The sequence below is a fragment of the Narcine bancroftii genome, chromosome 9, assembly GCF_036971445.1.
Source record: "Narcine bancroftii isolate sNarBan1 chromosome 9, sNarBan1.hap1, whole genome shotgun sequence".
Classification (NCBI taxonomy): Eukaryota; Metazoa; Chordata; class Chondrichthyes; order Torpediniformes; family Narcinidae; genus Narcine; species Narcine bancroftii.
Window position 1 is genome coordinate 76,177,455 of NC_091477.1, and position 238,378 is coordinate 76,415,832.

At 40.6% G+C, this 238,378-nt stretch overlaps 2 protein-coding genes and 1 long non-coding RNA gene across 20 annotated transcripts; 1 reads left to right on the plus strand and 2 right to left on the minus strand.

Moving 5' to 3' along the window:
* Positions 1-212: 212 nt before the first annotated feature.
* On the minus strand, positions 213-152,296 carry LOC138742304 (diacylglycerol kinase delta-like). 16 transcript variants are annotated; one of them, XM_069896548.1, is made up of 30 exons: positions 152,106-152,296; positions 119,466-119,576; positions 113,992-114,072; positions 61,723-61,827; positions 57,218-57,350; positions 55,150-55,256; positions 46,530-46,655; positions 45,474-45,576; positions 44,447-44,609; positions 41,718-41,826; positions 39,916-40,055; positions 39,011-39,095; positions 38,416-38,510; positions 37,021-37,120; positions 34,872-35,136; positions 33,626-33,778; positions 32,914-33,042; positions 32,297-32,396; positions 29,091-29,201; positions 28,501-28,597; positions 24,614-24,721; positions 23,953-24,066; positions 22,081-22,215; positions 20,582-20,736; positions 19,107-19,218; positions 14,423-14,515; positions 12,068-12,187; positions 11,574-11,691; positions 9,303-9,433; positions 213-3,924 (listed from the first exon to the last, which is right to left on the minus strand). In XM_069896548.1, the coding sequence occupies exons 1-30, from the start codon at positions 152,277-152,279 to the stop codon at positions 3,835-3,837; spliced, it is 3,663 nt and encodes a 1,220-aa protein (XP_069752649.1). In that variant the 5' UTR covers positions 152,280-152,296; the 3' UTR covers positions 213-3,834. The 16 variants fall into 16 exon arrangements, with proteins under 16 accessions (XP_069752649.1, XP_069752648.1, XP_069752652.1 ...); XM_069896547.1 differs by having other exon boundaries at positions 9,303-9,460; XM_069896545.1 differs by lacking the exon at positions 213-3,924 and adding an exon at positions 3,936-4,219 and having other exon boundaries at positions 9,303-9,460; positions 29,091-29,198.
* A 12,779-nt stretch (positions 152,297-165,075) lies between these two features.
* On the plus strand, positions 165,076-175,490 carry LOC138742307 (uncharacterized). Of its 3 annotated transcripts, none has more exons than XR_011344048.1 (4): positions 165,076-165,181; positions 168,349-168,702; positions 174,520-174,696; positions 175,391-175,490. It is a non-coding gene; the product is annotated as an uncharacterized lncRNA (long non-coding RNA). The 3 variants fall into 3 exon arrangements; XR_011344047.1 differs by having other exon boundaries at positions 168,530-168,702; XR_011344049.1 differs by lacking the exon at positions 174,520-174,696 and having other exon boundaries at positions 165,077-165,181; positions 168,530-168,702.
* On the minus strand, positions 174,994-194,249 carry srprb (SRP receptor subunit beta). The gene is made up of 7 exons (XM_069896562.1): positions 194,094-194,249; positions 191,272-191,366; positions 189,678-189,755; positions 186,407-186,489; positions 184,762-184,898; positions 182,855-182,909; positions 174,994-175,461 (listed from the first exon to the last, which is right to left on the minus strand). Exons 1-7 carry the CDS (start codon positions 194,209-194,211, stop codon positions 175,245-175,247), a joined length of 783 nt encoding a protein of 260 aa, XP_069752663.1. The 5' UTR covers positions 194,212-194,249; the 3' UTR covers positions 174,994-175,244.
* Between the last annotated feature and the right edge of the window lie 44,129 nt (positions 194,250-238,378).

Sequence of the window (238,378 nt, forward strand, 5' to 3'; positions counted from 1 at the left end):
TAGAAGAGCAGTATTATTGGAAAGTAAACAAATCTTCTTGCGTGGCGTCTCCATGTAACAAGTGGTAAATGGATTCATAGTTAGTGTTTCAAAGTAGGTCCTGTCAACAATGAATTTTAATTACAATAAGAGAAGCATGAAGTTAAACTTTCATTTGCTGAAGCACTTTTCATCATCAAAGACTTTCAAAAAAATTTGATGGAAAACGAAAATGAGAAAAATGCATTTTACTGGAAGATTGGATTCAATCCCACTGTATTTACAGTAAATATGTACATCGATTGACAATTAATATATACAAAAATACAGTCACAGCCATATTTATATATAAATTAAGAATAAATACAATATGCAGACCTCATGACAAGGCAGAAGATAGAACCAAAAAAATCCACTTTCTGCTCTCCAAACAGAGAGCAATGTTATCAACAAGAAACTATCACTTGGTGAGTTAAAGTGTGGTGCAGTGAACCCTGCTATTGCGCAGTTAGATAATTCTAATTATCATAATTATTAGACTAATCAAGAAATATCAAATCCGTGAAGCAGCTATCTTCAAACAGTGCCATGGTTACCTTTTAAACAAGGGAACCATAATCTCCATTTAAACAGATCTATTACATCTTTAAATAGCACGTTACAGTCATCCTTTAATCATATTAATCACCTTAAAACAAAGAGCCCAATCTTTCTTTAAAGGGAGTCATCTATCAAACAGTCAACTGTTTCCTTTTGGAGAGATCTGTGGATTGTTTTCAATAGAAACCTACTGTCTTCCACTGAATGGATCCACAGTCATTATAAATGTCAAAGGTACATCGTTGATTGAAACATTAAAACCTGCCATTGTCTTTAACAGCCTTAGGGTGCAACCCCACAGGGTTCACTGCAACAAATGATAAGGTATCAAAACAAGATGATGGATACTTCCTTGCTGGATTAAAGTACCATGTTTCTTCATTTTTCTGTTTAACTCTTCCTGCTAATAGATCTCATTCTCTCTTTTTTTAAAAAAATGTCTTCATTCCCCGATCTCAAATCATTTTTTTCTGTGCTTTATTTGATATGTGCAATAAACTTTGGTCCAAAAAATGCAATCGTGCAATGGTGTTCACCACTACCACCCCACCCCCAACAGAAAAAAGTAAATGGGCAACAGGTGAGATGAGGTTGCTTAATGGAGCATAAAATGCTGGAGAAATTTGGTGATCCAGGCAGCATCCACAGATGACAATGGGTTTCTTTTGCCTTGGTAGAGGTCAAGGCTGTTATGGATTCTTTATGACTCCATATAGATCCCAAGAAAATTCAAAGGGCTCCCCGGTCCCTGACATTCCCATTCTAATCTTCATGTAGAGGAAAAGAAGAGTCACAAACTTGCAATCATAATGATTACTAGTTTAAACTGACAGAGCATAGGAAAAAGATTGATGAGCTGGGATTTTTTAAAACTCTGGAGTAGGCTCAAGGGAAGAGGGGGAGAGAGCACCATTCAAGAATTCAAGTTCCATTTGCAATGTGCCTTTTAATTGGAAAAATAAAGCAAGATGCCTTAAAAATGGGACTGAATGAATATCAATTCATAGACATGATTCTAGAAAGGGTTTAAATACTTCATCAAAGAATTAGATACTAAGTAAATATGTTAAAGAGAAAGGCAGCAAATGGTTCAGGAAATCCAGGAATTTGGTCTAGAAGTGAGAAGGCATGTGCTCCACTGGTGGGTGAATGCAAAATTGGCTGCAAAAAGGGGAATGAAAAGTTCAGATGCATAGCATAACATGGACGGAGGGAGCCACTGGACCTAAGAAGGATTTAAACACACAGGAAGCAAGGCTGAGAGATCATTAAACAGTCATGTGTTTTATCTCTCTATCTCACATCCAGATTTAAACTTTCAGGAGCAATGAGACCTTAATCCAGTTCAGTTTATATTTAAATGAAGTGGGTACAACATGTCACTGGTCCTGAAATCAAGCCTCTACCAGCTTCATTCTTCTAAACTAAGGAACGTGCAAAAGAAAGCAGAAAGATGAAAAAAATAATTTGGCAATCAAGTCTTGAAGGAGATGCACCAAGACGTTGGTCAAACCATCTTCTTCAAATCACAATAATCTTTTAACAAGCAAAAGAAAAATTTCAGCCCACAAAGTCTCCACTGACCGCCAATCTCCCATTTACATTCATATTAATCCTATTTTTAAAAATTCTTTCAGCATTCTCAACAATTCTTGTCTCCCTACCCTCAGATTCTACCACTCAGGACAATTTAGAGTTGCCAATTAACTCACCAACTTGCATGTTTTTAGGATATGGGAGGAAACCAAAGCGCCTGGAAGAAACTCACATGGTCACAGGGAAAATGTGCAAACTCCACACCAAGGACACCAGGACCGATAGCAGGTTCCAATCACTCCTGAATTCACCCTTACACATTCCAGGATTCACTTCCATACATCACAAGATTTAGGATTCTACCACGTTCCATAATCTCCAGGTGTCAATCGTGGCTCAGTATGTTGCATTCTGCCAGTACTGAAAAAATGCTGCACCATCAAAGATTGTATATTTAGATGAGATGTTTTCCCTCTCAGTTAACTGCAGAAGGAAAGTTCTCCTTGGTGTCCTAGCAGAAATGTATCTTTAACAGACATGGTTAATAGATTTTCTGTGGTTGTTGTCAATTATTGTTTATGGGATATTGCTGCTACAATTTCCAACATTACAAAAGGAATATATTTCAAAATTAAAGGTTGTAAGATGATTCTTGACATCCTGAGATTGTCAAACATGTAAAAATACAATTCTTTTTAAGGACTCACTCGCATACATCCCAAATTCTTCTGAATTAGTCTTAGACATTGCAAACATTTCTGAAATGAATCTCATGCTTTCCAGTCAACCCAGGACTGATACTTAAACTACCCAGACAATCCAGGATTGACCCTTATATATCTTCAACACTCAGGACAATATCATCCAGGGTGCACTTACTCCAAAGGGATAGGGTGAGCCTAGTATATGCCCACTGGCAGTGTCGTACTAAAAGCTCCCCTGTTGGAGTCTGAGCATGAAACTCAGCTCCTGGATCCCTATACCCTGAAGTTCATCAATGTCTTATTTCATTTAGGCAATAGATAACAAAGCATTAATGGCAGGAGCTTTAAAGGCAACCAGTACAGGAAGACACTGTAATAGCATTCCTGGTTTCTTCAAGTTGATGTTCTGTAGAAGGCCTCCGTACAAATTCTGAGTTGTGAGAAAGGTGTAGGGCTCCACACACAAGCCAAATCCCTCTCACAGATTAAAAGGTTAACTTAATATTTGTCGATGAGAACATTTTCATTAGGCCATATCTGGTTTTTAAAAGAAATAAGTGCTTTGACCCTGTCATAAATGTGTTTTTGAGATCAGGTCACTGGTGTGCAGAACATTCCTTTGTCTACAAAAAATGATCCCTCTTCATTAGGATCACTATTGAATTTTAGACTTGTCATATTCAATTTTAGTTCCAGCTAACTTTCAGACTAATAATCCAAACAAACTGGTTGCCATGGATACCATACTTGAGGTAACTCCCATTCTGATATGACAACATTTTTGTCTTAAATCCAGCATTATTTTGATTAAGCCTCATTCCCATTTTCTTTTGGCATTAGATTTGAGTATGAGGATGGTTTTAACTTTGACATCTGTTAGATGCTCCAAAGCCGCACCTTCTGATTAGATGAATGCGAAGCAAACATGATCAGCCAAAGGTTAGCCATTTTCATCCTCTATTCGGTGGGCTAGAGGCTTAGGTAGCTCTGTAGGCACAGGAGCTGAACATGTACATCACACTTCGCTGACAGGTGTATTCCGGCTCAACTCCTTGATCCCATGTAGGATCCGCTTCATGTGGCCCACTCTTGTTATCCCCAAGTCCTGCCAAGCACAGGTTAAAAGACAGGTGTTTATTTGCAGTGTGTTAACTTGATAATATATTACAATAATATCAATGAGAATGTAGATCAGGAAATGAAAATGACCTGTAAAGGAAATGGATTTAAGTAGATAAAGTAATGTTCAAAGGTGACTAAATAGTATGAAGTTCTTTCCCCTCAGGTAGACGGCATATTTCCTTTCCAACTTGGACAGTGTACACCCCTCTGACACAAGTCCTGATCAAGTAGTCAATAACCAAGGCCAGTGAATATGGTATTATTTTTCTCAACTTGTTCTGTGAAGAAGATGCAGACACTTACATTTTCTATTGTACTCCCAATCAAATATGAAGTCACACCGATAAGCTTTCCTAAAATACAGTATAGCTGTGTTGAACACCTCAATACCAATCTCAAATAACTGACCTACTTTCTTCTCCAGAAATTAAGCATTATTTGATGTGGATGGGAAGGGGAGAATTTAAATTAAAGGCAACAACATTATATATCAGTTCCAGTCCCTCTCAAGCTATTAATCTTCAGGCTTATGAAAGACAAATTGGAAATTATAAGATACACATAAAATAACTATAAGGCGCACATAGCAAGTGATTATGTAGTTTCAAGCACCCATTGAACCTTTTAATTGATGTAGTTGCATATATTATGCTAGTGAACAGCAATGTCTTTCTTTTGCAGTTCTATTTGCAATATGTTCATGTTAATGATTTGGATAACTGAAATTATGGCTTTTGTGTTCAAGTTTGCAGATGACGTGAAGATAGGTGGACGGGCTGGTAGTATTGAATAACCAGGGAGTCAGTAAAGAGTCTTGAACAGGTTGGGAAAATGGGCAAACAAGTGGCAGATGGAACACAGCATAGGGAAGTGTATGGTAATCCATTTCGGTTAAAAAAAATAAAAGTGTAGACTATTTTATAAATGGGGACAGAATTCAGAAACTGGAGGCCCAAAGGAACTTAGGAGCCCAAGTGCAGGATTCCCTAAGGGCTTGCTTGCAGTTCAAGTCAGTTGTAAGAAAAGCAAATCCAATGTTAGCATTCAGTTAGAGAGGACTTGAAAACAAATCCAAGGATGCAATGCTGAGGTCTTATGAGGCATTGGTCAGATCACATTCAGAATTTTGTGAGCAGTTTTGGGCCCCATATCAAATGGAGGAAGTGTTGGCATTGGAAAGGGTCTAGAGGAGGTTTACAAGAATGATCCTGGGATGAGAGGGTTAACATAGGAAGAGCATTCGATGGCTCAGTGCTTGTACTCACTGGAGTTTAGAAGGAAAGGAGGGTGGGTCGGTTTCTCATTTAAAGGACTAGATCAGTGGTTCTCAACCTTTTTCTTTCCACTCACAAACCACTTTAAGTATTCCCTATGCCATAGGTGCTCTGTGATTAGTAAGGGATCGCTTAAGGTGGGATGTGGGTGGAAATTGACTCCAAAGGAAATGGGCCAATGACAATTTTTATCAAGCAGATTATTTCAGTAACAATTGGGTCTAAAGCAGTGATTCTCAACCTTCCCTTCCCAGTCACATACCACCTTAAGCAATCCCTTACTAATCACAGAGCACCAATGACATAGGGATTACTTAAAGTACTATGTGAGTGGAAAGAAAAAGGTTGAGAACCACTGGACTAGATAGAGTGGCTATGGAGAAGACGTTTACAGTCATGGGCGAGTTCAGGACCAGAGGGCACAGCCTCACTGGTGACCAGAGGGCACAGCCAGAATTAGATGACTCTTTAGAATAGAGACGAGGAGGAATTTCTTTAGGTCGAGGGTAGTGAATCTGTGTAATTTGTTGTCAAAGGTGGCTGAGGAGGCTGTCATTAGGTATATTTAAAGCAGAGGTTGATAAGTTCTTCATGAATAAATGTATCAAAGGTTAAAGTTAGGAAAATGGGGTTGAGGAAAAAAAAATACCGGCCATAATTTCAGTGGCGGAGCAGATTCAATAGGTCAAATGGCCTAATTCTGTTCCTACATCTTATAGTTTTACTAACAGAACTTCCCACATACAGCAAGTGTGGTTTTCCTGGATTAGAGTAGAGCTGTCTTATTCTGGTAGATATTGATGCATTTTGCTCACACCCCTCACATAACCAAACATTTTTGCAACAACAGCTCGTAATACATCACTTTTCTCAGCTTACTCAGAAAATCAGATGAAGCTTTTGCTATTTCTCATGTTTGGAATGAAACTAACCTTAAAAAAGGATTAGAATTAGTACAAGTTGGGTATTATGGCATTCCAGGTGAAATTGTAAGAGTAATCTTGATTTATTCGTTCTAAACTTTTATAGGTGTGTAAATGGAAGCAGTGGTAAGTTAGTATGGGGGTTTAATGCTAAATGTTCGTTCAAGCCTTCACGTGTCAGATGGTGCAGTTTGCAATTCTTGAAAAATATCATTGCAGCTTGGTCAATGACATGAAGCACATTGGGGAAATAGGGGGTTTTCCAAAACAAATCTGACAGCAAAACCAAGACTATTTAATGAAAACTTTAACCTCCTTCGAGAGCCACCTTTTTTTTAATCCCTTACCGACCGGTCAGGTGGTGATGGCACAGTTACAAAGTTTACCTAAATCATTTCAGAATGGTGATACCTTGGCAATGAAGGAACAACAGATTTATTGTCATCAAGGTGTACAACGTGGAAGTGATCTTGCTAAATGTGGTGTTTCTTGATCTTCCTGGCCTTGTTCTTCAAGTGGAAGCAGAGTGCTGCCCATGGTGTGTCAACGGTGAAAGCCACAAATGTTCAGGGATGCTGATAGCAATAGTCTCCCATTACCTTGCTGATGTTTGAAAGCAGATTGATGGGGTAGTAGCCAGCCAAACAGGACACAACCTAATCTTGGTTTACTGAAGTTACATCTGGAATTTTTCCGATGCACAAAAACATCTGAGATAGAGTTAAATTTGGAGTACAATATATAAGCAGATACTCTCAAAATCCTCTGTTTTCTGGGTATTTAAAATGCTCAACTTTTCTTTGTATCTGACCAGATAAATTACAGCAGCTAAGAATGGCCTGTGAGATAGTGGGAAGCAGATGATGCCACGATGGATCATCACAATCCTTTTGGCTGAAAGTAGATCAAAACTCAATCTTTTACAATCATAATGGGATCTACTCATTTTGATGGAGATATTCAAGAAATCTCCTCTGAGATCACTAATAAGCAAACTAGATCAAACATGACCATTGAGCATTGATCAGATCCATTAATTAAGGGACCACTTCACTCTGAACATTACTTTCACTCTATTCAACAAATATTTTTCAATGTTGCCACTTCACCAAAGGCTGAGCATTGTCCCAAGTATGCTCTGCTACATTTCTCTTTGAACCACTTTGATGTCATGAAGGCAACATTAAAAAGAGGATTACATCAAGTGCCAAATTCCAGAATGTTGTCAAATGCAATTCTGAACTTGCGGAACATGCAAAAAGCCTCAATTATGCTAGTTTTCAACTGCCAGGTTTGTTCTGAAATGTTTATTCCCTTCAATGTAGTGTAGTACCCCACAGAATGCATTTCTTCTGAATGTAAAAATAGAATTTTAGTCTCCACATAAACATATGGTGGTCATTCCTTCTAATAATGTCATGGATGAATCAGTTTGCAAAAGCTAGATTGGTGAGGATGAGGTGAAGAAGGAGGCTTGTTATAATTTATGCACCGAATGTGATCTGGACACTGAAAAATGTTAACACAAATAATGCAAAAATATTCATACAGAAATGCTACTGTGCACAGACCAAGCAAGCCGAACACAGTATTTCCAAGTATACACATCCATATTTTGGATAGCAGTACAGTTATACAAATCAATTGATTTACAGTCCACTTGGAGTATTGTGTGCAATTCTGGTTTCCATTTTGTAGGAAGGACATGATTAATCTTGAGAGTGTGCAAAACAATTCACAGGAATAATGCCTGGACTGGAAAGCTTGAGGGACAAGGAGAGATTGGATAGGTTGGGACTGTTTTATTCTGGAGCAAAGGAGGCAGAAGGATCACCTTATAGAAGTTTATAAAATTATAAGGAGCATAGACTGGGTAGGTGGTCACTGTCTTTCACAGGGTTAGGGAGTCCATAACTAGAGGGCACAGATTTAAGATGAGAGGGGAAAGATTCAAAGGGGATCACAGGGGCACGTTTTTCCACATGGAGGTTGGTGGTGAAATGAGGAAGAGGTGAAGTCAGGTACAATTACAGTGTTTGAAAGATGTTTGAAGTGGTACATGCTTTGGAAAGGTTTAGAGGGATATGGCCAAACCCAGGCAAAGGGGATTAATGCAGATAGGTACTTTGGGCAATATGGATGAATTGGGTTGAAGGGATCGTTTCCAAGCTGCACAGATAAGAATCAATTACTGATAAAAAATTGAGGGCCAAAACATTTTGTGACAAAGTTGCTCAGATATTTGAGATTAAGCAATGATTACCATGAAAAGAGTTTAACATTGAGAAATCTTGTGCAAACAACCAAAAGGGAAACAAACGTTTGAAATACCCCAGAAGCTTGGCAGCAACTGACATCACATCAGATTGTTAATACACACCAAGATAAAATTACCTACAAAGAAATCATTGAAACTTTTTCATTGTTCAAAAATCAAGAGGCTGGGTCCGAATTTCTCCCCTCCCCTCAACATTTTATTTGATCCCTGGAAGATCCAAAACAACAAAGACACTGCTCTAAGTCCAGGATATCTGATACCCATTTACTGTGGCCTTTGTTAATGAATTCCATTATGGGCACTTGCCTTTTTACCCATTTTCAGCAGGACTAAGAATTAACCCCAATCTTTGACTTTCAGATATTTCAGATTTACGAAGCCCTATCTTTTGGAGTTCCAGTGCAGGTAACTTGACTTGAGACTCAATTAGTGCAACCCAGCAAGAGCCCCAGTGTAGGCACTTGGTTTGACTCGCATGCTTAGACTACAATTCAATTACAAAGTTTGAAAGATCTATTAAATGTTTTTGTCTCTTCATACCAATATAACTGATGCTGTTTTTACTAACACTTTAAAAATTTAATGGGAAAGAGTCTTGCTCCATTTTTTTGTGTCCTCCCTTTCTTTCACTGAATTTTTTTTTAGTCTCAGTTGGCCATTTTGTCTAAAAAATGTTTTAGGATGTATAAAATTTATTTATACATCCAATAATTTTCCAAATAGTAATCTATCCTTCACAAACTCCTCTAGAAGTAATAGATTCAAGGCATTTCCAAATGATGTGATCTCAGCCCACACAGAAAGTTATTGCAGAAGTACAGGACTGATAAGGCCAGGCCATATTAGCTTGTCATTCATGCAGAAGTGAGAATGTCACTTGCAGTACCTTCAGATCTCGTCTCTCCAGATGCAAGAGCTCTGAGCCACGGATGTCGTGTCCGATGAAGATGTCTCTGTATTCGAACAGGCTAAGATGCTCTAACCAGGCCGCCACCTCCTCAGTACCCCACTGATGCACTGTGGGAAAGCGAAGAGCAGCGCCGCCTTCAGTACCCACATTCCCAAAGGCAAAGAGAAATGCACAACCATCACCCGCTAGCAATAAAGAGGCCCACAGAAATTTAAGAGTGTGCAGATAAATCTCACAAAAGGAATTTCAAGAGGATACCATGAATTAGTAAACATGCAACACAACCTCGAGACCAACACAGCTGCTGAAATGAAATATGTGTTTTTGAGTGGAAAGCTCCACATTACAACATCAAATATATAAAAAACAAAATTGCCTCCAATATGACTACAGCAGTGATAACCCTGAAGGATAAAGAAAAATAGTGTTGACAGAAAATACATCTGACATAGTATTGAAATACAGAAAGCAATAGCATCCCTATGTATCACAATCTGTTGTGAATTAGTTGAAGTCAGGTCCACAATGGTATTAAAGTACTTCCCTTGGGATATGCTCCAAGGATTGGTTGGAAATAATGGGGAAGCTGCCTTCTCCTTCTGTTTTGTTAGTTCCAGGAATATTCAAATAAATATCGGGTGGAGAGAGAATTGTGTTTGGCTTTGATATCTTCCAAATAATTACTGTCTGGCTCCAACACAAAGAATGATCACTTGAGTGAAATATTGGAGGATGAACCAATGTCATTGAAATATCCACCCCAATGTTAATCTTTGAGGGAGGAAACAGGAAGGAGAAGAACTATTTGGTTGATATTGATGTGTCTTTTCCACCAATTTACACTTGTGTGTTTGCACCCTTGATGTGTCATGTCCCTTGTTAAGATGCTCCCTGAAATCTTTGCTCAGTTACATGGAGCAAGGGGTTAAAACCAATTTGCATTCAGTATCTAGAAGGAAACAAAGATAAAACTAAACCCAGATGTAATACGAGTCAGTATGTATAAAACATATGTGTGCCTTAGGTTGATAGAATAACAATAGATTATACGTCCAAGCAAGGCCATTGATGCAAGTTCCACTTAAAACTATCCTGGAGCACATCTGCAATTGACTATTCAATATATTAGCAGACATGGACTATTAATCAAAGCAATAAAAAGTATAAAATGATTTGTTACAAATTATAGGACTGTTTAAATATTCAGAATATAATATTTTCATATTTATTGAAAGGTGCTGCATAGATTCAAATGCAGAAAAATAATTCTGACACAATTTAATGAAAAAAAAATTAGTTATTCTGAGCCAGATAATGGGTGGTACTCTGAAAACAATCACGATGTCAGGATTAGCTGAAGCCGAGGTCAAATGTCCTTTTGTACACCATGGTTAACGGTCACTCTCAATTAAAAATGAGTTTTTAATGTTTTCCGTTTTGAAGATTTAGATATTTTCTGAAAAAAATGCAGTTTCAGGAAAATAAAAAAGTATCTGCACTTATATATCATCCTGAATTTTATGCTGTTCAGACACAAATACATCTGCACCAGCCTTCCTACCTCATTGAACTCATGTTCACTCTCAATTTTCTATTCTTGACTGGTGAGTATTGGTAATATATTTGACCACTAGAAGGATCAGTCAGTCAAGACGTTCTGGCATATATGGGAAGTTCCAAAGCATATTTTCTTTTGCTGATATATTCTGAGGCATGGTTAGCAAGATGAAATCAGATAGAACGTGGGATTTCCTCACACATGGCACATCTTACAAAAACCATTGTGACAGTTAAAGTTGTGATGTGAAATTTTCACCTGCCTCATCTAAACAGCATGGGAGACCACATAGAGACGACTTACTACCAATGAAAATCCTGGAGTAGGGCAAGCCTTCTACTCCAGAACCGTAAACTTCACTATTTCAATAGATGATTAATCATAAAAACATCATTGGGAATTTGACCAGATGGGCTCTTATTAGGGCAACCCCTAATCCCTCTGTGAGGCATCAAATTGTAAGAAGACAGAAACAGGAGGGCACTGATTTCTTTAAATACACTTAGGTTTAACCAAACAGCTAACAATGTTAAGTTAACCCACTGAAAAAAGTTATACATATATCCAAGTTGAGGCGAAGAGTAAAAAATGAATACCACTGTGAACACGAATCACTCCTGGCATGAATGGAAAACAAATGCAGACTGAGTTATAATGATAAAACTGAGAGTTAAAGTTCACATACACACCTGGCAAACCCATATTCCCTCTGGTTTCCTTATTCTTGTTATTTTTCTCTTTTTTTAACTTTGACACAAGACGAAACTTGGCACTACGAGTGCGTTTGGAATATTCCAACAACTGTCCCTAGAATGACACATTCAGAGAAAAGACACAGAGTAAAATATCCCACTCTCACTCGTGCCTTTGAAATTAGGATCAGTGGGAAGCAGGTCTAATGTGCGAACAAGACTCGGCCTTGGTCATAGCTTACAACCGTCCTGCCCTCACACCTGCAAACCTTTTCCAACACTCATCCACCTATAGAAGAGATTTCAAATATTTACTAGACTTTTAAGATTGTTTTATATCAACTCGTCATGAGGGGTTTTTTATAAAAATACAGTTTTAATTTTAAGGAGCAAAATAAAATGGAAAATAAACAAAGACTCGGGGTTGGGCCTACAGACATATTCTGGAAACCAGTCAGGTTGCAAAATTCCTTGTTTTGTCCTGAGCCTACCTCATCATCGCTTGGTTCGATGAGCTGACACAGCCAGGGGATTTCCGCCAATTTGCGAAGCTGAAGGTCCACATTAGCCAGAGCCCCAGTGAGTTCGTCCTTCTGAGGGGGATCCAACTGCTGCAACCAGAAAAGGAAAGCATACAGCAGCGCACTCACTAATAAAAACAAATGCTAGCCTTAAACACGTGCATTCAATTTATTTTTATCTCATCCCTTTTGAATTGTAGTATAATCAGATATGATTGACCAAATAATTTCAGCTTCTGAGCTTCAGTGTCATTATCAGGGAGTGCTGTAAGGCTCAACAACTTTGAAAGTCTTGCCGACTGTCGTGCAAGTATTTGTTTACAAGCTCAGATGATTTCCGATCTGCTATGAATTAGTAATACACAATCAAATCTGTTTATACTACACATTATCTCTTTGCCACAGCAACATATGATCTCTTCAGCATGCATCAGTGACTCACAAACATCTCCATAACAAAGCAAAAAATGAAACTGGAAAGCAGCTAAGTGTTAGCTCACTTTACTCCAATGTATTAGTTTCAATTAACATATGAACAGGCCCTTCAGCCCATGATAGTATGTGCCAATCACAGCTGCCTGTATATGGTCTATACCTCTCCATCCCCTTCATATCACGCGCCTGTCTAAATGCCTTTTGTGTTTGCTTCTATCACCTACCTTGGCTATGAATTCCAGGTACCTGTCACTCACTGTAAAAGCTTGCATCACAATTCTTTACATTTTTCTCCTTTCACTTTGAAGCTATATTCTCTAGTATTTGACATTTCAAACCTAGGAAAAATTCTGAGCATATAAAATCAAAACACAATGCTGGAGAAACTCAGCAGGTCAAATCAGTGGACTTTATATAGCAATGATATGTTTTATACCCTGTGTATGCCTGTCATAATTTTATAAACACCTATCAGTCCCCCTCCATCTCCAATATTTCACAAAAAAACAATCCACAGAACCTTAGAACACTACTACATGGAAACAGGCCCTTCAATCCTAGTCCCACTGACCTGCACCAAGACCACAGCCTTCATACCATTCCTGTCCAAATTTTTCTTAAATGTCAAAGTTGAACCTGCATTTACCAACCCAGTTGGCAGTTCGTTCCACACTCCCACCACTCTCTGTGTGAAGAAGTTCCCCCTAATGTTCTCTTTAAAGTTTTCCCCTTTCACCCTTAATCCATGTCCTCTAGTTTTTATCTCACCTAACCTCAGTGGAAAAAGCCTGCTTGCATTTACTATATCTAAACCCATCATAATTTTGTATACCTCTATCAAATCTCCCCTCAATCTTCTGGATTCCAGGGAATAAAATACTAGCCTGTTTAGCCTTTCCCTGTAACTCAGTTCTTCTAGTTCTGGTAACATTCTTATAAATCTCCTTTACACTCTTTAAACCTTATTGATATCCTTTCTGTAGTCAATACTCAAAATTTGGCCTCACCAATATCTTATACAATTTCATCAATAACAACCCAACTCCTATACTCAATACTTTGATATATGAAGGCCAATGTGACCCCATCTGCCTGTGATGCAGATGAGAATTATGTATCTGCATTCCCAGATCCCTCTTTGGTACGACATGCAACACCTCCCATTTGGCGTGCATTAAATTCCATCTGCCGTTTTGCAGTCCATTTTCCAGGTGGTCCAGATACCTCTGCAAGCCTTCCTCACTGTCCACTACACCTTCAATCTTTGTGTCAACTGCAAACTTGCTGATCCAATTTACCACATTATCATTCAGATCAATGATATGGATGACAAACAATAGTGAACTCAGCACAGATACTTGAGGGACACCACAAATCACAGGCCTCCAGAGAGGCAATCATCCAATACCACTCTCTGGCTTCTCTCACACAGCCAACGTTTAATTCAATTTACTACCTCACCATGAACACTGAATGTCAGTTTAAATTCCAAGTGTGTGGAAGCTGTCATTCAAGGCTGTGGTGCAATATTTTGGAAAAAGGAAAAATTAGGCAGTATTATTGCTTTCAATTATGTCCATTCTTGACCAGAATGAGCCACCAAACCTTGATTAGACTAGCATGTACTCACTTAATTACGTATTAATCTTTTTATCAAACAAAGCTCTTGAATATTTTCCATCTTGTAATTTACTCCATTGATATAATCATCTAAATAGTTCAATGAGACTCCAGTTCTTCAATGCTGTTTGGTATATAGATTATTTACATTTTCACTTTACATGAGTTGGTAACTTCTTTTAACCACTGAAACACTTAATTTAATTTCTGACAGTTTATTATTTCAGATATAAACAGTAGAATCCATTAGTTTCTTCCCTTTTTCCTTACCAGTGACATTTTGCCTGCCAGTAGAAGCTCTGTCTCATTGTGTAGGGCTTTCCCATTGTTGACCATTTCCATCACTAGGCTACAACTCAAGCCCTTTAGGAAACAAAAACAAGAGATAACTATAGATTGGCTCGACATCTGCTCAGTACCAATGTCATTCCTGTCACACATTACATCTTGTATTATTAACAGCTCACAGTAGTTAGGGAACAGAGTGTACATCCTTTTCATAGTAAACATTTTAAGCCTCTTCACAGGTAAGAAGAATCAGTCAGCAATGGAAAGAAACTAAAATCATATCGAACGGAGATTCTGATGAGACTCCCAAATGGAAGTTACCAGAAATAGCAGTTGGGATGAAGAGCAGGGTTAAAAATTAACTTGGTTAAAAGACTAAATGTAAATAGTGTTGACATTTGAAGACAAGAATATTTGGCAAATAAGAGGATGTAGAATTTAGGTTAAGGACTTTGAGGTGAGCCTGGAGAGAAATGCAGAAATTAAATGGGGCAACATTATTTTGGAATTTATAACCATGGATGAAGTTAGTCCTCATAATTGAGCAACACCCAATGCAGACAGAATGTAGGTGATAAGGTTTACAGAGACTGGTACTTTCCACTAGATACTTCTAGAGGCTAGAAATGTGAATTGAAGGATGAGAACCTGGAAAAAACAAAAATATGGTCAAAAGATTCCTGTGGTGGTAGGACAAGTAAGGCTAGAATTTGGAAATGTCATGCAAGTGGACCTATGAACTAAATGAATGGGTAAAAACTCAATTTAGGATCATTTTTCCCTCATAAAAGGGATGGGATTGTCTGGATTGGGTTGCTCTTCCAGATCCTGGTGGGTGGAGAGTGACCAGGATCTCCTATGCAACTAATGGGAACTAAGCAGCACCAAATTAGCTCCAGATTCCATCGTCTGCATTTGATTACTGTATTTGACATAGTAAAGGCTTATACATGGAATATCTCAGCATCATGATCTTGTTATCTTAAATTACATACTTCAGATTAAGATGTGATGTGTGCATTCTTTGTCTGCTTCCCTGCTGACTCTACCCTCTTCTTTGAACGATTTGTCCCTCATTGATTTTGCTGCTGGAACCTTGTCAAAGGGCAAATTATAGCCTATCCATTGTTTAGTCACGGAGCAAAAAATGATGTTGGAATACTAAACTTGTCTGATTGATACACAAGTATCAAAAATCTACCAACTACGTCCTGAAAAGCCAATCTGTATCACAAAACATTCCTCATTATTCCAACACTCACTTCAAATCCTCTTCTCATAGAAAATATAGTAAAGGGCTGGTCCTTTGTCCTCAATGTCTGTGCTGACCACCATGCCAAATTAAACTAATCATACAGCACCCTCGATGTTTGGGATAAAGACACTTATTCTTTTATTTGCCCTTGTGCTCCACAGTTTTAAATTTGTAATCAAACTATTCACATATGATTACATTCCAGATTTTATTCAAGATTATTTGTGTATATTTTGTATATATTTTTATTCACAGTTCACCCATTTCGTGGCACCATAATATTAAGGACATTTGGCTTCATAGGTGTTTGAGAGTACTCAGGTATGTTTAATTGTTTCATTGGTGTAGGTATAAGAGAGCTAAGCTTCCTTCAAAGCTTTTAATTAGCTTTGGAGTCTGTAGTTGCCATTTTTCAAGATGAGGACCAGAGATGTGCCAATGAAAGTCAAAGAAGCCATTATGAGGTTGAAAAACAAGAATGAAACAGTATAGGACATCATCCAAACCTTGAGATTATCAAAATCAACAGTTCAGAACATCATTAAGAAGAAATAGTGCACTGGTGAGTTCAGAAATCGCGAAGGGACCTGGTAATTCGAGGAAGAGCTCCACTGGTGATGATACAAGAATTCACATCATAATGAAGAAAAATGCCCAAACATATGTCTGACAGATAGAAACAATCTTCAGGAGGCAGATGTAGATGTGTCAATGACTACTGCCTACAGAAGACTTCATAAACAGAAATACAGAGGCTACACTGTAGGATGCAAACCACAGCAAAGGTGTAATGCTTTGGATCTTGGGCAGTTCCTTTACATCTCCACACTTTTCTCTTGCTTTCACTCTGGCACTGGTTAATCTTGGTCTCATCTCTCCACAAGACCCTTTTTTTTCTAGAATTTTGCAGTCTCTTTTAAATGGGAAACTGTAACCTGGCCATCCTTTCTGTGACTAACTAGTGGTTTGCAAACCCCAAAGTGATCAAAAGCTTAGAAGCAAGCCAAGCTCTCTTATACCTGCACCAATGAAGCAATTAAACATATCTGAGTACTCACAAAGAACTGTGAAGCCAAATGCCCCAACATTATGGTGCCCTGGTAAGAGGGAACTATGCATAAAAAGTGCTATAATTTGTACATGGTCAAACCAATCTTGAATAATCTTGAATAAAATCTGGAATGTGCACTTTAATTACATGTTTGATTACAAATTTAAAATTGTGGAGCACAGGGGCAAATACTGTAAAGGAAAAATGTGTCTCTGTCCCAAACATTATGGAGGCCACTATGTCTGCTTGCATACAGTCCATTCCATTTGTTGTATGTTCATGTTTCAAAATGACTTTTAAGTGTCATTATTCCACATTTCCACCATGCCCTCAAGCAGCACATTTTAGCAATCTATCACTCCCTGAAGATTAAATAAAATGCCTTGCAGATCTCCCTTGAATTTTTCCCTTCTCTACTTAAGCAAATTTGCATCCTGGAAAACAAACTGACTATTTATCCTGTATGAGCCTTCCATCATTTTGCTATTCTATCAGGTCACCCCTCAGATTTTGATGCTTGAGAGAAAACAATCCAAGTTTGTACAACCTTTCCTTGCACCTAATCCAGGAAATATCTAGTGACCCTCTTCTGCAACCTCCAAAGCATCCACATTTTTCCTGTAATGTGGACTGAAATTGCATATAATATTCCAAATGTCTCCCAATAGATGCAGTAACATAACTTCCTAATTTTTATACCAATGCCCCGTCCAATGAAGGCAAGTTTGCCTTCTTTACCATCTGAGCAATACATAAAATGCTGAAAGAACTTGGCAGGTTACACAACATCCATCAAAGCCTGAAATGTTGACTGCCAGATTCCTAAACAACAGACATAGGGGACTCATTTAAGAACTCTTACTTTGCTCATTATATATGACTGAATATTTATTTTTTCTGTATTTGCAAAGTGTGCTTACATTTCTTTCTTTCTTTGTTTACATTTCCCTCTTTTGTACACATCTCTTTCTTCTTGAGTATAGGTTACAGCTAGTGATAAATAGAAATTCTGCTAGGTCCACAAGAAAAAGAATCTCAGGGTCGTATACAACGTCATGTACTCTGACAATAAATTTAAGCTTTAAATTTTGAACTTCAGGGTCCTTTGGACTTGGTCCCTTTTTCCTCGGTACTTCTCAGGCTTTAACATTCATGGTATATACCCTACTTTAGAACCCCAAAATGCACAACTTTACACTTACCAGGATAAAATTTTAGCAATCTATCACTCCCTGAAGATTAAATAAAATGCCTTGCAGATCTCCCTTGAATTTTTCCCTTCTCTACTTAAGCAAATTTGCATCCTGGAAAACAAACTGACTATTTATCCTGTATGAGCCTTCCATCATTTTGCTATTCTATCAGGTCACCCCTCAGATTTTGATGCTTGAGAGAAAACAATCCAAGTTTGTACAACCTTTCCTTGCACCTAATCCAGGAAATATCTAGTGACCCTCTTCTGCAACTTCCAAAGCATCCACATTTTTCCTGTAATGTGGACTGAAATTGCACATGATATTCCAAATGTCTCCAAATAGATGCAGTAACATAACTTCCTAATTTTTATACCCAATGCCCAACTTACTAGCTGACTGGTATTACTCTGTAGCTTTAGACGATCCATCACTATCATCAATACCTCTAATTTTGTGTCATCTGAAAGCATACTGATTGTACGGCTGACATTCACATCTAAGTTGGTAATGATTATGACAAACAGTAAGGGTGTCAGCACCAATTCCTGTGGTATTATGCTATTTATAGGTTTCCAACCACAAAAACAGCTCTCCATCATCACCTGCTGCTTGCCCCTGCCAAGTTAATTTTGGGTCTAATTTTCCAAAAGCTCTAATCTTTTGGATTAGCCTTCCATGTGAGACCTAATCAGAGGCCTAGTGAAGTACAAAAGTCTGTAGACACCGTGATTGAAGTAAAGCACAATCCTGGGGAAACTCAGCAGGTCAAACAGTGTCTTTTATATAGCAAAGATAAAAATGCATAACTGACTTTTCGGGCTTGAGCCCTTCATCAAGGTATGAAACATCAGTTATATACTTTTATCTTTGCTGATCAGAGACTTTACTGGAGTCCATGTAGCCTACTAGCAACAGAAACCAACTCTTTGGAAAGAGCCTTGGTGGAAGGCAATACTACAAACTATAGTATGGCCAAAAAAAATCCAAAGATTATTAGCCAATCTAGCCCAGCTACGAATATTACTGACCAGGAGAGAAAGGTATATTATGTTATTTTTTTCTTTATAATTACATCTAGCCTGACTATAGATCTCAATAGCCCATCCAGTCTAGCTGGCTGCATTCTTCAACCAATACCCTACAGTTATAATTTCCATTTCTTACCTCAGTGGTTTTTGATTTTGCGTAAACTTTATCCATTGATTTGGCACTGGCATTTACTGCATGCGCAAGCTCTTGTTCCATGGTATGATGAAGCTGTGCTGTCTCTCGAATCCTGGAGAGACAGAGGAGGAAGATGGAGCATTGCAAGAAACAAAGATAAAAAGTGGGCAACATTAGCTACGAGAACCATGGCAAAGTGGAAGATGAAGGATTAATGCAGAAGGTTATTGGGAAACATCTCAAATGAGACAGCACAATGATGGATAAGCAGTAGTTGCCTCTTGATGAAGGTACATCAAGAGAATCCATTCAGATCCACCAATTTTGCTGCAAAGTAGCCAAAGCCAAAATCTAACCAGAGAAACAGTGACCATATAACAATTACAGCATAGAAACAGGTCAACTTGGCCCTTCTAATCCATGCCGAACACTTTCTCTCACCTAACCCCACTGACCTACACTCAGCCTGATATAACCATGTAACAATACTAGAAATCAAAACAAGAAGCGTGCACTGTCTCACCTTTGCCAATCCCGTGACATATGCAAGGAATATCAGATAAGGGCATTGGTTTTCCCATGAGACGTACAACTTGCCCTGCCCTCACACAGCTTGTAATGATGAAATAAAGATTTCTTACACCTGTATAGCATTGCTTATTTTCTGTATTGAATAACTTGTCTCTGACCTCTGTGCATGTAACAAAAAGTAATTTTTAAATCATGTAACAGGTAATCTATGCCTCCTATCCACTTCCAAGCTTGTTATGGAGGCAAAAGATTTGCAACATTCCCTTTCCTCTTAAACTGTAGTTTTCGAGTTTATCACATTCCACATTAGGCAATCCCTATTCCATAAGTGCTCTGTGATTAGTAAAGGGTTGCTTAAGGTGGTTTGTGAGATGGAAAAAAAAGGTTAAGAACCACTGCTCTAGACCCAACTGTTACTGAAATATTTTGTTGGGAGAAAAATTGTCATTGGCCCATTTCCTTCGGAGTTCTGAAACCATGCACATAACGAGTCAATTAGGTATATTTAAAACAGTGGTTTTCAAACTTTTTTCTTTCCACTCAACATACCACCTTAAGTAATCCCTTTCTAATCACAGAGCACTTATGGAATAGGGATTGCCTAAGGTGGAATGTGAGTTAAGGGGGGCAGTTTGAAAACCACTGCTCTTAAACATACAAAGTGTCAATGCATTTCTCTTGTACAGCATACTGTCTCAGCTTTTAGGTTGGAGATGAACTGTAGCAGAATTTCAAACTACCATTTAGTAATATTAATTTTTTAAGACTCTCTCCTGTCACAGGAAGTTCTACTCATGATGTCAGACCAAAGGTCTGACCCAATCTTCAGCCACCATAGCAGAGATCACTGACAGCATATTTGCAGCTTGGCCTGTCCTACTGACCAAGTTCAAGTAATGTGTGCAGTTCGGGTAAGTTAGGTAGATGCCCTTTGACCCACTTACCGATGGATGAGTGCTCCAGCCGCTCGCCCAAACTGATTGATCTCAGCAGCTTCCTCTTCCGAAACGATCTCAGGTTGCAAGGCATGCTGGGATGATGTACGAGGTAGTTCACATCTTTGCTTATCTTCCCAAGACTTAAGAGTGTTCTCAAAAGCCTGCAGGGGAGTCAAAAACAAACATATTCAAGATTGATGTCAGATTGCCTATCTAAACTCAGACCTCTATTGCACTAGGATTCCATGCCATTCCACTATTTTTTTTTTAAACCTTCCATATCAGAAGCAAAGATGTGACATCATGTGATTAAGATCCAGTATATTTGTCTCCAGTGTAGTATTTCAAGCTCAGGTTTCAAATATTTTATCACATTATACCTGGTACAATGAGAAAGGTTCTTCTGTGAGCAGCCGAGCAAGTCATCTCTAACATTCATACAACAGTACACAGTAGTAGGGCAGAAAAGTTTCACTGTGAATTTGCTGGGAATAGAAGTTACAGAGAGATTGGATATGTTGGGTTTATTCTCACTGGAGCCCAGAAATCAGAAGGGTGACTTTACAGAGATTTAAAAGATTATGAAGGTCATATAGAGGACACACAGTCAGTGTCTTTTTCCCAGAGTGGCAAATCTCAGGAAAGCTAGACTGTACAGGTTTAAGATGAAAGGGGGAGACAGCTAAAGGACATCAGAGGGACAGGTTTTTCATACGAAGAGTGGTAATTCAATGGAATGAGCTGCTAGAGCAGGTGGTGGAAGCATAGATAGTTACAACATAATTGGATGTGTATGGAAAAGAAAGAAGTGGAGGAATACAGGTGTAATACAGTCAAATGGAATTAGTCTCATTGGGTTCATGGTTTGCAAGGACGTTGGCTGAAGGGCCTGTTCTGTACTGTACAGCTTTTATGACCTTCATGTGGGCCATTGGGTATAAACAATAAATGCTGATCTTGCAGGTGGTGGGTTCAGATCCCAATAAATGTATAAACAATAAAGTGAATGCCATGGTCTCACAAATTGGCTCATTTATAAGTTTCAGCTGTTTATGGAAAATAAATATTCTGATGCACTCATTTTCTCTTCCTGATGTGAATCTAAAAATATCAGAGTCGCTTGAAGTTTTTGACTTGATTTTCTGGTTGAGTCAAGAAGTTCCTTTGGTTTTCAACTGTGTTTGATTAAAAAAAAAGCATTTTCCATATTAAATACAGCCAGAAATGCTTTTGACTTTATAATATGCAACTGAACAGGCTAATAACAACATTACAAGCACATTCAAAGTCATATTTACTTAAAATATACACTGTTTGCCAGGTTGTTTATGTAATGCCACTAAGATATTTCATGAAAATTGTCAGCCATCTCGTATCTGCATGGTTAACGTGGAATTTTATAGTGTAGAAAAACATATTTTCAATGTGACCTTTCTGGAAGTTATTTTGGCTTTTATTGCTTAAACCTCTCAAAACTTTTTAACATATTGTACCATAGCACCTACCCTATCTCTGGTCAACATCTGTGCACGGTTCTTGTGAATGATCTTGATGTATCCAGGTGGCTGGATCCAGGCCTCCCCATCCACTTGTACCGGGACTCCTTCATCACCAAGGATTGTAATCTTCACTGAACGACACTAGTGATAGGAAGAAAGCGCAACCAGGTCAAAGAGATCTTTTATAAAATGCTGTGAAACAACTGTCTTACTAAAGAACAATCTGCTGGAGGGACTCGGCAGGATTGAGCAAAGGTCCCGATGAAAGGTTTCGACCCATATCATCGGCCATTCTTTTCTCCCCCTGACGCTGCTCAACCTGCTCAATTTCTCCAGCAGACTGCACTCTCTTCCAAATTCCAGCATCTGAGGTCCCTCGTGTGCCACTGTCTTAATCTTTGCCCTCTATTCCACATAGCAAAAAAGTAAGTCCAATATTTTAAAGGTCATTTAATTCCTGTTACTGAACAACCAGCCTATTCCAACAGGTCTGATAATGGTGCAGCACATAAGATCAAGGAAAAAAATATCAGAGGTAGAGACTCTGAAAGGTATCATTATTTTCTTCTGTGGTGCTTGTTAAGTTTCTAGCTCTGTTAAATAGTTCGGTTTTCCTTATTGATGTGGATGAAAATGTTGGTGGTAGGCCTCCTTCTTTAAAGGGTTGCTTTAGCAACAGGTGTTGCGAATTTAACCATGGCAAGCAGGCCTGAAAACACATAACCTCCAAAACAGATTCCTTTCCTTGGAAATTGGCAAATCTACTGGATTTTTACAATTCCAAAATGATATGGTAATTTCACTTCTTGCTTCCAGTCCACAAATTATTATCCCATTTACTTAATTTGATTTCCTGCAGTGCTTCAGTGGCATTTGTCATTTCCTTTCATCAGATGAGCTGTTTTCTTTCAGCTTTACCTCTTGGTTTGAATGTTTATTTCATTTCAAGCTGCAACATGAGAATACAGCAAGAGAATTTGGTTTTTTTTTTCTGGATGAACAATTAGTGTCAGGTTGGATAATTTTAGATCATAAGTGTGTCATCTATTCTCTGATTGGCTGCAACTTCTGTGGCATTTAGCTTATTATGAATATAGAAATCTATAGTGCAGCACAGGCCCTTTGGCCACAGTGTTGTGCCAATCAAATAACCCTCCACTATCTAATTGTCTCTTAAAAGATCCTATTTTTCCTGCCTCCACCACTGTTGCTGGCAGTGCATTCCAGTCTTGGGAAAAAGCCTCTGGCCATTCACACGATCAATGCCTCTCATCCTCTTGTACACCCCTATCTAGTCACTCTTCATCATCCGTCAGTCCAAAGAGAAAAGTTCACTCGACCAAACCTCATCCGACATGCTGTCCAATCCAGGCAAAAGTCCTTGCAAATCTCCTCTGCACCCTCTCTATAGATGGTAATGAATTTACTGATGAGAAATTAGTCACGAAGCTTAGGATACTAGTTGAGGGTTATAGAATGAAAAAGGGAAATGCCAAATTATTCATATTTGAACAAATGATATAGCAAGAATGACATCCCATAGAGTTTTGTGTATCAGGAAAGAAACCAAAGAGCAAAATCTAACATAATCTTTGGGTTAGTTCCAGTTCTTTACATTCAGTTGCACAGGAATAGCAAGAAATTGGAGTTTATTACTGGTGAGGTGGCCCAGGAGATAATTACTGAGTGACACAAGGGCCAATAATGAGACAAGAATTGTCCATGCAGGATAGATCGCTTGAACAAAATGTACACATGCGTCCTCTGCATGCCAGTAACAATTATGGAGAGGGAGTTAATCAAATCTGCATGAATAGCCGAGAATGCAAAAAAAGCAGTAGAGAAGAAAATAAAACAAGCATGGGTAAGCTTTCTTACTTGAGCAATTCGATGATGTTGTAAGTTGATGACTCGTGAAACAGCCATTTGCATACTGCCAAACACAGCCACCACCTCCAAGATCTTATCATCAAAAGAAGGGGCTGTGAAAATCTGCAGATTGAATAAGGGTTAAGTCAGCAATGACATGTCTGCACAAAGATTATTGAGTTTAGTATCACTGTATGGACACGAGTGTCATGGCTCTGTGTTAACTGTGTTTTATTTTTTTTTAAATGGAAAAATAGACTTTATTTACAAGAAGTATTTGCAAAAAGAAAACAGTCTCTTCACACTCTTTGTTTTATATTCATACACTTCCATCACTGTACATTGTTACATTCACTTCTATTTAGCAGCATTACCACCACTATGGCACTTTGTCATTACTCCCCCCTCTGTGGTTTGAGGGGCTTCCCCTTAGTGCCTAGACTGTGGTCCTTCCCCACAGCACCTTAGCATTGGCTGAGTCAAACCTTATTCATCCCCCAGCATGTACTACTACAGCCTGGAATGTGCTAGTCAGTAGCATTCCCTCACTGGCATCTCTGTGTGCTGAAAAATCAACAGGTTTTGAGCAAACTAAAGGGCGTCTTGCATTTTCCACCTGCATCTCCATTTATTTTTATGTATCATAACCAGTTTTTAAAGTAGTACTTACATCATCTTCTTTAGTTCCACCCCAAAAGTTGGTACCACCAGCATAGCTAGGGATGTTTAGCACAGCAATACCCTGCAGGCTGGGCAAGGGAATACGCTGTCCATCACACTGCAATACAGAAGAAAAGAATATCAACATAAAAAAATTATATCAGTGAGTGGTCCAGATCAGCACCAGTACAACCACAGAACTTTCTAATTTTACACCTGCAATGTCCAAAGTAATCGAGAGTAAGTGAATGAATTCTTAACCAAAATTCTATGCTCACTAGTTCTCTCCCTCCCCCCCACCCCCCCTGCCCACACACACACACACACACACAATATACTCGTATAAGCATCTAAATTTTTTGGTCTATTTTTCGAGCCAAAAAAAGGTGGGGGGGGCAACTTTTAGATACATCAAACCTTTGACCTCTGTAAGTATCTGCATCGTTCAAGACGTAAGGAGCTGGGACCAGGTGGTAAATCCGTGGCTGAGGCATTGGAAGCTTGGATGCGCGACCGGCTGGGGCAAGGTTCCTTGGTTGGGACCCCGGATGAGTGGGTGGTTGGGGCATCAGGAGCTCAGATGGGCAGGCAGGCGGCCAGGGCAAGGACATGTGGTCAGGGGTGTGGATGGGTGGGTGGCTGTGGTGAGGATCCTTGGTTGGGACCTTGGATGGGTGGGCAGCTAGGGCGTTGGTTGTTCAGATGTGCAGACGGCCAGGGCATTGGGAGCACCAGAGGGCAGGCAGCTGGGGTGTGCGTGCATGTGTGTGTGCGTGAGAGAGAGAAAAGATGCACTAAAATTGGGAAGTGGTAGAGGTAAGTCCAGGGATACTGAGTTTTTGAAGGAACTCTCCTTTGCTTCTCTTTGCTTATTGTTGGGGGTGTCGGTCTATGCCTGGTGCTGCCTCTTTGTGTGCCTTGAAGGCAGACAAAAGTTGACAAATTTTGTGTATTATTACATTTTGTGATTTAATGCATGATAATCAAGTACTCTTGAAATTGTGCCTTGAGTTCAAACAAAATGTAACAGCACATTTCTAGGCTTTAAATTTAATCCAACACTGATATGTGCATTTCACCAGCTGCTATATCTTCTTGAAGTCCATGGCTATCCTCCTCAGACCTCACGACATCTTCCAGTTTTATGTCATGTACAACTTGGATGGTGTACCCTGCACATTCAAGTTCAAGTCATTAATATATTTTTTGAGAAAAGCTGTGATGCCTGCAGTGGCCCCAGGAGAACTCTATGGTACTCTATGGCCCAGTCTGACAAATAATCTTTCACTAATACCCATGGTTGTCACAATCCTAACTTTCTAAACATGTTGCTCCAGCAATTTTATTCAATGCTGCTCCATCTTAATAATGTCTCTCACATGATATTTATTAAATATCTATTGAAAGTTCATATATACCATAACAAATGCACTGCCCTCACTGACCCAGGTGTTTCATCAAAAAACTGTCATTAATTAGATACCATGACCAAATCTATGGCTTTCTTTAACCAAATGCCTGTCAATTCCATCCCTTATTAATGTTTTGTGAACTCGTACTGATGTCAGGTCTGTGGTTATTAGGTTGTATCCATTTTTGATCAAGGGTGTAACACATTTGCAATTTTTCAGTCCTCAGGCATAACTCTTGGATTTAAAGTAAATCATGACCAAGGCCTCTTGACTCACTCAGCAACATTCAGACCAGTTAGATTATCCATCTTTTTTTTTAAATTATTTTTTATTTTTCACACTATGAACCATATCAACCAAAATATGTACAAACGTTTCTCATTAAATTTAGTGGTCTTTCCTCCCTTTTTTCCCCCCTTTTCCTCCCTCCCCGATACCCACCCCCCTCCAAAACCCATAAATATTCAACATATACAATATAATAAAACCATAAAACAATATCTTCACACAAAGGAAAATAAACAAGAAAAATGCACCATCTATTTATTACACACTGAATCTAGTTGTTTTGTCTTCTTATCATTTTCATTCTCATTCTAGGGGATGGAGGTCATTCCATGTATGGTTCCCAAATTTGTTCAAACATTGTGACTTTATTTTTTTAATTATAAGTTATTTTTTCCAATGGAATACATTTATTCATTTCCATGTACCATTGCTGTATACTCATGCACTCTTCCATTTTCCAAATTGACATTATACAATTTTTTGCTATCGCTAAGGCTATCATAACGATTTTTTTTGCACTTTATCCAATTTGAGGCCTAATTCTCTACTTCTTACGTTACTTAAAAGAAATATCTCTGGTTTTTTTGGTATGATATTTTTTGTAATTTTATTTAGTATCTGATTTAGTTCTTCCCAAAACGTATTCACTTTCGTACATGCCCAAGTTGCATGTAATGTTGTTCCCATTTCCTTCTTAACGGCGAAAACATCTATCCAATAATGTTGAATCCCATTTTTAAAATTTTTGAGGAGTAATATATACCGTGTGTAACCAATTATACAGTATCATGCAATACCTTGTGTTTATTGTATTCTTCGTTCCAGAACATAACTTTTCCCATACTTCATTTTTTATCTTTATGTTTAGATCCTTTTCCCCACTTCTGCTTAGGTTTATAGTTTATTTCATTTTCCTTATCTTGCAGCTTAATGTACATGTTGGTTATAAATCTTTTAATTATCATTGTGTCTGTAATTACATATTCAAAGCTGTTTCCTTCAGGTAATCTCAAGCCGTTTCCCAATTTATCGTTTAAATAAGCTTTCAATTGATGATATGCAAACATTGGTATATATATATTATCCATATATATATATATATATATTTAGGATTTTATTTTGTTTTCTGCCAGTTGTTTCTCATTCTCCCTTTGTCTCTTACTTTCTCGATAGTGCCTGTTCTCACATATGTGGCACATGCCATTTGGTTTCCCTCCCTTTTTTTTGGTCATCCAGAAAGGTCTTATTAAAATTTTTACATCCTTCTCCTTTCAAGACTGTGGCCGAAACATCTCCATTTTAAAGGGTTTGATTCTAGTTTTGTCAGCTGAGCTTTGATTCCAATCTACCCGTACCAGATCAGCTCTTATCCAAGAAAATTGACCGTTTTTCAATTCACTGGTTCCATATACTCTTTTTTTCCACAGCTTTACAGAGCGTGCATTGTGGTGATCAGAAATGTCCTATTGTTATTTTGCTGTTTGTATTTTTTTGTCTCCACAATATCCAACTCCAATAATGATATTTTCAATCTTAGCCCTGAAATTAAAATTGGTTATAAAAATTCTTGTGAACATATTTAGAAACCCCACTCCTTTGTGCCCTGGTATTAATGTTATCTCAGTTCATATTTACATAATTGAGGACTCCTGTTATTATTCCTCAATTGCCTAGTTCTGCAATTTCTCTAAAATTTTCTCTGCAAAAGTCCCAGTATTCTAATCACATTTCCCGATGGACAGATTGTGTCCTTGATTATTCCAGGGCAACCAATGCAATCCTCTTCCTCCTCTCTTCCCTTATTGACCACTGAGCATTTAGGAGTACTTGTTTCAAAGAAGAAATGTTGACCAGGATATCACAGAATTTCCTGCTCTATATTAAGCAGTACCAAGAAATATTTTGCGTCCATATGAATACGAAGGTAGCACTAAATTTTAACATCTGACTATGCTTTGTTGCATTATTTGCCCCTGAATTGAATTTTGAACTTTGAAACACCCAAGTATCAACAATGTTTCCAATGGGTAAAGTTGACATACACAGTTTAGGTGGGATAGTGTCTAGCTTCTAATATTTTGTTCTATATGGAAGCTTGATTCCCTCGCTCTAATTGTGATGCAAGAAAATAATTATTCCAAAGAATTATTTAGAATGATGGCCAAAGACAGATGGTCCAGAAAAGTAGGATACCAACCTCTAAAAGTACTTTTTGCTCCAGGTTTTTGTATGTTCTGTGTAGCAGCTCTTTAGTTCCAAGCACCCCATACCACATCATATTTTTTGTTCGACTCCTGAGAAAAAACTATGAAAAGTTAAATACCGTCCATAAAATATTGGTAATTAACAACAAATTCTATCACTTCCCATTCCAATAACGAGGTCCTAATCAATCTTGAACGAGACATGGAGTGGGAAGGAAATTGTTGCAGACCCTGACAATATTTCAGGACAATGGGAATGAGAAGGTAAAAACAACAGAACTGTAATTTGTAACAAATGGACAAAAATGCCAGGCAACAAAGGAAAGGAGGAATACAAATATAAACTGGTCTGGCAGGAATGAAAGTTCTTGAATTAAATTTGATTAGTATTGCAGAGGCTTTCACTTCTCAATGGTGAAGGGCAAATGGGAACCTGATAATTTGCTCCTAGTTGATATTAGCAATTATTTCCTTCAATAATATGGTACATTAATCCTAGAGCGAGAAAAAAAAAACTAAACCAGAAGCTTCTATGTTGGTTTTTCTTTCAATTTAGCAACCAAACAACTTCTTGTTTCCTCACCTGCACTTTTCAGGATGTTCATCCCGTTTGTTGTTGAAATCTAGGGATATTTTTGCATCTAATCCAATCCCAAAATAATTGTTCATGACGCATTTTTCTGAGTACCCACTGCTGAAGAATAAAACAAATCGAAATTAGTTTTGATATCAAAACGAGTACACAATACTCCTTATTTCACTTTATATCCTCTTTTCCAGTTTATATCGTTCCGTGAAGGAATATTTACCAGCTGTTCACCAGAGAGTATTGTTATTAAATGGCACTCCTCACAAGAGCAAATGCCCAAACAAAATACCCCAGCAGAAAGTTGTCCTCATGCCAGAATAGTTTGACAGAATACAGAAAACATATTTCTCCCCTACCCCACCCTGAAGAAAATACATATTAGAAACAACACTTTTAAGCAGAAGGCTCTCCAAGAGAACCCAGCTCCTGAACAGAAGGCAGTCTACAGAACAATTGATTTGGGCTCCTCAGAAAGAGACATGAGAGGGTTAGGGTCCTAATGGGCAGACTGGGCCAAAGTTAGGTTTACTATGAAATAGATACAATTGTAATGCAATTTAATGAATGTTGCAATCTTGATGGCCTTGGATTGTGTTATCAGACTAAATTGGTAATATGAGGTCACACAAGAATTCAACATTTACCTCTAGATTTCAGCAGCCTGTCCTGAACACCACCTCAATCACTTGAGCACAGAACAAGAGTCTACTATCCCATCCAAATAAACTGTGCCAAGTGCTTTCTGCCAGGGGAAATCCCTCAGCATCTAGGTTCTGTGCAAATAGTACTTCTGCTGTGAGCATGATGCAAAAAATACCTTCCATCCTTTTACCGGCAACCCTGTGTTCTTGGAAAATAGACTATATCACGATTTTTTTTGTGAAGGGGAGTTGATTTATTTACCTTTCCATCCCCTCGTATAAACTACCTTCCATCCTTTTACAGGCAACCCTGCATTCTTGGAAAATAGACTATATCACGATTTTTTTTGTGAAGGGGAGTTGATTTATTTACCTTTCCATCCCCTCGTATAAACTACGAGAGTGAATTTTATTTGGTACAGGTATTTTAAATATTTGGATAGTGACTTTTAAGTCCATTGAAGCAAATTTCCATAACCCAAATGGGTGAAACATGGGGGCACATGGGTGAAACATGGGAGGCACCCACACAATGTCATGATTTTAAAAAGTTATACAACAGTTGTCAAAAGCTGTTGATAACATTTCCAACCCCCCTCCCCCATTTTTTTCACACATTAATTGGTATCCAATAAGAAGTGTTCCTTACTATGAGAAAAAAGTGATCAGTCATTGAATTATCACCATCTATGTACTTGGAGACACAGTTTCTCTGTACTTTCTGAAACTCAACAGTCCAAATCAGATATTGCCATTTTCAAGAATAAGATTGTGACACCGAGATGATGATTGAGTAAATGGGTGAAATTGAGATGCAGGGGAATGAGTTCACAATTTGGAGTAATGCAAAATTACATCGGAGATGCAAGGGCAAAGTTGTGATACTGGGAGGACCAAGCTGCCACTCTGGGAGGACTAAACAGCCACTCTAGGAGGGACAAAACTTGATACTAGGGGTAACATGCAATAACACATTCAGGAAATGGAATCAATACTTGGAAGTAACAAGGAGTGAAAAAGAAAGTTGAGAAAAGTATTAAAACTAAAACAAAAAGTGCATAAAATAATCAATATAATTAAGCTTGATTGAATTTATTTCATGAAATTGTGCAAGAACAATTTTCTGTTTGCCACACAAATCTACACTGCTCTCTGCCACAAAATGTCATAAAAGTCAGTTTTAAAAAGGTATCAAAAGATCTAAATTTTCTTTAAAAAAAACTTCCCACTTTTACTCAGTCACTTCTACTAGCTGCTCCCCTGGTCATGGACATCAGTCCTACATATAGTAAGATGGTCAAAATAAATATCACCCATGTGTGACATTATCTAATTTCTTCACCATTGTCAATGTCCTCCTGTTGAGAGATCCTCACCTCCACTCTAGACCTCTATCCTATATCAGATCATATTAACTGCCATCCATACTTTGACTTCTTGTATTTCTACTCCAGCAACTTTGTATTTGCAAAGGATACTTCCTTCCCAATTTAACTTGGATTGTAACACGAAAGTCTGCTGATGCTGTGATTGTAGTAAAAAACAAACATGTTGGAGGAGCTCAGCGGGTCTCGCGGTGTCCATAGGAGGTAATGATATATAACCAACCATGAAGAAGGGCTCAGGCCAGAAATGTTGGTTATATATCTTTATGGGCGCTGTGAGGCCTGCTGAGTTCCTCCAGTATTTTTGTGTTTTATGCCAATTTTTATTGCTTTCTTGAAAATGATGGATGTGCCTTGGGTACTGACCCACAAACAATATTAGCTCCTCTCTTATCTATATTGCCTCACCACTTGTCACTTTATTTTAGGAAGCGTGAGGGGGTCAGTGCATTCTGTAGTTAATCTCAATGCTCTGAGAAGTATGATGTGCCAGTTAGCGTAGAAGGCAGCATGGTTAGCCTAGGGTGGCACAATTATGCAGCGGTTTGTATAATGCTATTACAGCACCAGTACCCTGAATTCGAATTCAGCACCATCTGTAAGGAATTTGTACATTCTCCCCAAGTCTGTATCGGTTTCCTCTGGATGCTCTGGGTTTCTCCCACCCTTCAAAACCAAATGGGGATTGTAGGTTAATTGCTGTATTTGAGGGGTTTGAGCTCGTGAGTCAGAAGGGCCTGTTTGTGTGCTGTAAGTCTAAATTAAAATTAAACTTTACACTTTTATGTAATTTTGACTGCAACTTTCTAAGGAGAACTTCACGGAAGAGTCTAGAAGACATTTTATCTTGTATCTAAGACGTTATACCTAATTTGGGTGCATTAATGGAAGAATCTAGAGGGATTTTAATTTTCTGTATAAATTATGCTGCATTCATCCTTAAAATGTTTTGATTGGATATGTTGGAGGAAGCTTTAATCTGTGCTATATCTGATCTGGAAGTGAGGTTAGTTGATTAAGAATTCTGCGATTATTACTCATTTTGAATAGTACAAACAAATTTCTCTGAAATCAGAATATGACCTGAACCTAGTGAAGCACATGAAAATAGATCAAAAAATGCCCAGCACATAGGAAGATTTTGGAGGTAAATAAAAATGTACACAGTACATACAGAACATCAGGTTCCGTGTTCACGGGGTCAGCATGGACAAATAACATTTTGCTGATAACAGATCCTCCAGCCAAGGAAGCAGCCAATCCAGCTCGTAAACCTGAAGTGAGGAGTACAGGACAGAGAGTCAGTGGCAAAATCAAGACTGCAAACACATGCAACACAAAGTGGAACCAGCCACACCCCCAAATCAATAAAATTTAAGAGTTCCCGAGTTAACAGTGTAAGAGTAGCATCAGATCCTCAGCCCCCTCTCCCCACACTTTCTGACACATAATATCCCAGATGATGATGTCAGGCATTGAAATGAGAAAGGAAAGTAAAAAGATAAAATAATTCTGAAATTATTGGGTGAGAGCAACAGCAGGATCAGAACAGTCTATTAAACATTCTCAACCATTTCAACTTACAATTCTCATAAATTTAGAATATCAAATTCTGTATAACAATTAGGATACATCTTTATAGCAGTAATCTTATTCAGGAATTTATTGGGACAGTCTGTAATATTTTGTTGCCGATTAGATTTGCTTCCAATATGTCTGCCATGTTCATTCTGAGTCAGCCATAAGGGCTCCTTGCATCATGGCTGATTTAAATTAAATAAAATGACTTACTCGGGTAAAGAATCTTGGAGTTAAGCATTGGCAAATTGTCTCGATTTCCTGTCGGAGTAGGAAGTGAGGCAGAACTCCCGATTGACAGGCTTCCTTTACTGATCCTCCTCTCACAGGGAGACTTTGGCACTGCAATATGGACAGCACATCTGCACATCATCTTCAGCTACATTTTGCCAACAACCACTTGGCCAGAATCTAAATAATTATACCCAAGAAATATCCAAAATGATCCCTAAAGCGAAAAGCAGAATTCTGCTGAGATTCAAAATTCAAAATGAAGCTTTTATGAATTAATCCATAAAATGATCTAAATTAGCAAATGCGACAGACCACTCATTGAAATGTTACAGACACAAATGAAGAAATCCCTTTCGTGTTATTTGGGTGTTGCTTCATTTTGAAAGCTCATAGTCAAGTCATCTCGAACAAAATTGGAATAGACAAATAGAACTGCCATTTACTCCACTCATCTCTTTCAATACAATCATCATTTAATGCGAATACATTTATTTTTTACTCAATCATCTTACACCACCTCTTGCTATCTTCATTTTTCCCTTGACCCTTTCCTCTCTCCTACTACCTTTCTTCATTTCCAATGGAACAGCTCCATGATTTTCCTGAAATCTTTACTATGGGCTTAAACCCAGCACAGATGTGTCTATGTTGGACACTCCTGACATCAACAATTACATATCAGGTTTAATACCTTTCCTGTTCACCCTTCCTTTCATGTTGGTGCTATATGTGGAGTGCAGAGATATCTTGTCTTCATTTTGGGTGTCTCTTCCTTCTTCTTCACAGGAGATTCCAAAGGTATAACCTTCTTGGTCTTGTGTCTGTGCATTCTGTTCATCAATAGCTAGACAATGCAGAAAGAGTATAGACCATGTATGTTAGAACTTATTCAAGATCAAGGTTAAGATCTAGCTACTCATTCTTCACAATTACTCTCTTCTTCCAAATGAGCTTCTATTTCAAAACAAAGATACTGTGATAGTACAGGATACTATCACCAATGGATATTTGTATATATTTGTTTATAGTTGTTGTGATTGGCTGAGAGTCGTAACCACGCCTACTGGCAGGTCACAAAGGGCTGCTCCTAACCAGAGCCAGGCCAGTCTGGATTGGTCAACCGTGCTGTAATACGCGCCAGTCTTTTGCTGATTAAAGCACTGATTTGAGTTAACAGGATCATTTGACATGTTGCAGATACATTAACAATTGATGTCACATTGCTATACTTAAAATACCTGTTGACATGAGTCAAATTTCTGCAGGGAATTCAATCCAATAGCACCAGAGACTTCGAAGCACAAACCAAAATTTCAATGAATGGGTTTACATAGTTGAACAGTGATTCTTTTATTTGCTTCCCTACCACACTAATGTAGTGAAGGCCAAGATTTTAATTGCATATTTGGAAGTATTGCAAATTTCTGGACTTGAACGTGTGCCACCAATCACCTTCTGCAGTGACCTGGCTCAGAACATTGACCATCGCTCTAGTTACAGTGCCTGGGCTGGAGTCCTTGGATCAGTGACACCGTGACTGACTGACACAATGAGAGGAGGGGAGACTTGTAGTGCAGCAATTGGTGGAGTGGTTCAGGGACTGGCTGCTCACTGGAGCAGCAAATGGGCTGGGGATCAGAACTTGGAATGGATTGGGGACTGGCTGTACATTTTGGAGAAGAGTTAGAGACACCAGACTGGAGAATTGTCAGTTGGTGTAATGATGATGTGAAAGGGCCCAAGGATTTAATTAAGCATTTTAATTTCTTTAATAATTCCATGGGCTCCTTCACCCCCTCCAATATCAATGTTACTGGATTAAAACCAAGTTATTCCAGAAGTAAAACACGAAAATCAGCAGAGCCAGGTGGCATTAACATTGCCTAATGCCTGCTCATGCTGCACAATTACAGTGTGAGCGACTGTTAATTCCTCACCTTTCTCTGCATGTTCTATGATCTGTCGTATTGCCTTCTTCAAACTATTTGCCCGCAGCATTAATTGCTCCCTAGGTCGGAATATCTGCGGTCTGGGCGAACAGGCTGGTCTTTCTTCGGCAAGGCTACACACGATGTTGGCTGTCTCACCATCTTCCTGCTCTTCTGCAATTGTTGGCGGTGGGTTCGGTAGAGAGGATGTTGCCTGAGATTCATCACTGAGCGTTTTCAGCAGCGAGTCCAGTTTTTCTTTTAGGACAGAGCACTGCAGTTAAGGGAAACATAAATTTGCATGTCCTCCTACTGTGACAATAAACAGTGATGGTGAAAAAAAATAAACAATCATGACATTTTGGTTTAAGGAATGTATTAAGAGCTGACAGTTGAGGTACAGATTAGTCACAACAGTGAGCATGGAGCACACAAGGATTATGTTGACACAAGAGATCATTTTAAATTTAGAAATACCACACAGTAACAGGCTCTTGTGGCCCATGCTTCCCAATTATACCCAACTGACCTACATCCCTGGTATGTTTTGAATGGTGGGAGGAAACCAATAGACATGTGAAAAACATACAAACTCCTTACAGACAGCACAAGTCCCAAATGGTGGAGCTGTAACAGGGTTGTGCTAACCACAACGCCAACCATGCCGCCCTAATAGTCCCAAATGGTGGCGCTGTAATAGGGTTGTGCTAACCACAACGCCAACTGTGCCACCCTAATAGTCCCAAATGGTGGCGCTGTAACAGGGTTGTGCTAACCACAACGCCAACCATGCCACCCTAATAGTAAAGATAATAGCAAAGTAAATAAATGCATCATGATAGAGAAAGTGAGAAGTTAATGATCGAAGTTTCAACATATGACCCCTGGGAAGCTGAAGCAGAAATGCAGTGGCAGGGTGGCACAGCTGGCGGAGCTGCTGCCTCACAGTCCAGCAACCCCGGTTCAGTTTGTGGAGCTTGAGCATTCTTCTAGTGAACACACGGATTTCTTCTTATTGCTTTTTCCACTCACATCCAAAAATGTGCATATTTGGTACATTAATTGGCACTGGTGTGCAGAGGAGTAGGAGAATATGGAGGGGGGGGGGGATGAAACTGGTGAGATCTCGAGAGGGTTGTGGGGAGATTAGGATAGGATGCATAAAAAGTGGGAGCCAGATGTCTTGTGTGGACTAAAGGGTCTGTTTCTGTGCTCTATCTCTAAAACGCTTGAAGCATCATAGGTCATGCTGTATCCACTCCCACAATGACCAAATTTTTTAAAACTCAATCAATGTGCAAGAAGCTATCGGCAGGATCTCAGGGAGAATCAATGATGCAGCTGATAGAGCTTTTTACAACAAAAGCCAATTTTCTGGAGGAGATCAACAGGGCAAGCAATGGTGATGTGTCATGCTGGGACCCTGCACCGCTCCTGACCAGTCCGGAATGCTTAGTCTGCTAAGTTCCTCTCGCAGATCAATGTTTGCTCCATACTGTGGCATCAACAGTCTTGTGTCTCTTCAGCCTTTTGTAGAATATATAATTGATTTGGAATTGGGCAAAAAAAATGAAGCTGTTTGTGTTTTCAGGTAAAAACGATGGGAAGATCTTTCAAACAAAAGGGCAAAAGCCAAATACAGTAAAATTCTTAAGAAAGTACACTTGGGATGATTGATGCTGGACAGGCAGATTTTAAAACAATGGATATTCTATTAATACTCAAGCATTCTTTTAACTCATTTTTTTTAGATGTTACACAGTATTATAATAATTTTTCCTACAAATCCAGTAAATTTCAAGTGAATGCAAGTAATGGAAACTGGTGAGTTAAAAGGGAGCGGGAGTTCTGGACAGATTAATGGGAGCACAGGAACCAGATCCTGTTAAGTAAGATGGCAAAGCATTGGGAATTTAAAAAAAATCCATAGCTGATTATCAGACTTTCACTGATCGGTGTGAAATGTGCTTCAACGCCAAAGTGGACAAAGTGAGCAGTGTATATCATTCAGAGTTAAATGGTTTCTACTCAGACAATGGGGTACGTGCAATATGGATGGCAGGATCTGTGGACTGTATGTCAACAAGCGTTGGTGTCACCGAGTCAGAAAATGAATGGAAAAAAATCAGTAGACAACAGCACTGCTCTTCTTGAATACCTTTCTTGCCATGGTGTCAGATTCTTCCCAGTTTTCTGTCGTCCTTTCATAAGCCTTCCCGACCCGAGCCACAAAATCTTTCACGGTTTCACAAAGCACTCTGTAAGAAGAAGGGAGGTTAACAATTGTATGATGTTATTTAGTCAGACAACTGGTACACTTTGCCTGTGTAAGATGATAAATGTGTAACATGTACCTGGTACAAGTTCCAAAGGGAAGCTTTAGAACTGGGTACAGTAATGATGTTCAAAAGTCATTTGGATGGATATACAGAGAGGGAGTTTAGATAGCTATAGGCCAAATGCAAGCAACTGGGACCAGCTCAGAATGTCCACATGGTCAGCATGGAGTGCTTAGGCCAAAAGGCCTGTTCAGTGCTGTAGGACTCAATGATGACTTCTCAATTGCTTTTATATAATGTAAATTAACCATCTACATTTCTTTTAATGCCCCAATTTACAATTGGATAACAAGGTAATTAAATTAGCAGGGCCGTAAACTAATTGCACTAAGTTCTCATGATGATTGCAGTGCAACTTTTTTTTCCAAAATACACATTAATTGCATATCTCTAAAAAATCCAGTCCCTGTTCTGTGCTGAACGATTGCAGGACAACAATCGTCCCTGAGCTATGACAGACACTTCTGATTAGTGGAATCCATCTATGTGACTCATGTGGAACTACTCCTCAGCAGCTGAATACTGAACCCAAACCTCCTAAAGCTGTGTGCAGTCCAAAATCTGCCTGATCTTTCACTTGTAATGATATAACCTCCCATGATTTAAAATCATCGAAAAACAATTGTTATTTTACTATTTAGCAGTGCGAGAATAAAAGTGCAATGATCAAATTACTCTTTTCCAATGTGATTAAATGTGTTTAAAGTTTAATGTTTTCGATACCCCTGGTAACTAGATGACTATTGGTTAATTACAGTAAATGGTGGGGCTGCTCTGTGAGATCAGAAGTCACCATCTTGACAACTAAAAACTGCAAAGAGTTATAGCACTTAACTAAATATATCAAAATATAAATTATGTATCTGCATCATGGCTTTTGATTTCATCACATTTCATCTGATTTTGGCTGATGATTTCACAAAAGCTAATCGTTTATATGCACTACAACTCTACAGAAACAGATCGAATAATAACGGATTCAAATCATGTCACCAGTTGTTTCAATGGCCCACATCAGTTGTCGCTGTTCCAGTTGGAGGAAAGAAGGCAACATTTTATTCTTTCGCCTAATTTTAGAGTGGAATCAGGAGAAGAAAACTTGCAGCCCAAATGAAATAATGATAACGATGGTGGAGAGAATAGTTGAAGACAGTCAGGTTCGCCCAAGCGATGCCCTGCCATCATCCACGTACATGTAGTTAGGTGGTACTCACTTTGCTGAAGATATTACCACCGAATGCTGATCTGATGTCAGGATTTTGGACAGATGTGCAGCAACTGAATCTTCGTAAGATGAAATCTGCTGTACCTGAGGAAAATTGGACACACAAAGTAAAACAGCTGCTCTTACAATCCATACTGTTCCATTTTGAATATAATTAAAAGGCGATTGGGGAACAATGGAGGAATTCAAAAATACAACCCAGATATTTGATTATTCAATATGATCACACTTGCTTTTTGTCTTTTACCATTGGGATGCTAATTAAATCGCCCCCTAGCTCTTGCCAATAATTTTTTTAACCATTTATTAAAAATAAGCAAAGAAACTGTGATCAGACCCCCACATAGAGCTCTGCATGGAACCCAAGTGAATATACCAAGAGGGAACAGGTCAAAAATTGCAAACCACCCTATTTTTGGATGTACAATGTCCTATGTTTGGAGGTTTATGACATAATCACCATGCTCCACACAAATGTGATGCGTCTCTTAAGCAATGATATCTAACAAACTGAACTTCATAAGGACAAAATAATGTGCAGCAGGTGAACAAGAATAAACCTATCATAATGTCCATCTCTTTACCTCTAAATCATCATTGAAATCCTCTGCCCCTATTGAAGAGGAGGAGTGTCGAGGAATTTTGGTTTCGTGCACCATAATACCCCACCTGCAAGAAGGAGAACAACAGTTAGTATTTCTTCATGGGTTTTTATTGTCTCAGAGGGAGACCATTAGATTTAGAACATTCCCCCCTTAATAATGTATCTTTACCCTTTCACCTTATGCCATGCACTCCTTTCCCTGCAACAGGCTCCATTTATTTCCAACCACAATATGTGCCATTAACCTTACACCATTTTCCTTTTTCTGTACATGAACATTACTCTTCCATCATTATGGTCTTGTGTTATCTTCCAATACTATGCAGCATTCCCTTCCAAATATTACCAACTAAACAGTGTTAACGTGCACTATTAGTAAATAGTTACTGACATATGCAGAATTTCCAATTATGTGTCTCCCCCCACAACCTCCCCAATTCACTAAGTCAGTTTGTCTGAGATAATCCATTCCCAGGAGTCTGGACTGCTTGTTTTTGTCTATACACTGTATTATGATGTTGTTATTTAGTCAGTAAATTTGATTTCATCTTTTCCCAATCATCAATCATTTTTGGTTCTATCGCAAATATCTATTGCTGAGAAATGAATTTCTTAGATCCTCTCTTCCTTGTCAACACCTTGCTGTATTGGTAATTCAACAAACATCTACACATCTCTGATCTTACAGAGTTAATTAATGGATTATAATCAGAAGCAGGAAAGCTTCTATTCTCCAAAAATTTAAGGTGGCAAATTCATTAAGATTCTAAGCACAGAAAAAGCCATTGTATTTATCAATTAAATCAAGAGAACTGAAGGATAGAATCACATCTCACTGATTTAATAAAACAAAGGAAAACCAAAGAATTCTCAAAGGACACTCACCTATCCAGCATTTTTGTACTTGCTCGTTCCAGTTTTTCTAAAATTTGAGGGAGCTGTGTATCATCATCACAGGCTGATCCCCATCCCAGCACTCGAGCCAAGTCATTCCCTGTGCCCAATGGTAGTACTCCCATCTGGCACTGAAAAAAATAGTAATTAAAGAGAAAACAAAAATATCATCAATTTCCAGAAAGATCCCATCCTAAAATGTAATCATCTGCAAAACACTCTAAAACACAACTTCCTTTACTACACAATCCAACACAAATATAACCTCCTATACCGTATTACTATAAATTCTTCTACTATGCTCCCTTCATAGGCTGAGGTGTCGAATATAAGAGTTGGGATGCACACAAAATTCGTTAGACTGCACTTGGAGGTCTCATGTATAGTTCCAGTTGCCATTGTAGTAGCGATAGAGAAAGTGCAGAAAAAGATTTACCAAGATTCTGAATGGAATGAAATCAAGTTTACTGCAGATACAAGGCTGAATTTATTCTCAGGAGTCTGAGGGGTGATTTTGTAGGATTTACAGAATTATTAGGGACATAGAGAGGTGAGAATCTCTTTCCAATGGCAGCGGAGACAAGAATGAGAGGCACAGGTTTAAATTTTAATTATTAAAAAATTTAGACATACAACACACTAACAGGGCCATTTGGCCCACTAGCCCGAGCCGCCCAATTACACCTAATTAACCTACAACCCGTGGTACATTTTGAACAGCGGGAGGAAACCAGAGCCCCCGGGAAAAACCCACGCAGACCACCCACAGCGAGAACTTACAAACCCCTTACAGACAGCACGGGATTCCAACTCCAGTCCCAATTTGGACAAATATTCATACCGGAAAGGTGTCAAGGGATACAGACCTAATACAGGTAAATGGGATGAGTGTAGATAGACATAATGTTGGGATGGATATGGGCATGCTTCTGTGATGTACATTTCTATAATCCTAAGGCCATGCTTATTGCCTGATGCTGCTCCCTGCTTTTGCCATAGAGTTAACACAAAGTGTGCATTCTTATCCATTCTGATGGATATAATCTTCACAATGATTTAGAGAAGATGGTCAAGGAAGACACTGTGATGACTTTCCCTGTGGCAAACAGCAGGGAGACTCCAGCAAGTCATAGCTGTCAATGAGTTATGCTGGACCTCTGCATACAAGTGTTAGTAGAGGGTTTTTTCCATTGAATAAAAATGGAGTTTCTGATCCAGGAACGCTGAACATTTGTGATAGACTAGCTCCTTAGTCTCCTCGTGATTCTCATTAAACTAATCTCAAACTCTTGTTTGATCTACTCTCAAACACAGCCTCATGAGCCACATCACTCTCAATGTTTTGTCTACATTCCCTTCAAACACAACTTCATACCACAGTGGTCTTAAACTCTCAACTCCAATTTTCTCAAACACTGCTTCCTCCATATTCAAACGTTTTCCTTTTTGTCATCTTCAAAAAGAGTTTCCCACATGACAAATATACTTTCCTATAATGCATGTTTGATTCATTGAATCAATGTTGGAATTGTCAGATATGTAATTAGCATATAACTGGGCTGCCTGAACTATCGACAGAATAACCAAACTCTGATATCAAAGAGTGGGAAGATGCATCAAAAAACAGAAACAGCCCTGAACTTTTATGAGCATTGGATTGATCAGCTGAATTGTATTTTGTAGTTCTAGATTTACGAAGTTGGGGGTCATGAACAACAATCAATACAGGTGACCCTCTGCCTCTCGCTCTATCAAAGCAGAAAAAGTAAGCTATGTAATCATGCAGTAAGTACCTGTTTGTGGAGATTGAGACTATCGATTTCAGACAGCACCCACCCAACGCTTCCATCTCCACCACACACGAGGATGCGGAATGTGTCAAACTTCTGGAATAATCGCAGACTGAAAATAAAAACAGGATTTAAAATGACACCATTAAAAAATGTATCCCATCTGAAATTGAATATCGGAAATGAAAGAAACCTATTTCATATTCCTAATAGGTCTGCTCGTATCCCTTGATTAATGCCATTGACTTTGTCAATTTACATTCCAAATATCTCTGAACATCATTTGCTTTTTATTCACCCAGATTTGTTTCTTGGATTGGTAGAAGCTGAGAAGCAACCTGACAGAGATACAATATGCAAAATTATGAAGGGTCCAGATTGGGTGGATAATAGAAAACTTTCCCTATAGCAGAGATACTGAAAACTAAAGGACATTGGTTTAGGAAAAGGGTCAAGGATTGGAAGGTGACTGAGGAAGAATTTTAGCAGCCTGAGCCAGGTACTCTAACAACATTTAAGGTTCCTTTATGTTAATGTACATAAAATATCCACAATTTGCTTTCCCTTGCTTGTCCTGTAAAGATACACAGTGATGACACAATCAAGATGAGAAAGAGAAGTAAAAGCAAGTCCCTTCAGAGACATTGAATGCCTCCTCCTCTGACACCGCTTCTTCCTGCATTACTGTAATGTCCGCAGCCAAAAGAACTCTTGTGTGATCCAGTGGTGAACTCAAGCCCAAGACATTCAAGTAACCCTCCTCAGCCACTGGCACCAAAACCCCTAATTTGGAAGCTGAAAGGGCCAAAACCCTTTCGGAAGCCCTGCTTGACATTGGCATCCACATGAATCCCTGTCCCAACACTTGGCTCCAGAAGTTGGTCACCACCCCAACTGTGTGATTTGTATGAGTCTTTCACCACCAAGCTCTATGTTGATTTGCTGCTGTGGTTTCCTCTAGGATCTTCTGCCAGGTATCCTCTCAGCAGTGTGGGAGTATTCTCCTGCACTGCTCCCCCAGAACCTGCAACTCTCAAGGTCTGGGAGCATCATCCCCAACATCTTGGAATGGACCGCTTTGGGTCTTCAATGTTAAACAAAATGTTGCTAGCTCTGTTCTAAAGATAATTTAATCTGCACAGGGTTGTTGATCGTAATGACTCGTGGAGGTGAATTGAAAGACACTTCTCTGCTTCCAAGCACCTTATGGGTCCACCCCAGAAACAATATTGCCATTATCACAACTGCAGCAGCGCCACCATCTGTATGGATTCTATGATTCTGTATATCCATCAAAGTAACTGGACACGAAGGCCTCAAAGTGGAATGTGCTAATAAATGTAATTATACGATGGGTATTTGATGGCTGTCATGGAAATGATGGGTTGAAAGGCCTATTTCTGTGCCATCTGACTCAGAGAGTGGTATTACATGGAAATAATCTATTTGGCCCAGCAAGTCTTCCACAAGCAACACTGTATAATTCTAATTTCTTGCTTATTAATTTGCTTGTTTCAATGTTTTGTTTCAAGTAACGTGATTCTGGTTATCAATTTAACCAAATATTTATGTAACTTATTTAATTTGTTCTCATCAACTTCACCTTTGATCAACAAACCAAACTTAGTTTCTTTATTGCATCCAAGCATTGTGCTTCATTTAAGTCATCGACTTGCTGTGAATCATTGTGTAGAAACATTACAAATATTGTCCCCTTCCTTGATATTAACTGAGAAACACATCACAATCCCATAACAACCGAACACTGTATTTCAACACTAAAATTTCACCTAACCAATATTTTACATACCTGTAATTCTAACTCCCATAATAATTACATGCACAATATCTATTACCCACAAATACAAAATCTACAATTATGATATTGGAAATCCTCCAAATACAATCCAATAATAATGTACATATACATATATATATATATATATATATATACACAGCTCCGTATTGGCTCCCAGAAGTGCTCAATTAACTTATCCATGGCTTTGATAAGTTATGGTCTTGCTGGATACAATTCAACAAAAACTCATGAGTTGCTCACCATAAACAAGGTGAAATGCTGAAGGAACTCAGCCAGTCTTTTCAGTATCTATAGGAGATAGATATATTGCCCACGTTTCTGGCCTGAGCCCTTCTTCAAGGATTCCTACAATCACAGTTTCTGCAGACTTCTGTGATTCACCCTTGTTTTAAACAAGGGCCAGAGTACTGAGGCCAGCAACACATTTCAAAGAAAACGTTCCGTTCAGTTACGATCTGACATCCATTCATGAAAACCGATCTGCAGAATTCATTGGAAATATGAATGATTCTGCCCTTCCTAAGCTAAAAGTCACCACACAACATTTCCCACTACTTATATCCTATCATATTACTCAACCCTTCACCACAGCGATTCTGCTTTTGTTTTTATAATATACACCTAATAATTCACCCAAATAAAAAGAGATTGTTGGAAGTGTTCAGCAGATCAGGCTTCAATAGCGGGAAGAGTTAAAGACTTGGCATTTAGTGGACAAGAACTTTGCATCAGAACTATAAACATGTGAAAACAGGACATTTTTGAGTGGAGAGGGGAATGATGCTACTTGATACCAGTTGGTTTTGTTTCAGGTTTCCAGCATCTGCTGCTTTATTGCTTCAACTTTGGCAAATAGTTTAATGAATTTTAATCACAAAGATGTTGCACGAAAGAAACTTGAAGCACCTCCTACCCAAGATGTGGGCCTCCATTCATCAAGTCAAACACCTGAGCTGGATTCAGCAACTGCTTGAATCTCCTCAAGAACTTCACCCCTTGATTATCTCCACTCTTCGAATTGACAAAGACCAGAAGTGGACTCGTACAGGATGGTGGACATGTTGCTTTCCAAAATCCTAGAGAACAGCAATGTGAACATAATGTTACTGAATTAGTTGTGTTCTCAGCTACACATTGAAGATGATGCTTTTAGTGTGACTATTACCCTTCAAACCTCTCAACTCAGGCATTCCATCCCATACCTACCATTGTAGTTCCCAATATTCCTTACACTGTTTCACTTGTACGTCTGGATTACTGTTATCATTGCTTCCCTGTCATTAATAAGAAATCCGGTACTAAGTGTGAGAATGTATTTGGAACTCTAGCAGAAACCTAGGCTGCCACTCCATTGACAGCAAGTCGCTGGGGTCTGCAGAACTGGAATAGTTATGTATTATCATGGTGCTTTTCAGCATTTTTCTGCCCCACATTTTGCCAGCTCTCCCTTTTCACCCATACAAGGGTGAACTCTTCAAGATTTTCTAACAGATACGCATACCTGATTTGATTCTCCATAAAAGCCTGCAGTCACTCCCAGAAACACACTCACAAGCTTCCTTGCACAGACACAGAACTATTCACGCTCACATAACTTACTGATCCTCTCCCCTACTAACTCACTCTCCCAGACTCAATTACTGTCAAAGTCTCAGCTGCTCACACCTTATCACAAACTATTTGAAACCCTTGAGTAGCCACCGACTCTCACAAGCCAGCCATCAGCGACAGACTCGAAACAATAGTTTTACATACTTCACACAGAGTTTCTGACTTACACTCATGTGTCATCCTTAACCGTCATCACTATTAACCATGTATAATTTCAGGAAAATATTTTGGCCAAATGTCTCGTCCTGTTTATTCTCATCACTTAGGTAGCCCTAATACATACAGGTCATTTGCTCTTTGACAAGCAATTGGAAAGGTCATTAACTTACCATCAGAGTCTATACTGTTGAGTGCAGTTGGAGGAATAACGGAAACTTTACACTGCCCCAGAGGACATTTGATAGAAAGCATGTCTTTACAAGCTGTGTGCACCTGTTGGCAATGAAATTATATGGAAATTAGCAATGCTCAATGCAGGAGGAGTGAACATGGACACACAAGAGCAAGGATCCAAAAAGCAGAGCAAGGGGTGCTCAAGGTAATAGAAAACTTGTGTCTCATAAAACTTGCTTCATTATGCAATTTGAGAGGGGCCATTTATAATGGGTGGAGACAATTGCCTTCGTTGAAATTTCTCTGCATGCTTAGGCAACAAAAAACATGAGTTAATTCAAAAATGTAATTGCTACCATAATTTTAAATAGACCTGGTCACTTAGAAATAAAATATATTAACATGTACCTAATTTCTTTATTCCTACGTATACAATTCAATAAATAAAAATCAAGTCCATTTTTTAGTGTGTGATACAAATATTTCACTCTGCAACAGCTGCATGCCTATTTTCTACTCTGTTTCTCTATACATGTTCCTGTGGCTAGTCCAGAAAAAACTGCAGCCAGATTTTTTTTTAAAAATCGATATTAATTATACAGCCCATCAAAACCAAATCAGCTCCAAACCAAGACAAATATTTTGGACTGCAGCAAGACAGAGCTGTGGTAGGGAAGACAGCAAACCAATATGCCAAGAGGAGTAAAGAGAGCGAGAAGTGAGCTAGCGTAAGAAAAATGGCAATGAGGCAACATTCAAAGTAAATGAAAGTTAAGCATGTGGAAACAGATGGTGGGATGAAGAGAAATGAGGACTTTGTGTAGATGGAAAGCAAAAAGGAGGAATTAATTTCTATGATACAAACAGAAGATTAAATTTTCATTGATTTAAAAAAAGTCAATTTTTACCTCTTTGATTTGTTAGGTTTTAAAATTTAAAGCCTCTACTGTGCTCACTCAAATGCAAGTGTAAGAAATCAACAGAAAGTATTTGTTGCAAGGGTATGAGAATCGTGCTCTGATTTACAATGCAGTAAAAATATTTCTACTCACCATCGCCTTACACCATAGGCAACGCCAATCCTGCAAGCGCAAAACACTGCCACATGTCTTGTCACATACAGTACATTTTGCACTGACAGGCAAGTTACCTTCCAACCACTGGTGTGGCATCGAGACCTAAACGAAAGAGGATCACATTTCAAATTAATCACCATTGTAGATACCAATGAGAACTATGTTCGCAATGATAGGAGTAAATTAAACTATCACAGCAGCACCAATACAACCAAATTGAAAAATAGCCAGAATAGATCACATCAAAAATGAATGGCATTAATCCTTGTAAAATTATTAGCCGAATTTAAACCAAAAGGATCAGCACAGATCTTCAGTATTAAAAACAGCTGAAACCAGCACAGACCCAAGCTAAGTGATAGGCTAGCTAAATTAGTTTCTGCCATATTTTGTGAACGAATCTGGTATAGATTTAGTTATCAAAACCCAGATTTAAAACTAGCAGTTTACATAGCCTTAGAAGTTACATGAATAAGAGATCAAATTTCCATCACCCTCAATATGTAGAAAGGATTTCTAGCCACACCTGGATAGCTGGTCTAATTTTTATATTATGTCCCGTGGTTCTAGGCATCCCAACCAACTAAAATAATTCCTCTTCATTTACCCTCTGTTTCCTTCAATACATTTAAACTGCAATCATCCAACCTTGTAAACTTCAGAGAACAGAAGATATCTTTCTAGTAAATCCATGCTATATTCTCTCCAAAACGAACATCCTTTCCAAAATGTTTGGATGACCATATCTGATAACAGATTAGCCTGTGGACTAACCAAAGCTTGTTGTAACTGTAGCAGTACTTCTATGCTCTTGTAATCCAGTCCTCTGGATGTAAGGGAGAGCGGACCATTAGCCTTTTAATTTTCCACCTCTTCATATTTTTACAATTAAGCACATGGCCTTCAAATTCTATTCAAACCTCCACTATTTTTGATATATTACAACATAGTAAGCACTACATGATACTATTTTTAGATTCAAAATTGATTATCTCACATTTTTCTGACTTAAAATTCATTTGCCACCATTTTACCTATTCACTTAATTTATTACTTTTTAAAAAAACTTTATTTATTCGTTCAAAATACAGATAGTAAATAACATATACAACAATAAACCAAAAACATGAACGTTATATTTTATAGAGAAAAAAAATGAAAAAAGAAAGAAAAAGAAATAGAAACCCCCCTCCCCCCCTTCAGCCAGCTCTCCTAAGGAGAGTCATAAAGAAAGGAGAAAAAAAAATTAAGGAAAAATTAAACATACATATTAAAATCTAATCAACATAAATCAAAATGTAAATATTCTGAATATAACAACCACTTACTAATAAAAAAACCTATAGCTGTCATGCGAAGCATATGTAATTTTTTCCATTATTAAAGAGTATGTCATCTCATTATGCCATCTATTAATATCAATCATATTTGTATCTTTCCACATACTAACAATACATTTTATCTCTGCAAATAATTCTAAATATACAAAAGCAAGTTGAAATTTATCTAATCCCAAACCTTTCAGAGATTGCAAACTGCCCAATAAAGATACTATCAGATCTAAAGGTATTTTAATCTTATACAGATTTGGATTTATCCCAACACTTTTTATCCATACCATCCTATAATATTTAATACTTGAATGAAATATAACCCTTCTCTGGTACCTTCATAAGAAAAGTCTCAAATTTAATCATTTCAGATAAAATCATATCACTACCAAACACACATTTTACCAAAAATCAAATTTAAAAATAAAGAAACAAAGAATTCTTATCAATGCCATAGCTGTCCCTCATCATTACGCTTAATCGAACCATTTAAACCTTGAACATTAAAAGTAGCAAACCTCAACTTTAACATATCTACTAATATCACTAAAGACCAATAATATCCTTATATAAAAACTCAAATCATCATATATATGCCCTCCAATAGGAGAAAAAAAAATCACAAAGTAAAAGCTAGATAATAAAAAGAAAAAAAAATAATTAACAAACCCCCACCTCCCAAAAAAAAACTAAGTAATCCCTAAAAAAAATTTGGGTGTGGATCACCCACCAGTGGCTGATGACAAATAGAACCTAGAACAAATCTCTTCCTCCCCAGCCGAACAAAAAAAAATCTCAAAATATCATAATGTCTTAAAAAGTACAATAAGAATAAGAAGATTCTGCTATTCATCCAAGAAATTCCAAACTCGAAGATCCCATTTCAAAAGAAGTTGGACTCTTTCCATTCCTGTTTTTTTTCCCATTTCTACCACTTCTTCCATTTCCAGAACAACCAGATTTTTCTTTAGGGGACAATGGTGGACTACGTCTTTGTCCTCTTATATCAGGCAATGAATCAGCAAGAATCATTGCTTCATGATCATCCTTAAAAAATCGAGATTGATATTCTCCATGAAACACCTTCAACACTGCCGGATAGCGAAAAGTAGACTTATAACCTTTATGCCACAAAACCTCTTTAACTGGATTAAATCAATGTTGACGTTGAATGACCTCTTGACTCAAATCAGGATAGAAAAAAACTCTGCTATTCTGAATCAATAACGGAGTATGTCGTTTTCTCGTATTTTGCACCGCCAGTCGAAGTATTGCTTCTCTATCCAAATAATTCAAACATCGAATTATTACAGGTCTCGGTGGCTGACCAGGTAAAGGTGATCTCCTTAAAGTTCTGTGAACTCTTTCCAATACCAAGCCTTCAGAAAAAAATTCTTGTCCTAGTACTTGTGGGATCCAATCTGTAAAAAAACAAAGAGGATCTTGTCCTTCCACACCTTCTGGCAAACTGACAATTTTCACATTATTCCTTCTAGTTTAGTCTATTTTCCTCTACAACTCCTTCTCACGTTCTCGCAATTCTATAACGGATTTTTCAACCTTCAACACTTTTTCTGTATGAGAATCCACTTGTTGTTAACATTCCAAAAAAGCAGACTGAAATTTTAAAAAATCTTCACAAGATGCTTCTACACGTGTTTTAATTGTATTCAATTCTGAACTTATCCTTTGAGCCAACTCATTCATTATAGTTCTGAATGACAGCATTTAACTGGTTACATTGTAATTCAGAAAAGCTCAGCCCTGCTTTCTCAAACGTAGTGGCAGAACCAGGTAACTGCAGCTCCTGCTGCAACTCAACAAAAGGCATTTTAACTGTCTTATTGCGGGTCTGGACTCCCAGCGATGGCACCTCGACTTCTATCATGTGTCCAGAGAAGTAACATCCACGACAATTTGCTGTCCATTCCCATAAGCACTTCTTGAAAAATTCAATAAACTTCAACAGCCATGTCACATTGGCTTTCTATGAAGAGCTGAAATTTTTCAATGAATCTTGTAACTCCATTGTAGACCCTCGGGCCATCACAGGAAATGGCCATCGAATGCGGTGACCAGCAAGATCTCGCATGAGCTGAGATGTCCATTTCCATAGGCTGCTGGTGGAATGGTGAAACTGGCTAATCACTGCCATCAGATTCCAGGGGGCATGAATGCACTGGTGGCATCCCTGAATAAACTCAGCGCCGAATACATGCTACCAGTGTGCGTGTCTTCTTTCTTCCACGAGTCTTGACTTAGGTTCCTCCCCTCCACGCCAGGATAGGCCCTCCCCTCTGAAAAACTTAATTTGGCCAGGACCTAATTTTTTTTAATGGAGGAACTGGGCATTGTGCGGCGTTCTAATAGCCCCTGGGCCTCACCCCTCCACATGGTCCGCAAGTCAGCGGGTGGATAGAGGCCGTGCAGTGACTACCGCCACCTCAATGAGGTGAACGTTCCTGACAGGTATCCAATGCCCCATATTCAAGTCTTTACTACAAACTGACAGGGGGCACGGATATTTTCAAAGGTGGACCTCATCAGGGGCTAGATCCCATTTCACCCAGAGACATCCAAAGAATAGCCATCATAACCCTCTTTGAATTGTGTGAATTCTTCTGCATGCCCTTTGGGTTAAAAAGCGTGGCTCAGCCTTTCCAGAGGTTAATGGACTCAGAGGGCCAGGATCTGCCCTTTGCAATCATCTTCCTCGATGATATTCTAATTGTCAGCCACACCTGCGCCGCCGATCACTTATGGCAACTCTTCTTGAGGCTGAGCGATTTTGACCTCACCATCAATCTGCCCAAGTGCCAATTTGGCCAAGAGACTATCGGCTTCCTGGGCCATTGAATCGATCATCATGGGGTCAGACTGCTGCCAGCGAAGGTGGAGACTCTCCGGGCTTTCCCCATACCTTCAACAGTGAAAGGGCTGCAGGAGTTTGCAGGTATGGCCAACTTCTATCACCGGTTCATACCTGCAGCGGCCCGCATCATGAGCCCACTCTTTCCCCTCATGGCAGGACCCAATATAAAATACAATGGACCCAAGAGGCCACCAAGGCCTTCCAAGCCACTAAGAATGCCCTAGCCAATGCCGCACTCCTCGTGCACCCCCGGACAGATGCTCCAACCACCCTCACCACAGAAGCTTACATCATAGCAGTCGGGGGTGTACTTGAGCAATTGGTCAATGGACAATGGCAACTACTGGCCTTTTTCAGTCAACACCTCAGGCCACCAGAGCTCAAGTTTGACAGAGAACTGTTATCCTTATCCCTGGCAATTCAGCACTTTAGGTACGTCCTGAAAGGCAGGAAGTTCAAAATTTACACGGACCACAAACCTTTTACATTCACCTTCCGTAAGGTGTCAAACCCGTGGTCAGCCAGTCAACAGCGGCACCTGTTCTACCTCTCTGAATTTATATGGACATTGAACATATAGCCGGTAAATCCATCGTAATGGCCAACTCCCTATCCTGGCCGGCTATCTCAGCAGGGCACGACCCTAAACCTTGCATTGACTATGCGTCCCTGGCAAAGGCGTAGCAAGCAGGCCCTGACATTTCAGCGTACCATACAGCGCTCACCGGCTTACACCTGAAGGACGTCCAGATTTTCCCAGGCAATCGCACGCGCTCTGCAAAACCTCAACGGGTAAACCTTGCCCTGTTGTTCCAGCCTCATGGAGGAGGTGAATGTTCGACTCAATCTGTAACTTGGCTCACCCAGCCATCAGGACTTCTGTTAAGATGGTGGCGAGCAGGTACGTTTGGTACAGCCTCCGCAAAGTGGTTGTACTATGGGCCAGGACTTTTACTCATTGCCAGTCGTCCAAAATTCAGACCTACACTAAAGCCCCCCCCAGACATTTGATCCTGCATGTTGCCGGTTCAGCCACGTGCATATTGACATTGTGGGGCCCCTACCTGTGTCCAGAAGTGCACGCTACCTCCTCACACTGGCTGACAGGGTGAACAGATGGCCTAAGGCAGTGCCACAACTGGAGGCTTCCATAGAGGCATGCGCATGACCCCTATTCAACACCTGGGTAGCGTTTCGGGGTCCCCGAACACCTCACTTCAGACAAGGGGCCCAATTCACTTCTAGTTTGTGGACCACCTTAGCCAATGCCCTGAGGACCCAACTCCACCACACCACAGCATATCACCCGCAGACCAACAGGTTGGTGGAGAGGTTCCACAGACACCTCAAGGCAGCTTTAAAGGCAAGGCTGACTGGACCTAACTATGCTGACGAGCTTCCCTGGGTCCTGTTGGGAATCCAAGCCGCACCCAAGGAGGACCTCGAGGCATCCTCCACTGAGCTGCTCTACAGCACACCCGACAAATTTGTAATGACCTCTGAGGACTTAGGGGAGCCGCCAGTGACCTCACTGTCCCAACTTCACAAGTGCCTAGGCACCCTGGCCCACAACAAGCCCCACACATACATCCCCAAGGACTTGGTCGATTGTAAACACCTCTCCAGAGACCTTATGATGGGCCATTGACTTAAGTGGCAGTCAGGAGACTTTTACCATGGGCCAGATGAAACTGGCCTACTTAGACTCTGACCGGCCCATCGGACCCCATGGCGCAGAGGTCGGCCTCCTACTAAGAACTCTGTCCTGATCGCTGGTTCTGGGGGTGGGGGGAGATCATCGTGTAACATCCTGTGACTTGGGTCAACACCGGAAATGGCCATCGAACGCGGCAACCGGCAAGACCTAGCACAGGCTGCGATGCCTGTTTCCATAGACTGCTGGTGGAATGGTGAAACTGGCCAATCACCGACAGCAGACCAGGGGCTCAATTGGAGCCCAGATGCTGGAACCGACTGATCGGTGGCTGAACTCACTATAAAGGGCTAGCTGCCCCTGAATAAACTCAATGTCGAATACACTCTACCAGGGTGTGTGCTTTCTTTCTTCCGCAAGTCTTGATCTACAGTCCAGGAGCTATAACCATGAGCTATAACCTGGCTGTAGCAGTAGCGACCCTGTTACAACCCCAACAATTTCCAAACAGATGAGTGTCCAATTAGCCAGTAATTCCCAGGTGTTCTTTGTTCTATTATCTCTCTTAAACAATTGGACATCATGCCAATTTTTCCAATGTAAATTACCAGTTCCTGAATTTAAAGTAAGTAACTTATAGTCAGAGCATTGGCAATGTACTCAAACTTCAGAATAGAAACATGCTGAGAATTTGATATGTTTTATCATCGTAAAAATCTTTATCGTATTTACCTAATTTACAGTAACTTTAGTGAGTCTTTGGTTCTCTTTCTTCTGTGTTAGGATATCCTAAATGCTATTTTGAGCTGTACTCTCAACAAAGAACAATCATTCCACCTGTTATTTTCTTTTTTAGCATTGCTATTATGCTTCATACAGGACATCTTCTTTTAGGAAAACCGTTATTGATAAGAAACTGGCTCAAATCCTTGTGAAAGAAAGCAGTAGAATATTTCGCTGAGTCATCTTTGACACTAGCAAAGACTAGTACTGTCCCCAGCTAAAAGGATTAGCCCATCACACTTGCTAAAGGAGCCAGCACACTCAACAGCTCAAAGAAAACGCAAAGGAACCAGCATAGTTACCAGCCAAAAGGATCAACATAGACTGAGCCACCAAAGACACCAATTATGAGTATGCACACATTAGCGATGCAGGAAGAAAATGCCTGGACTTCAACTGTTAAGGATCTATAGATTCCTGCATAAGGGACCAGCTCAGATCCCACCTCATACATTAGCAGTAGCCTCATCTAAATATCAGGGAATTGTTGCAACATCTAACATCTTGGGACTGGCGCTAATTTCTGTATGCTAATTTCAAATTGCAGTGCAAAAGGCCAGCACAAGTTCCAGCCGGAAGACTAGTAGAGATCTCAGCGAAAAGCCTCTAGCAAAGTCTGAAAAGTCACCAGTAGAGCCATCAAAGGCATTGAAACCATCACAGATGCTCTTGTCCCAACACTCATAACTATCCACCGTGTAACAATGAAATAAAAAACATTGTGTAAAAGTTTAGATGATACTTTGTACAACGGCGTGTAAATAAGCAGAGCAGGCCCAAGCACAGATGACTAGAACATGCCCCAGAGTGGCTTCTTTACCCCAACTCTTCTCAAGTGAAAGGAAATTTTGTATTGCAAGATGCAAATGTACAGTAGCAAGCAAGTGATAACAACCATTTCACAACTTCAACATTAGCAAGTACTTCTTCCACTGTCAAAATCAACTGCATGAAGGAAAACACAGAAATATCTCAATCCTTGCAGAAACATTAATGTAAATTAGCGTCCTCCTTGGTTCAACACCTCACAGATGAGAGGACATTGGTTCAAATGTCATTCAAGAGACTTCAGATAAAATCTCAGATGACACATCAGCACAATATTAATGGAGTTCTGCATTGTTAAAGGGGTTATCTTTCAAACGAAACATGAAGCAGAGGAGCTGCTTATTCAGTTAGATGTAAAAAACAAAAGCACCATTTAAAGAATTATGTGAATTTTCATGATGCTCCTGGAAGTATTTATCCCTCATTCTACTTTGTTAAAAATAGCCAGTAATTTAGTCCATTGCTGTTTGTGGGGCTTGGCTATATTATAACAATGATTCTATGATCAAAGGCATTAAAATATTCTGAGAAATGGCAAGTTTTTTCTCTTGTATCATAAAGACCTCACAAAACTAAAACGTTTGGCTCTACCAAGTTCTACCAATGGGTGGAGCTCCAATATTCAAAATTCAGATTTTTGGATTTCCCAAGACAGCTCAAACTGCAGTACTTAGTCCGATACAATATTCTTTCTTGTAACCACCAGCCAGCCATCAGACACGTTTTCCCACTAGTAACCACACAAAGACCAGTACTTTATCCTACTTTTAACTAGTCACAGCCCAGGGCCATGTTCCAGGTAACAGCTTGCAGCTCCAGGTCAGTTCCCAGCACCATGTCCTGGTAACCACCTGCTGCCCCGGTCTATGCTCTTCTGGTAAATATTTGGTGCCCGTTGCTATCCTTCTCCTTGGTAATGATTTACAGGTTCAATATAAACACTTTTATACATTTTTAAATTTAGCCCACTTCAGTACAGAAGCCACCTGCAAAAAGATCTGAACTCACAATACCAAAATCTCAATCATGTTGAATCATTCAAAAGCAGTGGATGATTTCCAGACTCTGTGTAGCATTTGCTTAGTATTTTGTTCATCAGCATTTGCTTGACTCCCATTTACAACATACCCCATCTTCATCTTCAATTATATCTTTGGCAATTGAGGCCAGCGTTGTCCACTTGCAGTTGTTGGTGGCTCTCACAGCACAGCGTTTGTGAGCTTTGAACTTACATACTGTGAACCAGAAAGGAAAGGACACGTGAGAAAGAGAGCGAGAGCAAGAGAGGGAGAAAGATTCATCAACAGGGTGTGTGTGTGTGTGTGTGTGTGTGTGTGTGTGTGTGTGTGTGTGTGTGTGTGTGTGTGTGTGTGTGTGTGTGTGTGTGTACACACATGTGCACTTGAGGTCATCACATGCACAAGCATCAGTGATTTTGTGGAGAGATGGGAAAAGATAATTGGAGAGGAGACCCTAATGCTAGAAAGGTATGGATCTGTTCCCATTTGGATATCAAAGGTGAAACTCTTACTACAGTCCTTTCTGTATAAATTATTGCCATGAGGGCAGATGGAGCTTATGGTGCTAAATAAAGACCGTTATTGACTAATACAATAGATCAGGAAGTTTAAAAAAACCCAAAAATCAACTAATCTCTCTGCAGGTCTGTATGCAGATAAGCAGAGCTCACTTTAGCAATCAAAATTCCTTCACTGGAATAGAGAGAGTATGAAAACTAATTTTAAGTGGTAAAGAGGGTGGGGGATTGAAGTATTGGACAAAAGCAATAGCCATAGTAGGGCAAGGAGTTATCAAGGTGATTCCACTATTTACAGAGTCAACTGGCTGATAAAAGGCAGTTAGGGAGAGAAAAAGCCAACAAGTTGTGGAATCTTTCACAAGAAACTTTAACTTTGTTTCTTTTTCTGCAAATGCTGCCTGATCTAGTAAGTGTTTCTGCCATTTTCAGTTTTTACTTTAGATTTCCAATACCTGAGCATTTTTGATTTCCAACGGTCAAGAGGCACCTATTTTACAGCCTTTGCTATGAGTCTTTGAAATTGACATCCATTTATAAAAATATCTAACTTTACGGAATGAAAGTGCCACTTATACATTCCTATGTGATTAGTATTTTTGCAGATTGCACCATTAGGATCTCAGGAATACGGATTACACTATTGGATTTTCAGTCCTGGATTCTTTGTACTGTGAAATTTTGCAACAACTACTCTGAACTTTGTTTCAAATCTATTTTTCGCCCAAGTATTTTTAATTATATCGCACAGCCAAAACAGTTATACAGGTTGTACCTCCTTAATCCGGCGACATTGGGACCTGGCCATTGCCAGACCACAGAAAATGCTGGAAAACAGAAACTGACCCCTAAGGGAACCCCCTATGTAAACATATCAAAGGTACAACAAAGCTTAAAACAGGAACTAATACTGTGGGATGGCACAGTTAGCGTAGTGGTTAGCTCAGTGCCTTTACAGTGCCAGTTATTGGGACTGGGGTTATAGTCCCGTGCTGTCTATAAGGAATTTGCATCAACGATGGCAGATTCAAACATGCCAGACCATGGGAATTGCCGGACCACAGACCGCTGGATAAGAGAGGTACAACCTGTATTATCAGCACAGCTGAAAACAGAAAGTATTAAAATACAATTTGAAAACTGATACTCACAGACTTTGGTAGTTAATAAAGCAAACAATTTAACAAAAAGTGAAGAGTCAAAAAGTGAGAAAATGAAGGACGTCCTTTGTAGTGTATGATCTGCTAAGAAGTTCTATAAATAAAAAGCACAATTCTTGGAGTAAGAAAGAATGTTTCCAACATGCTTTACATCAACACTCCATTCTTCCTTATGGAATGAATTATCAGTATCCTATAATTGCAGTTTTCTGCACCAAAACCACGGCTCACCATACATTATGAAATTATACCTACTTGTTATAATGTACAGTGTCTTTGATTGACCTCGTATGAACCGATGGGGCAAAGAGAGTGCTAGAAATAGTACATTTGAATCGGTAAAAGGATAAGCTCGGGGAAGAAGAGGATTGAAAGAGGAAAGATTATTGTTGTTAAGTTTTCATGAGTGTAACCATTGACAAGTCTCAGGATTGGCTCTAGGATGAGGTTGGTGAGAATGCATAATGAACTGTAAAACCATTCCATATCATCTTGTTACCTTCACAGGACAATCCATGAGATGTGACACCAGACAGAGCTTCTCGACAAACATTGCAGTATGTGGGTCGTGCATGTGAACAAGCGTACCAGTTGTGCATTCCTGAGAAATGGTCCATGCTGTACTGAGTTGACTGTTTGGAGAAAAAAACCCACAATATTTACAGATATTATTAAAGAATTTCTTGTCCATCACCCTGTGAAATCTAATTAAGGCAAACAGAACTATGGATTTGGTGGGAGCAGAGAGCAAACTGGGAAAGATGTGCTACGTTATATGCCATATCAGATATCTTTCCAGCATTATTTTTGAAATTTGAACATAGAGCACAATAACAAGCAATTCTGGCCCACATCCATGCCACCCAATTAACGCCCTATTATCCTACACCCCTGATATGATTTTTGAATGGTGGGAGGAAACCGGAGCTCCCGGAGAAAACTATGCAGACACGGGGAGAATGTACAAACACCTTACAGATGGTGTGAGATTCGAACCCCGGCCTGGACCCAATCACTGGCGCTTTAAAGGCATTGCGCTAACCACTACACCACTGTTTTGCCATTTCTTATGTCCCAAGCCCATTTTCTTAGCCCTAACTACCTGGTGATGCCATAGTTCATTTATGATGCACAAGGACAAATGCATAGATATACTCAATAATCATTTTGTTCTTTATTCTAAAATTGTGAATCCAACTGCAGTTCTGAAATATACTGGTTTAATCAAACACAATGCAACTTTTCCCATATTTGTAGTTTTAATTATACTAGGTTACATGCTGGTTACTCCCTCAATTAGGATTTCAGACAATTGTCTAAACTGGTGTTAAAGGAAACCAATAGCTGATTGTAGCAAATAGGCAAGTTGGCATGGTAGGAGCAGATAGAGATGGGGGTGGGAATAGAAGTGGTGAATCACAGAAATGTGGTCAATTTTACCACAACTCAACTATCATGTTGGAAGTTACAAAAAATGCTTTAAACAGCTTTAAAAAAGGGTCATTTATCTTGGATTCAATCGTTTCACTCTATTAAGGAAGGAGTAGGCAGAAACTGGCAGAATATTCTCTTGTGAGCATACTGGGCTTACACTAAAGCCAAATCAGTAAAACAGGAAACAGGCAATCTTGAGTAACATCATGACGCAATGGAGCATTTACCATGAAGATAAATAGTTCTCAAAACAGGCGTGTAGTGATGCAGTCAATTACAGGAAAGCAAAAATCCTTACTTTGCTGTATTATGAAGTTTTAGATGGTGCATCATCTTGCAGAATAAAAAAATCTAACAGAATAAGTGGATTGAAAAAGTTGTAGAAACAGCCACAGCTCATGACCTATATGGAAATCGTTCAAGCACAAAAATGAAATCCAATGCAAAGATGGTCAGAGCCAAACAAAATAAAAAATGCAATTTTGGAGAGAAACAAATAAAAAAGGCAGGATGGGAATCATGCATCTACTAATAGAATCATTTTGAGTATCATTGGACAGATTCCAACTGGAGAGAACCAACTGGTGGTATCAAGAAGCAGAAAGAGATGTAACTTATGAGTACATTTATAACCCAAAGATTAAGAGGCTTCAAACAGAAAATTTGAGGCAGTAAAAGAAGAGTGTAAACTGTTCACAGACAGGAAGGAACACTAAGTGGAAATTCAAGATTAATCTATTTATTCAAACACTGGTTGGCATATAGAAATTGCAGTTATGAGGAATGGCTGCATCTAACAGCAGAGATGCCTTAAAGGAAAGGTGGAATGAAAATACAAGGGAGAAAGGGTAAGAAGATGATGAAGACATTTGATGAAGAAGGGTGGGACGAATCAAGTGCCAACTACTGGAATTTACCTGTAGAACTGAATGGCCCTTTACTGTTATGAAAATGTTCTAGTATTAAACCTGTGGAAAAGTCAAGTTTTATCAAAGAAAGTAAATTTAACACCAAGGAATCAACTTGACAACAGAACAACATCTCATCCTATGCATCACGTCTGACCTCCCCATGAAAATACTCTAAAACATTATTTGTTAATATTATAGATGTTTTATAAATATTAATGCTCATAGAAACTTTGCAAGTGGACACACTAATGTGGAATGGGATTTCAATTTATTCAAGATGCTCCCTTTCATGCTATGCTCCACATATGGCAAGTAGTCACCTGGATAAGTTACTGGAGGAAATGTATCCTAACCATAGACAATATATTAATGAGGGTGAGGAGGAAAAGGCAAATACTAATTGCAGTATATTCTGGAATCAATACCCATTTCAGACAGCTATAAACAATAGAGAACAAAAGGTACACATGAGTATTTCAAGAATGTGAAAAAGCCTGACATATCACAATCACCCTCTTTATACTGTTACCAATAAAAATATTGTGTAATAAATTGTTAAATATAGGTTTATTTACACTATAAATAGATTACATCTCTTGAAATAAGACACTCCTCACAAACATTTCCTCCATTCTAAGCTTTCAGTGAGAAATGTAGCAGATATTTACTTTTGCCACTAAAAATGCCTTAACTGTGTCCTTGCCAACTACATGAGATTTGCATGTCTATTTACTGCACTGGTAGCACAGTCAGGTTTTAATGCAGTGCATTGAACTGATGGCTCTGTAAAGGTGTTGCAACAAACTTAATAATGACTTAAAATTTTTCTTCTCATTTATTTGAGCCTGGATCCCAATTGTCCTAAAATCCAAAATGTTCACAAATGTCCAACAAAAGAACGTAATCTGCCATCTAACTCTGTTTTTGCCAATGTGCAAATTCAAGCCTGTACTGTATGGCAAATTCTTTCAATACTTTTAATGACAAACAATTTCAGGGCAGTGAAGTGATAAACATTAAATACTGTACCAATGCCATCTAATCTCAGTAATAAATATGAAAGAAAGATGTTGCTTGTTTAGATCATCAATCTGTTAAAAATGAAGAATCAAATGCTAAAAATAGTCAAGAACTGATTAGAGACTGTAACAATGTCTAGCTATAGATAGCCCTTTCCTTTATGTAGCAGTCAATCTTCCTGAAAGACTCCAAAAGCTTTCAATGAAATTAGGTATCATAATTTTCAACACTGTCTAAACTCCTCTTTCAGTTTGAAATCATGCTTTTTTGCTCTTCTCTGCTGCAAATGCCCTGCACTCAGTAGTTAACTCTGTAGCCCCTTTCACACTTGCAAGTGATCCCAGGAATTAATTTAATTTAAATCGGACTTTAAAGAGTCTAGTGTGAAAACAAAATTAGCTCAACACCGGCGTCAGATGATGTAATCTCACACTGGGGATTGATGGTCTTGACCCCTAGTACAATCCCCGGTGTCTCCAGACACCACCATTGCAACCATGCAAGGGTGAAATGGGCAATTGCATTGTGGAATTGAAATGACCCAAGTTTTTGCATGAGTGCAGGAATGTGAAGGAAGATTAAAATGGTATAAACTTTGCCATGTGAAAGTCACAGCAGGGGAGAAAGCGAGAGAGAGAGAGAGGAAATATTTACCAATAAATAGCAAGAAATTCACATGATCTGGATTGCTTAAAGGTGACCAATGCAGCCTTCCTTATATGCAATATGCTTTGTCAACAAGGGCTTCCAAAACCTACCAGCTTTGCCCTTCACCCTAACAGGAACATACTATCCCTGAGCTCAGCTATTTCACTTTTAAAAGCGTCCCACATTCCAGCCATCGCTTACCTGTAAACATCCTCTCCCAAGTATCTGCTACATGTTTCCACCTAACAGCGTGGGAAAGTTGGTAGTGCTAGAGCGCCCAATTTATAAAGACTATGGGTAAAAACAATGGCGGACCTGACTCCCCAGAATGCCATGCGACAGAGAAACCCCTTCATGAATGGTCTGTATGCCATGAATATAGCCCTTTCTCTGCCACATGGCATTCTGGGAGTGAAGGTCTGCCATTGCTTCCCCCCACCCACCCCCAGAGTATTTATAAATTGTATGCAATAGTGTGACCAACTTTCCCACGCTGTATAAATTGTGCGCTAAAGTGCCGCCAACTTTCCCACCTTATTTAAAAATGATCTGCCCTTACTATTTATTGCTCGCACTTACCAAAGGTCCCTTATAAAGGTTGGCACAACAACAACAGAGGCTGAAGGGCTCATAATGTGCTGTACAAAAAGCTTAATTATGTTATAATTATGTATGATTAATTTTGTTCAAATATAAGATCATAATATATTGATCAGGATTTAGGGCAGGTTCACCATCACTCGATGTGTCATGACATCACCGGTAGAAGGTAGAACAGTCAACCCCAGAGATGGCTCCATGCAAGTGTGAAAGCATTCACTCTCCCAGTTAGGAATGGTCAAGTGTGAAAAGTCAAAACCCCCATTTCTATCACAGGACACTGAACGACCAATTTAGTGGGACGCAAGTATGAAAGGGGCTAGTAAGAGATATCAATTCACAAAACAAGTTCTTGAAGATGTTGAAGTTGCTGGGCTATTTGCCACCTCACCTCAAAGTGATCCCTGTTTTGGATTGTTTTCATTGCTGCGATCCAGTCTTCCATTTCCTTGCGGTTTTCAGCACACAAAATCAACTTTCGGAAAGGAGTAATTATCTGCAAAACAAGTAGCATACATCGAAATATACAATAATTGGAAGTGATAGATGGTACTTGTGGACAAGCAAGCTAAAAACTGAAAAAGATACATGATATTCAAGTTCTGCTGGTATTGCAGACATCAGCTCATATCATTGTACTGGCAAGAGCAATCCGTTTTTAAATGTCATCAGTTTCACGATACACAAATCGTTTCTGCTGCACCACCTCCAGTGAGAGAAAGAAAAATTGAACCTATATGCTTCAGCAGTCAGTGGCTGAATTGGCTGATTGGTGTGAAAATGAGTTTGGTCTTGATTGAGAAGGTCATTTGGTATTTTATCATGAATGGATTATTTTGATTTAGTCTTTTCCCAACCAACCAAATTTCTTTTTCAGACATTTCAGTCATTTGCCCTACCTCTTAAGGAACAAAATGTGACTAATGACTGATGGGGAAATACTTTGGATTTAAAACAGTTATGGAGAAAGAGAGATCTGCCTGACAAGTTAAGGTCTTAAATAGGGCATCATTAATTTTGAAGGCATTAGGTGGAAACATGCAGCAGATACTTGGGAAAGGATGGCTGAAATGTGGGACGCTTTTAAAAGTGAGATAGCTGAGCTCAGGGACAGCATGTTCCTGTTAGGGTAAAGGGCAAAGCTGGTAGGTTTTGGAAACCCTTGTTGACAAAGCATATTGGGTCTCTGGTCAGAAGAAGGAAGACTGCATCAGTAACATTTAAGCAATCCAGATCATGTAAATTTCTTGGTGAGTTTAAATTGTGTAAGAGTACGCTTAAGAGGGAAATCAGAAGGGCAAAAAGAGGACATTAAATAAATGTGGCAGGCAGGATAAAAGAAAATCCCAAGATATTCTTCAGATATATTAGCAATAATATAGCTCTGGCTTGGGAGACTATTGGTCGCATTAAAGGTCAGCAAGGTTCTCTTTGTGTGGAGCCACTGGATATGGGTAAGCTATTGAATTAATAATTTACCATGAAGAAGATTGTGGAAGCCAAATAATTGAAGCAAAAAAGATGTAATGTTCTGGACCGTAAATGAAGTACCAGGAAGGTGTTGGCAGCCTTGGAACACATTAAAGTGGACAAATTCCCAGGGCCTGATCAAGTGCCTCCTCAATCTGTGGGAAGCTAGGGAAGAAATTGTCAGGAAGGTTAGATCACTTAGAATAGCAGGTGAGATAGCCAACTGGATTAAAAACGGACAGTGGAGGGAGTCAGAAGCTATGGTAGAGCACTGCTTTTCTGACTGGAAGCCTTTGTCCAGTGGGGTTCTGCCAGGGTTGGCACTGGGTCCTCTGTTGGTTTTAAATTTGCAGATGACATCAAAATTGTTGGGAGTAGAGGACAATGAGAAAGGATATCTAAGTTTACAACAGGATATAGATCAGGAAGGTGGGCCAAGGAATGGTAAATGGATGTTGCACTTGGGTAAGTTAAACCATGGCACGACATACGGAGTAAATGGTAAGGCCCTGGAGAGTGTTGTAAAATAGGAAAACATAGTACAGGTATAGTTCCATGAAAGTGGCCACTCAGGTGAATGAGGTGTTTTGTTCACTCATATTCATTGGGTGTAGTATTCAGAAAAAAAAATGTGTAACGGCAGCGCTGCCACTGGTGTGGACCTGGGAGAGTGGGGAGCAGAGACCACCCAGTCCAAATGCCAGAGGCTCTGTACAAGCTTGAAATGGCCCGTTAAAGAAGCCAAAGTTGTTTTTAAGTAAAGTCCTGCATCTGTTCTTGGTAGCAGCCCTAAAGGGTTGCAGACTCTGTGGGAGCAGCAGACAGAAAGAGGGAGAACAACACCCCCCCCCCTTGACAAAGCGAAACAAAGGAGGTCACTCTATAGGCTGGTGACTATGGCAGCCCTCAGAGGCTGAGGGACACACAAGTGCCGCAGCAACTTGCAGTCGGGGGACCTGCACAGGCTGTGTGGCTGCTGGAGACTGGCACAGAAACTGGAATTCAAGAGGGTGCTGAAGGCAAGAAGGGTTCCTGAAACACCTCGGGCACTGAAAGCTTCTCGATTGTGATCCTGATCATAAAAGGACTGTGGCATGAACTTAAAGAAGTTTATAAAATCACGAAGAGCATAAATAAAGTGAATGGTCGGTTTACAATTGTTTTAAGCTGAGAGGGGAGAGACCTGAGAAGCAACTTTTTCCACTCTGGTGGTGGTCCGTACCTGGAACAGCTATGATATTCAAAAGACATTTAAACAGATATATGGATGGAGAGGGATCAGAAGGATATGGAGCAAATGCAGGCAAATAGGACAGATCCAAAAAACCAATTCAGGCAGCAAGGATAAGTTGGGCCAAAGGGCCTGTTCTGTGCTGTATGCCTTAATTGCTAATATGTTCTAAACTGGAAGGAACAACATCATCACATCAAAAATCTGTGCCACTGTCAAAATATTTTAAAAATAGAGCAAGTTAAAAATAAATTACCAACAACATCTGTTTGGGATTTCAGCACTCAACAAAAGAATGATTGCTTTCAAATACATCAACAACATTATTTGAGGAATGAGTTGGACCACCAGCACCTAATACTGTATGGCGTGAATTCCATCTAACATCATCTGACATCTTCGTTTTACCAGAACAAATTATGTAGTCACGTCTGTTGGCCTTCTCCTGCAACTGACAGTGTTAATCTTCCCTTGAGACTATAATCGACTACTAAACTCGTGTGCTTTCTGTCAACATTTACTAACCCTTCCATCACCCTGACAGGGTCTGCTCTGTCATCCCTTTCATTTTCCTGCTGAATGAGACCCAATTATCTAGTTCATCTTTATTCTACTGTTGAAAAAACATAGCCAGAAGTGCACTTGCCAAGCCTGCACCTAGTTCTACAGGTGCTTTACAAAGGATCCTCCTAATTTTTCATTTACTTGCCATGACTTTTCCTACTTTATTGAAAAACATTACATCAACTTCTACATGTATGCTAATAGAAACCCAGTCTTAACTCACCAATCCCAATTTGTTAACATTCTGTCCAAAAATGCAGAAATTGCATCAAAATATTTGAAAGTTTTTTTTAAGATCTCCACCACAAACTTTAATCCTCAACTTGCAGATGTTGGTGTCGTATGTGACGCTATGTTAGGTTTTGAATTTTACTGTACGTCTGTGCATATCCAGGACCACCAACTTCCAACTTGGGTAAGTGCCTCCAGTAAGAGAGAAAGAAAAGCAAAAGACAGTCCCTTCAGAGGCACTGAATATCCGTGGATTTGCCTCCAGCTCCCTCCCAGGCTCTGCAGCCACACACACTTCTGTTCGATTCATCTGCAACCTGAGTTCCAGATCCAAACCTTGACACTATCAGGATGCCTTCAGCGCCTGAGGTACTTCAGGAGCCCTTCTTGACCTCACAATCCAACCCGTGCAGATCCCCTAACCACGTTGCCTGCAGCCTGTGTGTGTCCCTCAGCCGCTGAGCTTCTCATTGGATCGCTATTCACTAGGGGGCGTTCGCCCCATTTATGGTGTCCTGTGCTGGTCTGCTAAGTCTCTGAACTCTGAAACCTCTCATGGTTATTGGCTAGCACAGGGTTTGCCACCTTGGGCACAGATCTCTGCCGATGGAGGATTTTACTTGCAAACACTGTTGGCTCCTTTAACAGGCCATTTAAAACTTGTACAGAGCCATTGCATTAGGACTGGGTAGTTGAACCCTTTGGAATAGTGCTGTGTCTCCACTCCCAACTCTCCTCAGGTCTGCACCAGTGGCAGCACTGCCGTTACTGTAGCACCATCTTTTTTTAAACCCCATCTCAGAGCTGATTAGTGCACATCTTGTGTAACAGGTGGCAGGCTTCAGTCATTGTATAATGCATAAATTTAATAAAAGTCAAAACTTTGATGACTGTGCTTTAACTCATAGAGAGATACAGCAGGGGGCAAGGTCATCGAGTCTGTGCTGATCATCAACCACCCATTTACAGTAATTCTACATTCAATGCACATTCTTTCAACTTCCCACCCCCCTCCCCCACCTCATCCAGATTCTACCATTCATCTCCACACCAAGATCAATTAATCTAATGATCCACGTTTTTGGGATAGGGGACAAAAGATAGGACACAGTTCAGTTGATCCACTGCAAAATCTCTATGTTATGGCCATTTGCAAATGACTATCCAAAAAGGAACACAATTTGCTTTTGAAATTTATGTAGGGAAAAATAAACACAAAATGTGAAAGAAAGAACAAATTTGGTCTATTTTATATATTTTTTTCACTCATATTTCTTGATGCATGAGCAGATCATGTGTTTTTTTATTTGCATGGTAGGTTGATCTTGCTATCCAGCAATATTTTATTCAATGTTTTCCATCTTATTTATATCTTATGATGTTTGAAAAAGGCTAACAAGTTTTTAGGTATGAGTTGAAAACCTAAATGACCACTGTAATTTGTGGTGAGTTGCACGTTAAACTATCTTAGCTATATTTGATATGGGTTTAAAAATGTTTCCATTCAAACTAAAAGTTGGACAGCAATATGCATCTGCCATGTCTTGTGTCTCCAAATAGATCTGATGCCCACTTAAGATATTTCCCTTGGAAACTGACATGGTAATCTCTTACCTGCCACCCCATCCCAACTATGAACCAGCATCTATTGTACTCTTGTTACCGTTGATAGAAAAACATCCAATAGATATGTATCTGCACTTATTGAATTCAATGGAAAATAGGGTTTTGTGTTACAGAAAATCACAACAAGGACATTGTTCCAGGAATGCAACTTCTTTGTTGCATGGGGGTCAGCTGTATCCAGAAAAGTTTGGTAGGGGGATGGGATCAGAATGAGAGGTCAGAAGATACACAGGAGATACGCTGTGCAGTGAGACTGTGAGGAAGAATAGGCAGTCGATAAGGCAAAGGGTTTAATTTGTGGTACTTTGACGAAGGTCTAGGATTTTATTGCCTGCGGTATAAGAAATAAGGTGGATGATCTTGTAGTACAGCTGGAAATTGGCAGGTATGCTGTCCTGGGTATCAGAGTCGTGGCTTATAAAAGATCACTGCTGGGAACTAAGCATCCAAGGGTACAGTGTATCAGAAGGATGAGGATATCAGGGGGGGGATGGGGGTCATTCTTTTATCAAATTTTTGGAAAGAGGAGACATTGGTTTGGAAGATAGAGAATCCCTGCGGATAGAATTAAGAAACTGTAAGGGTAAAAAGACCTGGATGGGAGTTGGATATAGGCCTCCAAATAATAGCCAACTTACAGAGGGAGATAGAAAAGGCATGCAGAAAAGACAATAATCATAGGGGCTTTCAAGATGCAGGTTGTTTGGGACAGCCAACTTGGTGCTGGATCAAGAGAAGGAATTTAAAGAATGGGAAGTATTTTTATGGCCAAATTTGCAAACAATACAAAGACTGGAGGAGGGGCAAGTAGTGTTTAGGAAGCACTATCTGGTACTTAGGACTGTTAGGAGATTGGGCAAGAAAATGGCAGATAGATGGGGTACATGGAAGAGAAATGTACGATCTTGCAACTTGGTGGTAGGAATGAAGGCATAGACTATTTCCTAAATGGGCAACACGTTCAGAAATCAGAGCCACAGAGGGGCCTAGGAGTCCTCATGCAAGACTCCCTAAAAGGTCAACTTGCATGTGGAGACAGTGATAAGGAAGGCAAATGCTTGCATTCATTTCAAGAGGAATGGAATAAAATATTAAAGCAAAGATGTGATGTTGAGGCTTCTTCACAAGACATTGGAATATTATGAACAGTTTTAGGTTTCATGTCAAAGGAAGCACATATTGGCATTGGAGAGAATCCAGAGGAGGTTGGAGTGAAAGGGTTTTCATGTGAGTAGAGTTTGAAGGCTCTGGAATTGTACTCGCTGGAATTTAGAAGGAGGAAGGGATCTCGTTAAAACACATCAAATACTGAAAGGCCTGGATAAAATGGATGGTTCCTTTGGTAGGGGAGTCAGGAACCAGAGGACACAGCTTAATACAAAATCATATCTTTAGAATGGAAATGAGGTGGAATTTCCATTCTTTAAATTACTTGCTAACTGTTGTCACTATTGTATGTGAAAAATGATGTACACCAGCACATTTCCACAAATTGAAATCCAATAAATTAATTCTAATCTGTCTTTGAATTTGCTGATAGCAGAATCTTGAAAAATTGAATGTGGAATTTCTTCTGGCTTTCTGGGATTCTAGAATGGAAGCGATTCTCATAGATGATTGACATTGCTACCCTGGATGGCATTTTAAACATTTTTTTGTGGATGGGTGGGTGGGTGAAGCTTCACCCCCCCCCCCACCCAAAAAGAATACAGTTGAGAAATGTCCATTTCAATCATTTGTGAAAGGAAGTAATCCCATCAGCAATCAGGACGACTGATAAGGGATCCTCGCCACACATCAGTATTCATCAAGTTGCATGAAATATGCAATATAGTTGACCAGTTGTACAGAAATTTTGTAGACTCATCAATATTTTTGAAATGAAAGTGTTGTGGTTTTCATCACAAAGTGAGAGATAATTGGATATCCCAATGAGATGATTGACCTTGCACAAAAAAGGCAAATTTCAGCAAAGTGAAGAAATGACATGGTAATAACATTAGAGGTTAGTGATCAGGGCTCTGAGGCCCAGAACAGGGATGTCATGCTACAACTGTACAATAATTTTTAAAAATTTAGACATACAACATAGTAACAGCCATTTTAGCCCACGAGGCCGCTCCAATTAACTTACACCCCTGATATATTTTGAAAGGTGGTAGGAAACCAGAGGCCCTGGGAAAAACCCATGCAGAAACGGGGGAGAACGTACACACTCGTTACAGACAGCACGGAATTCAAACCCTGGTCCCGATCACTGGCACTGTAAAGGCATTGCACTAACTGCTATTGTTGGTGAGACTACATAAGACTGCAAAACATAGGAACAGAAATAGGTTATTCAGCCTATTGACTTTGGAAGATGAAGGAGTAGAGGCAAGGACATTTGTAATGTTTACAAGACACATAGATGATTCCATCAATACAAAGGGTTAGAGGGATGTGGGCCAAACACCGTTAAATGAGACTTGCTTGGTTGGCATGGTTAAGATGGGCCAAAGGGTTTGTATCCATGCTGTAAAACTTCATTATTCTATTTACTATCCTAATATTGACCAGGACAGGAACAAGAGTTACTCTCCTCCCCTTCAACATTATGAAGGAACTGTTCCATCTGCTATTGTTGTTTTATCATTGAGTAATATCATTTTGAATTTTTATACATGTGCCAAGCTCTCAATCCAAAATGTAAAATGTATTGCAATTCTCCCCATCAATTTAATCACTGCTTCTGTGCAATTGTGTTCAATCTAATCCCTTGAACAATCATTGAATATTCAGCTCCTCCAAATTTACGTTTCATCTCTTTGTCCCATTACTTCCCCCTTTTGTCTTGCACCATCCCACTTTCATATAATAATTTTGCTTTCCATTCTATCAAGAGTATTTCCATTCTTTCTTCTCTTTCCATTTCTTTGCATCAGGTACACAATCAATATTCACCAGGTTTGATAAAAAGGCCATTGTGTGGAAGGTTGCTATAAAAACTCTGCAGGTCATGCAGCATCCATAGGAAGTAATAAAAGGTAACCAATATTTTGGACCTAAGCCTTTTGTCAGGAATTCCTGATGACAGTGGCTCCTTTTACTTCCTATGGATGTTGAGTAACCTGCTGAGTTTCTCCATCATTTTTGTGCATCTGCATCAGCATCTGCAGATTTTCTTGCAGAACTCCACTTGTCTAGAAGGTTAACTTGACTTCATTCTCCGCAAATACTCTCTGACCACCTGAGTATTTTCACAACTTTGTTTTTAATTCTTGGAGGAGGGGTATTTTTCCTTTGTTACTTAAGCAATATTGTACCCTTTCCCAATCATAGAATCAACAAAGAAAAACAGATCTTATGAAGTCTTCAAATTGAAATGTTAACACGTTTTTTTCTTTCTTTGCATTTCTCTCTTTTGTGCATATATATTTCTTCTTGAGTACACTTAACAATTGTCGATAAGTTGAAATTCTTTCTGGCCTGCAGGAAAAAAGGGTCTCAGGATTTATGTAAGACATGCCTGAAGGCTGATAATAAATTTAAACTTTTAGTTCTTCTAGCATTTCTCCTTTTATAACTTAATCAACTATGCTAGATTCAAAAGGGTCCTCAAATTCTTTGTGAAATCTACTGAGTATTTCATTGAGTTTCAATGCTCACTTTTCAGAATGTCATTTCCCTCCTTGCACACTTTGTGGTTTTTAACATTCACAGCCTGGAACATGGTCACATTTATTACATTCAATCAAGTGGAAAGGATGGTTCTTTACATCAGAAGCAAGTTTGATAATTGACCTAAAGATTATATCAAAGATAAGTTATATTTAGCATGCGTGAATGAGAGCTGCTTGCATGTTCTTTTGCTCACATCCTATAACAAGCCACATCAAAAAAAAATCACACCATACATGAATATGCTCATATTTTCCATTCAAATGTTTTTTTCAGAGCAGCCAATCTAACAGTATATGGTCTTATTATCAATACAAATCTAACCCAGTAACCGAGAAGAAATTCTTTGTTTTATCCATTTTCTGAAACTACATGTCCTCAATCAATATTCTGTCAGAATCTTCCACCTCAAATCTCCTTGAATCTAATGTTCAAATAAAATTGCCCTTCAATCTTTCAAAGAACAAATATGAGCCCAACCATTCAACCCTTTCTTATCAATCACTTCATCCTTGGAATCAACCTAGTAAATCTCTGAATTGCATTCAATGCAAGTACTGTATATTCCTCACAAGTAAGGACACCAAAAGAGTACTACTGGTTTTCTCTTACCAATACCTTGTTTGGTCATTCTTTCCTACTTTTATATACCATTCCTTGTGTCAATATACTAACTTTTAATTTCACATGGTCTCTCTCCTGCAGGAAGTGAGTCACCTCCTGACATTCTAAAAATCTTTCCATCCTTGGTCAGAAGCTTGATAAAATACTCTGCACTTGCCTGGATAAATGCAGCTTCAAAAATTCTCAAGATGTTTGGCACCAACCAGACCCAAGTGGTCTGCCTAAATATATCTCACTCACCACGCTAAATGTCCATTCCCTACACCATCAATAGACATTGTTTTCAGTGGCAACCATCTCCAAAGTGGATTGGAATGGTACCTCCAAACTTGCCGCCTCTATACAAAGATGACGATGGGAAGCAGGCACATAAATCTTATCTGCAGGTCTCCTCCGAGTCACAGAACATCCGAACTTACAAATCTCTCTCTCTTGCCCTTCATTATTACTAGCTCTAAATAAAAAAAAGCAGGTTAAGGGTACCTTCACTGGAAGGGTTGTAACGGTTTAAACAGTTAGCTCACAATCTGCTGCTCAAAGCTAATATGGGACAAGTAAGAAATACTGACCTTAACAGTAACATCCAGATCCAAAAAATAAAGCAGAAAATGAAGAAAGATATATCTCTGTTCGGCAACAGTGTGTGATCTGCCTTCTTTTCAACAATATTCTATTTTCTATTCTTTTACCAAATCAGATAATTTCACATTTCCCTACATTACATTACACTCAAAGACCACATCTAAACATGAACTCCAACTCAGAGATTAGCCCAACTCCAAAAATCAGTACACTTTCACATCTGAACACCAGCTTTGTTCTAAAGCTGTGTGCCTTAAAACTTGGCCACTTTATACAAGTGCAGTCCAGGTATTCATAAGCTAACCATCAATCTTATAAAACCAGAGCTGAAAAATATTTTGGCAAAAATATAGCTTTGACATGATTGACAGTGGGCTTTAACTTAGATCACAAAAATGTGCAAGAGCAAAAATAATTTGACGACACATAAAAAAAGTCCTATCACCTTTGACCTCCTACTACATTCTCCAAATAGAGACAGAGAGTTCCCCTTTGAAAGCAACAATCAAAAGTACAGTTAAAACTCAAACCCACTAGTTTCAACCTGGGATCTGAAGCACTGACTTATTAAAACCAGTTTTACCCATTTATTTCTGATTCTGGGTTTGTTAGTGGTGCAAATAGGAGCATTCAGTGCCTTGGATCCCCTTTGCCTTTATAGTTCACCTGTAAAACATTATCTTTTTCACACCTTAGAATTAAACGGTTATATGGTTATATGATATAGAGCACGGGGTGCCATATGGCTTATCATAGCTCTGTCAACACTCTCAGAATTATACCATTTCCTCTTTTCCCAAACTTTGTATTGTAATCCTCCAAAATTTACTCTATTTTCTTTTAAGAGTTACCATTTAATCTTTTTTCTAAAGTAATTTTTAAATACTTTTATTTCATAATCTTTGATATCCTTATCTCAAAACAACCTATCAATCTCTGCCTTGAAAGCTAAACTGCCCCCATCAAATTCAAGGGCAAAGATTCTGTTTAAGAACTCAATTTCAATGTGTTTGAAAAGTGATTTTGTCAGAATTTCCTCTCATTCTTGATTCCCTCAATAGAAATAGTCTGTTTATGTCAATGCTATCACATCCTTTTAATCTTTAAACATGTCATCATATCACTCTTCTATCTTCAAAATTATAGTTTATGCAATGTGCTGCCATGATTTAACTCTCTAAGCCCTGTATTCATGTTTTATATTAACTTCAACAAAGCTGCAAATATCTCTTGCAAAATACAAATATGATATTGCATAATAACCAGTCAATGCTAAGAAAGGGCACAGCCTGAATAATGCTGGTGAAGTCAGTTACAATATTATCAAATGCCAAAGTAGATAGGGGAGGCTTTATGGTTTACGAAACATTAATCAGAGCCAATATTTCTAACTCTGATTCTCTATTGTTGACTTCATACAATACTCAACTAAGCTCAACAAGATGGCTACATCAGCAAATGCATTGAGGATGTCACTGAGATCAAATTATCGCAACCAGGGCTAACCAAAAATCATGGTTGGATGCAGTGATTCGGGAACTTCTCAGAGCTTGTGATGCTGCCTTCAGGACAGGATGGCACAAAGAGCAGCCAGCGCTAAACTCTCCCGTGCAATCCGGATGGGTATGCACAGAGGATCCAAAGATAGCTTAACGACCCCATTGACACGAAGCACATGTGGCAAGAGATCAAGACTGTTATGGATCACGAGTCAACTTTGTGAATGAAAGACAAAGATGCTTCCCTTCCAGATATATTGAACATCTTCCATGATGAGAACAGGATGATGCTGAAGAAAGCTTTGTCCCCCTGATGAATGGGCTCCTGCATAGCAGTAGCAATATCTAAGGTGAACCAAGGCAGTGGGACCAGACCACATACCTGATCGGGTACTGAAGGACTGTGCAAACCAATTGATAATATTTATTGTTTATTTGTGTTTCTGACTACTTATCCTGCATTATATTTTTTATATGTAAAGTCTGGCTATGTGTCTGCATGTTTTGTATTGAGGACTGGAGAATGTACTTGTACAATCAGGTGATAATCGACTTGACTTGAACAAAAACTTGGAAACAACATGCCTTTTTCCCCCAACTAATATAAGCCTTGGAGAACTCCAAATCCCTGTACCTTTCTTTCTGTTTCTGTGCGCAGATATTCTTTTATGGCTGATCATACTTCCATGTGGTTCCTATATAAAAAAAGCACACTTTTTCTCTGAACTGTCTGATCTCTCCATTCTTAACTGTTCTTTTCTCTATATCCCCTTTTCCACTGGCATCCCAGTTAATTGGCTGTGCAGATAGGAAGCCCTTTGGGCCGTTTCCACTGGGACACTAATTGCTTTTCCACTGAACACAACTCATCCCCGGGGATCGGAGTGTTCGACCTTCAACTGGAAATGGGGGACATTCTGCTGTCCCTTTTCCACTAATTTGCATCAGCAAACACCAAGGATATGAGTAGGGTTAGAGGCGGTTAATAGTGTTCAGACAGTGTTCCTTTTCCACTGGACCCTGTCCCAGTAAATTCCCAGTTAATTCCTGGGACATGATGCTAGTGGAAAAGGGGCTTATGATGCTATTCATGTTTAAGATGTTCTAAAGGTGAAATTTTTTTTTTGCCTTTTATTTATTTTCCATGAGTTACTCCAGATTTGCCACAACTTGTTAAAGGACAACATATCTTTGAATATATAAATATAGGGTCAAAGAAAAAACCTGCGTATCTTTTTTAACCTTTAAACTCATATTTGTGACACTTCCTTTACAATATCTTTTGCTGCAAAATTGGACATCAATGTAGTAAACAGAAACAGTTCCATTTTAACAGAGTAGAACCAATCCTTATTGGTTCTTCCTTATTGGACAATATATCACTGTTTGACATTTTATATAATTTTTTAAAATTCAGTATTTATTTTGAAAAAAGACCAAAATCTCAGATACCGATAGCATGGAACAGGTTATGGTTTCACTATGCTCTTACAATATTTCCTGTGTCTGAGTTAAGTGAAGTTTCAAAATTACCTCTGCTTGAAAATTAATATGTGATATAGACAATAGTTTCCTTGAACAACCTCATTCCAAAAATACCAGCACACAAGATAAATGATCAACAGAATGCATTCCTCTTTCTGGGTTACTCCCATCACATCATGGAAAGGTAGGGACGTGTTACACAAGAGTAAAAATTTTAAAAATGAGTGGAAATAAGCTGAAAAATGAAATGCTTGAATGGGTGAGGAGAATGATAAAAATAAACCAATTTGTAAGATATAAGGTTACGGAAGGATGCTCAGAAATTTAGATTTCATTGTTTTTTTGATACACTAAATTTCCTGGGAGTAAAATGTAAAATTAGTCAAAATATAGGTTCAAAATTTTTTATCCAAACTTCTGAAATCCGAAAACCTCCAAAAACTGAACTGTTTTTCCATGGATGTCATCTGCACACCAAAGCTCGCGTTTGGCATCAAACGGGTACTATTGCTCCTCCTCCTCGTGACGCTCTCACTGGCGTTTGTGTGTCAAAACACTGAAGAGGTGCAGAGGGGAAAGATAGATTGTGCAGGCAGTTCCGAGATTGCGAGCCATGGTAAGAGAGCCCGAGCCCAGAGCGTCCTATTATGCATCAGTATTACGGTGCTGGGTAGGGTGTTATGCTGCGTCCAGTGTGCCATTGGAAATAGTTCAACTCGGGGCAAAAGTATGCATTTATGATTAGAGACACTGCGCAATAAACAAATCACCATAGTATTTGAAGGGATCCCCATTTTATGGATTGTTTTTGGTGTAAGTGTTATGATCTGTTAATGTCATCATCCTCAATGTGCTTTCCAAAAGATTCAGCATGAGAAATTGAAGTCTTGTTTACACCCCCCATCCAGCACCGTTGCAACCCCCTCCCCGTTCAGCGCCACCACTGCAGCCCTCTCCCCCATTCACAGACCCTTTTAGCAGTAGTTTGTCTTTGTTTTGCACAAATCTGAAATCAGTGGAATCGCTTAATGTACTGCCATTAGTATTATTCTATAGCCAGATGTTGTGGTCCATGGGTCAGAAGGGTGAGGAGGTCCTGCAAGGAGAGTTCAGGAAGTTAGCCACTAGGCTGAAGGACTGGACCTACAGGGTTGTGATCTGAATGCTACCTGTGGCACATGGAAGTGAGGTTAGAAATAGGAGGATAAGTGGCTAAAGACATGGTGCAGGAGGAAGGGCTTCGGGTTTCTGGATCATTGGACTGTCTTCCAGGGAAGGTGGGACTTGTTCCAACAGGCCAGTTTGCATATGAACTCGAAGGGGACTAATATCCTTGCGGGAAGGTTTACTAGTGCTGCTTTGGGGTGGGTGGATGGGGGGAGGGGGGCTTTAAACTAGATTTGCAGGGGTTGGGAACCAGAGTTCCAAAGCCGATAGAGGGGTGGAGGAGGAAAAAGATGAAGTAAAAATAGCAAGGAATATCAGAAATCAAAAGGTTGTACATGGTGGAAATGTTTTCAGGTGCATCTATTTCAATGCAAGAAGTATTGTAGGAAAGGCAGATTAGGTTAGAGTGTGGATTGCCACATGGAAATACGATATTGTGGCCATCAGTGAAACTTGGTTGCAGGAGGGGCAGGACTGGCAGTTCAATATTCAGGACTTCCATTGCTTCAGACGCGATAGAATTGGGGGGAGGGGGAAGGAATGAAATGGGGAGGAGTGGCATTGCTCATCAGGGAAATATCACAGCTGTGCTCAGGCAGGATGGACCAGAGGGCTCATCTACTGAGGCTATATTGTTGGAGCTGAGGAACGGGAAAGGTATGCCCTCACTCATGGGCTGTATTATAGACCACCCAATAATCAGCGAGAATTGGAGGAACAAATCTTTAGAGAGAGAGCAGACGGCTGCATGAAACACAAAAGTTGTGATAGTAGGAAATTTTAACTTTCCACATATTGACTCCCACATTGTAAAAGGGTTGGATGGCCTGGAGTTTGTCAAGATGTGGCAAGGATGTTTCCCATGGGAGAGGATTCGAGGACAAGACGGCACAACTTCAGGATAAAAGAGATTCATTTTAAAACAGGGAAGCAGAAACATTTCTTTAATTAGAGGGTCATGAGTCTGTGGAACTTATTGCTACAGGCGGCTGTGGAAACAAGTTCATTGGGTGTATTTAAGGCAGAGATTGACAGGTATTTGATTAGTCAGGGCATCAAGGGTTACAGGGAGAAAGTTGGGGCATGGGGGCTAAGTGAGTGGATGGATCAACTCATGATTAGAATGGTGGAGTCAACTCTGTGCTGATGGGTCTACTTCTGCACTTATATCTTGTGATCCAAAAAATCCCAAATTCCGAAAAGTGTCTGGTTTCAGATAAAAGATTCTGTACCTGTACAATCAGCACTTTATGGTTAACACCCAAAAACAAATGCTGAACTTGACTTAATGATTCCCAAAAAAATTCTTCTCAAGTGTTTGGTTCAAATTCCTGATAGGTGCTGGTGCTCTTTTATCAGAAAATGATTGGAAGTATGACCTATAATTATGAACTTAATTTATGTGGAATTGACATATTAAAAAGGAGAGCCACATGATCTAACTACTCGACCGAAGTATCGCAAAACTAAGCCTGTGAAGAAAAGAAGCATCATCTTCAGCAGAACGGAACAAGACAGCAAGAAGAAAGAAGTCACCTTGACCTCGAGGCATGTTGAAAGGTGAGATGGCATGTATCAAATAAATCCTGGGCAAAGAAAGTGCCAGACCGGACGGGTTTAGCCAAGAACTTTTTGTTAAACTTCAATCTCCAGACCCGAAGTTTTCCACTGAATCTTCCTATCCCTATGGAACACTTTTGGTGAAATGGACATGTATATTTTTTTAAATGAAAACTGATGTAAAACATTTTGATATGAAAGACTCAGGGTGCCAGACGAACAGTCAAACCCATACATGTAGTCAAAAAAATCAAATTTGTTGCCTCAATTATTCAATTTGCTTCTGGCTTTATTTCATTGTTTGACGGGAACATATTTTGATGAGCTCTACACATTTAGTTGAACATGATGTGCATGCTAAATGAGCATGTAAGGCTACACAATGAAATCATTAACATGGTAAATTAGCACCTGATTTAATTTTATAAGAGTTAAATTTCATACAAGCAATTGGAAAATAGCAGGTAACCTACTTTTTAGATGAAAAAAATTAAAATAATTTTGGGGTTTAGCAAAGTTCTATAATAGGCCAAATTCAGTGTCTATGCTGTACATTCATATCTGTTCGAAGCACGTGGTGTTACCATAATCAATTAACTTCTTGATTTCAGTCACCATCATGTCAGATGGTTGTATTTCTCTCTCAGAAAATAATTTATAAATTAAAATCAATATATTCTGCATTCTGTTCAAAAAATGTTACTCCTTCATGTGAAAATCCCATGTTTATGACAAATGTAGCTGTGTCTCCAGAGATTTTTAAAATATTTATGTAATTGTCTATTCTGGACAGTTTTTCATTGTTAAAGCTTTTTTTAATTCTGTGTTTTTGTGGTACGGTATTCACGATTTTATAAAAGCCAAGGCACAATTTATTTTCCTTCCTTCGTGCCATTTAAAGCTCTGGTCCCGACTCTGTATTTAGCGGTATTTTGTAACCTCTCCTGTTAGACACAGTTCTTCCTCTTTGTGTTCTTCCACATCAAAAGTTTATATTTTGAAGCCCCCTTTCCCTCTCTTGCTGCTTTAATTCTCAATTCTGTTTTTGAAGACACATTTACTGCTCTCTATTTTCCTTGCCGCTTTATTTTGAAGCCTTTGTTCAGTACTTCCAGCATTTTCAGTTTTTGTTTTGTATTTCATGCAAGTGCAGTGTCTTTGCACTCTTTCTATTTGAGTCTCAGATGTTTTTGTGTTGCTGTCCCAAATTCTTTTGAAGCTTTGTTTTTTAGTTTCACCATTTTTTTTGAAGCCCCAAATTCCTGATCCTTTCCTTCCTCATAAGTCTTTTAAATTCCATAACACCAGTTCCTTGTTGTAATTTTGGTTTCCATTTCTTAAAATCTAAGCTTCTAATTCTACACCTTTGCCTTTTTTTTTAAGTGCACCAAGTCATTCTTTTCCTCCTTTCTGGATTTTTTTTGGAAGCCTTGGCCCTGCTTTCATTTCTTATCAGTAAAACATGAAAATCTTCCAGACACCGTGACTTAAGTAAAAACAATGCTGGAGAAACTCAACAGGTCAAACAGCGTAGAAAGATCTACATAATGTACACTGCTTGACCTGCTGAGTTTCTCCAGCATTGTGTTTTTCCTTCATTTCTTAACAATTTGTTTTTAAGTCCTATTTATGCTTTTTTTCTTTCAAATATTTTTTGAATTCTTGTTTGCTGCTCTCAGCTTTATTCTTGATTCCCAGAATATTTAAATGCCTTCCTTCCTTCCTTTTGCAGATGTTCTTTCTTGTCTTTGATTTGGCTTTTGTTCTGTTTCTCTTAATTTGCATTCTTAAACCTTCCTTATGTTCTAATTGTTATGCAAGATTGCGATTATTTTCTCAGCACCCCTTTTCTTTGACAACTACCTATGTACAGTACTTTAATTCAGTTCCTCACCTGCATCATCTTTAGTGCTTTCTTATTTTTTTCTATTCCTCAGTGGTCTGTTTCTAATACAATTGAAGTGACCCAAAATTGAATGAGGGTTGCTGGACGGTACTTATTCCAGCTATTTATTGTGCTGTGCCTCTGGCTGCCTCCAGTTACTGGAGGCCTGGATTCACTTGGACAAATGAGTCATTAGAATCCCACTGCGGTCACTACTTTAATTCATGTCATAGCCTCTCTGTGCAGCAGCGACTTTCCGAGGATCACTGTAGCAGAGACGACAAAAATGGCAAAGAAAGAGAATAAACCAGAAACATCTACCCAACAGCCAATTGTCCAACTCATATTCTCCTACTTTGAACAAAATCATTAAAACAATTGGAGGAATCTTAATTCAGCACAACTCTAGTAGAGGAGGAGTTAATTTGGAGAGGGTAAATGATTCAAAAGTGTTCTTTAGTTTGCTTGAATCAGAGAGAAAATTCACACATCATGCAAAATGGGGTTCAGTGGCATATTAATGACCAAAAAAACTGGACTTCTGTTCAGTGAAACTGGCCATGCCCTCTAAAGTAAATATTAACCCATCATTTGGGACACAGAGGAACCGTCACAAAACGGTCAAAGGACAATCCATCACATTTTATCTCATCCTGCTGGTGAGTAAATGACCAGCTGAACATAACTGAGGATTGAGGGTTAAATTGACTGAAACCTTGGCTTTTCTTGGCATACCCAGTACGTCACATTTTATATTAAAACTAAATATCACGGTTAAAATTACTTAGAAAAATATATAAAAATAGAAAGGAAGTTATTTTCTACTAGCATTTCAAGCTGTGGTAAAATGGAGTGGTTAACAGTTCAAAAAAAAGGAAACTTCAAATGCAAAAACAAATGGCTGGAGGAGCTGAGGAGGCCAGAGGCATTTCTGAAGGCAATTTGTTGGGTCAAGATCACTGAATATTTTTTCCTCCACAGATGCTGCCTGACCTTCTGAGATCCTTAAGCCCTCTGCTTTTTGCTCCAGATCTCTGCATCTAGTCTCTTGTGTCACCTTTAAAAGCAATATTAGCTTCTAGGTTCTCAATAAGGTTTTAAAAGGAGAAGCCAAATTAGTAACTGAACATTAAAAACAATTCTTAAATTCCAGAAATGTTCATAAGACTAAGGTTGATCAGTGTTTAAAAAGATATGTTCCCTTTGCACTCTTGATCCTCCAGTATCCTACCAGTCTTCCTATTTGGAGGATAAAAAAATAACTGTTGTCAACAATAAACATATTTTTTGTATTAAAATGGTAAATAATGAATGGCAGCATCTCAGACAATCTTCAAATAAATTTTAAGGTGTGTTAATTCCTTAATAGTGCACAACTCTTCAAATACTGACAATTAGTGTTCAGCACTCCATCTCATTCAATTCCATCTTGCACCTACTGCAACAGAGGCAATGAAGAAACACAAATCTAACATCATTCCCCACTCAAAACAAAACAACTCATGTTTAAGTACTTCATCAACTACTCCCTTCAATAGTTACAATAATTTTTTTTAAATTGTTTCCCAACTTAAGAGCTGAATGTTGAAAAATAAAATTCCATTTCCTGCTCTTGGCCTGACTACTGTAAATTTTTGCAGAAGTTTCTTTCTTCAGACGCTCGTGCACACGTCTCACCCCAAGCAGAGGTAACCAATTATTGAGACTATCTTCCTTTATAATCGCTTGGACAGGCTTGAATGTCATTGTTTCTGACTCGTTTAAACAAATAGTCCATACTATAGTTGAGTTTTCATGGTTTATTAAATCTAATATATCAATAACTATATTATTACAACTTGTTACATGAAACAAAAACTATAATAAAACAATTAAACGATACTTAAGACAATGATTAAAACGGTGAATAAAACGTTTTTGGACTAATTCAAGCCTATCCACCTCCGCAGAACAAAGGAAAATCAAAACTAAAAGTTATCTCAAAATACACAAAAAGTTAGCCATAACCTGGAAGCTGGCTGTTACCAGGAGAGAGTCAAAGAATGTGTAAACAATGCTTGCAGAATATGTTTGCAAGTCATTTTAACCTTTACACCTAAGTTAGTTGTACAATTTGAAAATTATAATCCATATAAAAATAATGATTTACTGTTGATAGTTACAATCAAATCAACAGTTCCTCCTGCTTCTAAGAATTTAACCTGCTCCTGTAATTTCCTGGTACCATGAGGGATTGTTAAAATTTTATCAATATTTAGTTACAGAAGCAAATAATCAGTGCTGTACTATTTTATGTTTTATGATTATGGAATTCTTTTGAAAATTATTATTTAAAAATGAATACCTCTGGCAAAATTCAATTTATTGCACAGCCCCAGCTGTCTTCGATAAGGTGATGGAAGGCCTTCTAAATAATGAAATTACTTCTACATTAATAAAATGGGTAACTAGGATTAATAATGAAGTTGCAATAATATATTTTGAATGACCTGAAATAGAACTTGGAGGTGATTGATTTACTGTACACCATATCCCCTTCTCTTGTAGCCATCACATATTTTTGGCTGTTTCAGTTCAAAGGGCCCTTTGGAAGAGGACACAAAGTTAGTACTATCTGATTTCAAGGAGAGATGGTTAGGATTTATTTTGTTTGCAATGGTTGCTTTGAGAGACTACTTTGTGGTTCACCCACCCCAAGCATTAAATTACACAATTTGCTTTTTTAAAATCCACCTAAGCTGGCAGCCAGGGAGTTGGTTTAACTTCTCATTTGAAGATGGCACCTCCAAAAGTTCAGTATTGTGGTGCCATTCTAAATTGTGTGGTCACAACTCCACAGTGAGATGATAACCACCTCATTTCACAGACCAGAGTGCTATCCATTAAACCTCAGCCAAGGCCATTGGGGACCACAAAAAGGTGATGGAAGTATGGAATTCCCTTCTCTGAAATGCTCATGAGCCCTCGGATCAATGAAAATGTTAAAAAATATTTTTGTTTGGCAAGATTATCTTGGGTCATAAAACCAATGTGCATAAAAGGGTTCAAGGTACAGATTAGCCATGATTAAAATGAAAAAGTTTGAAGTTGTAATTAATCTCATTTCCCCATATGGCCCCAGGCATTTCAGCCTCTGTGCCAAATATTGCTAATAATATAACTTATACAACATAGACACAAACCAAAATTCTTATTTGCTGCAACTGAATAGATAGTCCATAAATTTTTTAAAAATTAGACATCCAGGATGGTAACAGAACATTTTGGCCCATGAGTCCGTCCCGTCCAACTTACACCCCATAAACTACACCTCCAGTACGATTTTGAACAGTGAGAGGAAACCGGAGATCCCACAGAAAGCCCACACAGATACAGGGAGAATGTACAAAACTCCTTACAGACAGCGTGGGATTCGAACCCTGGTCCAGACCCAATCACTGGTGCCATAAAGGCATTGAGCTAAGATACGCTAAAGAAAACAAAACAGCCAGAAAAATACACATTAAATAAAAAGATACATTAAATGGATAGTTAATAAATATTCACAGTGCATGAAAAAAATGTAGAATTACTATATTGCAGACAATCCATTTTTGTGATGTCGAGCAGTGTATGTGTAACAAGGAGAGGTTCAAGAGCACGACAGTCGAAAGAAACTGTCTTGAACTCCAAGGTACCAGTCTTTGGGTTTCTGTACCTTCTACCTGAACAAGAGGTTGTGACCAGGGTGATTGGGTCCTTTAAGATGTTGGCTCACATAGACATTTTCAGTGGATGGGAGGTCAGAGCCTGTGATGGACTAAACTATGTTTACTACCATATGCAGCCTTTTGTGCTCCTGGGCCTTTGAATTATCAAACCAGGCTGTGATGCAGTCAGTCAGAACACTTTCCACACTGCACTTGTGGAAGTTTGAGAGTATTCAAAAACATGCCAAATCCTCATACTTCTTAGAAAGTATAGGCACTGATGTCCCTTCTTTGCAGTTGGTGCAATGTGCTGGCTCCAGGAGATTGGGGGTAAGTGGACTCATTTTTTTATATACACGCACAGTGTGTGTGTGTGTGTGTGTGTGTGTGTGTGTGTGTGTGTGTGTGTGTGTGTGTGTGTGTGTGTGTGTGTGTGTGTGTGTGTGTGTGAGAGAGAAAGAGAGATAGATAAATAAATAGATAATATGTACATATATTAGTTAGGCAATCCAATCCACACTGTGGTACTTCGAAAGAGAAAGGCAGCTAGCTTTCACGTCAAGATTAATACTTAAAATGGATGAGGGTCAGTTACCTTAAGCCTCGGTTACTTGTTATTCCCCAAATTACTTGAACACTGACCTCAGTCTCTCCGACACTGGTTTGATGGTAAGTATTATCCAGAAATGATAGTGCTGCCTCTATCTCCAAAAGATGGCAAATTTCTGGAATATTTTACTTTTGTCTTTGAATTATAGCATCATAATAATCCTGCATCCATTAGTTTTTTTTCAATGTAGTATTTAACAAATCTGTACCCATCATAAATTGGCCTTAAGTGGTAAACACATTAACTAGTCTGCACCAATAAATACCCTAATCAGTGCACTGGGCCAGTGTCTTGAAACCAATAATTACTGAGATATTGGTTTTAAAGGTCTCAGCTGATACACCCAAAATCATTAAAATCTTCTCTCTTTCACAAAAAGTTTTGTTGAAATCCCCTGTAACGTTGAAGCTTGGAATATAAATGTTATCCAATGCAGGGTGTTGTTTTAAAATCACAAAACATAAAATTTTGAGCATTCATTCATCAGAATTTTAATGCAGAAAAAGTAATCTGTGCTTGAACTCCAAATGGAATTTGCCTTAATCTTAAGCCAGGATCTTTTCAAGAATATCACCTGAAACTTCACCAAAACACAAGTTCCTCACATTAAAAAAAATTCTTTAACTCCAGATCAGTTCAGAAAGCAACAAAAATTTCTTTAGCACAAGAACAATGGAAAATAGATACAAGAATGCACTTTTAAAGATTCATGTTTGTTCAAACTCTTAAAGGGTTAGTAGATCTCGTGGTAAAAAAGTGAAAAGCGTCACTTACTGCTGACGTTTCGCATGCACCATCATGGACTATGTTCAAAATCTGAGAGAATTTAGCATTCAGGCCTTCTCTCTCTTCTGTAACACTCCTTCCAAAACTCCCATGCCACTACTGGAGGAAATCCTTTCACAAACGTCAAATACAAATGTCCTCTCTAACACCTCAGACTCAGCAATAAATCTAAAGCAGCAGTTAGACAACGTGAACAGCATGAGGTAGCATAAGTTCCCGCTTCACTTAAGGAACTCTCATGCCTTCGACACTGTCTTTGACTGTAGCTCTGACTGTGTGACTAATACACACATCCTGCTGTGGGAGAGCCAAGCATGTGGTGAAATGCTACTCCGGTAATGCTCCAAGCGGTGGCACCAGGAAGATCTGAGGTACTTCAAATTCCTATCTTTAAACCACACCCTTCACAGAAATAAGGTCTGTTATAGACAAACAGACTAAAATAGTACAGAGCCCACAGGGAATGCCCTGCAGCGGAACTGACCCATTCATAACTCCCAAGGACAAATTGTACTGCTGCTTCAACTTTTTAACTCTGTCATTGCTGGAAATGGTGGAAGTGATAGAAATCTTTAACTTTTTCTATTGCTGGAAGTTATAGACTTAAATTGTGAATGAAACAAGTTAAACAATGCGATTATTTTTAACCCTTTACCATTACGATAAATCAACAAAAGGGTGCTGCTATGTCTCAAGGGAATAACAATCTTCCATTTACTAAAAGCTGAGGGCTCCAAAATTTGAGGAATCTCGATATTGAACTGTCTTTCCCTAATTCATCCTCCTTCTTCAGCTAGCAATGACAACACAAGTTAAAGATAACACTTGACATCCCATCAAGTACACATAACATTAATGATGATATGGTACTGATACTGTTCACCGTTATGCCAAGGCAGCAATCTAAGGGACTGATTCATATGATGAATTGATAATGATACTAAAAAAATATCATGGAGACTTATTGGCACACCAGGGGAATTCTGATCCACTCCACATACTTCAACATGAGTAGCTGGAAATGATTCAAATTTGTTCAAACCTGGTGGGTGGGTGGGGGTTGTGTGTGTGTGTGTGTGTGTGTGTGTGTGTGTGTGTGTGTGTGTGTGTGTGTGTGTGTGTGTGTGTGTGTGTGTGTGTGTGTGTGAGTGCGTGTAAAAAGACTGATGGATAGGTAATGTCAAGAAAAAAAAAGTGAAGCAGATAATGTAGACTGTTGGGGAATGCATTTACAGATTTTACAGAATGGGATGATTCAGTTTCAATATATTTATAGTTCAATCCTAAGAAATGTGCAACCAATTTGTTGTTTGTTGCATGTGGGAGGCCTGGAATTGCAAATATAATAACTAACCAATAAATCATGTCATCACACTACTATTTGATAAGTGGTTGATTAAGTTAACAAAAGTGAACAAAGCACATGCATAGAAGCTGAAATTTTGTTTCAGACAGTTAATTCTTATTTGCAAAAATGTGCGTTGGTGCAGTCTATCTGGGGTCCATATCACATTGGAAACATCCGGCCTTTGATGACAAAAATTACAACACCACTAAATATAATTTAGCATCAAATTTATAGCACAGTCAAATGCCATGTGGCCTAGTCCTGTACTGATTCTGTGCTAGATCAATCCAAAATTAATGTCCATTTCAAACTGTTATCTTGTTTTCTGGTGAACCATGTCCAAGAAAACTCAACCATTGATGGAGAGGTTGAACTATGGGGCAAAGAGAAGGAGGAGTTAAGAAAGAACGACTGAGGAAAGGGGGCAGGGAATCAGAGATGGGAAGGAAAAACAACAGGATTCATATTGGGATGGAAGACAGTGTGGTCAAGTGCACAAGTCTTTGCACCCACAGGTGTGTGCCTACTGTATATTCCAGCATAAAAGACAAGACAAACTTAAAAATGTCACCCCAAAGCCAGGGGACTCTTATACAAGAGCCTTCTTATGTGCCAGCATATATGATTAGATACTTCAAGACAAATGTGTGCGTTGTGCATTGTAATGACAGATGGATACAACGGAGCCTCTGGACCAAGACTTCACTCTGTGAAATCTATTTGTTGGTTGGTGTGCAACGTTCATCCCACATTCAACTAAATCATGAAATCTTCCATTTTTTGAAATGCTACAGCAGTAGCAATCAATCCTCAAACCCAAGTGACTGTAAAAAAAAACTCAGAGAAAGTCTCCTCTCACATCAAAATGGTATTCACAATTTTAAACAATGCTCTTCATCATTAGCACCTAACAGCCTGATCGTAGAAACTAAGCAGGCTCAGGACTGGTCAGTACTTGAAGAGGAGACTGCTTAAGAACACCAGCTGCTGGAGGTTTCTGTGAGGAGTGCTGGACAAAGTGGCAATTGTCTGCCTTATGGCAGGCAAAAGCTAAAGAATGTAGTATTATGTAATAATGGAAACTTTACCTTTTACCTTTATTAACTTCCCAAGAAAGTAATATCTATAACCTGTGACTAAGTCTTGCAACTGAAGATTAAAGAGTATAGGAGTTCCATTTCCACACATCGGGTTGTCGCTTTTTCTACACTGTTGGCTAAAAGAGCTATCTTACTTAAATGGAAAGATTCTAATCTACCTACTGTGACTCAATGGTTCTCTCAAATTAAGTCATGTTTAAGTTTAGAGAAAGTTAGGAATCATACATTTGATACATGTTAAATTTGAGTGGCTTGATGGCCTTTTATCAATTATTTCCACAAGACTTGGTATAATTATTTTCCCTTCTGGACTATATTTAATTTTATTTCTTTTTTCTTTGTTGGTGAAGACTAGACGATTAATTTTATTAATAAATTCTCATGATAGGCAGCCCAGTCTTATTGTTTTTTTTTATTAGATTACGTGGAGTTTTATATAATAATTTTTCTTTTTTTTTGAAGATTTCAGTTTGAGGAGATGAGAACTTATTCGTTAATTGTGGTGTAAAGCAATGTTATATTATATGATGTCATATAGTGATATATTTTTTTATTTCTTGATTATGATCTCCTATTCGCCTCAAGTATTGTTTACCTATGATTAATAAAAAGAAAAGGAGTATCTTTTTTTTTTTCAATTTTTTTTTCACACCATAAATCACATTAACCATGATACACATTTTTTCCTTTTCACACATATACAGTGCCATTTTCTCCCCCCCCCCCTCCCTCCTCCCATCCCACCCTCCCTACCTCCCCCCTCCCGTCCATTTAAAGTACAAAATCTAGGATACATTAAACCAGTCAAACAATGTTGTCATTCAATAAAAATACACAAGAAATTCCACTGAGTCCATTCTTTTCATTTCCTTTTCCTTCCGTTAACTTAGGTAGTGATTGTCCCCGGTAGGTTTTCGCTATTGTGTTTCATGTAAGGCTCCCATATTTGTTCGAATATTTCAATATTATTTCTTAAACTATATGTTATTTTTTCTAATGGAATACATTTATTCATTTCTATATACCATTGTTGTATTTTCAAATTACCTTCCAATTTCCAGGTTGACATAATACATTTTTTTGCTACGGCTAGAGCTATCTTAACAAATCTTTTTTGTGCATCCTCCAAATCAATTCCAAATTCTTTGTTTTTTATGTTACTTAGGAGGAAGATCTCTGGATTCTTTGGTATATTGTTTTCTGTTATTTTATTTAATATCTGATTTAGATCTTCCCAAAATTTTTCTACTTTCTCACATGTCCAGATTGCATGAATTGTTGTTCCCATTTCTTTTTTACATCGAAAACATCTATCAGATACTGTTGGGTCCCATTTATTTAACTTTTGAGGTGTAATGTATAGCCTGTGTATCCAGTTCTATTGTATCGTATGTAACCTCGTATTTATTGTATTTCTCATCGTTCCAGAGCATAACTTCTCCCATGTTTCCTTTTTTATCTTTATATTTAAATCTTGTTCCCATTTTTGTTTAGTTTTACCATTTGTTTCCTCATTCTCCTTTTCTTGCAGTTTAATATACATATTTGTTATAAATCTTTTGATTATCATTGTATCTGTAATCACATATTCAAAGTTACTTCCCTCTGGCAAACTCAAACTGCTTCCTAATTTATCCTTCAAGTAGGATCTCAATTGGTAATATGCCAGCGCTGTATCTTGAGTTATATTGTATTTATCTTTCATTTGTTCAAAGGATAATAATCTATTTCCTGAAAAACAATTTTCTATTCTTTTAATCCCTTTTTTCTCCCATTCTCTAAAGGAAAGGTTATCTATTGTAAAAGGGAGTAACTTGTTTTGCGTCAATAATAGTTTTGGTAATTGATAATTTGTTTTATTTCTTTCTACATGAATCTTCTTCCAAATATTGAGTAGATGATGTAATACTGGAGAACTTCTATGTTGTACCAATTTTTCATCCCATTTATATAATATGTGTTCAGGTATCTTTTCCCCTATTTTATCTAATTCTAATCTGGTCCAATCTGGCTTTTCCCTTGTTTGATAAAAATCTGATAGGTATCTTAATTGTGCAGCTCTATAATAATTTTTAAAGTTTGGCAGTTGTAAGCCTCCTTGTTTATACCATTCTGTTAATTTATCTAGTGCTATCCTCGGTTTCCCCCCTTTCCATAAAAATTTCCTTATTATTTTCTTTAACTCCTTGAAGAATTTCTCTGTCAGTTGTATTGGCAATGCCTGAAATAGGTATAATATCCTTGGAAAAATGTTCATTTTAATACAGTTTATCCTTCCTATTAGTGTTAGTGGTAAATCTTTCCAATGCTCTAAATCGTCCTGTAATTTTTTCATCAGTGGATAATAATTGAGTTTATATAGTTGGCCGAGATTTTTATTTATTTGTACACCTAGGTATCTTATTGCTTGCATTTGCCATCTAAATGGTGATTCCTTCTTAAATTTTGAGAAATCCGCATTATTCATAGGCATTGCTTCACTTTTATTTACGTTGATCTTGTAACCCGACACTTCTCCATATTCCTTCAATTTCTTATATAATTCTTTTATTGATAGTTCTGGTTCTGTTAAGTATACTATAACATCATCCGTAAATAAACTGATTTTATATTCCTTGTCTTTTATTTTTATCCCTTTTATATTATTTTCTGTTCTTATCAATTCTGCTAGTGGTTCTATAGCTAACGCGAACAATAAAGGTGATAGTGGGCATCCCTGCCGTGTTGACCTGCTTAAGTTAAATTGCTTTGATATATATCCATTTACTGTCACTTTCGCCAATGGCCCCTTATATAATGCTTTAATCCAATTAATATACTTCTCCGGTAAACTGAATTTTTGCAATACTTTGAACAAATAATTCCATTCTACTCTGTTAAAGGCCTTCTCTGCGTCTAAAGTAACTGCTACTGTTGGTGCTTTATTCCCTTCTACTGCATGAATTAAGTTAATAAATTTACAAATATTGTCTGTTGTGCGTCTTTTTTTGATAAATCCAGTTTGGTCTAGATTTACCATTTTCGGTACATACTCTGCTAATCTGTTTGCTAATAGTTTAGCTATTATCTTATAATCTGTGTTAAGTAAAGATATTGGTCTATATGACGCTGGTGTGAGTGGATCTTTCCCTTGCTTTAGTATTACTGTAATTATTGCTGTTTTACATGAATCTGGTAAGCTTTGTGTTTTATCAGTCTGGTTGATTACTTCCAGGAGGGGCGGAATTAATAAGTCTTTAAATGTTTTATAGAATTCTATTGGGAATCCATCCTCTCCTGGTGTCTTATTATTTGGTAATTTTTTTATTATCTCTTGTATTTCTACTATTCCAAATGGCTCTGTTAATTTATTTTGTTCCTCTATTTGTAGTTTTGGTAGTTCAATTTTAGTTAGAAATTCATCTATTTTCCCTTCTTTCCCTTCGTTTTCAGTTCGGTATAATTGTTCATAGAATTCTCTAAAGTTTTCCTTAATTTCTTTTGGATTATATGTAATTTGTTTGTCTTTTTTCCTTGATGCCAATACCATTTTCTTAGCTTGTTCTGTCTTAAGCTGCCATGCTAGGATTTTGTGCGTTTTTTCACCTAGTTCATAATATTTCTGTTTTGTCTTCATTATATTCTTCTCCACCTTATATGTTTGTAGTGTTTCATATTTTATTTTTTTATCCGCCAATTCTCTTCTTTTAGTTGTATCTTCCTTCATTGCTAATTCTTTTTCTATATTTACTATTTCCCTTTCCAACTGCTCTGTTTCCTGATTATAGTCCTTTTTCATCTTGGTTACATAACTTATTATTTGCCCTCTAATGAATGCTTTCATTGCATCCCATAGTATAAACTTATCTTTCACTGATTTCGTATTTATTTCAAAATACATTTTAATTTGTCTTTCAATAAATTCTCTAAAATCCTGCCTTTTGAGTAACATGGGGTTTAATCTCCATCTATACATTCTTGGAGGGATGTCCTCTAACTTTATTGTCAATATTAAGGGTGAATGGTCCGATAGTATTCTAGCTTTATATTCTGTTTTTCTTACTCTATCTTGCATTCGAGCTGATAACAAAAATAGGTCTATTCTTGAGTATGTTTTATGTCTAGCCGAGTAATATGAATATTCCTTTTCCTTTGGGTGTTGTTTCCTCCATATATCCAAAAGTTGCATTTCTTCCATCGATTTAATTATAAATTTGGTTACTTTGTTCTTTCTGTTAATTTTTTTCCCAGTTTTGTCCATATTTGAATCCAAATTCAGGTTGAAATCCCCTCCTATTAATATGTTCCCTTGCGTATCTGCTATCTTCAAAAAGATATCTTGCATAAACTTTTGATCTTCTTCGTTAGGTGAATATACATTGAGTAGATTCCAAAACTCCGAATATATCTGACATTTTATCATTACATATCTCCCTGCTGGATCTATTATTTCCTCTTCTATTTTAAATGGCACATTTTTACTAATTAATATAGCTTCTCCTCTTGCTTTTGAATTATACGATGCTGCTGTTACGTGTCCTACCCAATCTCTCTTTAATTTCTTGTGCTCCAATTCAGTTAAATGTGTTTCTTGCACAAATGCTATATCAATTTTTTCTTTTTTCAGTAAATTTAGCAGTTTCTTCCTTTTAATTTGGTTATGTATTCCATTAATATTTAAAGTCATATAATTCAACGTAGCCATTTTATACTTTGTTTATCTTCCCTTTCCGTTTTTCCATCATTACCTTTCCTTCTTATCCATTTCTGTTTTCTTGTTTTGAACCCTTTATAAGACAACATTCCTAAAATGTCAAACATTTTCCTTATTCTCCTATTTAAAACTTCTTTAGCCCCAATCTCCCCTTCCCCTCCTGAGTTGTCCTTTATCCCTTGTCGGACAACCACATCTCCCCTCTCCATTTGGATTTGCGAATTCACTCGCAAGCGTCAGCTGATTTTGCAGTGACCGTAACTCCTCCCCACCCAGCCCCCCCTAGAAAAGATTTCACTTTTCTTATGTAACAAAGGTCACTCTTTTAATTCCCTCCTTATTCCCTCTATTTCATTTCCTTCCCTTATTAATTCTTGTCTATACTCTCTATATTTTCCTCTAAATACGGATACATTCATGTATGCACACTATACATATACACACATATACCTCTTTACCCACATACATATAAATCGTGGTCATTTTTACTCTTATTACATGTCTTCATCTCTCTGCTTGTTTTGTAGTTGTTCTGCAAATTTCCTTGCTTCCTCTGGATCCGAGAATAGTTTTTTTCCATAAGATCGTTTTCGCTGTATTGAACTCCTTCCTCTTCTTCAGGAGTTCAAAACTTATGTGTCTTTTTAGTTCGCAGTCTTTTGTACTCTCGTTACACGTCTTCATCTCTAAGTCTATTTTGTAATTGTTCTGCAAATTTTCGTGCTTCCTCTGGATCCGAGAATAGTCTGTTTTGCTGTCCTGGAATAAATATTTTCAATACCACTGGATGCTTTAGTATAAATTTATACCCTTTCTTCCATAAAATCGCCTTTGCTGTATTGAACTCCTTTCTCTTCTTCAGGAGTTCAAAACTTATGTGTCTTTTTAGTTCGCAGTCTTTTGTACTCTCGTTACACGTCTTCATCTCTAAGTCTATTTTGTAATTGCTCTGCAAATTTTCGTGCTTCCTCTGGATCCGAGAATAGTCTGTTTTGCTGTCCTGGAATAAATATTTTCAATACCACTGGATGCTTTAGTATAAATTTATACCCTTTCTTCCATAAAATCGCCTTTGCTGTATTGAACTCCTTTCTCTTCTTCAGGAGTTCAAAACTTATATCTGGATAAATGAAGATTTTTCGCCCTTTGTACTCCAGTGGCTGTTGTCCTCTCTTACTTTCCCATTGTTTTCTCCAGTACCTTTTCTCTTGTAGTATATCTTAGGAATTTTACTAAAATAGATCTTGGCTTTTGTTGTGGTTGTGGTTTAAAGGCCAATGCTCCATGTGCATTTTCTATTTCCATTTCTTGCTGTAGTTCTGGACATCCTAGGATCCTGGGGATCCAATCTTTTATAAACTCTCTCATATTCTTGCCTTCTTCATCTTCCTTAAGGCCCACTATCTTTATGTTATTTCTTCTGTTATAATTTTCCATTATATCTATTTTCTGAGCTAACAGCTCTTGTGTCTCTTTAACTTTTTTATTAGATTCCTCTAATTTCTTTTTTAAGTCCTCTACCTCCATTTCTACTGCTGCTTCTCGTTCTTCCACCTTGTCCATTCTTTTTCCCATTTCTGATAAGGTCATATCTATTTTATTCACTTTCTCTTCTGTATTGTTTATTCTTCTTCTTAAATCATTAAATTCTTGTGCTTGCCATTCTTTAAATGACTCCATGTATTCTTTAATAAGAGAAAGTATATCCTTTGTCTTGCCTTTCCCTTCTTCTTCTATTTCACTGTACTCTTCCTCTTCCTCTTCTTCTTCCTCTGGGTTGGCCATCTGTTGTTTCTTTGTTGTCCTTTTCTTCTCTTCTTTCTTGTTTTCGTTGTCTTCTATGTTCTCCTCTTGCTGCTGCTGTTCTGCAGTTGTCATTGCCAGCTGTGGAGATCTACTCCCCAGCTGGTCGCTCCTCCCGTCGGTGTGTTTTTTTGCATGCGCGGTTGCGCACTTTTACTCAGCTCAGCGAGCCATTTTTGTAGTCCACTTTCTACCGACCTGAGGGAGTGGGTTTCTCTCTCCACCGCGGGCCTCTTCGAACAGGTAAGGCCTTCTCCTTCTTCTTCCGTTGTCTTTTCTTCCTCTCTTCTTACCGTTGGTTTCGATTTTTCTTTTTTTGTCGTCATCTTCTTTCCACCTTTATACTCACTTTACTTTAATTTTTATTTTTGTGCCTTTGTTTTTTCCTTTATTTTTTCCGACTTTTCTGGAGAGGGCTGGAGTTCACCGTCCGGCCACTACTCCATCATGTGACTCCTCCCCAGAAAAGGAGTATCTTAATGCCACATGTTACAGGTAATCAAAATATGAACAGCAAGATGAAAAAAAGACTCAAGATGGTATGACATTAGGTTCTAACTTCTATCGTTTAAAGCCTGATCATTTAATTTAAAAAAAATTAAATGCATTTCCTGTTTTACAGACTGCCAAAAACTACTCAGCTATTAAAATACCCTGAAACATTCTGATTCTCTTTTTTTTTAGTAGCTTTAGTTAGATTTCTCAATGCATATTTTAATAGTGTATGGCTACGTTTTGAAAGCATGCAATAAAAGCTGTGGCAGTCTCTAGAGGGAATCTGGGATCTGAATTATTGTATGACCTCTTAATCAATCAGAATAATCCAAGTTTTCAGAGGGTTAAAATGTTAGAGTTGTTAAATTCATATCTATACTGGAAGGAAAAAAAAGAGGGAAAGACTTTCAATTGAGATAGAGAAAAAATATGAACAGTGCAAATCAATTCATAAGTGAACAAGTAAAACTTGAAAGTCCGCAGACACCATAGTTGAAGTAAAAACACAATGCTGGAGAAATTCAACATGTTAAATAGTATACTTTATATAGCAAAAATAAAGGTTCAAAACTAATTTCCATGGTGGGTTTCCTTCACATTTACAATAAAATACATGAGTTTCATACCATACTTTGTTTTTCCATGACTCCAACGTGCTTTTATACACAGTTAATAGCAAGCGACATATGTCAAACTTGTAATTCTACCAATTTGGGAATGTGGCATTTGTGAAAAAATAAGTGACTTGTCTCAAAGCTATTTGGACAATATTTTTTAATGCCATTCCTTCTAACCTATTGGAAACTAAGCTACACCTATACACTGTGTTTAAATGATCTCTCAGCAAAGAAATAATTGATGTCCACTGCTTCTCTATAAGCTAACTTGTCTTCATCAAAAGTTTCTTGTCTCAAACTGCAGCCTGATTAACAAGAAGAGGATGAAATCAGGAAGTAAGTTCATGTTCAGAAGGTTGGAATATAAATAGCAGGAAATCCTAGTCCAAGAACATTAAGTGTTAAGCCACAGAGGATGGCAGCAGTCATCAAAATTTGACCCTCACTGCCACAGATTTTCATTGTAATTCTGATCATCTTCCAAGCTCCTTTGTACTGGGACTTCTATCCCTTCAAAGTGATTCACAGGGTACAATAAAAACAAGTAGTACTGGAGAAATTCAGTAGTTTAGGCATATGAAGAAAGAAAAATTGTTTCTCTTTCCACAGATGTTACCTGAATTCTTAAATTTTGTCAGCATTTTTTGTTTTTATTCAGATTTCCACCATCTGCAGGTTTCTTTTGATTTTCAGGTTAAAACAAGTCTAGTTCTTAAAGTAAAAAAAAATGTTAACAATGAGAAGTTGTGACCTGGAACCATAGAACAATTACAGCACAGAAACAGGCCACCTCGGCCCTTCTAGACTGTGCTGAACCATTTTTTTTCCTGGTCCTACTGACCTGCACCCTGCCCATAACCCTCCATAACTCTCCCATCCATGTACCTGTCCAAATTCTTTTTAAATGTTAAAATTGAGCCTACATTTACCACTTCAGCTGGAAGCTCATACCACACTCCCACCATTCTCTGTGTGAAGAAGTTAAGATCAAGAATTAACTTATTGTCATAGTAATAAAACAGTGTCATATTACATGAGATTTATTTTTGCCTGCTGCAAGGCAGACAGATTCGCGACTGGCAGGAATTGCCTAGGTTGCCCCTTACAGTCAGAGAGAGAGAAGCAAGAGGGACCCCCCCCTCCCCCCACCGAGTCACCAAGTGTCCATAGATTTTCCTCCAGCACTTCTGCAGCCCCCACAGCCACACAGAGTCCAGTCCAAGTCACTGGTAATCCGAGCTCCAGATCCAAGCCTCCGACATGGTCAGGGACCCTCTAGTGCCCTCAGCACCTCCTCACATCCCGATCTGATACTTGGTACCCCTCCAGCCAGTTTGATTCAGTCTCCAGCAGCCCACAGTTTCCCTGGGTTCCTCGCCTTGAGTCACCAGCAGCTTGCCGGATGCACTGATCCCTCAGCTGCAGAGACCCTTCACTGGTTTGCCGCCACTGTCACCGTCCCTGCAGGTCATTTCCTCCACTTCTCCCTTTCAGAAGGTGCATAATCTTCCTGTCCTCTGGTGCTCTGATCCAATCCGCTTCCCCAGAGTCTGCAGCCTTCATAACTGCTGCCAATTAATAGGCGCCGCAATCTTGTGCGCTGACCCATGGTCGCGGGATTTCAACTAAAACCACCGTCTGCTTCCTCAATGGGCCTTTCAAATCCCACCATCTTCATTCCCTCTATACTTTTCCCTTTTCACCCTCACCCACATATCCTCCTTTATCCGCACATCTGCCCTGGTCCCCTCTGCCCCCATGCGCAACCAGGACAGGATTCCTCTTGTCCTCACCTACCACCACACCAGCCTCTGCATCCAACACATCCTCCTCTGCCATTTCTTTCACCTACTCTACGATCCCACCATTAAGACACACATTCCCCTCTCCGCCTTCTGCAGGGACCGCTCTCTCTGTGACTCCCTTGTCCACTCCTCCTTCCCCACCAATCATCCCCTTGGGACCTACCTCTGTGGCTGCAGGATATGCTCCAATTGTGCCCAGACCTCCTCCCTCACCACTATTTGGGGCCCTAAACACTCCTTCCAAGTGAAGCAACATTCACTTGTGAATCTGCAGGGGTCAACTGTTGCACCTGATGCTCCCATTGTGGTCTCCTCTACATCAGAGAGACTGGACACAGATTGGGAAATCTTTTTGTGGAGTACCTCATCTCTGATCACTGCAATAGTGTGGAGCTCCCAATGGCCACCCATTTGAATTCCCCATCCCATTCTCATGCACTGCCATACTGAGACCACCTCTAAATTGGAGGAACAACACCTCATCTTCTGACTGGGCACCCTCCAACCAGATGGCATTAATATCAACTTTTCTGGCTTTCAATACCCCCCCCCTCCCCCACCTTCCCCTGTCGCCTTTCCCTAACTCTGTCTCTCTATTCTAGTGCCCTTTTGTGTAAGCATGATAAACTTAAACTTATCATATCCAAATAACAACTTTTGTTGGTCTGGAATCCTCCCCCAGTCAGCAATGTCTGAATTCTAAGATTTCCTGCTTCTGCCTTATTCCGTTTATTCCTTGAAGAACGGCTAAGGCCCGAAATGGCGGCAACATATCTTTGCCTCCTATTGACATTGAAAAATCCGGCTAAGTTCCTCCAGTATTTCAGTGTGTTTTTACTACAGTCACAGCGTCTGCATGTTTTACTCTGATTCCATGTAGTATCTTGAATCTAAATTCTAAAATTCTATTGGTCACGGACATCATGAACAACCATTAGTGTTCTTCCAATAGCATTTTCCCCCACTAAGATAGGGCTGATAATGCATTTGCTATCCATTTTGTGTCACCAAAGCTGAGTGGTTGCTCAGTTTTAAAAAGAAATGATGAAACAACTGAATAATTGTGAAAACAGTGTTTGAAAAATCTGTGGCAAGAGAGTTGAAAAATGGGTAGTTGAGAGCAGCTATTGCAATAGTTCACATAAGCAGTGTAGATTATTCCAACTGGTTAAGCAAGAGACCTGCTATCAGGAGGACTTGAATCCGTCATACTCTCAATAGGTTTCTCCAGGATGAAATCATGAAACAAAAAAGCCTTTTTTTTGATAGAAGACATACATTTTACAAACTCATGAGGAAATGGGAAAAGAAAGAAATTAGTGATTGAAATGGAGGAAAAACAGGAACTAGGATAGCAGAATGTTGAGGAGAAAATGACTGAAGATATCAGTGGGTGTGCAGAAGGTAGATAAGGGATTAGGAGACATATAAGAAATGGAACATACAACAGGGCAGAGCAATGACATTGAATGGAATAATCCAAGGTAATGATATAACATATCGGGTGAACATAGAAAGTGATGATTAAGAGAGATGAAATTTTGAAAATGAAGCCAAATAGTAAAGAAGATCTACTTAGGCTTCCTGGCTATGTCAGAAGTTTATATGACTCAGGCTAAAAAGAGCAGGAAACAAAGCAAAACAATTTTTCTAGACAATCTGGTTATTTTTTTCAGCCTGACTAATTTCCTCAAGTCAGAATGGGTCTTGTTTCTTTTCCTGGTGATCTGAACGTGGCTAATAATTCCCATCTGTCAAAGCAATTCAGCTGCACACATGTATTTTGTGGCTTGGCATCATCACCATGACAAGAATGGCAGCAGCAGCACAAATAATGGACAAGGATTCATTGTCATACCATTCCCCTTCTTCTTCAGCACAAATAATGGACAAGGATTCATTGTCATACCGTTCCCCTTCTTCTTCAGCACAAATAATGGGCAAGGACTCATTGTCATACTGTTCCCCTTCTTCTTCAGCACAAATAATGGACAAGGACTCATTGTCATTCCGTAGCCCTTCTACTTCAGCACAAATAATGGACAAGGACTCATTGTCATACCGTTCCCCTTCTTCAGCACAAATAATGAACAATGATTCATTGTTATACCGTTCCCCTTCTTCTTCAGCACAAATAATGGACAAGGATTCATTGTCATACCGTTCCCCTTCTTCTTCAGCACAAATAATGGACAAGGACTCATTGTCATACCGTTCCCCTTCTTCTTCAGCACAAATAATGGACAAGGACTCATTGTCATACCGTTCCCCTTCTACTGCAGCACAAATAATGGACAAGGACTCATTGTCATACCGTTCCCCTTCTTCTTCAGCACAAATAATGGACAAGGACTCATTTTCATACCGTTCCCCTTCTTCTTCAGCACAAATAATGGACAAGGATTCATTGTCATACCGTTCCCCTTCTTCAGCACAAATAATGGACAAGGACTCATTGTCATACCGTTCCCCTTCTTCTTCAGCACAAATAATGGACAAGGATTCATTGTCATACTGTTCCCCTTCTTCTTCAGCACAAATAATGGACAAGGACTCATTGTCATACTGTTCCCCTTCTTCTTCAGCACAAATAATGGACAAGGATTCATTGTCATACTGTTCCCCTTCTTCTTCAGCACAAATAATGGACAAGGACTCATTGTCATACCGTTCCCCTTCTTCAGCACAAATAATGGAGAAGGACTCATTGTGATACCGTTCCCCTTCTTTAGCACAAATAATGAACAAGGATTCATTGTCATACCGTTCCCCTTCTTCTTCAGCACAAATAATGGACAAGGATTCATTGTCATACCGTTCCCCTTCTTCTTCAGCACAAATAATGGACAAAGACTCATTGTCATACCGTTCCCCTTCTACTTCAGCACAAATAATGGACAAGGACTCATTGTCATACCATTCCCCCTCTTCTTCAGCACAAATAATGGACAAGGATTCATTGTCATACCGTTCCCCTTCTTCTTCAGCACAAATAATGGACAAGGATTCATTGTCATACCGTTCCCCTTCTTCTTCATCACAAATAATGGACAAGGACTCATTGTCATACCGTTCCCCTTCTACCTCAGCACAAATAATGGACAAGGACTCATTGTCATACCATTCCCCCTCTTCTTCAGCACAAATAATGGACAAGGACTCATTGTCATACCGTTCCCCTTCTACTTCAGCACAAATAATGGACAAGGACTCATTGTCATACCATTCCCCCTCTTCTTCAGCACAAATAATGGACAAGGATTCATTGTCATACCGTTCCCCTTCTTCTTCAGCACAAATAATGGACAAGGATTCATTGTCATACCGTTCCCCTTCTTCTTCAGCACAAATAATGGACAAGGACTCATTGTCATACCGTTCCCCTTCTTCAGCACAAATAATGGACAAGGATTCATTGTCATACCGTTCCCCTTCTTCTTCAGCACAAATAATGGACAAGGACTCATTGTCATACCGTTCCCCTTCTTCTTCAGCACAAATAATGGACAAGGACTCATTGTCATACCGTTCCCCTTTTTCAACACAAATAATGGACAAGGACTCATTGTCATACCGTTCCCCTTCTTCTTCAGCACAAATAATGAACAAGGATTCATTGTCATACCTTTCCCCTTCTTCTTTTGCATGCAAATACCTGGTCTGTTTTCCTTCCCAGGAATAAGAAAGGAAAACTGTTCTTCGGAATAAAAAGGAGTGTTCGCAGGGCTCCGTGCTTGAGACCAATCAAATCACGGTTCATGAGCAGGAACAAAAAGTGAAGTAGGCACAGGGAAAGCAGCCAGTGCATGAGTGGTGAGATAGACATTTTCGCTCAAGAGGCTGAGGTCATGCTACAGGCACGACCAAGTAAGATCTTTTCGTGGTGGTGGAGATGGCAGCTACTAGGGGAGTGGTATGCTCCAATTGCAGCATGTAGGAAAAGTATCCCTGATGACTACACCTGCAAGAGGTGTATCCAGCTGCAGATCCTTAAAGACCATATTTGGGAACTGGATGAACTCTGGATCTTCAGGAGGATGAGGGGCTGTTAGTCAGAAGCTATAAGGAGACAATCACACCCAAGAGGCAAGAGCCAGGTAAATATATGCCAGTTAGGAGAGGAAAAGGGAGTAAGCAGTCAGCGTAGGGCACCCCCAGCGCTCAGTGGGTCTGGCACGTTTGAATCTGTCGCCGTTAGTACAAACTCCTTACAGATAGTGCGGGGCTCAATCCCTGGTCCCAATCACTGGCGCTGCAAAGGTGTTGTACTAACCATTACACTAACTATTCCTGTTTTAACCTTAGTTCTACCTTTGACATGTTTACATAGTGGGTTCCCTTAGGGATCAATTTATTTTTTCCGGCATTTTCTGTGGTCCGACAATGACCCCTGTCCCAGCGTCACTGGACTAAAGTGGTGCAACCTGTATATGTAGTTTTGGATACTGTTGCAGGGATTGATCTTCATGTTCAGATCTCCAGCACAGAGTCTGGCCCTTCAGCCAAATGGGAAGTTGGAGAAGAGGGGAATTAAAGTAATTGGGGAATTTGATAGTTAGGGAATAAATAAGAGATTCTGTGAGCTAGATCGAGACTCCCAGATGGTAATGAGACTCACAGGTGCAAAGGTCAGGGACATCTCAGATTGAGTCCACAGCATTCTCAAGTGGAAGAGTGAGCAGCTAGATGTTGTGCTCTGTTTTGGTACCAATTACTAGATAGGAAAAGGGATGAGGTCCTGAAGAGGGAATATAGGGAGTTAGGAAGGAAGCTAAAAAGCTGGACCTCAAGGATGGCAATCTCTGGATTGTTGCCAATGTCATGCACAAGTGAGGTCATGAATGGGAAGTTATGGCAGATGAATGCATGGAAAAAAAGTTGATGCAAGGGGCAAGGGTTCAGATTCATAGATCATTGGGATCTCTTCTGGGGAAGGTATGAGCTGTGCAAAAAGGACAGGTGCACCTGAATAGTAGGGGACCAATATCCTGTTGGGCAGGTTTGTGGAGGATTTAAACTAGTTTGGCAGTGGGATGGGGATCAGAATGAGAAGGCAGGGAATAGGGCAGAAGATACACAAGTAATTGCACTGTCTAATGAGATTGTGAGGAAGGATAGACAATTAATATGGAAAAAATGCAAGTGTAAGATTAAGAACTTAACTTATAGTACTTTGGAAATAAAATTGAAATGGGTGATGAATACAGTCCCGATGGTCTTGTATTTAAATAACCATAGTATAAGAAATAAGGTTTAGGGTTAGGATTGTAATGCAGCTAGATGTTGGCAGATATGGCCATGTGGCCATCACTGAGTCATGGCTGAAAGATGATCATAGTTGGGAACTAAATATGTGTGGATACACAGTGTTTCCGAAGGACAAGAAAATAGACAGAGATGACGGGGTGGTCTGCTGGTTAAAAATGAAATTCAATCTTCAGAGAGAAGAGACATTGATCAGAAGATATAAACACCCTGTGGATAAAATTAAGACACTCCCTGATAAGAGATGTATACAGGCCTCCAAACAGTAGACAGGATGTACTATGCAAACTTCAGAGGGAGATGAAGAAGATTCAGGTTTATTGTCAGGGTAGATACATCACATGAGATACAACTCTGAGTGGAGCTGGGTCCATGGCCAAATCAGCCAAGATCTTATTGTATAGCAGAGCAGGATCAATGGGCCAGATGGCCTACTTCTGATCCTTTTTCTTATGCTCCAGGAAAAGTGACACACATCACATCACACAGCATCATTCTCAATGACAGCTGCAAAGCTACTTTCCAAGTAACTGCTGACCAAAATTGACAAGACACACTGTGCACTGTCCCTTTCCCTAGCTTTGAACCTTTGAGTAATTTCTGTCAGTTGAAGATAACAAAGGAGATTCAAACCAAACCAAAACAGGAGCACCCAATATCTCATTATTCAGAGAAGCATTCAAATTGACTTCTGTTCTTACTGAACTGTTGACTGCAGAAGCTCAAAATGTTAATTTCTTCAATAGAGTCAACCAATGTTCCCTTGTGATGAAAGTCATGAAACTGGTATGAGAGGAAGTGGGGTTACCTCAGGCAATAACAAAGTATATAACAAAAACTGTCATCTGAGCTAATTCACAAGATAGCTTTCCTGGCATAAACGATGCCTCACAAGTCAAACTTTTATTCTAATTGGTCAGCACAAAGTTGTTTGTGCAGGAAGGTAAGCTGCAGGGTTTGTTCGGAGTTCAAAGGAAAAGCATGAACCATTAAATTCTCAAGCCAATAGCATGGAACAATTGGTTTACAATCTTTATCCCCCGCTTCAATTCTACATCAACTTGATTATTTCGACAGTGATGCAATATTCAGGTCTTCACATTCATTGATCCAAGCAAAGACTGGAACTTATCTGTTTGCATTAAGGATACATTTAATCCAATATGTTTGGTAAAATGGGATTTGTTTTCATAGTGCTTTGATTAAGTGCTTGATTATAAACATATAGTATGCTGTGTGATGAGATGTGTGTCATTTTTCTTGGATCATAACAAAAAGGAGCAGAAGTTGGCTATCTAGCCCACTGATCCGGCTCTGCCACACAATAACATCATGGCTGAACTAGCCTTGGACCCAGTTCCAGTCAAGCTGCTCACCCAAAATCTTATTTCCCTTACTATTTAAAAATCCACCCATCTGCATCTTCAATACATTGAAAAAGGCTGCCTTTTCTGCTTCATTGGGCAGAGAATTCCACAAATTAACTACTATCTGGGAGATCCCTTCCACTTCACCTATTTTTAATCCACTCCCCAGAATCTTGAGTCCATGTTTGCTAGTTCTAGTATTGCCTGCTAGTGGAAGCAACTTCCTGCTTCTACTTTCTCTATTCCATCCATAATTTTATGTTTCTACAACATCCCCTCTCATCCTTCTAAACTCCCAGACTACTCAATCTCTCTTCATAAGCACATTTCTGGAATCAAGCTGGCAAACCTGATGAACCCCCACTGCACTGCCTCCAAAGCCAGTATTTCCTTTCTCAAATACAGAGACCAGATTAACACACAGGACTCCAGGTGCAATCCACCAGGACCCTATGAAGTTGCAGCAGAAGCTCCCTGCTCTTAAATTGAATCCCTCTAGTAATGGAGGACAATATCCCATTTGCCTTCTTGATTACCTGCTGCTAATTTTTGTAATTCATGTACAGTGCTCAGAGGACTGACTCTCTGTACAACATCAAATCTGAATTCAAAACCATGCATGTTAATGCAGCATCAATGAAGAGAGAAACCAAATTAACATTTCACGATGACTCTTCATTCAGAATTGTGTTAACCATGTTCCTTCTTTTATTGTATTGTATATGTTCAACTTTTAATGGGTTTGGAGGGGGGTGGAAGGAGGGAGGGAAGGGAGGGGGGAAAAAGGGGGAGAAAATGCCACTGTGTTTATTTAAGAGGGAAATGTTTGTGTGTATTTTGATTGATATGGTTCATAGTGTGAAAAATAAAAAAAAATTTAAAAAAACAAAACAAAAAATAAACCCATGTTCCTTCTTCCACAAATGATGCCAGACCCTCTGGGTATTTTGAAGAAAAACTTCTGTTTTTATTCTTTGACAATATAACTGCAAGAGAAACCACTATGAAATTCCATTTAAAAGAAGGAATGCTGAGAAATGACTTGCATCTGTTGCTGCTGCACTGTCAGACAATACATCAAGTCTAGGATAGTCTGATGAAAGAGCTAGCAAGCAACAACAGGAAATGGATATCAGTTTCATAATATTGTGTACTTGAAGCTCATCAGGTATTTCTTATAAACAGTTTTCTGCTAAACATCAGCATCTTCACCTGAAATTGCATTGCTTTCCTTGGCTGGTTGAATAGCTGATGGTGTTAGAACCACTGGAACCGGAACTGAGTTCTAAATCAAAATTCTATCGTGGACAATTCTATTATTTTATGCAAGGATTGAAACTGTTCAATCTGTTAAGAGGGGGTTTAATTGGAAACAATGGTAATTACATTAATGTGAGACCCTAGTTTAGATGGTAGATTGGGAAGCTACATTAAATGTTGTGACAACACACTTTTAAATATGGAATTCTGGTATATAGACAGGGCTAATGAGTTGAGGGCTTTTTGGGATAAAATTACAACATGTCCTTTTATAACATGAATGTACGATATAAGTTGGATGATTTTGTTGCGTTCTTTAAGTTTTGACATCTATGTTATGTACTCTACAAATTTTATGTATATGCTTTGTTTATTCTTGTAAAACTCAATAAAATATTATTAAAATATATATCAAAATGTTATGACAGAAAATGCCTAATACGAAAAGAATTAATGTGGTTTCCAGTGTGACGACACACATCCTCATGGCGAAGCGGCCCCATTTGTATTGCCACGTGGCGGGGCAGCCATGGGGAAATGGCGCCGTCAGAGGTTTCTCTCTGACTCCAGCCTCATTCCAGCATGCACCCTGGGCAGCGATTATGATGTCACAATGCACCAGGTGATTGAGCTCATGCTGCCCTTATAGAGGCGCGCTGAATTTGAATAAAAACTGTCATTAACGACCCTCAACATGGTGGCTGTGTTTCTTCCGCTGCTCACACCACCAAAGTGGTGACCCCAATGAGCCAAAAGTTATTCTGGACTCAAAACTCCATGGATTCCGCTGAAGTTAACGCTCTCTCCATCAAGCTTCCCCCCTTTAGGGCCCACCGATCGAGAACGTGGTTCGAGCAGGCGGAAGCACAATTTCAACTCCGCAACGTCTCCTCAGACATCATGATATTCTATCATGTCGTGAGCGCTCTGGACCACGATACGGCAGCAAGGGTGGGCGACATCATCCACCACCCCCCCAGCTATGAGCAAGTACACCACCCTCAAACACCTGCTGCTTGGAACTTTCGAGCCAACTCTCCAGCAACGGGCTTCCAGGCTCCTTCACCTCGATGGGCTTGGGGACCGTAGTCCGGCGGCACTTATGGACAAAATGCTGGCCCTGGCGGAAGACCACAAGCCTTGTTTTCTCTTCCGCCAGATATTCCTGGAACAGATGCCAGAGGATATCCAGCTGCTCCTCACAGATGAAGATTTCTCGAAACCGAGGAGAGCAGCAGCCCGTACGGATGGCCTCTGGCACATGAAGAGGGAGATTGAGGCAGCTCTAAACCAAGTGGCACAACCAGGAGCCAGCTGACCACAAGCCACTCCCAGGACCAAGCCAGAGGAGGGCCAGTCGACCTGCTGTTTCTACCACCAGCGCTGGGGAGCGCAAGCCCGTAAGTGCGCCCAGCCCTGTGGGTTTCAGGGAAGCAACCAGGCCAGCCACCATTGATGGCTGCGATGGCTGACCACACAAACAGCCTCCTTCATGTGACGGACAGATCTACTGGCCTCCGATTCCTGGTGGACACAAGGGCTGAGCTCAGCGTCCTTCCCCCCACAGCATTAGAGACTCGCACCCGATCTCAAGTCCACCCCTGCGGACGGCCAAAGGCTCCAACATCAGGACCTACGGCACCTGCAGGGCACAGATCCAAATTGGGAAAGAGAAGTTCCACTGGAGGTTCGTCCTAGTCTCTGTGGGCACTGTACTGTTAGGGGCCGACTTCCTCAGAGCTCACTGACTACTGGTTGACATGAAAAGCAAAAGGGTGGTGAATGCCCGAACGTTCCATTCCACCCGACTGGTCAAAGAAGCCCGCAGGCCTAAAATCGCCACTGTAGCCGCCACCAGGGATGAATTCAATGAGATCCTCCACGAATTTCCCGCCATCTTAGAGCCACGGTTCAACGCCGCCCTGCCCCAGCATGGGGACTTCCATCACATCGCCACACAGGGCCCCCCGCTGCACGCTGGACCCACACGCCTGCCGTCTGAGAAGCTCCAGCAGGCAAAGGAGAAGTTCTCCAGGATCCAGGAACTGGGAATCATCCGGCGCTCGGACAGCGCCTGGGCGTCAGCGCTCCATATGGTCCCAAAATCGTCTGGGGGCTGGAGACTGGGCGGTGACTATCGTCAGTTGAACGACGCAACCACCCCCGACAGGTACCCGGTGCCCCACGTACAGGACCTCTCCGCCAACCTCCACGGTGCAAGGATCTTCTCCAAAGTGGACCTCACGAGGGGATACCATCAGATCCCGGTCATCCAGATGACGTGGGTAAGACAACCATTATCACCACTTTCGGCCTCTTCGAGTTCCTGCGTATGCCCTTCAGCCTAAAGAACGCAGCCCAAATGTTCCAGCGCCTTATGGGCGCGGTTGGAAAAGACCTGGACTTTGTGTTCATTTACCTGGACGATAGTTTCATTGCCAGTCGCAACCGCGACAAACACAAAACCCACCTCTGCACACTCTTTGCCCGGGCTGGCGGACTTCGGCCTCATGGTCAATGCAGCCAAATGCCAGTTTGGCAAGGAGTCCCTCCAGTTCGTGGGGCACACCATTTCAGTGGCTGGGGCCGTGCCGGCGCTGGAGAAGGTAGTGGCTGTTCAATGATTCCCCAAACCCTCCACCCTGAAAGGCCTCCAAGAGTTCGCAGGGATAGTGAACTTTTACCATCATTTCATCCCCAGAGCCGCATGCACCATACACCCATTGTTCGCGCTCATGGCTACCAAAGAAAAGACTTTATTGTGGTCAGAGGAGGTGGACAGGACTTTCATCGCGACAAAGGAGGCTCTAGCCAGCGCCATGCTGCTGGTGCACCCGCAGCCAGAGGCGCATATGGCGGTCTCAGTGGACGCCTCAGCTAGGGCAGTGGGGGGGGGGGAGGGTTCTGGAACAGTGGCTCGATGGACAATGGCGGCCGCTGGCCTTTTTCAGCAAGCAGCTGCACCCGCTAGAGCTCAAATACAGCACCTACGACTGGGAGTTCCTGGCGTTGTATTTGGCCATCCGCCATTTCCGCTATTTCCTCGAGGGCAGGCTGTTCACAGCCTTCACGGATCACAAGCCCCTCATGCAAGCACTGGCGATGGCCAAGGATCCGTGGTCTGACAGACAGCACCGCCACCTCTCATACATGTCTGTGTTCATGACCAACATCCGACACAGGGCCGGCAAGGACAATGTAGTGGCGGATGTGCTCTCCCGTCCAGCCATCGACACTCTCGCGCCCGGCCTGGATTGTAAGCAACTGGGTCAGGCACAGAAGAACGATGTGGAGACACAGGCCTTGCAGACCGCCATCTCGGGCCTCAAACTCAAGGATGACCGGGTGCCCAGCAGCCAGGACGTCTCAACAGGCATACCGCGCTCGGTGGTCCCGCTGCAGTGGAGGGCAAAGGTCTTCAGTCTGATTCATGACCTCGCTCACCCAGCAGTAAAGACAACCATGCAGATGGTCGCGGAGCGGTTTGTGTGACACGAGCTGAAGAAGGAGGTGGCGGAACTGGCCAGGAACTGTACCAGGTGCCAGATCTCCAAGGTCCAGCGACACATGCGAGCCCCCATCCAGATCTTCGACCCGGCGGTTCATAGATTCAAACACATCCACATTGATGTCGTCAGCCCCCTGCCGGTGTCCAAGGAAGCTCATTACCTCTTCATGGTGGTGGATCAGGCCACAAGGTGGCCGGAGACCGTCTCAATTAAGGAGGCCTCCGCAGAGACGTGCGCCAGGACTCTGGTCAACCAATGGATCGGCCGTTTCGGAGTCCCGGCACACATCACTAGTGACAGAGGGACACAGTTCACGTCTGCCCTGTGGACTCAGATGGCGAAGCTCCTGCGGGTCAAGCTCCACCACACCACAGCATACTACCCGCAGTCCAACGGGTTGGTGGAGAGGTTCCACAGGCACCTGAAGGCATCGCTTATGGCCAGGCTCTCTGGACCAGACTGGGCGGATGAACCACCCTGGGTCCTCCTCGGGATTAGAATGGCACCCAAGGAGGACCTGCAGGCTTCAGCAGCGGAGATGGTCCATGGCGCACCGCTTTCCCTGCCGGGTGAGTTTTTGGTCCAGACCCTGACACCACAGCCGTTTCATCTCTCCAAAGAGCTTGACTCGGCCCAGTTTGTTTTCATACGGAGGGGACCACAAAGTGCACTGCTACAACGACCATATGAGGGCCCATACAAAGATTTGCATTGGTCCGGCAGAACCTTCAGCCTGGACGTTGGGGGTTGGGGGGGGGGGGGGGAGAGAGGAACATTTTACGGTGGACCGTCTGAAGCTGGTTCATCTGGACATTTCACAGCAAGTGCAATTGCCGGGGCCGGCTGCCAAAGAGACAGGATGTGTAGCTGGTTCTTGGTGGGGGGGGAAGGAGGGTTGTGTGGCGGCGCACATCATCATGGCGAACCGGCCCCACTTGTATTGCCACATGGCGGGGCAGCCATGGGGAAATGGCGTCATCAGAGGTTTCTCTCTGATTCCAGCCTCCCTTCCGGCCCACACCCTGGGCAGTGATGATGTCACAATGTACCAGGTGACTGAGCTCATGTTGCCCTTAAAGGGACGTGCTGAATATGAATAAAAAACAGTCATTAATGACCCTCAACGTGGTGGCTGTGTTTCCCCACTGCTCACGACGCCACACCAGCAACATATATATCTTTTTCAAGTTCAAAACCCAACATGTAAAGCAGCCCAGCTGTGCTAATCAAGGGAAGTTAAAAATAGCTTTAGATGAGAATGCTTATATTACTGCTAAAAAGAGCTGTAAACCGAAAGTGGGAGGGGGGAAAAAAGGTTTGGGAAAGGATGACCAAGAAATCAGCCAAAAAGAGAATATTTGAATAATCTAGTGTGAAACCAAGATTAATGTGATCACATAGATTGACGTGTTATTCATGAATTGTAATGGGTAAGAAGAACATTGAAAGGGAAATTTAATGAGTATTCTTTATGGAAGATGGATAACCTATGAAAAACAGGTGAGAACAATAATTCTACAATGAATGAGTTGAAAGAAATTACCATCAGTCACAAAACAGTAATGGAAAAGCTAAATGAGACTGAATATCGCAAATGACCAATATTTTAAAAGATTCAGATGCGGATATTTTGGATATACTGAAGACCATCTTCAAAAAAAATCCACAGATTCTAGATTAGATCTACAATATTTAAGGAAGAACATAGACTAGTTAGTCTGGAAACAACAGAATATATTTCAAGGACATGGTATCAGAAAATAATAGGATTGGCTATAGTGCACAAGGATATCAGAAAAAGAAGACATTTTTCTGAGGCTATAACTTACAGAATAGGCAGGGTAACCCTCTGGATGCGATATATTTAAGAAGGCCTTCAAGGCTGAGTGAAAGGCAAGGACATGGCAAATGAAGCATACAGAGGTCATTCACTTTGGTGAAAAATAGCATGGTGGAATTTTTTTTAAAAATAGCAGGACACTGAACGGTGTGGGTGTCCAAAGAACTTGGATATTCTTGAATACGAATCTCCTAACGTGAACAGATAGGCACAACACACCATTAGGACAAGAGGTTTAGAGTCGACGATTACAGATACATTCAGTTCAGGTTAGACAGTTCTCCTTAGCTAGGAAAACCTTAAGTAAAATAGGGGTTAGAGGGCGTGTGCAAAAGTTCATCGAACAGGCTTCTGTGAGGTAGAGGATTTGTTTAATGAGATCTTTTGAGAAGGGATTATCGACTGGACCCATAGTTTCTAGAGTTTAGAAGAATGTAACATGATCTAATTGAATCCATCAGAGTGGGTGGAGGGGTGATGGTTCCTCTTCTGGGGTATCCAAAACCAGGGGCACAATCTCAAAATAAGGGTTTATTCATTCAGGACTGAGACCAATGGTCTCTTCAAAGGGGCTAGGGAGAGCTTGTCATTGAGTTTATTCAAAATAGAAACTGATAGCTTTTTGGATACTAAGGAAATCCAGATATATGGTGTTAATGCAAGATGAATAAATGATGAAAAATATCAGTGATGACTTTATGGAAAGGTACAGCAGGCATGAGCAGTCAAATGACCTTCTCCTGCTTCTATTTCTTTGTTCTCTCACCATCTCCTTAATTGAATCTTATTTGCCCTTTATCTCACAAAATTCCTTATTAAAACATAGCTATCTTTCTTCTTAGTTTCTTCAACATTCCCATAATCAGGCTCCAAATGTAACAAATCCAATTTTACTTTCCACATAATCTTGGTCTTTGTGACAGAACTTTACAGATGACCAGACCTAAAGATTAATCTCTTCAAAGATCATAAAAGGCTGTTCAAAAAGGAACAGTTTTAAAACAGCTTTGATTAATTTTGTGTTTGTTCTCAGTGATGTAATAAGGTTTTGCTGCAAGAATTTGACTTTCTGGTGCCCAGCCTGCCCAAATACGTCAGGCATGTAGAAGACACAAAATTCATTTTGGGCTTGATTTTCAAGCAATCTAGTCCAAGCCACAACTGATACTATTCACTTGCCGAAAAGCCAGTTTTTAATCGAGGCTCAAGGGATTAAAGTCAGACACAAATTACCAGCAACTATTAGGCAGCAGGTGCTACATGCAACTCTGTTAGAAAAATCCTCAAGTAAACTAATCCAAACTGAATGTTAATCACCACATTCCCAGGTAATTTCAGCAGGTCTCCTTGTAAAATTTAATGGTCAGAAATGTGAAAAGAAATAAAATGTGGTTCAGTGTTCATCAGATGGGAAATCAGTTAAAATTTAAAAAAAGAGATATTTGTTAGAAATGGTAACCTGCAGAGCAGAAGAACACCAAGGAGGTGTCTGTAAGGCATTGCTGTTTCTGGGTTTAATTTCATTTAAAAAATGAAGATATCCCACTTTGAGTACAGAGCTATTCTTAACTCCTGCAACAGACCATAAAAGATTAATCCCCATTCATTTCATATATAATCAGAGTTGATCTGTAAGGTCCTGAGAGTGCAGGTGATCTTGAATTTTACTTTTGGAGAAGTGCTGACACTTGTGTTAATTTGTTCGATAAATCCCCAAAGAGCAAGCAATTACAAGTGCCTGTACTGCTCTCAGAAGTCAAAGTCATGTCACCCTTGCCTCAGGTTCCTTGCAGACTGTCTCTCCTGAGATATGTCGTATGCAGCTAGTTGCTGAAAAGTGAAAATAGTGTTTCTAGGAGAGTGAGGAATCTTCCATTTGTTATGAATACTACCTTTGCATCATCTGCAGTGCAGCATTCCCATATGTACTGGGATTTATAGAGGGGCTACAGTCCTTTACAAGCATTTTTCTGGTCACATTCTATCATGATGCCATTTGTACAAGGACACTGATGCCTGACTTCACTATTCTTCAGGTCCCTGTACATATCTGCTCCCCTGGGACAGCACAGCCATCTATTCTTCTATCATTGCAGCAAACACTCATCCCTTGCCACTTCTTACCAGGATGAAAGTATTGGCTGTATTTTGTGTCATTTTATTTGGATTATTTCCAAACATTATTAGAGCTTGAGAAGTAATCCAAAGTATCTGACTGTAAGAGGTGCTTGAGCAATTCCTGCTGGTGGCAAATCAGCAGGCAAAAAGAAATTTCATGTAATATGACACTGTTTTATTACTATGATAATAAATTGAATCTTGAATCTTGAGCTGTGACAACAAGGAATCACTGACAGGAAATTCCACCTTTAATATCAATATTCCTAAAACAAATTAGCTTTATGAAAGTCTAGTTCTTGGACTTGAAACAGCTAATTTTGCTATGTTTTTAAAATATATCTTTTGAAATACCAGTGGAGAGATTTATCTCACTGTTTTAATGCCAAAGAAAAGCACAAAGCTTCTCAGCTTCAGTATCCTCATGCATCAAATTTAAAAAAGACCAAATTCTTCTCAGACCTTGCTCCTCCATTTTGCTGTAATCACTCCATTCAAACAATTCAGATCACCATATCCGACTTCTGTCACCTTTATCAATATATTAGCCTCTATATTCAACTGCATATGTACTCCTACATCCAAGTACACTCTACTCGTTATCAGTAAATTTTGAGTTATTTCTTTTCATCCAATTCCTCCAGGTGCTCTTCCGTATATAACAAAGCACCTGCTCATTGCAACCTCACCAGCCGAATATCCAAATTCACAGCATCTATCTCTCCAGTGTATCTAAGTTCTAAAGTAAAATATTATGCAAGAGAGTTCAGAATTGCTAACTTTCACTCAATACTTCAAAATACAGAGGAAGTTATAGATTTGTTTACCTGTAAAGGAGCACAAAGACGAGGCCCTAGTCCAGGACTCCTAACCAAGAAGAGAAAAATAAGCAAAACAGACCTGCTCACCATTGGCACCCTCACAAATCTCAGTCCCAATGCCTGGTCTCCATGAGTCAGTCTCTGGCAGCCTGCAGTCTAGTGTGAGCTATTCGGCCACTGAGTCTCTCGTTAGTTTTGTGCCTGAGGACTCCCACCCTGTTGAGTTTTCACCCAGGCTTGTCCTCCTCGGTAAAGTGTTTTTCACCTGTTCTGGTGTCCCCAGAGCCTGCAACCCTAAAGTTTTGGTTTGCCTAGTGTAGGTGCCTCCATCTTGGGTATAGACCTCTGTGGGATCTCCGATGTTAAAAAAAAACAACCCTTTTCAACAAGTGGTTTAAATCCATATGGGAATGTTGGCATAAAGGGCAGTTGGACTTTGTGGAAGAGTGCTGGAAGACATAACTCTGTTTCCTGCTCCTACCAGGTCCATACCAGCGGCAGCACTGCCATTACCATGACTGCAGTAGAATTACTTTGGAAATTACAGTGCTCTCTTTAGCTATGATCTGCTCTGAGACATCCTGGGAATATAATAAGCACTCAGTAAGTACAAATTTGTTCAGTACCAGTTAATAAAGAATCAAATTCAATCATTACAGATGGAACAAATCTGTATAATAATGTAACAAATGTATAATTATCTTTTCTTTGGCTTGGCTTCGCGGACGAAGATTTATGGAGGGGGTAAAAAGTCCACGTCAGCTGCAGGCTCGTTTGTGGCTGACCAGTCCGATGCGGGACAGGCAGACACGATTGCAGCGGTTGCAAGGGAAAATTGGTTGGTTGGGGTTGGGTGTTGGGTTTTTCCTCCTTTGCCTTTTGTCAGTGAGGTGGGCTCTGCGGTCTTCTTCAAAGGAGGCTGCTGCCCGCCAAACTGTGAGGCGCCAAGATGCACGGTTTGAGGCGTTATCAGCCCACTGGCGGTGGTCAATGTGGCAGGCACCAAGAGATTTCTTTAGGCAGTCCTTGTACCTTTTCTTTGGTGCACCTCTGTCACGGTGGCCAGTGGAGAGCTCGCCATATAATACGATCTTGGGAAGGCGATGGTCCTCCATTCTGGAGACGTGACCCATCCAGCGCAGCTGGATCTTCAGCAGCGTGGACTCGATGCTGTCGACCTCTGCCATCTCGAGTACCTCGACGTTAGGGGTGTGAGCGCTCCAATGGATGTTGAGGATGGAGCGGAGACAACGCTGGTGGAAGCGTTCTAGGAGCCGTAGGTGGTGCCGGTAGAGGACCCATGATTCGGAGCCGAACAGGAGTGTGGGTATGACAACGGCTCTGTATACGCTTATCTTTGTGAGGTTTTTCAGTTGGTTGTTTTTCCAGACTCTTTTGTGTAGTCTTCCAAAGGCGCTATTTGCCTTGGCGAGTCTGTTGTCTATCTCATTGTCGATCCTTGCATCTGATGAAATGGTGCAGCCGAGATAGGTAAACTGGTTGACCGTTTTGAGTTTTGTGTGCCCGATGGAGATGTGGGGGGGCTGGTAGTCATGGTGGGGAGCTGGCTGATGGAGGACCTCAGTTTTCTTCAGGCTGACTTCCAGGCCAAACATTTTGGCAGTTTCCGCAAAGCAGGACGTCAAGCGCTGAAGAGCTGGCTCTGAATGGACAACTAAAGCGGCATCATCTGCAAAGAGTAGTTCACGGACAAGTTTCTCTTGTGTCTTGGTGTGAGCTTGCAGGCGCCTCAGATTGAAGAGAATTATCTAGATCCATGAAAAGTACATTGGGGTATTTTGTTTAATTAAAAACACAAAATAAATGGGAGTTATTGTAATCACTTGTGCGACAAGCAACTACTACTGATAAGAAATAATATCAAATCTACACAGTTACATCATAACATGCGATCAAATTCTTGATAATTATTATTTCATGGCTACTCACTGTAAAACTGTTGTTAACATTTTTCGTGCTGGATTCTGCAACACTGGCATCTGTTAAATCAACTTCATCAAATATGATGGACTAGAAGAAAAAAAATACACAACATTTATTGAAGGAATGGTGCTGAACTTAGAAGACCAAGCAAATTGATGGCAATACATCAAAGCAGTCAAATGGTGAAATTGGACCTATACTCCATGGTAATGAGATTAATCAGGTGGGATTGACCCCACACTCCCAGTAAAGAGATTGGTGGGAGAATCCCATCTAAAACTTCCATTACAGAAATCATAGAAATGTTATGCCACAGGGCTACCCAAATCTAATCTCACCTCCTCCCGACACAAACTCTGCACAACACTTCACATCTAAGCGCTGCATAAACAAATTGAATGTTTTTGCCTCCACTGCAGTTTCATATCTATACCACCCATTAAAAAAAAATTAGTCTCCTTCCTGCTAATCCTCTATAAATACTTCTTTAAACCTGCACTTCCTGGTTTTTGACACTCTAGTAAAGGGAAAAAACATTCTTCCTTCTTCATTCGTCTCTTCAGGTTTGCAATTAATTCTTCCCTCAGCCAGCTCTGTTATGGCTTACAGAAAACAACAACTTATCGAATATTTCTTCATAGCCTCAATATTTTAGTCTCAGCAGCATTCTCACTGAGAATGCACACTCCCATGCACAATCAGTAATCAGTGTTGCATATAGTTTGAAGATATGCTCCCTGGTCTTATATTTTATACCTTGACCATCTTCTGTCAGTTCAGCAACTTGTCATGTCTCCAGCAAACAAAGGAAAGCAGGATAGACTCAGCAGGTCACACAGTATCCATAGGAAAAAATGGACAGTCAACCTTTGTGGTTGGGAACCACTTTCAAGGATGATTCCAGCATCTGCAATTCCTGTGATTTTTTTTTACCATAGACTGAAATGGTCTATTCCTCATACCATTTATTACTCCATTTGCTGCATATTTCCTTCCTTTGTTGCTCCTCCTGTGACAGAATATAGATAATAATAATAGTTTTTGGGAGATAAATTGGGGCAGGTTTTAGTGTAGGTCACATACAAACACTTTAAAATAGATCTTATTTAAAATACTGGAGCTCTGCCCCATGCTAGACAAATCAGGGTCAACAGTCTTTGCAAAAGTTTTGAAGAGTGCCCAAGAGATTTCACTAATGGATTGTTGTTTACAAAAAGACAACAGATGAAAGAGCTTGTTGGAGCTGCATTCTGCCTGGAAGGGAACTTTGTTTTGCAAGCAGAGAGAGTAAAACAGGTTTTCTCTCTGGGTCAGAGAGAGATCAGTTCTGCAGTGCGACAGTCAGCAACAGCAGCTGGGACTGGAACAGGACAAGCTGGCAAGCTTGTGGAAAGCCCCATTTGGAAGACAGGTTGTGAGTTCTTAGTTCAGCCTGGTCAAAGCGCTTGTGGTTCATGCAAGAGGAGAGGACTGGCTGTCTAATGTTTCACTTGAAATAAAAGAAACAAAAAGGAACTCTGTGGTGACCTGAAAGAAAGAGGTTATCATCTGGAGAACCCGGAGGAGCAAGTTTCTTCAGCAAGACACTGAAGTGGTTGGGTGTCCATTGTACAACAAATCTCTCTCTGAAAACCGACAAGAACCTTCCTCAGCGGTAACCATTTAAAGCCTGGTGAACTTTATAAATGTTAAATTCTGTATCTGCAACCAGTGAACTTGGAGGAATGAGAAGTGAGATTGGACTGTGAATCAAATAACTTTTCTGAACTTACACACATATTACATACATGTGAGCTTAGAATTAGAAGGGGGTTAAGTTAGGTTAGTTAAGTCAATAGTGATAAGTTAAAGTGTGATTCTATTTTCATGTTTAAAGATAATTAAAAGCAACTTTTGTTTAACTAACCATTTGTCTTGGTGAATATCTATTGCTGCTGGGTTTTGGGGTCCTCTGGGCTCGTAACATTTTATGGGGTAGCATAGGGCAATGCTCTAGCATTTTAAATAAGATCTGTTTTAAAGTGTTTGTGTAGTGGCAGTTGATGAAGTGGACAAAGACGATGTGATCAAACAATATTCATGGCTTTTATTAGCAGAAACTTATGGTACAATAATGAAAGACAATGGGTGCATACACAGTTATACCCAAGGGGGGGGGGGTGTCTTTAACAGTAGAGATAATGCACAGCCAATGTTAGTACAGCAAGGCTTGCCAGAGGGGAGACAGGCAGCTTAGCAGAGATTCACCACAGTTTGCATCTGACCTACACTAAAACCTGCCCCAATTTATCTCCCAAAAACATATCTACATTCTGTCACACTCCCCAAATACATTTGCCCAAATGATCACAACCCCTTCTTGCAGCCTAAACTGCTTAATGTCAACCACATGGCTATTTTTTGTATTATTAGTTAACTTCTTTAGCATGCCTCCTTCATCAAAACATAAGTATCTGAGCACTGATGCCATTTAGTCATCGAAGGTGACTCCCTTTGATCAATACCCTTTATTTCCTGCCAGAGTTAATTTGGATCTGGTCTGCCAAGGGCTTTGCTCGGGTGGGATCTTACTCAAAAGCTCTGCAAAATTCAGTGATGGGGCTGCATAGCTTTATGCTTATTTTAGAGAGCTGGGAGAGGTAAACTGATCCTATGCTGCTTTGCTCAGAGATCAATTAAGCATTATGATCCATAAAATAGGGTAGAACCTCATTGATGCCCATACCATAATGATCAATGAGTGAAACAGGAAAGAGTTGCATCTCCAGCAAGAGCTCTAAGCAGGAAAGACTAATATGCTAAGCTACCCTGAATCCCTGGGAGAAAGAGGAATCCTGTTCCATTGGATATAATAATAAATGATATTTGTGGAATAAAGGTTGACCCTGGTATCAAGTATTATAATAAGAGGGCTGTCCTGAAACCTGTTGGATTAGGAATGAGAAAAGCAGAATTTGATCTAGTGTCTTCTGCCTCCCAACCACTTCCTGTTTAAGCACATTGCATTTTTGTTTGTCTTTTAGATAGCTGCCAAATGATTGAGGCTTATGGCCCTTGGAGCTGAAAAGCTAAATTTATACCGTGTGAATTTGTAGATGGCACTAAACAGTCAGAAAGGAATTTTCCAGTGCATGTCATTCTTAAACATTTCTCATGACTGCAAAATATAGCAGCAATGCGGACAATCATTCCACTCCAAGAATGACCAATTCAGAAGCAGTGGCTCAGGACAGATTTATCACTTAGTAATAACAAGGATGCAAAAATTGAACAGACTACAAATGATTTTACATTGGATATTTTAAAAATACTGTGCACTGCACCATATTAGGATTGGGAGCAACAAAAGCACACTGACAATGGAGTGAGATTATTTTGCTAGAAAAGTAATCCCGAATTAGGAATTATATTAGCTGCTCCTACCATTTGGCTGAGAAATCTATCTGTAACATGCTTCAACAAAGTTAATTTACTTTGCACTTTGGTTGTGGAGCTTGAAAATTGAACAGCGGCTAAACACCAATCAAACATGCCAAGTTGTGGACGTTTAGAAAGGCAAGTGAACAAGGGGAAGGAGGAAGCAGACTTTCAAGAATAGTGGTCACAATGAATAAATGAGATTATTTTTAAAACTTTTTTGTAGCTTTTGGCTTCAATGGATTGCCTAGAAATTAAAACTCACTACATTTAGCCTCCATGTCTTTAGACTACAGTTTTGATCACTATCTGGTAATAATTTGTGGAAAGTGCCACATATAGGTGTCAGATAAGAGCTTATATGTTATTCTATGCAACATCGCTGTTAAACAGCAAGCCCAATTTATTAATCGGGCTTCATATGTGAAAATGACTACTTAGCTAAGTAGGCGGTGTGATCCTTGACTATTCAGACTGTGAAGGGATTTTATTGCTTTTCTTACTTTCCTTTATTTGCAAGATGGCATCATAATGTGGTAACTCTTTGCTAGCCTCTAAATGGCATGCAAAAGAAGTCATTTTGCACTACATCTCAGAGACAATAAAATATATATAAATCAAAATCTAAATTGGATGGTAGCATCCAGCTAACTTGACTCTAAATCCAAAGCAAAATACCCTTTGCTGAAAAAAAAAGAACTTTGGAAATACTCATCAACCTTCAGTGATCTGAAATATTTACTCTGTTTCTTTTTTTACATTCTGACTTACTGAACCTTTCTATTATTTTGTTTTATTCCAGGAATAGTCAATGACTTCATTGCAAGATGAGGGGGAGAAAAAAAATCCAGAAAATATTGTGGAATATATTTAAAAGCTTCACAACTATAATGAACAGAACGTATACAACTACAAAGAGATCAGCTGAGCAAAAATTAAGATACAGGCTTCTATTTTAACCATCACATTGCTGTGGGATTGTTGTTATGACACGAGTTTAAAGCACTGGGTGCAGTATGTATCTTGATATAACTTTAATTGTTGACAAAAACCAGTTTTGCAGGAAAACGACTGTAAAAGGTCTGTATAGTTCAATAACATAAGAGAACATAACTTGACTCCTTGAACCAGGAGCAGGAATGATTACCCCAAATTCTTTGCCAAAAACAGCTTACCAACATCAACAAACACCTACTCATTCCAATAAACACTGAGCTTTTTCTTGATTTGCTCCCTCTTTGCCTGTTCCTTCAGTTCCACCAAGTCCTAGCATTTCACTCAAATTCTTCCAAATGCTCATTTTTTTTCCCCTGCATTAAGCACTTGCACTTTCTCAAATGCTAGCAGTTCTTAAAGGCACTTTGCACCAGATCTCTGCCTTTCGTTTCACTCTCACCTTGGTCTGCTGCAGGTACAAAATTTGAGAGATAATGATGCGGTCCTGCTCTTAAAATCAACTAGTACAGTCCTCTTGGCTTTATCACATTTACTCCTTGTTAACTAATTCTCTCACTGCCTGCATGTAAATCACCTGGGATTTTTTTTAAAATACAGTACTCTAAAGGGGTTATTTATTTCATTTGACAATTTGTTGAAAATTCACCATCAGTTTTAAATTCCAAAGTTATAGATTTGCATTTCATTGCTCATGTATGCTCTCTGTAAACTTCAACAAAACCAAACTTTCAAGCCAACACTAGATTCTGCTTATTCACCAAATGTTTTTTCATCTATTCTCAGTCTCATAGATTAAAGCCCTTAAAGGCATAGACTCTTCCCTCTTTCCATCCCTTTGATCCTCAGTTCTTGCACATTTTCTTCTTTTCACCTCATCAGGCACAAGGTTTTCAATCTAGAATTTATTCCCATGCTTCTAACCGTTTCACCACCTCCAAGATAATTTGTAAAATTCAAATGTAACAAATTCTTGTCAGTTTTCAGTATATTTTTTGGCATAAAAATCACAAATAGTATAAAATAAAAATTGTCAATTACACAGAGGAATATTTGACAAGGATATCCTGCTATAAAACTGGAACTGAAAATTTTGCATTTGTTTTTACCTTTGAATTCTTGGCATAGTATAATATCCGTCCACGGAGTTTGAAATATCTTCTCTTCCAGCGCTGAAATGAACTTGTCTGTTTCATTAGAAGTCCTTCTTTTATAATAGCCTGTGGGGATTGAAAATTCTCCATTTATAATTGAAAATAAAGTTAACTCACATACAGAAGCAATGTCCTACTGTTATAAAACAGATGCACAGGTTATGCAAATCAAATATAGGAAATTTGACCTACAATCCACCTTTATGGTAACCTAATAATAGCAATCAACGCATGCAAGCTAAGGTTACCACAAAGCAAACCATAATAAAAAACAAATTTCTCTGTCTGGGTTTTTTGTCACCTCTCTGACTTGTTTCATTTTCAACTTGCATCATATTAACTGCTGAAAATCACTATTATTTTTATTATACCAATAAGTTGCATAAGTACAACCTTTTGTTTTATTATGAAGAATCTTTCTGTCTCAAATGCACAAAAGTGCTGGAGAAACTCAGCAGGTCTCACAGCGTCCATAGGAGACCAAGATAGATCACCAATGTTTCGGACCTGAGCCCTTTCATGAGGAATGAGCAAAAGCAGGCAGGTGTCTGATTAAAAAGGTGGGGGAGGGAAAAAGCAGGGGGAGCAGCACAGGCCAAGAGCCATGGACATGGAGAGGATGGAAGGAGAGGAAAGCTGAGACTTGATCAGGGGAGGGGGTAGCTCTGTGAATGCAGAGTTGGAGGAGTCAGAGGGATAGGGAAAGAAATAGGTGGGTTGGGGAGGCCATAATGGAAACCAGAGGTCAATGTTAATTCTAACTGGTTGGAGGGTGCCCAGGCTGAAAACCAATTTACAGGTGATTTCAGTTTGGTAGTACATGAAACCATGGACAAACGTGTTAGCATGAGAATGGGATGGGTTGTTACTGGGAGATCCATCTGACACTAATTCACTAGGTCCCTCTCTGAACACACTTCCCTTTCTCAATCACTCTGTCTCCATGGAAGACAAGCTCCATTTTCTACAAATCCAACAACTCCCACAGAAACCTGCTTCCCCCTCCACAACCATCAACTCTGCTCTCACCCGCACATCCTCCAAATCCTACACATCTGACCTAGCCCCCTCTGTCCCCAGACAGAACAAGAACAGGATTCTATTTATCCTCAACTATGACCTGATCATCCTCCATAACTTCAGCAACCTACAACATGAACCCATCACCAGACACATCTTCAACTCTCCTCCCCTCTCCACCTTCCACAGGGACTGTTCCCTCCATGACTCTTGTTCTACATCGGAGAGACTAGATGCAGACCAGGAGATTGCTTCATTGAACACCTTTGCACCGTTTGCTATAATTGCGGGGATCTCTCAGTGGCAACACATTTCAATTTCCCGCCACATTTCCATGCCGATAATGTTTGCCCATGATGTCAGGCACTGCCAGACTGCAAATTGGAGGAACAACGCCTCATATTCCATCTGGGCACCCTCCAACCAGATGAGAGTAACATCGACCTCCAGTTTCCATTAGCACCCACCCCTTGTTTTTCTTTCCCCTTTTCGTACGTCTCCTTTCCCCTCCCCCAATCTGTCTATACTCTCAGAATTTTAAATACTTTATCAAATCTTCCTTCATTCTTCTATGTTCCAGGGAATAAAGTCCTGACCTGTTTAACCTTTCCTTGAAACTTCGTTCCTGAAGCCCTGTCAATATCCTAGTAAATCTTCTCTGCACTCTTTCAATCTTATTGATATCCTTCCTGTAGTTCGGTGACCAAAACTGCACAAAATACTCCAAATTTGACCTCACCAATGCCTTGTACAACTTTACCTTAACAACCCAACTCTATATTCAATCCTTTGATTTATGAAGGCCAATATGCCAATTTACAACCCTATCTCCCCATGACACCACTTTCAGGGAATTATGTATCTGTATTCCCAGACCCCTCTGTTCTACTGCACTCTTCGGTGCCCTACCATTTACCGTGTATGCCCTTTCTTGGTTTGTTCTTCCAAAATGCAACACCTCACCCTTGTCTTCATTAAATTCCATCTGCTACTTTTCAGCCCATTGGTCCAGATCTCTCTGCAAGCTTTGAAAACCTTCACTGATCACATCACCTCTAATCTTAGTGTCATCTGCAAACTTGCTTATCCAACTTATCACATTATCATCCAAATAACTGATATAGATGACAAACAACAATGGTCCCAGCACCAATCCCTGAAGCACACCACAAGTCAGAGGAGAAGCAATTATCTTCCACCACTCTCTGGCTTCTCCCATCCAGCCAATATCGAATCCAGTTTCACACCTCAACATGAAAATTGAGTGTCTGAACCTTTCTGACTAATCTCTATCCTAGGGCTCCACCATGTCATTTTAGTTCTGTGTTCTGGAGTAAGCTCCAGTTTGTGATCCTTTCCAGATTACCTCTCTGTACAGAATCCATCTATGCAATGCCTTTTTCCACCATTAATCCTACTGGAATCATTTTGGAATATAAAAACCAGAAATTGACTTGGACTGATTTTTTTTCTAAAATTTCTGATTTTTACTTTTCAAATGACAAAAAAAAATTCCCTAAAATGTATGGGCTTTACCATTGATGAACATTTGAGAAGAAGGGCAGGAAGAAAGTTACACTGACTTTGTTCTACACAGTTGACTCATGACAATAATCATCCAGGAATAAAATTTGCGATATGAACAATGGGCTAATTGTAGTAGTGGCCCTGAGTTTTTCTTTCATAATTTTCCACTTACGTAATATGTGCTGCACCCTCTCTGCCCAATTCTCAAATGATTCAAGGTGAACGTTGTTTTCAAAAGAAGATTCAAATCTGGGACTCCCAAACTCATGACCTGGTTCAGAAGAGCGTCTATGGCACTGGGTTTCAACCAAAAGTCATAGCATGGTGTAGAATACTGACTATGGTCTAATGAGGTCTCTGGTAATTTTTAGGTTTGATAATGTTGGCAAATGTGAAGTTATCCTCTTGAAAGGAAGATCAGAATATTATTTAAACGGCAAGTGACTGCAGCGTGCTGATGTGCAGAAGATCTTGATAGTGCTTGTGCATAAATCACAAAAGTTGATTTGCAGATGCAGCAGGCTATCAAAAGGGCAAATGGAATGTTGGCCTTCACTGTTAGAGGGATTGAATTTAAGAGCAGGGAGGTTATGCTGCAACTGTGCAAAGTAGTGGTGAGACCACATCTGGAGTACAGTGGGCCATTCTGGTCTCCTTACTTGAGGAAGGATGTACTGGCTTTGGAGGTGAAGCAGAGGAGGTTCACTAGGTTGATTCCAGGGATGAAGGGGTTGGCCTATGAGCAGAGAGTGAGTTGTCTGGGACTGTATTTGCCTGAATTTAGAAGAATGAGAAGGGATCCCTAAATAACCAATTTTTAATATTCCCCTTATTGTAACAATTTCTGTTCTGTGGTATGTCCTAATAATCCAGATCCAGCTTTTCTACACCCTGATATTGCATGGTGATGAATCACCATGAGGAGAAATCTCAATAGTGATGACTCGATCCCAAAAAGAGATTTAGTCTGGATGTTCTGAAATTTACATTACTATATAAAAAACGTCTTGTGGATGAGCAGCTTCTGCTTTTACTTCAAACAGGCTCAACAGAGAAGAAAAGGGAGCTAGTCTCTAGCGGAGGAGGGCCAACAGCATTCAGGAGAGAACAAGATTTTTAAGCTTTTGAAGCCCACTAGCATATTAAAGCGGAGTAATGGCAGAGAGTGTAGTGGTATGTTCCTCCTGTGAGATCTGGAAGATCAGGGAGTTATCAACTGTTCTTCATGACTATGTCTGCAGGAAGTGTGTCCAACTGCACCTTTTCTCAGACAACATGGATCAGTTGGAGCAGCAAATTAAATATCTTGAGGAGCATGCAGGAGGCAGAGTGTGTTATACGTAGGAGTGTCAGGATTGTGATCACCATAAAGCTTCAGTCAGACACTTGGGTGACCACCAGCAACAGGCAGATAGTGCTGGGGTCTCCTATGGCTGTACAAACAAGAATATCGTTTTTGATATTGGTGGGGGGAAATAGCCTCTTAGGGAAAAGAAAGAGCAACAACCATATTAGTGACACTGCCGTTGGTTCTGCTGTAAAACAGGATAGGGAAATACTGGCGAGCATTCGTGATAGGTGACTCTTTAGTCAGCATAGAAATTCAGATGGTCATACACCATTGATAGGAAGCAAAAAGTAACCAACATTTTAGGCCAGAGCACTTTGTTTGGGTAAGAGCAAAAAGCAGATAGGCACCAGAATAAAAAATGTAGGGGGAGGAGAGCAGAGAAGAAAAGGCAGGGAAAGCACAGGAAAACAGGCCATGTGAAGATTAGATTAGATACCATTTATTGTCATGTAATAAAACAGAAATGTAACACAAAATTCCCTTTAGTCTGCATATATTGATTCATCATTAGCATTGCCCAGCACCCCTTACAGTAAGAGAAACAGAAGCAAAAGAGATCCCCCCCACCACTGCAGAGTAACTGAGTGTCTGTGGATTCACCTCCAGCGCTCCTGTAGCTACCAGACAGGACTCGAGTTCAGTTCAAACCATGGGAAACCCAATCCTAGATCCAAAACTTCGACACCGTGAGGAATCTTTCAGCGTCCAGGGCCTTTTGGAAGCCCTCCTTGCCCTCAGAATCCTCTGTAATCCCAGCCCCAACACCCGGCTGCAATGAGCCTGCCTCCAGCAAGCCCACAGCCTGCGCGAGTCTTTTGACCTCAAGTTGTCAGCAGCCTGCAGCTTGTAGGGGTCCCTCACCCCCAAGTTGCCAACAGATCACTCCATGTGTGTGTCTTTCAGCCGCAGAGCCCCTTGTTGCTCTGCCGCCCTGGTCAGTGTCCTTAGGGTCATCTCCTGTTTGTCCTTCTCAACAGGGAGTGTTCTCCCTGTTCCTGGTGCCATGCGCCAGTCTGCTACTCTTCTGGAGTCTGCAACCCCTCAAAGCAAATGCCCAACACTGGTGCCACCATCTTGGATCATCAGCTCCTTTAATGGGCTTTTTAAATGACTGGACAGACGAATCCTGCAGGGGAGGGCTGTGTTTCCACTCCTCGCTGGCCCTGGATCTGCACTAGCGGCAGAGCTGCTGTTGTAGCAGCGCCATCTTATTTTTTGCTTTCCTGGGGGAGAGGGCAGAACAGTGTGAAGGGAGTTGGTAGGTTTGTAGAAACCGGGACATTCTGAAACAGGAGGGTGAGCAGCCAGCGGTCATGGTCCACATTGGTACTAACGACATTGGCAAGAGATTTAGTTCAAGGGTTGAGAGGTCATGTTTCAACTCTTGAAATCTCTGGTGAGACCACACTTAAGAATACTATGTTCAGTCATTATAGGAAGAATGTGGAAGCTATGGAGAGTGTGCAAAGATTTACGATATTGCCTGGATTAGAAAATAAATCTTATGAGGCAAGGTTAGCAGAACTGGGACTTTTCTCTCTGTAGTGCAGAAAGATGAGGAGATTTAATAGAGATCTACAAGATTCTGAGAGGCATAGGTAAGATGAACAACCAGTTCCTTTTTTTCCCAGGGCAGGAATAGCAAACACCAGGAGGCATCTCTACAAAGTGAAAGGAGGAATGTTTAGGGGAGACAACAGGGGTAAGTTTTTTTTTTACACAAAGAATTGTGGCTGCCTGGAATGTCTTGCTTGGGTTGGTGGTGGAAGCTGAAACATTAAGGTAATTTAAGAGACTCTTAGACATGCACATGGATGAAAGAAAAAGAGATTATGAGGTCGGAAGGTTTTAATACTTTTTATTTGGTAGTGATATATAGGTCAGCACAATATTGAGGGCTAAAGGGCCTATATTGTGCTGTAATGTTTTATGTTAAAGAACAGTACCTCTAAGATTGTAATCTCAGGGTTACTCAAAGCCATGAGCAAGTGGGGAAAGAAATAGAAAGGTAGAAATTAAATGTTTGGTTAAGGAACTGGTGTAGGAAGAGGATTACAAGTACATGGAATATTGGAGCTCTCCTCCAGGACAGGTGAGATCTATTTAAAAAAAACCCAACAGATTGCTCGTAAACTGGAAGGCCATCAGAATCCTTGCTGGAAGGTTTGCTAACACTAAATAGGAGAATTTAACCAAGAATGCCAAGGATGGCAGGGGTAAACCAGTTTAATAGGTTAGAATGTGATGAGATTGAAGGGAAGGTACAGATCAGGCCAAGTCATTTCCCTGCTTCCGTGGTAGATTTCATACTTCTAATGAGATCACACCTGGATGACTATCTAAGGATTATAAAAGAGGCAGAGAAACATCAAAGATCTCAATGGAGTAAGACTTAATTTTAAAGCAGAGGTAATCTGGTTTCACTAGCTCCTCTGCCACAATCTACAAGGAAGTGGCTGTGTTGATTTACCCTGGAGTCCAGCATCCTTCTTTTTCCCCATACAATTGGGAATTCTCTAACTAGCTTGAAATGGTTCTGTTCTACATTTAGTGAAAATGCTCTGAAGCCAAGTTGTTTATAGAGAAAACATGGCCCAATTTCAAGTAAAGTACTCAACAGGTTGTTTTTTAAATCGATGTACAAGAGTACTGATGGGAAAGCCATCTGTTGGATGTCAGAAGGAATACTAGCTACCACTGAAAATTTCAGTCTGGCTAAAATGCTATCTCCTGTTTAAACCTTGGAGATAGTTTGAAAGATTGTTCTGAATGGTATTTGATTCCACCTTCACAGTCTCCTTGGATTGATAGATACATTATCTGACAGCACAACAGATGAACATGCAAGTCTAATGTGCCAAAATCTATTTTTTCACTAAATTTTGCTGACATGATACAGTCACAATACAAGGTAACCACCCAATGTGTTTGTGTGCAAATTCTAAAAGATTCTGCATCAGAAAAAAAATGTTCCAGTTTAAGAGATTCAAGTTGCTACATTTTCCCTTGTGACACTGCTGACGATTTAGGAGTTGACAGAGCTCTTAAGATGCTCGGTTGGTAACAGTTAGATGGTAGTCAAGTCTGAAAAGAGTAAACAATCATCTGAGCCCAATTCAACCCAGTGCTAGGTAGATTGTTACATTGCTGTGTTCTATCAATGATGCTTGACTGAAACAGACATACAGATGAACAGGACTGTGCTTTTGGTGTGGCTAACTGGGTTCCAACTATGCAAAAAAGGCAATGTTTGAATGTTATGTTGATCAGACATTCTTATAATGAATCATGTTTTGAGGCAACACATGCTGCTTGAAAGACAAAAAACGTTTCGAAACTGTATTAAAAAAATGTTAGAACTCACAAAACCAATCAGAAAAACCTCACTTTTCCATTTTCTCAGTGTACTGTTGAATCAGTCTTTGGTATCAAGCAAATTTATATATAAATATATTTAAAAATCAACATATTATCAGAAATACAACTAAATTGAGCTAAGTTAGGATTCCTGACAAACTATTTCATTTATGTTGTTCTGAAGAACACAGGAAACACAATATAACTGTTTATTCTGTTGGGCATCATAGCCCCAACGTAATTGTGACAACTCGTGGTTTCTTATTTATATGACAATGACTATAAGAGTCAGAGATAGAGCTTTAGCCAGTAAATATATTGCCTTCTGATTCTAGTGGAATACTGAACTTAGTGCAACATCCCTCTTCCAACCAGCACAAAAGGTTCACACATTTTTGCATCTCTCTGAATAGTTATATCATCCTTTACCTCTCTCTTCTTCAACAGTCCCTCAAGATCTTTTGGGTTCTGAGGTGGATAATGTGATTATTGTGAGAGCAGCAGATGCTTCTACAGATCAGACAGGTGGTGGACACGGGTGGATGAGTGCAGAGTTTATATTATACAGTGCTTCTATTGCTTGTGTATGGAGCTCCAGGTGTTCTGATGCATGTCCTCAAGATTCTAAATGCCATTCATATTATATTCGGGGGCAGAGACATTCAAAAATCAGTCAGCATGTTTTATTTCTTCAAGAGGCTTTGAAGACATTATTGAATATTTTCTTCTGGTCTTCTGATTATCACTTCCCAAGACAGTAGCTGTTTTAGGGGTTGAGTGTTAGGCATGCTCTCCGCTGTTTACCGAATGCAATTACGGCCTCAATAGCGAGGAGTTGGCCTAGGAAAGATATTTACCTTGGAACACTTCTTGTGAATTTGGACAGTCCCTATGCACAAACTGACTGTCTACATTAGTAATCATAGATTCATGATGAGGTGATTTAGGTGCCAAGAAACTTGGGACTTGCTGAGATCGTGAAAGGCATTATATAAATAGCAACTCTTTCCATATTACTGGATAATTTAATAAAATCAGAGCAAACAAGTTTTCCTCTTTTGATGCTCTAAATATCAACTATACCTATCTTCAATATAATAGTATTTTAAATACAATTTAAAAAAAATTAGACATACAGCACAGTAACAGGCCATTTCTCCCACAAATCTGTGCCACCCAATTTACACCCAATTAATGTTGTGAACAGTGGGAGGAAACCACAGCCCCTGGGGAAAACCAACGTAGATACGGGGAGAACATTCCTACAGACTCCTTATTGAAAGTGCAGATTCTAACCCCGGTCCTGCTCGCTGCCACTGTAAAGGCGTTGCGCTAACCACTAAGCTAATGTTGCTTCCCTATTTCTCAATTCTGAAAACCTCAGGATTAATTTCGTTGTTTCAGTAAAGTTTGATTTTCAAACTGTAATTTTTAATATTCTTTATAACCTCTCAATTTTTCTATAATTTCAACACTTCTTAAGCCAATATAGCTCAAATATTTTTCATTTCATGAAATGCATACATTACTAAGAACAGTCAAAATTAAGCATAATCATTTATGGTTTTTAGGCTGCAGGCATGTAACGGCACAATCAATGAAATTTGCCATTACATGGGGAGTCAAAAAAGGAAAGTGCAGGAATTTTGAGTCAATTCTTGCACTGCAATTTATCCTGCAGGACTGCCACTACTTTTCGGGGGAAGCCTGCAGTCTAAATTGCACCATAAAACTCACCTCATGAATTCGACGTCGAGCTGATGACGCAGGCTACGTTGCTTCACACAAAAGCACTGGGAGTAACGCGCACAGGAACTTAAGACATGCAGTGTAAACGACCACAAGGTGAGCAATTATGTTAATCTATGTTAAATTTATCTGAGATTTTTCTGACATTGCTGTCTAAAAAACACTTTTTAAATTTTCTGTACCTCTAACATGCAAACCTTTCATCTAATTACCTTTTCAATCAGAAAGTTTCAAAAGAATACGTTTCAACTGAATGCCATCTGTCATTCATCTGGTAAGGTGTTGATGTTCTCCCACATGTTCCCTAATAATTTGCTTTTCCCCACTACTTTGGAATCATCACCAATCTTTAATCTTCTACACTATGTCCAAATTAAAATTAACAAAAACAAATCTATGTCACATGCCTTTAATAAATCTATACTATCTGTACCACCTATACCTATACCACCGCCAGTAGGCTGATATCGCCTCCAACCGTGCACCTTGGCGCCTCACAGTTCGGCGGGCAGCAACCTCCTTTGAAGAAGACCGCAGAGCCCATCTCACTGACAAAAGATAAAGGAGGAAAAACCTAACACCCAACCCCAACCAACCAATTTTCCCTTGCAACCGCTGCAACCGTGCCTGCCTGTCCTGCATCGGACTTGTCAATCACCAACAAGCCTGCAGCAGACGTGGGCATACCTCTCCATAAATCTTCGTCCGCGAAGCCAAGCCAAAGAAAAAGAAGAAAGAAAGAAAGAACTATCTCTCACTAGATTATGCTTTTCTTGGTCATCAAGAATTGTAATCTCTACTTTGACATCTGATTTGTTGACACAAAACTGTGATAAGATTACCTGGCCTGTTACCCTTTCTTGAACACATCTTACCCGCCTTTCATTTGGCATAAATTCTCCGTATATTTTTGGGGAAAATTACCACTTGTGCTTTTTCCTCTTCAAACATACAGTACTTTGAATGTACACCTTGCAGGAGTACTAACCTTCAACAAAAAAAAAACAACTGGAGGAACTCAGCTGCTCAAGGTGTGTGCATGCGTGTAGGGAGGCAATTATAAGGAAGGAATTGTAAACATTTTGGGTTGGTCCTAATGCAGCTCGTGACCTGGAACATTGACAATTCCTTTTGCCCCCCCCCCCCTGCCAAATTTTGTTCAATAAACTAAATTACTTCAGCAGTTTTTTTAAATATCTCCAGAGTCCAGTATCTGCAGTCTTGTTCTTTTTAATACATTTATCCTCTCATCATTTTTGAGAACTCCTTCAAGCCTACTTTGACGAGCTCAGATAAACATGGAGGCCAAAGGACCTTCTATATGCTCGAATGGCACTTCATCTTCTTCATGTTACAAGTACCAATTTGAATGTCCTTTATATTCAGAACTCATGTTGCTGTATCAGAGTTAATACCACCTTTTACAAACGTGACTAAATTACTTCAAGGATTCTCTAAGGTGGAGAGGGATGAGAACTATTACTGGAGAGAAGCTGAAATGACTGGTTTTGTCCTATCATAAAAATAGATATAGTTGCCTAGGTTCAAAGCTCTTTCCCCCTCTTCTACTTTATATAATTAATTTCATCAATCAAACTTTCTAAGTCTCTCCATAAGTGTGTTACAAGATCAAAACAGCAACCACAAAGAAAGTATATCACACAGGGGTAAAGATGAACAATAACTTTATTAACAAAAAATTCACCTTTAAACTTTAATTCAAACTCCCCCCTTTTATAACAATGCTCACTGGTTACTATGCAAATCTCTATAACAGTGTAAAACTAATAAATTCCCCAGTCTAAATATAACATATGTAATCAAAGTTGAAGCTACACTTCCGACCAGCCCACAGAAAAACTTAGACACAAAACAAACACAAAACACACAAGATTTACAAAACTTCGATCTCAACTGAAGCAAAGATCATAAACAAAATTCAATTTGGTTGGTAAACTGAAGCCAAAAGATCTTTGAGAGAGAGAGAGAGAGAGAGCACAAAATTTGAAGTTGCCTTGTGTTGTTTGCAGAGAGAGGAACCACTGGCTTGGTCCAGATCCTTCTGGCTGCCTTCGGAATGTTCATCCTTTTTGAAATCCCAACATTCTAAACTGTCCTCCAGATCATGACTCATGCTCTGGGCCTCCTTCCACTCCACAGCACCCCCAGTGGTGGTTTATCGTCCAAGTCCAGAAATTTTAGATCATTTTCTGCACATGCCCAATCCGTCTCCCGCTCTCTCAGCAGTCCACCTTCACCTTGCCTCTCTAAGACAAACTGTCACTTTTCAACACAAAACCACACAACACATAGGCCAATACACAACACAGAACTCTGTAACAAGAGACAATGTCAATTTTTGTCTGATGATGCTGGTACCATTTTTACTATATTAAAAGCATGAAAAGCCTTGTTGTTCCCTAATTTATTTTGTTGAAAACACCTAAAAAGCAGCCATAATGAACATTTCACTGAACATCAAACTGAACAATGGAACTTCCCCATGTAAACAGCACAGATCAGCTAGCTAAATGTTGTCACACCAACAACCTTGCATTCAATGAAGGCAAAACCAAGGAAATGATTGTGGACTTCAGGAGGAAGTCAAGAGAACACAATGCAGTCCTCAGTGAGGGCTCAGCAGTGGAGCAGGTCAAGAACTTCAAAGACCTGGGTGTCAACATCTCTGAGGATCTGTCTTAGAGCCTCTATGTTGGCGCAATCACGAAGAAAGCTCACCTATGGCTGTACTTTGTGAAGAGTTTGAGGAGATTCGCTATGTCACCAAAGACTCTTGAAAACTTCTATGGATGTACCATGGAGAGCATTCTGGCTGGTTGTATCATTATCTGATACAGAAGTGCCAATGTTCAAGACAAAAAAAAACTCCAGCGGGTTGTTAACTTGGCCTGTGACATCCCAGGCACCAGACTTCACTCCATCATGGGCATCTACAAGAGGCGGTGTTTTAACAAACCAGCCTCTATCCTCAAGGACCCCCACCATCCAGGCCATGCCCTCTTCACTCTGCTACCATCTGGAAAAAGGTTCAGAAGCCTAAGAGGAGCATTCAACAGCACAACGACAGCTTATTTCCCTCTGCCATCAGATTCCTGAATGAACAATGAACCACAGACACAGCCTTACTTTTGACGTTTTCTTGCACTTTTTAAAATTTATTTTGTACATTAGTTTACACAAATGACTGATGCAATGCTGATGCAAAACAACAAATTTCGTGACGTTCATGGCAATAAATTCTGATTCTAAAGTTGTTAGAAGCTATTAATTGCATGTAATGAATCTTCAAATGAAATAGATACCTCATCAGTGACAAATTATCCAGTTATTGTGAATTATAAAGTAATCAGAGAGAAAGAATGTTTTTTTAAGATGCAAAAACGCGAAATGGATTAGACAATCACTACAGCAGCAAGTGACTGAAACAAGTGAAACACTAAAGTCTGCAGACACTGTAAGTGTAAAAAAAACTGTGGTGACGGATATTCTTGTAGCAGCCAACCAGCCCCGCTTGTCACGCACGGTCGGCAGGGCAGGCGCGGCAAGGATGGCGTCGCAGGACCGCCTCTTCTGGTCCAGACCGAAAGATCGCAAACCTGCTTGCGTCATTGGGACGTTGGGGGTAGAATGGAATAAGGCTTAAAGGCTGCAGCGCGAGATTCCAATTGAAGCAGTTGTGATACCAGAGCTCATAGCCTGTTGTCTCAGTCTCTCCGCTGCACTCGTTCACAACATGCTACAACACAACAAAATGCTGGAAGAACTTGCCCTGTCTTTTCAGCGTCCATAAAAAGCCAAGATATATTGCCAACATTTCAGACCTGAGCCCTTATTCAAGGAATAAGCAGAATGAGCCAGAACCAGAAAATCTCAGAAAGTCTCAGAATTCAGACAATGCTGGCTGGGAGTGGAATCCAGATTGAACAAAGGGTATTAGCTGGATATTATAAAGGATGAGATAAGAATTTATTATGTTTGTGCAAAAGGAGACAGGGAAGGGAGAGACAGAGCTGGGGGGAGAGACAGAGCTGGGGGAAGAAGTGAGGGGGGTGTTTAACGAAAGTAAGAGAAGTTGATATTAATGCCATCCGGTTGGAGGGTGCCCAGTTGTTCCTCCAATTTGCAAGTGGTCTCAGTCTAGCAGTGCATGAGAATGGGATGAGGAATTGAAATGGGTGGTTACTGGGAGATCTATGGTATTGAGGTGGACAGAGCCGAAGTGATCAACAAAGTGATCTCCCAGTCTGCACCCAGTCTCTCCAATGTAGAGGAGACCACAATGAGAGCATTGGATGCAGGAGATTACCCCTGCAGATTCACAAGTGAAATGTTGCTTCACTTGGATGGATTGTTTGGGGCCCCGAATAATGGTGAGGGAGGTGTGGGTGCAAGTGGAGCATCGCCTGCGGGCACAAGGGTATATCACAAGGGGATGATTGGTGGGGAGGGAGGAGTAGACAAGGGATTCATGGAGGCAGAAGGCAGAGAGGTGAGTAGAGGGAATATGTGTGTTTAGTGGTGGAATTCTGTTTATTCCTTGAAGAAGGACTCAGGCCCAAAACATCGGTAATATATCTTTGCTTTTTATGGACTCTGAAAAGACTGGCTGAGTTCTTCCAGCATTTTGGTGTACTTTGAGCAGCGTGACTGCAGCATACGGGCACTGTGGTAGGGATTTTCCTGCTATGAGTCTTGGTGATCTTATAAAGTATTTGGCTTTCAAAACTACATTCATCCCCATTCCATTCCTGGCCCTTCACTGGGCATCTGCACAATAATATTTGGAACCAATATGTTTGCATAAAATCCAAGAGTAACACAGGAAATTATTAAATAAACCATACGAGTGTTCCACTTATATCACATTTGCACATTCATTACAATTATTAAACGGAATTATGCTGAACAATCTAGTCCAAATAGTAAAGGTTTACATACTACAAAGTATAGAGCCTATCATGTGAATAGTGCTTGTACATACAAAGCATCATATATTCTACTTTTTTAAAATCTGACAGGGAAACTAGAACACACATCAGTCAACAATACAAATCAATCTGGTCATTAATATGTTACATGAAAAATAACTATGGCTAATTATTGTGCAAAACACTTCTTGTAAATTAATGTTTAGCACACCATGTCAAACAGTTTTTACCTCTATTACTATAACAGGGTCACACATGCCAGCACTAAACAATATTGTTATAAAGTTCTTATCAAAATGAAGCATTTTGGCAGATTGGATCCTTGCCAGAGCAAACCCATTAGTTCGATCCACCCTTTTCAAACTTACCTACATATTCTTATCAGTTCACCTTTGATTTATTTTTTTGCCTTTTACCTACCTCATGAATAATTTACAATGCTATTCACCCAATGACAAATGAGGGGCATTAAAAATCAAAGGTATGAGGATTGGTAAAATGTGCTTTGAGGCACAGGATCAGCAATCACCTCCTTGACAAAAGGATCAGAAATATGGGGCCATGTGGCGTACCCTAATCCCCCCCCCCCATTGATGAACCCAGTAGCATGCCAGCCTGCTGAACGAGGATAGACCTCCACTCACGAGTATTTCAGCGCACTGCAGCAAAGTGACCTGAACATTCTGCAAGCTAATAAATACTAATATCGTTTAAGAGGTTTCACAGAAATAGACTTGCAGATAGAAGTAATGCTCTTTATGAAACTCAATAGATGGTTAGTGACCACACCCGACCAATAAATTTCTCTCCACCACTACATCATTTTCAATGGCTCACCTGTAAACATATTGCCCCCTTGTGTTAGATATTGATATACTCTAAACTCACATTGTCCCCTTCTTCTTCAGCATATCCTCAGGATTGAGGATTACACTTCCATTCCAGTCCTGTACATTCCAAGTGACTGACAAAGAGAATATGGTATCTGCAGACCCTTCCACAGGTAGGACAAGAGGTGCCTAATTGTACAGCAGATATAGATTTAATGCTACATTCCTACTACTTTTTAGACTGGGTTTCCATGTGCTCCTCACATTTGGATTTGAAGTTCCCAATACTATCCCAAAAACTCCTCCATACTGCGCAGCTATGAGCCGAGGATTCCCAGGAACCAGTGGTGATGTTACTACGTTTTAAAAAGACTTCAAGCACATCCACGAATTGTCTCCTCTGTCCACTTTTTTTTTTCACACCATAAATCACATTAGCCATGATATACACTATTTCTTTTTCACACATATACAGTGACTTTTTCTCCCCCCCCCCCTTTCCTCCCAAACCACCCCCCCAACCCCCCCTCTCATCCATTTTAGGTATACAATCTAGGTTGCATTAAGCCAGTCAGACAATGTTGTCATTCAACAAAATTACACCAGAAATTCTACTGAGTCCATTCTTCTCTTTCCTTCTCCTTCCATCAACTTAGGTAATGTTTGTCCCTGGTAGGTTTTCGCTATTGTATTTAATGTAAGGCTCCTATACTTGTTCGAATATTTCAATAATATTTTTTTTTTTAAATTTTTTATTTTTCACACCATAAATCACATTAGCCATGATATACACTATTTCTTTTTCACACATATACAGTGACTTTTTCTCCCCCCCCCCCCCTTCCTTCCCAAACCACCCCCCCACCCCCCCCCTCTCATCCATTTTAGGTATACAATCTAGGTTGCATTAAGCCAGTCAGACAATGTTGTCATTCAACAAAATTACACCAGAAATTCTACTGAGTCCATTCTTTTCTTTCCTTCTCCTTCCATCAACTTAGGTACTGTTTGTCCCCGGTAGGTTTTCGCTATTGTATTTAATGTAAGGCTCCTATACTTGCTCTAATATTTCAATATTATTTCTTAACCTATCTGTTATTTTTTCTAATGGAATACATTTATTCATTTAAATTTGGTAGTTTCTTCCTTTTAATTTGGTTATGTATTCCATTAATATTTAAAGACATATAGTTCAGCGTAGCCCTTTTATATTTTGTTTATCTTCTCTTTCCATTTTTCCATCATTACCTTTCCTCCTTTTCCATTCCTGTTTTCTTATTTTCAACTCTTTATAAGACAACATTCCTACAACATCCAACATTTTCCTTATTCTCCTATTTCTATCTTATTTATCCCCAATCTCCCCTTCACCTCCTGAGTTGTCCTTTATCCCTTGTCGGACAACCACATCTCCCCTCTCCATTTGGATTTGCGAATCCACTCGCAAGCGTCAACTGATTTTGCAGTGACCGCTATTTCCCCCCACCCCGCCTCCCCCAGAAAAGATTTCACTTTTCATATGTCACAAAGGTCACTCTTTTAATTCCCTCCTTATTCTCTCTATTCCATTACCTTCCCTTATTAATTCTTGTCTATACTATCTATATTTTCCTCTAAGTACAGATACATTCATGTATGCTCATTGTCTCTATTCACTCTTATACCTCTTTACCCGCATACATATCAATCGTGATCATTTTTACTCTCATTACCCGTCTTCATCCCTCAGTCTATTTTTGTCTTTACCCACATACATATCAATCGTGATCATTTTAACTCTCATTACCCGTCTTCCTCCCTCAGTCTATTTTTGTAATTGTTCTGCAAATTTTCGTGCTTCTTCTGGATCCGAGAATAGTCTGTTTTGTTGTCCTGGAATAAATATTTTCAATACCGCTGGATGCTTTAGTATAAATTTATACCCTTTCTTCCATAAAATCGCCTTTGCTGTATTGAACTCTTTTCTCTTCTTTAGGAGTTCAAAACTTATATCTGGATAAATGAAGATTTTTTGCCCTTTATACTCCAGTGGTTTGTTGCCCTCTCTTACTTTTTCCATTGTCTTCTCCAGTACCTTTTCTCTTGTAGTATATCTTAGGAATTTTACTACAATAGATCTTGGTTTTTGTTGTGGTTGTGGTTTAGAGGCCAATACTCTATGTGCCCTTTCTATTTCCAATTCTTGCTGTAGTTCTGGACATCCTAGGGTCTTAGGGATCCACTCTTTTATAAACTCCCTCATATTCTTGCCTTCTTCATCTTCCTTAAGGCCCACTATCTTTATGTTATTTCTTCTGTTATGGTTTTCCATTGTATCTATTTTTTGAGCTAGTAGTTCTTGTGTCTCTTTAGTTTTTTTATTAGATTTCTCCAATTTCTTTTTTAAGTCTTCTACCTCCATTTCTGCTGCTACTGCCCGCTCTTCCATCTTGTCCATTTTCTTTCCCATTTCTGTTAAGGTCATCTCCATTTTATTTATTTTCTCTTCTGTGTTGTTTATTCTTTTTCTTAAATCCTTAAATTCCTGTGTTTGCCATTCTTTAAATGACTCCATGTATCCTTTAATAAGAGCAAGTATATCCTTTACCTTGCCTTTCTTTTCTTCTTCTATTTCACCATACTCTTCCTCTTCTTCTTCCTCTGGGTTGACCATCTGTTGTTTCTTTGTTGCCCTTTCCTCCTCTTCTTTCTTGTTTCTATTGTCTTCTGTGGTCTCTTCTTGCTGCAGGTGTTCTGCAGCTGTCGTTGCCGGCTGTGGAGATCGACTCCCCAGCTGGTCCCCCCTCCCGTCGGTGTGTTTTTTTTCATTCGCATCGCGCATGCGCGACACTTCGCGCATGCGCGGTTGCGCACTTTTACTCGGCTCTGCGAGCCATTTTTGTAGTCCATTATTTACCGACCTGAGGGAGCGGGTTTCTCTCTCCGCAGCGGGCCTCTTCGGACAGGTAAGGCCTTCACCTTTTTCCTCCTTTGTCTTCTCTTCCTCTCTTCTTACCGTTGCTTTCGATTTTTCTTTTTTTGTCGCCATCTTCTTTCCACCTTTATACTCACTTTTCTGTAACTTTTATTTCTGTGCCTTTGTGTTTTCCTTTGTTTTTCCCGACTTTTCTGGAGAGGGCTGGAGTTCACCGTCCGGCCACTACTCCATCACGTGACTCCTCCCTCCTCTGTCCACCTTGTAACTTCTTGCCATGACAAGGTTCAGAGAGAGCAACACAAAAATGCTGGATGCTGGAATCTTGAGCAAGCAATGGCTGCTGGAGGCTGGAGGAACACAGCGGGTCAGGCAGCATCCATGGGCAAAGAGGGGCAGTCAATGTTTCTGAGTTCCTCCAGCATTCCACTGTTTACTCAGAGCAGAGCATCTGTCTTGGAAAGCAATGAAATTACGTTGAGGACACAAGAGCCTGCAATTGTTGAAATCTGCAGCAAAGAGTAAACTGCAGGAAGAACTCAGTGGAGTTGAGCAGCATCCATGGAGGCAAAGGGAAAGCTGTCCTTTCATGTTGAGAACCTGCATCAGAACTGATGAATGATGTTGCCTACCCAAACAGCAATGACTCAGTAATTTGGGTCACAATGCTGGGGATGGTGTCTCTCGCAATGTACCAGTAAATCTGGAGGATTTTGTGGAGACACCATTGGTGTTATTTCAATGGTGCTAAAAGAGCCCACTGTAGCTAGTCCATGACTCAAAAAATCACAGAAGGGCAGGGATCACAGCTGCTGGGTTTTCAGCCCATCCAGATTACCAATTAACCTACCAATCCAAGTTCTGCAAAGAAACCAGAGTACCACAGCTACACAGAGAACCTGCAAACTCCACACCACTCAAGGTCAGGACTGAAGCAAAGTTTCTGGAGGAATGAGCAGGCAGCTCTGCTAGCTGTACTACTCCGCCACCCCAAATTGAATCTAGATCTTCAAATCCTCAGTAAATTGAGGGGATGATGAAGTTCAATATTGATGTCTGCCTTTGATGAGTGGTGGTTCTTTACAAATGGGAAGACACCCATGCTTTCAGCTGATTGGCTGTGGACCTTCATTATTGGAGGGCAGGGTTGAACCACAGGGGTGGAGCACCTTAGGCTTGTGGATATCAAATGTAAGGCCCATTCTCTCTTGTGTGATTCAGCAAGTGAGTTGATGATAACTTGGAGCTTGATCTACAACCATACACCAGCATCATCTACTCAATTATTAAAACTGGCGTGACTTTGGTTCTTAAATAGAGGCAATGCAAGTTTAAAAAGCATGTTGAAGGTCTCAAGAATCCTGCAAAGAGAAGACTTTTCCAGAAGATGCCTTACGATCAATCCTTCGACCCACCTGCACCCAACAGAAAGATGCAGAGTAGCCTGAAGTCCATTGCAATTAGTGTCAGTGAAGTGACTTTTGAATTCTCTATGAAGAACCAAAAATGGCTTGATGAAAATATCAGGAAATTTAGAAGTGAATTAATCATGCACAAGATGTTCTTGGATTGCAAGTTCTAATAGGCTGCAACATAAAATAAACATCCTTTTCTTCAAAGATGATGTCTGAGCTGGTGAGTGTTTGATTTTATTTCAAATACTCTAACATCTGAGGATGAGGGCCAAAAATAGACCAAAATAACAGAGGGCACAGAAGATCCAGCAACCGACCATGATCATAATGTTCACAGATCCTTCACCCCTTTCAAGGGCATCTCTGCCCACACATCCCAGGATCCACTTCACTGACATCCAATAGGCGCTTTCAAGCTGCCTTGTAAAATGGGGTTAACTGGGCAAATTGCCTGGTTAGTGCCCCACTCACAAGGCAGCTTGAAAGGATCCAACCTGGTCAGTGTGCTCCTAAATCAACTGGGTCCCTGCCCTACCTCAGAGGTAGTCAGTTAAACTTACCTAGGTCTCATCCACCGGCGACTTGAAAACGAAAATGGCTGACCCGATATTCCGGTGATGTCAGCACTTGCGTGCGTGCGTCACCAGGCAGCATGTTGGTGCCAAGTTCAAAGGTAAAGGAGGAACTCAGCAATGCAAGTCAGGAAAGGGGTTATCATAACATGGTTTAAATGTACTTCCCAAGAAGAGTAAGAGTAAGGTTAAAATATTTTACTTCATTTCATCTGTTAAGTGTGTGACGTGTCACTCACCGCGTCGTCGCGTGGGTGAGATCCCCCTGCAGGTTAAAAGGTGCTGGGAGCACATTCGACCCATTAAACCCAGTAGGTCTACCTAGGTGCGGCAGTTTAAAAGTGCCTAATGTCATTCAATGCCCACAAGAAGCAACACTGTGAAGCACTGCTCAACCATCACTCCATAATTGACATGAGCACTCTTGATTCTATCCAGCAGTAAGCAATCGGGACCATTTGCCATCACTCATGACAGACAAGAAGTCGAAAGACCATAAGCCTATTAAGAACAAGGCCCCATGAGCAGAGAGAATCCCTGCTGGTTCTAAACCTCGATGAAGTGGAACTACAGTCACAAATTCATAACCTCAGCCACATATGGGATGAGAACAACAAGCTTTGGGACCTTAGAAGTGCCAAAGCTTTTGGACACTTGTTAATCTAGGAAACCAAATTCAGCCAATACCATTTTCCTGTGGTCTGTCACCGGGCGATTGGTAGCAACAGTGAGAGTGAGCAAAAGCTTACATTTTGGCTTTAATATCAGACATTCTCATGAAAATGTCTGCATTAAATCATAAATATTATTGCATCAGGAGACTCTTTAATAATCATGGCTAGTTCTTTGAACATTAGGTCACACTCCCCAGCTTGCAAAGCAGGTCATAGCAGAGGAAACAAGTTCTATTTTTAACTTCAAATAATTGGAAAATTTATGAAATAATATTTAGGATTTTATAGAAGAATTATTTTCCAACTAGTGCAATGAGCCTGTCGGTTCTAAAATGTGTGATGGTTCTTCATTGTGAACTACTATCTCTGGAGTATAGATATAGAAAATATTTCCAAATTACAAATTCTTCATATGTAAGCAGAACAAAAACGTCACAGGACACAATTATTTTTGTCACTTCAAGAACTGGACAATCAATGACTTTGGGATGTGGAAGACACTGGAGCACTGTTGCAGCTGTACAACATTTAGACTGCACTTAGAATATTGTGCAGTTTTTAATCTTTGCTGGACCAAAATCCCAGAACATCCTACCCAACAGTCCTGTGGGACTATCTTCACCACACACACAATAACAAAGCAAGAAGTGGTTCACCACCACATTCCCAAAGGCAATTTAGAGATTAGGATTAAACATTGGCTGCCTTTAACGCATTCCATTCAGTGCTCATCTTTTAGCCCACTCCTTCCATTTTATACGTCCCCAGTCTGCAATCTCAAATCTAGTCATTTTTTTTCATAGGAGTCCATAAAGCAGTATTTTAAAGTTATACCTCATGTTCTATTCCTTTAGTATACAAGACTGTAAAACCATTCAGAATGCAGACAACTCACCATGTCCCTCATTTTTTTTTCCTTCAAATATTATTCCATTTTTTCATCATCCTTTCTGTGTTTAAAATGTCAAAACATTCTTTCCTTTTCCTAAATATCACAGTACCCTAATGTTACAGCACTGCAGAGTGCCACAAACTTGAACAAATGGCCCTAACATATTGTTCAGGAAGTGGCTCTTCTATTTCAAGCTATCTCTCCCCTGGAGATAGGAGGAAAAGACTGCATATTTACTCACAAGTCAATTCCATCTGTTTGCGATTAAGTTTGGCTAGTTCTTAAATTCAATATTAAATCTCTTTGAGCCCAACAGTTTGTGAACTCATGGTTGATGGAATATCTAAATGGGATACTATAATGTGAAGACTGTTTGTCAATCTGGTGTGAGCTGCTGCTCTGTGCAGGGTGCCACAGCATCTGATGCTAACTGGGACTGAACAGGAGCTCCTGTACAAATGCTTTATCAGCAATCATGTCAACTCTATTTCAAGGTGAGAAATCCAAAGAGCAATTTAGCTGTCATCCAGATATGCTTTCATTGAAAATTTTCAATTGATTACAGACTGGAAGGATGATTGAATAATTGCGCAGAGCACAGATAAAAAGATGCAACTGCCTGCAAGGTGCTTAGTATGCTGGTCAGTGACTTTTTAGCACACCTGTCCTTTAAAGCACATTGTGCCAAATCATACGTAAATCATATTTTATGTTGTTTTCATTTGAGTCGACTGCCCTGTTCTGACGCTCAGCATTTCAGTTTAACCTATGTCTGTTTTGGGAGCTACAGCATTCGCACTAATTATCACTGACCAGATGTTCTATCTTCTCTCTGAGTATTCTGGACTGTGTTCCGTCATGCCATATTCTTCCATGCAATCATGTTGTATTTGCTTAATATCCTTTATAAACAAATACATAATCCAAGTGTTTTATGCTATATTGTTCAAAAAGACTGAGAAATAATCTCAGCATCTGTAAAAAGTCACAATATTCTGCAGAGCAGCTGTATACAGTGATAGCATTATATACAAAGCAATTGTACTACAAGAGTATTCTGAGCAGTTAACAGAAAATAATAGAATGCAAGTTTTCTGGACTGTCCTTAACTATAAATACCACTTCCATATAAAATGCATATAACATCACAAGGAAATATCCCAACAGTATATCAGGTGTAAATTGCCAACATCACAAATTAAGCCAAGAAGTTATATTTTAAATACAGAGGACTCATCATACATGAGATTGCATTATTACAGGTTGAAAGAGAAGGTACCTCAGATTCCTAGAACATTGTGCAGGCACATATGTAATTAGAAATGTGTAAACAGCCATTATATTTCAGATAAAACCATACAGATCTCATATTATAGATTAATAGCAAATAATGTTGGTTCATGTAGATAGCACACTGTGAGTAAATAATGACAAAATGCAACATACACAAGAACAGATATTATATATCTCAGAAATGAAGATATACCTCGTCACAAATGAAAAGCAGGAACCATGCAAATGTGCACGTTTCAACTCACAAGGCACACAGACAGAGCCCACATTAAAACTTATCAATGCAAAACATGCAAAAGGAATGTTGCAGGTCACACAAAGATGAATTCATTACATGTAATTATTCACAGCAATTCATGGTATTAAAATACACTGGTGGCACATGAGAAACTAATGTAGATTGGAATGCCATATGCAAATAAGGAACTAATACCACAGCGCATAAATATCTACTTTTAGCATATCCTGTGCAAATAGGGAACTGTACATCACTTGTGATTTTATGGATGCCACATCCTTATGTCAATATACAGACCGAGTCATGCATAAACATATTGACAGCATGTCTGGGTAAAATGCTGTAATAATTCATCAAGTGTAAAGAAACAAATAGTACAAATTTTACAAGTAAAGATGGAACTACATGTATAAAAAAGCACATCATATACAAAGACATCAGGTGCAGAAAGTTGGCATACAAATTAGGGCAGCAGATACTGTTAACAGACAAAACACATGACCTATATCTGAAGAGATGGCAGAAATCTGTTAATAAACAGATAGTACATTGCATATATTGATAGAGATGGCACATCACTTGAAAATATTAACAGGTAGCCATCATGTATATTCTAATAGCTATCATTATAAAGTTAGTCCTGAGAGTGGAATGGCAACTGTCATGGGGATTTTAACCTACATATTGGTGAAATCAAGTTGGTCGAGGCAGCCTTGAGAAGAAGCTCACAAAATGCATTTGTGACAGTAAGTTGGGAAACCTTCGCAGGGGCATGCCATCTTAGATCTGGCCATGTAAAATGAGAAAGGTCATATTAATTCTTTCATGACTTGAGATCCTCTTGAAAAGAGGAATCATAATAGTGTTGAATTCTAATAAGGATGAAAATAAGGCCCAAAAGAAGTGTGCTATATACTGAAACAAAGGAGATTCCAATGAGGCGAGAAACAAATTAGTGTGGGAGCACAGCCTACAAGGTGGAATAGATGGACTTTCAAAATGATTTTTCAGTGCTCCACAAAAGTATATTCCAGTTAAAAGGAAGGTAAGGGGAGAGATAGTCTGGGGGATAAGTAAGGAAATAAAGGAAGGCATCAAATTAAAAGCTGATACATTCAGACTGGCCAAGAGTAGTGGAAATGTAGAGGACTAGGAATACTTTAAGCAACACAAAAAGGAAGGATAGATTATGAAAGTAAATTAGCACATTTTAAAACAGTAATTTTTTTCTTATAAAAACATAAAGCAGAAAAGCACGACTAAAATAAATATAAGTCCCTGAGAAGATGAGAAGGAGGAATAATTAATGGGTAATGCAATTTCTTTACACTTGATGAGTTATCTCAGTATTTTACACAGATGTTCTGCCAAGACACTGAACTATTTTGCATATGTCCTCACAGTTGAAGGCACAGGTAATATGTCAAACATTCATGTTAAGGAAGTGAGGGGAGATGAGGACCCCTATGCAATTGCTATCTCTAAAAGGTTAGTGTGAAGCAAACTAATGGGCTTAAAGGTAGATAAGTCTTCTGATCTTAATGGAATGCATCCAAGGGTGCTTAAAGAAATGCTGAACGTTATAGAGGATGCACAATTGGTAATTTACCAAAATTCTCTGGATTCTGGCAGATTGGAAGACAGCAAAAGTAATTGCACTGTTTAAAAAAAAGGGAGGTAGACAAAAGGCACGTATTGGACAGTTAGCTAAACAATTGGGAAAATGTTTGATATTATCATTAAGAAATAGCGAGCCATCTGAATAGAAACTGTTCCATCATGGATTCAGGAAGGGAACATCATCTTTAACTAATTCACTGAAATCTTTTGAAGATATAATAAGCACAGTGGATAGATGGGAGATAGTTATGATAAGATGCTGCACCAGACTTCTGCAAAAGGATCTATGGAGTTGGGGGTAATTTATTGGCATATATAGAGGATTGGTAGATAAGAGTTGGGATATATAGGTGTTTCTCTGGTTGGCAATCAGTAAGATGCCACAGGGGGTCAGTGGTGGGCTCACAACTGTTCACAATACTGTATACATAAATGATTTGGAGGAGCGGACTGAGTGTTATGTATCTAATTCTGCTGATGACACTAACTTAAGTGGAAAAGCAAACTGTATAGAGGCCACAGAGAGATATAGGGATATTGTGAGCGGGCAAAGGTCTGGCTGATGGAGTTTACAACACTGGTAAACATGAGATTATCGAATTTTGGGGGGAAAAAAGTAAATCGGACTATCATTTAAATGGTGAAAGATTGCAGCATGCTCTTGTGCAGAAAAAAAACATGGGAATGCTTGCATGTGAATCACAAGAAGTTAGTTTGCAGGTGCTCCAGGCAATCAAGAAGGAAAATCAGATATTGACCTCCATTGCCAGAGGGATTGAATTTAAAAGCAGAGGGGTTCTGGTGCAACTACACAGGATACTGGTGTGGCCACACCTAGAGTACTGGGTGCAATTCTGGTCTCCTTATTTGAGAACGGAAAGATGTACTAGCTTCGGAGGCTTCTGGAAATGAAGGGGTTATCTTATGAGGAGAAATTGGGTTAGTATAGCCTGGGGCTATACTAATTGGAGTTTGGAAGGATGAAGTGAGATCTTGTAAAGATGTAAAATGATGAAAGAAGTAGAGAAGTTAGGAGCAGGGAGGTTGTTCCCTCTGGCAGGTGACACAAGCTTGAGGGGATACAGCCTCATAATAAGGAGGAACTGCTCCCCACCCCCACCCCACCACCCCCCCCCCCCCGAGAGTTGGGAATGTGTGGAATTCTCTGCCCAAAGAAACAGCAAAGGCCACATTATTGAATATATTTAAAATACACATGGAGAGATTTTTGAATATGAGGGGAATTAAGATTTAAGGAGAATGAGTGGGTGGGTGGAGCTGAGTTCACAGGCCAACCAGCCATGATTTTATTGAATGTTGGAGCTGGTTTGATGGGCTGAATGGCTAACTCCTGCTCCTAGTTATGTTTTAATTTCATGAACAAAGTGACTCATCCCATCACGCGGCATGTCAGATGTACGTATACCGGCAGACGATCCAGGTTTAAAACACATAATGTTTACAAGGCAGCACCCAAGATGATCCAGCTAAGGATATATCTCATACTAATAAACAGAGGTCTAAAACACATCATGGTTACAAGGCAGCACCCAAGATGTAGATATAGAATTGGCATATTATGTGCAAACATACAACTAATTAGTCACAGTAAATGACACATCAATTCATCCAGCATTTAAATTCAAACAGCATGCAACATAAATTATACTGATGGTATCAGAAGATAATATTGATTTATTATTTTTTTTATTTTTAATTTTTTTATTATGCATATGAAAATACAGGTCTTATGTCAAATGCACTTAATGGAGTATCCTCTTGCAAATGGCAGAGACTTTGTATTCAAATAAAGCTACAATTTATGTATTTAGAGGGAATCAAGTGAAAAAAACCTTAGTACATACATTCAATGCTCTCACAGACATCAACAACAACTTGTATTTATATTGCATAGTTACTGCAAGGACATAAAAGCCATGATAGGATGCAAATAGAAGGATATTTAAAATCTGAATTGATGGCAGACGGAACCAATGAAGGCCAGTGAGGATGAGAAAATGAGATATCACCAGTGTTTGGAGGATCTCATGTTCCTGGTGGGTGGAGAATGTCTGACAGGCCAGGGAGGGACGTCAGAGAGGACTGGAGTCGACAAAGGCATGGGTGAAATGGGTGAAAGCTTCAGCAGTAGAGGTAAAGCAAGGTCAGAGGCCAGCAGCATCAGAAACAGGCAATCGCTGTGATAAAGGAAGTACAATCAGAAATTCAGCTTGGTAAAATAGGATGCTAAGGTTGTAAGCAAAATAGATCTGTAACACTGCAGTTGGGTGGAGGGAGGGAATTTGCAGTGGGGCTGAAGATACTGACCTCTTTTTGTGGACACATTGGTTAAGATAAAAATCACGGTGCAGCCCATCCAAGAATGGTACCACTTAAACACACACAGTGTAAACAGTATAAAGAGTAAACACGCATGCTCCTCAAATTCAAACTTTTTGCATCGAGATCACACATTGCTAATCACTAAGGGCCAGGAAGGAATCGCAGCGCAAGTTTTATGAAGATCATGAGAGGCTTCCTCAGTTCTATCAACTGATCTTTCCAAGTCTTGTGCCCAGAACACACCCTCTATTTCGGCCACCAGGAACAAGATTGCCACTACCAGCTCTTTCCCCTGTGGCAATGTCCACTGTGAAGGCAATCTCCACTGCCCTGCCCTCATCAGTCCTCCTCGTCACCTCTCTGTCTTCCCACACCACTGTACAAAGGGAGGTGACATCAGGGTGCATTGGTGTGGTTCTGAGCTTTGGGATGTGATACATGCAAAACATTTTTAAACCATGAAACAAACCTCTGGTATAAATGGCAAGCTGAATGTTTTGTTGTTTGTCTGCATGCTCTAGTTCTGGCGGGTGAATTCCATCTGGTCAGCATCAATCTGCCTGCTTAGTGAGAACAGACGGCCAGAGCTATTTATAGCTGGCTAGGACCCCTCAAGAGACTAAATATTTTCAGAGAAATACCAGGAAGTTGGGCTCATTTAGGTTAAACCACACGGCTCTATATTTTACACATGTCATCAGTTGGAGCAGGGAACCTTGGCCTCCCTGTACAGTGAAGAATTATTTTAGTCTGCTCTCTGTAGAATACATTACAACTGTGAAAACTAGCTTTCAAACTTAACACCCTTTTGAGGTTTATTCCAGTAAAACTGCCTATATTGACTGAAAACCACCGATATAATGAAAACGGATATTTTGACTGAACAAAAATTGCTGTCCGAGATGTGTTGAAGAATTAAGTACACTAATCTCTTGGAATGGTCAAAGAAAAAGACATTAAATGTCTCTGAAGATAATTAGGGATTAAACTATATACCATATGTTTCTCCAGCAAATTGCTAACACATTATTGTTTGCTCATGCGATTATAAAATGGCTGTTTTAAATGCTGCATCACATTTTATATGGACAATTTTTTTTATCTCTGTTGTCACATAATCAGTAACATCTGGATGAGATGTCCCTATTACAACGCTGTCTGGTGTCTGTATGCAGATGCACATCTGCAGATAATTTGGTCAATAGACTCCAAATCCAAATGCCATGGCTGTAGCAGCATTGATGTATTCAATGACGAGAATACTTCTTTCTATTCTTCGTGTAGAGAAAATTTATGGCTAAAAATAAACCTGTTTTTCCCCTGTAAAGCTTGCAACTCTTTGTGGCCAGTGTGCTAGAGCTGCTGTCTCATGAGTCCATCGACCAAGATTCAATCCTCGTGGCTGGTGTGAAGTTTTCAAATTCTCCCTGTAATGGTGTAGGGTTTCCCAAGGTGCTCCAGTTCCCTCCCCCCTCCGTTTTGCAAGGCTCGCAAATTAGTAGGTTAATAGCTCAAAGTAAATTGTTCTTAGAATATTGAGATGGGTTGTAGAATTGATGGGAATTTATGGAGAATTGGTTAGAGGGAAAATTAGTGAGCTAGAAGAGACTTGATAGGACAAATGGCCTCATCAGAAACATGTAATTACCAAAAGCATTTTAGCAAAACCTCAGAGTTATTTTGCTGTTACTGTGCTTGGTGTAGATTTAGGATGTTTTTACACACACAACTCACACAATCATTAACATTTCCTATACTGTTTCTAATATTGTAACAGTGACTGTGGTTCAGAAAATAATAATAATTGTTGTCAGATCAATATATGAATGGAAGTGTTTAAAAATGGAGCCTTTCACAGAGCACCTCGCGATGATGTGCAGAGAAATAGTGACCCAGCAGCTACCGAAAGCAGAATAACAGCAGGTGATTCAACACAAGTTTGACATTTTCCATTAACCCCTCAAGACTATATATATATAAACCCATCCCCTTCATTCAAATCTACCATTAATTATTTATTTTTTTCTGATTTAAAAAAAACAGTAATCAAGGGCAAAGGTGTTTTCCATAAAGAAGTCTTTTCACAGAAAATAGCAGTATGATGTTTCAGCACAGACTAGAAGGGCTGAATGGCCTATTTTCTGTGCTGCAGTGTTCTATGGTTCTAAGAGTCACAAGCCAAGAGACCTTGAGTACAAAGCCGTGGTAAAAGAGTAAGTCAGATGAATCAAACTTGTAGCACTTGGTCCTTGGCCCTGAAGACCACTGGTCTTCAAATGCACATCAAAGCACTATTTCAACGTGATGTCTTCTGCTTCTTCTACACTTTCAAACAGCGAGTTGCAGCTTTTTGTTTCTCCTACAGAATCCTATGGGATGGAAACAGCTCATGACTTGCTCCATGAAAGGCTGTACAATCAGTCCCACTCCGCTACTCCTGTTTGAGGATGGCGAATGATCCTACTGGATATTCTGCTTCCACTTGCATATCATTCTTGTTTGGTTGGCAATGTTTTCTTTATTGAGGCTTCTACTTTCTAAGTCTGTGGTCGCGATCACCAGTCAAAAGCTTGCATGGTTCAGCTTCCTTACTTAGATCTCCCATGCCCATGCTCTTAGTGGGTAATCTATCTGTTCCTCATGAATTTTATGCGACATCTTTCTCACCACTCTGATACCACCCCAAGGCAAATTTTGGGTGCCCACTCACTAAGGCTGATTTTTGTAAAGGGCTATCCGAGTAAGTACTTGTGAGGGATGTCCATTCTAAATATTGAACTTAATTGTTTATTGTCAGGTGTAGCCAGGGTCAGCATGCCACCCAGGCATGTCAACTTGTACTCAAGTTCAGCAGGCAATGCATAATAAAGTGCAGGATGTGGTGCTGCAGTAAGTCAATGAGTGCAGGGAACAAAGTACAGTGAAAACAGTGCAAGGGCATCATCTTTTACGGAGAAGAGGCTCATTTAAGGGTCTGCTAACAGCAGAAAATGAACCCTCTTCCTGCTAGGAATCTGTCAGGTGAGATGACCGTGGGACAAGGATAGACGGTAAATGTTGTGGCTGGGGTGCCCATGATTAAGCATAGGGGAAAGAAGTTTGAGTTTGGACAACCTGCTAAGATAGCAGGCTCAAGGATGAGACCAATTTCTCAGTGACTATGCTTGCAGCCCCCAACTGCAAGATGGATCTAAGTCACTGCAAATAGAGTGGGCAGCTAATCGATCAAGTGTTAGATCAAACGCAAGATAAGATAATCACCAAATCTGGGATACTCAGTATTCCTTCGGAGCTGGGAAACCAAACTATTGGAAAGCAGAGGAGCTGAAATGCTTTGTGTTGTACAACTGCTAAATCCTGAAAAGCCTGAAATGTAGACATGGTGAGGATTCAGATATACTTTATATCAGGGATGACATTTAAGCACTTATTATTCTGTACTGACTGGTCAGGTCACTCGTCTGAGTGCTATGGTACCATGTAACCCAGTTCTACCTGTCACATGGCCGGTGTGGAGAGTGGCTAGATACCCTGCAGGATGACAAAAAAAACCTGTCAAAGGGTGGAAGAACCCTCTCGAAGGGTCAACAGCCATCCAGCAAACATAAAGAGCAAAAAGGGGATCCCTTGCATCAAAGCTTGTTCTGGTCATTGACTGCAGCAGAACTTCCCCCAGCCGCCTTGGACTTCACCATGCTGCTGGATCTGGGAAGGGATGTCAAGAGGGTGGGTCTGGGCTGTGCAACCCCTATTCACCTAAATCCATTCACACACATGCTGTTCCTTTCTGAGGAGTGGGATATCCTCATACCAAACCCCACAAACAATCACCATCCTAAGGGATGGATAGGCAGAATTTTGTATTGAACTTTAACACATTTAACTCTTCACATTTGGTTTCTCCAATCACATGTAAATGAAGTTCCAATCTTGGTATTTCAAGTCAGTCACCTGGAATCAATTCTATACACTGTTATCCAACCACACCAACCAAACACCCCCTACATATAATCAAATGGCGCCGCCCAAACAGAAACACTATCAATAAGAAATTTGAAGTGTTGCATCTTGTTCAGAGTAAACTTTATATAAAATTCTGCCCAAGTTTATTCAAGGTCTGTGATGTAAGCTCTTTGGGAAACAGTACAGCTCTTCAGTTGCCTTGTACAAAACATGAAGGACAGTATTCTGTTCGAGAACTAACCCTGATCTGTATCGCTTTTTTGAGCTAATCTTAACAAAGTTGTCATCCTTGAGATTACATTGAAATATAAGAAAAAGACAGGCACATAAAGACCCATTTGTCCGAAGAGAAGAAAAAATAGACAAGCTCATTCCATAGGAACATTTTGAAAACAAATTTAAATGGATAGCCAGCCAATTTTCCTATTACAATGCATACTATGAATTGGACCAGTGATTGTTGTCAAAGACTCCCTCACACACCAGTCAACACCAGATCAACACTGAAACAACAACCGATCTCAAATAGGACAGACCTATAGTACAAATTAAGTTTATGCCATGCAACTCCTGCAACACTTTCCCCATTCGTTATGCACCTTGTAAAGCTATACAGGATAACATTGTGGAAGCCACCTTCTGTGGGATTCAGTCAATGATATTTTTTTTTAATTGATCTCTGGATGAGGTCCAGAGGAAACATCACATCTGGGATTCGAACTGGAGAAAGGGATTAGATCTGGCCTGAGTTTCAGGAAAGGATCTGAAGATATATTATTCCCAGGGATTTGACCCAGAAATGGAGAATAATCAAGGAATAGAATTGGAGACTGATTATTTGCAGGTTTTGCCCAGAGACTCAATCCAGAAATTGCTGAGGCTTAGAAATTGGACCAAGAGACATTAGGATAGTGCAGATGAACCAGTCTCCGGGAATGAATATTCTATGAGCGTTCATGGAAATGTTGTTTCTCCCCAGACAAGACACATGGGCTGGTTAAGTGCTTGGGTTTCAACATGTCCTAATATTTTGACACGGGGCTTGTTCATTCCACAATTGTGCCGAGGGACTGCTTTTTAACTGGGACACCACCCAACAGTGGGATATTCCCAAGGTACAGATCCATTTGCTAGTTATACCCTGGGTCAGTTTTTTTTTGACTGACACTACACCCAGCGGCTGGACCTGTGGACTAGTTATTCCCTGGGATTGATCGCAGAGGATGGCCCCAGGGGCTAGTTATTCCCTGGGACTGGACCCAGGGGTTAGTTCTTCCCGGGGATTGGTTCCTCCCTGAGATGGGACCCAGGAGTTGGTTATTCCACGGGACTGGATCCGAGGGCCAGTTAATTCCTAGCCCTTTTCACATTGGCTAACCGATAAATTGGCAGATCAACGAACCGGTTCAAAATAGTGTTTTTGCCGTTCACGCTGATTAACCGGTTCTCTGCGCCCTTTCGCACTCACCACCCGGTCTCTCAGAGCAAGTCCTCCAGCGCTAAGGTCTTGCCTACCCCCTGTCCCGTTCAGACTGAGCTAACCGCTCCGCCGATTAGAGTCAAATTGGTGACCCTCCCGAGGCGGTTCATCCCCAAGGTTTGCGAGCGTTCACAACTGCCTGTTACCCGGTAGATTGGGTTGAAGTGCCAGTGTGAATGGGGCTCCTGAGGCGGGACCCCGGGGAGCCGGTTCATCCCCGGGACCCGGGGGGAGGGCGAGCGCTGGGCTGTTTTACAACTAGTTCCTCTGGTCGTTCCCGTCGGCTGCAGCTGCACAGCACTCGAGGTCGAGGCTGTCCGTGTGGCCTGCCCGGCAATCGGCTGGAGCTGCGGGGGTCCCGGCAGCGCCTGCCCGCCCCCACCACCCCCACCCCGGCCCCGGCCTCACCTTGCTGCGGATCTGGCCCGAGGTGGACACTTTGCGGATCAGTTTCTGTGCCGATTCGTGCTCGGCCTCGCTGTCCGATGACTCGTCTCCAACCGTACTCCCGCTGGCGAGCCGTTCCCGAGCCCCCAACTCGCACCCAGACCCGGCGGCCTGCGCTTCCCGAGCCGCCATCATCACCGCAGCAACCGGGCCTCGGCTGAACGCAGTCGCCAGGGGGAGCCCGGGAGCCGACAGCGCGGGTAACCGCCACCAGGGGGAGCCCGAGACCTGACAGCGCGGAGAAACTAAGCAGGTCAAACAGTGTCCTTCATAGAGCAAAGGTTAAAAATACCGAACCAGCGTTTCGGGCTTAAGCCCTTCATCAAGGTGTGGGAAAACGTTGGCAGGCGTCTGAACAAAAGAGAAGGGGAGGGTTGCACATTGCAAAGGCTACTGGGATGTCTCTGTCACTGGTGCGGACCGAGTGAAGGTGCTCAGTGCCCCGATCTCCCCGTCTGCACCCAGTCTCTCCGACCTAGGGAGCACCGGATGCAGTAAATCAATCCTGTGGACACATACATTGTTGCTTCACTTGAAAGGCCTGTTTGGGGTGTTACGAGCCCAGAGGACCCCAAAACCCAGCTGCAATAGATATTCACCAAGACAAATGGTTACTTAAACAAAAGTTGCTTTTAATTATCTTTAAACATGAAAACAGAGACACACTTTAGCTTACTTAACCTAACTTAACCCCCTTCTAATTCTAAGCACACGTGTGTATGTAATGTGTGTGTAAGTTCAGAAAAGTTCTTTGGTTTACAGTCCAATCTCACTTCTCACTCCTCCAAGTTCACTGGTTGCAGGCAATTCTTATATTGTGTACAGAATTTAACATTTATAAAGTTTACCAGGCTTTGGTGCTTGAAAGGTAAATGGTTACCACACAGGAAGGTTCTTGTCAGTTTTCAGAGAGAGATTTGTTGTTCCAGGACATCCACAACTGATGTACTTTCATCAGTCACCTCAGTATCTTACTGACGAAACTTGCCCCTTCAGGGTTCTCCAAAGGATAACCTCTTTCTTTCAGATCACCACAGAGTTCCTTTTTGTTTCACTTATTTCAAGTGAAACATTAGATAGCCAGTCCTCTCCTCTTGCTTGAACCACAAGAGCTTTGACCAGGCCATCTTCCAAATGGGCTTTCCACAAGCTTGCCAGCTTGTTTTGTTCCAGTGCTGGCTGTAACAATCTAAAATGATCTCTGTGTGTGTCTCTCTCTCTTCCCCTCTCTTTCTGAGAAAAAAGCCTGTTTGACCCTCTCTGCTTGCAAAACCACATGACCCTCTTCAAACAACAAGTTCTCTTCCAGACAATCTGCGGCCCCAACAAGATCTTTCATCTGATGACTTTTGTAAACAACAATCCATTAGTGAAGTCTCTTGTGCACTCTTCAAAGCTCTTCCAAAAGCTGTGGAACTGATATGTCTAGCTGGGGCAGAGCTCCATTATTTTAATGATCTGTTTTAAAGTGTTTGTATGTAACTTACTCTAACAAACCTTTCCTAATTTATCTCCCAAAAACATTTCTATATACTCTGTCACAGGGGTCATGGACAGCAGTGAGGGAGGAGGTGTGGCACCCCCTGCAGCCGCAGGGGAAGGTGTTGGAGGGAATGGGGGTGTGATTGGTGGGGAGGGATGAGTGCATGAGAGAGTCACGGAAGGAGCGGTCCCTACAGATGCTCCTGACACCACAGCTGCCGGCCCGACAGAACTCCCGACGCTGCAAATGCTAACCTAGACCCCAGCCACCGACTCACTAGAGCCCTCGATGCTTCGACCACTGACTCCAGCAAAGGACATCCCAACGCTAATGCTTCAACTCCCACCCAACCCCTGGCCACCCACAGGCTGATGCTTCCCATCCTGACTCCATCCACATGGATCCCGACACTCCGACTCTCGCTGCTGGATCCCACTCACTCATCTCCCTCACTACTCCTTATCCTTCTTTAGCCCCCTACACCTCTCCCTACTCCACCCCCTTTCCCCCCTATTTTCCCCACCTCCTTCATCCTTAGACCTCATCTTCCCTCCTCCCCTTTCTGGTTACCCCCCACCCTCCTCCACCTCCCCCTCTGACACCCCCATCCCACCTCTGACCTCTCCAATCTTCCCCCATTCCTCCTCATACTCCTCCTTCCAATTTTCCCCACCTTCCATCTCCACCCTCAGACCTACCCAACCATCCACCTCCCCTCAACATCCTCCACAACACTGATTTCCCACTCTGTTCTCTGCTTGGTCTATACTCTTCTCCATGGATTGTCACCTTGAGTTGGTGGAGAAGTTTGTGTGGTCCTGAGATCCTGAGAGTGATGCCGTCTGGAGCTAATGCCATGATGATGGTCTTTACTATCCCCTCTGATCTTCTCCTCTTTGAGACGGAACACTTGGTCCTCAGTAGAGGCCTCACCTTCATCACCCTCTGCCCACACCTCAATAAGTTCCACGCACACCACAATGCCAAACTCTTCTTCCGTCACCTCCGCCTCCGGCCTCACTTCTATGATGGTGACTCTTCACCATCCCCCCGCCCCCACCCAAGACCCCTTCTCCCATTTTAATTCCTCTTCCTCCTCCTGGACATCTCGCCCTAGCCAGCTGCCCGCTCTGGTCACTTTTATTTCCAACTGACATCGAGACATAAACTGTGTCAAATTCAGCACCCCTCTCTCGTATTCCACCCCTCACCTCCTCTTGTTCGGGTTCATGTGGGTCCCACAGGTTAAGAACCAGACCAAAGTTGAGGTACAACAGGGTCAATATGCTAGGCAAACCTATACACACACACAATACGCAAGGGGTAAATGTGCACTTCAGATAACGAGGGAGGAAACGACAGAAACTGGGGGGAATTATATGCACATTCAACAGTTAGGATCAAGGTGATACTACTTGCCCCCACCCCTTGACTGGAATGGACACGGCTCTTGCTACTGAACCTTGGGAATCACCCCAGCCAGTGTGAAAGGTGCTACTTACATGCCACAAGGAGTCTAAAGTGGCAGAACAAAGGGGCACATGGTTCTCTATAGTTCTCCAGGCAGTACTGGGGGGGGCAATCACTAGGGGCAGGCTGGGCCCCATTGGTTGTTGTGGCCAATGGTTTGAAGCCGAGTGTAGGGGCTCAGCAGGGGTCAGCCGATGTGATTCACTTGGGCCAATTGGGTGAAGGTCAGGCCTGAGTCTGGGCAGGCTGCCTGGACTGCAGCACCTGGTGATTTAGGTGGGCCAATCGCAAGGGTTATCTTGATGGCTTGGGGTAAGTCTTTGACCCTGATTGACAGGTAGTGTGTCCTCCAAACAGGAGTGCATCAGTGCCACCAGGTGGTGGATGCTGCCTACCTCCTCAGAAGGGTCTGTCCTCTGCAACAATCCCAACCTCACCATCAAACCTGTGGATAAGGGTGGTGCAGTTGTGGTCTGGTGTACTGACCTCTACCTTGCTGACACTAGATGACACGTCTCAGACATGTCTTCCTATCGATCCCTCCCATAGGGCCTCACCACAGCACATCAAGCTACTGACTCCAACCACATCACCTCTGATCATTCCTCCACCCACTACCCTCGCCAAAACGGCCACCAACCTCATTGTCTCCCATCCCGGCGTTGCTTGTTTCTAACTTCTACCCAAGATACACAAACCCAACCATCCAGGCAGACCCATTGTCTCCGCTTGCTCTTATCCCACCAAACTAGTTTAATCTTACCTTGACTCTATTTTTTCTCCCCTGGTCTAATTCCTCCTCAACTACATCTGCAATACCTCACATGCCTTCCATCTTTTCAATGACTTCAGATTCCCCAAACTGGACTGCCTCATTTTCACAATGGATGTCCAATACCTTTGTACCTCTATTTTCCATGCAGAAGATCTTAAAGCACTTCTTTCTGGACCAGAGACCTGACAAGACACCTTCTACCACCACCCTCCTCTACCTGGCAGAACGTCCTCACTCTAAACAACTTCTCCTGTAACTCATTTCACTTCCTCCAAATCAAAAGAGTAGCCATGGGTACCCACGTGCCTGCCTGTTGTTGGGCTTTGTGGAGCAATCAATGGTGCAAGTCCAAGCAGGCAAGACACCTCAACTCTTCCTCCGGTATTTCGATGACAATATCAGGAGTGCCTCATGGACCCGCAATGAGCTGGTCAATTTCATCCACTTCGCGACCAACTCCCACCCCAATTTCAAATTCACCTGCTCCTTCTCCAACAACACTTTCCCCTTCCTGGATCTCTCTGTCTCCATCTCAGGAGACAAGCTTTTCACCGACCTGTAGTACAAACCCACTAACTCCCACAACTACCTTGACTACACTTCCTCACACCCTGTCCCCTGCAAGGATTCTATCCCCTTCTGTCAATTGTTCCGTCTCTGCCACATCTGATTCCAAGATGAGGACTTCCAATCCAGATCTTCTGAAATGTCTGCCTTCTTCCACAAACATGGCTTCCCCTCTACCACCATCAACTCAGCCCTTACCCACATCTCCACCATTTCTCTCTCATCTTCCCTGAGATCCTCTGCTCTCAGATGCAACAAACATAGAATCCCCCTTGTCCTCATCTACCACCCCCACCAGCCTCCTTATCCAACACATTATCTTCTAGAATTTCCATTTGGACCACTCCCTCTGTGACTCCCTCATGCACTCATGCCTCCCCACCAATTACACTCCCTGGCACCTTCCTCTGTAGCCCCAGGAGGTGCCACACTTCCGCCCGCACCTCCTCCCTCACCACGGTCTGGGGCCCCAAAGAGGCCTTTCAAAGTGAGGCAACACTTAATATGCATATATGCAGGCCTGATTTACTGCATCTGGTGCTCCCATTGTGACCTCCTCGACATCGGAGAGACTGAGCGCAGACTGGGAGATCGCTTCGTTGAGCACCTTCGCTCCGCTCACACCAGGGTCAGAGACTTCCCAGTAATGAACCATTTCATTTCTATGTCATGCTCACAAGGCCAAGGCCTTATGTAATAACCCACTCTGACCACCCGCAAATTGGAGGAACAACACCTGATTTTCTGCTTGGGCACTCTCTAGCATCGACTTTTCTGGTTTTTGTTAACCTCCTCTGCTCTTCCCCCCTTCCCTTCCCCCTTTCTAGTTCTTCTCCCTTCACCCAGTCATCCCTCCTCCCCTTGATTGCTGCTGTCCCCTCCCTCCCTTTTCCACCCATCACCTGCTGCCTTTGTGACCACACCTCTCCCCCCCCCCCCTACTCTCTTGTTTGGATGCCTGCCAACATTTTCCCATACTATGATGGCGGGCTCAAGCTCTAAACATCGGTTATATATTTTTACCTTTGCTGTATAAAGGACACTGCTTGACCTGCTGAGTTTATCCAGCTTTGGGTTTTTACTTCAACCACAGTGTCTGCAAATTTTCGTGTTTACGCAGTACAGGAACCCACCACCAGGGGGTCCAAGACCCCACAATATGTGAAATCACCACTGGAGAACTGAGTGCGGAGAACTGCCACTGGGGGGAGGGAACCGCCACCAGGGAGAGCCGAGTGCCCACAGTGCTTGGAACCGCCACCAGAGGGAGCCGAGTGCCCACAGTGTGGGGAACTTTGTCCAGAATGGTCTCAACAATTTTTCCAGTTAGCCAGGGGTTTGTATTATGGATTTGACCCTGATTCCAGCTTTCAATTTCCTCTCTCAACTCATGCTGAGATCCCACAAAATCGGTGCCATTGTCAGATCATAGTTCTTTCACTTGACCACGTCTGGCTGTAAAATGCTGAAGGGCATTGATGAAAGAGTCTGTCAAATGATGATGCCACTTTAAAGTGAATTGGTTTTACAGCTAAACATGTGAAAATAACAGCATCGTGCTTCAAAGCACTCCTTCCACCCTTTACTCCAAAGGGTCCAAAATTATCAAATCCAGCATATGTGAAGGGAGGGTCATCAGGAGAGACTCTGTCCAGGGGCAAATCTGCCATCTGCTGTTGGCCAGGAGTAGTATTTACATGCCAACAAACAGCACATTTTGACACAATTTTTCCTGATTGAGTCAGTGGCACCAGGAATCCAATATTTTTGGCATAGTCTGGATAACATATGGTTACAATCACCATGACCAACCTCTTCATGAGCATGTCAAAGAATTAGATCAGAAATGTGGAAATCTTTGGCCAGTATGACAGGATGTTTTATTCCTTCTGGCATTGCTGCTCTGCTAAGTCGCCCACCAACTCTTAATGTATAATTTTTCAGAATACAGTTGAGTTTAGGAATGTGGTGAGTCCTATTAACGTTCATTCCTTTTTTCAGACGAGATTTCATCTGCAAATCTCTTCTTCTGGCAAAAGCAGATGATCTCCATTTCAGCATGAGCCAGTTCAACAGTCAGACCCATTTTCCCAAATCTCAAGATTTCCTGTCACCTTTTTGAGGCAGATCTCTCTGATGGATCTCATCTAGATGAAGCTGAGCAAGAACACTGCTTGCTCATTTCCTCTACCTGCCACGACACAGAACCAGTCCTTTATGTCTGAGCATCCATGCGACTCATAGGCATATCCAGGGTACGGCAGGTTGGGCAGAGAACAGGGGGCACCACAGTCCTCGCCTTACCTGCTCAACATCCAAATCCCCAGCCCAATTATCTACATCCCAGGTGTGCAGTGCTGCACTGACGGGGCTCACTTGAGCGCCCCTGAGTACCGCTCTAGGCCGGCATCTCATCAGGCTGCTACTGGGCAGCTCCAGCACGGTTGGCATCTCACTCAATGCAGGTTGAATGTGCAAAAATGGCTGTCTTCGTCTTCCTTTCCCATAATCCCCCATGCAGCTGAAACCACTCTGCATTTCCCTGGCGCTGGTGGCTGGCAGAACAGTTCCATGTTTCATTAAAAATATTGATTAATCTTTCTTTGGCTTGGCTTCGCGGATGAAGATTTATGGAGGGGGTAAAAAGTCCACGTCAGCTGCAGGCTCGTTTGTGGCTGACCAGTCCGATGCGGGACAGGCAGACACGATTGCAGCGGTTGCAAGGGAAAATTGGTTGGTTGGGGTTGGGTGTTGGGTTTTTCCTCCTTTGCCTTTTGTCAGTGAGGTGGGCTCTGCGGTCTTCTTCAAAGGAGGCTGCTGCCCGCCAAACTGTGAGGCGCCAAGATGCACGGTTTGAGGCGTTATCAGCCCACTGGCGGTGGTCAATGTGGCAGGCACCAAGAGATTTCTTTAGGCAGTCCTTGTACCTTTTCTTTGGTGCACCTCTGTCACGGTGGCCAGTGGAGAGCTCGCCATATAATACGATCTTGGGAAGGCGATGGTCCTCCATTCTGGAGACGTGACCCATCCAGCGCAGCTGGATCTTCAGCAGCGTGGACTCGATGCTGTCGACCTCTGCCATCTCGAGTACCTCGACGTTAGGGGTGTGAGCGCTCCAATGGATGTTGAGGATGGAGCGGAGACAACGCTGGTGGAAGCGTTCTAGGAGCCGTAGGTGGTGCCGGTAGAGGACCCATGATTCGGAGCCGAACAGGAGTGTGGGTATGACAACGGCTCTGTATACGCTTATCTTTGTGAGGTTTTTCAGTTGGTTGTTTTTCCAGACTCTTTTGTGTAGTCTTCCAAAGGCGCTATTTGCCTTGGCGAGTCTGTTGTCTATCTCATTGTCGATCCTTGCATCTGATGAAATGGTGCAGCCGAGATAGGTAAACTGGTTGACCGTTTTGAGTTTTGTGTGCCCGATGGAGATGTGGGGGGGCTGGTAGTCATGGTGGGGAGCTGGCTGATGGAGGACCTCAGTTTTCTTCAGGCTGACTTCCAGGCCAAACATTTTGGCAGTTTCCGCAAAGCAGGACGTCAAGCGCTGAAGAGCTGGCTCTGAATGGGCAACTAAAGCGGCATCATCTGCAAAGAGTAGTTCACGGGCAAAATAGGGTTGAACAATATATACAAATGCATGGTGTTTTTCAGTTGTAAAACAAAAATGCTATGTTTCTAATACAATGAGGACACTCAACATCTCCTCACTTGTCGGGAAGGTGCAGCAGTGACTGAACTTTCTGAGAAGACTGAAGTGGTCATAGTTACTGACCACCATTTTGCTATCCTTCTACAGGAGCTCTATCCTGGCCAGCTGCATCACAGTGTGGTACAGTTGCTGCAGAGAAATGGATCAGAGGCCAATCTACAGGACCATAAGAGTGACTAAGGAATCTATGGAGTCTCCCTCTTCCTCATCGACGTGATCTATTGGGATTGTTGTCTGAAAAGGGCACACAAAATCATTGAGGACTCCTTCCAGCCTGCACACAGCATCTTTCCGCTGCTCCTGTCAGGAAGGAGATACAGGAGGATCAGAGCCAGCACCACCAGGCTGAGGAACAGCTTCTTCCCACAGGCAGTGAGAATGCTGAATCACCAAAGGAACTGTTAACACTAACCATCCAAGACTCTCATAGTCATGAAACAATATTTATTTATTTGTATATATTAAATACTCATCCTGCATATGCATGTTTATCTGTATGTGTGCTATGTCTGATAGTATGTCTGCATGTTTTGCATCGAGGACCGGAGAATGATGTTTCATCGGGTTGTACTTGTACAATCAGAAGACAATAAACTTGACTGCTAGCAAGATTGCTGTATTTGCAAAATTGCTGCTAATAGCTAGTTGATACAGACTGATTTTAACATTTAAGAAAAAATGGGTGTAAGGGATTCTTGGATGGAAGGGGTATGAAGGGATAGGTTCCAGATACAGGTCCAGGTCGGAGGGACTAGGCAGAAAAAATATTGGTACAGACTAGAATGGCCTGTTTCTGAGCTGTATTCTTCTATGGTTCCAATGTAAATAGAATGCAGAATGGCATATGGTGTTTAATCTGAAAAAATGTGAAGTGATACACTTTGAAAATTCAAAAGGAAAATACGTGGTGAATGCTAGGGTTCTCAACAGTGCAGAGAAGCAGAAGGACCTTGAGTTCTGGTTCCGTAGATCCCTTGAAGTTGGTGTGCAAGTTGGTAGGGTGGTTTAGAGTCACCAAAGACTCTTGCAAATTTCTACAGACGTACCGTGGAGAACATTTTGAGTTGGGGCATCACTGTCAGGTATGGGGGTTCCAAAGCAGAGGACAGGAAGACTACAGAAAGTTGTGAATTCAGCCAGTGCCATTATGGGCATCAGTTTTAACTTCATTACAAGAGGTGGTGTCTTAAAAAAGCAGTCTCTATCCTCAAGAGAACAGGGGGCACCACAGTCCTCAAGAATCCCCAGCACCCAGGCCATGCTCTCTTCACACTGCTATCATCGGGAAAGAGGTACAGGAGCCTGAAGACCAGCATCCAGCAGCTCAAGGACAGCTTCTTCCTCTCCACAATTAGATTTCTGAATGGACAATGAACCACAGGCACGACCTCACTTTCTCATTTTTTTTTTGCTTTTTTTAGTGTAATTTATAGCAATATTTGCACCTGTGGCGCTGCTGCAAAACAACGCATTTTATATCATGTTCATGTCAATAAAATCTGATTCCGATCCTCCAACACCTCACTCATGGATAAAGGCATGTTAAAATGATCTGCTAGGGTCTCTCCAATTTCAACTCCTGCCTCCCTCAAGGTCTGAGGGAATACCTTGTCAGGGTCTGGGGATTTATCCACCTTTATTTGGCTTTAGAGAGCAAGTACATCGTCCTCTTTAATCTGTATAGGTTTCTTGACCTCACTGCTTGTTTGCCTCACTTCACTAGCTTCTGTGCCAATTTCCTGACTAAATTCAGGTGCAAAAAAACCATTTAAAATCTTCCTTATTTCTTTTGGCTTCATATATATCTTCAAGAGGATACATTTTGTTTCTTATTATCACCTTTGCTCTTATTACACAGTGCCTGTAGAAGCCCTTAGTATTTTCCCTTCACCATGTCTGCCAAAGAAGCCTCATGTCTTCTTTTAGCCCTCCTGATTTCATTTTTTTTCCTCTTGCACTTCTACTCAGGTACCTCATTTTCTCCCTATTGCCTATACCTACTATACATATTAACCCTCAAAAATCAAGGTCCCTGTGCATATTAACTTTGTCTTTAATCTTGCCAAAAACATACAAACTCAGTACTCTCACCTTCTAAGGCCTCCCACATACCATACACATCCTTGCCAGAAAGCAACCTGACTCAATCCACCCTTTCTAGATCCTTTCTCATTTCCTCAGAATTGGCCTTTCTCCAATTAAGAATCTCAACCTGAGTTCTAGACCTCTCCTTCTCCATAATTAACTTGAAACTAAAGGTATTTTGATCACCGGACCCAAAGTGTTCCCCTACACACACTTAGTTCCATTACCTGTCTTTGCTCGTTCCCCAATAGGAGATCCATATTGCATTTTTTAATTAGTACCTCAATATACTGATTTAGAAAACCTTCCTATGCTTTCTGTTAGAACCTTCTACACTATCCTCAAAACCGCCAACCTTCATATCATCTGCATACTTACTGATTGACCTTTCCACTTCGTTGTCCCAGTCATTCAGAAAATTCACAATGAGCAGAGTTCCCAGAACAGATCCCTACAGGACGCCACTTGTCACCAACTTCCAGGCAGAATATGTTCCATCTACCACCCTCTGCCTTCTGGAGGCATGCCAATTACAAATCTGCACAGCCTATATTCTGTGCCTGATTGCTTTCTGGATGAGCCTACCCTGGGGGGATCTTGTCAAATACCTCACTAAAATACATATACACCACATCCACCTCCCTACCTTCATAAATTTCTTTTGTCACCTCCTCTAAAATCTCACTTAGGCTCTAGAGACAGAACCTGCTCCTTACAAAGCCATGTTGACCATCCCTAAGAGGTTCTCTAAATGCTCATAAATCCTATTCCTAAGAATCGTCTCCAATAAGTTTCCCACCATTAACACGACTCGCTAGCCTATAATACCCAGGGTTCTCCCTCTTGCCTTTCTTAAACAAGAGGACTACATTTGCCATTCTCCAATCTCCGGTACCACCCCTGCAGCCAGGGAAGATGCAAAGATCATCGCCAATCCCCCCCCCCCCCACTGCCAGCAATCTCTTCCCTCCCTTTCTGTAGCAACCTGGGGTATTTCATATTTAGACCCAGGGACTTATTACCCTAATATTTTGAGAGAGATGCAGCACTTCCTCTTTTTTTTAACCTCAATACACTTCAGCACTTTAACCTGTTCTACATTGACCTGGCATTCACCAAATGGCCTCTCCCTAGTAAACACTGAACCAAAGTATTCATTTGTGACCTCCTCTGCCACCAGGCATTTGTTCCTCCCTAATTGATTCCTAAATGTCCTCACATTTCTGCTGTGCATTTCCCGGAGAACATCTGTTCTCAATTTACTCTCCCAAATTCCTACCTAATCCCATTGTAATCATCCCTTCCCCAATTAAAAACTTCCTATTTTGTCTAGTCCTAACCTTGTTCATAAATTCAGATGTATATTCATGAGTACATACATCATATCACATACAACCGAGATTCCTTTATCTTGCGGGTGCACCAGAATTAACACTAATTTGTAGTGCACAAAAAATAAACTCTACACAGTGTAAACATGTAAACAATGAACTGTAAACAGATAACAAATGTAAAAAAGATGACTGCAATACAGAGAGAACAAAAACATCAATAAAGTGCACAAGTCTTTAAATGAGTCTATGACTGAGTTTGCTGTTGAGGAGTCTGATGGTGGAGGGGGAGCAGCTGTTCCTGTACCTGGGGGTGCGAGTCTTGTGGTACCTACACCTCTTTCCTGATGGCAGCAGTGAGAACAGAGCATGTGCTGGGTGGTGTGGATCTTTGATGATTGCTGCTGCCCTCCAAAGGCAGCGTTCCCTTTAATGTAGTCATTCGTAGGGAGGGTTTTATCTGGGCTGTGTCCACTAGCTTTTGGAGGGCTTTATGCTCAGGGGTATCAGTGTTCCCCAAGTAGACTGTGATGCAGACGGTTAGCCCACTTTCCAACACACATCTATAGAAATTTTCCAGGGTTTCTGATGTCATACCGAACCTCCACATACTCCTGAGGAAATAGAGGCACTGTGCTAAAAAGGTCAGGGAGTTGTGGTTATTATCAGTGAAATGCTCACTTACCAAGAGTTCTGTCACCTGACAAGGTTCATTACCTAGTACTTGGTCCAGAAAGGCTTCTCCTCTTGTTGGCTTGTCCACATAAGGGGTTAAGAATTCTTCATGGGCACATCTGACAATTCTGCCCCATCTGAACCTTTTGCACTGAGGAGGTACCAGTCAACATTAGGGAATTTTGAAGTCTCCCTTAACAAGACCCTTGTTTTTTTTTTGCATCTTTCCAAAATCTGCCTCCCTAACTGGAGGTCATCATTGTATTTCTGCTGAACCTCCAAAATGTCTTTACCTTCAGTCTGAACGAATGCATGGTAACTATGTTAGACTAGAAATGTCAAGGCTATTGAATGTGACACCATTATGTGAGCCTTATGTTAGATTGCTTGAGTTATGATTCACTTATAGAGCAGCTTGGAAGCTAAGTTCGGGGTTTGACTGTGAAATAATTTCCAAGACAAGTTCAGTTGTATTTAAATCCTTTATTGTGAATACGCAAAACTTGCAATCTTCTTTTCTGATATTCTATGTAGTAAATTCCTAACACCAAGACTTTCATATAAAATTTAACGGGCCCTAAACGATGTTTAAATGATACCTAATGATTCAACAGAAATTGTCAACCTCTAACTTCCCCTCCTTCTGGTTTCCAGCTGCCGACGCTGGAGGTAACAGCATGTGCGTAACTCCTGCGCATGCTCCTTTAGGTCGTATGCTGGCCCCGGCTCCAAGCCGAATGCGCATGTGTACAATGATCCCTAGTCGCAGCCTTTCACCACCGGCATGCAGTCCATGGCGCATGCGCACTGGCGGATATGCTGCCGCCGCCGAGCAAACGGCGCATGCGCCACCACGCTCCGGCAGCGCTGCTGCCTCTCGCACATGCGTTGTACGAGAAAAGGCCCACGGACCCAGGAGGTGACCGCCCACGCCAGCGACAGGTAAGTGATGAGCTGAAGGCTCTTACAATCGTGATTAACTCAGTTTCTGAACTGAAGCCACGCTGTTTGTTTTTGTGCTGACACATCTTTTTCACATTGATACTTCGACATTTTAATTGGCTGCAAGGATCAGTTAACAACTAATAACCGCAGAGAAAAGAATTGTAAACACAATATCTTTTAACAGAGGTTCCAAACAATTTTCCTTATGAGAGTTGCACAGAGATAAACAGCAGGGATTGAGTTAAACTGCAATATGAAGATGAAATAAACCCCAAATTGACTCGATGCACAATCCTGAATTTAAATAAAGGGAATTATGATTGAGTAAGATTGATTGGGTGGTGTTTATGGGGGAGTTGACTGTGGATAGACAATGGAAAGCATTCACAGATCTAATGGAGAAATTGCAAAAATCGTTAATACCGGTTTGGCATAAAAAATAAACCAAAAAAGGTGACTCAACCGTGGATAACAAGGGAAATTAGAGACAGCATTAGGTCCAAAGAAAGAGCATATCAATTGGCCAAAAAAAGTACCACAACCGAAGACTGGGAGCAGTTCAAGATGCACCAAAGGAGGACAAAGGGATTAATCAAGAGAGCAAAAATAAATTACGAAAGTAAGCTTGCGGCAAATATAAAAACCGACTGCAAAAGCTTTTATAAATATGTCAAGAGGAAAAGATTGGTGAAATCCAGAGTAGGTCCTTTGCAGTCGGAATCAGGGGAATATATAATGGGGAATAAGGAAATGGCAGACCAATTACATTCTTACTTTAGTTCTGTTTTTACAAGAGAGGATACAAATAACCTCCCAAGGATGTTGGGAAACATAGAGACTAATGCAAGGGAGGAACTGAAAGAAATCTGTATCTCTCAGGACATGGTCTTGGGGAAATTGATGGGATTGAAGGCAGATAAATCCCAAGGGCCTGATAATCTACATCCTAGGGACTCAAGGAAGTGGCCATTCAGATAGCAGATGCTTTAAGAATTATTTTCCAGAACTTGATAGACTCAGGATCAGTACCCATGGATTGGAGGGTAGCTAATGTTACCCCACTATTTAAAAAGTGGGGTAGAGAAAAAGCGGGGAATTATCGGCCGGTGAGCCTTACATCAGTAGTGGGCAAAATGATGGAATCCATTATTAAGGATGTAATAGCGGAGCATATGACTAGCAGAGAAGGGATCGGACGGAGTCAACATGGATTTACAAAAGGTAAATCGTGCTTGACAAATCTATTGGAATTCTTTGAGATGGTGACAGGTAAAATAGATGGGGGAGAGCCAGTGGATGTGGTGTACCTGGACTTCCAAAAGGCCTTCGATAAGGTCCCACATAAACGACTGGCTTACAAAATCAAGGCTCATGGGATTGGGGGCAAAGTATTGATGTGGATTGAGAACTGGCTGGCAGGTAGAAGACAGAGAGTTGGGATAAATGGCTCGTTTTCTGAGTGGCAGGCGGTGACCAGTGGGGTGCCACAGGGATCTGTACTGGGACCCCAGCTGTTCACAATTTACATTCATGATATGGATGAGGGGATTGGATGTAATATCTCCAAATTTGCAGATGACACTAAGCTAGGAGGGGTTGTGTGCACAGAAGAGGGGGTCAGGAAGCTCCAGTGTGATTTGGATAAATTGAGGGACTGGGCAGATACATGGCAAATGCACTACAATGTGGATAAATGTGAGGCTATCCACTTCGGTAATACAAACCGGAGGGCAGATTACTATTTGAATGACAATAGATTAAGAGATGGGGAAGTGCAGAGAGACCTAGGGGTACTTGTACACCAGTCTCTGAAGGCAAGCACGCAGGTACAGCAAGCGGTTAAAAAGGCAAATGGTATGTTGGCCTTCATATCAAAAGGGTTTGAGTATAGGAACAAGGATACCTTACTTCAGCTGTACAGGACCTTGGTGAGACCCCACCTGGAGTGTTGTGTGCAGTTTTGGTCACCTTATCTAAGGAAGGATGTTCTTGCAATGGAGGGAGTGCAGAGGCGATTCACCAGGCTGATACCTGGAATGGCAGGAATGACTTATGAGGAAAGATTGCGCAAATTGGGATTGTACTCGCTGGAGTTTAGAAGATTGAGAGGGGATCTCATAGAGACATATAAAATTCTGGCGGGACTGGACAGAATGGATGCAGATGGGATGTTTCCAATGATGAGAAAATCCAGAACCCGGGGACATGGTTTGAGGATAATAGGCAAACCATTTGCGACTGAGATGAGGAGGAATTTCTTTACCCAGAGGGTGGTGAATCTGTGGAATTCATTGCCACAGAGGGCAGTAGAGGCAGGTTCATTAAATATATTTAAGAGGGAATTAGATCTATTTCTTCAGTATAAGGGTATTAAAGGTTACGGAGAGAAGGCGGGGACGGGGTACTGAACTTTAAGATCAGCCATGATCTCGTTGAATGGCGGAGCAGGCTCGAAGGGTCGAGACCTACTCCTGCTCCTATCTTCTATGTTTCTATGTTTCATACTGTCCTTGACCATTCTGAAGCAAAACTCGTCCTTTATATTTTCATCACCATCTCTCACGACTGAAGCAATAAACCTGATTAATATCAGAAGCCAAGGCAGCAGAATGATAGGCAGGGCCTTCAACAGGCACATCCTCATCAACCTGAGCACTTGCCTGCAAATGTAACCTAGCTACACTTTGCTGGCTGCGCAGTTCTCAGTTAATGTATCAGACTAGTTTGTTTTCAAAAATAAACACCATTCACAATAAGTTATCTACAAAAAAAATGCATTCCAAGTCCTTTCACATCTTCAGTATCATATCCACATGTTTCCTTCACTGTACATTGTTGCATTCGTTCTCCATTTAGTAGTATTGTGGCACCTTGTTGTTACTCCCCTCTGTTGTTTGAGGGACTCCCCCTCAGTCTCAGCTCCTCAATGCCCTGTAACAGAAGGACCCTAGACTGTGGTCCTTCCCCAGAAAGTCCTTGTTGTCTGCGCCAAGCCTCAGTGCATCCTGAGCAGGTACTCTTGCAGCCGAGAATGCATCAGTCAGCAGCTTTCCCTCACTGACATCTCCATTGCTGAAACACTAACAGGTTTCGGGCAGACCATAGGGCATCTTTCATAGATGTTCTTCCAGCACCTATATGTCTGTCTCTGTGTGCATCTCCAGGAACAGCCCACAAATCAGAGTCCTCTCCCACATTGCTGCTGGGGTGAACTGTGACAAGGACCCTCGCATCCTTCTCTGCACAATCTTGGCAAATCTGCATTCTGAAAAGTGGGCGACTTTCTCCATTCTACTGCAGTCATCTCAGGGATAACATGTTGTGGGTCATGTTCTGGTTGTACAGGAAGGGTCTGACCAGCAACCAGGCCAAGTTCGGGTGCTTGTTGAAGAGCACTAGCGAAGAGGCATTCTACCAGATGACCTGGACAGTCTGCTCTGGGAAGCATCCCACAGTATCCATGCCTTGACCGCCAGTGTCTGCAGAACATTCAGTGCCTGGTGGACTTGTAGTCAAAGGTATTTGTCTGGAAAAACTTCACCACATAATTGTTAAGATTATTGCATCACTGTGTTGACAAGCATTTGAACACACATTTTCCTGAACTAGTTCCTGAACATCCACAACTGTTCTTATTCCACCAGACAACTGCTTGGTTCATGGAATCCTACAATTAGATTTGTACGGAAACACCTATTCTTGAGAGGAATATTCCTGAACCACTCTGAAGTCTTGCTATGTTTGATTGGTTGATAAATAAAATCCATTTCACAATTTGGGTTCAAAGTATTTCAATTGAATTACCTTTTATTTTCAAAACTCCTACTTGGAGGAAACCAAGTGCCCACTTTCACCTTCACTCATGACATCCCCAAGACAGACAAGCTGATGCAGAAATATGTGAAACACAAAAGTCTGCAGACTTTGTGGGTTTAGAAAAAAAATGTTGGAGGAACTGTGATCTCGCAACGTGGGCTCAGGCTCGAAACATCAGTAATATACCACCTATGAATGCCGTGAGACCTGCTGAGTTCCTCCAGCATTTCTGTGCTTTTACGATGCAGAAAGGTGACTGGTCCTGTCCTCAGTGACAATCTATGAGATGTCGGTGTGAGCTCTGTGACAATAGTGCCACCTGGTGGAGTCACAGAGAGATATGGCACAGAAACACCATCCACAGAAAATGCATTGATCATCAAACACCCTTTGAAACGAATGCAACCAATAATCCTGTTTTTGTTCTCCCCACATTCTGACCTGGAGCTGCCTAACAAAACAACATTGTGATATCACCTTCATCACAAAGCACTGCAGGGGAGAAGGTCTTTTGAAATTGTTATGGATCCAGAGGACCCCAAAACCCAGCAACAATAGACATTCACCAAGACAAATGGTTACTTAAAAGTAGTTTTTAATTTTTTTTTTAAAAAACATAAAAACAGGATCAAACTTTAACTTATTACTAATTCTAAGCACACGTGTACAAAATGTGTACATGTTCAGGAAAGTTCACAATCCAATCACACTTCTCACTCTTCCAAGTTCAGGCAATTCTTGTACTGTGCATAGAATTTTAACATTTATGAATTTTCAAAAAGCTCTGATGGTTAAAATTAAATCGTTAATGCTCAGGAAGGTTTTTGTCGGTTTTCATAGAGAGATTTGTTGCTCATTGGACACACACAAACAAAATGATTTACTTCCATCAGTAACTTCAGTGTCTTGCCGAAAAAACTTGCTCTATCAGGGTTTTCCAAATGATAACCACTTCTGCAGGACACCACAGAGTTCCCCTTATTTTCCTTATTTCAGGTGAAACACTCTAGTTAGCCATTTCCTCTTGTATGGACCACAAGGGTTTTCAACAGGCTGAACTCAGAACCCATCTTCAAAATGGGGTTTTCAACCAAGCTGCCAGCTTGTCATGATGCAGACTCAAAAGCCAGTGCAGAACTGAATTCTCTCTCTCTGCTTGCAAAACTATATGACCAACCCCAGGCTCCAGACCCAATCTTTGAAAGATCTTATCAGCCTCTTGAGCACAGACTCTTCCATTTGCACCTTGTTTTGGAAATTCTTTAGCAAAGCAGTTTCATTTTCTTTGCAAAATCACTGGTGCCTGAATGTCCAGCGTGAGCAAAGCTCTTGCATTTTAAATGAGATCCCTTTTGTGAAGTGTTAATGCCTGTTTGTGAAGTGACCTACTCTCTAAACATAAGAAATGGGAGCAGGAGTCGACCATCCGGCCCGCCAAGCCTGCTCCACCATTCAATGAGATCATGGCTGATCTCCATCTTCCTGCCTCCCTCACCTCCCCCCCCCCCCCCCCCCATATCCTTACTATGTAAAAATCTATCCACCTTTATCTTAAATATATTTACTGAGGTCACCTCCACTGCTTCAATGGGGAGCAAACTCCAGATTCAACAGTAGTTTCTCATCTCTGTCCTAAATCTACCACCCAGAATCTTGAGGCTATTTCCCCAACTTCTGGTCTCCCCCACCAATGGGAATAATTTACCTACCTCTCTCTTATCTATGCCTTTCATAATTTTAAATGCTTCTTTAAGGTCCCCTCTCATTCGTCTAAATTCCAGTGAGTAGTCCCAGATAACTCAGTCTCTTCTCAGTGAAACCCTTTCATCCCTGGAATCAATCTGATGAACCTTCTCTTCACCACCTCCAAAGCCAGTGCATCTTTTTTCAAGTGAGGAGACCAGAACTGCATGCAGTCCTCTAGACACAGTCTCACCAGTACCTTGTGTAGCTCCCACTCTTAAATTAAATCTCTCTTGAAATGTAGGCATTCAATTTGCCTTCTTGATAATCTGCTGCACCTGCAAACCAACCTTTTGCAATTCATGTACAAGTCTTTCTGCATGGAAACACGCTGCAATCACTTGTCATTTAAATAATAGTCTGATCTTCTATTTTCTCTTCACATTTGAAAACATTGCACTCATTCTGCCAGACCCTTGCCCACTCACTTAACCTATCTCTCTGCAGACTCTGTATCTTATGCATAATTTGCTTTTCTGTTCAATTTAGTGTCATCAGAAAATTTAGATACATTACACTATGTCCCCTTTTCCAGATTATTTATGAACTGTATATTGTGAAGAGTTGTTCAAACCAGAAAAACACCCCTGTACCCCAACTCTCTGCTTTCTATTGGTTAACCAATTCTCTTTCCATGCTTATACATCACTCCCAACCCAATGCATCCTTATATATTCTGAACAAGTCTTTTATGTGGCATCTTATCAAACACCTTCAAGAAATCCAAGTGAGCAACAACCATCTATCGACCACACATCAAATCCTCAAAGAACTCCAGTAAATTTGTCAAACAGGACCTGACTTTGCTGAATCCATGCTGCATCTGCCTGATGGATCCATTTTGCTCCAGATGCCTCACTATTTCTTCTTTGATGTTAGCTTCAAGTATTTTCCCAACTACAGATGTTAAACTAACTGGTTTGGTAGTTCCCTCCCTTTTTCCCTCATCCTTTTTGAATAGAGGCATGACATTCACCATCTTCCAATTCTCCAGCACCTGCCCAGAGACCAGAGAATTTTGGTGTATTATCACCAAAGCCTCGACTGTAACTTCTGTCATTTGTTTCAGTACTCTGGGATACATTGCAACAGGACCAAGAGATTTATCTCTCTTTAGACCCTGAAGTTTATTGAGTACATTCAGCATTAGCTGGATTACATCCAGTTTCTCACATCCTATCGAATCCAATAACCTGTCTTTGACATGTTTAATGTGTGCTCCACCGTAAATATCAACACAAAATGGTTATGCAAAGCCTCAGCTATTTTCTTATGACCCACAATTAATTCCCCCTTCTCATCTTCTAAGAGACCAACCTTCCCTTCAGCCACCCTTTTGTGCTCTATGTTATTATAAAAACTCTTACTGCCCATTTTTATATTTTGTGTTAATCTTTTCTAATAGTCTACCTTCCATCACTTTATTGTTCACTTTGTGGTTCTTGGTTCTTCTTGAAGATTTCCCAATCTTCTAGTTTCCCACTGCTCTTGGTGACTTTGGATGCACAAGCATTTATTTTGATGCCCTCCTTGATTTCCTTAGTTATCCATGGCTGGCTGCCCCCACCTTTACTGTCCTTTCTTAAAAGTGGGATTCAGTTTTATTGAGCACTGTGAAAAATCTCTTTGAAAGTCCACCACTTGCACAAAAGCCCTTGCACAAGTCTACACAGGCCAAAGCCCTTGCACAAGTCTACACAGGCCAAAGCCTTTGCACAAGTCTACACAGGCCAAAGCCCTTGCACAAGTCTACACAGGCCAAAGACCTTGCACAAGTCTACACAGGCCAAAGTCCTTGCACAAGTCTACACAGGCCAAAGCCCTTGCACAAGTCTACACAGGCCAAAGCCCTTGCACAAGTCTACACAGGCCAAAGCCCTTGCACAAGTCTACACAGGCCAAAGTCCTTGCACAAGTCTACACAGGCCAAAGTCCTTGCACAAGTCTACACAGGCCAAAGCCTTTGCACAAGTCTACACAAGCCAAAGCCCTTGCACAAGTCTACACAGGCCAAAGCCCTTGCACAAGTCTACACAGGCCAAAGCCTTTGCACAAGTCTACACAGGCCAAAGCCCTTGCACAAGTCTACACAGGCCAAAGCCCTTGCACAAGTCTACACAGGCCAAAGCCCTTACACAAGTCTACACAGGCCACAATGCTTGTGCTTTTAATGGTGATCAGATCCATGAGAAAACAAATCATAGGATTATTTTCCATATCTATTTTCTTGCGCTTTTACCTCTGGTCCTTAATGTAGCACCATCAGTTTGACCGTGAGAGCATCACAAAAGCTGCAGATGTTTGAATCTTGATCAAATAAAGAATTGCTGGATGAATTCAGTAGGTCAGTTTCGCTTGACCACAAAGGGTGGGAGAAAAAACATTTTAAAAAAAACTTTATTTTGTTTTCATACATATTGTATATAGAGTCCAAATACAGGTACATCAGACAGTTTAATACAGATTTATATGGACTATAAAAAATAATTTTAAACACCATCTGCTTAAAAATTCAAACCCTCCCTAATCCTAACCCTCCAAAAAGGAAATCAATCATTATTTCTACATTAATATTATGAAATTTAAAAGAAAAATAAGATTACTGGATTGTACTAAGGCAGGCTTGGGAACACATGACTTAACTGTCAAGTATTTATCTGTTCTATCTGGGGAGGTCGTAGGGAATAGTGACTAGAAAAGTCACTAACCCACAAAACACATCTTGTGTATATATGGGCTCCATATTTGCAAATGTATTAAATTTATTTCCCAGATTATATGTAATTTTTTTCCCCCAATGGAATGGACTTTTGTATTTCTCCATGCAATCTGTCTCTGCCCAAATAAGAATCCGACTTCCAGGTGACTGCAATACATTTTCTTGCCACTGCCAATACTATTGTCACACACTTTCGTCGAGTTGGTGAAAGGACTAATTTAGGATTGGTTCCCTCAACATTCCCTAACAAAAATGATTGGGATTTTGCGGATGTGAAAATAAACTACATTTAAAATTATATTTAAATTAGATTAAACTTTATCATTCTGCCAAGTACAGATACAAAGTTAAATTAAATGCAATTAGCATATGAACAGAAGTACAAAGTATAGTGCTATTTACAAGTAACTGTGAATAAAAGCCAGCAAACAAAAATAAAAGTACTGACAGTACAAGACTGCTCAGCGCTGTGATACAAGATTCAGCAGGGTCACAGCCTCAGGAAAGAAGCCCTTCCTGAGCCTGCTGGTTCAGGAGTGGAAGCTTCTGCAGCACCTCCTGGATGGAAGGAGTGTTAAAATGTCCATAGATAGGGTTAAAATGTCCATAGATAGGGTTAAAATGTCCATAGATAGGGTGAGTTGCATCCTTGATAATCCTTTTCGCCCTGGCCAGGCAGCATTTCTGATGGATGTACTGAATGGTGAGCAATTGGGTGCTGATATTCCACTGGGCAGTTTTCATCACCTGCTGGAGTACTTTACCATCCAAAATGGAACAGTTGGCATACCACATTGAAATGGTATAGCAGTAAAATCCATCAGTTTATATGTCCATCCATCTTAATTTGTATACCCATTCAAGAGAAAATGCTCCAAAGGGACATCCATCCTGAAATGAAGTGACCAGAACTGAACACACCATCACTGGGCTAACCAGAGTTTTATGTTGATATCTGACAAAGTTTCTTTTTGGGTCAAAACATCGACCACTTTATTTTGACCACAAACTCTGCTGGACCCAACTTCCTCTAACAAATTGTGTTCAAACAATGCAGTTCCAGCTCAATTACCTAGATCACCCACCAGTGGGAGCACAAGAGGCCAAGTTATGCCTGAAGCACTGGAACTCCTAGTGAAGAGAACGAGAGACAGGTGGCCACCAGAGGGAGACCTGGACATTGTTCTCCACTGAGAACAAGTTGGGTGAAGTGGAACACAATTTCTAGTTGAAGGTATTCAGAAGACATACATTTAAAAAAAAAAATAAATTGATAGTTGCATTCAATTAACTTTATTTCTGACCTTAAACAGATACTAATTTAATCTTAAAAAATGTAACCACTCAATGCTAATGAGCAATGCCGCAAACAGCAGTGAGTAATTTCAATTATCAAACTAATATTCACTGTTTTATTGTGAACAGTTGTTTTTTTTTATATAAATGGTGGGGGGGGGGGGTAAGAAATGGTAATTCACATTTTACAAAGTAAAATTACCTCAAAGAAATAATTTATCACTATAACAACCAGTTCATAACCCTTAATTTATTTGCTTAGAAATGAACACAATATGTTGCCAATTCAACAAGCAATAGATAAGCACTGATACATTAATATTTCTAAATGTAGAAACTATCTGCCAGATCAACTCGAGACAAGCAGACATCACAAGCACCATGAAGCCAATATCTGCATTGCTTCAAACCTTCATCAAAAGCATGACCTCTGAATTCTTTTAGTCTCAGTGCCTTTACATACTAGTCACTCTCTTCTGTACCACCTCATGCTACTTTAACAATCCATGATTCTAAAACGTCAATGTCTGCCTCGCCACCTTCTCCTTTGTTCCCTCTTGCGCTGCACTCTGCAAACTCTATCTTCATAGGTCCTTGAGAGAAATCATAATTTTTTCCCTTCTTTCCTAAAGGTACGGAGCCTGTGATTCCAGATCCATCCAAAGACTTTGGTGCACCAGAGCGAATTGTCCTCAAGGTGTTTCTGTGAATAATAAAACATTTTAAGTGTCATTATTCTTGGCCTCCACCAATCATTATGCTTCAGTCCTTTATTTATCCTTGCAGTTTACTGTCAGATAGACCACAGTACAGTGAAAAGATTCACTATCCACCAAGTCAACACAAACACAGCAAGTAAAATGCAGTAGAGTGTAGAATTAAACAGAGACTGGTTGGATCAGAATTTTACTGATGCAAGGTTTGTTCAGCGACTGACTGCAGCAGAAAATGTCCTTGAATCCAGTGATGCACGATTTCACTCTTTCTGATGAAAGGGAAGAGGAGAGAAGACTGAGGCTGGGATATGCCCTTTCTGAGGCAAGAGATCCTTTTTTTTATTAGTCTCAGCATAGAATTTAAGAATTGAAGGTTCTATTGTGTATGCACTCACACAATTAAGACTCGGAGACGTGATGCTTTCTCATCCTTTACTTCTATCCGACTTACCTGGCTACTGACACACAGGGTTATTCATGTGGAAGGGTAACATCAGGACATGGGTGTCATGATGTCCAGCAGAGGGCGGGCTTATACCCAATATTCTTCCCCCTCATGCAGTAAATGCTGATTGGGCCCAGGACTACAAGTGAGAATTAGAATACATCTCATGAATAATTATAATTAGAAAAGGAAAAGTATTTAATAACAATCAGGGCACATAATCCCTAAAGCTTTCAGGTGGTCTTTCTCTTTTGGACTGCCTTGGCGTGGTTTGCTCTGCAGGTCTTTGCTTAGGGCTTGTAGATAGTCGGGTCAGTAGTGACTGCCTGCCTTCACTGCCCTCCTGGTTGCATGTCTCAGTCACTGGGTTCCTCACTAGACAGCTTGGCTCCGCTACCATCTCTGCTCCCCCCTTACTCAGTCTGAGGGGTGGGATGGTTGGGGCAGGCCATGGCAGGTCTGATTCCATCTCCTCCAGTTCACGGACCTTAGTGTCAGTCAATATTTGTAATTTGGTCAATGTGTCACTTCCACAATCTGTCCCCCACTAGAACAGTATGAGCAGGGGATCAATTTTTGTAAGATTACTCCTACCACCCATGGGTCTTTATATGGTCTATAATCTTGTACCAGAACTCTCTCACCCACTTCCAATGTTCTAGGTGAGGTCTGTGGTGATGCTGTTTTTATATAAAAAAATAATCAGAGACCCAGATCTGGATGAACCGTGGACAGCCTGATCCGCAGATTGTGGCCGAACATTAGTTCTGCTGGGGTGCATTTTGTGGTAGAATGTGGCGTGTTTCTGTATCCTAATAGGAAATCTGTGATTTTGTGTATCCAGGAGGCATTCAGAAGTTTCATGGTTTTCATTGCTTTTTTGAATGTTTGTTCAAAACATTCTGCCTCCCCATTAGTACTTGGGTGATAGGGTGCAGACAAAATATGTCTGGTATTGTTGTTGCACATACATATTTTAAAATGCTCTGATATAAATTGAGGCCCATTGTCTGTAACTAATTCAAGAGGTAATCCATAAGTGGCAAAGATAGTTCGTAGACAGTCAATCGTGGGATCTGCTTTGGTATTTTTCAGCTGTGAAACTACTGGCCATTTGGAGTGTGCGTCCACAGCTATTAGGAAAATCTCACCCATAAATGGTCCATCGAAGCCTACATGAATCCGATGCTGGGGTTTGGATGGCCATTTCCATGGGTTAGCTTCAGCTTGCGGCATTTTTGGCTTCATTGACTGACATACTCTGCACTTTCTTACTGTTGTTTCAATGCCTGTCTATGGAAAGCCACCAGTCATGTATCCGGGCCAGTACCTTCATTTGTACCATTCTCGGATGGTTGTGGTGTAGTTTGGATAACATGGTAGTTTGCCATTTGGCTGGAATAATTGTACGGGTACCTCATAGTAAATATCCTTCTTCGACTGATAGTTCATGGTGGCGCGTGTCGCAAGGTTTTAGATCTTCTGGAGTGACTTCAGATTTGGGCCACCCATTAAGGGTGAAGTATTGGATCTTGCTTAATGTTGCCTCTTTTTGAATTTCACCGTTTGCTTTTTGTACGGGTACAATGGGCACTGCCCAATTGCTGTATTGTATTGGTTCTAATATGCTTTTATGTTTTAGTGTGTTTAATTCAGTCTCAATTTTTCCTTTCATAGCAAATTAGACTGTTCTAGCTTTGAAAGGAAAAATTGAGGCGGAATTAAACACACTAACAATGAAGGCATATTAGAACCAATACAGCGATTGGACAGCAGCCATCATACCCGTACAAAAAGCAAACTGAAATTCGCATTTGCAGCGATTACAAAATCACCATCAATCCAACAGGTTCTGATACAACTTCATACTGTTTCAACCTCGACTCTTCAGTTCGGTTAGGATTTGAAGCTCACTGTCAGAAAAGGTGCTACATATGGATATCTTCATTTTATTTAAACAGTACAAATGTACTTTTGAATGGTCATAAATTACAGACCTTTGAACACAATTTTCTCATTTATTTGCCTCTGTGCTCCAGATTTTAAATTTGTAATCGAACAATTCACAATTGATTAATGTGCACGTTCCAGATTTTATTAAAGGATATTTGTGTACATTTTGGTTTGAAATTGCAGCACTTTTTATACATTGCCCCTCATTTCAGGGCATACATAGCATCGGAATACATATTAGTCATGTTTAGTACTTTGTTGCTTATCCCTTGTATGCAATGACTGCTTGAAGCCTGATTTATAGACATTACCAGGTGAAGCTCTGCCAGGCCTCTACTTTAGTCATCTTCAGCTCCTGCTTGTTTTGGGGGCTTGTCCCCTTACGTTTTTCTCTTCAGGATATGGAAGGCATGCTCAAATGGAATTAGAGCAGGTAACTGCCTTGGCCATTCAAGCCTAATGCAGTTTTAAAAACTCCTTTGTTGCTTTAACAATATGTTTGGGATCATTGTCTTGCTGTAGGATGAAGCGCAGTCCAATGAGTTTGAAAGCATTTGCTCACATTTGAGCAGATGTTTCTATGCACCTCAGAGTTCTTTTTGCAACTGGCATCAACAGTTAAACCATGAATGAAAATAAGTGCACTAGTGCTTTAGCAGCCATGCATGGCCCATCCATAATATCTCCATCACCAAGCTTCACACACTTTTTCTTATTAAAATAAATGTTTAATAATGCTTCTTCTGGAAAGAGTTTAACCAAAACTATTAACACATGAGAAATAAAATATTCAATAAATAATATTTCTCTATAACCTTTAAGCTCCTTTTAAATGTATTTTTTTTCACAAGCCAACAAATCAAAAAAATAACAACTTGCTTCAATGAAAATCCAATCTTTCAACGATGAACAGTCCAAAGTTAACCAAAGAAAATATTAATCCAAGCTTAGCTTGCTACACTGATTTACTCTGATGCACCTGGGTCTAAACCAGATGCTTGGCATCTCTTCTTAGATGCAAGTTCATCAAACTCTGGGGTCAGAGTTTGCCTCCCACCTGTCTTGAAAGGTCCTGTTTTCTGTCTTTCGTTTGGCCATTTTTCGTAAGGGGTTTATTATATGTGAGTTGGGCGACAGGTCGCAGATGCTAATGAATGTAAACAGAGGAGGTGGGGGCGATTAGTGGGCTGACGGGCCGGCACCAATGCATTTGCAAAGCATTCTGGGATTTTTAGTATTAGCTGTGCATGCGCTATACTGGCGCGGCAGCCAGTGGGCCAGCTCTAATACATATTTGATATGATCTTGCCGGCCAAATATATCACGGGCCAAATTTGGCCCGTGGGCCTGAGTTTGACATGTGTGCCATCCTTCAATAGGATCATTGATGCTCTTCCCCAGGACTCAACTTTCTTTTCTATGGCAGATCCTCATGGCTTTTATAGAGATTAAAATGCATCTAGCCTTTATAATGCTAAGAAATTCAAATCGCCATTTTCCCACTGGAAACATCATTTTGATACAGGTTAATCTTGGTTACATCTGTCAACAAGACCTTATTCCAGAGTTCGGGAGGCTCTTTTAAATACCGTACTTCTTGGCAAACTGTAATTTGGTCATCCTGTTTCTGTGGCCAACCAGTGGTTTGCATCTTGCAGTGTAGCCTCCATATTTCTGTTCAGGAAGTCTTCTGTGGATAGTCGTCATTGACACATCCACACCAGCCACCCGAAGAGTGTTTCTGATCTGTCAGATAGACATTTAAGGATTTTGTTTTTCATTGTGATGAGAATTCTTCTGACATCAGCAGTGGATTTCTTCCTTGGACTATCAGACCCTTTGTAATTACTGAGCTCACCAGTACACTCTTTCTTCTTAATGATGTTCCAAACTGTTAATTTTGGTAATCCTATGGTTTGGGTGATGTTTCCTACTGCTTTATTCTTGTTTTTCAGCCTCAATGACTTTTGACTTTCATTGCCACAACTCTGCCCACATGTTGAAAAATAGCAACTACAGACTCCAAAGATAATCAAAAACTTAGAAGCAAGTCTAGCTCTCTTATACCTGCACCAATGAAGCAATTAAACATACTTGAGTTCTCACAAACACCTGTGAACCCAAATGCCCTAAGCATTATGGTACCTTGAAATGGGGGAATCATGATTAAAACTTCTGCAATTTCTACATGGTCAAACCAAAATGTAAACAAATAACCTTTAATAAAATCTAGAATGTGCACTTTAATCACACAAATTATTTGATTAAAAATTTGGAGCGCAGAGGTAAATAAAGGACAAAAATAGTCTTTGTCCCAAACATTATGGAAAGCTCTGTATAGTGTATTTCATTGCACTAAGAAATGCAATGAGAGACATTTCACGAAAGGTATATTATCAAAACTAAATCGGTGAAAGGCAGGTAAATCACTTGGAAGGGGTGAAGGATGGCAGGCAGATGGAGTCAGGTGACAGAGGGATAGAAATGGTAGACAAGAGTCAGGTGGATGATAGGTGGAATCAAAAAGAAAAGGAGGTCAGGTAGGGAGAATGAGGGAGGGGCAGAAAGATAGAAACAGTTGCTGGAGGGTGAAAGGCAGGAACACACAGGCTACCAATGCTGGAATCTGATAAAGAAGGTGATAATGGGAACCATTAGGCAAGAGATGAAGGGCAGTTGGAACCAGATAGGAGAGGATGAAATGTGTGGATAGACAGTAGATGGAACCAGTGGGGAAAGGGAGATGGAAATGGCAATTTGAATTTCTTAGCATTATAAAGGCTAGATGCATTTTAATCTCTATGAAAGCCATGAGGATCTGCCATAGAAAAAAAAAAGTTGAGTCCTGGGGCAGAGCATCAATTATCCTATTGAAGGATGGGCTGAAGTGATCAGATGCTCTTGCAACTTTTTTGCACTCTTCAATGTTTCTAATGGATGTATTTCATCTTTTCTGTACAAAATCAAGTACAAGTCACTTCATTCTCTCTCCACACAAATATTGGCAGCTGATACACCTGCTAAGAAATATAACCAAATTGTAGAATCTAAAGGAAATGAGATTTCATGTAATATAGAGGCTCTTCCTGAGTGACTTATAGAACCCCTGTACATATAAATAAGAACAGCTGTTTCTGTGATCTGCACTGTTAATATCCAGCTTATGAAAATTTCTCACAAATGGAACCCTGTCGTAAATTGGATACTGTCTGAATATTTCTCCTCTAATTTAACCCTGAGCTAGAGATGCAAAAAAAAAAAAGATCACCTAATGCAAGAAAAAACAAAGTTCCCAGAACCTCAGAAATGCATTAACCTGGACTTATTCCCTGCTCTTTAAATCTGACCGTGGATTGATTTGAAGTACATTTTTAACTTTTTCTCACGAAACTCTTCAAAACGACAGAAGCAACAGAGCCCAACTCACGAAAACCAGTTTACATCAAAAAGTTGATAAACAACATTGGGGGCATTTACATTTAACTTCACTTGTCATACTTGTCAAGTTCAAGCTTATTTATCATCCCATTGTAACAGTACAACCCGATGAGGGCATTTACATTTAACCACAACATCTGTGGTTACATGATCCATACTGGTCACGTTCAAGCTTATTTATCATCCCATTGTAACAGTACAACCCGATGAAAGTGTTCACCACACCAGTGCAAAAATACACCAGTGCACATGTCAACAAACTATCTTCTTTCTTTGGCTTGGCTTCGCCGACGAAGATTTATGGAGGGGGACAAACTATATATATGCAGAAAACCTATACACATACCTAGTCACCTTCCTGATGATCAAAAGGTCATTATTTCCTCAGTTGAAAAAACGGAAGAATGACATTGTAATGAGACTCGTGTTATAATGTACCTTGGGTGTGTGGGTGTAAATTAGTAACAGTCCAAGGAGTCTCCATGAACCCATTACAAAATGTTTCAAGGTTAGTATCAAGAAGCAAAATGTCTTAACAGAATGATTAAATTTAAAGGGTCATGCTCAGGATAGAGCCTGGAAAAAGAATTTAAACCCAGAGTCTTGGATGACACTTAATACAGAACCAACTCTAAGACTTGTATGTTAGCAGTCAACCAGAGACCTATTGATATCTTGACAGGTAATATTCTGTGTGAGTTATGACTGCTTGTACTTTGCTTAACTAATTGATAATAAACTTGCTGAAATGTTCTCTACACCTGACTTTGTATTGGTATTTGTGTGAAGAAATATCATCACGGTTAAGGAATCCACCCAGGAGACACTAGTAGATGGAATGAACCCATGATAATTTGTCTAAATGGGCATTTGATCAAATTCATCTGGCTTCCTGGTTAGGTTGATATTTATGAAACTGCCTTGGTACCTGATATACCTGCTGAAAAGTATAACCAAAATGTAGGATCTAAAGGAAATTAGATTTCATGTAATATAGAAAAAATACACATTAGTTATAATTTTGGATGGCAATTTACACTTAATTTTTTTTTTTAAAGTGTGCAGGTGCAAAAAATTCAATAGAATAGTTAAGTAATGGGGAGAAAAGGAAGATTCTCCATTTCCAATAATAAACATCTCAAATGACCACTTGGACAAAATTATGTGATTGTACACCTTCTTAAAGGCTCATTCAAATCCTCACAACATAGATAATTTGTAAAGTTGCAGAAAGCAACTCCACTCAAAGGTTCAATCAACACCCACATATCAACGAGGAAGTATTAATTAGATGAAAAAAAACCAACCATAGTAAGTGTGTGGTTCTGCAAAGACCATTTTAAAATGTATTGGAAATTGCATCTGCTAGAAATATCTGTATTTTACCATCAATTTAACAGGTGACTTATGACCGAATCCTGACAGCTGCTGTTTACAGAAAACTGAGCAATAAGATTTCTGCAAATTCAGAATACTCAGTTTTACATGATCCTCGGTTGTTACTTTATTATTCAACATCACACTTGCAAGAACACAATACTTACAGCTCCTTCTCCAATTGTTGCTGGATTAATTTTGAAGATTTGGCCATCGCCACGTCTAGAATTCAATAGAAAGAAAACTTCAAATTTTCAAGCTACTAAGCTTACACATTTTTGAGTGCAAGAGCCACAAAACTATATTCCTCCTTTCTTCAAATTAATTGCACGTTGACAGATGCAAGCAGAATATTTTGGAATGACAACAATTACTTAAAACGACACCTTGAGTGGCACTGGAATATGATGGTGGCGGCGACAATGCCACTGGTGTGGGCCCATGGGAGTGGAGATCCAGTGCTCCCACGGGGTTCAGCCGACTACCGTCGGCTATTGAACAGCCCGTAGAGGGAACCAACAGGGGCTTTTATTTGAAATCCCGGAACCGTGGGTCTGCGTCAAAGATGGCGGCACCTATTAATCGTCAGCAGCCATGAGGAAGCGGAGGACCGAAGCAGGACACCAGAGGATCGGAAGATCACTCGTCTGAGAGGGGGAAGCAGAGGAGACAACCCATGGGGTCAGTGACCAGGCGGCGGACCAGTGAGAGGGTACTGTGGCGGAGGGACAAGTGCATGCAGCAGGCCCTGGAAACTCGAGGCAAGGAATCTATGGAAGCTGTGGGCTGCTGGAGACCGTCTTTAACTAGCTGGAGGGGTACCAAGTATCGGAACTGGAATGCAAGGAGGTGCTGAGGTCACTGAAGTATTCCTGACCATGTTGGAGGCACAGATCTGAAGCTCAGGTTACCAGTGGTTTGAACTGGACTGTGTAGCTCCGGGAGCTACGCAAGTGCTGGATGCGAATCTACAGACACCTGGTGACTCGGGGGGGGGATGGGGGGGGCCTTCTTTCAGCCCAACTGCAAGAGGCTCGTAAGTAATTCCCACTGGTGATGAATCTGTCTGCCCTTGCACCAAGCAAAAAGAGATTTCATGTAATAAGACACTGTTTTATAACTATGATAATAAATGGAATCTTGACCTTCATGTCAGTTTGTGATTTTGAAGAATTACTTAAACCAATGAACCAGTGCTTTAGCAAAAGTAACTCAAATTGCTTTGAATTCAAAATAGATCAGACGCCCCAAAATTTTACATTGGACCAAATCAAGCTACCAGTGGCCAATTGTTTCTGATACTCAAACTTCAGTGGCGTACTGTCTGCCTGGGATGTGCCATGTAACAGATGCTAAAGGAGCCGTCACCATCTCCACTGTATTAGTCCAATGCATTTACAGTGGCAGACCCTGTTCACGTTGGGACTTCCCAGCATCACACCGGGGCATTCATTTTCCTAAACCCATATTAGTGGAACATGGCAAAGAAGCAGCAACCCCATTTACCTAATCAAGGATTTCTGATCCAGCAACAGTAAATGGGAAGCAAAACAACAGACATGTGAATTACCTTTATTTTACTGCTATTAATATTTTTAAATGCTCATATTTGAAACAATCATTCTTGTTGAAGATCTCTGAAAAGCAGAGATGTTGTAATTGTTTAAAACAAAGCAAGGCAAATGTGTCAGAAAGGAAACTTCCAACTCCAGAGGCATTGCCAAGGCCTCAGTGCATCCAATGGATGCCATCTCACTGGACCTCCAATGGTTACATTTTCAGCCCTCAGGATTCAACTTCATTAAGCCCCAACAGCTCAGGGGCAAGATCAGAGAATCTGGTTTGATTCAATTTGTAACATCTATGTTGAGAACATTTGCATATAAAGAGAGATTTCAGTTCACAAGGTATTCTAAATGGACAATCCAAAATATAATTCTGATTTGTCTTGATACCCAGCAGACTGAGCATCCTCAATATATAGGGAATTATGTTTGCAATCCTCCTGCAAATTAAGGTAAAGGAAATATTTTAGGCTGTACTCGCCATTTGAATATGATAACCATTGCCTCACCTTGCTTGTTACAAACTACTAGAAGTGGAGGTGCATTCTTCACAATCACCGCATCAGTTAGCAACATGTAGAGGAATTCAGCGACATCTTTCACTTCTTTTTGAAATAGCACACTATCCACTACAAAGATGATAGCTCTGCGTGAAAATAACAGAATTATATCGGCAAAAACTCATTCACAGCATTTTCTAAATGTTGTTTTTAAAAAAAATTATTTAGCATTTTGTATATTTTAATACACAATTAACACCAAGGCTGAGAGATCAAGCAGATGCCAAGGCTCCTTCAAGTGGGAGATGAAGAAACTTATTGTTCAGTTGAAAGCTGTAAACAGCCATAAAAGACATAATTGTTCTCCATTGAGATCCTGAAACAATGAATGTTTGCTAAGAAGGACACCTGTTCAAATAGCCATTTGCTTCAATTGTGCAGACAAGTCAGAGACCATTGCAATTTGTATTTTTAGAAGAGCCAGAGATGATCAAAGTAAGTCTTGTCATTAAAGACATTTGAAAAGCTGCATTTTAAGTATTCTACCAGATTCATCTGAAGTCAAAAATTCAGCAACATTCTGTGAGAAAAGAACTACTACTGTATTCTCCTTGTCAAGGGAGGAATACAGGATAAAAGTGGCTTCAGAAAAAAATGCCACTTCCATTGTCTTTCTTTGTTACGACAGAGCAGTGCTACTGTGGCCATTTATAATGGTCATTTCTTCTAAAACCCTTGCCTGGGTTTGTGAAACCATGATGGAAATCACAAGTACTGTAACCTCCATGGAAGTGAGGAAAATTGTGAAAAAAGTCATTCGTATGAAGAAATATTTCTCTGAAAGCAACTCTAAGAATTTGTGAGTTTTGTGAAGTCTGATGTCTCTACATAATTACTTTAGAACAACAGTTTAAAGACAGAGTTTCAACACAAAAGATTTCCAAGAACAAACTTTAAATTTGAATCTTCTCTTCAGAATTGTGCCTAAACTGTAATGGTTTGGGACCTGTCACACACACACACAAAGTTTGGAGTTAAGCAAGAAATGTTATATTATCAAGTTTATTAATAAAAATAATTGTTTTGAATAATTGCCTTGGTGAATTTCTGTGGCTGGTCTATGTTGTAACACCACTAATTTTGCTTATATGCCTTCAGACTTTGCTTTTTCATCTTATTAATATTTGTGGATTCTCTTCTCCTCTGTCTCATCATAACAAGAGTATTTTTGCTTGGCAGGATGCTTTGGAATGCTCCATATCCCTTACCCACTTCAAGGCATTCCTTACACATTGTAGCTTCTTAATCTTAAATCCAACTTTCCTAATTCCTCACCTTCACCTCTTTAGATTATTTTTAAGTTAAGGCTCTTTCTAGATGCAGGTTTTCCCCCCTTTTTGTGGATACTGCAACAATCTCAGGACCCAAGCATTATTCATGCTCTTTGATCCTCAAAGAGCAAACATAGTGCAAAAAAGAGTGGCAATGATAACACGAAACAGCATTCAATTCTTTAAATCCAGCCTTCCGATGAATTGTTAGTCCTCAGCATTAAGCTCTCAACATTAGTTTTTAAATGAATCAGATACTCTATTCAGAATTTTCAAACTGTACATCTACACGGAAGAAATCAAAGTAAGAGACAATGCTTTACCTGGCATCGTTCTTGTGTTTATCCAAATACTGATGACGCAGACTCTCATGACCAGGGAGATCATGTACAGTAACAGCACGAGCCTGTGAAATAAGATAGACGCTCAGTTTCTTTGGCCTTTTGAGGGCTAGTTATTTTACCACAGCTTAACCCGACATTGTGTCAAAAACAGCTAGGAAATGTGTACATTTTTTTTCTAAGTTTTATAATATAATGCAAGCAATAAAATTTTGAAACAAACAGCAAATGCTAGAAATACATAACACACAGGTGGTCTTTATGGAGCCAGAAACAGAATTCAGTCTGACAAGTTTCCATCATAAGAATGGGAAAGCTCAAGATAAACAAGAATTAAGGTGCAAAGACAAGAATAAAAAGATGTGTCACCTTAAATTATAACGCAAATAAGGATGAGAATAGAATATAACAAAATGGTCTACAAGAACTGCAAACAGAAATGGTGAAATAATTATCTGAAAAACCAAAAGTTACTTGTTATCTTAAGTAAATTCATAAAGTGCTAAAGAAGTTTAATACCAAATCCAACCTCTGTGCCAGGCAGGAAAATTAGGTGTAATTTCCAAACGTTATATTGAACTTCATTGGAGCAGGGTATGAGGCAGAGGACAGAATAGCAGTGGCAAACAGAGAGAGAGAGAATTTTTTAAAAAAAAATCACATGAATAGTCACACAATATTGGATTGACCTGTTCAATGCAGTGGAGACATCAATGTGAGCAGCAAATTAAGCATTCTCATTAAAAATACAAGCAAATCATTGCTTCAATTGGAAAATGCATTTGAAGCCCTGTTGGCAGAAAGAGAGCACGTGAAAGGGCTCATGCTCCATTTTGTATGCCCATGATAGAAAGGATGTAGACATTGGCCAAGAGTAGGGTGAGCATCTTCTGAGAGGGAGTGGTTTTTTCATTAACAGTGATACTGGAAATTGCAAAGGACAGACAGTTTCAAATTTTTATGCTATTCTCCCATTGTAAATTTTTGCATTGGGAATAAAATCTCCTGATTGTAACATCAAAGTATATTACAAAGTATATACAATTCAAGGAAGCTTATAAATAGCCATTCACATTTTCCATTGGACAATTACAATATCTAATTTATTTGCTCACAATAAAGGCTTGAAACAACATCCTACTGAGGCAAAAATCTCTACCAATTAAGTCAGGTTGACATTTCTCTACCTCAGATAGAACAGAAGGAATTGGGGGTTGACACATTTGGACGAGATGTCAAATTGGGACTCCTACCATCCAGGTAAATAATAATTATCCTATGGTCTTGCTTATTATCCTTGCAGAATCAATAAGCCAAGAAACCAACAAAATATCATTCTCTCATTTGGTGTCACCATGCAAATGTCTGCCATTTTTGGCTACATTTGGAGTGACAGCATTAAGCATTTTATTGGCAGCAAAGCACCCCAAGAGATAAGGTAGAAAAATGTGCAACTTTCTTTGACAACATACTCAAAGGAAACAGAAAAAAATGAATTTATTAATTTTTGAACAAATAAAAATATGAAGGAAATTGAAAGCCTATCTTTCAAATAAATGATGACGAGTGTTTGATATCTTGTAGAAAGACATCAATGAACCATATCTTTGAATGTTCTACCTGTATTATTGCCTACATTATTATTTTTACATTGCGCTTAAAGTATGTTGGCAAGTTGAAGTTACATGCTAGTGGTTAGTAAATAATGTAGAAATCAATCACCAACCAATTTTCCCCTGCAACCGCTGCAACCGTGTCTGCCTGTCCCGCATCGGACTTGTCAGCCACAAACGAGCCTGCAGCTGACGTGGACTTTTTACCCCCTCCATAAATCTTCGTCCGCGAAGCCAAGCCAAAGATATCAAATGAGAGACATTCTTTACAATTCTAATGTTCAAGAGACATTCTTACAGGTCCATGGATAGGAAATGTTTACAGGGATAGGGCCAAACAAAAGTAAATGTGACTAGTTTGCCACTTACCTACACAACAGCAACACATACATCCAGCTACTTCAACAACAGCTCAGCCTTCAACACCATTACTTTGGTGCTGGCTAATAAGCTCCTAAATCTGGGCCTCTGCACCCCCTTCTGCAACGGGATCCTTGACTTCCTCATCAGAAGATCAGCCAGTACAAACTGGAAACATCTCCTCCTCACTGAGAGCACAGGCACACCTTAGCTCATTACTCTATACCTATGACTGTGTGGCTAGGCATAAGACAAATGCTATCAACATATTTGCCGATGACACCAAGGTTGTCAATAGAATCACAGACAGCAATGAAGAAGCATACAGGAGGGAGATAGATCAGCTCATTAAGTGATGTCACAACAACTGCCTTACATTCAATGTTAACAAAAACAAGGAGCTGATTGTGGACCTAAGGAGAAAATCAGGAGAACACAAACCAGTCCTCATAAAGGGGTCAGCAGTGGAGAAGGTCAAGAACCAAATTTTTGGGAGGATCTACCTTGGGGCCTCTATGTCAAAGCAATCACGAAGAAGGCACACCAATGTCTATACTTAGTGAGGAGTTTGAGGAGATTCGGTAAGTCACCAAAGACTTGAAAATTTCTACAGGTGTACCGTAGAGAGCATCTGTCTCGTTGCATCACTATCTGGTGCGGAGGTGTCAATCCACAGAACACAAAAAAACTCCAGTGAGTTGTTAATTTGGCCAACAACATCTTTGGCACCAATCTTCACCTCATTGAGGTCATCTACAAGAGGCGGTGTCTTAAGAAAGCAGTCTCTATCCTTAAGCACCCTCACCAGCCAGGCCATGCCTTCTTCACACTGCTACCATCAGGAAAATGTACAGGTGCCTGAAGATGAGCACCTGGCAGCACAAGGACAGCTTCTTCCACTCTGCCAACAGATTCCTGAATGAACAATGAATCTCAAACTTTTTCCTATTTTCTTGGACTATTTATTTTTGAAGTGGAACATACCAATATTTGCATTGTAAACCTGCTGTAAAACAACACATTTTAGGACATATTCATGACAATAAATGCGGATTCTGATTTAGTTGGCATGGACATGTGCCAAAGGACCTGCTTCTTCAGTTAGAACGGTTATCATCACTTCTGTCCATCATTCAGAACTATTTCCCCAAGGCATATTTCAAGGAAGGAATCCACCTTATTTTCAATAGTTCCCTATGCTGTTTTTTGGAACCAAGCATAGTTTCAGAACTGGTCATATCAGGTACAGCAAGTGCAGAGGTTCAGAATTACACACCTACCTTATCACCTTTAACTTTGTACAATGCAGAGTTACTGGTTACAGATGTGTGTGTCACTTTAAATTTCCCTGACAGCAGCTGAAATAAGATACAAGAGTATTAGAGGTCTTGATTGCTCTTTCTCCTTTTTATTTTACAAGGGTAGATGCATTTTAGTATTTTAGACAACTAATAACGGTCAGAAAATAAATAGTTTTATCAATTAATACACTAGACCATAATACCAGTGAGGTTATATAATCTACAGTGATGTTACATCACTGGAGCCACAGCATATTTAAGGGGGAAGAGGCATAGACTAAAATCTTAAATCAACTAAACTTGACTGCTTCACAGGGAAGGGGTCCCATAAACTTCCAGCAGAGCCTCAAAGAGTCCATAGTCAAAAAAGATCAAGAATGGCGCTCTACTGCAATTAAATAGGCTCACTAGTTTCCCTGCTAAATACATACAAGTTGGGACAACAAAGCTTCATCATATTGATTCCTATGATGGGTAGGGGAGGTTATCTCATGAAGAGAGATGAAAAATTGACTATACTTGTTTGAACTTAGAAAAATCAGGGAAGTAGTATTTTTATTAGGATATATTAAAAACTGGGTTTGGAATTAAAATTAGATAAATTTCAGATTGTGTTTATATTAGCATTGGCTGTGGCAAGAAAATGTTTAGCTATTACTTGGAAAAATGAAACTGAATTAAGTATTCAAAGATGGCATATGGAAATGAGATCCTGTATTCCATTGGAAAAGATCATGTATAATTTACATAACTATAGTAGAGTCCCCCCCCCCACTGTTGGGGCAGCACCGAACCAAGTAACTGGTTGATTGTTATAGGCGTTTAACTTCCTCTTTCCTTCTTTCTTTTGGAGTAGTTAGTGGGGTGGGGAGGGAGGGGGGATTATAGGGAAGAAAATTATGTGTATTTGCATTCTATTGTATGCCTTATTTTGAACAATAAATAAATATACCAAAAAAAAATGAGGGAAGGTCTTAATTAAAATATTACAGGGGTTTAAAAGGGTAATACAGGAATGATGTTTTCCCCTAATAGGAGCATTCAGAACAAAGGATCAGAGATTTATAATAAGGGTGGACCATTCAGGTCTGCAATGAGATGAAAATTCTCCAAAGAGGATAGAGAATCTGCAATTTTCTACCTTGAGTAGTAGGCGAGGTACAGTTCCAAGTATATTCAAGACAGAGGTTTTACGGATTTATAAAACAGATTCATTTCAACATTCAGTTCATTGTTAAGTACACAAAATTAATTTCCGGTTTTCCCTGTAAAGGCATACAGATGTGTTGCCTAACTAGAACCACTGCCAAGACAACAAACGGAAGCAAAACCCTTCAGAGCCATGGAGGTCCATTAATCATGTTGCCTCCTCCGATACCGCTGCCTTCATTACAAGTGAACAATCTACACAACCTTAACCTCAATCGCAACTATACTCTCCATTTGCTTTAAAATAGGCAGATTGCAACATCCTCAATTAGGAAAGGTATTTGTTTAGCAAAAATAAATCATTAAGTGAAATTAGAAAGCAATTCACCAGAAACCATTTTCTTGTAAACGCCATCAGACTTACCCTGCAGCACAGGAGAGTCTTCCCAGAATCACACAAACCAGTCAGAAGAATTGCTCTGCGAGTGCTCTTTCTGCTCCGGAGCAGTATGAAAAGAACTGTAACAGAAAAATATATTCAACTATCCTCATATTCATCATCTGGAAAGATTTTTCCTTCAATCTACAGCTATTGATCCCAAGAGCAACAAAGTTGTGCTAATCTTTAATTGCTGATATTTTACATTTGTTTCCCCCTCATTATACTCTTGGCTGGAAAATAAGATCATAATTTTCTGTCCCTTTACATCAGGTGAATGTTAAATATACACTTCATTCATCAAGAGCAAGATCCACAAAATGCCAAGTGGCATATTATTTTGTCAAAGGGCTAGTTATGGAGGCTTATTACTCCAAGCAGATACAGCGAACATTTGTGTGAAATATTAGCCAGAATACTGGAAAAGTTAGCAGCTTCTGTACAAATATCTGCCAATGGCCTGGGCAGATTTGCCATTAAGGTAGCACTCGTCTGCGTTTCATGACTCTTGGTAAAAGACAGATGAATTTCATTTTTTAATAGATCAATGGGGGTGTTGTCATGTTTCTGGAATGAGACTGACCTTGGCCAGTTGAAGGAAATGATTGTGGCCAATGTTTATCCCTCAATAAACAATTTTTAAAAATTATATAGTAATTTTGCTGTTCTTTTTCCTGTATTACAAAGACACTCTGTTGGATGAAAATATCTTTAGGATATTTACATAGCTGGAAGAATCCAAATTTATTGTCATTAACATGCAAATTCATTGTTTTGCAGCAACACAGTGCGAACATTCTAGAAACCACATTTCAATAAAAATAGTGCAAGAGAAAAAAAGTGAGAGTCTGTGGTTCATTCAGAAATCTGATGGTAGATGGGAAGAATCTGTCGTGCCGCTGAATGCTCATCTTCAAACTCCTGTACTTTTTTTCCTGATGGCAGCAGTATGAAGAGGACATGGCCTGAGTGATCCTTGATAGACTGATTTCTTAAAAAAACCTTGCAGATGTCCTTAATGGAGTGAAGAGAGGTGCTCGTGAGGTCTCCTGCCGAGTTAACAAACTTCTGAAGTTTTTTTCCCCTCTCTTGAACAATGCCGCTTCTGTACCACAGTGATGCAACCAGACAGAAGGCAATCCATTGTACACCTGTAGAGGTCTAAGAGTCTTTGGTGACATACAAAATCTCCTCAAATTCCTCATAGCTGCTCGTGAGCCTTCTTTGTAATTGCATCAACATGGAGGCTCCAGGACAGATCCTCAGAGATGTGGACACCCAGGAATTTGAAGTTCTTGACAATCTCCACCGCTGACCCCTCAGTGAGGACTGGTTCATGTTCTCCTCAAGTCCACAATCATCTCCTTGGTTTTGCTAAAGTTGAGTGCAAGGTTGTTGTTGTGACACCACTCAACAAGCTGATCTATCTCCCTCCTGTACACTTCCTCGTGGCTGTGTGATTTTGCCGACCACTGTGGGGTCATCAGCAAATGTGCATATAGCATTTGAATTGTGCCTGGCCACACAGTCATAGTGTGGCGAGTAGAACAGTGGGGCTAAGTCCACATATTTTAAGTATTTTAAGACCAGTATTTTAAGAATACTTCTTAAAAAGCACACTGCAAAGAGAAAACCTTCTTAGTCTTTCTTACCAGGTCTCTCCACTAACCTCCTGCTGCAGGACAATAAAGAACTAATCAGCTTTCATCGCAGACACTTCAGAACCAAGAACACTCCAGTCTCACATCTCAAACTAAATATATAGCTTGCACAGCTGCATGCTGAATGTCTGAGCCCTAAGAGTTCGTCAACATATTCACAAAACTGTACAACAATGGGCCACGCTAAATGTCAGCCAAACAAATGTCCCCCACCAATTTGCTCCCAGCCACAAAACTTTGGAAAGTATTGGTCACTTCACATTTATTGTCAGAGAAGAGCATAGACAACTAAAAGCATCATTCCCTCTAATACATCAGGTAAATTGGCTGAATAAAAGACAAAGAATTCAATCAGAAAATGCTGAAGATCTGAGCACATCAGGGAGCATCCATGGATAGAGAAGTTAACATTTCAGGTTGAAGATCCTTCATCAGAACTACATTGGGAGTTTTTTGTTTTTATTCAAATAAAACTTGATACTAAGCACGGGGTTGCCATGAAACTGCAAATATTGATCAAGGACAGAAATGGTGGAAGAACTAAGGAAAGAGAAGCCAATTAATGATTCAGGTCAACGACCTTCCTTCTCAAAATTAGGGAGGGAAACACACTTTGTCTTGACCCCAAATATGCTTTCTAGATAATGACGATTTATAGAAGGCACGACAAACCACTAAAATAGTAGGAAATGGGCTTTTCTGCAAAATGGTCCAAATCCATTGGTAGGAGAAACAAACCAGTCGGTTTCAGCATCTAGTCTCCGATCACCTTTATAGAGACTAAACGCGTTATTCGTACAGTTGATGCCAGTCATAACCCAGGGATTCTGCTTCAAGCCCATTAAGACAGGTTCCTAATTCCTGGACAGAGAAACTGTTTCAACGGCATCCTCAAAGTTGCATCGAACACATGCAACATCCCCACACACACGTGGGAAACACATGTGGAAACAGAGGTTAGCGTGGACCGGGAGGAGGTGGGTGGGCTACTTCAGGGAGGAAATGAGGGACTGAAGCAGACGGGTCGCAGTCTCGGCTCACACACGTGAGGGACACGCTGGCAGAACGAAGAGCAGGTTTCTGGCGCTGCAGCCGCCGCCAACAACAACAAGAAGTCGCAAGCAGCGCACCCCACCCCACTCTCACCTACAGTGAGGAGCACCACCACCAGAGCCACGATAATCCCGAGCACGCCTGGTTCCTGACATTCCTCCAACTTCTGCCAGAGCGAATCCACGTAAAGCTTCATCATAGCTGCCGCCATCTTGGCACTCGCACTGCCCTTTGGGAAGTGGACGGGCAAGATCGTGGTATGCCGGGAAGTGTACTAAGTAGGATTGCGGTATGCCGGGAAGTGTACTAAGTAGGGCCGGTGCATGCCGGGAAGTGTACAAGCCAAGGGACGATCGAATTCCATGTTACCTCCTTACAGAGCAGACCAGGCTTCTTCCTCAGATACCTTGATGAAGCCTGAAACGTTGATCATGTTGGTTTATCATCAGATGCATCACCAGCATTTCGGGGTTGAGAAGTTTTTCACTTAACCACGGTGTCAGCACAATCCTGTGTTTTACTCTAACAGGCAAAGATTCAGAATAACTTCTTGTAATCTACGTTAGCACTTTTAACACTTGGTTCATGAATGGATTTAACTTTCCTATTTGTTATCTTAGTTCAGTGCTGCATCATTATCTGTATTATTTCAGATAGGTTTTTTTAATTTGGTGTCTCCCCATCCTTCTGACATCTTAACGGTACTGATGCAGGCATGCACTGCCAATATGGACAAGTACAGGGCAACAAGTGACGAGTTGAAGTGCTGAGCTCTGTGCAACATCACACACAGGCAATGACAGGAATATGACAAAGAACAAATTTCAGAGTTTATTTATTCAGGGTTATTTGAATACATTTTGGTTTGACCATGTAGAAATTACAACACATTTTATACATAGACCCCTCATTTCAGGTCACCACAATGTTTGGGACATTTAACTTCACAGGTGTTTATGATTGATCAGGTATATTTAAGTGCTTCATTGGTGTAGGGGGGGGGAGGGGGATCTACACTAGAATACTGAAGAAGTTAATCGGTAACAGTTACATGGATACATTGGCAACCGGAGGAACAGGAAAGACCACCCTCCATGACATACTGTGCTCTCCATAATGCTTTTTTTCCCTTGATTTGCCCCTGTGCTCCACAGTATTAAATTTGTAATCAAACAATTCATAAGTCAAGAACAAATTTCAGAGTTTATTTATTCAGGGTTAACCATATAACCATATAACGAAACAGGCCATGTTGGCCTTTCGAGTCCGCACCGGTTCACAGATTTTGTGCGCCCTCTTCAGGCATTGGTCCCGGTAGATCTTCATTCAATAATGATGGGAAAAGCTTTGCTCCAGAACTATGAGAAATACAATAAACAGGAGGTTATGCATGATACAATATAATTGGTTACACAGGCTATACACCACGCCCCAAAAGTTATTTGAATTCATTTTGGTTTGACCATGTAAAAATTACAGTACAGCACTTTTTATACATAGACTCCTCATTTCAGGTCTCCACAATGTTTGGGACATTTCACTTCACAGGTGTTTATGATTGATCAGGTATATTTAAGTGCTTCATTGGTGCAGGTATATGAGAGCTAGGCTAGCTTCTAAGCTTTTCATAACCTTTGAAGTTTGTAGTTGCCATTTTTCAACATGAGGACCAGAATTGTGCCAATAAAACTCAAATAAGCCATTATGAGATAGAAAAACAAGGAAAAAAAACAAGAATAAAACAGTAAGAGACATCACCTAAACCTTCTGATTACCAAAATCAACAGTTTGGAAAACATTATTACAAAGAAAGAGAATACAGGTGAACTTAGTAATTGCAAAGGTATTCCACGAAAGACCTACCCTGCTGAGGATAGAAGAATTCTCATCATAATGAAGAAAATTTTTCTCACATATGTCCGACAGATTAGAACACTCTTCAGGAGGCAGGTGTGGGTATGTCAATGACTTCTGACAATAGAAGACTTCATGGACAGAAGTACAGAGGCAAGATGCAAACTGCTTGTTAGCAACAGAAAGGATGGCCTGATTTCAGTTTGCCCAGAAGGATTTAGGGTCATTCAGGGTATTCCTCAACAAGAAGCTCTGGATAAACAATGAAATCTGGAACCTACTGAGAGCCAGATTGCAGGCATTTAAGTCCAGAGATCCAGATCAGTACAGCAGGAGCAGGTATGACCTGCGGGAAGCTATATCCTGGGCTAAGTGGAGATTCTGGATGAAAATGGAAACTGAGGGTCACCCAACAGCTGTGGCAGGGCCTAAATGTCATAACCTGTTACAAAACCAAATCCAGTGAAATAGCAGATGGCAAAGCTTCACTCCCAGAGGAACTCAATGCCTTCTATGCCCAATTTGACAACTGTAACAGCTAAGAACGACCCCTCTGCACCCCCATATCCCTTGATGATCCCATTCTGTCCATATCTGAGGATGACGTATGTGCTGCCTTCAGGAGAGTGAATCCGAGAAAAGCATCTAGCCTGGATATAGTACCTGACCAAGTATTAAAAATCTATGCTGACCTGTTTCAAACAGGTGTCAAAGAAGAGTGTAATAACCTGCCTTAATGACTATCGACCAGTGGCACTTACATCAACTAAAATGAAGTATTTTGAAAGGCTGGTGATGAGGCACATGTCTGAGTAGTGACATGGATACATTCCAATTTGCCTATCGTAGTAACAAGACTAGAGCAGATGCCATCTCACTGGCTCTACACAAAGCCCTGGAACATCTGGACAGCAAAGATACATACTTCAGTATGTTCTTTATCGACTACAGTTCAGCATTTAACACCATCATCCCCTCAAAACTGGTCAGCAAACTCCAAGTCTTGGGCGTTAACACCACACTGTTTAATTGGATCATGGATTTCCTCACCTGCAGACCACAATCAATGAAGATTGGTAAGAACTTCTCCACAATCTTCATCAGTACCAAAGCACCATAGGGCTGTGTTCTTACCCCCCTGCTCTACTCACTTTAAACCTATGACAGTAACACCATCTACAAATTTGCCGGCAATTCCACGGGTAGTGGGTTGTATAAAGGAAGGCAGTGAGTCAACATACAGGGTGTAGATTGAAAACTTGGCTGAATGGTGCAACAAGAACCTTGTACTTAATGTCACCAAAACTAAGAAGCTGATTGTTGACTTTAGGAAATGAAAGCCAGAGGTGTACAATCCAGTGATCATTGGGGGATCAGAGGTGGAAAAGGTGAGCAAATTTAAGTTCTTGGGAGTCACTATCTTGGAGGATCTTTGCTGGACCCAACACACCAATAGCATTGTGAAGAAAGCACATCAGCACCTCTTCTTCCTCAGGAGTTTGGAGAGGTTTGCTATGGCATCAGAAACCCTGGCAAATTTTTACAGAGGTGTGGTAGAAAGTGTGCTGACCGGCTGCATCATGGTCTGGTATGGGAACATCGATACCCCTGAGTGTAAAACCCTCCAAATGGTAGTGGACACAGCCCAGGACATCACAGGCAATGCCCTCCCTACCAGTGGTGGATTAACTACCACCCGGGCCCCTAGGCTGATCTTTAGTAAGGCCCCCATCTGATCTTGCCCACCCCCCCCCCCCAGGTGATGCCCTCCCCTCACATATTCTAAATTTATCTACCGGATAGTACTTGAGGTGTGCTTGTGTACGCTGTGCTCAGCGATGGGAGGATAGAATTGATGGGCTGGGTGGCAATAGCCCAGTGGAGAGAGGTGCATGAAGAGGGGAGAGGTTGGGCCGGAAATGGGGTGCTGGCCGATGGTGGGGACCTCATCGCCGGGCTCTGACACAGGTCTGCATTTGGGGCAGTTTGTCCCTGTTCAGCTCTCTGCTGTACAACATCCTCCCTGCCCAACAACCCCCCCCCCCCCCCTGCCCCGAGGCTTGTACCAGCCACAGTTAGGCCAGCCTCCTGAGAAATGCAGCTCTCACCTCATACCATGTAAATTGCATAGCAGTCACTGATTCCCCAATGTCTACATCACAGCTCACTGGGATTTAATATTGATTAGAAACTAACGTGTTTTGGCAAAGAGTCAGAAGCTACGAATTATGCAGTGTTGTAACTCTGACTCAACACGTAACTTGCTGCTGTTCAATAACATACATGATACATCAGCCTGGTTGGTTGGCATTCAATCCACAACTATTCACTGACTAATACACACCAGTAGTAGTTTGTAAATTTGTATCAAATGCAGGCTGCAGCCACCACTCAGAAATACTCCTTAAACAGGATCTTATAACCCACGGCAACATTACAAGATGGAAGGACAAGGGCAGCAAAAGCATGGGGACACCAGCAATGGATGTTATACCGCAAGCCACCCACAATTTGACTTGAAATACCCCAGCCTTTCAACCATTGCAATTTTCAAACTCTGGATTCAATACAATATCCAGAAAATGTTCTGTCATTTATAATTTAAACAACATGAATAAAATAATTAAAGAGATCCCATGGCATAGAGTCCAATTGAATCAGTAGTCCCCGACTTTTCCATGAGAGATGCTGGTATTGCATGTATGAGATGAGCTCTGTAACAGGAGGCAGACCTCCAGCTTAGACTCGCGCTCACTTTTTACAAAGGTGTGATCATTGATTGACAGGTAGCATTGGGACCGATGGAGCATGAAACCCCGCTGCTAATTGGGTGAACGTGGTTTCCACGACCACAAGACACGAGCCTTGATTGAGCGACTAGTATTGACTACCCTACACTACTATGTATAACGTTGTACTAGTTCTACATGGATAATAAAATATCATAAAGACAGGTTATATGAATGAATTATAGACCTTTTATTCATTGATGTTCCCTTGGTATAGAAAGCTAGTGACTTGTTGGGGCCTAGTTTGCTGGAATAACAAGCAAGAGTTTAGGAGACCCCATGAGTCCCGAAGAGCATGACATGACCTGACAGCAGGCCCCAAACTAACCCATCCCCCAAGTAGTAGTTCAGTGCCTGCTGCCAGGTCATGTCATGCTCGGTGGGATTCATAGGGGGCTCCTAAACTCTTCCTTGTTATCCAGCATTCGTACTGGAGATTACAGGCAGGATTCAACCCCCACCCCCCAAACCTCCACCTTTCCACCAAACTATTAGATTTTTAACATCTCTGACTGAATTGGACATTAAAAATCTAAATAGTTTGGTGGTGGGAAGGTGGAGGATTGGGAAGTTTCATAAAGATACTTTAATTTTTAATTTTTTTACATCACAGAAATTGAATAGATTGAAATCAGATTTGTCAGATTAATGTTTTAGGTGTGGTGAAGATGTAGGAACTTTTGCATTCAACTTGGACTTGTCCTAAGTTAAGACCTTTTTGGGTGGATTTAGGAATTTTTGGGAACAAGTTACAGGTGTTGTATTTCTACAAAATCCAGATTTATTTCTATGAAAATTATCAATATATCATTTGGAATTTGTTAAAGTTGCATTAATGATGGCAAGGAAGTGTATTGCAGTTACTTGGAAATCGGATACATGTTCGCGTATGGCAAGATGGAATGCAGAAATTCAAAGTTGTATTCCATTTAAGAAATAAATACCCTGTTTTTGCAAATTTGGTGCCTGTATGCCAAAATATTAGGTCTACATTAGTAAAATTGTCCTTCCTATGCCTCTGGACCTGTGAGAATTTTTTCTGAATTATGATAATGATTTTTAAAAAATATGTGTGTTAGGTGACATCCCTATGTGCAATCCGGAAAATTTCCTTTTCTTCTATTTAATATAACTACATTGTACTTTTTATATTTGTTATTTTGAGGGAGGGGTGTCTGGGGGGAGGTGTGTAAATACCATTATGCATGTAATTCCTAATTTGTTTTCTTTTTGGAATGTGTACTTTTATATTAATTCTTTTACTATATGTATAGAAAATTTTTAAATAAAATATTCTAAAAAAGACTGTACACAGGTGGCCTCTAAGTCAAGCACAGCAGCGCCCACCAGAGTGCCACTAATTACATAACTATCTGCCTTCGAGCACTCTGTGCGAGGAGAGCTGCTTTCAACCCTCATTTCCCAATCATCTTCCCACCAGAGTAGAAAATTTTTAATGACTCTCCAACTGAACTGGATGTTAAAAATCTAATAGTTTGATGGGAAGGTGAGGATGTGCACGCGCTGTTGATACCACAAATCTTCATGGTGCTAACCCACCGCCACCGGCCCCCAGAAAGCGCTATACGTATTACCCTGGCAATGGTGTAATGCCAACTCTTGCGCACAGTAACCACTGGCTTCACTTGTGCAGGTGCAGTAAGTAGAGACCAGGTACCCACCTGTTTACTGAGTATGTATTCAAGCCAAATGATTTGGGCCCCCTTACACTCCGGGCCCCTAGGCTTCACCCTACTCAGCCTAATGGTTAATCCATCACTGCTCCCCACTATTGGGCACATCTACAGGGAATACTGCCATCGGAGAGCAGCAGCAATTATCAAAGACCCTCGCCACCCAGGAATGCGCTGTTCTCACTGCTACCATCAGGATGCCACAAGACTCACACCACCAGGCTCAGGAGCAGCTGTTACCCCTCCACCATCAGACTCCTCAATGACAAACTCAATCATGGTCTCATTTAAGGACACGTACTTGTGCACTTTATTGATTTTCTTTTTTATTCTCTCTGTATTGCACAGTCAGTTTGTTTGCATTCATTAACTGTTTACAGTTCTTTGTTTCCATGTTTTACACTGTGTTCAGTTTATTTTTTGCACTACCAATTACTGGTGATTCTGCTGCGTCCATAGGATAAAGGAATCTCAAGTTTGTCTGTGATGTCATGTATGTACTTTGACAATAAATCTGAAATCTGAAGAGCATGCAGTATTCTGGAAAAAGGTCTTATGGATAGATGAGACCAAGATTATCATGTATCAGAGTGATGGCAAGAGCAAAGTGTGGAGGCGTAAAGGAACTGCCCAAGATCCAAAGCATTCCACCTTTGCTATGGTTTGCATCCTGCAGTGTAGCCTCTGTATTTCTGTTCATGAAGTCTCCTGTAGATGGTAATCATTGACATGTCCACAGCTGGCTTCTGAAAAGTATTTCTGACAAACGTTTGGGGTTTTTTTCTTCATTATGATGAGAATTCTTCTGTTATCAGCAGTGGAGCTCTTCCTTGGCTCCCAGTCCCTTTGTGATTACTGAGCTCACTGGTCTTTCTTTTTTTTTGTAATTCTTTATTTATTGCACTATGAACCATATCAACCAATATATTTACAGGTGCATCTCTTTCAATATTCACAGTGACATTTTCTCTTTTTCCCCCATCCCTCCCTTCCCCCTTCCCACCCCCTCCAAAAACAGTAAATATTGAACATATAAAAAAACTATATCTTTATACGAAAGGAATACAATCAAAAAAGACGTATCATCTACTTATACACATTAAATCTGATCATGTTTATCTTCTTATCATTTTAGGTGGTGGTGGTCCGAGGCCTGCTCTTTCTGTTATGTTCCATATGTGGTTCCCAGGTTTTTTTCAAACATTGTAACTTTGTCTTTTAAATTATATGTGATTTTTTTTTCCAATGGGATACACTTTGTGGTGTGCTGTTAGCCAGAATCAGACACACACAAGGTAAAGACTGTACAACAGGCTTTAATCCACAAAGACTTCCACAGAGCCAGGCTGGCTGTGGCTGCAGCAACTCTTATAGCCCAGAGGGTGATTGACACCCAACCGGGTGGGGCTTGATCCATTCAGCCCGACTGATTAGCAGCCGGCCAGGTGTTGTTCTGTCCCTTTACACTCCTGCAGGTACAGAGGTTTCCCCCTGCAGTAGGCCAGTGGTGTACCACCACATTCACCCCCTTTAAAATTGTCCTGGGGTGGGGGGGAGGGCAGTAACAAAGAATCGCACCCACTATGTACATACAATATTTATAGGTTGAGATGATTCGGCAGCCGCCGGGGTCTCTGTGTTCGTTGTAGGATTGGCTCCTGGTCACTGGTCAGAGGGGAAGTGGGGGGGGGGGGGGGCCCGCGGCAGGGTTGTGTGTGGCTGGTGTGGTGCCATATGGAGGGGTGGCCAGGGGGGCCGGGGTCGACATATGCGGGTTGTATTGGATGGGTGGGGGGGGGCAGGTTTGTCTGCTAAGGCTGAAGCGGGCCTGTGTGCCCCATAGCTGCTTGGGGATGGGGATGTATGCCCAGTTAGTGTCATCCTGGGTTGGAGGATGATGTGGTGTGGTGGGTGCTCCTGTTGAGATGGTGTCCTCCCTGGCACTGCCGAACCTAATATAAGCGTAGTTATGGTTTGCATGAAGGAGGAAAACCTGATCTACCAGGGCTTCGGCCTTGTGTGTCCGTACATGCTTACACAGAAGCACCGGTCCCCGGGACATGAGCCATGCTGGGAGTGACATTCCAGTCGCCGACCTCCTGGGGAATGAGAACAGGCATTCATGAGGGGTCTCGTTGGTAGCCATGCACAGCAGTGACCGAATGGCATGGAGTGCCTCGGGCAGGGCATCCTGTCAGAATTCAATGGCCCACCCTTTTGACCTGAGAACCAGGAGGACTGCCTTCCAGACCATCCCATTCTCGTGTTCCACTTGCCCGTTGCCACTCGGGTTATAGCTTGTCGTGCGACTGGTTGTGATGGCCCTCGCCGTCAGGTACTGGCACAGCTCATCGCACATGAAACTAGACCCCCGGTCACTGTGGATGAAGGCGGGGTAGCCAAACATGGTGAAAATTTGCCCCAAGGCCTTGAAGACGGTGGTCGTGGAGGTTTCTGGACAAGGGATGGCGAAAAGGAAGCGTGAGTACTTGTCAACTACCGTGAGGAAATAGATGTTTTGGTTCGTGGAAGACAGGGGCCCTTGAAGTGCACGCCGAGACACTCGAAAGGCCGAGTAGCCTTTACAACGTGGGCCTGGGGAGGGGGGGGGGGCGGTAGAAGCGGGTTTTATACTCCGCACAGACCCGACAGGCCTTGGTCATGTCCCTGACGTCCCTGATGGTGTACAGCAGATTTCAGGACTTAACGAAATGGTACAACCGGGTGACACCCGGATGGCAAAGGGACTCATGAATTCCTGCAACCTGTCGTCATGCATAGACGCGTGAGATAGGGCATCAGAGGAGTCGATAAACTTCCCGGGATGGTATTGGATGTCGTAGCTGTAGGTTGCCAGTTCAACTCTCCAGTGCAGGATCCTGTCATTTTTGATTTTGCTCTTGTGGGTAGTGTTAAACATGAACGCCACGGCCCGCTAGTCCGTGGGACTAATCTCCTGCCGGTCAGGTAGTGGCACCAGTGGCGGACTGCTTCCACAATCGACTGGGCATCCTTTTCAATGGTGGAGTCCCTTAGCTTGGAGCCGTGGAGGGTCCTGGAGAAGAAAGCGATGGGGCGCCCCCCTTGGTGAGGGCCACCTCGGAGGCATTACTCTCCACCTGGAAGGGGTAATCCTTATCCACAGCCTGCATCGTGGCATTCGCGATGTCTTGCCTGATGTGGGTGAAGGCTGACTGCGCCTCAGGTGGGAGGGGAAAAGTTGTGGCTTGGGCCAGTGGGCGGACCTTGTCTGAGAAGCGAGGGACCCACTGCGAGTAATAAGAGAACAGGCACAGACACCTGTGGAGGGCCTTTAACGTGGGGGGGAGGGGTAACTCCATTAATGGGTGCATCCTTTCCGGATCTGGGCCGTCGATTCCATGGGCCATGATATACCCGAGGATGGCGAGGTGGGTGGTGCTGAACACACACTTCTCCTTGTTGTAAGTGAGGTTCAGCTCCGCAGCCATCTGGAGGAATTTTTCCAGGTTAAGACCGTGGTCCTACTGGTCACAACCACAGATAGTGATGTTATCCAGATATGGGAACGTCGCCTTCAGCTTGTGCCAGTCTACCATGCGATTCATCTCCCGCTGGAAGACGGAGACCCTGTTCGTGACCCAAAAAGGAACCTGGCGGAACTGTACAGGTGCCCGTCCGCCTCAAAGGCAGTGTAGGGCTCGACCTTCGGTAGATAGGAATTTGGTGATACACTGACTTCACGTCAATCGTGGAAAAACCCGGTAGCGGATTATCTCATTGACCATGTCGGTGATCCTCAGCAGGGGGATAGGCATCCATCTGGGTGTACCGATTAATGGTCTGGCTGTAATCCACAACCATCCTCGGCTTACTTCCCCCTTTGACCACCAGGACTTGGGCTCTCCAAGGGCTGTTACTGGGCCTTACGCCAGGAGTCGCTGCACCTCCGCCTTGATGAAGTCTCTGTGTGCAGCGCAATAGCGCCTACATCTGGCGGCGATTGGCTTGAAGCTTAGCTCAAGAAGTGCAAAGAGCGCCAGTGGGGTGATGCACAGTGTGAAGCGGTCGCAGGTTGGCCGGGGCTGGTAGGTTGGCGTGCTGTGCAATGTGAGTGGAGGTTGGGGCCCCCTGAAGGCAAGGGTGACACTCTGTAGGTGGCACTGGAAATCCAGGCCCAGGAGGAGTGGTGTGCAGAATTTGGGCATGACCAGGAGCCTGAATCCTGTGTAAGTCTCCCCTCCCACCATTATATCGACCGAGCAGCGCCCAAGGGTACCAACAGTTTTATCCTTGGTGGCGAGGGCGATTGAGCAGGTGGTGGGGTGAACCTTTAACCTTAGGGAGTGGGCCACGCTCAGGTGAATGAAGCTCTCGGTGCTGCCACTGTCGAACAGGCACTTTGTTACCTGACCATTGACTCACACGTCCATCATCGAGCACCCGAGATTGTGGGGGATGTCCCTGATCAGCGTGGTGACGGCCAGGACCGTCTTGGAGTTGGAGTCGGAGTCATTGCTATCCGGAGGGATGGGGAGCGCAGGTAGGGCGGCCTGGTCAATGCCCGTGTTGACCATGTTGCCGTCAGTCACTGGGTGCAGTGTGCAGCAGCTGATGGCACCCAGAGGCATGGGGAGCGTCGGTAGGGCGTCCTGGTTATCGCCCATGTTGACCACATCGTTCTTAATGTCATTGGGGTCCTCCATGTCGGGCACTGCCTGGCCCAAGATGGCGGCAGCAGGTGGGGAGCCGCTGCGTGGCTGGCCTCCTTCCTCATCCATGTCCGCTACACCAGGGGAGGTGACTGTCAGCTGGAAGTGGCGTCACGCTGTGAGCCGGACGTGACATCACTATAGTTCTCATTGAGCGGCACCGGCAAGGACAGGAGCTGGTGCAGATGCTCGTGGCATATGCTGTGACTGTCGCTGGCGGGGCCGAATGTTGCGCGGTCAAAGTCGGGAAAGGGGGAAGTTGTCGCGGGGACAATGGCGGCGCCGGCATGCGCACGTAGGGGGGTCCGTGGATGTAGGGGGGTCCGTGGATGTAGGGAGGTCATAGAGGACTGCTGAGCTGCCGGCAGATTTAGAGAGGCACATTTTTGCAAAGTGGCCTTTCTTGCCGCATCGGGAACAATACTGGTTCCTAGCTGGGCAGTTTTGGCGCGATCGTCGATCTGACCCACACCAGGACCCACAGTACTTACAGGGGCACCAGGCACCTGCCACAGTGAAGTTCTACTTCCCAGCTCGGCCTGAGGCTGCAGCTGCAGTCTGAGAGGGCCATGAGGGAGCCTGGGGGAACCTGGAATCGAAGGCTTCGACGTGCAGGGTTTCTGCTTCCCGGGTTTGGACCACTTCCACAGTCCTGGTTAGGGCATAGATGTTGTCTTCCAGCAGCTTCTGCCGGATGGCCCTCGAGTGTTGCCCTCGGACGAAGGCGCCCCGGATCAGCCTCTCGACCTCTTTTACACCTACCCCGGGTTCAGCCAGATACGGTTGGGCCAACTCTCACAAGTTTCCCAGGTAAGACTCAGCCGTCTCCCCGGATTGCTGGGCTCAGGTGTTGAGGAGGTACCTTGCACAGACCACATGCATGGGGGGCTTGTACAAGTTCTCGAGAGTGTCCATTGTGCTCTTGTATGTGGAGCAGCCTTTGGTTACCTGGAAGGCGCGGAGACCCAGCTTTGACCGGAATAGGACCAACCTCTTCCAATTGGAGTCCAGGATGTCGCCCTCGTGTGCCTCGATGATTGTCTCGACCGCATGCTGCCAGATCTCGAAGCGTGTCTGGGCTTCTGGATGGCATGGGTCGACTTCGAGGCTCCCTGCACTCAGGATTTTTCCATGGCAGCCGTGGGAAAATTTTGTGGATTAAATTGTGGTACGCTGTTAGACAGAATCAGACACACACAAGGTAAAGACTGTAGAACAGGGTTTCATCCAAAAGATTTACACAGAGCCAGGCTGGCTGTAGCTGCAACAACTCTGTGGGAGGCCTCGGAAGGGCGGCCGCAGGCTTATAATCCCAGAGGGTGATTGACACCCGACCGGGTGGGGCTTGATCCATTCAGGCCGACTGATTGGCAGCCGGCCAGATTTTGATCTGTCCCCTTACACTCCTGCAGGTGCAGAGGTTGCCCCCTGCAGTAGGCCGGTGGTGTACCACCACACACTTAAACTTGGTTATATATTGTATTAATGTTTATAGTCATATATTCCAACGTAGCCATCTTTTATCTTTATTTTAACTTCTTCACCACCTCCATCTCCTTTTTTTCCATTACTATTTTTTTAAGTTTTCCTTTTTAATCTCAATATATGACATGAAATACCCCAACAATCCCCACAAACAATAACCCTTTAACCCCAAATGAACCTCCCCTCCTTGGATTGCCCCTTGTCCCTTGTCAGCAACCACAACTCCCCTTTCCCTTTGATTTGTGAACTTACTCATAAGCGTAAGTTGTGACCATTATTCGCCCCCCAGAGAACACTATTTTTTCTATACATAAAGCAACGCTCTCTTTTTTTACCCCCTTCTTCTCCTTCTCTTATCCATCTTTAAATCTCTCAGCTGGCCGCTCCACAGCTGGCCGCTCCTCAGCTGAGTCCCCTTCCCACCGGCGTTAACCTTTTCTTTTACTTGCGCACTTCTTCTTGGCTCTGAGAGCCATATTTGAAGTCCGCCATTCGGGAGGACACCGCTCCTCTGTGGACTCACCAACATTGGAGATCGGCCGCTCCTCTCCACAGTGGCTCTCTGTTCTGACGTGCAGGTGAGGCCTTCTTCTTTCTTCTCCAGTGATTTTCTTTCTTCCCCTTTCTCTGTTATTCTTACTTTTTCTCTTTTGGGTGCCATCTTCTCTCTCTTCTCTGTAACTTTATCTTTTTCTTCCTGTATTTTATGTTTATTGAGCTCTGTTTTTTCAAACTTTTTTTTTCTTTTCTCTGGAGAGGGCTGGTTCACTCGTCCAGCCACTATTCCATCACATAACTCCTCGACTTTCTTCTTAATGATGTTCCAGATTGTTGATTTTGGTAATCCTATTTTTTGTTTTAAATTTTAACAAAAGCTCTTTGCACAAGATAACATATATCAAATAATATCATAAATACATCACATATCAATTGTAAATTAGAAGCAAAACCATAAATATTACATATCATTCAGGCCATCAAATTCTATAATTATAATAATTAAACAATTGAATCATAACTCATGCTATGTCCAAAAATAATACTGAATACAACAATTGTACAAATAAATACACAAAGAATTCCCTTATATAAGATTTTTTTATACTTCTCTGAAGTGATTATGTTGTTCTGTGATATTTTCCGTAATCTGTAGTTAAACCCTCCCACTTTAACTTATTTGTCTTAATAATAAAAATGGATTTTGGTAATCCTAAGGTTGAGTAATGTCTCTTACTGTTTTATTTTAGTTTTTCAGCCTCATAATGGCTTCTTTGACATTCATTGGCACAACTCTGGTCCTCACGTTTAAAAATGGCAACTACAGGCTCCAAAGGTGAGCAAAAGCTTAGAAGCAAGTGTAACTCTCTTCTACCTGCACCAATGAATAAATTGAGCACACCTGAGTACTCACAAACACCTGTGAAGCTAAATGTCCCAAACATTATGGTGCCCTGCAATGAGGGACAGTATTTAAAGTGCTATAATTTACACATCAAACCAAAATGTATACAAATAACCTGGAATGTGGAGAGCACCAAGTTCCTTGGCGTTCACTTAACTAATGACCTGTCATGGATACATCAGTATCTCCTCACTTGTCAGGAAGGTGCAACAGTGACTACTTCCTGAGAAGACTGAGGTGGGCAAGGCTGCTGTCCACCATCCTGTCAACTTTCTAAAGGAGGTCTCTCAGGAGCATCCTGGTTGGCTACATCACAGTGTGGTACAGTTGCTGTAGAGCATTGGATTGCAGGTCAATCATAAGAATGGCAGAGAATATCACTGGGATCTCCTTCCAACACTCCTCCTCTGACAACGATTCACGCGATCTATCTGGATCATTGTTTAAAGAGCACGCACACAATTGAGGATCCCTACCACCCCGCACATAGCATCTTTCAGCTACTCCCATCAGGAAATTGATACAGGAGATTCAGAGCCAGCACCACCAGCTTGAGGAATTGCTTCTTCCTACAGGCAATGAGAACACTTAAGGAACAAAGGAACTGCTCACACTAACCATGTGAGTCTCTATTTACCTATTTATTTATTTATTTGTGTATATCAATACTTGTCCTGCATACGTATTGTTTGACTATGTATGTTATATCTGGTTGTGTGTGTGCATGCTTTGCACTGAGGACCGGAGAATGCTGTTTCGTCAGGTTGTTCTTGTGTCATGAGATGACAATAAACTTGAGTGGTGTGTATGTCACGCCAAGGAAGATGCAGCCCATAATGCCACTAACCAGCAGGGGGCACTAGAGACTTTATCAACAGGAAACCACTTAAGTTCTTCATAATGATTTTGCTGCAATGCCCAAGACATCCCAGAACAGCCTATCAAACAAAAATACTCAATAATAAAATTAGAGGTCAGGACAAAAAAAAATTATTCTGAGCTGACCAATGGAGAGGCGATTGAGGTAGGGATGCAAAGTGATTTTGAAAGGGAATTCCAACATTAGTGGGTTTAAAGTTATCGTTGTTGGAGGAAAAATTATAGACAAAAAGAACAAAATCAACTTAATGAAAAAAATATCAGTATTTATGTCATGTATGGTCCATCCAAGCCAAAAAATCCAGGAGCTGGAAATCTAAAATAAAATATTGGAACAATGCAATCAGGCACCATCACTGAGGGGTGTGAATTATTCAGCTTGATGATCTTTGGTCATGTCTAATGGAAGAAAAAGAGAACATGCTGCTCTTTGGTACAACTCCACTGAATACAACATTGTCATTTATGTTTTTTACACAGCCACTGTGTTCCAGGAAAATTTTCCCGGAATGCATGCTGTGTTAAAAGCTAGGAACGGGAATGAGGGTGCCATTTCGGTTCTGAAATTTTACCTCCTAGAACCCTTGTCAATTTCTTGAACACCTGCAGTCTAAAGTTAATTGCAGGCATTCCATGAACAACGGTCTAATGAATAGGACATTGCTGCAGGGGCGTTGCAAGTCCCACCTCTTTACTGACCGCACTTGCAGTATGCTATCTAAACTCTCTTCATGCGGTCTCTCTCAACTGTCTAAACGGAGATTTGGAGTTTTGGACGTTTGTGTGTGAACAACCAATACCGAGATGTTGGAAATTCTTAAAACTGGTAAAATCATGCAAGGTCTCTCTAAAGAACATAATTTTTAACCTTGGTCTCTGAAAGTCATGTCAAAAATACCTGCAGCATCTGAAGCATCATAAGAAACAAAGTTTTTAAAAGATTATTATCAAACAAAAATTAACTGCATCACATGAGAGATAGTATGAGAGATCATTAAAAACTTATTTAAAATAATGTTTACATTTGGATCAAAACTGAACAAATAGGCTCTCCGTAGCGAGGAAATTAACAGATATTAAAGATAACTCAAGCGTTGCATCAAGACCCCTCATTTGCATATCTGCCTGTCATGATTCAAGCGCATTATCTGAAATGCAGAATTTAATACAATGAAAAGTTGTCAATGAAATATCTAAATCTTCTTAAAGATGACAATTTTTCAAAGCAATTCAGGACAACATTTGCCTAAACTACTCAAATCTGATGCAACTGCATGTATTATTTGCTACACTTTGGTATCCAGGAGGCAAAGTGTGAGTATTGTTATGGGCCCAGAGGAACCCAAAACCCAGCAGCAATAGAAATTCACCAAGACAAATGGTTACTTAAACAAAAGTTGCTTTTAATTATCTTTAAACATGAAAAGAGGACCAAACTTTTACATTACTATTAACTTAACCCCGTTCTAATTCTAAGTGCATATGTATGTAATGCGTGTGTAAGTTCAGAAAAGTTCTTTGATTCACAGTCCAATCTCACTTCTCACTCCTTACTGGTATCAGGCAATTCTTATACTGTGTACAGAATTTAAACATTTATGAATTTTATCAGGCTTTGGTGCTTGAAAGGTAAATGGTTACCGCTCAGGAAGGTTCTTGTCGGTTTTCAGAGAGAGATTTGTTGCTTGTTGGACACACACACAAACTGATTCCTTCTGCACAGCCACTTCAGTGTCTTGCCGAAGAAACTTGCCCCATGAAGGGTTTTTCAGATGATAACTTCTTTCTTTCAGGTCACCACAGAATTCCTTTTTGTTTCACTTATTTCAAGTGAAACATTATGCAGTCAGCCACCTTCTCTTGTATGGACCACAAGGGCTTTGACCAGGCTGTACTAAGAACTCACAACCCATCTTCTCTCTCTTCACAAGACAACTTTGTGAAATAATCCATTACTCCACAGCATGTCCAATTAACACCTACTTGTGAAGTCCTTATAGGCAATCTGTCACAGTTTGCACAGAACATCTATAGACATCTGTCATGAGGCACATGTGGCAATGGATCAAGCCATAACAGATCACGAGACAACCTTGTGAGTTAAAGACAACAATGCCTCCCTTCTGGACAACTGAACATCTGTGCATGGTTCAAAAGAACAGGCTGATGCCAAGAAGAAGCTCTGTGTCCTCCATAGCTCAGCCAAGGTGAGAAGAACATTATCCAAATTGAACCCACACAATGCAGCAAGACCAGACAACATAGCTGACTCGGTACTGAAGGACTGCATTGGCTAATTGATGGGGATCCTTACGGACATTATCAACACATCACTGCTGCAATCCATCGTCCCCGCAGGTCTCAAGGCAGCCACTATTATCCCAGTACCAAAGAGGCCTCAACAACTACTGCCCTGTGGCACTGATTTTGACCATTATGAAATGCTTCGATTGCCTAGTGATGGAGAGGCACTGGACCAATTTAAATTCACCTACAGAGGGAACCATTCCACTGATGATGCTATAGAACGAGAGGAGATCTTATAGAAACATATGAAGGGTATGGATAGGATAGATATAGGAAGGTTTTTTGAGCTGGCCGGGGAAACTAAAACGAGAGGACACAGTCTCAAGATTCGGGGGAGTAGATTTAGGACAGAGATGAGGAAAAATAGTTTTTCCCAGAGAGTAGTGAATGTTTGGAATTCTCTAACCAGGGAAGTGGTTGAGGCTGCCTCATTAAACATATTTAAAATTCGGTTAGATCAATTTTTACATGATAGAGGAATTAGGGGATATGGGGAGAAGGCAGGTAGGTGGAGTTAGGTCATAAATTAGATCAGCCATGATCGTATTGAATGGCGGAGCAGGCTCGATGGGCCATTTTTGGCCTACTCCTGTTCCTACTTCCTATGTTCCTATAGTCTGTCACTCCACTCTATCATGATCCACCTAGAGAATGACGCCTCATACGACATGCTGCTCTTCATCAACTTTAATTTGGCATTTAATATGAAGCTAGTGGAGAAGCTGTCCTCACTTGAGCTCAACACCCCTTTCTATAACTAGATTCTGGATTTCCTATGCCATAGGTGCTCTGTGGTTAGTAAGGGATTACTTAAGGTGATGTGTGAGTGGGAAAAAAAAAACAGGTTAAGAACCACTGCCCTACTACATTGGATCAACTTTCTCCTTGGGGAAAATCTGCATTTCTGTCCATAATTAACATAAATCTTACCATTAACTTCAGACATAGAGATTATTCAGAGTGAGTGATAACCTGACTGACAGCTGTGGTTAAATTATGAGACACAGTTTCTGAATTCCAGTCAAACTGTCAACACATAAAACCAGCAATCTTGTATCAATCCAAAGGAAGTTCAAAGGAAGATGGAGAGAATAGCTGACACCTGGCTTGGGTTATAACTATTGGGTTGTAAAGGTTTAAATTAGGTTTCATGAAGCTGCCAGTCTGTGAAATGAGAGGAAAACAAAAATACATCTCACCAATGAAGTAAATACAAAATGAACAATTTTGAACTCAGTTGTGTCAGACTTGGCATCTCTTTCAACAATGTAAGGATCGCCTTTTTGAAGAATAATACAACGGTAACAATGTTTCTCACGGTCAGGTATTTTCTTGCCATGATAGTTTTTCTATCAATATACAATAATTGCATTATGATCTTAAAAATGATGCAGAAAGAATCAAATGGGTATTATTTACTTCAGTTTCTTCTGGGATTATACGGTTTGTCTGTAAAGTCCATATTGTCCAGTTATAGTACCAGGTTTTAATTATTTTCTGACAGGTTACAAAGACCATATTTTTCAACCAATTTGACCTAGTACAACTAATTTGTTCAAGTTTATTATCATCCGATTGTACAAGTACAATTGATTAAACAGCATTCTCTTGTCCTTGATGCAAAAACATGCAAGTGCACATATAGACAAAACCCACATGCAAACAAGCAATGCACATGCAGAATATAAGGCTATTGTTGAGCAAATAGTAGGGTCTTGGAGGGCTAGTGTAAGTAGTTTAGTCATTCAGCCATCTCACTGCCTGTGGAAAGTAGCTGTTTCTCAGCCTGGTGGTTCTGGCTCTGATACTCCTGCACCTCTTTCCCATCGGGAGCAGCTAAAAGATGCTGTGTGTTGGGTGGTAGGGGTCCGCAATGACTTAATTGACCTCTTCAGACAATGATCCCGGTAGATCATGCAATGGGGGTGAGGGGTGGGGGGAAGGAGACCCCAGTGATTGCCTCTGCTGCTCATGGTCCTGTTGATTGACCTTCGATCTAATGCTCTACAACAACTATCCCACACTGTGATGTAGCTGCCTAGGATACTCTTCATAGACCTCCTGTAGAAAGTTCACAAGATGGTGGCTGGTAGCCTTGCCAGCTTCAGTCTTGTCAGGAAGTGCTGTTGCATCTTCCTGATAAGTTGAGTGCCCAGAATAAATCACTTATTAAGCATGGACTCCAAGGAACTTGGTGCTCCCTACTCTCTCCATTAATGAGTTATTAATCTGTACTGGAGGGTGGTGTTTTCTGGTCCAATCGAAGTCCATGATCATCTCCTTTGTCTTGTCCTCGTTGAAACTCAGATTGTTATTCTTGCACCTTATCACAAGATTTTCTACCTCTTCTTTGTAATATGACTCATTGTTGTTGCTGATGAGGTAAACTTCTGTTAACTTGGTAAATTGTTGAATTCATAATGGTAATTTTCTACTGTATGTAAATAGTGTGATATCTGCATACTATTTTTGATAATATGTGCATTGTGCATTTGTGCACTGTCTGAAAACCATGAAAAAAGCTATTTGTTTTTCCCATGTTTACAGAACCACTCTGATCCAAGCTTAAAATATGGAACAAAAAAAAAGACCAGTCAAGAAAAATCAGTGAAAAAAATAGATGTGTGGAAGAATGTTTTTCTACAAATTCCATCTATGATTTATGATTTATGAAAAAAAATGTAATATTCCCAATGTCTTCCTGGAATCCAACGGCTGCAACAACTCCATGAAGAAGGAGCTTTCAGGATGATATAGAGAGCCTTAAGTTCATGCTTTGGGAGCATACAAGTCCAAGGTAGTGGCAGAAAGAGGACTACCTAATGACTTACCCATCTATCCTGTCATCCATCTCCAGCTACCTACATGAAAGAGTGATGTTTCCACATCAACCATCTTACCAGCCTCATAACATCCTCAGACCCTGCTGGGAGAAAAAAAAGAAGCAGAAGAAGCTTTAAAATGTTAGATAGAAAAGAGAAAGGTTGCTTAATTTTCAGAGAAATATAATTGCACACAATAAGTTCAATCAATTAAAGAAAATGATTTTTGGGTTCAGAGTTATCTGCTGAATAGATTTCCAAAACTATGGGAAAAGGCTGAAATGATTTTCATTGCCTTTCCCTTAACATACCAAGTTGAATATGAATTCAGTAAGGCAGTTTTCTTTTTTTAAAATATTTTATTTTTCATTTTCCATCAATAAACAAGGAGATAACATCACTGACTCACAGAACATATCCATATCTCCCAGCATTCTGCACACCTGTGGTGTTTCTTCCCCTCCCATTCCCACCACCCCTCCCCCCAAAAAAACTAGGGAAAGACAGGTGAAAAAAGGGAGAAAGAAAAAAAGAGAGGCTGGACATGGTGTCGGTGCTTCCAGTAAGTGTCCATAAAGGCTGTGGAGCCACCCCCTTATATAATTACTTTTATTAATCCATCCATTGGTAGATCTCTGTAACTTTTTTAAAATCAGGGTGTGGCTACAGCTGTGCTCCCTTGTATGTCAGATTATGGCTGCCATATTTTAACAAAGGTGTGTCAGTTTCTAAGATTATGTGTAATTTTTTTTCAATGGGAATACAGCTATGCATCTTCTTGACAAAATGTAGGAACAGACTTGATATTACAACAAGAAGTGACCTTCAACTATCACTTACTAACTAATTTGGAGCCTAACTTCAAAAAACTTGCACAGGAACATCAAGCTCAAGGATCTCACTAAAATTTTCATTTTATAAGAATTATTTCTTTACGTTGTCATATCCTTGAGTTTGTTCTTAAGGTTCCCTAATGATTCACTGTGATCAGGCCATTGCTCTCTAAGAATTTCTTTTTAAGTTTTTTGTCATATGTATGTTTATGATTTCTTCTTTCCTACATGTTCGGTAAGAATGATTTCCTATTCGTCTGTTTGTTCTGGAACCACAGCCCACAGTTACACTCAGAGGAAAGGCTTTGCTTTTTTTTCACCCAACGTAACATAATTTTTAAATTACATTTTAATGCAGTCAGTAGAAGTACCAAAGAAATCAACTAAAATTGACTGCTTTTTATATCGAGAAGGTACTTTACATCCCCATACAGCACACATGTCAAACTCTGGCCCGCGGGCCAAATTTGACCCGCAATATAATTATATTTGGCCCGCAAGATCATTTCAAAAATGTATTAGAGGTGGCCCGCCCTGCAGCGAGAGCTGATGCTGTTTTTTGGTAATGTCACCCCCACCATCCTCCCCCTTCATTGCACATCCTTCCCCATTGTAACACGAGAAATTGTAACACGAGAAGTCTGTCGATGTCATCAGCCGGCAAGCCAGTTGGAAGGCTCCCCGCACAACCAGTCACTTCTCCCACCTGTTGAGCGGTGCGGCGGATTGGCGAGTGCCTGTGATTTCCTGTCGGCGCGATGGGCATGGCAGGCTGCTCACGGCCCCCGGGCAGCGCTAGCCCCGTGCGACTGGCACCGGATGGCTCTTCCACAGCGCGAGCGCACTTCTCCCGGTCGCCACGGCCTTCAGCGCTTGCACCCGTGCGGACCTCAGGGACAGCTGGTTCGGCCCTGCATGTGAAGGGAGAGATGGTGGCTGTCCGCAAAGGCTGATCGGCAGCGCGCTGGGCCTGAGTGGGTGGGTAAGCAGGGGAGGGCAGAGGGTGTAGGTGAGGAGTAATGGGCAGGGGAAGTTATGGTGGAGCGAGGGGCAGTTAGAGGGAGGGATGAGTAGAAGGAGGGGTGGATAGGGAAGAGGTAAAAGGGGAGGGGCAGGGCGAGTAGGGGAGGGGTGATTAGAGGGTGAGAGACAGGTAGAGGGAGGAACAGGTTGAGGGGAGAGGCAGTAGAGGGGCGTGTATAGGATGGGGTGGGTAGAGGCAGAGCGAGTGGAGTGAGGGGTGAGTAGAGGTTGGGTAAAGGACTGGTCAGGTAGAGGGATGGTGGGTCGAGGGTGAATAGAGGCCTAGAGCCTGAGGAGTGAGCAGGAAATGCTGAGTCCTGATGCAGGCCAAAATGGACACAGCCTGTGAATGCTGACTACATCTCCACAGGGACCAAATATGTTTCCCTCAGGTCAAGCAAAGAGTGAACTTGAGCTACCTACTCCTGACCTGTAACATTATCCTCCTAAAGTTATATCCTAAAGTTTAACATTACATATGTTGAAAGAAGAGAAAACATGCAGATGTTGTTGAAAATTTCAATAAATATTTAGTTCGGCCCTCAACTTAGTCCAAGTTTTTAATTTTGGCCCTCCGTGAATTTGAGTTTGACACCCCTGCCATACAGGCAATTTTTGGCTGATAACAACCTATAAAGATATATAAAATGTATCGACAACCCATGCGTTAAATGGACTTTTAAAATATGGAAAAAGTACTATAAAAGAATATAAACTAGAGGGAGATATTGCAATTCTTAAATGGTGTGCATATGACTAGAGTTTCTTGATGAATAAATTGGATGCTAGATTTAAGGGCCAGATAGTTAAAGGAATAATAGTTTTTTGTAATATAATGAAAGAAGGATTATTCAGTTTTGAAATGCTTAAATAGAAACACTTATTAGAAAAATAAGACTTTTATCAGTATTTTCAGATGAGACATTATGTTAATAGGAGAGTTAAAAATGTAACCAAGGCAAGTACATGTTTGATAGAACTGTTCATTCAGGTGCCTCGCCGTTTGTTGTGGGCGATCATGTCTCTCCATCCATCACGATCTCTGACCCTACAAATTTTAGTTGTTGCCTCTCCTGTTCTCCTTTGGTGAAGGGTCCATCTTTGAGCTGAGATTGTAGTTGATGTTGAGCTCATGACTATACAAGGGAAAAATACTGGTGGTTTCCCATTACCTTCTTCAGTTGCAGTGTCCATAATGGATGGATAAACCTGGCCATTGAGAGCAGATTCATAAATTCCAATTTGTAGAATCTGCAATCCAGTGCTTCACATGACCCTGATTGGGAGGCGAAACAGGTACTACACCTTGCTCAAAGGTGACCTGTATGTTTTCAGATGGAAGGAGTGCTTTACACCTCCTTTTGCTGAAGAACTTTGTAGAAAAGCATACAATTCAGATAATGGTATTAAAATAATTTCAAGTGTATATAAGGAGCTGTTAAATCCTAAAACATAGTCGACTTCACATATTAAAACTGTTGTAAATGTGCCGAATATTTGTGCTGTGCAAACATTGTGTGGAATGTAGGCTTCCACCTCATTTAAACACAGAAGTCAGTGTTTACCCAAATCAAACCCTTTTATTTACAATTAGAGAACTATTTATAGTATTTACAATCCCCTTGGTCTCTAGGGAACGCTTGCAAGCCATCTCACACATGTGACTGGATTAGTTGATTGATGGCTCAAGTCCTGAGAACTGATAACACCCACTCCTGGTGATTGTGGGGTCACTGTTTAGGTCATCCTAGCAAAAACAAAATGGGAAAATGAAGGAAGGATAACTGTATCTGGTCTGAGGAAGAATAATATGAAGGAATCAATGGAAGTGTATCCGTTCACAGAAATGGAGGGAGCTTGGGTGGAAAAATCTGATAAGATATTTTATTACACCCTTTCAGAAATCCCATTATGATAGCAACCTCCCTGTTTGCTGGAGAAATTGTGGAAATCAAAATGCAAACCATTACCATATTTTTTGGGATTGCCTTGTTAACAAAGATTATTGGAGTGGGGGGGATACACAATGCCCTACAAAACATTTTTAAATGTGAAATACCCTTAGGAAGTAAGGCCATATATTTTAGGTATATACCTCAAGAATGCTTGAAAAGTGATAAATATTTAATGAAAATATTGCTGTTGGCTGGTAAAAAGACTTACCAGGAAATGGTTATAGCAGGAGAGCCCAACTTTAAACACATGGAAGGAAATTATAATGGACATTTATAAAATGGAGAAGATAAAAGTATCTGTTAATTATAAATTTGAACTATTTGATTCATACTGGGAAAATGGTTTAACTACATACTTCATAGGCCTGACCTTATTCTTACAAACCAATTGTAAGAACAGCCCTTCCCAATACGTTGTTAAAAAATAAGATCATTCCCTATTTACAATAGTTTTCTCCTTTTCCTTGTTCTGTCTTTTCTCTTCTCTCTATAAGTGTAAACCTCAGATAAATATTATATGGAAAATTATGGCAAATATTGTTGTGAGTGAGGAAACAGGTTTGGTAGGTCTCAAAGGCAAGGACTCTGAACAGTTTTGATGTAGGGAAGGATTTTATTTACAGAAGGCAACTGATGCAGAGCACACACACACACACACAATGAACTGGTACATATAATGATCAAGGTAAAATCACTATGATGCCCCTCCACCCCTCGAATCAGCACAGGCACGGACGGCTCTATGCTACAAAGAACACTAATTAAATGCTCCCAATCCTTTTAACAGTGCACATCTTACCAATAGTTTCACCAGCACCCTTTCACATTTCTAGGCCTGGAGTGAAGCAGGGTGGTCCCAAGCTGGCAAAAGAGAGAGAAGAAAGAGCATGTGGCCTCTTTATAGTGCTGGTGGGACAAGCCCACATCATTTACTGGGGGCCAATAGCTCAGTGACAGGAGGGTTAATCTAATTACAGCAGCCAGTGACCCAAGGCCAAGTCCAGGCAGGCTGGACAGTGCAGTCCAGGTAATGTACATGCGGCCAATAGCAGGTGTGCATTAATGGGTGGGGCGGGACCAAACCTTGATTGACAGCTGGTGTGTCCTCTGACTAGGTAGGGAGCAGTGCTGTCACATGACAGCCACAACCCTTCCCAATACAAATATATGATATACATGTATATCTGAGATACATCTTAAGGAAATGTTTGATTAAAAAATAAAAAATAAAATCAAAAAAATAAGCTTGAGTGCTTCACACAGAGGGGGGGGGGCATAAACTTTGAGCACAGTCTTAAGGTAGCCATGGCCAAAAAAGAGAATAAAAGACTCAACCTCTCTCACCTCTCCCAGAAACAAGTGCTCCCAGAGAATTCTGAATAGAAAACATGTTTCAGGAATCTGGTGTCATGTTTATGGACAATATGGTGCAACCACAAGAGCTGATTGATGTAATTTGATGCCGTGATATGTTGGCTTTACAGAGGACACTAAGATTAGGTTGCTTCTCCAACCAATGCATATGGAGGATTTTTGTTGGTAATGTTGGTGATACTTTTCTCATGTTTTGAGTATCTTTCTGTAATTTATTCCATATCATTGAGGCATGCATCACTAAGGACTGGATCACTGTTGTTCAGTAGACCATGAGCTTGGTGTTGGGATTGAGTCTTTTTGCATAGCTAAAGCAAGTAGTAGCCAATGAAGGTAAGTAATGAATTACATCACTGATATCTGCATTCACTGAAAGATGGGTTTGGGGTTATGGAAATTGCAGCATCTCCTGGATCATGACTTATGGGAGATGGTACTGTTTTAAACAAGATAGTTGGTGAAGGCCTTTTGTCTTCTGGACACTTAATATTTTACTAGTTCCCTTATACGTTTTGATGATGATCAAGTAAAATTCCAACAATCTCCTATTAGGCCACTTGGAATCCTCATGGTTTATTTACCAGGATCATTAGGTGCTGATTACAAAGTTCCCTTTAATATACCAGAGGCCTGGTCGATGCGTTCTTTTTCACTCGTCAGGGCCCAGAATCCCATATTCCGTTTCACTCACCTGGCCGTTCCTGCAATCATTTTAATCTCAACTGGTCTGTCACTAGAAAAAAATTGGTTTGACTGTATAATGGTTAATTAAATTCTGAGAGTCTGGAAAATCTTCTCATTCAGCACCTCCAGATGTTCCAAGTATGCTGGATTATTGTGTTTTTTTTTACTTTGTAAGAGTTTGGAGCTCATCTTGCAGACACTGTATATAGAACAATTTAAGGTCATGTTTGGAGTATTGCGTGGATTTCTGATCTTCACACTACAGGAAGGAATTGGAGAGAGTGAAGAAAAGGTTCACCAGGGTCTTGTCTGAATTAGAGAGCAAAAGTTATAAATGGCATGGATAGGGTAGATCAGCCATTCTCAAATTTTATTTTGGCTGTGGCCCCCTTAGAACCCTACTCAGTTTATGGGCCCCCTTCCCTGTGAAGCAGTTACATTTATTTATTTTTTGTTCTGTACTTCTCTCCCAACAACTACATAAAAACATTAAAAAGTTATGATACGTGAGGTAATACAATGTAAATGTGCTGTGGCATCCTGGAGGGCTGTATGGTCCCATTGAGAATGGTTGGGGTAGACAGAGCCTTTATTGCAGGCAGAAAATGTCAAATAAGACAGGGAGCATAGTTTATTGTGAGAGGGTAGGAAAGTTTAGTAGTGGATGCCTGGAGTTGTTGAAGAGGGGAGGGAATGATGGAAGCAGATATGATAGTGAAGGTTAAGTGGCATTTAAATAGGCTCATTAATGGGCAGGGATTGGAAGGATATGTATTATGTTTAATTTGGCAATATAGTCATCACAGTCCATGAAAGGCTTGTTCTGTACTGTTTTATGTTCTATATTCTCTGGTTTTAACTTCTGTGTGTGCGCAAATAAATTTCCTGATTGTAATATGTTGAATGAATTGAGGTGAAGAAGGTTGGGAAGAGGGTTGAATGATGAGATATCTCACTTGCTTGGAATAGATGAAATCTCTACCAAAACATAGCGGAGATGTTGACCTGATGTGAATTCATAAGGTCAGTTTCCTCATCTGGGAAGTGAACATACCAGGCTATCTTCAAAAGAGACTGACCTGCAGGTCTCAGAATCATAACATAAATTCTGACCATACAAACACAGAGTGGATTTGATGAGTAGTTCAAAATGTCCAGGAAAGAAACATGAGAAAAAGAACTATAATCACTACACATGCAAAAGCTTGAATTCCATTCCTCAGAGGAACTATGAAGAAATCTCCTAAAGTTTGGTCATCCACAGCCCTTGAGAACATGATGGCGTCACCTTTTGAACTATTGCAGTACCAAGATTGAGAACTATTTTTCTGTCAGGATGGTGCATGAGGAAGTAACCTTGTCCTTGTTTTCCCATGTTCGGTCTGCTCCTGTCCTTGATGGTAGAGGTGGTTCTATTGGAATCGCCAAGGAAAATAACCGCAGTACTTTTTTTTCCAAATGGCACATACAGCAAGTTCAGCACCTGCTGGCGGAGGGACTCAACGTATAAGTAGTTAGATAAGCTGTCAATCAATCAATTACTGAGGGAAAAAGCTCCTGCCAACTAAAACTAGTGAATTTCGTACCAACACGCACTGTAGGAATGTAACACAAACCCAAGAGATGCGGCAGAAAGGCATTACCTTGGCATTAAATATCCCTCTCATTTTGAAGAGGCGGTATGGTGAAGTGTAGCAGAATACTGTTGCAGAACACGCTCATGGGAATCGGACGGCTCACAATGGATTTGGATAAACATTTTTAAAGCACTGGCCAGCCACATAACAGACTGCCAGAGGAACCATCTGCTTGAATAATTCGGTTAATTTGACAGGCATCATCGATAAATCAAGGTATTGTTTTATGCGATTTTCTTTTGTCGCGGTTATTTAATCAAACACCGAATGCTTTATTCTGCTCACGTCTCATTCCAAAACTGGGGCTTGATTAAACATTCAAGCGAAATATTTAGCAAAAGCCTTTTCTCAAATTCGGTGTTCCAATGTTTAAAAATAGGTTCTTTCAAATGTGAATCCTGTTTGTTCAACACCTTAATATATTTGATTATGTAAACACAGTATAAATATTAATGTAAGAATTGTTACAGCGCGAACTGTCCCCGTTCTCCAAGCAACAAGATCAATAATTTAACAGTTGCCCAAAGTGTGTACGATCAGATCGTCACCATTTTATTTGAATCCCCCAAAATATGAGGGAGACCATTGCAGTTTCTGGCACAGACAGTCTGCTTGTGCACATGGCAACGTTCTGGTTGGTTATTATTATGGTGGGGGGGTTCACTCTGATTTTAATCTCACCACAGATCCATTCTGTCCCGTTGAATTTACTGATTTCTCTCGGGGAATGCTTTCCCTCGCCGAAGATTTTGCTCCAAGCACTAGATTCGATGATGTGGAGACAGCGAGTTGGTATGTCGACCGTCAACGTTTGCAGTGAATGGCAGAGAAGGGCCAAACAGTAGAGTCCACTACTGTTCAGAGGTGGCTTAGTCTTGGACAGAGCCGACGAACTCGCCGTGTTACAGGTATGATGTCTTCCTACAAATCAGGGCAAGTGCCGAGAGAAACGTGGCGTGTCAGAAGCAAATTGATCTTTCATAATAACCAACCCCGGGATCTTTGTGCAAGGAGATTGAAAGAAAATGGGTTGAATGACATTGGAAGTGGAATCGTTCAGCGGTGAACTGTTCATGGCAGGCGAGGTTATTCAGGCAACCACCTCCCAGCCGAGTTAAGAATGACAAATGTCACAGTCGGGGAAAGGTATCTGGGGAAACTGGTGCAGCCACTGCAAAGGGGAAGAGTTTTCCCTGGGATGAACACGAGAATGCGACTGGGTGGATAATTTGGACACGATAAAAGAAAGGTAGAAGATTTGGGTGGTTTGCTGATTCACTCGGTTGACCGTGAGTTGATCATTTGTGCTCGATGTTTGCTGCTCAGTCAGTGACCAGTCTGACTCCGCGGCGTGAGAGAGCAGCTGCCCCAAGCTGGAACTAGCCTTAGTGCTGAAAATGGCCAACTCGCCTGCAACGGCGTAGAATCCATTTTCCTGTGCAGATGTTCCCGTCACCGGCAATATGCAGCGCCCACGAAGGGACATTTCTCACGTGAAAGCAAACCTCTAAGATCGAAGAGAAATGCATCTAGTGTTCTCGTCCAGGTCACATTTTATGTGATGAAATCATTCAGCGAGTAGAAAATCTGTGAGTTCAAAATAATCTAATTGCCATCGCTGTGCTGGTCTTGTCAGGTTCAAAATGCGCAGCAGAATTTTATAAAGCAAATCCCTGCCAATTTGCAAACCAATTTATAGTGAATGTTACCCTCATTACAATTTGTTATAACAGCACTAGGATGTTAATTGCAGAGCCTCCTATGATATTACGATGTGTGACTTATGGCCTTGAATTTATTGTGCAAAATAAGCAGTGTTTGAAATCATGTCCGAGTGACAAGTTTGCTGTCCAATCATGTAGAACGCAGCCGCTTCACTTTACTGCCCAACATGCTTGGGCACATTTATGCGAGATGATCCTCGCTTCATTTTAGTCTTCACTGCTTATACCCAGCAGCAATGTAATGAGATTATATGTTCATTTTGAATTTACCAGCAAGCAAGGGAACTCTATGAATGATCCTGGTAAATATTCTTTTATAGATTAGATATTTATTTACAGTTAGGCCAGTTTTGTTGAGAATGGAGTAATTACTCAATCCTCTGAGAATATTTTACGTACTATTTATTACTAAATTACAGTACAGTACTATTGCAATGATCGTGGTACCATATTCTCTCCTACAGACAGCAGTTTAATACTGTCCTTGTCTCCACCAAAATTCTCTTGATTTTTGATCAAATTAATTTGGAAAAATATTTTAAACGTAAACAAGGTACGAATATATAATCATATAAACAGACCTGTTATGCATTGCCTTCTCAAGAGGAAAATGTCAATACTTTGGGGGTAAAATACCACCTACATTAGACCATTAGTGATAACATCTTTGTTGCACACTCCATATGTGTTGGGAGTTTGTGCATTAGTCCTATATTTTATCACAGGCCAAATTAGAGATTTTCTTAATTTAGCACCAGGAATGCCAATATTGATTTTACAGTATTCTTTGTTGTGTTACCTGACTTCATGTTTGTATTGATATTTGTGGACATATTTCATTTGGTGAGATGCAAGAACTGCAGATTCTGGAACCTGGAGAGGTTGCTGGTATCTCTTAATGAGAATAAAATAAATAAAAATGTTTTGTACACTTAATTACATTAATGTAAGGAGCATTAGAGTTAAAATGATGTAGTGATGGGATAGAAAGAGATGTGGGAATTTGAAGTTATAGTCAGTACTAAAATATAGTTTAAAGATAGATAGGAATGGCATCTCATCACTCTTGGTTCACCATTTCCATGCAAGACAGACAGATGCAAAAGAGGGAATATGACCATTTTTGTTCAGACAGCAGTTAAAAGGAGTTACCAGATAAATCAACAGATGTCAAAATGTATATAATAGTTCTTCAAGTACTAATTCAAATTGCTTTTAAAGTCCATTTGAGTTGAGCAAATGGACTGCTGGGAACATACTTGGGGTTCCCCAAAAGTCAAGGAGAGATTGAAGACAAATAAGTGGGCAAGCTTTTGAGAACATAGAGGCAGTAACTGATAAACATTCGAGTAGATGGTGTTGGAGTATCAGAATTCTTGAAATGCCCTTCTTTTTCAAATCAATACTGAACAAACATAACGAGTAAGACATGTGACTTTCAGGAACGAATCTCAAAAAAATAGAAAGATTGGGGGAATGCCTTGGAGGGAATGATGGTAATTTGGTAAAATTTAGTATGATCATGGAAAGGAACCGAGAGAAATTTATAATTTGGGATAAAGCCATTTTACTTAACAGACCAATATTCAGCAAAAAAATCATATCTTAATATACTGTTGGACTGGAAACAGCTAGTTCAAGGTCATTCAGTATCAAGCAATGGATAGTTGTGAAAAAGGTGGTGGTTCTCGTAACAGAAAGGGGGCATCCTAAATCTAGTCTGTGGATGTTGGCGAATATATGGGGCAGGAGAAGCAAAAAAAAACCTATGGCTACTACCAAGACCTCAACATTGCAAAAGGGTAGAGAGGTACAAGATGTACAGGAGTGAAATTTAAAGGCAAATTAAAAAGGCAAAGATGGCATCTGAAAATGAAGTGGCAGATACACCAAAAGATATTCATTCGATTTTTAAAATAGTGAATGAGAAGATATAAAAGGATGGAATATGTCCTATTAAAAATCAAAATGTTAGTTTGTGAGTAGGAGATAGAATTACAATTCAAGTTGAATTCTTAGCATCTGCTTTCATGGAAGAGCAGAGTGATACAGACTTGACAATGAAGAGGTAGAATATGAATATTTAGAAATAACAAATAGAGAGAAAAAAACATATTAAGTGTTCAAAGATCTCCATATGTGGACAAGTCATCTATTTAGAGTAAATTTTATCCCTGGCTCTTGAAAGAAGCAATGGAAAATATAACAAAGGTTTGGTAATTATTTTTTGGACCTCTTTAGGTTCAGAGATGGTGTTGATGGAGGAAAGAAAGATGGTTGATGTTTAAAAAAAGTCAGGAATAAACCTGTAAGTCAGCAGCCTAACATTGGCTGTGGCCCAATTATTGAAAACATCTGTGTGTCAACATAAATCATTTAGGAGAAATATAGAGTAAAATCAAGGATATTTAGTATGGATTTGTTAAGGGAAGGCTGTGTCTGTCTCATGATTCTTTTTTTAGGGGGTGGTGATAGGAAAGGCCAACATGGTAATGAGAAAATGACATAGATTTTGACAAAATATTTGGAAAAAGATTGATCAGGAATGTGAAAGCCGTGCAATTCCAAGGAAAAGTAGCCAATCAAATAGCAAAGGTAGTTTAGAGAGAGAAAAAACAATGGACAATGTTCAAGGAGTGTCTTAATAATTGTAAATGTGGGAGTGGTTGGTTTCAGTATTTGGGCGAATATTTCTTGAAGTTAAATTGCTGATTTTGCTAAATTGCTGTCGATGATACCAACATTTTCAGTGTGGTTGATAGTGAGGAACAAAGTTCCAGGCAGTAGGGAGGTAGTAACAACACCAGCATGGGAAAAAGTGGGCAAATTAATTCTCGAGGTGCAATGCATTGTCGTTTTGTAGGTAAACAAACTGCAAAAAAACTGTGGAATCTGGAGCAGTATCAGGAAGCTCTTCTCCACATAAATGGGAGTGGATATCTGGAACTATACCCCCACAAAATATGATAAGGTTGAATGATCAATTGAAAATTTCAAAACTTTGATTAATAGGTTTTCGTTGAGGAGTATTATTAATGGATAGGACTATAAGAACAGGAAAGAGGATGATTATATAAATGGTATCTGTTTAGGAAAAGGGGAGATGCAGAGAGACTTGGGTGTTGCTGTGCATCAGTCATTGAAAGTGTGCGTGCAAGTGCAGCAGGCGGTGATGAGGGTGAATGCTATGTTGGCGTTCATAGCAAGGGAATTTGAGTCCAGGAGTAGGAAGATCCTGCTGCAGCTGTACAGGGCCTTGATGAGACCACATCTGGAGTACTGCATGCAGTTTTGATCTGAGGAAGGACATCCTCGCCACGAAGGGCGTGCAAATTCATTAGAATGATACTAGGGATGGAAGGACTTGCATATGAAGAAAGGTTGGATAAATTAGACGTATTCTCTGGAATTTAGAAGATTGAGGGGGGGGATCTTATAGAAACATATAAAATTCTTAAGGGATTAGACAGACTAGATGCAGATAGGCTGTTTCCAATGCTGGGAAAAACCAGAACCAGGGGTCACAGTTTAAGGATAAGGGGAAAGTTTTTTTAGGACTGAGATGAGAAAAAAATTCTTCTCTCAGAGGATGGTAGATCTGTGGAATTCTTTGCCACAGGAAGTAGTTGAGACCAGTTTCTTGTCAATATTTAAGTGAGGTTAGATGTGGCCCTTGTGGCTAAGGGGATCAAGGGGTATGGGGAGAAGGCAGGAACTGGGTACTGATCAGCCATGATCATATTGAATGGCAGTGTAGGCTTGAAGGGCCAAATGGCCCACTCCTGCACCTATTTTTCTATGTTTCTAATTTGTTAAGAAACAGATCAGCCATGATCTAATTAATTGTGATACAGATTCAAATAGCCTTCTCCTGCCCCTATTTAATTCATATCTTCATTTTAATTATGAACCAAATTTATTATAAAATTTAGGAAATGAATACATTTAGAGGTCTGCTCACTTAATCAATAGCCACAAATGCGACAGAAATATGGAAATATAATACACAACACTAACACAATTCCAGTTCCAATGGAGATCCTTCGTTTCTCAGTTCTGATAGCTGTGCCTCATGAAAATGAAGTTCTACTTACCAAGCCATTCACTTTTGTTTCACTATATTTTTCTATTTATAGGAAAAGCCCAGCACTTATTGGCTATCCCTGACCATCTATTGCTTGTAATTTGAAGAGGCAATTAAGAGCCAACAATTTGGTGAGGATATTTAGGTCAGTCGAGATAAGGATGATATTTCCTTTCTTGAAGGATAGGAGTGAACTGGATAGATTTTTATAATGATTGGGTATATCTATGCTAAACATTTATGAGACCAGCTATTTAAAAAAAAATTAGATTGATTGAGTTAGATGGATTTGAATTCCCCAACCACCACCATGGCTTTCCAACTCAGGTCATTGGTCCAAATTTCTTGGACTAGTCCAGTAAGTTTCCCACTATACCATCCCATTTTGATCTATTTGTTTTTATGCTAATTTATATGTGCTTTCGGCAGTAAACCAGAGGTTCTTCCCTCATAGTGATTATTCCTTTGAGGCTTTACATTTCACTGTAGTTTCTAACTTCATTACTACTCTTGTCATAAATTATCAATCAACCTAATCATGTTGTTTGTTTGTACATGGACCAGGACAAAGGGATTTCCCCAATTTCTTTGTAAATTCCTCCTCAGTTGAGATACGGCTTTGTATCTAAACAAGAAAAAACCATTTACCGTTTTATGTTTGAGGCAAGGCCTTGCTGTTTTCATCTTTCATCATAGAAGCCCCTATAAGATTCTGCTTTTATCCTCTTGGCAGCCTGATGAACCATCATCAGTATTGCCTCTCAACATTTTAATTACTCTTTGCATGAAGATTTATTATTTTCTTTTAATTTCTTTTGCAATTATTTAAAAGTTATATCCTCTCATTATCATCTTGATAAACATTGAAAGCAATGTCTCATTATTTATTCATGGGTCTTCATCAAATTGACGTAAATCTGATTACCCTGAAATTCCAAGGGCATATAAGTCATGGTCCCCAGATTATGTTACAATACAATAGTTTGTTTTAAGTCTCAACATCCTACATTGACGATCTTTAATGGTATTCCAAAGCAATGATTCATGTACTTTTTTTTACTATTAAATCAATACTAATATTTTTAAAAATCAGTAACCTGCTGGTCTATTAAATTTTTTAAGTTCAAATCTTAACTTTCTTTTATTGCCAATTAACACTAATGTAACTTGTACATAATTACAAAAATGCCCTTGACCTTTGAGACACAGTGCATTAGTTTGTACTCTTCCAGAGCACGAGTTAAATTTATATGATTAAATAAGCTTTTCTTATGTATAGATTGTAACCATGCACTTTCTCAATCAATTGTCTGTCTACAGTTTGGTACAGATTGATAATCGCAGTCACCTGGTTGGCATAAAGAACTGAATAGTAGTCATAATGTATTGTTCTACACTAGGTCAACAAATTCTTTGAGAGTGGAATCAAGATATTGAGAGCAACTTTTAGTTTATATTTTATGCATTTTAATGATGAAGTTAAAGGAAGAAAGGACATTTTGGACAATCATTATAATTTTGTGCTGTTTCATTTTAGTGCTGAAGATAAAAAGAAATATTTGTTTTCTAACCTCTGACCCTCAGTTTACCGATTGGTGCGCTACATTGCCTAAATGCATATTTCCCTATGCAAGATAATTCTATCAGTATGAAATGGGAATTAAAAATGGTACAACTTATTCTTTTCTCCTCCCAATAGAGAATACACGACTCATGATAATGGATTCAAGAAGAGCGAGAAACTTTCGGAAATATAGTTTGCAACAGGCTGTTAAAAATGCAGAAACCTTCATTGACTTTGACTTTGAGAGAAGATCAGTCAATAAGTTTTCACTTACAAGTGGAGGAAGCTCCATAGATGAAAAAGTGAAGAGATTATTGTTGAGAACAGGGCAAGCTCAGAACAGTATAAGTACCTCTACACAAGGAGACACAGGAGAGGATCAGTTGGGAGTTTGGAATGTGCAGAGGTCTGTACGAAAAAGCAAGACCCATGACTGTGTTGTATCCATGGCACAAGATGGTGATTATGCACAAGTGGACAAACCCCAAGAAGATAAAGTCGTGACATCAGGTGAGAGAAATAAAGCTAAACATTTCTCAGAAAGACCCACTGGGCCTTTTGTCATGAATAGATTGTGTGAAAGCAGGGTAAAAGTCCAATCTAGACGTTCAGTGATTGAGCTTCAAAGTCCTTCCTCACAATCACTTCCATCAATCACAAAATGCATTGCAAACAGACGGCTTTCACTGAGAAAGCCTAAAAGGGGCTTCAGGGGTCTATTTACAATAAGAAGAAGCAGACAGGAAAAGATGCCATTGAGAACAAAGGACAACAAAACAGATTCCAAAATTTTTAGTGGTAAAATGACGTTACGACCTAATAAAACTATATCCAGAAATTCAAAGATCTTAACTCATGCTGGTGATTCTTTGGCACAATACTTTACTGATAGTGACCCACCCTCAGATTCATCCTTTGAATGTAGCAGCACTCTCTGTGAAGATGTTGCTTCTTTGAAGAGCTTTGATTCCCTCACAGGCTGTGGGGAAATCTTTGCTGATGAAGAAAACAATGATCAACTGGAATCAGGTCATAGTTTTAAAAATGCAACTGAAAGAAGAGAAGACAAACAGACTCCTTCGGGAGAATCTTTCCAAGGTGGAGGGGAACAACTTGCATCTCCGGGACAAACAGATGGCTTGGAGCTAAATGGATTTTGGAAAAATGCAAGCAACTCTGACACAGCAAATGAAATAGTTCAGGAGTCGACCATGAGTGAAGAAGCAAAACGCTCCGCTGGACTCAATGCTGAGATTGAACAGTTAGTTCTTTCACCATTGCAATTTAAAAAAATCATAGAGAAAGAAGATGTTGAAGAAACTGAAAAGAATTTGGATGCTTATGTGGAACTGGGGACACCACAGAGTGACCATCAGGAATCAACATCAACTAGTGATGAAGGGTACTATGATTCATTTTCTCCAGGACAAGAAGAGGATGAAAGTAAATGTTTGCAAAGTCCATGTGGAAGTAAACAGTTTCCCAGGGACAGCTATAGTGGTGATGCCCTCTATGAACTTTTCTTTGATCCCGAGGAGCCAAGTATGAGTCCTATTTTAGATGAAGAAGGCTCCTCATTGCAGAATATTGTGCCTCAACCCCAAACTCCATTGTCTATGTATAGTTTTTATGTAGGAGCCGAAGAAAACATGGCTGCATCTCCGACTGTGGATATAAACTGTCATGAGTTCTTCCAAGGCAGCTGGAAAGGTAAAGAATGCTTATTAAAACTCTGTGATACTGAACTTTCTTTGGCAATGGGTTTGGTAAACTGGCTAAGGCAAAAGACGGAAACAAATGAATTCAGTTTGAATATTCAAAATAACACTGAGCTCCATGACCAAATAAGGACAGACATAATCAGTTTAACAAATATGTCTACGGGCCATTCTATTTCCTGCATTGATGGAGTTCCAAAGGAGAGGGAGATTAACAATCCAGCCAGAACAACATCAATGAGCCAGAATGGTAAAACTGAGAATCGAACATATGATCAGAATGCAACATTTGTTAAATTAACAAATGATGTCCAACCATCAACCAATTTAATGTCCAGGGCCAAAGGTCTTGGGCACTTGGAGAGTAATCATAGCTTTGCAAATGAAGTGACCTTATTACAAAGGGATATGTTATTGGCCTCCTCTCTTCAAGGAGAGTTGAACAAGACATTCACCACATCAAGAGAGAAGACAGGAAAATCAGACCCTATGATCATTATGAAAATCAGTAAAGCCATCCTTTGCCCAAACTGCAGGAAATCAGTGGAGTCAAATCTTCCTGAGTTGATGCTGTGTTCTTCTTGCTTTGCTGTGGTTGGAAAACACAGCATATTTGACGCATTGAGCAGTCGCAACAAAAATGATTGCCGTTCAGGACCAACGAAGGAACATCAGGGTAATTCCATCAATCCAAGACAACAAGATGCAGATCATTATGTGTCACAGCTATTGGAGTACAGTATTAGACACATGGCCTCCTTAAAAATGAACTCGATGGAGAACAGGCAGTTATGTAAGCAAGCTAGCATTGAGGACTGCCTATTTGCTCTTGCTTTGCAAAGTGATCAGCATAATGAAGAAAGCAGAAATACTGGATCTGCTGAAAACAATGCAAATCACAACAGAAGAGCAAAGAAAACAAATGAAGTCCAAAATAGCTGTGCACCAGACAGTCAGAAGAAGACAAGAGGAAGTGTTACTGCACAAAGTCCTGAGCTTACTGGGCTGGAATCAACTCATAACATCATCAAAGTACCAACACATTCAGGTATTCATCAGTCGATATCCTTTAGTAAAACCAAAGAGAAGCCCATGTTAAGAAGATCTAGCCAGTGCTCCAGCACCATTGTTTTCAACTATGAAGATGCATCGCCTCTCAGTCTTGATGCAGCCAATCAGTCTGATGAATTACAGCATGAAATAATTTCTGGTGGAAACACCAAACCCACATGTCCTAAGAGAAATGGGGGCACCACAAGTGTAAGTGAAAATGCTTATTCATCTTTTCAACCGTCCTGCTTGCCTCTTTCAACATCTGTCTGTGCAGGTCTCCAAAGGTGTTCTCAGCAAGTGGAAAACTCCAAAAGTTGTAAGAAACCTTCCTCTCATCAAGGCAGCCTTTGTTTCACCTCATCTCGCAGCTCACCTTCTCTTCCCACAACTTCCAGAGACAAGCCGCTTTCATTGGAGGTTATTTACAGCTACGTCACAGGTCAAGAAGATTGGAGTCGGAAAGAACGAGGGAAATCTGAGAAATAAAACAATCAGTAAGTAATTATGAGTCCACCTGAAACGCTGCTTAGAAAACTAATACCTTTTCTTAATACGCACAAAGAGTAATAAGAGCAAATGCAACAAAGCAAGCAGAATAGATGAGAGTCAGAATGAAAGTAAGTTGTTCAAATGTTATGTGGAATTTGCATTGCTTTTTAATTAAACCAATTTAAAAGGATTATGGGTTGTAATTGAGCTTGACAATTAAGGTGTCAGTGATGTAATCTCAGGTCAGTGATGAGATAAGTAGTATCAAAATGACATAATTAACTATATTTAATTAACTAATTAACATCACCATATGATTTGATAATTTCAGATTTGCAGAATGCATTGGCAGATTAAATATAAATGCCCCACAGCAGGATTTTCCAAGTGCAAACTACTTTATACTGCATGCACATTGCTTTGCGTGTACCTTTTCACAAGATTGATATTTTCTCTGTGGGCTATTGGCATGAAAGCAGAAGAGTGTACAGGATATCATTTAGGTATCCAGTACTGCTGTCAGTTATGTGCATACATTTTTCCCATGTTGACAGCCTTTAGTATCAGCTGGGAACAAGAAGTACAGAGAAGATGGTGTGTGTAATCTGCTGACGAAGACTTTTGGTTTGAGAAAAAGATTAGAAAAGGGACTTTTCGGGGGAAGTTTTTTTCAAAATGTTTATATCAGGAATGGTCTTGCCATCATGAAGCATTGTAGAGGGTGCAAAGAGAATCAAGAAAGCAGTTCCAACCTTGCAAAGAACTAGAAATGTTTGGTGAAAAGAAATTAAGGTTTCCATGTCTCATTAGAAGCCTGATACTGGCAACAAAATTGATTTGCTAAAAGTATGCAGGATTATCTCATTCTAAAATTGAATCTGATCCCTTTCCCTACCCTTTCTGAATCAGCTTTTGATATATCCAAATACATTAGCTTCTATATTTAATTGCATTTCCCTACTAACCCTTCCTCTCTGTACATTAAGGTCCATAACTTGTTGCAGTAAGCTCATAAAGAATAAATTGGTTGGTAAAAACTATTATCTTCGCAACATCCACATTACTTAAAGAGACTACACAGAATATATTTTGGATCTGCATGTGGCTAAAATGTGGCTGCTTTGTTCATTCACTCAGCAAAATATTTCAAATATAAATTAAGAAATTAAGAATATCTAACAATTTTATTTATCAATTAATTAAATTTTAGCTATTTCTCACTGAGCTCTTTTCTCCCTTTTTTGGCCTCCTAATTACAATCGTAGTCATAACCCATTCATTATTGAAATAACAATAACTGTTAAGAAATTTTCTGGCCATCATTATTAAGCAGACAGCTATTACAGTTTCTGAGGAAGTCTAATTATTTGAACAAGGATGGCATTTGTCGACAGATGTCAGGCAGGACTGATGCTTCAAACTCGGTCAATATATTTCTCATTAAGGAAGTATAGCTTGAAGGCTATATCTTCCTAGTTACACTTGGATTTCTGGATTTTACGAAAGTAATGGGTGTATTTGTGGAGTTCCTGTACAAATGTGGAAATGTCAAAATTCTGGTTGGTTGATTGCCAGTTCGAGGACAACTGGGCTCTTCGGTATGGAAATTCAAGCTTCCCCACATTTCCCAGCATGTAAATTGGGGAATCTGTTCCAGCTAACCCAGCCAAAGTCTACTGAACCTGGAAGAAACAGTGTAATTTCTTTTAAATGACTGGTGCATTTGTCTCTAATTAGCTGTCATAATTGTTTAAATTCCTGACAAACAGTTTGAATTTATTAAAAGTATTTTAATTGATTTTGAATGTCAAAGATATTTTTAAAATATTCAAGATCATTGGATTCTGCCTTTTTTTTGGGGGGGGGGGGTGGAAGCTTTAACCATCCCTCAAAACAAAACTGTGAGTAACTTTAACTGGGAAATCTCTGCTCCCTGTTGACCTTGCTTATCAGCTGGGAAATAGCCTCAGGTTACAGTGGCTCCAAGGGCAGTCATCTGCTATGGCAATGTAACTGGTGAAGCTTACAGGGCTTGCTGTTTAATAAGGGAAAGGGTATGCTAAATCACAAGGTCAGGGATCATTTGACAAAAAATAAAACATTATAATTATTATAAGCATATGAAAGAGACAAAAACCAAGACAGATGTATTTGGTTAAAAAGCAAGGCCTCGTAAGGTTCAAAAACGATTTTATACTGGAGACATCTATTGACTGAATTTAACCTTGATTTAGCTAACAATTATTGTTACACAGTACTTACACTTTCTAATCACTTATTCCCAGACTCCAATTTGTTTTGCATGGTTTGTGACCCAGGAGACATTTTTTGATGTGTCAACTCTCAGACAAATGTATGGAAAGTAAACTGAGTCTATCCAATTAACTGTTGTAATGCACTTTACTGGAACATTAAAACTGCTGATTACTTGGCAAGCAAAAATTGTGTTTCAAAAGCAATAGGTTATAATTATTCATCAGCTATTTAAATAAATGACATGAGGGTAGTTTGCATCTTTTTGACTTCTCCCATGATATTCATGCAACCATTTGTGGAATTGAGCTGTTTTCTTTCACACGTAATATGGCTAAAGGTGATGAGGCGCATGAATTAAATGGCTTTTACTGTCACTGACAATTCAGCTATTTTGACATAAGTAATTATTGAGCAAAATTTGGATGTTCTCTTGTATTTCAGTAGGCTTTATATTCACTAGTTGGAGGGCTTTCAGACTACATTTATGCTGCAACTTTGAATTTAATTCACAGGATATTACCCTTAAGGAAGCTGCAAATAAGGGGAGCTGGCATTATTGTGCTTAGGGTATATTGTGCTTCAGGACACCAGCTGTCATCTGTTATCTGCCAACATTTATCACAGTCACTCTGCCACACATGTATATGATACTGATAGACCAGAGATGAGCAAAACCTTCTCAGCCATTGAGGCAGCATATCAACAGAGATTAAAATTAGACGAGCAAATAATGATGATGTAGGGGTAGAGAGTGCAACACCAAATTTATTGTAATATATTTGGGAGATAATCTGATAGAATCTTAGTCCTTTCAATGAGGGGCAACACCTTTAATATGGACCTCATTGACAGAAGGCACGCGCCTAAATAAGAGGAATACGCAAAAGTACTGGAGAAACTCAGCAGGTCATCTATAGGAAGTAAAGGGTCACCAACATTTTGGACCTGAGCCCTTCATCAAGGTATAAGCAAAAAGCAGGCCTGAATAAAAAGGTGGGGAGAGGGAGGGAGGGGAGGAGCAGGGGGAGGAGGACAGGCTATGAGATAGGAGGTCATAGGTGGATTTCCTCCGCCTGACAAAGTTTGTTCTCACTCTCAATAACCATCCCACTTTCTCCAAGTCAAGGAGGAAGCCATGGATACCCTCATAGGTTGTGGCTATGCCTGCCTTTTTTGCTGGGAATGTGGAACAATCCATATTACAAGGCTCCTCTGCTATATTGACAACTACATTGGTGATGCCTCCTGCACCCATGATAAGCTCGTAAAAGTTATCCACTTTGATGCTAGTTTTCACCCCAACCTCAAATTTACTTGGTACATCTCAGCAACCCTCTCCCCTCTCTCAATCTCCCTGCTTCCATCTTAGGAGACAAACTCTCTACAGATATTTGGTACAAACCTACCAACTCCCACTGTTACCTCGACCACATTTCTTCACATCCTACCCCCTGTAGGGATTCTATTCCTTTCAATTCTTCCATCTCCATTGCATCTGCTCCCAGGATGAGGACTTCCATTCCAGAACATTCCTCCTTCTTCCTCCTTCTTCAAAAAATATGGTTTTTCCTCAACTACCATAAAATCAGCCTTTACTTGCATCTCCTCTCTTTCCTGTATGTCTCTCCTAGGCCTCTGAGGCGCAGCAAGGACAAGATTCTTCTTGTCTTCACCTACTCCCCCACCTCCCCCTTCCCCGCCAACCTCCACATCCAACACATTATCTTCCACAATTCCACCACCTAGAATGTGATCCCACCACCAGGAACATATTCCCCTTCCCTCCCCTCCCCTCGCCTTTCTGCTTTCCGCAGGGACCGCTCCCTCTGGGATTCACTTGTGAATCGGCAGAGGGCATCCACTGCACCTGGTGCTCCCATTGTGGCCTCCTCTATTTTGAAGAGATTGGCCGTAGACTGGGAGACTGCTTTGTGGAGCACCTTTGTTCTGTCAGCTGCAATAATGGCAACCTCCCAGTGCTCAATCATTTTAATTCCATAAATCATTCACACATTAACATGTTGGATGCCTTATGTACTGCTAAAGTGAGGCTATCCACAAAGTGGAGGTACAATACCTAATATTCCAACTGGGCACTCTCTGACAAGGCGGTATTAACATCGATTTCTCCAGCTTCTGTTAAGCCCCCCTTTCTCCCCTCTTTCCCTATCCCTATGTCTCCTTTCCTCCAGCTCCCCACCCCCTTTGCATCCCTCTCCACTTAGCTACCCTTCCCCGTCACCTCAGCTTTTTTCTCTTCCACCCTTCTACCTATATTCATCGTGACCTCTGACCCATCAGTCTGTCCTTCTTCCCTTGCCCCTTCCACCCTTCTCTCCTCCCCTCCTCCCTGTCCTCTGACCTTTTTATTCAGGAGACTGCCTGTATTTTGCTCATTATTGACAAAGGGCTCAGGCCCAAAGCCTTTTTTACCTGTTTCTTCCAATAGATGCTGCGATACCTGCTGAGTTTCTCCAACAATTTAGGGTATTCCACTACAATCCCAGCACCTGCAGAATTTCCTGTTTACATGCCTAAATAAGTGTATCACAGTAAGGAGACAATAGCTTTAGAAAAGCTGGGAATTTTGGCAGGGTGCAGCTGCTACAAAGGTTTGAAAATTGAGGTGGTGAAGTGATTTAAAAGCACAGAAAGGGATGTCAGATTGGAAACAATAGACATTAGCAATTTCAGTCAAAATCCCATTACAGTTAATGTCTTATTTCATTAATATTGTGACAGCTGTCATCAAACAGAATGACATTTTTCAGAAAATTATGCATTGTATTACTACTGCTCCCATGGTGCCTGTTTGGATGTTATAGAGTCATAGAATAATATAACAAGAAAAACTGATTCTTCAGCCCTCAGTCTGGATCAGCCATCAAACACCCACTTATATTAAACCTACACGCAGCCTCTCCTTTATAATTTAGTTTATATTCCTGTCTATATTCCTCCTCATTTTTCTTATCAATTGGAACATTTCTCATTGCTTATCATTCAATTTTGCCTTTTAACCTACCACCTCTTTTTTCCAGCCTGTTCAGATAGAACTGGAGTGTTGCATCCAGTCTGGGAACCTTGCTGTTACTTTTCTCCTAGGCCTTCAACTTTTGTGTCATCTGCAAATTTGGAAAAAGTGCCTTGCTTTCTCAAGTCAGTGAACAACATATATCAAGAAAACCAGAGGTCCTAGTAATCCCTTGTGTGGAAATCTACGGTCACTGCCCTCCAGCCTAAAAGCAGTTCCCTTACAACCATACTTTGGTTCCTGTTAACTAGCCAAGTTTCTATGCTGTTTGCTGTAGCCCTTTTTATTCCAGAGGCTTCAACCTTGGTAACAAATTGAGATTTTATGAAACGCTAATTGGAAATTTCATCTGCTTCTTCATCATAACATGCTATCTGAATTTAGAGAGGATCTGCCTTTAACAAATCAAGACTGGCTTTCTTGAATCAATTCTCAGTTGTCCAATTGACTGCCGATTGTTTGAAGAACTTTCCTCACCATCGAATTAAATTTGTTGGACTATAGTTACTGGGTTAATCCTTAAACTAATTTTATACAATTCTCTGGTGCTCAGGTGCTTGATCTATGTACGTTTGAAAGCCCTGGGCTATCACCTACCTTACTTCTCCAGCAACTGAGGATGCATCATATCCAGAACAGATAATTTATCCACCAAGTTTGACTGGTCTTTGCAGCACCTCCTCTTTATCCATTCCATAATCTCATCTGATCTTAATGTCCCAAAAGGAATTTGTCTAAAACCAATGTCAGGTTGAATTTTACAAGTGTCTTTTATATCAGGAAACATTTGAAGGCACTTAAAAGGAGCAGCAGTAAACAGAGATTTGACAAAGTTAGTTGCTGAGCGGAAGGGATACATATCAAAATAGATGATTGAAGAGTTAGTCAAAATTGTTGTTTTTATAGGGCATCTTATAGAGAAAAACAGTGAGACAGAGAAGTTTAAAGAGAGAACTCCAGAGTTTATAACCTTGACAGCTGAAAGCCCAGCTTGCAGTAAAGTGATAAAAATCTGCTGAGTGCAGAA

Excerpts from the sequence above, each read along its gene's own strand:
- LOC138742304 (XM_069896544.1), bottom strand. The coding sequence starts at position 152,279 with ATGATGGCGGCTCGGGAAGCGCAGGCCGCCGGGTCTGGGTGCGAGTTG. Across the intron at positions 32,397-32,913 it reads CTCCAAGATTCTTTACCCGA|GTTTACGAGCTGGATTGGCT; the intron begins GTAAGTCATTTT and ends TCCTCACTTCAG. Across the intron at positions 4,220-9,302 it reads TGGAGAGACGAGATCTGAAG|AACAAGTTGAGAAAAATAAT; the intron begins GTACTGCAAGTG and ends TCTTCTTCACAG.
- srprb (XM_069896562.1), bottom strand. The coding sequence starts at position 194,211 with ATGGCGGCAGCTATGATGAAGCTTTACGTGGATTCGCTCTGGCAGAAG. Across the intron at positions 191,367-194,093 it reads GGTGGTGCTCCTCACTGTAG|TTCTTTTCATACTGCTCCGG; the intron begins GTGAGAGTGGGG and ends TTTCTGTTACAG. Across the intron at positions 182,910-184,761 it reads AGTAGTTTGTAACAAGCAAG|ACGTGGCGATGGCCAAATCT; the intron begins GTGAGGCAATGG and ends ATTGAATTCTAG.